General features: G+C 43.0%; 2 protein-coding genes across 4 annotated transcripts; one reads left to right on the top strand and one right to left on the bottom strand.

Annotated features, from left to right (window-relative positions):
• The first annotated feature begins 61,041 nt into the window (after positions 1 to 61,041).
• Positions 61,042 to 199,084, top strand: LOC139420430 (drosha ribonuclease III). Of its 3 annotated transcripts, none has more exons than XM_071170557.1 (32): positions 61,042 to 61,365; positions 62,253 to 63,219; positions 63,551 to 63,619; positions 65,728 to 66,073; positions 66,383 to 66,524; positions 67,094 to 67,266; positions 68,020 to 68,100; positions 68,246 to 68,332; positions 72,331 to 72,417; positions 73,809 to 73,880; positions 75,060 to 75,141; positions 78,669 to 78,743; positions 79,101 to 79,270; positions 79,643 to 79,767; positions 81,942 to 82,041; positions 89,609 to 89,716; positions 91,415 to 91,522; positions 94,901 to 95,039; positions 95,150 to 95,210; positions 101,965 to 102,024; positions 104,488 to 104,587; positions 107,175 to 107,277; positions 124,337 to 124,407; positions 144,409 to 144,453; positions 149,555 to 149,712; positions 158,758 to 158,863; positions 160,165 to 160,306; positions 165,906 to 165,988; positions 167,828 to 167,931; positions 171,971 to 172,063; positions 173,365 to 173,411; positions 198,193 to 198,918. In XM_071170557.1, exons 2-32 carry the CDS (start codon positions 62,255 to 62,257, stop codon positions 198,321 to 198,323), a joined length of 4,233 nt encoding a protein of 1,410 aa, XP_071026658.1. In that variant the 5' UTR covers positions 61,042 to 61,365; positions 62,253 to 62,254; the 3' UTR covers positions 198,324 to 198,918. The 3 variants fall into 3 exon arrangements, with proteins under 3 accessions (XP_071026658.1, XP_071026656.1, XP_071026657.1); XM_071170555.1 differs by having other exon boundaries at positions 61,131 to 61,365; positions 66,383 to 66,557; positions 198,193 to 199,084; XM_071170556.1 differs by lacking the exon at positions 61,042 to 61,365 and adding an exon at positions 61,465 to 61,550 and having other exon boundaries at positions 66,383 to 66,557.
• A 479-nt stretch (positions 199,085 to 199,563) lies between these two features.
• LOC139420431 (cadherin-6-like) lies at positions 199,564 to 273,611 on the bottom strand. Its single transcript, XM_071170558.1, has 12 exons — positions 273,481 to 273,611; positions 236,551 to 236,989; positions 222,245 to 222,539; positions 217,415 to 217,534; positions 213,716 to 213,883; positions 211,939 to 212,126; positions 207,330 to 207,583; positions 205,673 to 205,809; positions 205,347 to 205,468; positions 204,957 to 205,074; positions 203,553 to 203,804; positions 199,564 to 202,889 (listed from the first exon to the last, which is right to left on the bottom strand). Exons 2-12 carry the CDS (start codon positions 236,785 to 236,787, stop codon positions 202,375 to 202,377), a joined length of 2,406 nt encoding a protein of 801 aa, XP_071026659.1. The 5' UTR covers positions 236,788 to 236,989; positions 273,481 to 273,611; the 3' UTR covers positions 199,564 to 202,374.
• Between the last annotated feature and the right edge of the window lie 14,747 nt (positions 273,612 to 288,358).

The raw sequence follows: 288,358 nt of genomic DNA, 5'->3' as shown, positions 1-288,358 counted from the left end.
AGTTTTGGGACTACCTTATTGGTCCATTAAGCTAGTAAAGCTCAATGAAGCACAGTTAAAGTATCTTAAATTATTTCAAAATGTATTTGAGTCCAGGTCTCCACTCAATAATCACCTCACAGCTCTTGAAGTAGACTGCTGCAACCCTCTGTGAGCAGATTGCCAATTTGGAATTGTAATAGTCACAACCCCTTCTTCCATGGCTTAGCTAATTGAGATGCACTAAGTGAGAGTAATTCATTTGTGCAGATGGCTCTCCTGATGTGCTAACACTGAGGAGAGTTATTATAAGTGTTGCCAGATCTGAACTATGTTGCCAGATCTTAATAATCTCAATGACTTTTATTGAGGTGGTTTGAAGAAAGAAAAACTGCTACAGTAACAAAATCGGTGCAATAACCCAGTAGTGCCCCCACAGTGGTGGTGTCATAATACCCATAAAACCTAGCGGTCAAACAGGGAAATGGCTCCAATCATTTTTCCACCATACATTTTTCCATAGGGAATTTTAGAAACTCTTAAAATTAGGGCTGTGTTTCATTTAGGCTTACCCTTGCATGACGTTTTAATAAACATGTAAATCTCTCTCGGACAAGGTGAATTTATCAATATATTCGGCTCAATTTACTTTCTGATTTGAAAATGCTAATTAGCGTCAAAGTACACATCATGCAGGAGTGGCAGGTAGCCTAGTGGTTAGTGTTGGGCCAATAACTGAAAGGTTGCTGAATTGAATCCCCAAGCTGACAATGTAAAAATCTGTCGTTCTGCCCCTGACCAAGGCAATTAACCCACTGTTCCCCGGTAGGCCGTCATTGTATATAAGAATGTGTTCTTAATTGACTTGCCTAGTTAAATAAAGGTTCAATAAAAATGCAAGACTACAAATCCATGCAAGCTCCTGCATGTCATTTCTAGCTGATACAATTGTCAATTTAAAGAAATGTTGCCAGTTTATTCATTATTAAATTTAGCTAACAGATAGTTAATGCACAGATTCTTATCTTTGCCTCAATTCGGCAGTCTCGTCCATATCTTCGTGGCATTTGTAGTTCTTTATGATAGCCACATAAGCAGCTAATTAGCATATCATTTTAGGGGGTAAGTACAGGCGAATATTTCAGTGATTTACAAACTGTAAAGTATGGTGGAGGGAGGGAGCATCATGGTTTGGGGCTGCTTTGCTGCCTCAGGACCTGGACAGCTTGCTATCATAGACGGAATAATGAATTCCCAAGTTTATCAAGACATTTTGCTGGAGATTGTTAGGATACCTGTCCACCAAATGAAGCTCAATAGAAGTTGGGTGATGCAACAGGACGACCCAAAACACAAAAGTAAATTAACAACAGAATGGCTTCAACAGAAGAAAACACACCTTCTGGAGTGGCCCAGTCAGAGTCCTGACCTCAACCCAATTGAGATGCTGTGGCATGACCTCAACAGAGTGGTTCACACCAGACATCCCAATAATATTGCTGAACTGAAACAGTTTTGCAAAGAGGAATGGTCCAAAATCCCTTCTGACCTTTGTGCATGTCTGATCCGCAACTACAGAAAACGTTTAGTTGAGGTTATTGCTGCCAAAGGAGGGTCAACCAGTTATTAAATCCAAGGGTTCATATTATTTTCCCACCCTGCACTGGGAATGTTTACACAGTGTGTTCAATAAAGGCATGAAAACGTATAATTGTTTGTGTGTTATTAGTTTAAACAGACTGTGTTTGTCTATTGTTGTGACTTAGATGAAGATCAGATCACATTTTATGACCAATTTACGCAGAAACCCAGGTAATTCCAAAGGGTTCACATATTTTTTCTTGCCACTGTACATTTGCAACATCATTGCAGTAACCCATTTTAGATTCACATGAGAGCTACATAAATACACATAACCATGACTCCATATCTGTGATCCCATTTTCTATTGGGATGAATTTATATTCATATAAGCTTTAAATGCTATATATGTTTTCTATGCCCCATGTTTACTAGGCCCCATCAACGTTTAATGATTGAGTGTGGTGTCAGTGTTGTGTAAACGAACAGGCAAACACATACATCACTGTGGTATCATTCATTATGTTTGACAATGAATTACCTATCTTGCATAAAACACCAAGATGTAATGAAAGGGATCCGTCTTTAAATCGCATTGCAGCCCATCATGATTCATGATCACTTCATTTTTGTGTAATGTTAAGGGATCCCTGCCGAATTACACCCTGTTCCCTATATAGTGTTCTACTTTTGACCAGGTTTCATAGGGCTCTGGTCAAAAGTAGTGCACTATGTGGGGAATAGAGTGCCATTTGGGATTAATGTGTTAAAAACCCTACATTCCCTTTCACCTAGCAGTTGGTATCTGCTAATGCAACTGCTTTATGTCTGAAACTTTTCTATTAGGGGAATGTTTGGAGAAGTTTTCAACCACTCCTCTCTAAAAATGAACTGATCCATCATCCTCTTTCCGACTTCACATTCTCTCAAACTTAATCTCATCCATCAGCAGGAATAATTGTGCCTTCCTGTATTATACTTATGCTAAAATGTATATCCTATTCTACTGAGCCATTTACTTTATGTTTACATTCTTATCTTTTATTCTTTGTTATTGTTGTTGCATTGTGGAGAAGGAACCCTGCAGGTAAGCATTCGTTGGACGGTGTATACCATGTGTATCCTGTACACGCGACTAATACATCTTTAAACTTTAAAAATGACAACAACAAAAAAATCCTCAATGTGCCTATTACCTTTAAATCGGTGGGAAGCTAATCCTCATCCCCATTATACCATTAGCTCATTTCAGGCAGGCAGCAAAAAACACGAGGGGGATGGGTAGCTAGTTGAGCTACTTACCCTGAGTTGTTAGAGGGGCTCAACAGCATCAACAGGTGCAATGTGAGAGGATAATGGGGGCAGCAAGTAGAAAGGCACAAAGATAATGCTCCAATTGTGACAAAGACCAAATGTGTGTATATTTTTAAAAATGCATCCGGGATCTCCTCTAATATCCTCTTATCTTCCCTAACCTTATTTTGACCCAGCCAGTTGGGTCGTTTGGATATTGATGATGGGATATTGAGCTATGACCCACTGGGTCAGATCAGAAATCTGGAGGCGTGGCTTACTTACTCATTAATATATTTTAAGGTGTGCCTTGTAAGAGGCTATATTTGTTGCACCTGTGAGTGAGAATGCTGTACCCCCACAGAATATGGTAATATACTGTGATTTAGAAAATCTATAACTTTTTTTCCTTAAACTCCACAATAAGGTACTGTAATTCAGAATATGGTACTATACTGCAATTTTGCAGTGTCAAAATTATTTTGAGCAATAATAGGTTCATGGTGTTCTTGTTTCTCACTCATTTAGATATTTTTAAATGTTTATTTTAAGAGACCTATATTTGAGGCAGCTGTTAGTGAGAGTGTTGTACCAATTTCAGTGATATGTGGTAGTGGTTCGCTAACAATTAAATATAGAGATGAAAGATCAGTGGCAGCAAGTCTGAAACATTTAATGGTTGAATGGTTGAGTGATCTGTTTTGCCCTGTAGTCATTGTCAGTTTAGAAGCATTTGTTAAGGCCCAAAGTAATATAAGTAATATAGAACATCAAACATCAGCTGGTATGCTATAATAAATAATTAAATATGCACTATTAGTAATTGCTGATTTTATTTTCAATACAATTCAGCAATAAAGTACTCTATTGGTGTTTTGCTATATATTTACTGCAGCATGCTGTAAATGATGGTGCATTGCAGAGAAATATTATGGGAGGAGAAAGAATCGCTTGTTCATTAACATGACTTGTAAGTGGCTACATGTTGCAACCATTAGTGAGAGTCCTGTACCGATAAATGTTTCCCTGTAATCACGGCCAATTTTGAAGATTTTGTTTAGGCCTCTAGAAGTGAAAGTGATGTAAAACATCTAGTATTCATTAATATGCTGCAAATTGCGAACGCTACAGCCAACCTGCTTCCTCTAATCTCTTGTAATTACAGTGAAATACTATTATTTAAAAAAATAGTACAGTTTAATGGTCACTTTTACTGTATTGTGCTGTGGTTCATTGTTCTTGCATCAAGTTTCCATGAATATATTAGTATTGTATTGGCACTATCCAGAGATAGTCAAAAATAAGATATCTTGCTGTAATTACAATTATTTTAAAGACCAATGTATCCGGGTGCCAATGATGTGGATTAAAAACAGAAGACACATTTCAGTTGACGGCATTCAGTTGTACAATTGACTAGATAACCCCCTTTCCCTTTCTCTTCCTTTTCCTTAACTTCAACATTTTCATTAACGGTTAAAGAAGCGTTTTACTTGCTATGACTGTGATATGTGTTTTTTTTAATAATTTTTTTAAAGGCACTGATTGTAAATTGCTAAGGACAAGAGCGCCTGCTAAATGACCATAATGTAAATTTATATTTCAAACGTTCAAGGAACACTGGGTAATGTCGCTGCATGGGTAATTCCAGTAATATGCTATACATTAGAATTCAATAAAAATGTTGGTACCATAAAATGTATTACTGTATAATGGATTAAAGTAATTTACAGGAAATATTTTACAGTGTAGCAAATAACACTGGGTAATATGTCACTGGGTAATTACAGTAATATGCTTTAATTGTAATAGGTACTGAACATTAGAGTACAGTAACTGACTTGGAACTGGAAATTACATTAGAGTAAAATTGTTGGTACAATAAAATGGATTACAGTAACTGTACCGTAAAATGCATTTTATGTCTAATGAAATGTTATAGTGAATGTTTTACAGTCGATATCAGTATTTGGCATTTGAAATCATAAACATATTCCTATTTTCAGAATGAGAGACAGCTCCCACCTCAACCCCGGGTTTGTTTTTATGAGATCATTAGATGACCATGTTGAGGTGTGACATGCCTCCAAAACCACATGTATTGTTTATAAAGTCTCATCAAATTTCACCACCAACCAAAACTGAAAGCTCCTCAACCTAACCTGTTGACTCAACCAAGCAAAAATTCATGCCTGACCTGCACAGGTTGTTCCTTCCAGTTGTGTATATATATAAATAAATAAATAAATAAATGAGAGAGAGAGAGAGAGAGAGAGCTCAAAATAATCTACATCATTTCTTTGTGAGCTCTGATATAACCTTGATTCAAGTGACTCAGATCGACAATCTCTATGACAACTCCGCTTGCTTTAATTCCACTGTAAAAAGTTCCACTTACTAATCGACATCTCTATTTCAGCTGGCTGGCTGGCTGACAAATTGATTGTTAGACTCCATTTCTCTCTAACTTGATTCCATTGTGTGGCTGGCTGGTTTTCAGGCTCTGTTTCTCTATTCCATTGTGTAGCTGGCTGACTGACTGGCTGGCTGATTGACTGGCTGATTGACTGGCTGATTGACTGGCTGATTGACTGGCTGATTGACTGGCTGATTGACTGGCTGATTGACTGGCTGGCTTATCATAGAAAATAGTAAAAATAAAAAATAAACACTTAATGAGTAGGTGTGTCTAAACTTTTGACTGGTACTGTATGTATATATATATATACAGTATATATTATATTGTATATATTCTAAAATTGATTAAATAAAACAAATTCCTCAGCAATCTACGCACCCCCAATATGACAAACTGAAAACAGGTTTTTGAAAATGTTGGCAAATTTATACAAATTAAAGAGAGCTTTGTCAATTTCCAAAGGGTCAGAATATACAATTTACGGACATAGTATATTTTACATTAGTTATCTTGTTTGGTTTGTTATTTTTAGTCCCACCATCCAGTTTTGATTTCTATTTGCCATATACAGGGCCTTCGGAAAGTATCCAGACGCCATGAATTTTTCCACATTTAGTTATATTACAATCTTACATTAAAATTGATTAAATTGATCCCCCCACCCCATCAATCTACACATAATACCCCATTATGACAAAGCAAAAACAGGTTTTTAGAAAAATGTGCCAATTTATTTAAAAAATACCCTTTACTCAGTACTTTGTTGAAGCACCTTTGGCAGCGATTACAGCATCAATTCTTCTTGGGTATGATGCTACAAGCTTGGCTCACGTGTATATGGGGAGTTTTTCCCATTCTTCTCTGCAGATCATCTCAAGCTCTGTCATTTTGGATGTGGAGCGTTTGTGCACAGCTATTTTCAGGTCTCTCCAGAGATGTTCGATCGGCATCAAGTCCGGGCTCTGGCTGGGCCACTCAAGGACATTCAGAGACTTGTCCAGAATCCACTCCTGCTTTGTCTTGGCTGTGGGCTTAGGGTCGTTGTCCTGTTGGAATGTGAACCTTCGCCAAAGTCTGAGGTCCTGAGCACTCTGGAGCAGATTTTCATCAAGGATCTGTCTGTAATTTGCTCCATTCCTCTTTGCCTCAATCTTGACTTGACTCCCAGTCCCTGAAAAACATCCCCACAGCATGATGCTGCCACCACCATGCTTCACCGTAGGGATGGTGCCAGGTTTCTTCCAGACGTGACGCTTGGCATTCAGACCAAAGAGTTCAATTTTGGTTTCATCAGACCAGAGAATCTTGTTTCTCATGATCTGAGAGTCTTTAGGTGCCTTTTGGCAAACTGCAAGCGGGCTGTCATGTGCCTTTTATCGAGGAGCTTCTTCCGTCTGGCCATTCTACCATAAAGGCCTGATTGGTGGAGTGCGCAGGGTTGGTTGTCCTTGGGGAAGGTTCTCCCATCTCCACAGAGGAACTCTAGAGCTCTGTCAGTGACCATCGCGTTCTTGGTCACCTCCCTGACGAAGGGCCTTCTCCCCTGATTGCTCAGTTTGGCCAGGCGGCCAGCTCTAGTCAGTGGTGGAAAAAGTACACAGCTGTCATACTTGAGTAAAAGTATAGATACCCTAATAGAAAATGACTCAAGTGAAAGTCACCTAGTAAAATACTACTTGAGTAAAAGTCAAAAAGTATTTGGTTTTGAATATACTTATGCATCAAAAGTACATTTAATTGCTAAAATATACTTAATTATCAAAAGCAGTATAAATCATTTCAAATTCCTTTTATTAAGCAAAGCAGATGGCACCATTTTATTGTTTTTAAAATGTTGGGTGAGCCAGGGGCACACACCAACACTTAGACAACATTTACTAAAGATGCATGTGTGTTTAGTGAGTCCACCAAAACGTAGGCAGTAGGGATTGATACCATTTTTGCTGTTCTGCTAAGCATTTAAAATGTAACGAGTACTTTGGGCTGTCAGGGACAATGTATGGAGCAAACAGTACAATATTTTCTTTAGGAATGTAGTAAAGTAAAAGTAAAAGTTGTGAAAAATAGAAAAAGTACAGATACCCCAAAATACTCCTTAAGTAGTACTTTCAAGTATTTTTACTTAAGTAGTTTACACCACTGGCTCTAGGAAGTGTCTTGGTGGTTCCAAACTTCTTCCATTTAAGAATAATGGAGGCCTCTGTGTTCTTGGGGACCTTCAATGCTGCAGAAATGTTTTGGTACCCTTCCCCAGAGCTGTGCCTCGACACAATCCTGTCTCTGCGCTCTACGGACAAGTCCTTTGACCTCATGGCTTGGTTTTTGCTCTTACATGCACTGTCAACTGTGGGACTTAATATAGACAGGTCATGTCCTTTTCTATTCTCATAGTTTCTACAGATTGTAAATTCACTGATACACATTTTTGCGAAGAGTATTATTGTTATATTATTGATTGATTGGTTATTACTTTTCAAATCTCCCACTCTAACCCATTTTGCCAATCTCCAACTCAAATCAAATACATTTTATTGGTCACATACACATATTTAGCAGATGCTATTGCAGGTGTAGTGAAATGCTTGTGTCCCTAGCTCCAACCGTCCAACAGTCCATCTCAATGGTTGACTGCCTCTGTTTCTCTCCATCTCTATTCCACTGTGTAGCTAGCTAGCTGACTCTATTCCTCTCTAACCTTCCCTGAATGTATATTTCCCCCATCATCAGTTCCAGCTGATGATAGTAGATCCACTGGGCTGGGCTAACACACTTTGATGGGATTAGGGTCATGTCCCAAATGACACCCTATTTCCTATGTAGTGCGCTACTTTAGACCAGGACCCTACATATGGAATAGGGCGCCATTTGGGATGCACATAGGTTCAAAGAGTACGTATTGGCGGGGGAGTGGACACTCACGTTGGGATAAATCCACTCATGGAGGTCTGGAGCACGGAGGTTCCATTATAGCCTAACCTCCATGCTCCATCTCCCTCATCTATCCTACGTAAAACTCACCAGGCTGAGAAAACACACACGGGCCTGTCCCAAATGGCACCCTTTCCCCTCTATAGGGCACTACTTTTGACCAAGGCCCGTATGGGAATAGGGTGCCATTTGGGACACAGCCCGGCTCAATGAGGAGACAGGCTTTGGTGGTGATGATCACACCGTGTCTGTACTTCTGATGGCATAAATGGAGAAGATTAGTTAGAGGATGGAGAGTCCACAGAGCACACTATTTCCATGTTTGTTCTAGCCCATGAATCATGAAACTGGTGCTAATGGTTTAAACAAATGGATTTAACCTGGGGTCTATTTCTAGCTCTAAATGTCAAATTTATAAATGCTATATTGATAATATGAAACTGAATTCTTACGATTTCACAGAGACTGTTAGAAGGATGGTGATGGTGATGATAAGGCTGATGATGGTGATGAAGTTGATTTTTATGATTATGATGATGGTGACTAGGGATTAATATTTTCCCAGAAATCTATGTTTCATTACCGGGAATAATTCATATTTATCCTGCGAGGCCCAGAAGTGCGCATTTAAAGCATTTAAAACAGAGATATGGTCACTTTGCCAAGGTTCTCCCCAAATAAGAGGGGCGCTGCTCCACTATGTAAAGATTTCAGAGCAAATTAAACTGATATTTCGTAATGATAGAGTAACTACAGTATCTTTGATTGCGAAAGATTTTGAGAATCACAAAACAAGCCGTTCATAAATTCAGAGTATTATCATGTTCCTCAATTAATTCAGCACATCTCAACACAGAGCACGCTCAGCAGAGCCGGCTCTACGGGGTGGCAAAGTCTGTTATCCCCCCCAGTTTTGTTTCCCAAAAAACATAACAAATGGTATTTGAATTACAATGGCCAGTTTTGCCGATGTAGCATTGTCGGGCCTGCGAGTAGGTCAGACTGGGACAGAGGCTATGCCGGGTGTGTACTTATGATCTGAGGAGGGAGGGGGGCTGAAATAATGTAATATTTAGTAGTTAAAATCCCCAAATTAATTTTGATTGGGCACCTAGCCATGCAATGTAATAAGGTACCGCCTTCATTACCTTGTTTCGGAGGCTCATTGGATCCCACCAAGGGCGGGTCAAATTTACAGTTTGTTTTATCTCAGAGAGGGACTACAACTACAGCTAATAATAGGCTAGCTACTATCTACTAGCTTTGTTAAGTGTTGGCAGTGGCTGAGAAATTATAGCTGGCTAATAAACATGGATATCCGAAAATGTCTGGGAACTGCCAAGTGCAAGAAAACCGAGGACCGCCATGTCGAGTGCAATGCCGAGCTCCCCGAGCAGCCTGCTGATGGCCCGACCACCGAGGTTGAGGAGCCTAGCAGCAAATGTAATACCCGCGCATTTCTCGCACTGCCTGCTGACCGACAAGATCGAGAAGAGCCAGGGCCTAGTAGGAACGGCACGAGGGTAACATCACAACAAGCACTTGCACCTCCATTATCCCAGCCACTAGCACCTGATGACCTGTTGGATCTAACCAAATCTGAACCACTAGAAGCAGAGTTGATTCTTACAAAGTGAAATCGCAAAACCACAGCAAGCGACAACAAATGGAGCCACTTCAGTGTTCTTCAAAGATATGGCGGGCCATTCTCAGCAACTGTGCTGTTCGCACTGAAACATGGATTCGGATTAACATTTGGGGCATCTACAAAAATTCCTTCTCTACTCTAAAGAACGTATTCAGTTTGTCTATCTGGCATTTGAGAGGGACCTGACAAGTAAATTTTCCCAGGAAGGAGAATGGAATCAGAAACTTCTCATGAGGTTCAGCACAAGCATGTAAGAGGCTACAACTCCTCTAAATGGTATGCTACAACCTTTATGGCCCTGGCCGCCTTGCCAGAATGATTCATTAATTGGTTTTCCCTCAAGTAAGCCTACTGGTTGTTTGGCCGATAGAAAAAAGAAAAAAAATGTAATGTATGTATTTATGCCATTGCTTTTTACTTCAATGCATCTTTTAGATTTATCTGTGATTCTAAATGTCATTGCTTGCTTTTGCGGACCTAATTGCTATCGATAGATATATAGCTTTGTGTTATTTGACGGGTATAGGGACAATGATCAATGTAGCCTATTGGTTGTGCTCTGAGGTGACTGAAATTGGCAGTGCATCTAACGTTATCTTTTCATAGCACTGACTGGCGGTAGGTAGCCTTCTGTCCATGGTCCTGAATCAATGGTTACAGTGTGTGCTGTTGTAATGAGCACATCTTGGGCTACCAGTCTTCGTGGGGCTTCTCTTAAACATTGCATGCTTTCTTGTGTGAAAAATGAAATTTGTTGTGTATGTGGCTGCATTTCAGATAGGCCTACATTTTTCTAAATGTAGTATGTAGGTCCAATACTGTGTGTAACCTACTAAAACAAGTAGGTACACTTTCACTCTGTTATCATTCATTTGCACTACACAGTCATTGTGTGATAGTATTTACATAACTTTTACAGTAGCCTATGAAAACAACACCGCCTACTTTTTTGCCCCCTCCCTGTTATCTTGCTAATACGTGTAGCGTGTGTGAGCAAAGTTACATATTACTTACTATGCACTGAATGGAGCTGTATGCATGCTTCAGAATGATGCTTAAGTAGACTCTAATCAACATTACCTTGCTCTTGTATAGAATAAACATCATACAAAACATGGTGTCAGAATTCAGAACCAAATAGGTATACCCTTGACAAATCAAAACATCAAAACGACACATGGATAAATGCACAGTAGGAAGGGATGTGTCAACTAGCTAAACAGCTACAAAAAATAATAATAACGACAACAATGGCTTACCTGGTAATTCCAGTACCAGAGCCTATGGACACGAAGGGCGACACATACAACAACAGGACATTATTTTGAGCACAAGGAAAAAACGATGGGATAGCTAGCGGTCTGGACAAAAAGGATGCAAATGTCGGCATAGAAACTCTGCTAACCGTGATAGGAAAATAACATCTCTTACAGCGTCATCTTCATATGCCTGAAGCAGAGAGAACTGACCCGGTAAAAATTATAGAGGCGCAACAGAAACACTTTGAGCCGTCCAGAAATGTGATCTACAAGAGGTATATGTTTAATGCTTTAATGCTTGTCAACAAAGTCAATGTGAAACATCATAGCAATACATTACAAATCTGAAGAAGCTAGCCGACACGTGAATTTGGCACATTACGAGAGGAACTAGTCCTTGACAGGCTTGTCGTAGGCACTGAAGACATAGCTACGCGAGCGCACATGCTCAGAGAACCGAACCTCAAGCTGAACAAAGCCAATGACACGTGTCGTTCAAATGAACAATCACAAATGCAAATCAGGAAAATTAGTGGATATGAACCAGAGACTACATTTTACCGGGTTCAGAATCAAAACGCCAAACATATGGCCGTAAACAGACAGAGTTTACAGGGGATAATAACAAACATAAAATGCCAAACGGCTTCACCTGTCATTACTGTGGTTCAGTACATGCCAAATCTAAATGCCCAACACATGGTGTCACCTGTAAAGCATCTGGCAAACGAAACCACTTTGCCAGAGTTTGTCAACAAGCACAACACAAACCTCAACTCAATTTATTAGAGGAAGGTAATGAGTCAGATGACCAAACAACAGATGGTTAATTAACCTTAAGCTAGCTCCACTCAGTGAGGAGACATTGACATACCCCAGCCATACAATTAAATGTCAACTAGACACAGGATCAACATTGAATGTCAAAAACTATGGGGCCCAACAGCGAGTCACGCAAGACGGCAAACTAGTTGTCCTACCCAGCAAAGCTACACTCAAGCTATATGACAGCACACTGATAAAGCCAACAGGAGAATGCAACCTCAAAGCAGATCATGATGGAAAAATGTTTCATATCAAATTTCAGGTCAGGGAGACATCCCAGCTTTCTCTGCTGTCAGCTGACACATGTGAATGACTCAGCCTACTACATGTGAACCACAGCCATGTGTTACATCAAGTACCACATCCACAGAGGTCATCATGACAACTGAGGAGATCATCGCCAAGAACAAGGTTTGAACAAGAACGTGTTTGATGGGCTTGGCTGCCTTCCTGGAGAACTACACCTAGAAGTAGACAACGCAGCCCGGCCTGTTCAGCAACTACCAAGACAGATACCTATTCCACTGAAGAAAAGGATCACAAAGGTCATACATTCAATGGACAATGCAGACATCATCACGAAAGTCACAGAGCCAACACTGTGGATCAGCAAAATGGCTGTCATTGAAAAACCTGATAAACTACGAATATGCATGGACCCCAGTGCACTTAACAAAGCCTTACTGAGATTGCACTTCCAGATGCCCATAATAGAAGAGATTCTACCAGAGATATCCAACGCAAAGGTATTCTCAGTACTCTATGCCAAATATGAATATTGCAAGTCAAACTTGATGAAGTGAGCAGCTATCAAACCACTTTCTGGACACCTGTAGCCAGGTATAGATGGCTGAGAATGCCATTTGGAATCAAGTCAGCAGCTGAAGAATACCAGCACAGACAGTGTGAAGCACTACAGGGACTAAAAGGAGTGAGTGTGATCGCAGATAACATTCTACTCTATGGATGTGGTGACACACACGAAGAGGCGACGGCGGATCATGACAGAGACCTTACAGCTTTCCTGCAGAGAGCAAGAGATGTCAACCTGAAATTTAACAAAAATAAACTCTGGTGAAAGCTACCTACTGTGAAATACATGGGTCATCTTCACACCACAGAGGGCATTCGCCCTGACCCAGAGAAAATAACAGCCTTTCTGAACATGGATACACCAACAGACGTCAAGTCACTACAGAGGCTGTTGGGGTTTGTGAACTATCTTGCAAAATTCATGCCCCTCCTATCTGATGTGTGTGAGCCGCTCAGAAGACTGACTGACATGGACATTGAATGGACATGGCTACCACAGCATAATGGAGCAGTTGAGACGATTTAACAGTTAGTCACACAACAACTATTGCTCAAATACAACAACCTGAATGATGAAGTCACACTGCAGTATGATGCCAAAAAAGGACAACCTGTTGCATTTTCCTCCAGAAGATTGACTCAGACAGAACACAGATATGCACAGATTGAGAAAGAATGTCTCTCCATTGTTTTTGCATGTGACCAGTATCTTTATGTCAGAGAGTTCATCACAATACACAGGGACCAGAAACCGCTTGAGACGATCTTCAAGAAATCCCTACTCACAAGTGACTGAAGAGAATGTTGCTAAAGCTACAAAGATACAAACTCCACGTGCAATGCAAACAAGGCAAAGAACTACATGTAGCTGACTTCCCGTCCAGAACAGCTCAATCAACCACAGAGCACACACAAATGCAAACACCAGTCTATGCCATGGGTCTAGCCACAACTGACCTGGAGCAGGTGGATCACACCAGTGATGTCAACATCTCAACTAAGACAATGGACCCACTGGACCCACTGTTTCAGGCTCTGTACGCATAAATCAATAATGACTGGCCTGGAACCAAACAAGCTATGAGTCACAGACTGAAAGATTTATAGACGTACAAAGAGGAGGTCACCACAGACAATGAAATGATATTTAAAGGAAACAGGGTCTTCATCCCTCTAATAACTCTGAGACACCCCAGAACCATGGCAAATATCAGGCCGCCTGTGAAATATTCCAGAGACTAGGTTGTTTAATCTAAAAGGTTATATTACCAGTGTAATGTTTTCACTGGCAAGGGCCTAACCCCAGTTCTCCGGTTTATGAGTCGAGGAGGAGTTCTATTCATCTGTTGGGTAAAGGAAGATGTGAGCCAAGTTAGGCATTACTGACTATGCACTGAATTGAGCTGTATGCATGCAACAGAGTGAAGCTGAAGTAAATACTTTCTAATCAACATTTCCTTGCTCTTTGTATAGAATAAACGCCATACAAAACAATGTGTAGGCCTACCGCAGCAACAGCAGCATTTCAGGTACAAATCTTTCTTGTGTTATTATATAAAGTGACGGTTGTTAATGTGTATTGCTACATTTCCACCCCATGGATTTAAAATGCCCCCTCAGGCATATTATCCTGGAGCTGGGCCTGGCGTTCAGGACACGCATAGCGCACCCTTAGTATAGCGTTGTCGAATAATTCAAATTTTGTAATAGCAGTCAAACAAAAGACCAAAGTTGCTAAGCTTGTTAGATTACCTTCTTCAACGAATGACAGAATATCTCCTGTATTTAAAAAAATTGAGTGAATGATTATACAGATTGTCAGCTCATGAATAACAGGAGATGAAGAGTGGAAATAGTTTAAACATAATGGTATCTTCACAGGAACCAACTCTGTTAAAAATATCCCATATCTACTCTCCTTTTCATTTGTTGATCACACATGTTCTACCAAAACTCTCATATCGACAGCAAGTACGAGAAAGCGGAGATAGGAGGAGTACATGTTATAGCGCAATTTTGACATGCAGTAGGCAAGAGACATGCTTTGATAATGCAACCTTTGGATTACAGAATAAAGGTAGGAATTTTCATGCGATTTTGGGTTTCGCTATGATTGGGACTGTATATGAAAATAGCCTAGGCTCTAGAACAGGAGGACATCATTTCCACTCATGCCTCTCTGAATTGGTAGCAGACTTCACAGAGATGCCTATGTGGTGAGTTGTGCATAGGCCTATTAAATGTGTGACTGTCTGAGAACCTTCCAGAAGTACAACAATCTCTGCAGCACTCCACCAATCAGGCCTTTATGGTAGCGTGGCCAGACCGAAGTCACTCCTCAGTAAAAGGCACATGACAGCCTGCTTGGAGTTTGCCAAAAGGCACCTAAACACTATCAAGATTTTCTGGTCTGATGAAACCAAGATGGAACTCCTTGGCCTGAATGTCAAGCGTCATGTCTGGAGGAAACCTGGCACCATCCCTACGGTGAAGCATGGTGGTGGCAGCATCATGGTGTGGAGATGTTTTTCAGCAGCAGGTACTGGGAGACTAGTCAGGCTCGAGGGAAAGATAAAAGGAGCAAAGTAAAGAGAGATCCTTGATGGAAACCTGCTCAGGACCTCAAACTGAGGCGAAGGTTGAACTTCCAACAGGACAAAGACCCTAAATCTGCACCCGGCACAGCCAGAAGAGGACTGTCCACCCCTCAGAGCCTCTCTAGGTTTCTTCCTAGGTTCCTGCCTTTCTAGTATTTCCTAGCCACCAGGCTTCTACATCTGCATTGCTTGCTGTTTGGGGTTTTAGGCTGGGTTTCTGTATAACACTTTGTGACATCGGCTGATATAAAAAAGGCTTCATAAATACTTTTGATTGATTTGATTAAATACACAGCCAAGATAATGCAGGAGTGGCTTCGGGACAAGTCTCTGAATGTCTTTGTGTGGCCCAGCCAGAGTCCACACATGAACCCGATCAATCATCTCTAGAGAGACCTGAAAATAGCTGTGCAGCAACCCTCCCCATCCAACCAGACAGAGCTTGAGAGGATCTGCAGAAAATAATGGGAGAAACTCCCTAAATACAACTGTGCCAAGCTTGTAGCATCATACCCAAGAAGACTCAAGGCTGTAATCGCTGCCAAAGGTGCTTCAGAAAAGTACAGAGTAAAGGGTCTGAATACTTATGTAAATATGATATTTCATTTATTTTTTATAAATTTGCCAAAAACTTCCCCAAAAACGTGTTTTTGTTTTTTTATCATGTAGTATTGTGTGTAGATTGATGAGGGGAAAAAAAATGGGCTCTGTTTGTTCCCTCCAACCTCCAGCCCCCAGGCTTCCCGCCACATCGCTCCTCCTCTAACACCAGCCCAGGGCCGATGTACATACCATCCACCACCCCCCTGCTCCCTCCCCATCCCTTTCCCCCTTCCTCCCTTTACACTTATCCCATTCACAGAACCAGACCAGAACCAGGAACTTTTGATCACCACACCGGAAGAGAGGTGCAGGAAGGACCAAAGATATAGAACTACTGCATAAGTAAGCAACAGGAGAGTACCATAACTGACCTCCGGGTCTTGGGCTTCCAGGTGCGTCTGCTTGCTCATCAGGTTGTACTTTCTCCCCTCTGCAGGTCCAGCACAAGTCCCAGCACCAATCCAGATCCCGTTTTCCATCACCAGACGAAGTGCAGACGAGGGCCCTGAGCAGCCCTTCACCCAGCGCAAGCAGGCCACAAGGGAGTACTACCACTGACCTCTGGGTCTGGGGCTCGCTTCTGTGTCGGCTTGCTCCTCAGGTTGTCCTTACTCCCCTCTACAGACCCAGATCCCAACCCAGCACTTATAACAGCCCCAGTTCCCGGTTCCTGTTTTCCCGGTCCCCAGCACCAGACCCAAAACAAACACCTGGCCTCCAGTCCTGGTCCCAGCACGACTTCCAGTCCCAGACCCAACACCATTTCCAACCCAGGTTTTCCCGGTCCCAGCCACAACACCAGCGACAACCCTGGACACTGCATCAACCAACCACAACTTCCACCTCCTTTCAGCAACTGAAACACAAAGACACAGACAAATGTATGTCCTACTGACTGACTGAATGCCTGATGAACTGATTCACTGATGGACTGAATTGACTGACAGAGTTTTCAGATTATTTTTTGGTTGATTTATCGATTGCTTTTGTTTTTTGCTTTTGTTTGATTGGATTCCCATTTGTTTTACCTCATTTTTATTGATTACTTATTGTTTATTATTTGGAATTTTAAATTAATTATGTATTACATTTCAACTTGTTGAACATTTTAAATTGTAATGAATTTTGTAAAAAATTAAAAAAAACATTTACAATACATTACATACATTACGTAAGGCATTATTTTGAGCCGTAGTTTTTACCTTATACAGTGGCCTGAAAGTCATGGTTTACAGGCCACATCCGGCCTACAAGTAGTGTTGCAAAATTCCAGTAACTTTCCCCAAATTCCCAGAAATCATACCCTTATTTCCACCCGTTTCCAGGAAGTTTCTAACCTCAGTCATATATTACACTTTATATTCTTCAAAGTAGCAGCCCTTTGCCTTGATGACAGCTTTGCACACTCTTGGCATTCTCTCAGACAGCTTCATGAGGAATGCTTTTCCAACAATCTTGAAGGAGTTCCCACATATGCTGAGTACTTGTTGGCTGCTTTTCTGTCACTCTGCGGTCCAACTCATCCCAAACCATCTCAATTGGGTTGAGGTCAAGTGATTGTGGAGGCCAGGTCATTTGATGCAGCCAAGATGCATCACTCTCCTTGGTCAAATAGGCTTTACATAGCTTGAAGGTTTGCTTTGGGGCATTGTCCTGTTGAAAAACAAATGATAGTCCCACTAATTGCAAACCAGATGAGATGGTGTATCGCTGCAGAATGCTGTGGTAGCCATGCTGGTTAAGTGTGCCTTGAATTCTAAATAAATCACTGACAGTGTCACCAGCAAAGCACCCCCACATCTCCTCCTATATGCTTCACAGTGGTAACCACACATGAGGAGATAATCTGTTCACATACTCTGCGTCTCACAAAGATATGGTGGTTGTAACCAAAAATCTCACATTTGAACTCATCAGACCAAAGGACAGATTTCCACTGGTCTAATGTCCTTTGCTCGTGTTTCTTGGCCCAAGCAAGTCTGTTCTTCTTATTGGTGTTCTTTAGTAATGGTTTCTTCGCAGCAATTCAACCATGGAGGCCTGATTCACGCAATCTCCTCTGAACAGTTGATGTTGAGATGTGTCTGTTACTTGAACTTTGTGAAGCGTTTATTTAGGCTGCAATATGAGGTGCAGTTAACTCTAATGAACTTATCCTCAGCAGCAGAGCTAACTCTGGGTCTTCCTTTCCTGTTGCAGTCCTCCTGAGAGCCAGTTTCATCATAGCGCTTTATGGTTTTTGCGACTGCACTTGAAGAAGCTTTCAAAGTTCTTGCAATTTTCCAGATTGAAGTTTCACTGAGTCAAAAAATGATCTCTTGGAAAGAGCCCACACACTTCACCAATGTTTGCTCAGATCAAATATGCAGATATTTGCGCAGTCTTGCACGAATTGGAACATTTTCTGGCTGGTGCTCGCATTGCCTTGTTGTTTTCCTTACAAATACTAACTTTGGAGATGTGTGCATTCCTATTGAAGTAAGTTTCTCATTTTCTGTATATTGTCATTTCTACTGTAGGGGCAGAAACATGTATGTATGTACAGTGCCTTGCGAAAGTATTCGGCCCCCTTGAACTTTGCGACCTTTTGCCACATTTCAGGCTTCAAACATAAAGATGAAAGAATCAACAACAAGTGGGACACAATCATGAAGTGGAACGACATTTATTGGATATTTCAAACTTTTTTAACAAATCAAAAACTGAAAAATTGGGCGTGCAAAATTATTCAGCCCCCTTAAGTTAATACTTTGTAGCGCCACCTTTTGCTGCGATTACAGCTGTAAGTCGCTTGGGGTATGTCTCTATCAGTTTTGCACATCGAGAGACTGACATTTTTTCCCATTCCTCGTTGCAAAACAGCTCGAGCTCAGTGAGGTTGGATGGAGAGCATTTGTGAACAGCAGTTTTCAGTTCTTTCCACATATTCTCAATTGGATTCAGGTCTGGACTTTGACTTGGCCATTCTAACACCTGGATATGTTTATTTCTGAACCATTCCATTGTAGATTTTGCTTTATGTTTTGGATCATTGTCTTGTTGGAAGACAAATCTCCGTCCCAGTCTCAGGTCTTTTGCAGACTCCATCAGGTTTTCTTCCAGAATGGTCCTGTATTTGGCTCCATCCATCTTCCCATCAATTTGAACCATCTTCCCTGTCCCTGCTGAAGAAAAGCAGGCCCAAACCATGATGCTGCCACCACCACGTTTGACAGTGGGGATGGTGTGTTCAGCTGTGTTGCTTTTACGCCAAACATAACGTTTTGCATTGTTGCCAAAAAGTTCAATTTTGGTTTCATCTGACCAGAGCACCTTCTTCCACATGTTTGGTGTGTCTCCCAGGTGGCTTGTGGCAAACTTTAAATGACACTTTTTATGGATATCTTTAAGAAATGGCTTTCTTCTTGCCACTCTTCCATAAAGGCCAGATTTGTGCAATATACGACTGATTGTTGTCCTATGGACAGAGTCTCCCACCTCAGCTGTAGATCTCTGCAGTTCATCCAGAGTGATCATGGGCCTCTTGGCTGCATCTCTGATCAGTCTTCTCCTTGTATGAGCTGAAAGTTTAGAGGGACGGCCAGGTCTTGGTAGATTTGCAGTGGTCTGATACTCCTTCCATTTCAATATTATCGCTTGCACAGTGCTCCTTGGGATGTTTAAAGTTTGGGAAATCTTTTTGTATCCAAATCCGGCTTTAAACTTCTTCACAACAGTATCTCGGACCTGCCTGGTGTGTTCCTTGTTCTTCATGATGCTCTCTGCACTTTTGACGGACCTCTGAGACTATCACAGTGCAGGTGCATTCATACGGAGACTTGATTACACACAGGTGGATTGTATTTATCATCATTAGTCATTTAGGTCAACATTGGATCATTCAGAGATCCTCACTGAACTTCTGGAGAGAGTTTGCTGCACTGAAAGTAAAGGGGCTGAATAATTTTGCACGCCCAATTTTTCAGTTTTTGATTTGTTAAAAAAGTTTGAAATATCCAATAAATGTCGTTCCACTTCATGATTGTGTCCCACTTGTTGTTGATTCTTCACAAAAAAATACAGTTTTATATCTTTATGTTTGAAGCCTGAAATGTGGCAAAAGGTCGCAAAGTTCAAGGGGGCCGAATACTTTCGCAAGGCACTGTATGTATGTATGGAGCATAATTTATTTACAGTTTTATTCACATGTTTTCAAGTACTGGTGACAAATAATGAATTTTGATTATTGCATAGATTATAATGAGATAATACTAAGCTATTTGCCAGCTTTGTGTATGTGTGCTGTCATGTTTGTTGACATTATACAATGCATTCTGGGTGTCACGTAAACATCTGTCAGACCAAAGATGTTATAATGAGGTGAAGGAATGGTTGACTCATCTTTTGGATAAACTTCCAGAAGTGAATGATTGTAGATGACACACCCCCTTCAACCTGCATACTATAAACCACTGGTTCTCAATTTTGGTTCTGGGGACCCAAAGGGGTGCACATTTTTGTTTTTGCCCTTGCACGGCACAGCTGATTCAAATTATTAACTCATCAAAAGGCTTTGGTGATTTGAATCAGGTGTGTAGTGCTAGGACAAAAACAAAAATGTGCACCCCTTTGGGTCCCCAGGACAGTTGAGAACCACTGCTATAAACAGACAAAACTAATCTTGTCTCATCTTATTATCTTTGGTTGATGCGAAAAAACAAACATGGTGGCATGCACTCATCGTTGGATTACTTTCGATTTCTAGAAAGTGTTTTACTCAATTATTTCGATCAATTTTGAGCTCACCTGTGATGTGATTAATTATGAATAGTAATTCCTATTAGCTTATTCATATTGTAGTTTCTGTCAGCTGAGAGTTGTAAAAATATGACTGCTTGTGTTGCGTTAGTCTTTCCTCAGTTAGCGCTAGGACAAATGTAGCCTACATTTTCCAGTTTGGATGATTGTGTTATACTGTAGCTACTTCTGTGAATGTCTGAACATTGCATCCAAAAATAAGCTGGTCACATTCAGGACATAACTTTGTAAGGACTGTGTTTGTGCAAAATGTTTCTGTGAAAACACAGTGTGGCCAGCTCAAATGCTTATTGTTGCGTCAATTGAAACTGGACATTCTTAATAAGCCTTCTAATCACACCGGTTTGAGCGTATGCTGCAGGGACCACTGTAGAAGGATCACACCTGTTTGTTGGTACGTGTGAACACTTCTTTGGTCACTACATGATTCCATATGTGTTATTTCATAGCTTTGATGTCGTCACTATTATTATACAATGAGGAAAATAGTAAAAAAAAAAAGAAGAAAAACCCTGGAATGAGTAGGTGTGTCCAAACTTTTGACTAGTACTGTACATATAAGTAACACCCTGTATACAAAAATACATTGTGTTATTTTGTAGTGGCTGCAGACCACATAGACATTTCTTCTAAATGCCTACAAACAGCTGTCAACTGGGCTTTCCATGGTACTGTTACGCCCTCGCTCTAGTTTTCTTAGAAAACTAGTGAATATGGGTACCTTTTTACCTATTACTCGCCTTGATTTAATTTTTTAGCACCATATATTGAATTTTTTTACAGATTCATTTAAATTGACTTACTGAAATCAGTTGCCTTCCCTCAAGTTTCATCACATGTTGTCTCATTTATTTCACATGAGACATTTATTTAATGTTGTCAAACGAGATCACAAGTGTGAAAATCAAGTGTTTTTTCCGTAAAGGTTACCCCATTGGGAGTGTCCACTCTCCTGCCAAGGCGTCCAGAGGAGAGGGAGAGAGAAGAGGCTATAACTGTCTCCCACACCTCCGTGACAGGTGCAGGCTGTCAGTTGAGTTCCAAAGTGGAATATAATGATCCTGCTGTTGTCACGTGTGCTCCCTCTCGGGCCTCTAGGTCACCAGGCTGCCTGTTATGGCACACACCTGTCACCATCGTTACTCAACAGACTCACCTGGACTCCATAACTTCCCTCATTACCTTCCCTCTATATGTCACTCCCTTTGGTTCCTTCCCCAGGCGTTATTGTTTATGTTCCAGTGTTAATTCTGTGCGTTGTTGGTGTCTCTTGTTTTATGTTGCATTTATTTAGTAAAACACTCACTCCCTGAACTTGCTTCCCGACTCTCAGCGCACAATGCAGCACTATCATACTGCAAGATTAAAGTTGAGATTAAAGTTTTTTATGAAAAAAGGGATTTGCATCTAATTACTTTATTAATGAGTCAACATTTCATACCTATAGTTCCTGAGTACCTTCTAGAATACCTTGAACAACCAGCAAAATAGTACAACAAAAGAAACTGAAGAGAAACATAGATTATTATTGTGCAGATTGGAGCAGTGAAATAATTGTTTCTTCAGTATTCTTTTTCACAAGAATAAATACAGAAAGAAAGAAAAGAGCTGTGAATAAATGTTTTGACGCCTACTATGACATTCCCAAAGTATAAGTCGCTAAATAGACGGCCTCCGGCTGTAGGCAAAGAGTGAGAGGAGTAGAGGGAGTGATAAAGGAAAGCAAGTGTAGGTTGTATTAAAGAGATGGAGAGAGAGAGAGAGAGAGAGAGAGAAAGAGAGAGAGAGAGAGAGAGAGAGAGAGAGAGAGAGAGAGAGCACGCTACGCTGACCTTGTAGCCACAATGAGAATAATTGGTTAGCCATGCAGTTTCTGGAGTGAGTCAGTCCTTGGTGGACATCATGCTTTGAGGGGAACAAACCTTGTACCATCCAGCCAGTGCTCCCACTTCATCATAAATTAGGAAAGATACATGGCCACAGGGTTAGATTAGTCCCTTCTTAAGCATTACGCATTAGTTATTATAGTGTGGACATTTTCCTACAACTCTTTTATGGACATTGACAGAAACATGGTAGAAAGGGAAAATAGTCAAATAACAGCAGCCTAGTAAAAAAAAAAAGTATATTCACTCTCCTCATTTACCGGTATTTATATCAGCAGAGAAGGTGGTGAATTTTACCTCTTAAGGGGTTATACCAACATCTCCTGTTGTTGCTATGCAACAGGTCATAAGAGAAGCTTGGCAAGGAGTATCTGGGAAAGTTAATGGTGATTACTTGAATTGCTTTCACAAACTTGTTTCCATAATGATATCCCCCCAAAATAATGAACACATTCACATTTAAATTATAACCAGAAGAAATAGTTTGTTTACATGCAGATAAATACATGTGAGCCGGTCTAAACAGGAACTCAATAGAACAGAAACTGAGTGTAGCCCAGAGGTAGGAATAGAATATGCTCTTGTTCATGTGATTCACACCATTTTAAACATGAGCCAAGAAGCCACAACAGGCTCTCTGTGTGTGTGTGTGTCTCTCTCACACACACACACACACACACACACACACACACACACACACACACACACACACACACACACACACACACACACACACACACACACACACACACACACACACACACACACACAGAGAGGGAGATGGATAATTTGTTTTGTACTTTGGCCACAAGGGATAAAGAAGTTAAAGGGGTTCATAAACACACTAACTGTTTAATCTTTAAGAACAAATTGTTAGCTTCTTTTTTCCTTTAAGTCAGGGTTAATGCATTTCCTTTACAATTCATATGTAAATTACAGTAAATGAAAACTAATAAATACCTCAACAGCTCTTTCCATAACATCCTCATGCACTTCAAACAAGGTTATTCTCATATTGTGAAAACCCGCTAATGGCGAACATTAAGGATACAACAATAACTGCTGTGGAGGATTTCATTACGAGATCAGACATCTATATTGTTATTGCCTTGGTGTTCAAGTCCGTCGGTTCTACTCTAGAATTTTCATAAACACGCCTCACAGTTCATCTGGGAAAAATAAATAAAGAAGAAGAGGAAAAGCATAAAAAAGTCTGACGTTGCCATCCATTACTGAATCCGTGTGTAATTACTAGTGATGGGAAACCGAGGCTATCTGAAGGCTTCGGCACTTTCACCAAATTGTGCTGTTCATTACTCAGCGCTTCATTATCTGTTCACAATGCACATTAGTGGCATCTGCTGGTAGGCAATAAATAGCAGTGTGTGATTATCAGAGAAGTGAATGTTTCTGTTTTCATCAAAACCTTCAGCAATAAGTACTTTTCTTTGGTAACCTATAATTAGTAGGAATACCAGGTAATGCTTCCTTTTTTTGTGCCTTCAAGTTGACTATTTTTCAAAAACCTAATCTATGGCATTCGCTTATCCTGTACTAAATACAAACATTATTTGAACAATAGTGCAGAAAGTGTGGTTTCGCATAAAACAATTTTCTAAACAGTGGGCCTTTAACAGGACTGAACCGTTTAGTCCAAAATCATAGCAATATTTGTGAATAGGGCGTCCAGTAGGGCCATACGCACTACCCTCTGTAGCGTCATATGGTCAGATGCCGAGCAGTTGCCAAACCAGGTGAGTTTGCAGCTGTAGAACTTTTTGATGATCTGGGGACCCATGAAAAATATTTTCAGTCTCTTGAGGGGGAAAAGGTTTTATAATGCCCTCTTCACGACTGTCTTGGTGTGTTTGGACCATGATAGTTCACCAAGGAACTTGAAACTCTCAAATCACTCCATTACAGCTCCCTCAATGTTAATGGGGGCCTGTTTGACCTGCATTTGCCTGTAGTCCACGACCAGCTCCTTTGTCTTGCTCACATTGGGGGGAGAGGTTGTTGTCCTGGCACCACACTGCCAATTCTCTGACCTCCTCCCTATAGGTTGTCTCATCGTTGTCGGTGATCAGGCCTACCACTGTTGTGTTGTCAGTAAACTTAATGATGGTGTTGGAGTTGTGTTTGGCCACGCAGTTGTGGGTGAACAGGGATTACAGGAGGGGACTAAGTACACACCCCTGAGAGGCCCCAGTATTGAGGATCAGCGCGGCAGACTTGTTGTTGCCTACCCTTACCACCAGGGGGCGACCCATCAGGAAGTCCAGGATCCAGTTTCAGAGGGAGGTGTTTAGTCCCAGAGTCCTTAGCTTAGTGATGAGCTTCACGGGCACTATGGTGTTAAACGCTGAGCCGCATTCTCACAAAGATGTTCCTTTAGTCCAGGAGGGGAAGGGCAGTATGGAGCGTGATTGAGATTGAGTCATCTGTGGATCTGTTGGGGCGATATGCGAATTGGAGTGGGTCTAGGGTATCCGGGAGGATGCTGTTGATGTGAGCAATGACTAGCCTTTTAAAACACTTCATGGTTACTGACGTGAATGCTACGGGGCGGGTTACCTTGAAACATGCATTTATTACAGACTCAGTCAGGGAGAGGTTGAAAATGTCAGTGAAGACACTTGCCAGTTGGTTCGTGCATGCTTTGAGTACACGTCCTGGTAATCCGTCTGGCCCCTTAGCTTTGTGAATGTTGACCTGTTTTAAGGTCATGCTCACGTCGGTTTCCGAGGGTATTATCACACAGTCATCCAGAACAGCTGGTGCTCTCGTGTATGCTTCAGTGTTGCTTGCGTCACTGGGCAGCTCACATCTGAGTTTCCCTTTGTAGTCCGTAAAAGTTTTCAAGCCCTGCCACATCCGACGAGCGTCAGAGCCAGGGTAGTAGGATTCAATCTTAATCCTGTGTTGACACTTTGCTTGTTTGATGGTTCGTCTGAAGGCATAGAGGGATTTTTTTGTAGTGTCCGGATTCATGTCCTGCTCGATGAAAGCGGCAACTCTATCCTTTAGCTTGATGATGCAAATGTTGCCTGTAATCCATGTCTTCTGGTTGGGATATGTACAGTACGTACGATCACTGTGGGGACAACGTCGTAGATGCACTTATTGATGAAGCCGATGACTGAAGTGGTATACTCCTCAATGCCATTGGATGAATCCTGGAACATATTCCAGTTGGTGCTAGCAAAACAGTGGACCTGTAGCATAGCATCCACGTAGCCTGTATCCTTTACGGAGCCGCAGTCAAACGACCACCCCTCATCACTGTCAAACGCTCCCTAAAACACTTCTGTGAGCAGGCCTTTCTAATCGACCTGGCCCGGGTATCCTGGAAGGACATTGACCTCATCCCGTCAGTTGAGGATGCCTGGTCATTCTTTAAAAGTAACTTCCTCACCATTTTAGATAAGCATGCTAAGTTCAAAAAATGCAGAACTAAGAACAGATATAGCCCTTGTTTCACTCCAGACCTGACTGCCCTCGACCAGCACAAAAACATCCTGTGGCGGACTGCAATAGCATCGAATAGTCCCCGCGATATGCAACTGTTCAGGGAAGTCAGGAACCAATACACGCAGTCAGGAAAGCTAAGGCCAGCTTCTTCAGGCAGAAGTTTGCATCCTGTAGCTCCAACTCCAAAAAGTTCTGGGACACTGTGAAGTCCATGGAGAACAAGAGCACCTCCTCCCAGCTGCCCACTGCAATGAGGCTAGGTAACACGGTCACCACCGATAAATCCATGCTTATCGAAAACTTCAACAAGCATTTCTCAACGGCTGGCCATGCCTTCCGCCTGGCTACTCCTACCTCGGCCAACAGCTCCGCCCCCCCCGCAGCTACTCGCTCAAGCATCTCCAGGTTCTCCTTTACCCAAATCCAGATAGCAGATGTTCTGAAAGAGCTGCAAAACCTGGACCCGTACAAATCAGCTGGTCTTGACAATCTGGACCCTCTATTTCTGAAACTATCCGCCGCCATTGTCGCAAACCCTATTACCAGCCTGTTCAACCTCTCTTTCATATCGTCTGAGATCCCCAAGGATTGGAAAGCTGCCCTCTTCAAAGGGGGAGACACCCTGGACCCAAACTGTTGCAGACCTATATCCATCCTGCCCTGCCTATCTAAGGTCTTCGAAAGCCAAGTCAACAAACAGGTCACTGACCATCTCGAAACCCACCGTACCTTCTCCGCTGTGCAATCTGGTTTCCGAGCCGGTCACGGGTGCACCTCAGCCACGCTCAAGGTACTAAACGATATCATAACCATCATCGATAAAAGACAGTACTGTGCAGCCATCTTCATCGACCTTGTCAAGGCTTTCGACTCTGTCAATCACCATATTCTTATCGGCAGACTCAGTAGCCTCGGTTTTTCGGATGACTGCCTTGCCTGGTTCACCAATTACTTTGCAGACAGAGTTCAGTGTGTCAAATCGGAGGGCATGCTGTCCGGTCCTCTGGCAGTCTCTATGGGGGTGCCACAGGGTTCAATCCTCGGGCCGACTCTTTTCTCTGTATATATCAATGATGTTGCTCTTGCTGCGGGCGATTCCCTGATCCACCTCTACGCAGACGACACCATTCTATATACTTCCGGCCCATCCTTGGACACTGTGCTATCTAACCTCCAAACGAGCTTCAATGCCATACAACACTCCTTCCGTGGCCTCCAACTGCTCTTAAACGCTAGTAAAACCAAATGCATGCTTTTCAACCGTTCGCTGCCTGCACCCGCACGCCTGACCAGCATCACCACCCTGGATGGTTCCGACCTTGAATATGTGGACATCTATAAGTACCTAGGTGTCTGGCTAGACTGCAAACTCTCCTTCCAGACTCATATCAAACATCTCCAATCGAAAATCAAATCAAGAGTCGGCTTTCTATTCCGCAACAAAGCCTCCTTCACTCTCGCCGCCAAACTTACCCTAGTAAAACTGACTATCCTACCGATCCTCGACTTCGGCGATGTCATCTACAAAATAGCTTCCTACACTCTACTCAGCAAACTGGATGCAATTTATCACAGTGCCATCCGTTTTGTCACTAAAGCACCTTATACCACCCACCACTGCGACTTGTATGCTCTAGTCGGCTGGCCCTCGCTACATATTCGTCACCAGACCCACAGACCCCACAGACCCACAGACCCGCTCCAGGTCATCTACAAGTCCATGCTAGGTAAAGCTCCGCCTTATCTCAGTTCACTGGTCACGATGGCAACACCCATCCCTAGCACGCAATCCAGCAGGTGTATCTCACTGATCATCCCTAAAGCCAACACCTCATTTGGCCGCCTTTCGTTCCAGTTCTCTGCTGCCTGTGACTGGAACGAATTGCAAAAATTGCTGAAGTTGGAGACTTTTATCTCCCTCACCAACTTCAAACATCTGCTATCTGAGCAGCTAACCGAGCGCTGCAGCTGTACATAGTCTATCGGTAAACAGCCCATCCATTTTTACCTACCTCATCCCCATACTGTTTTTATTTATTTACTTTTCTGCTCTTTTGCACACCAATATCTCTACCTGTACATGACCATCTGATCATTTATCACTCCAGTGTTGTTAATCTGCAAAATTGTAATTATTTGCCTACCTCCTCATGCCTTTTGCACACAATGTATATAGACTCCCCTTTTTTTTCTACTGTGTTACTGACTTGTTAATTGTTTACTCCATGTGTAACTCTGTGTTGTCTGTTCACACTGCTATGCTTTATCTTGGCCAGGTCGCAGTTGCAAATGAGAACTTGTTCTCAACTAGCCTACCTGGTTAAATAAAGGTGAAATAAAAAATAAAAATAAAAAGATATTACAGTTTTTAATGTCCAATTGGTATGATCATCTTATTCGTATTCGTCATCAATTTTATTTTCCAATGATTGCACATTAGCCAGTAGAACGGATGGTAGTGGGATGTTACTCGCTCGCCTACAGATTTTTAGAAGGCAGCCCGACCTGTGCCCCTCTTTCCTCCATCTTTTCTTCACGCGAATTATGGGGATTATGGCCTGTTCCCGGGAAAGCAGTATATCCTTCTCGTCAGACTCGTTAAAGGAAAAAGATTTTTCCAGTTCAAGGTGAGTAATCTCTGCTCTGATGTCCAGAAGTTATTTTCGAGGAGGCGGTAGCAGATGGGCATTCAGGGGACGTCGCGACGGAGGAGCCTGTTGAAAAACTCCCTTGTGTGGATTACGTTGGTAGTCCAGTCGTAATGGATCGGCGGGGCTCCGTATCAGCAATAAAAGGGGTCCAGGCCAATTGGAAAAATAGCTATTGTAGCCTGGATGGACCTCTTCAGCTAGCTAGGAGATGGGCCTAGCATAGGCTAGCTCCAGGATAATTGGTGCTTGCTTCTGGACAGGGACATTAGCCAGGAGAATCCAATCGGATAGCGGCTAGCTAGCTGCAATGATCCAGGTGAAGAGGTTCGGAGCTTGCGGTAGGATTCCGGAGATATGAAGAAAAAGGAGTCCGATAAGTTCTTGAATCACGCTGTGCAGACTGGCAGGAGTTGTCCGGGCTAAAGGTTAGCTGATGACCGCTAGCAGTGGCTAGCTGACTACTAGCTAGTAGCTAGTTAGCTGGCTAGCTTCTGTTTTGGGTTCCAGTTCTAAAGTAAAGAAAATAGCAGATCCATACCACATTGGGTGAGGCAGGTTGCAGGAGAGTATGTTGATATTGGGGTTCAGAAAAATATTTTAAAAATATATGCGAAGAAAAAACTATATAAAAATACTTTTTTAAAGATAAATAAAAGGGACACGACAAGACGAAGACAAAAGACGCATGACTGCTAAGCCAACTTGGAGAAAAAAAAGATATTAAGCTATATTGATTCCAGATGTCCTTCTCTTGGCTGAGGTCCATATCTGGATCTTCATATGCTTTTTTGATATGCTGAAAATAAGGACAATTACTGATGCATTTCTGAGTTTTCATCTTAGTCACCAGAATCATGAACGTTAGCTAATTTGGCCAGCAGCCAGTCGGGCTTGCTACTATATTCTTGATAAGGGGGAGAAAGCTAACTCGTAGCCTAGCTAGCTAACAAATAATGGTAATTGCCTTCCCCTCAGGGATTTTTTTTTACCCCTTATCAAGCCTCAAGGTGACATCTTCGCTAGCTAGCTAGCTTGTTCCAGTTCATTTTCTAATCATGAATGAGGTTGTGGTTGGTTATGTGAAATGACAATATTTCTTGCAATATCAAACCAATTTTGATTTATACATTGACAGTTAGGAGTGCATCACAGAACAACATTACCACCAAGTTGGGTTTGGACTGCTAGGGACCTCTGCTGACGGCCCAATCTGCATCCATCCTCCCTAACAAACAGGGCAGACAGGGGTATTGAGAGTGGGCAACTTTTATTTTTTGTTAAATAAAAAAAATTCCTTTTTAGCAAAGATTAGCATACGTTGGCATCTTTACAGAAAACGTGTTTTGATTGGAGCTTTTGATTTGCTATGCTGCATTTTTATTAACAGAAATAGCAGAGATGTGCTTTGGAAATAACTACTTAGATTAAAAATGGCAATGTTTGCCTTTCTGTGCCTTGTAGCCTACTACTGAATATGGTGCAAATGTATGTTCAGATGTGTCACCTTCATGTGAAGAAACATATTGATTTTCGGCGCCTTTACAGGTCAAATAATTTGGCTGCTGGACATTGATCATGAGTCGGATTTAGGCCATTTTCGATCAGACATACAGACAAGGATGAATGTTACATTTTATTGAAAATAGGATTTGGGGGGAAATATGGATACATAAATTATCAGGTAATGACTACATATATGATACATTTCTGAAAATATGTGGATTCATTCATGCCTACGTATAAAGTCTTGGGGTATGTCAACATGTTGACACATACAGTGCCTTGCGAAAGTATTCGGCCCCCTTGAACTTTGCGACCTTTTGCCACATTTCAGGCTTCAAACATAAAGATATAAAACTGTAGTGGGAAAACAACAAGTGGGACACAATCATGAAGTGGAACGACATTTATTGGATATTTCAAACATTTTTAACAAATCAAAAACTGAAAAATTGGGCGTGCAAAATTATTCAGCCCCTTTACTTTCAGTGCAGCTAACTCTCTCCAGAAGTTCAGTGAGGATCTCTGAATGATCCAATGTTGACCTAAATGACTAATGATGATAAATACAATCCACCTGTGTGTAATCAAGTCTCCGTATAAATGCACCTGCACTGTGATAGTCTCAGAGGTCCGTTAAAAGCGCAGAGAGCATCATGAAGAACAAGGAACACACCAGGCAGGTCCGAGATACTGTTGTGAAGAAGTTTAAAGCCGGATTTGGATACAAAAAGATTTCCCAAGCTTTAAACATCCCAAGGAGCACTGTGCAAGCGATAATATTGAAATGGAAGGAGTATCAGACCACTGCAAATCTACCAAGACCTGGCCATCCCTCTAAACTTTCAGCTCATACAAGGAGAAGACTGATCAGAGATGCAGCCAAGAGGCCCATGATCACTCTGGATGAACTGCAGAGATCTACAGCTGAGGTGGGAGACTCTGTCCATAGGACAACAATCAGTCGTATATTGCACAAATCTGGCCTTTAATGGAAGAGTGGCAAGAAGAAAGCCAATTCTTAAAGATATTCATAAAAAGTGTCGGTTCAAGTTTGCCACAAGCCACCTGGGAGACACACCAAACATGTGGAAGAAGGTGCTCTGGTCAGATGAAACCAAAATTGAACTTTTTGGCAACAATGCAAAACGTTATGTTTGGCGTAAAAGCAACACAGCTCATCACCCTGAACACACCATCCCCACTGTCAAACATGGTGGTGGCAGCATCATGGTTTGGGCCTGCTTTTCTTCAGCAGGGACAGGGAAGATGGTTAAAATTGATGGGAAGATAGATGGAGCCAAATACAGGACCATTCTGGAAGAAAACCTGATGGAGTCTGCAAAAGACCTGAGACTGGGACGGAGATTTGTCTTCCAACAAGACAATGATCCAAAACATAAAGCAAAATCTACAATGGAATGGTTCAAAAATAAACATATCCAGGTGTTAGAATGGCCAAGTCAAAGTCCAGACCTGAATCCAATCGAGAATCTGTGGAAAGAACTGAAAACTGCTGTTCACAAATGCTCTCCATCCAACCTCACTGAGCTCGAGCTGTTTTGCAACGAGGAATGGGAAAACATTTCAGTCTCTCGATGTGCAAAACTGATAGAGACATACCCCAAGCGACTTACAGCTGTAATCGCAGCAAAAGGTGGCGCTACAAAGTATTAAATTAAGGGGGCTGAATAATTTTGCACGCACAATTTTTCAGTTTTTGATTTGTTAAAAAAGTTTGAAATATCCAATAAATGTCGTTCCACTTCATGATTGTGTCCCACTTGTTGTTGATTCTTCACAAAAAAATACAGTTTTATATATTTATGTTTGAAGCCTGAAATGTGGCAAAAGGTCGCAAAGTTCAAGGGGGCCGAATACTTTCGCAAGGCACTGTACATATTCGTAGAATATTCTAAATCCTGGAAAGGGTAAGCGGGTGTACGTGCATCATGTTTGTGTCTTGAGCGTACTGTATCTCACCCCAAATATCTCCCTGGACTCATACGGTAGCAGGGATATTTCTGCGGTATTGATTGAATGCATGTTGAAATGTACCTATTACGTGAATTTACCTAGCTAGGTATATGAAATTAAGGACGTGGTATTTGGAGCATGTCTACTCCTTATATCTAATAAAATGTCAGATATCCGGAAATGTATAGACAAAGATAACCCCTGATATTAACAATTTTCACCCAATGCTGGTGTAAGACATTATTGCTGTAAAGCACAGAATGCTGCTGTATTCTGATTACTTGGGAGTCAACCTCACTTGTGATTTAAACTCACAACCTTTCAGGTGCCAGCGACCTGACTTTCCTGCTATTCCACCAGGTCTGTGAGTATGATGGAGAGTGTTAAAAGATTAGAACCAATAGACATTCTGTATTTTGTCCACACACAACAACAAAAAATGCTGGGCCCCAGCCCCAACACTAGCAGCAACCCTGGACATAGCACCAACCATCCACAACAGCCACATCCATCTATCAAATAGGGATGTGACATTTGATACCGGATGCTTCAAAAATTGCTAAGCAGCTAACTTCAACGCAGTGTGACGATGCGGGCATCACTTTATCAGAAGTACCGTGTGTTGCAAAATAAGAGGTCCCACTGATTTCACTGTGGTTCCGGTGCTTTCTTCGATTTCAAGCTGCTGTCATACACTGACATCTACAGACACCGTACTTGCATTTATATTTTTGTTCAGTATATATTTGTAACAACCAACAATTTCAAAGGTTTTATTGAGTTACAGTTCATATAAGGAATTAGTCAATTGAAATAAATGAATTAGGACCTAATCTATGGATCTCACATGACTGAGAATACAGATATGCATCTGTTGAGCACAGAGTGCTTAAAAAAATAAGTAGGGGTGTGGTTCAGAAAACCAGTCAGTAACTGCTGTGACCACCATTTGCTTCATACAGCGCAACACATCTGCTTCACATATAGTTGTTCAGGCTGTTAATTCTGCCCTGTGGAATGTTGTCCCACTCCTCTTCTATGGCTGTGCAAAGTTACTGGATATTGGCGGGAACTGGAACACACTGTTGTACATGTCGATCTACAGTGGCAAGAAACAGTGTGTGAACCCTTCGGAATTACCTGGATTTCTGCATAAATTGGTCATAAAATGTAAGTCACAACAATAGACAAACACAGTCTGTTTAAACTAATAACACACAACAATTATACGTTTTCATGTCTTTATTGAACACACTGTGTAAACATTCCCAGTGCAGGGTGGGAAAATAATATGAACCCTTGGATTTAATAACTTGTTGACCCTCCTTTGGCAGCAATAACCTCAACTAAACGTTTTCTGTAGTTGCGGATCAGACATGCACAACGGTCAGGAAGAATTTTGGACCATTCCTCTTTGCAAAACTGTTTCAGTTCAGCAATATCATTGGGATGTCTGGTGTGAACCACTCTCTTGAGCTCATGCCACAGGATCTGAATTGGGTTGAGGTCAGGACTCTGACTGGGCCACTCCAGAAGGTGTATTTTCTTCTGTTGAAGCCATTCTGTTGTTTATTTACTTCTGTGTTTTGGGTTGTTATCCTGTTGCATCACCCAACTTCTGTTGAGCTTCAATTGGCAGACAGGTAGCCTAACATTCTCCTGCAAAATGTCTTGATAAACTTGGGAATTAATTTTTCCGTCGATGATAGCACGCTGTCCAGGTCCTGAGCCAGCAAAGCAGCCACAAACCATACTTTACCGTTTCGATACGTTTTTGATGTTGGTGTGCTGTGCCTTTTCTTGTGTGTGCTGTGCCCTTTCTCCACACATAGTGTTGTGTGTGTTCCTTGCAAACACCTCAACTGTAGTTTCATCTGTCCGCAGAATATTTTGGAAAGATCCAGGTGCACTTTTGCAAACTTCAGACGTGCAGCAATGTTTTATTTTTGGACGGCATTGGCTTCTTCCGTGGTGTCCTCCCATGAACACCCTTCTTGTTTCGTTTTTAGTGTTTTTTACGTATCGTAGACTCGTCAACAGAGATGTTAACATGTTCCAGAGACTTCTGTAATTCTTTAGCTGACACTTTAGGATTCTTCTTAATAACCTCATTGAGCATTCTGCGCTGTGCTCTTGCAGTCATCTTTCCCTTACGGCCACTCCTAGGGAGAGTAACAACAATGCTGAACTTTCTCCATTTATAGACAATTTTTCTTACCGTAGACTGATGAACATCAAGGCTTTTAGAGATACTTTTATAACCCTTTCCAGCTTTATGCAAGTCAACAATTCTAATCTTAGGTCTTCTGCAATCTATTTTGTTCAAGGAATGGTTCACATCAGGCAATGCTTCTTGTGAATAGCAAACTCAAATTTTGCGAGTGTTTTTTATAGGGCTAGGCAGCTCCAACCAACATCTCCAATCTCGTCTCATTGATTGGACTCATGGTTAGCTGACTCCTGACTCTAATTAGCTTTTTGAGAAGTTATTAGCCTAGGGGTTCACATACTTTTTCCAACATACACTCTGAATGTTTAAATGATGCATTCAATTTAGACAATAACAATATAATAATTTGTGAGGTATTAGTTTAAGCACACTGGGTTTGTCTATTGTTGTGAATTGTATGACCAATTTATGCAGAAATGCAGGTAATTCCAAAGGGTTCACATACTTTTTCTTGCCACTGTAGAGCATTCCAAACATGGGGCCATGCATTATCATGCTTAAACACGAGGTGATGGCAGCATATTAATTGCACAACAATGGGCCTCGTCACGGTATCTGTGCAGTCAGCTTGCCATTGATAAAATGCTGTTGTGTTCATTGTCCATATTATTTGGCAACAGCCCTGGTGGACATTCCTGCAGTCAGCATGCCAATTACACACTCCCTCAAAACTTGAGACATCTGTGGCATTGTGTTTCGTGACAAAATTGCACATTTTAGAGTATGCTTTTATTGTCTCCAGCACAAGGTGCACCTGTGTAATGACCATGCTGTTTACCAAGGTTCTTGATTGCCACACCTGTCAGGTGGATGGATTATCTTGGCAAAGGAGAAATGCTCACTAACAGGGATGTAAACAAATTTGTTCATGCAATTTCTGATAAATAAGATTTTTGTGCATATGGAACATTTCCGGGATCCTTTATTTCAGCTCATGAAACATGGGCCCAACACTTTACATGTTGTGTTTATATTCTTGTTCAGTGCAGTTTCACCTGACTGATAACTTAGCGAGTAGAGTAGGAAACTATGGATATTCAGGGATTTGAGGTCAAATCCTGTTGCAGGTAGACTATCTTGAATTTTTTTTTATGTGAAACCACATTTTCTGCATTGTTCAAATATTTGTATTTTATTTAGTATAGTATAAGCTTCTGTCTTAAGCATCTTAAATAATGTAATTAAGTCAGTTTTTGAAAAAAAAGCAAACCTGAAAGCAAAAAAAAGAAGCATGATGAAATCCTGGTATTCCAGCTGATTTTACGTTACTAAAGCCATCAATTTTTTGATTAAAAACAGTGGAGAAAGAAAAAAAATTGATAATCATAACCTGCTATTTGTAGTTGACCAGCAGATATCACTACTGTGCATTGTGAACAGATAACGAAGCTTTGACTCATGAACCGCTTTTCGGCACAATTTGGTGAAAAGGTCGAAGCCTTCAGAAAGTCTCGGTTTTCCATCACTACCGGCAACTGCCACCCCAGACCATCCTCTCCCCCAATACAACGACACAAACTCACCGTCAACCACTCCACCAAACCAATCAAGTAAAGAAGACTCCAAACCAGAACAATCTAGACTGTCTCCTCAAAGAAACTTTTAAATTTAAACAATCAAATTGCTGTCTGACTGACTAATTGACAAACTGATAATTTTTTTGGATTGCAGTGGGTCATAGCTCACTAACCCAGCATCAACCACCTAACTGTGTGACTCAACTAGCTTTGTCAAAACAACCCAATGTTTGTTCTGTTCAATATTTTCCTAAATGTTTTTTTTTTTAATACAGCATTTCTTTGAGTGTATTGGATAAGCATTTTGTGTGCCACATAGAACCCTTTGATTTTTTTAAACCCACTCACCAGGAACCCTGTTTTCTTTGTTTTATCCCTCTAGGGAACCCAATTGGGTTCTAAGTAGAACCCTCTCATGAAGAACCCTCTGGGGGTACAGGATTCGGTAATCTGTCCCTTCACCCAAAAAAAGGCTGGATTAAAAGCAATCCAGCGCTGGGTAAATAGTTGACAGAATACACTATGGGATATTTTAGGTTACTCAAGCCTTGTTCACGCTGCCGGCCTTAATGCACCTTGTTCACACTGCCGGCCTTAATGCTCAAATCACTTTTGTTTTTCAAATCAGTTTTGGAATACTGACTGTACAAAGAGCAAGTTCCAAGTGACCAAATTGGATTTGTCTGTGTTCAGACAGCAGTCTTATGCTGACATCACTACACTAGTTGTCATAGTAACTAAAGACTGGCGTGTGGACAGTGGTTTAGGCTGATTGGTGGTGGTGTTAAGGTGATAGTTACTTTGAATGTAAAAATCATAGTGTAAGAATAGATTTAAAGCCTCAAAGGATAAAATCATCCAACTTTCAAAATGAGTCCTTTTGACTAGCCTCGGCAGTCAATTTAGCCGTTTAGCTTCCTACCACATTGACTAATTTGTAAACCATTAACAAGCTAGTTAGCTACCACATCTTCTTGTCAAAACTGTCAACAGAGTGGCTAGCAAGCAATAAGATATGCCAAATAACAGTCTAAAAACCACTTGAGGGCAAATAAATCAGATATGTATCTGATTTCAAACCATCTACGAAGTTGGCTTGAAATGTGGCTTGAAATGTCTGATTCCAAGTGCTTTTTGGCTGTTCAGACTGCAGGAGGATGAACAGATTATAATCAAATATAATTGTTATTTATTTAAGTCACTTCAAACTGCTAGTGTGAACAAGGATTTAGTTGGGTGGTATTCTTTAAAGACTAGAGGCATGCCTTAGTTGGGGCGTGGCTTTCAGGTAGTTCTTTTTGGCTACCCGTGAGAGTAAATGTCATTCAGGTGAATCTGTTCTGCTGTATTGTCTTCACATGTTAAGGTTGAGCTCTGACTCTTTTGTAATTTTAATGAGACTTGCAACCACCTCAAGAAGGGAATAGAGTGTTTGGGGGTTGTGTTTATTGTGTTTTGGGTTGGTCATGTTTGTCTGGTCTTTTCCATTTGGTATTTTTTGTCCAGTTTGGTTTATTGTCTAAGAACTGAAGTTGTGAGATGAGGGGTTCTTCTGGTTGTATGGCCTCACTCAAAACTGGCTCCCCTTTGATGAGGGGGTGGAGGTGACAAGGAAAATATTTGTTGGAGGGTCAGGCAGAAGGCAGAGGGCAGAGGTGGGGGCTATTTCTGGGACATCTTGGGTGGTGGGTTGGGCGGTGCCTGTGGAATGTTTGGGGTCTGGGTCTTCATTGTTTGTTTTTTTCACCTTTATTTAACCAGGTAGGCTAGTTGAGAAAAAGTTCTCATTTGCAACTGCAACCTGGCCAAGATAAAGCATAGCAGTGTGAACAGACAACACAGAGTTGCACATGGAGTAAACAATTAACAAGTCAATAACACAGTAGAAAAAAAGAGAGTCTATATACATTGTGTGCAAAAGGCATGAGGAGGTAGGCGAATAATTACAATTTTGCAGATTAACACTGGAGTGATAAATGATCAGATGGTCATGTACAGGTAGAGATATTGGTGTGCAAAAGAAAAGAAAAGTAAGTAAATATAAACAGTATGGGGATGAGGTAGGTAAAATTGGGTGGGCTATTTACCGATAGACTATGTACAGCTGCAGCGATCGGTTAGCTGCTCAGATAGCAGATGTTTGAAGTTGGCGAGGGAGATAAAAGTCTCCAACTTCAGCGATTTTTGCAATTCGTTCCAGTCACAGGCAGCAGAGAACTGGAACGAAAGGCGGCCAAATGAGGTGTTGGCTTTAGGGATGATCAGTGAGATACACCTGCTGGAGCGCGTGCTACGGGTTAGTGTTGCCATCGTGACCAGTGAACTGAGATAAGGCGAAGCTTTACCTAGCATGGACTTGTAGATGACCTGGAGCCAGTGGGTCTGGCGACGAATATGTAGCAAGGGCCAGCCGACTAGAGCATACAAGTCGCAGTTGTGGGTGGTATAAGGTGCTTTAGTAACAAAACGGATGGCACTGTGATAAACTGCATCCAGTTTGCTGAGTAGAGTATTGGAAGCTATTTTGTAGATGACATCGCCAAAGTCGAGGATCGGTAGGATAGTCAGTTTTACTAGGGTAAGTTTGGCGGCATGAGTGAAGGAGGCTTTGTTGCGGAATAGAAAGCCGACTCTAGATTTTATTTTAGATTGGAGATGTTTGATATGAGTCTAGAAGGAGAGTTTACAGTCTAGCCAGACACCTAGGTACTTATAGATGTCCACATATTCTAGGTCGGAACCATCCAGGGTGGTGATGCTAGTCGGGCGTGCGGGTGCAGGCAGCGAACGGTTGAAAAGCATGCATTTGGTTTTACTAGCGTTTAAGAGCAGTTGGAGGCCACGGAAGGAGAGTTGTATGGCATTGAAGCTCGTTTGGAGGTTAGATAGCACAGTGTCCAAGGACGGGCCGGAAGTATATAGAATGGTGTCGTCTGCGTAGAGGTGGATCAGGGAATCGCCCGCAGCAAGAGCAACATCATTGATATATACAGAGAAAAGAGTCAGCCCGAGAATTGAACCCTGTGGCACCCTCATAGAGACTGCCAGAGGACCGGACAGCATGCCCTCCGATTTGACACACTGAACTCTGTCTGCAAAGTAGTTGGTGAACCAGGCAAGGCAGTCATCAGAAAAACCGAGGCTACTGAGTCTGCCGATAAGAATATGTGAATTGACAGAGTCGAAAGCCTTGGCAAAGTCAATGAAGACGGCTGCACAGTACTGTCTTTTATTGATGGCGGTTATGATATCGTTTAGTACCTTGAGCGTGGCTGAGGTGCACCCGTGACCGGCTTGGAAACCAGATTGCACAGCGGAGAAGGTACGGTGGGATTCAAGATGGTCAGTGCCTTGTTTGTTGACTTGGCTTTCGAAGACCTTAGATAGGCAGGGCAGGATGGATATAGGTCTGTAACAGTTTGGGTCCAGGGTGTCTCCCCCTTTGAAGAGGGGGATGACTGCAGCAGCTTTCCAATCCTTGGGGATCTCAGACGATATGAAAGAGAGGTTGAACAGGCTGGTAATAGGGGTTGTGACAATGGCAGCGGATAGTTTCAGAAATAGAGGGTCCAGATTGTCAAGCCCAGCTGATTTGTACGGGTCCAGGTTTTGCAGCTCTTTCAGAACATCTGCTATCTGGATTTGGGTAAAGGAGAACCGGGGGGCGGAGCTGTTGGCCGAGGTTGGAGTAGCCAGGAGGAAGGCATGGCCAGCCGTTGAGAAATGCTTGTTGAAGTTTTCGATAATCATGGATTTATCGGTGGTGACAGTGTTACCTAGCCTCATTGCAGTGGGCAGCTGGGAGGAGGTGCTCTTGGTTTCCATGGACTTCACAGTGTCCCAGAGTTTTTGGAGTTAGAGCTACAGGATGCAAATTTCTGCCTGAAGTAGCTGGCCTTTGCTTTCCTGACTGACTGCGTGTATTGGTTCCTGACTTCCCTGAACAGTTGCATATCGCGGGGACTATTCGATGCTATTGCAGTCCGCCACAGGATGTTTTTGTGCTGGTCGAGGGCAGTCAGGTCTGGAGTGAACCAAGGGCTATATCTGTTCTTAGTTCTGCATTTTTTAAACGGAGCATGCTTATCTAAAATGGTGAGGAAGTTACTTTTAAAGAATGACCAGGCATCCTCAACTGACGGGATGAGGTCAATATCCTTCCAGGATACCCAGTCCAGGTCGATTAGAAAGGCCTGCTCACAGAAGTGTTTTAGGGAGCGTTTGACAGTGATGAGGGGTGGTCATTTGACTGCGGCTCCGTAGCGGATACAGGAAATGAGGCAGTGATCGCTGAGATCCTGGTTGAAGACAGCGGAGGTGTATTTGGAGGGCCAGTTGAGGGTGCCCTTGTTTACAGATTTAGGGTTGTACCTGGTGGGTTCCTTGATGATTTGTGTGAGATTGAGGGCATCTAGCTTAGATTGTAGGACTGCCGGGGTGTTAAGCATATCCCAGTTTAGGTCACCTAACAGAACAAACTCTGAAGCTAGATGGGGGGCGATCAATTCACAAATGGTGTCCAGGGCACAGCTGGGAGCTGAGGGGGGTCGGTAGCAACAGTGAGAGACTTATTTCTGGAGAGAGTAATTTTTAAAATTAGTAGTTCGAACTGTTTGGGTATGGACCTGGAAAGTATGACATTACTTTGCAGGCTATCTCTGCAGTAGACTGCAACTCCTCCCCCTTTGGCAGTTCTATCTTGACGGAAAATGTTATAGTTGGGTATGGAAATCTCTGAATTTTTGGTGGCCTTCCTGAGCCAGGATTCAGACACGGCAAGGACATCAGGGTTAGCAGAGTGTGCTAAAGCAGTAAGTAAAACAAACTTAGGGAGGAGGCTTCTGATGTTGACATGCATGACACCAAGGCTTTTTCGATCACAGAAGTCAACAAATGAGGGTGCCTGGGGACATGCAGGGCCTGGGTTTACCTCCACATCACCCGCGGAACAGAGGAGGAGTAGTATGAGGGTGCGGCTAAAGGCTATCAAAACTGGTCGCCTAGAGCGTTGGGGACAAAGAATAAAAGGAGCAGATTTCTGGGCATGGTAGAATATATTCAGGGCATAATGCGCAGACAGGGGTATGGTGGGGTGCGGGTACAGCGGAGGTAAGCCCAGGCACTGGGTGATGATAAGAGAGGTTGTATCTCTGGACATGCTGGTTGTAATGGGTGAGGTCACTGCATGTGTGGGAGGTGGGACAAAGGAGGTATCAGGGGTATGAAGAGTGGAACTAGGGGCTCCATTGTAAACTAAAACAATGATAACTAACCTGAACAACAGTATACAAGGCATATTGACATTTGAGAGAGACCTACGGCGAGGAATACAGTAATCACAGGTGATGTTTTCTGGTGGAGGGATTAGTGAGTTTGGGATTTGGTTTTGTGAGGTTTGGGGCTTTGGGCCTTGCCTTGCTGGTGTAAGAACTGGAGCAATTTCTGAAGAAGTGGCCCCCTTTCCCTCACAAGTTACAGGGGTGTGTGGAGGTACAGTTGGAGGTGAGATGGTTGTCTTGACAGATCTTGCAGATGATGGCTGTGCAAGCTGCGGCCGGATGGCCCAGTTGGCCACAGTTCCTGTACAGTTTTGGCATGCCGTAGTAGTGGACAGAGCCTCTGTTGTATCCCAGCATGATGGTGCTGGGAAGGTGTTGGACTCTGCCCACTCCAGTTGGGTCCGGTATTAACAGGACTAGCCATTTTTGTGCACCAGTCCAGATGTTGTCTTCGTCCAGGACCCTCCTAGCCGCTGACTTGAGGGTGGCGAACCTGCTTAACCAAACTTGTATGTCGTAGTCCTGGATGCTGTACTGTAACTACCTTGGATTCTGTGTCGGAAAGGGGGTATGCTCTGAGTTTAACAGGGCTGAATCTTTGCCCTTTCTGAATTTTGACCAAAACTGGGGGGTCTTGAAACTGGCTTCAAATGATTGCTGTGGTCCTGGAGGTTTCACCAGGCAGTTCCGGTCAAATGGCACAAAGACCATTCCTCTCTGAAGAACTGCCCTGCTGAATTCCAGGTGGGTCATGGTTTCTGGTCTGGCAATTGTTTTTGCTGATCCCCGGAGATTGGCGGGCCCAGGTCAAGCCACCTTTCCTTCTTCCCCAGTCCTTTCGGTGTCATCTTGGTCAGTGGACTAGGGGAATAGCACTCACTGGGTCTCATCTTACTGGGTCTGGATCTTAAGACTAATGCCCTGGTTTAAATGTTGGTCTTGATCTTGGACAAGACCTTAGTCTTTGGTCTTTATTTCGTCTAGGTCTAGGTATGGATGTTGTTTTTCCCTATTTAAACTGGTCTTGGTCTAGTCATGGTCTGGGTCCAAAGAGGTCTAATCTTGGTCTGAGGCTGGATCGCAGGGGTTCCTATCTAGAATGCATCTCTGGCTATCACACCAATCTCATACTTTCGAATCCATGTGGGTAGTGGACAAGTGCACACTTCAAGAAAAAATAAGAGTATTGAGTTGCATAGGTGGCAGTGGGCTCCAACCCTCCAAGAGTGTTTGAAATACTAGAAATGTCAGGCACAACCTCACTCAACTTAATTGGCTCACAGCAGCCATGGCATTCAAGTTATCAGCTGAATTTATGTAATATAAAAATATATTGGTCTATACATGCTGTACACCAAGGTTCTGAGAAATCAGTTTAGCAGTCTCTGAGGAGATGTTACATTTTTTTTTAAACGTACACCATTTTCAAAATAGTGGATGATCCATCATTGTGGCATCATCGGTTCTGGAGGCAAATTTGTTCCGTTGTTAGTGACAAACCTCCGTACCAAATTCCGAGACTCAAGCGAAGAGGCAGCGCTTAGCAATAGCACCACCATTTGGCAGAGTGGTACCTTGTTGTACCCAATGTATTTAGCCACCAATGCCAAACATTCCACCAAGTTTGGTCTCTGTTTGGGTCTTACCATTAAAACCTGTTGAAGCGAGGGGTTCCCCTCGGGGAACGCCCCCCCCCCCCCCCCCCGTTCAGCTCAAACCGTGGCGCAGGCAATGCAAAAATATTCTTAGAAATATTTAACCTCCACACATTAACAAGTCCAATACCTCAAATGAAAGATAAACACCTTGTTCATCTACCCAGCATGTCAGATTTTTTAAATGTTTTACGGCGAAAACACACCACATATTTATATTAGACCACCACCGAAACGAAGACAAGAGGCAGCCATTTTGTCCCAGAAAATATAAAATTATAAAAGCAGGATTTATATCCATAAATGTCCATTTACATTGAATTCATGTTCAGAAAATACTCAAAAAAGTCCGTAGAAATTATAGATAGCGCCGCAAGATAACATAAATAGACATCATAAACTTTGACTAAATATACATGTTCTACATATAGTTAGAAAGATACACTGCTTCTTAATGCAATCGCTTTGTCACATTTCTTTTTAACGTTACAGAAATTGCTCACTATTCAATCATCTGAGACGGCGCTCAGACATAAGCAATATTTCTCCGCTATGTTGGAGTCAACAGAAACCCAAACTTACAACATAAATATTCCCTTACCTTTGATGGTCTTCGTTCAGAATGTACTGGAAGGGGTCATACTTACCCAAAACATCGTTTGGTTTCAAGTCTTGTGTCTTTGTATTAGCATCTGCTAGCAGTATCAGCTGAAATGCACCCAAAATTTCCTCTGGTCCCGAAAAGTTGCGCATCAAAACTTCAAAATTACATATTATATGTCGACTAAACAGGTCAAACTAAGTGCAGAATCAAGCTTTAGGATGTTCTAAACGTACAAAACAATTCTCAATTCAACCGGTCATTGTTACTTCTCCTCAGGAGAGCTGGAACAAAGGAATGAATGTGGCCAATTCGCGGCCTAACGCACAGGTATTTTCTACAGGTATTTTCTCGCAACACGCACTCAATTCACTCCCATAGGGTCAAAGCTCGCGGGATTTGAACAATTAAACGCTGTACTGAATGAGGACATCTAGTGGAAGACATAGAAAGTGTCCCCAGATCCATAGCTGGTTGGGAAGGGTGGGGGCGATCACGTCAAAGTTGCCCCAACTTTCATGATCCCAAAACTAGTTTGGAAGAATGCCTGCCCTGTGAGTTCTGCTATACTTATATACATAATTCCAACGGTTTTAGAAGCTTTAGAGTGTTTTCTATCAAATAATAATTATTATATGCATATATTAGCAATTTTGGACAGATTATTTTTCAGTTTACTATGGGCACGCAATTCCTCCAAAGGGGGCAGTATTCTGCCTAGGCCTAACAGAGCTACAGCTCTCCAAAACTTTGAAAATCATAATAATCCCTACAGTAACAATACTTTCAGCAAGCACACTAACACAAGTCACCTTCCCCTAACACACTCAAAGTGAATCAAATTCGGTTCCCAAATACAGGCCAGTCAAAACCACCCAAACTTGCACACTTTTTCTTGTCAGGTATGAGGTGAGGCTGAATCACAGTGGAGCTGAGTCATGTTCCCTGAGCTGTCTTCAGGGAACATAATCTGTCTGATTCAACTTGAGTCTGTTAGGGGAAGGTGAGTTTGTTTTATTTCATTTCATTCTTCATACGTTGTCTTTGAGGCATGTGTGCCGTGCAGTAGCAATCATCGGGAATGCAATACAGGTTACTGTACAGGAGGAAATGTGAATGAGTTGCTAATATTTTCTCATTTCAATAAAATCAATGATGATGATGTTTTGCCATCACCCAGCTGACCGACGGTAATGGATTAAGGGTTAGAGGTACAGTAGGTAATCTTCTAGTGTACGGAAAGGTATTACCGTTAGGTAAATCCCACATTTCTTTATTTTTTTTTTTCAAAGTACCAGCACGGTACTTTGGAACATACACAAAATAATAAAGGCGACAAGGACAAAACAATAAAACTTGAAACTAAGGTATAAGACCAACAACAGACACCACAAAATAGATCACATTAAGAAAAAGCCCGTATGAAGAAGTGTTTCTTGAGCTGACACTTAAAAGCAGTGGTGGTCTGGTGCGTGCAGAGGTGGGGGGAGCTCGATTCAGAGCCGGGCGCCGATACAGCAGAATGCTCATTTGTTTTTAGTCTGTCTTTGGGACTGCAAGGAGTCTTTGATTGTTTGACCGGAGTGAACGTGAAGACTGTTTGGGGCTGAGGAGTTCACTGAGGTATTGGGGACCAGAAACATTAAGGATTTTGAAGTTGATTCACTCACTCACACACACACACACACACACGCACCTCTGATAGGCCTGTGTCTACTGCGATAACACATGCAGTATGTCTCTGTAGATTAGAATGTAATAGTAAATAATGAGTTAATAGTTGAGCACAACTTGTCAGTAGCCTCTCCCTTTTTTCTCTGGAACCTTTTGCAAAACTTGCCTGTGCTGTACCAGTAGTACTCTGCTGCACTCTAGTGGTGGAACTTTATAAATACATGCCAGAGAGTATTAAATACATTTTAAATGCAGTGGTGACCTACAGGCCGCCAGGTGGCGATATTGCGTCGTTTTATCTTACCGTCCAAAGGAAATACAGAGCATTTGGAAAGGATTCAGACACCTTCCCTTTTCCACATTTTGTTATGTTACAGCCATATACTAAAATTGATAAACACATGTTTTTTTTAGCACTTTACACAAAATACCCCATAATGACAATGCGAAAACAGTTTATTTTTACATTTTTGCAAATGTATTAAAACAAAATAACAGAAATACAGTATTTACATAAGTATTCAGACACTCTGCTATGAGACTCGTCATCCTTGAGATGTTTCTACAACTTGATTGGAGTCCCCCTATGGTAAATGGGTCTCCCTAGTGGCGCAGCAGTCTAAGGCACTGCATCTCAGTGCAAGAGAGTCCCTGGTTAAAATCCAGGCTGTATCACATCCAGCCGTGATTGGGAGCTCCATAGGGCGGTGCACAATTGGCCCAGTGTTGTCCAGGTTTGGCTGGGGTAGGCCGTCATTGTCAGTAAGAGTTCTTTACTGACTTTCCTAGTTAAATAATGGTTAAATGAAACATTTAAGGTCCCACAGTTGACAGTGCATGTCAGAGCAAAAAACAAGTAATGAGGCCGAAGGAATTCTCCAAAGAGCTCAGAGACAGGATTGTGTGGAGGCACAGTACTGGAGAAGGGGACCAACACATTTCTGCAGCATTGAAGGTCCCCTTTCCAAGAACACAGTGGCCTCCATCATTCTTAAATGGAAGAAGATTGGAACCGCCAATACTCTTCCTCGATCTGGCCTTGGTCAGGGAGGTGACCAAGAACCCGATGGTCAATTTGACAGAGCTCCAGAGTTCCTCTGTGAAGATGGGAGAACCTTCCAGAAGCCCAACCATCTCTGAATCACTCCACCAATCAGGGCTTTATGGTAGAGTGGTCAGCCGGAAGCCACTCCTCAGTAAAAGGCACATAACAGTCCGCTTGGAGTTTGCCAAAAGAAACCTAAAGGACTCTCAGACCATGAGAAACAAATTTCTCTGGTCTGATAAATCCAAGATTGAACACTTTGTCCTGAATGTCATGTCTGGACGAAATCTGGCACCATTCCTACGGTGAAGCATGGTGGTGGCAGCATCAAATCAAATCAAATCAAATTTATTTATATAGCCCTTCGTACATCAGCTGATATCTCAAAGTGCTGTACAGAAACCCAGCCTAAAACCCCAAACAGCAAGCAATGCAGGTGTAGAAGCACGGTGGCTAGGAAAAACTCCCTAGAAAGGCCAAAACCTAGGAAGAAACCTAGAGAGGAACCAGGCTATGTGGGGTGGCCAGTCCTCTTCTGGCTCTTCAGTCCTCTTCAGTCCTCTTCAGTCCTCTTCCCACAGCATCATGCTGTGGGAACGTTTTTCAGCGGCAGGGACTGGGAGACTAGTCAGGATCAAGGGAAAGATGAACAGAGCAAAGTACAAAGAGATCCATGATGAAAACCTGCTCCAGAGCGCTCAGGACCTCAGACTGGGGCGACGGTTCAACTTCCAATAGGATAACGACCCTAAGCACACAGCCAAGACAATGAATGTCCTTGAGTGGCCCAACCAAAGTCCGGACTTGAACCTGATCAAACATCTCTGGAGAGACCTGAAAATATCTGTACAGCGACGCTCCCCATCCAACCTGAGTATCTGCAGAGAAGAATGGGAGAAACTCCTCAAATGCAGTTGTGCCAAGCTTGTAGCGTCATACCCAAGAAGACTATAGGCTGTAATCACTGTCAAAGGTGCTTCAACAAAGTACTGAGTAAAGGGTCTGAATACTTATGTAAATGTGGTCAGTTTTTAATATATTTTTTTGTTGTTATTATGGGGTATTGTGTGTAGATTGATGAGGGGGAAAAAAACTATCCAATCAATTATAGAATAACGCTGTAACATAACAAAATGTTGAAAAAGTCTGAATGCACTGTACATGCAGCCAGCTATACACTTCTATTCGCTGTGGACTGGTTCATACATAAAACATTCTCCATTCAGGATGCAAAGGAATCAATTTCCTCCTTAACTTGATTGAATGGTGAGAAGGCAGAAAAAACAGGGAAAATATGTTTACTTTCTTTATGAAACACCATTTTCCACTATCATGCTAAAGTAGCTAAATGCTAGTCCCAGCCAATCAGTTTGCAGCAGTCTGTTGTTCACCCTTGGCCTGATCACTGTACGCAATTTCACTCTGGTTCCTTGAAAGTTATCAGAGCATAAATAAAACCTACCAGGAAAACATTCAAGGAACCACAGTAAAACATTCCCAGAAACTCCCTGCAACCTAAAAATGTACCTTCTCGGAACGTTTAAAAAATGTTTTACTGGTCAGGAAACTTAAGGCTTCATTCCCAGAGCCAATGGGAAACCAAAAATGTACGTTCCCATGACTTCCAAGAAACCAAATGTGCTAGCTGGGTGCATTTGCCCCATTAAGCATCATTGTGTTTTTCTCATGTGTAGAGCTCAGCCAAAATGTTCCATATTCTGACTTTAGATGAATGCTTTATCCACTAACACCCAGCTGCTTGCTATTTTCAGTGCCTGGAATAACTGAGGATACTAAATCATGCAATAATGAATATTTGTGAATCATGACATGAATGATCACCCTCTCTCTTCCAATCGTAGTTCCTTGCAATTACTCAAGCCTGTACTTCATATGAAAGTTGAAGGGGGATGCTGGCTGGTAATGGATTTATGCTGACAAAAACACAATATGCCACAGGAAGTCATATCACATAGTAAGACTCAGCAAGAACATTGTAGTTAGGAAAACATTACTTTCTATAATTTTAATATTTTTTTGTCATATATATCTATATCTGGTTATATATCTGTGACAAATTTCACATAAATATATGTGTACATGTGTGCATTATTTGCTCACCACCTGGAAAGGCTCTGGGTCTGTATTTTTTCTTTTTTAAAATATTTTATTTAACCCTTATTTTAACCCTTAGTTAAGAACACATTTTCATTTACAGCAACAGCCTGGCGAATAGTTACAGGGAGAGGAAGAGGGATGAAAGAGCCAATTGGAAGATTGGGATGATTATGTGGCCATGGTGGTATGAGGGCCAGATTTGGAATTTAGGCAGGACACCGGAGCTAACACCCCTACTCTTACGATAATTGCTATGTGATCTTTAGTGATGACAAAGAGTCAGGACACCCATTTTAATGTCCCATCCGGAAACCGGCACCCTACACAGGGCAATGTCCCCAATCACTGACCCAAGATATTTTTTTTAGACCAGAGACCAGAGATATTTTTTTAGACCAGTGCCTCCTACTGGCCCTCCAACACCATTTCCAGCAGCATCTGTTCTCCCAACGAGGACCAACCTTTATTTGCCTCAGAGGCAAGGCAGCAGTGAGATGTCGGGTGGTATGCTGCTGGGTGTGGGTGGTAGTGAGGATGAGAACGGTGATGATAGTGATGGAGGAAGGCAGGAGGGGGAGGAGGGAGAGAGGTTGATGCCTTCCAGGATGGCCTGATGCATCTTCTCAACACGAGACACCAGCTCCTCCCGTATATATACACTGGGTGTTTACAACTTTAGGAACACTTTCCAAAAAACATTGGGTTGTCCTTTCTTTAACCTGTCTTCTCCACGTCATCCACACCAATTAAAGTGGATTTAACAATTGACATCAATAAGGGATCATGACTTTCACCTGGATTCACCTGGTCAGTCTCTGTCATGGAAAGAGCAGGTGTTCTTAATGTTTAGCAAAAATGTTTATCCTTATTTGTTTAGAAACACCCCAGGAGGCTACCCTCCATGACAAGGTAAAAATCTGACGAGGATGTCGATTAAAACAGCCTCCCGCACATTTCTGATTCAGAGTGGTTGGGTTAAATGCGGAAGACACATTACAGTTGAATGCGTTCAGTTGTAAAACTGACTAGGTATCCCCTTTCCTTTCTATTCGATTTTTGGAGAGAATGTATCATGCATTATGGCTAATCCATATGTGATCCATATGTCTCATGTAGCAAAATTTGAAATTGGGATTTTTACATTGGGAAAAAGTATAGACTCAGAGCTACACAATGGAATGTCATACACTGCCTTTTTGAGGAACAATGGGAAAGTAATTCTGCTTTGAAAGTTGATACACTTGTAAACTCACTTTTGAGAAAAGGGCCTTTGAATGTTTTGGTACCTACTGGAGAGCTCTCCTTTGTCTACACCCATTCAGCATCATTCCGTCAGTAGAGGATGCCTGGTTATTCTTTAAAAGTGCTTTGCTCACCATCTTAAATAAGCATGCCCCATTAAAAAAATGTTGAACTAAGAACAGATATAGCCCGTGGTTCACTCCAGACCTGACCGCTCTTGACCAGCACAAAAACATCCTGTGGCGTACTGCATTAGCATCGAATAGCCCCCGCGATATGCAACTTTTCAGGGAAGTTAGGAACCAATATACACAGGCACTTGGGAAAGCAAAGGCTAGCTTTTTCAAACTGAAATTTGCATCCTGCAGCACAAACTCCCAAAAGTTCTGGGACACTGTAAAGTCCATGGAGATTAAGAGCACCTCCTCCCAGCTGCCCACTGCATTGAGGCTAGGAAACACTGTCGCCACTGATAAATCTAAGATAATCGAGAATTTCAATAGCATTATTCTACGGCTGGCCATGCTTTCCACCTGGCTACCCCTACCTCGGTCAACAGCTCTGCACTCCCCACAGCAACTCGCCCAAGCCTCCCCCATTTCTCCTTCACACAAATCCAGATATCTGATGTTCTGAAAGTGCTGAAAAATCTGGACCCCTACAAATCATCTGGGCTAGACAATCTGGACCCTCTCTTTCTAAAGTTATCCGCCGCAAGTGTTGCAACCCCTATTACTAGCCTGTTCAACCTCTCTTTGTCTTATTTACAGATGGAATAAAAGTTTGTTTTTAAGGAACATGGAAGTTCTCATGTTCATGAAGGCATTTCTGCCCAAAAACGCATTTCAAACGGCTCTCCTGTGAAGTCACGACTTGTGACATGAGCCTAGTTTCCTGAAACATCACATAGGGCACATAGGTGATGTCAGGTTGAGTGTAGAAGAGTTTGGGGACAATTGAAATGTCGAAAGTAACTCAAGGTAGACTCATGATTATTTTTTGTGTGTCTTCCAAACAGGGAGTGGGTGCTCCACACCCATGTCTCTGGACAAGAACTGTGACTTGCTTTGCACTCCCCAAGCAGGGCACCACTGAAAGGAGTGATAACAGGGGTGGAATTAAGTGTTGAGGAGGATCACCTGAAATGAAAGATTCCCGGTGTCTGTGACGCCTACTGTTTGGTGCGACGCAGACCCGGTGGAGATTGTGGTGAAACAGAGAAGACACTGTCTGTACTGTTGAGTTTTGATGCAGTCTTTACCTATAAAAGTAAATGGATGCGTCAGTTATCCCGTGAGAGCTTTTGTCCCTAATACATAGTTTTAGGTGCCAAGCTTATGGTCATGTTGCAGTAGTGTGTAGGAGGGAGATTCCTAGATGTGAGAAGTGCCCAGGAGGGCATGAGACAAAGGAATCTGTAGTATTGGTGGAAAAAGCTGCGTGTGTTAGCTATAGGGGTACGCATGTTGCTGGAGATCAGAAGTGTCCGATGAGAGAAAGGCAGGCTGAGGTTGCCAGAGTGAAAGTTGTACAGAAAGTGTCGTTTTCTAAGGCAGTGAAGAGAGAAATGGAGGAAGATGTGTCCAGGGCGAGGGATCAAAGATAGGAATAACATATGCATAAAATCAAATCAAATCAAAATATATTTGTCACGTGTGCCAAATACAACAGGTGTAGAACTTACAGTGAAATGCTTACTTACAGGCTCTAAACAAAAGTGCAAGAAAGGTATTAGGTGAACAATAGGTAAGTAAAGAAATAAAAAGCGAGGCTACATACAGGCACCGGTTAGTCGGGCCAATTGAGATAGTATGTACATGAATGTATAGTTAAAACTTCTTATGGCTGGGGGGCAGTATTGAGTAGCTTGGATAAATAAGGTTCCCAGAGTAAACTGCATGCTACTCAGGCCCAGAAGCTACTATATGCATATTATTAGTAGATTTGGATAGAAAACACTCTGAAGTTTCTAAAACTGTTTGAATGATGTCTGTGAGTACAACATAACTTATATGGCAGGCAAGAACCAGAGAAAAAATCCAACCAGGAAGTGGGAGTTCTGAGGTTTGTAGATTTTCAAGTAATTGCCTATCCAAGATACAGTGTAAATTTGGTCCGATTGCACTTCCTAATGCTTCCACTAGATGTCAACAGTCTTTAGAACCTTGTTTCAGGCTTCTACTGTGAAGGGGGAGCGAATAAGAGCTGTTTGACTAAGGGGTCTGGCAGAATGCCATGAGCTAAGTCATGCGTGTGGCCGTGAGAGCGAGCTGCGTTCCCTTTCATTTCTAAAGACAAAGGAATTGTCCGGTTGGAATATTATTGAAGGTTTATGATAAAAACATCCTAAAGATTGATTCTATACATCGTTTGACATGTATCTACGAACTGTAATGGAACTGTTTTGACTTTTCGTCTGGACTAAGTGACTGCACCTTGTGAATTTGGATTTGTGAACTAAACGTGAGAACAAAAAGGAGGTATTTGGACATAAATTATGGACTTTATCGAACAAAACAAACATTTATTGTGGAACCGGGATTCCTGTGAGTGCATTCCCCAGAAGATCATCAAAGGTAAGTGAATATTTATAATGCTATTTCTGACTTCTGTTGACTCCACAACATGGCGGGTATCTGTATGGCTTGTTTTGGTGGCTTAGCGCTGTACTCAGATTATTCCATGGTGTGCTTTCTCTGTAAAGCTTTTTTGAAATCTGAGTATTTCTGTAAATTGACGTGGCGCTCTACAAAATCACCAGATGTTTTAGAAGCAAAACATTACTGAACATAATGCGCCAATGTAAACTGAGATTTTTTGGATATAAATATGAACTTTATTGAACAAAACATACATGTATTGTGTAACATGAAGTCCTATGAGTTCCATCTAATTAAGATCATCAAAAGTTAGTGATTAATTTTATCTCTATTTCTGCTTTTTGTGACTCCTCTCTTTGGCTGGAAAAATGGCTGTGTTTTTTGTGACTAGGCACTGACCTAACAAAATTGCATGGTATGCTTTCGTCAGAAAGCCTTTTTGAAATCGGACACTGTGGTGGGATTAACAACAAGTTTATCTTTAAAATGGTGTATAATACTTGTATGTTTGAGGAATTGAGGAGCAAACTTAATGATAATGTTGGAGTCGTGCGCGGCCACGCAGTCGTGGGTGAACTGGTACTAGAGGAGGGGACTAAGCACGTACCCCTGAGGGGCCGCCGTGTTGAGGGTCAGCATGGTGGATGTGTCGTTGCCTACCATCACCACATGGGGGTGGCCCGTCAGGAAGTCCAGGATCCAGTTGCAGAGGAAGGTGTTTAATCCCAGGGTCCTTAGTGTAGTGATGAGCTTGGAGGGCACAATGGTATTGAACATTGAGCTGTAGTCACAGCATTCTCCTGTAGGGGTTCCTTTTGTCCAGGTGGGAAAGTGCAGTGTGGACTGCAGTAGAGATTGGGTCATATGTGGATCTGTTGGGGCGGTATGCAAATTGGAGTGGTTGCAGGGTGTCTGGGATGATGGTGTTGTGAGCCATGACCAGCCTTTCAAAGAATTTCATGGCTACAGATGTGAATGCTAAGGGGCTATAATCATTTAGACAGGTTACCTTGGTGTTCTTGGGCACAGGGACTATGATGGTCTGCTTGAAACATGTAGTTATTACAGACTGGGTCAGGGAGAGGTTGAAAATGTCAGTGAAGACACTTGTCAGCTGGTCAGCGCATGCTCTGAGTACGTGTCCTGGTAATCCATCTAGCCCTGCAGCCTTGTGAATGTTAACCTGTTTAAAGGTCTTGCTCACATCGGCTACGGAGAGCGTGGTCATACAGTCATCCGGAACAGCTTGTGCTCTCATGCATTGTTCAGTGTTGCTAGCCTCGAAGCAGACATCGAAGGTATTTAGCCTGTCTGGTAGGCTCATGTCACTGGACACATCTCGCGGCTTTGTTTCCCTTTGTAATCCATGAAAGTTTGCAAGCCCTGCTACATCCGATGAGCATCAGAGCTGGTATAGTAGGATTCGATCTTGGTCCTGTTGTTACGGCCGTCGAAGGAAGAATGAGAAAGCGCAGCATGGTGAGGGTACATATTCCCTTTATTAGAAATGACGCCGACAAAAACAATAAACAATACAAAACAACCGTGAAGCTTAATGTCACACCCTGACCTTAGTATTCTTTGTTTTCCTTGTTATTTTGGTTAGGTCAGGGTGTGACATGGGTGATGTATGTGTTTTTTGTCTTGTCTAGGGGTTTTGTATGTTTATGGGGCTGTTTCCTTTCTAGGTAAATTGTATGTCTATGGTTGCCTAGATTGGTTCTCAATTAGAGGCAGCTGTCTATTGTTGTCTCTGATTGGGAACCATATTTAGGCAGCCATATTCTGTGGGTACTTTGTGGGTAATTATCTATGTCTATGTTAGTTTCTTGTGTCAGCACAGTTTTCTTATTATAGCTTCACGGTCGTTATTCGTTTATTGTTTTGGTTCAGTTTACTTCATGTTCTTTCTTCAATAAAAAACCACGCTGTGTTTTGGTCCTCACGTTCTACCCCATACGACGACCGTGAAAGAATCACCAACCACCAACGGACCAAGCAGCGTCGTAACAGGCAGCGGCAGCAGGAGCAGCGAAATAGGGAGGAATGGACATGGGAGGACGTTTTGGACGGCAAGGGTTGCTACACATGAGAGGAGATCCTGGCGGGAAAGGATTGCCTCCCATGGGAACAGGTGGAGGCAGCTAGGAGAGCAGAGGCAGCCGGAGAGAGGAGCCTGCGATACGAGGGAACACGGCAGGCAAGGAAGTCCGAGAGGCAGCCCCAACAATTTCTTGGGGGGGCCCACACGGGGAGTGTGGCCAAGGCAGGTAGGAGTCCTGCGCCAGCTTCCCGTGCTTACCGGAGTGAGAGAGGGCGTTGTACTGGTCAGGCACCGTGTTATGCGGTGGAGCGCACGGTGTCCCCAGTACGGTACATTCCAGCTCCTCGTATCGGCCGGGTTAGGTTAAGCATCGAGCCAGGTGCCATGAAGCCGGCTCTACGCATCTGGTCTCCAGTGCGTCTCCTTGGGCCGGCATACATGGCACCAGCCTTACGCATGGCGTCCCCAGTTCGCCTGCACAGCCCAGTGCGGGCTATTCCACCTTGCCGCACTGGGCGGGCTACGGGGAGCATTCAACCAGGTAAGGTTGGGCAGGCTCGATGCTCCAGATCTCCAGTACACCTTCTCGGGCCGGTCTATCCGGTGCCATCTCCACGCACCAGCCCTCCGGTGGCAGCCCCCCGCACCAGGCTTCCTGTGCGTGCCCAGAGCCCAGTACTCCCTGTTCCTCCTCCCCGCACTCGCCCTGAGGTGCGTGTCCTCGGCCCAGTACCACCAGTGCCGGCACCACGCACCAGGCCTACAGTGCGCCTCGTCTGTTCAGCGCCGCCAGAGCCTTCCTCCTGTCCTGAGCCGCCAGAGTCTCCCATCTGTCCTGAGCCCCCAGAGCCGCCAGTCTGTAAGGAGCCGCCAGTCTGCAAGGAGCTGCCATAGCCGCCAGTCTGCAAGGAGATGCCAGAGCCGCCAGTCTGCAAGGAGCCGCCAGAGCCGCCAGTCAGCCAGGAGCCACCAGAGCCGCCAGTCAGCCAGGAGCCGCCAGTCAGCCAGGATCCGCCAGAGCCGCCAGTCAGCCAGGATCCGCCAGAGCCGCCAGTCAGCCAGGATCCTCCAGAGCCGCCAGTCAGCCAGGATCCGCCAGAGCCGCCAGTCAGCCAGGATCCTCCAGAGCCGCCAGTCAGCCAGGATCCGCCAGAGCCGCCAGTCAGCCAGGATCTGCCAGAGTCGTCAGCCAGTCCGGAGCTGCCCTTCAGTCCGGAGCTGCCCTTCAGTCCTGAGCTGCCCTTCAGTCCAGTGGGGCCCTTTAGTAGGGTTGCCAGTCCTAGGTTGGCGGCGAGGGTCGCCGTTCCTAGGAGGCCACAAAAGCAGACTAAGACTATGGTGGAGTGCGGTCCACGTCCAGCGCCAGAGCCGCCACCATGGACAGACGCCCACCCAGACCCTCCCCTATAGGTTTAGGTGTGCGGCCGGGAGTCCGCACCTTTGGGGGGTGTACTGTCACACCCTGACCTTAGTATTCTTTGTTTTCCTTGTTATTTTGGTTAGGTCAGGGTGTGACATGGGTGATGTATTTGTTTTATGACTTGTCTAGTGGTTTTGTATGTTTATGGGGCTGTTTCCTTTCTAGGTAGTTTGTATGTCTATGGTTGCCTAGATTGGTTCTCAATTAGAGGCAGCTGTCTATTGTTGTCTCTGATTGGGAACCATATTTAGGCAGCCATATTCTGTGGGTACTTTGTGGGTGATTATCTATGTCTATGTTAGTTGCGCGTGTCAGCACATTTTTCTTATTATAGCTTCACGGTCGTTATTCGTTTATTGTTTTGGATCAGTTTACTTCTTGTTCTTTCTTCAATAAAGAAGAATGTATACTAAGCACGCTGCGTTTTGGTCCTCACCTTCTACTCCATACGACGATCGTGACACTTAAGGGCTATGTGCCACAAACAAAGTTAACTTCCCACAAAGAAAGGAGGGAAAATGGCTACCTAAGTATGGTTCCCAATCAGAGACAATGATAGACAGCTGTCACTGATTGAGAACCATACCGGGCCAAAACATATAAGTACCAAATCATAGAAAATAAAACAGAATTCCCACCCCACATCACACCCTGACCTAACCAAATAGAGAAATAAATAGCTCTCTAAGGTCAGGGCATGACAGTACCCCACCTCCCACCCCCCAAAGGTGCAGACTCCGGCCGCAAGACCTGAATCTATAGGGGAGGGTCCGGGTGGGCATCTATCCATGGTGGCGGCTCTGGTGCGGGAATTAGACCCCGCTCCACCTCTGGCTCACCCTGCTTTGGTGGCGCCTCTGGTGTGTGCACCCTCGCCGCCGACCCAGACTGGGCACCCTCGTTGCGGGCCACGGACTGGAGGCCGTCGCTGGAGGCTCCGGACTGGAGGCCATCGTTGGAGGCTTCGTGCCATGACTCCTCACTGGAGGCTTCGTGCCATGGATCACCACTGGAGGCTTCTTGCCATGGATCATCACTGGAGGCTTCTTGCCATGGATCTTCACTGGAGGCTTCTTTCCGTGGATCATCACTGGAGGCTTCGTGCCATGGATCATCACTTGAGGCTTCTTGCCATGGATCACTAGAGTGGAGAGACACACAGGAGGCCTGGCTCTGGGAGCAGGCACAGGACCCACCAGGCTGGATAGACATACAGGAGGCTTTGTCCTTGGCAGAGGCACCGTATACACTGGGCCGTGGAGGTGCACTGGAGGTCTCGAACTTAGAACCTGCACAACCCGTCCTGGCTGGGTAGTTATCTTCGCCCTGCAAATGTGGGGCACTGGCACAGGAAGCACTGGGCTGTGCAAACGTACCGGAGACACCGTGCGCAGAGCCGGCGCAGGATATCCTGGGCCGAAGAGACGCACTGGAGACACCGAAAAACAAAACATAGAATGCCCACCTCACATCACACCCTGACCTAACCAAATAGATAAATAAATAGCTCTCTAAGGTCAGGGAGTGACACCTCCGAGGTTAATTTCTCATATGGCAGATTAGCTAGTTAGCGCTAAATGGGCTAATAATACTAACGCCTTTTACAGCTAGCGAAGAAGCTCACTAAACAATGTAGTGGTGGGGCATGAGGCAGAGTTGAGTAAAGCATCTTCAACTGTAAACTTGAATCTGTCCTTATCAATCAAAATAAAAAATTACAGGCAGCGGCGTAACTAGTTATTCACGTAGCCTACCATGTTATTCACGTAGCCTACCACAGATGTACAGCGTTTTCCCTCTCTTTTTATGGAAACTCAAAGGAGTCATACCTAACTGCCTAGTTGCTTTCCATAGCCCCCCTACACACAAACACACTCCGCCGCATGCTCTGTCCATGGTGCTGATACAGCACAGTGGAGTTGGGTGATTCTGCAACTATGGGCACTTCTATGACCTTGGGGTCAATTTTGGGGATTTTATTAAAAAATATATGTATTTATTCTTTAAATGTTAAGTTCACACTGCAATCATCCCAATTTTTTTTTACACCTCTCTATCAAGTATTTTAGCTAATCAGATGCATTTTATACCTCAATTTCATTGTTTTTCCCTTGTCCCTGACCGAGATTTTTGAGCTTCTATGTTTTTCAATGAGAAAAGATGAATAATTACACATTATGTTATCTAGAGAAATAGTCAATTAAATAAAATCTATATCAATATTCATTGTGAGTATGACCTTTATACTGTTTTTACACAAAATATACTTGTCCTTTGGTGGTGGTGTCATTTCCACCACTGAGGGCAAATTCCTCATTAGTTTTTTTCAAGAGAATGTTCACTTAGTTACCATGGAAACATATTGATGTGACACTGAAGCACATGGCTGCAGCGGACTGTTGTTCCAGATGTGATGTCCAGAAGTTGAAGAATCTAGGTAAATATTGCTTGTGTAGAGAATATTTTTATTGTCAGTCAATTCCAAACAAGGTATGTCTTTAATTTGAGGTAGAATTTTGAAGAAATGTGTATATTTTATGTATTTAGTGTAAACTATATGCTAGCTGTTATATTAGCCAAAGCATGCTAAACAGCCTGTAATTTTTCTCCAAAAACTGTAGAAGTGTCATTTCCATCAAAGTCATGTTTATCACAAACTTAATTGTGGTGGAAATGACAGAACATGTTGAAAATTACAAAAAATCCATTATGTTATTAGTTTTTACATTAGGCTTATTTAATTTAGTTTTAAATTAATTGAATCTAGAAAATGCTCCAAGATGAGCACAAGCTGAAAACTTATGTAGTATTTCTTTGTTTTTAGAAGATGCCATATAAAACAGCACAGTATCGTAGGGAAATCTATCTCAGAGCTTACAAACCTAAAACAAAAAAAGCAAGAGAAGGCAATGGAAATGCAACCAAGACAGACTTTAAAGAGAACAGTTGCAATGGAGACCTACCTATCAGGCAACACGCCACCTCAGTCACCAGATGACTTGCAGCCAGAACATGAGGCCCACATACCTTCCCCTACCTTACCTGCCTCTAATGTATGCCCTGAACCATTTTCTCATCATTTGCAAAAATAATGAGAAGTCAAATACTTGCTGGAAGAAAAAAGGTTGGAAGAGGTGCGCTCAAAAACAGAGATCTCTGCATGACAAATGTCAAACTTGATAAAGCTTTACAGAAAGAGAGACAATATTCCCCAAAGACAAAGACAAAACAGCAAGTGAAAGGAACTCCGAAGAACTTGAGAAGGATTTTATTATTTTAAAATGCCATCATTGTAGAACTAAAGCAAAAGTATTAAAACAAATGTGCAGTGTCATGGACAAACAAGTGGCTTCAAAATGCTCAGAGGCTGAGAAAGTATGGCCTGTTCAAAGCCGCAAACAGAGAATTTAGATTTTCAACAAAGGCAATGAGGGCAAATGAAAACAGGGCAACAATTCTTCAATACGAGGAACAAGAAAAAAAGCAGAAGTGCTTCTTGAATGGCACAATTCAGAACCTTTATCAGAAGTTTAAGAGGGAATATTCAGAGATTAAAATATTATACTATGAATTCTGCAAAATACTTCCTTTTTGGGTTGTCAAGCCAACAGTCCAGGATAGGGAGACATACCTCTGCAAAACCCACGCCAACCTCCAGTTCATGGCAGACAAACTACAGTATCAAAGTGATCAGCTGCAACCACATTGACAAACTTAAACTTTGAGTGGAAAAACTAATCTGAAGAGAGAGAGAACAAAAACAAAGAGGGAAGCATGAAGAAGTTGTTATGGCTTCTATGAATGGTGAGTCAAGCGCAGAGAGCAGGTTAGTTCCGTACGTGGATCTTTATTCCAATGACAGCGAAAAACGGACATGCAAAACACAAGGGCGTGTGAAACAACCCGTTCAAACAAACAGGACTAAAACTGTCCGGAAAAATAGAGATCACAAAATCAACCAACACCATCAAACAAAGAACAAGCCCGCGGGCCTAGTGCCCTTATATAGCCTACAAACAAAACTAAACTCAAAACAGGTGTAACCAATTAGACCAAACTAACAGAAACAAAAGGAAAGCGAATCGATGGCAGCTAGTAGGCCGGCGACTACGACCGCTGAGCGCCGCCCGAACAGGAAGAGGCACCATCTTCGGCGGGATTCGTGACAGAAGTTCACTACTTTTGACAGTAAAAGAAAAGTTGTGGGCACACTGCAGATTCTACTGGAGAACTTTTCCAAAGGATTGAAAGAAAAGTTGGGGATACACGTGTACAACATTCGACACCAATATTCCAAACTGAGAGAATTAAAAGAGAATCTGTGGAAAGAGGAGATCCTCGTGCATATTGACTTTTCAGAGAACTACCTGTGTAAATACACCAGTGAAATCCAGGCAGTTCACTTTGGTGATTCTCACAAGCAGGTGACCCTCCACACCTGTGTTGGATGATACAGTTTCATTTTGCTCACTGAGCTCTTCTATGGGGATGATCCCTCTGCAATCTGGGCCCATCTCTCAAAAACACTGGTCTACTTCCTTGAGCTCTGCTCATCGGCTACTTTTGGAATCTTACTTTGTCTTATATTAATTAAATGTTTTGCAATTGTTGTTGTTCAAAATGTTTTCAATAAAGTATTGTTTTCATAAGTTATTTTTTTTTACATAGATGTCATTTCCACCACACCTTATCATTTCCACCACAACCATATTTTTGAGGTAAATTAATATATTATGTATAATTTACATTGATTGATTTGCTTTAGATAGGGAAATCATATGGTTGTTATCTTAATCTCACAAAAAGGTTAAATAAGCGTTTTCAGCTGTCACAAAGTCAAGTTTATACATTCAGGTGTCATGTTGAACTATTAATATTAGGAAAAACTTCAAAATCACTTAAAATAATATTCAATACAAGTTAATGTACAAATGTATAAGAAATGTGTAATAAATTAATTGTATATTTCATTTAGAACTAAAATGTATGTTTAATGATGTGATGGAAATTACATTTGTCTATTGCTGTCTGAGAAAAATATTTAAATTCCTGATTAGTACGATCACAGCCATTATCAGATATTGTTTCTAGACAAATCAAAGACAATTATAACACTGCTAAAATTGTGTTTCAATACGTTATAATTTCTGAAAGCTTGCAGGGCCAAAGTGCCTGAATTTGCAGAATCACCTAGATACAGATTTCGCGTCAACCAGTCACTCAATCAATAACTTTTTTTATATAAGAACATAATTTCTGTCCATGCTGCTGTTGACTGTTGCCAGTTAGCCAGCATAATCTAGCTATCTGGGAACTAAGGGCTCGTCAGGACCACTGTCACTCGAGTCTCAGCTCCGCGACATTTGTCTTCAATTTGGGCACCAGGGGTGTCCTTGTTCATGGCTAGAAGGGGTGCAGCTTTTGTAAAATAAAAGTCAGATTTGTCTTTTCGTAGCATAATAAGACAATTTACGCAGCAAGTTGGGAGAATTAACGTAGAAGGATTGGAAAATTAGGTTAAGGTTATGGAAAGGGTTAGGTAAAATGCCAAATATTTCAACTTTTACGTTTATTTGACAAAAACTGGATCCCTTCTAGCCATGACCCGTGTGCCTTGGGTCATGCGTGTCCATCTTCTTTAGCATTCCGACTGGAAACACAGATGCTTGCACGCACAGCAAAACCTTTCAGCAAAACCCATTCAACCAACAAGGTATTTGCAACAAGTGCATGAATAGAAGTCATGTTTATGTGTAATTTATTTAAAAAAAATCTATATTTATCTCCCTTGACTAGCTAAAGGTTATATGTTTCAAGAGCACTCCATGCCATTCAGTTATTGATGCGCTTCAGTTTGATATCAGGCTCCGTGTAGCTAGTAAGCTATCAAATCTAAAGGTAATGTTAGATAACGTAGCTAGCTTCTCTTGAAGGTTTTCATTGGATTCAGCTAGCTAATTAGCAAACGTTAGCTAGTTTGTTTGTTTATGTTTAATGCATACAGCTAGCTAGCTAGCCTCCCATTTAGCTATTGTCATTATGACTTGCTAATTTGTGTGCACTGTAAACTTAGCTAGCTAACTAGCTATCCATCCTCTTTGCTTATTTGTATAACTAGTTAGCTGTTCGCTTGCCATCGTTTGTTGTTCAACTGTAGCCGAAAGGACATGCTAGCTAACTTCTTAAACAAGCTACGCTACTCACCGTTTACTGTAGCAAGCTAGCTACTTTTGAGCTAACGTTCGCCACAGTACAATGGTGTCAGCACAGGCTGACTTGATTGCTAATTCATTACAGACTTTGGACAACATTTGAAATGCATAACTAACCACATACCTTAAGCTAATGACGTCTATCCAATACAGTCACTTGTACAGTTACTTGTTAGTACAATTATATTTGACTGTGGTTTATGTCCACAGATAATCGAGTGTTGATTCAGATGGTCTGTGCTGTGTAATCATGCTGTGCATGGTGACACTTAACTTTGGTCCAAGGTGTTAGTGTGGCTTGCTGAAGCACACTAACACCCTGGACCATAGCTGGTGACACTGTGCACATTGGTGATTATTTAAACATGTTGTTCCTGTTGTCCTGTAGGTATGTCTTTCCATCAGGGTCGAGGAGGTGGAGGCTGCCCCAGAGGAAGAGCCCCCCCAGGTCAACATGGGGGTCAACACGGCTCCCATCAAAACTACCGGCCCACCAACCTAGGACCCCCACCTCCCCAGCCGCCAATGCCCCCCTACCACTACGACCCCCAGGCCCAGCACAGCTCCTCTCACAGCTATGGTGGCCAAGGAAACAGTGGTGGGGGTGGTTACATCACTGCACACTCAGACTACATGTCATACCCCCCTCCAGTGCCCACTCAGGGGGGTATGACGGCCAGTCCCCTCAGCCAGTGCCCCGTACGCCCCCCCTTCCCCAACCCCAACCCCCAGAGCCACCCCAACTTCCCCCCTCCTCCTCTCGCCGGCAACACCTCTGGAAGCTCCATATCTGGGTCTCCAGCGTCAGCTCAGAGTGCTTACCACTACATGATGCCCTCCGTACCCCCTCCACCCTTCCCTCACCCCCCCGGCATGCCTCCTACCATGCCTCCACAGTCCATGAGCTACCATCAACCCCCCTACTCCATGAACTACTCCCATCCTCCATTCCCTCCTCTGCCCAACTTTAGCCCAGGGAACTACGGCTCCCACCAGGGTCCCAGCTCCTTCAAGCCAGACCATGGGGGCTTCAGGCACAGTCCTCATGGAGGAGGAGGGCAGCAGTATAAGGCTGAGAAGCAACAGCAAATGGACGACAGGAGTCAGAGGTCGCCGGAGAGAGGCAGAGGGGGTCGCCATGACGACCACCGGCAGCAGAAGGGTGGCTATGCTTACGGCAGTCGTGGTGGTGGTGGTGGCGACAGACACAAGATGGACTTCCCCATGAACCAGAGAGGGAAGGACCGAGGCAGGAGTCCGGACAGACGCAGGCCGGAGGGAGGGAGACATCGGTCAGAGTACGAACAGCGTGGGAGGACTCCTCCTACCCGTCACCGGAGTCGAGAACGCAGCAGGTATGTGTTGGTCCCATGCCCAACGTATAATGTCCTCATTTACATTTTGGTAATTTAGCACAGGGTTTCTCAAACACGGTCCTGGGGCCCCCCTGGGTGCACGTTTTGGTTTTTGATTTCAGCTGTGTAGTTCTAGGACAAAAAACAAAATGTGCATGGGTGGCTAGTTGGGAAACCCTGATTTAGCAGACACTCGTGTTCAGTGGACTCATGTTATGCGTTACTGTGTTTGCTTTAATGCAATGCTTTCAATACCAGATCTGGATCTGTATGTTGTACATTCTAAGGGAAGTGTGTGTCTGTCTGTGTGTGCGGGTATGTGTATTCTCAGAGAGAGGCATCGCCACAGAGACAGTCGGAGGTCTCAGTCACCTGACCGACACAGGAAGCGACCTAGAAGGTAATGGATGCTCACGTTGACTTAATTTAAAAAATATATTAATAATTATTTAATTTGACCTTTAATCTGTGTCTGCTTGCATGTACAGTGCCTTGCGAAAGTATTCGGCCCCCTTGAACTTTGTGACCTTTTGCCACATTTCAGGCTTCAAACATAAAGATATAAAACTGTATTTTTTGTGAAGAATCAACAACAAGTGGGACACAATCATGAAGTGGAACGACATTTATTGGATATTTCAAACTTTTTTAACAAATCAAAAACTGAAAAATTGGGTGTGCAAAATTATTCAGCCCCCTTAAGTTAATACTTTGTAGCGCCACCTTTTGCTGCAATTACATCTGTAAGTCGCTTGGGGTATGTCTCTATCGGTTTTGCACATCGAGAGACTGAATTTTTTTCCCATTCCTCCTTGCAAAACAGCTCGAGCTCAGTGAGGTTGGATGGAGAGCATTTGTGAACAGCAGTTTTCAGTTCTTTCCACAGATTCTCGATTGGATTCAGGTCTGGACTTTGACTTGGCCATTCTAACACCTGGATATGTTTATTTTTGAACCATTCCATTGTAGATTTTGCTTTATGTTTTGGATCATTGTCTTGTTGGAAGACAAATCTCCGTCCCAGTCTCAGGTCTTTTGCAGACTCCATCAGGTTTTCTTCCAGAATGGTCCTGTATTTGGCTCCATCCATCTTCCCATCAATTTTAACCATCTTCCCTGTCCCTGCTGAAGAAAAGCAGGCCCAAACCATGATGCTGCCACCACCATGTTTGACAGTGGGGATGGTGTGTTCAGCTGTGTTGCTTTTACGCCAAACATAACGTTTTGCATTGTTGCCAAAAAGTTCAATTTTGGTTTCATCAGACCAGAGCACCTTCTTCCACATGTTTGGTGTGTCTCCCAGGTGGCTTGTGGCAAACTTTAAATGACACTTTTTATGGATATCTTTAAGAAATGGCTTTCTTCTTGCCACTCTTCCATAAAGGCCAGATTTGTGGAATATACGACTAATTGTTGTCCTATGGACAGAGTCTCCCACCTCAGCTGTAGATCTCTGCAGTTCATCCAGAGTGATCATGGGCCTCTTGGCTGCATCTCTGATCAGTCCTCTCCTTGTATGAGCTGAAAGTTTAGAGGGACGGCCAGCTCTTGGTAGATTTGCAGTGGTCTGATACTCCTTCCATTTCAATATTATCGCTTGCACAGTGCTCCTTGGGATGCTTAAAGCTTGGGAAATCTTTTTGTATCCAAATCCGGCTTTAAACTTCTTCACAACAGTATCTCGGACCTGCCTGGTGTGTTCCTTGTTCTTCATGATGCTCTCTGCGCTTTTAACGGACCTCTGAGACTATCACAGTGCAGGTGCATTTATACGGAGACTTGATTACACACAGGTGGATTGTATTTATCATCATTAGTCATTTAGGTCAACATTGGATCATTCAGAGATCCTCACTGAACTTCTGGAGAGAGTTTGCTGCACTGAAAGTAAAGGGGCTGAATAATTTTGCACGCCCAATTATTCAGTTTTTGATTTGTTAAAAAAGTTTGAAATATCCAATAAATGTCGTTCCACTTCATGATTGTGTCCCACTTGTTGTTGATTCTTCACAAAAAAATACAGTTTTATATCTTTATGTTTGAAGCCTGAAATGTGGCAAAAGGTCGCAAAGTTCAAGGGGGCCGAATACTTTCGCAAGGCACTGTATATACACCTAGGGCTATATTCAATATGTATTGCTGAAGCGTTACGGATTGTGCAATATACATTTTATGATAATTCGGGATTGAGCATACATATTCATCAACAAATACAACTTTGAAGATTGAATGCAGTCTCCGCAAACGTGGTAACATTGCCTTTAAATTTCAATCATGCTGTAACGCTGTACTTTCATGATACGGATTGAATAGATCCCCTAGTTATAATACTGAACCCGGAAAGTACTTAGCTTGTTACCCACGTCTTTGATTTCAATTATGTGCGCACAATGTAACTATTTACACAGTAGGAGCAGAGATGGATGTCTCTCTCTCTCTACTCTCTCTCCTTTGCTTTGTTTCCCAATGTGACCATTACCCACTCCATTTATGTGTCTCTCCCTGCAGTCGGTCAGGCAGCAGAGAGAGGAAGCGTGGTCGCTGGGAGGAGGAGAGGGACCGGAGGTCCGACGGACCGGGGATGAGCAGAGACAGAGAGCGCAGCTATACCTCTGCCAGGAGCCGAGACACAGAGCCTGAAGTCTCCATAGATAGAGACAGAGACCGGGAGAGAGAGATGGAGAGAGGCGAGAGGGAGAGGGAGAGAGGCGAGAGGGAGAGAGGCGAGAGGGAGAAAGGGGAGAGGGAGAAAGGGGAGGGAGATGAGAGAGAGGAGGATGAGTTGCTGAAGCCTGCGTGGATCCGCTGTACCCATGCTGAGAACTACTACTCCAGCGATCCCATGGATCAAGTGGTAGGAGGCTTATGCTGGCTTTTCTTTGCTGACTTTGTTAGTTTGACACAAACAGGTTAATTCTGTATGAAAATGTAACCAAATTTCATATTTTCCTGTTACAGTATGCACCAGAAATGTTTTTGGAAAATGTCTGAGGATACAACACCATATGAACACTTATATCTCTGATAATCATTGAGGCATTTACAAATGCGCTGATCTGTCAGTGATTTGTACCACCACAACTTTCTACTGTCTTTCAACCAATTGCTCAAATTTCTCATACTGCCTTTTGAAACTCTGTGTGACCCTGTTTTGTTGCTGTAGGGTGATTCTACGGTGGTGGGGACCAGTAAGCTGAGGGACCTGTACGAACGCTTCGAGGAAGAGCTGGTCAAGAGACAGGAGCGTGCTCAGTCAGCCCGGCCCAAATGGGACCCCCCCAAGACCAAGCTAGATGAGGAGCCCGGTACTGTATTGATATCAGATAGTATCCCCAAAGGTATTTCAACTCTAACACTGGTTATGTAACGGTGGAATGTGAAAATGACAGTTGTGTCTTGTGTTGAATGAAGTAAAGAAATACTGTCAAACCTGCTTTATAAACTGTGTAGAACTTGCCATGTCTGAGATGGATTTAATGTGATTAGGAATGACTTCAGCCCTGTCCGACAACTAGGAGAGTTAAAAAGAGAGCGTGATTAGCTACAACATTTAGTGCACTAAGATTGACACAGTGTTCAGGCTTGTCAACCTGTTTTCAGTAGCAATTACTGTCTTTGCTGTGAGTTCAGACCTCTCGTATGTGGACTAGCCACCGACAGTGCAAAAAAGGAAGTGAAACCCTGTGCACAGCAGTGTGTCTACATATGTCCAGGTGTTGGTTTTTGCAGGAACAACTAGTATTAAAAAACAAATGTAAAAACCATACACCAGAGTAGACAGGTGACCAAAAGTCAGTGTTGTGGTGGTTGTGTTGAGACCTATCTCTGTGCACTAGCCACTGACAGTGTCCTGGTTGTTGTGTGTCTGTTCCAGAGGAGTGCCACAGTCACAGCAGCAGTGAGTCAGACTGCGAGTCTGACGGGGGAGGCAGTACCTGCTCCAGCAGCTCTGACTCTGACGTGTTTGACGTGATCGCTGAGATCAAGAGGAAGAAGGCCCATCCAGACCGTCTGCATGACGAGCTGTGGTACAACGACCCAGGACAGGTCAGAACCTCCTGCACTTGATTAATTGATTTAATGTCTAATTAATCGAGGAGATGTGATTACAAGATGTGACTACAAGATTGACCCTTGTAGGAAGAAACTAATCAGAAAATGTTCATTCAAAAAATCTAGTTTCATAGTGCAGGATGCCTTTCAGATCATAATGAATAGGGGTATACAGAGGGACCAGATCGTAGATCACCACTCCTACTCTGAGCATTATGAGTACAGGTTTTACTTAACATGGTCTATCACAGCCTGCTTCTCCAACTCTGGGCCTGAAGAGCTTGGGTTGTGCAGGGTTTCATTCAAGCCCTGCAGTACCACACCTGATTTAAATACATGCCTGGAATGAAAACCTGTACACCCAGTTGAAGAATCTTAGTCTAAAACAAATGTTAGTGATGGAAGAGACCATATTCCTCCAAAATACTTGTAATGGCATTTTATTTGAAACCTTTTTAAACAATGCCCATGACAGGGTAACTATGGTTTTAAATGATGTGGTGTTGGAAACAAACATTGCAGATGTACGAATGCACATCATTTAATCCTGTATCTGTTTATTGCAAACGTGTTTTATAATAAGTGTATTTTAAGTGATTAATTCTGTTTTGGTGACATCTTTTGCCTGCTGTCAAAATATCACCTCTTGTGTTTGTGTACTACACACATTCCACAACTCCCTCCAGCACCTGTTACGGTTTGGAGGAGTGTTCATAGTGGTTATGGCTGTCCTGTGTGTGTGTACAGATGAACGATGGGCCGTTGTGTAAGTGCAGTGCCAAGTCCAGACGCACAGGGATACGCCACAGCATCTACCCTGGAGAGGAGGTAAACACACACACACACACACACACACACACACACACAACCTACTCTCTTCTAAAATATCTTGCATTGATTCACACTAAAATACTAAAGGATAGATATTCTACTATTAAACATTAGTACAAAGACTCTCTCTCTCGCTCTACAGTCGGTGAAGGAATGTCGTCCGATGAACAACAACTCTGGGAAACTCTACCACTACAGAATCACTGTGTCTCCACCTACTAACTTCCTGGTATGAATACATCTGTCTCGCTCTCCATCTTGATCCCTCTCACAGTTCTGAGTTTTTTGTCCTGAACACATGACCTTACCTTGAGTTTGTAGTTTGTCCTGGTAAGGTGACGTAGTCGTGGAAAAAACGTTATGCCCTACAGTGGTTCCTCCTTTAAAAGTTGCGAGCTTACTTAGAGGTAATTGGTACTTAGAGGTAATTTGTGGTTTAGTACGGTACCCAGCGTCACCACTTCATTGCTCCAAACCAGCACAAGGGGGAGTTAGAGCACTGATTATGTTTTTGGGTTCTACTGTGTCTCTGACAATAAATGGGTGACATAAACCTAAATAGAAACTGATAATTGTGCACAACTTCAGTATTACTTACTAAAAATTGTTACACTAAGGTTTTTATTCTTTTATTTTGTTAGCAAAAATAATCCTCTTACTGTAGTACTGTAGGCCACTCCCGACCAGGCATGTTGTACAGCGCCTGAGTGGTGCAACGGTCTAAGACACTGCATAGCAATGCAAGTGTTGCTACAGATGCTGGTTCAATACCCGTGCGGTCTTTGACTGGGAGACCCATGAGATGACTGTAGGTTTTTGGTTTCTCTCCCGCTAAATAATTTTAAATAACAAACTGGCTTTATTTATAAATTAGTAACAATGTCTCACCCCATGTTCAAGAATGGCCTTTTTATTGCTTATTTTATGTTATTTGAAAACAAAATCATCTCCAAAATTTTTAAGGGGCATTGCACTAATAATGGCGGGAAACGTTCCTGCTGTTCTGTTCTTAGTGCCAGTTTGCACGTTCAAACTAAAACAATGTAACTAATAATGGCATCTTTATGCTTTCATTAATAAAATAATGATAAAAATACTCTTTCAAAATGCCATTGTTTTTTTTGTTATGGATCCATAACGAATTACTATGGGAATAAATATCAGTGAATTACAGAAATATTGGTACAAAGTTATCTAATGAAGGTAAACAAATTGTTTCTTACTGGAAAAAACTCTTTCAAACACACGTTCACGTTGTACAGCGCATTATGGCTATTAGCAGGGCTATGTTTTGGCCTTTATGGGCGGTGCACAATTGGCCCAGCGTTTCTCTCCCTCTAAAAACTGAAATAAATGTTTTGACTTTCACAAATATTATTTTGGCCTTTATTCAGATAGCAATCGCTCTTTTGTTTTTTTGAAAATGAAATAACCTCCAAAATATTATTATATATATATAGTGAAGTTGATGGCACAGTCATTTAGCCAGCGCCTACATAAAGCTGAGTGACTCGCTCATTCATGGCTTTGGATCAAAATAAGTACCAACATTTTTCTGATAGTCTTTAATAAAGAAATGTTTTGCTTATCCTGACCTGGACACGATATACAGTATTATAATAGCCCATTATGGGCAATTAGCAGGACAATGTACCTTTACCAACACCTCTCTGTATTTTGATAATTTGTGGATGGGTGCGTCGGAGTCGAAAACGCGTTGCTACAGATGCAGGTTCGATACCCGTGCCGGCCGCCAGACCCATCAGGTGGCTTTTGGTTTTCATTTAGAAACCTCCAATCTTCCATATGTAATTATTGGCGGAGAGTCACATCATATTTTTCGATCTACTGCAGGCCTACCGTAGACAACATGAGTCTCACTAGTGTTGAGTAATGTGCTGTTAAAAGTGGTGTTGGTCTTATCTATTTTAAGAGCATATTGAACTATTAGTTCAACTATTTTAGCACTGTTTTGCGCTGCTCTTAGACAAGCATGGGGACTGGTCTTGATAAATAAATGAGATATTATTATTTTTACCTAATCTCCATTTGGGTATTGGTTAGACTGGAATTAAATAATTAGGGTGCATAAAGGTTATGCTCTTAATGTAACCTTATTTAACTAGGCAAGTCAGTTAAGAACAAATTCATTTTTACAAGGATAGCCTACTCCTTCCTCCCGTCGGGGAATTGAACCCCCATCTCCCGCGTGCCCGCATGACATTGGGATTCTTTAGCTAAATAGCCCAGTGCTGTACAGCCGCCCGTCACGTTGTATGGCGCCATATTTTCCGTTCCATCCTAACGGAAACCCAGAGGGTTTTTCGTTTTTTTTGGAATAGAAACTCCATAATATTAATCAAATGAATTAAGCAAGTACCAATCAAAAGTTTGGACACATCTACTCATTCCAGTATTTTTCTTTATTTTCACTATTTTCTACATTGTAGAATAATAGTGAAGACAACACAACTATGAAATAATACATATGGAATCAGTTAAGAACAATTTATTATTTACAAGGACAGCCTACTCCTTCCTCGCGTTGGGGAATTGAACCCTGGTCTCCCGCGTGCCCGCATTCTCTAGTACAGCCATTATTGAAGGTACTTGACGTCACCGAGAAAATCTGTACATGGCCTGCTCTCCCTTATGTAAGGAATTAGGCACTTTCTCATGTTTACTACAGTATGTCTTGTAGGCTATGTTTACTTGTCAGACTGAACAGTAGCCTCATAAACCAATGCAGGTGGCTTATATCCTCTAAATACTTTATTATCCAAATGTAAAAGCATATACTGTTCAGTACTGTATTTCTTCATCAGCATCTTTGTGCTTTCGTTAATAAAATAGTTTATAAAAATACTCTTTCAAAATGCAGATGTTGATTTTGTTTATGGATCCATAACGAATGACTATGGGAATAAATATCACTGAATTACAGAAATATTGGAACAAAGTTGTCTAATGAAGTCATACAAGTTGTTGCTTACTGGAAAATACTTTTTCAACACACATGGTTATGTTCTACAGCATCATTATGGCTATTAGCAGGGCTATGTTTTGTCCTTTATAAAAATTGTTTTGGCCTTTTTTCAGATTACAATCGCTCACTGTCATTTTCTTTTTAAAGGAAATAATCTTCAAAATATAATTTTATTTATATATATATATGAACATTTTAGTTTCTCCATGTCTCAGAGCAGCGCGAAACGGTGCGGAAATAGACGTCCACAGTGGGAAGGCATATATATATAGCGTTTCGCGCTGCTCTGAGACATGGAGAAACTAAAATGTTCATGTATATTCTTAAGATATATGTGTTGACTGAGTATGAGCAGGTGATGTCTGCTAAATAATCAAGTTAGGTTTCTTCAGAAATAAACCATTTTAAATAACTGGCTTTATTTGCAAATTAGTGAGAATGTATCACCCCATGTTCAAGAAATGCCATTTTCTCGCTCACTCTAGGTTAAATCTCCAAAATAACATTACTTTTTAAACAAAACTATTATTATTAATTAATTTATGTTATAAATGCCCCTTATATTCTCACAGATCCTAACGGAAAATGCCCCTTAGATATTCATTTAGAATCTTCCAATCCTCTAAATGTAATTATTGGCAGAGAGCCACGTCATTGAAAAAAATATATGTAGATACACTGTAGGCCTACCATAGGTGAAATGAGTATTGGTTACACCACAATTAGGGTTTGGAAATGTTATCTCCCTCAGATATTAATTTAGAATCCTCCAATCCTCTTATACTGTAGCCTACTCCCAACCGTCACGTTGTTCAGCGGAATATTTTCCATTCCATCCTAACGTAAACCCAGAGGGTTTTGTTTTTCAAATTTCTCGGCATCGAAACACCATAATATTAATCAAATTAAGCTACATTTCTTAAGATCAATCCCATGTACTATGTTACTACAAATTTTTTTTTAAATTCTCTAGTAATGCCAATATGGGAGAATATCAAATGCTTCTCCAAGTTGCCCTCTGGTGGTCAAACTAGCGCTAACTGGCATTAATGTAAAAAATATCTGACAAATAAATAAAGTGCCACAGAATGCTGCAGCAGCCCACAAGGGGTGCTGGAGTATGACCAAACTTTTAAAGGAGGAACCACTGTAGCTGGACCCAAAAACCATGACCATAGATTTCTCTTAAAGTTACATCAGACACCTGACATCCTGACATTTTTGGTGTGTGTTGTTCCCAGACAGACAGGCCTACGGTTATCGAGTACGATGACCATGAGTACCTGTTCGAAGGCTTCTCCCTCTTCTCCCACATGCCTCTCACTAACGTAAGCACCATGCAATGATCCATCCTGCCATCATACCCTCTGCCCTCTTTGATCTTTCTCTCTTGATTACTATTTTAAATGTTTTTATTTAACCTTTATTTAACAAGGCCTGTTGTTTTAAAGTATATGCATAGCTCAACACACAGCTCTTCTGTTGCCTTTCCTTTCTCCCTCGTGTCCTCCGATGGGACAACCTGTGCCGCGTCAGCTGCCTGTGTGTCCTGCGTAATATGAATATTCTGTCCGTCCCTACAGGCAGGTTTATAAAGCAAAGCATCCATTAATAATTCAGAGCCAGCGGCCAGCTTAAAAAAAACCCAGCAACTTAAAATCTGCATTTCGCGTCGGTCCTCTCCTTTGTTCCAGAGTCAACCTCAGACAAAATTAGTCTGTTTCCCAAATGGCACCCTATGGACCCTGGTCAGGGTACCATTTGGGAAGCACTCTACGTTCCTTTTCGGCCACACTGCTGATGGCGACCTTGGGTTTTAAGTCCACTACCTCCCTCTCTACTTTTAAAGGCCCATCAGTAACTGTCAAATATAACAGCGGTTGGGACTTTAAAGGCCTCATACGTATCGACAGAGGATCCCTCTTTAGCAGAGGTTTTCAAAATTGAGGCGCGCCACCCCAGGGGGGCTTCAGAGAGTTTCAGGGGAGGCTTGAAAGGCAAGCCAAGTTGAACTGTATTAGGTTCTTTCATATAAATTTTTGTCCCAAAAGGATGGCAAATCGATGGCAGACAAGGCCTAGCTGAATAAGGCAGTGATTGAGAGAGTTGTGTGTTTGAATATGTGTGTGTTTGAATAATGATGCGAAATGCGCATATTCGGTCAATAATTCCAATTTGAAAAGAATTTGGCGAGAATTAAACCCAGATAACCACGGGATAATTTAAACAACCCCTTGAAAAACCTTTCATTACAGAGGATCTGGGGATTAGAGACTCCAGAACTTAGCGATATTAGCCCCTGCTAGTTAGCTAGAGGGGTGGGCACCACTGCATGATATACGGTGGGCCAGGTTAATCCTCCAAAATGGACTCCCGTTCAGACAACAAAGAGCATGTAACTGGGAGATTAAACACGGAAGAGCAGGCTTATCTCCTTAGAGATTGGAGTCACTTAATGTTCAAAAGCCGTGGGTAAAGAGATACCGCGTGTGGGTTGTTTGTGTTCGGCATGTGTGTGTTCTGTGTGTGTTTGGTGTCCAGTGTGTGCACATTACTGTTTGTGTTACTCTGTCAGTGTGTGTGATTTTGGGCCGCTGCTTATGGAGATGAGGTTTTAATGAGTTTTCTTGAAAAGCTGTAACCTCTGTCTAACATCATGGTAATGAGTGTTCCTCTACTCTCTTCTCCCCCCTCCCCCTCTTCTCTTTCATCATCCCAGATTCCATTGTGCAGAGTGATTCGTTTCAACATAGATTACACCATTCACTTTATTGAAGAGATGACACCAGAGGTCAGTAAAGCCCCTCTTTCTCTCTCCCCTCTCAGTTCAAAGGGCTTTATTGGTATGGGAAACATATATGTTTGCCAAAGCAAGTGAAATGGATAATAAACAAAAGTGAACTAAATAATAAATAAATTCACATTAAACATTACACTCTTAAAAGTTCCAAATGAATAGAGACATTTCAAATGTCATATGGCTATGTACAATATTGTAACGATGTGCAAATAGTTAGAGGTGGAAAAAGGACTCCATTGCCCTACTTGAGTAAAAGTAAAGATACCTTAATAGAAAATGACTAAAGTAAAAGTGAAGGTATCCCAGTAAAATACTACTTGAGTAAAAGTATCTGGTTTTAATGTACTTAAGTACAGTGGTGGGAAAAAGTAATCAGCTCTCATACTTAAATAAAAGTAAATGCTGAAATTCCTTATATTAAGCAAACATGACGGCACGATTTCATTTATTATTGTTATTTTTTATTTATTTTTGACAGCCAGGGGCACACTCCAACACTCAGACATAATTTACAAACTAAGCATTTGTGTTTAGTGAGTCTGCCAGATCAGAGGCAGTAGGGATGACTAGGGATGTTCTCTCAAACATTTTCCTGTACTGCTAAACTTTCAGATTGTAACTAGTACTTTTGAGTGTCAGGGAAAATGTATGGATTAAAAAGTCCATTATTTTCTTTAAGAATGTAGCAAAGTAAAAGTTGTCAAAAATATAAATAGTAAAGTACAGATTCCCCCCCCAAAAAACTTAAGTAGTACTTCTATTGTATTTTTACTTAGGTACTTTACACCACTGGTTTAAAGTACAACAGTTTTTCACTGTCTACCGTTTTCTTGTGGCAACAGATCACAAAATAGTATCAACATTTGATTTGTTTTCAAATTGTTTGGGGTCTCTCGCAATTGCTTTCTCCTCGGTAATTGGAGTTAAAAGGCTGTTGTTCTTCTGGTTAGCCCCCCCCCCCCCCCGCAGTCTTCTCACCCAAGGCCGTAAAGAAGTAGAGGTTGTTTTTAACCTACACCAGCTGAATGGCCTGATAAGGAGAACTAGATTTGGCTATCAGGTTATATATATATATATATATATATATATATATATATATATATATATATATATATATATATATATATGAGAGAGATAAATAACCCTTTGTTTCCCTATTTCCATGTTCAGAACTACTGTGTGAAAGGACTGGAGCTGTTCTCTTCCTACCTATTCCAGGATATACTGGAGCTCTATGACTGGAACCTCACAGGTGAACAACACACCATACTACCCACTAGCTCCTACCCATTACCTCCTATCCCCCAGCCCCTATACCTAGGCACTAGGGGAAAGGCACCTGTACTCCCTGTTCACCCATGACCGCTTGGCCGCGCACTTCTCCAACTCAATCATTGTTTGCCACGGCCTCAATGTTTGCCCGCTACCGCCTGTTTCCGCATTCTAGTACAGGTGCATCAAATCTGGGACCAAGAGTCCATCAGACTGTTAAATAGTGTGTGTGTGTGTGTGTGTGTGTGTGTGTGTGTGTGTGTATATATATATATATATATATATACATACATACATACATACATACATCAAGGCTCATCTGAAATCACTACTGCTGTACACACTTTCCTATTCATATACTGTCCATTCTGTTGATACACACACATATATACATACATACTGACCAAAAATAGAAGGCAGCTTATGGTAGAGAGAGGAACATTCAATTATCTGGCAACACCTCTGGTGGATGTTCCTGCAGTCCTCAACTGGTAGCTTCATTAAATAGTACCCGCAAAACACCAGTCTCAATGTCAACAGTGAAGAGGTGAATCCGGGATGCTGGTTTTCTGGGCAGAGTTGCAAAGAAATAAGCCATATCTCAGACTGTCCAATAAAAAGAAAAGATTAAGATGGGCAAAATAAAAGGCCAGCATCCCGGAGTCGCCTCTTGACTGTTGACGTTGAGACTGGTGTTTTGCGGGTACTATTTAATGAAGCTGCCAGTTGAGGATTTGTGAGGCATCTGTTTCTCAAACTAGACACTCTAATGTACTTGTCCCCTTGCTCAGTTGTGCACCGGGGCCTCCAACTCTTTCTATTCTGGTTAGAGCCAGTTAGCATTGTTCTGTGAAGGGGAGTAGTTGCACAGCGTTGTACCAGATCTTTAGTTTCTTGACATTTTCTCACAAGGAATAGTCTTCATTTCTCAGAACAAGAATAGACTGACGAGTTCTTAGTCTGAGATAGTTCTTTGTTTCTGACCATTTTGAGCCTGTAATCGAACCCACAAATGCTGATTGCTCCAGATACTCAACTAGTCTAAAGAAGGCCAGTTTTATTGCTTTTTTAATCAGAACAACATTGTTCAGCTTTGCTAACATAATTGCAAAAGGGTTTTCTAATGATCAGTTAGCCTTTTTAAAATTATTCACTTGGATTAGCTAACACAATGTGCCATTGGAACACAGGAGTGATGGTTGCTGATAATGGGACTCTGTACGCCTATGTAGATATTCCATAAAAAATCTGCCGTTTCCTGCTACAATAGTCATTTACAACATTAACAATGTCTACACTGTATTTCTGATCAAATTAATGCTATTTTAATGCACAGAAAATGTGCTTTTCTTTCAAAGACAAGGACATTTCTAAGTGACCCCAAACTTTTGAACGGTAGTGTGTATATATTGTTTCCAGAGGCAGTTTGGAACTTGGTAGTGTGTATTGCAACCGAGGACAGGTGATTTTAAACGCATTTCAGCACTCGGCGATCCCGTCCTGTGCGCTTGTGTGGCATACCACTTTGCGGCTCAGCCATGGTTGCTCCTAGACATTTCCACTTTACAAATACAGCACTTACAATTGACCGGGGAAGATCTAGCAGGGCAGAAATTTGACAAACAGACTTTTTGGAAAGGTGGCAATCCTATGTTGGTGCCACGTTAAGTCACTAATCTCTTCAGTATGGCCATTCTACTGCCATCGTTTGTCCTATGGAGATTGCATGGCTGTGTGCTCGATTTTATACACCTGTCAGCAATGGGTGTGGCTGAAATAGTCAAAGGGTGGTGTCCATGTACTTTTGTGTATATATACACTACTCATCAAAAGTTTTAGAACACCTACTCATTGAAGAGTTTTTCTTTATTTTTACTATTTTCTACATTGTAGAATAATAGTGAAGAGATCAAAACTATGAAATAGCACATGGAATCATGTAGTAACCAAAAAAAGTGTTCAACAAACATTTGAGTTTCTTCGAAAAGCCACCCTTTGCCTTGATGACTCTTGGCATTTTCTCAACCAGCAGCATACCACCCTGCATACCACTGCTGGCTTGCTTCTGAAGCTAAACAGGGTTGGTCCTGGTCAGTTCCTGGATGGGAGACCAGATGCTGCTGGAAGTGGTGTTGGAGGGCCAGTAGGAGGCACTCTTTCCTCTGGTCTAAAAAAAATATCCTAATACCTAATACCCTGTGTAGGGTGCTGTCTTTCGGATGTCCTGACTCTCTGAGGTCATTAAAGATCCTATGGCACTTATCGTAAGAGTAGGGGTGTTAACCCCGGTGTCCTGGCAAAATTCACAATTTGGCCCTCAAACCATCATGGTCACCTAATAATCCCCAGTTTACAATTGGCTCATTAATCCCCCTCCTCTCCCCTGTAACTATTCCCCAGGTCGTTGCTGCAAATGAGAACGTGTTCTCAGTCAACTTAACTGGTCAAATAATGGAAAAATAAACCAGCTTCATGAGGTAGTCTACTGGAATGCATTTCAATTGCCTTATTTTTGAGTTATTTTGTGAAATTTATTTCCTCAATGCATTTGAGCCAATCAGTTGTGTTTTGACAAGGTAGGGGGGTTAAACAGAAGGTAGCACTATTTGGTAAAAGACCAAGTTCATATTATGGCAAGGACAGCTCAAATAAGCAAAGAGAAACTACAGTGCATCATTACTTTAAGACATGAAGGTCAGTCAATAAGGAACATTTCAGTCGCAAAAACCATCAAGCGATATGATGAAACTGGCTCCTATGAGGACCGCCACAGGAAAGGAAGACCCAGAGTTACCTCTGCTGCAGAGGATAAGTTTATTAGAGTTACCAGCCCTGGCAATGACCCAACACACCTCCAGGCTGTGTGAGGGCTATTTGACCAAGAAGGAGAGTGATGGAGTGCTGCATCAGATGACCTGGCCTCCACAATCCCCCGACCTCAACCCAATTGAGATGGTTTGTGATAAGTCAGACCGCAGAGTGGAGGAAAAGCAGCCAACAAGTGCTCAGCATATGTGGGAACTCCTTTAAGACTGTTGGAAAAGCATTCCAGGTGAAGCTGGTTGAGAGAATGCCAAGAGTGTGCAAAGCTGTCATCGAGGCAAAGGGTGGCTACTTTGAAGAATCTAAAATATATTTTGAGTTGTTTAACACTGTTTTGGTTACTACATGATTCCATATGTGTTCTTTCATAGTTTTAATGTCTTTACTAAAATTCTACAATGTTGAAAATAGTAAAAATAAAGAAAAAACCTTCTTCTAAAACTTTTGACCGGTAGTGTATATTCCGGACTCTGACACTGCTTGTTTTGTATATATTTCTTTATTTCAATTTTGGGGATTTGTGTGTATTGTTAGGTGTACTGTTGGAGCTTGAAACATAATCATTTCGATGCACCTGCGATAACATCTGCAAAATGTGTATACGACCAAATAAAATTAGATTTCTAGACTAAAGGTGTAAACGGTTCATCTTATTTTCAGTATCTTTATTGTTTCCCCACGCAGGTCCAGAGTGGGACAACCAATCTCCTGGATGTCAGAAGTTCCACTTCATGCCTCGCTTTGTCCGCTTCTTACCTGGTGAGACTGTCCCTTCTTCAGAAATCTCTCTCTCTCTCTCTGCTGGAGAATGTTGGTACTGCATGCTGTTTGTACTTTGTGTGCATGAGTGTGTGTGTGTGTGTGTGTACACATGAGTTGTCCTCTTAATGCGTTGAGATTCAGATCTATGGATTTTCCGTGTATCTGTCCATGCGAACATTTTGTAAATGGAGATCAATCAGTTTTGCATGAGTGTCTAGACCTGATTGCGTATTTGACCGTATGTGTGTGTGTGTCTTGTATGTTCTCTGTGTTTCTGTCTGTCGGTCTTGTTTCTTTGTGTGTATGTGTTTATCTGTGTATCTCATGATCTCTGTGTTTGTCCCTCCCTGTCAGACGGTGGTAAGGAGGTGCTCTCCATGCACCAGGTTCTCCTCTACCTCCTGCGGAGCTCCAAGCCTCTGGTCCCTGAGGAGGAGATAGCTGACATGCTGCAGTGGGAGGAACTGAAGTGGCAGAAGTACGCAGAGGAGTGCAAGGGCATGATCGTCACCAACCCTGGCATGGTGAGAGAGGATAAGAGCACTTTCATGGACTGTATTCAAAATGGCACCCTATTCCATAAAGTGCAACAGGATCCATAGGGTGTGTGCCTGTGATTGATAGAGTGCTAGATTGGCAGGGTTTGCACTTTTGAGTGCACATTTCCATGAATTCACATGCTCTTTTTGTAACATAACACAACAATGTACTTACCAAAGTCTGATAGGATCTGAGTCTGTGTGTCAAGCGTCTCCGAGTAGGAGTGCTGGTGTAGGATCAGTTTAGCTTTTTAGACCATAATAAATACGATTTGTATAGACAGATCCTAGATCATTACTCTGAGACACTTTATCCATATGTTCCCTGGTCTCATAGTCTTTGTGTTGTTGTTTCAGAAGCCTAGCTCTGTGCGTATTGACCAGCTGGACAGAGAGCAGTTCAATCCAGAGGTCATCACCTTCCCCATCATCGTCCACTTCGGGATCCGGCCCGCCCAGCTCAGCTACGCTGGAGACCCCCAGTAAGATCCTCCCTGTAACCCACAAACCCCAACCCCACCCCCTCACCATCCAGAATCTCTTCCCACCACCTATTGCCCAGCTCCGCTACGCCAGAGGCCCCCTCCCCGTAACTCGCCAACCACCCAGGACCTATACTACACTCCCCCCTGCCTCTGATCCTCCCCGCCCACAAACACTACTGTATACTCCCCCTCCCTCAAGACACACTCCTTTCCCTCCCTTCTCCCCCGTTCCCCACACTGCTTATTCAAAGCATCTCTCACAGGACGGTTGATGGTGGCACTCTTCTGTGTTGAGAGGGGGAATGTCGGAGAGCGAGTGGGAGAGAAAGATTGGCGTGACATTTTCAAATGCGTTGTCACGGGGTCCTAAGGTTCCACCGGGCGCTGTCGTCGTGGGAACGGCACGGTTTGTCTCGTGAATAGTAATGACACACACACACACACAGAGAGGAGTAGAGGGAATACTGTACTGTGCCTGTGCATAATTACCAAAAGCTTACTGTATATTAAATTATCCTCTGCTATCGTCTCCGAAGTGTAGAGAAAGCAACAATAACAACCAAAACAAAGCGCCAATCACAAGTGAAACTCTTCGACTAGTTTCTCTTTTTTGTCTGTGTCTCTTATCTGTGTCCTGTGACAGGGTTCCTGTCAGATACTTTAAGAAGATTAGGGCCCCATCCCAAATGGCACCCTATTCACTTTATAGTGCACTACTTTTGACTTGAGCCCTGGTCAAAAGTAGTGCACTATGAAGGGAATAGATGCCGATGATAAGGGATAGAAGGCTTTATAGGTAAACAGGAGAGATCTTCTCATTATGAATCCCTGCCAGTATTGTGTATCTGCTCAGGTCTGTGTCATTTGAGTGATGTTAGTCACCTTTTCATAATGTTAGGGATGTCCGACCTTCAGTCTGTCTCTGTGCTCTCTTGCTGTGGTCATACACGTGCGCACACTCCCCTCAAACCTCGAAGCCGCAGACGACAAATTTATGGGCGGATGGGGACATCATTAACGACAGTTGGCTTTAATTGCATTGATGGCAATGCCACAGAGAGGAGAGTGAGTGGGGGAGAGAGGAAAAGAGAGGACACGGCTGCATATCTTAAGCTGTCCCTTCCTGTTTCCTTGCCTTAGGAAATAATGTTTTGGGTCGTTCTAACCACAGTATCTCTATGGAGGGACTGATAGAGGGAGTGAAAGAGGAGTTAGAAGCAGAAGGTGGGGAACGAGTGTAAACGAGAGAGCGACGGCAGGCATGCAGCATATGTTAATGAAAGAGTTTGTGGCAGACACACACCAGCCTGTGGCACCCTGAGAGCACAGAATGGATCTTCTGAAAGGTCATGTGAGCGGGTTGGGGAGGGAGGCCTCCCAGGCTGCAGCTTCACCCTGCCCTCCTCTTCTCTGCCGTGGCCCCCGGCTGCCGACCGTACAAACACACGCCGTTAGGCCGGTGGTGAGCCGGTAATCACGTCGGTAAAGCCGACTCTGCCTCAGTCTCCCTCTGCACCGTTCACTAATGAAGTCGCCGTATTAAAACTCCCTAATTATAATTCCCGTCATCTCCAGTCCTCTCTACTGCATGTTTCTCTCTCTCTCTCTCTCCCTGTCCAGCCGGCCGCTACTCATATAATTGAATAATTTCGGCTATAAATGAGGAAAGAGCCTTAATGGAGAGAAGCGGTCAGAGATGGGCAGTCACAGTTCGTCTCCCTCAGTCTCGTTACTAGAGTCAGTCCATCTGAGGAGGTTTTTCAATGGTCCATCATTATCACCTATCCCACAACAGTGTCCTTTTCAAAAGCAAACTAAGACCAAAACCTAATATAATAGATTGTTATTGTGGCATGTGGAGAGACTTGCCACACACACACACATGTAACTGCTGCACTTTACAGAAGAGTGAACAGTGAGTGTCTTACAACCAGCGCTTATAAACTGTTTTATCTGTAATGCCTGGGTGGGTGAAAGTGGCCTCACCGGCCTCTCTGGTCTGAAACAGGAGGCTTACAGAAGAGCCATCCCAGTCCACAACACACACACACACAGAGCAGACTAATGGAGTAATGTCTGGAGGCTACTGTTAAATTATGTTTAATAATGGTCGGTGCTGTTGAAATATTGATGTGTTGTTCTGAGCCTCAGCTTGACTTCTGCCCCCCCAGGTACCAGAAGCTGTGGAAGAGCTATGTGAAACTACGCCACCTGCTGGCTAACAGCCCCAAGGTCAAGCAGATAGACAAGCAGAAGCTAACACAGAGGGAGGTGGGTACCACGCACTACAGTACATCTCCCTGGCCTCATTATATTTAAGTATGACTCATGCCAGCTTCATGCAATTGTAATTTCACAGGAGCGTGAGGCTGAAACGTGTGCTAGTGTAATTACTAGAACCATCTAACACCAGATTGTAACCGTGTGCTGAGGTCCTGATCTCTTGATGCCCCATTCACTGTATGGGTCCCAAATGGCAAACCTATTCCCTAAATAGTGCATGACTTTTGACCAGAGCCATATGGGCCCTGGGGATATCTAGTGTAGAGGTCGACCGATTAATCGGAATGGCCGATTAATTAGGGCCGATTTCAAGTTTTCATAACAATCGGTAATCAGCATTTTTGGACACCGATCATGGCCGATTGCATTGCACTCCACGAAGAGACTGCATGGCAGGCTGTTATGTGAGTGCAGCAAGGAGCCAAGGTAAGGTGCTAGCTAGCATTAAACATATCTTATAAAAAACAATCAATCTTAACACAATCACTAGTTAACTACACATGGTTGATGATATTACTAGTTTATCTAGCTTGTCCTGCGTTGAATATAATCGATGCGGTGCCTGTTAATTTATCATAATCATAATTTGAGCCAGGCGGCCGCCTGGCTCGTTGCGAACTGTGTGAAGACCATTTGACACTTTGCCAAACGGGGGATGATTTAACAAAAGCGCATTTGCGAAAAAAGCATAAGCGTTGCACGAATGTACCCAACCATAAACATCAATGCCTTTCTTAAAATCAATACACAGTAGTATATATTTTTAAACCTGCATATTTAGTTAAAATAAATTCATGTTAGCAGGCAATATTAAACTAGGAGAATTGTGTCACTTCTCTTGCGTTCATTTCACGCAGAGTCAGGGTATATGCAACAGTTTGGACTGCATGGCTTTTTGCGAACTAATTAGCCAGAATTTTACGAAATTATGACACAACATTGAAGGTTGTGCAATTCCATTTAGAGTTATGGATGCAACCCATTAGATAAAATACGGAACGGTTCCATATTTCCCTGAAAGAATAAACATTTAATTTTCTATATGATAGTGTCCGGATTTGACCATATTAATGACCTAAGGCATCATATTTCTGTGTGTTATTATGTAATAATTAAGTCTATGATTTGATATTTGATAGAGCAGTCTGACTGAGCGGGGGTAGGCAGCAGCAGGCTCGTAAGCATTCATTCAAACAGCACTTTTGTGCGTTTGCCAGCAGCTCTTCGCAATGCTTCAAGCATTGCGCTGTTTATGACTTCAAGCCTATCAACTCCCGAGATTAGATTGGTGTAACCGATGTGAAACGGCTAACTAGTTAGCGGGGTGCGCGCTAATAGCGTTTCAAATGTCACTCACTCTGAGACTTGAAGTGGTTGTTCCCCTTGCTCTGCAAGGGCCGCCGATTTTGTGGAGCAATGGGTAATGCTGCTTCAAGGGTGGCTGTTGTAGATGTGTTCCTGGTTCGAGCCAGGAAGAGGCGAGGAGAGGGACGAAAGCTATATGGTTACACTGGCAATACTAAAGTGCCTATAAGAACATCCAATAGTTAAAGGTATATGAAATACAAATGGTATAGAGAGAAATAGTCCTATAATTCCTATAATAACCTCAACCTAAAACTTCTTACCTGGGAATATTGAAGACTCATGTTAAAAGGAACCACCAGCTTTCATATTTTTTTTTTTTAAATCGGCCGATTTATCGGTATCGGCTTTTTTTGGTCCTCCAATAATCGGTATCGGCGTTGAAAAATCATAATCGGTCGACCTCTAATCTAGTGCTCTGTGGAGGGAATAGGTTGCCATTAAGGCTGCAACCACTGTCTATAGCTTCGTTTCATCTACAGTATATGTCATTTGTCTCTGCTTGCTCCTATTGCCTTTGTTGAGCTGTGTGTTATTTTCTAAAGTAGCTGCTGTCGAGGCTGGTGAAGCTCCAGCTCAGACTGTGTGTCTGTGTGTGTGTCTGTGTCTTAAGCGCACAGTCAATGAATCCTGTTTTCAAGGTAGCACTGGCTAGGTGCTCCGGCAGCGTCGCTTACAGTTACTGATATTCCCACTGTCAACCTATAGAGCAATTAGTTCACCACACACATACACCAGGCCATCCCATCTCCAAGGGTCCGCTATTTCAGCGAGTCTTCACCCACCCATGACAATACAGCAACACTTCTATTATCCCCAACCCCCTGGGAACTTCATTAGGGGTGTGAGTGTCTGTGAGTGTTCGTGTATCACTTGTTCATCCACAGTTCTGGTACACGTTCATCTGTTTTTTTGTGCTGAATAGTGAAAAATGAACGCTGCGACCAAACCAGAGCCCTTAAATTGGGGAAAGAAGCTTTTCATCTCAACAGAGAAGTTGGTTGGTGCTCTAGATGGGTGACTGCCTGTATGGTCCTTTCTCACTGTAATGTATGCATCCCAAAGGGCGCCCTATTTCCTACATGGTGCACTTCTCTTGACCAGAGACCCCAATTGCACCCTTTTCCCTATGAAGTGCACTACTTTTGACCATAGCCATATGCATTACACTACACGGGGAATAGGGTGCCCTAGGAGCCCTGTTCAAAAGTAGTGCACTATATAAGAAATAGGTGACTTTGGGATGCACTGCAGGGTCAGTACTGCTGTGTTGGGGCCTCTTGCCCCAGAGAGAATCCCTGAGGGTGCCTCTGTCTGCCCCTAGAGACAGACGTGTTGCACCCCAGTTGGAGGATCCAGGGCCCCTGGCCAGCCGCTTTGATATGCTTTAAACGTAGCTGCCTGTCAACGCACACACACACACACACACACACACACACACACACTATTATTGTTATTTTAATACCTATTTTCTGTCTATTTTTAAGTAATGTGGCCCAAATCAACAACTTCTATTGGAATTTGAAAGTATTTTCAAATCGTTTCCTATAAATAGCCTAGTATTTGAAAGTGTTTTCAAATTCTAATTTAAAATAACAGGCAGCTATGGGACGGCAGGTAGCCTAGTAGTTACAGCGTTGGGCCAGTAACCGAAAGGTTGCTGGATCGAATCCCCGAGCTGACAAGGTAAAAATATGTTGTTCTGCCCCTGAACAAGGCAGTTCCTAGGCCGTCATTGTAAATAAGAATTTAAAGGTTAAATAAAATTAAAAATTAAAAAAATTAATGGGCTAAATAAAGGTAAAAAAATACAAATACAAAATTGTAGTGTATTTGTGTCCATGTATTTGTTGGGTCCATGTATTTGAGTATTTTCAAATACTTTCGAAGTGTATTTAACTACAGGTCTTTTCAAATAAAAAATATCTAAATAATTACTTCCATGTCCTTATAATGTAATTAAAATATCCTAAATAGTATTGGAATCCAGGGGGGTACTAAGCACCCCTTTAGGTTATTTATTAAAATATAGAATTTGGCCTTTACTACTACATAGAAACCCATTGAATAACACATTCATTAATGGCAAAAAAGACAGTCGAAAAGTAAGTCATAAGAAAAAAGGTTAGAAGGTGTCTGTCCTATATCTTGGAGATGTAAGAAAGCTCAGTAAATATTTTTGTTTTTGACACGGCGAACACCAACATGTTCCTGAGAGCCTCCCCTTTCCATAGAGTGGTTATAATCAATTGTAGGCCTAACAGTTTGTATACTGCAGACGTTCTTGTGAGAAGACCGATTTTGGGGATGTCTCATGGTCTGACACACCACTGTAGCTCGGCCACTTTCCACCGCAGGTACGGGAGGCCGCCATGGGTGGATGCGGTGAATTGAGACGAAACCTGATTTCTCTAGTTCAAACTGACATATTTTGATGGGCATTTTTTTTATTATGTTACTTAGGTTGACGCACCGGTGCGTCAGTGGACTCTTAAGGGTTAACTAGGTATCCAATTCAAACCTATCTTTTACCCACAATGCCATACAAATGCCATACAAAGTTGATTATTAACTTGTTTGAATGATTCATTTAATTAATTTAAACAATTATTTTTGACGACACAAAATATTCACTTCGTCGTTGTATTCGTAGAGATTCTTTTCAATCGGAGTGAATCGAATTGTGTGAATCCAAATAATAATTTGTGAAACATTGATTTGAGGAAAAAATAATAGATGAGGTCATTTCAATTATGTGGCTTCAAAACTTAGGTATCTACGATAAATATGACTCACAATTCTCTTGCTACATTCACCCTAGTTAGATAACCTATGGCAGCAACACGTTTGTCTAACTAGCTCGAGTCCAGAAAGTGAATTGGGATATTTATAATCAATGCAAAATGTAATTAAAATTATGGAATTAAGTTGGCTAAAGGAGAAGGTGCTACAAGGATCAGAGACTTTTGTTTCATATGAATGTAGTTGTAGACAAGGGCAGGAAGCTCAGAAAAAGGGTCTTAGCCTTGCTACTTTGGCAAGCTAGCTACGATTTGATGCCGTTAAGACGGGCACTTCCAGATGGTACGATAGATAACTTATGGCAGTAACAAGTTTGTCTAACTAGTGAGTCGTTTTGGCTACTTTCTCGCTCTCCCTCTGTGCCGCACACACGCCGGCTCCTCTCTTGCCCCTCCTCCACCCTTCTGCTAAAACAAGCAGACGCGATTTGTGTAAATGATTCCATTGACGTAAAACATGTATTTCGACTATCCAGATATCCGAAAAAAATGTTATAAGATTCTTTGAATAATGAAATCATTTCAAATACTCATTCACTGACAGATACTCTATCCCGTTGTCCACTGATGGATGGCAGTGTGTGTGACCGTGTTCCCTTTGATTTGCAGGTCAAAGTGGGATGGTATTTCTTATTTTTGTTGTTCTTTCCTTGCCGTCGACAGAAAATCCTGCCATTTCCATTTGACTGTATCATGGGTACCTTTGGCACTGTGACAGAGATCCAAGTAACTGCAAAAATAAAGGGAACACTTGAGTAGATGAGGGATACAAAGTATATTAAAATTATGTGCTTCTACGCAGGTGTGGTTCCTGAGTTAATTAAGCCATTAAGGTATGAAAATGGCCCGTTGCCCATTATTTTGCTGCCTTGGCAAGATCACAGCGACTTTGAAAGAGGGGTCTCAAAGGGGGTTTAAAGGGTCTGTCCCCAGATCTCAACCCAATTGAACAGTTATGGGAGATTCTGGAGCAGCACCTGAGACGGCGCATGTTTGTCTTCATGCATCATCACCAAAACGCCAAATGACGGATTCTCTTCCAGGCTACACTTTTAGAATCTGTTCCAAGGTGTAATGAAGCTTTTCTGGCTCGTGGTGGCCCAATGCCCTATTAAGACACTTTATGTTGGTGTTTCCTTTATTTTGGCAGCTACCTGTACCATCCGTCCCCATTTTGACGATGGCCCATGGGAAAGGGGGATACCTAGTCAGTTGTCCAACTGAAATGTGTCTTCCGCATTTAACCTGCCTTAATCGACATCCACGTCTTCGGCGCCAGGTGAACAGTGGGTTAACTGCCTTGCTCAGGGGCAGAATTACGTATTTTTACCTTGTCAGCTCGGGGATTCGATCCAACAACCTTCCGGTTACTGGCCCAACGGTACCACCAGAGAAGACCGATGTGCTGATACACATGTTCCCAGTCCTATTTCTGATTCGTAGACATACTTTCTCAGCCCAGACCATGGCCCGTATCCACAAAGAATCTCAGGAAAGGTCCTAGGAATCCTGTTAAAATCTGTTTTAAGACAAAAAAAACTCCCAGAGTAGGTTTTAGGATGATAAGACACTGTCCAAGTTCTGAGCCAGGAGTCAAATCAACTCAAATGTTTCTCGGCTGGTTATCACGACAGTTTGAGGTACCGCAAAGGAAAGATAGTGATGACGCTCATTGACATTGTTGCAAGTGATGGGGAATAACTAATCGCAATGAGTCACCAGATGTGAGCTCTATAATATGTGAACTAAACATACAAATGAAGAAACTGTTTAAAATGTATGATTTAAAAAAAAAATACTTTAATACATGTAATTTTGTCCTTGAATTATTAATTTTTTTAAATACTGTAGAATTCCATTCATTCCTATAGCGGACTGCTCCTACTGGGGAGTGCCAATAAAGCCTCTCAATGGTCAGTACATAGCATCAGCATTCCAGAGTTTATATACATTATTGGTTTTAAAGGTATGTCATTTTCGTCGAACACAATCAAAGTTGGCATAAGCCCAAGATTCCTTTAATTGCCCAACTTAATTTTTTATTTAATTATTTAAAAAAAAATAATGTGGTGCTCCAAAGGGATAACTTTAAATGAAACCACTAGACAAATAAATAAACACATTGTTTTGTATTATTTAATTACCTACATCATGTTAAGTATTTAGGCATATCGTGAAATTGGACTCGTGAAATCATTGTGTAAAGCGCGAGAGATACATGTCGGTCTAGATTATTTTTGGACCGCTCATATAGAAATATCAAAACATTCTTTTAACAACTCCAAAGCAATTGTATGTGTGTGCAGCAACCACTGACTCACTGCATTTTTGTGTCCTAAATACCTGTCGACTGGGTGTGTGACCAAAGAGTAAAATGTCTCTTTTTTTATTAGCACTTACGACCAATTTTCTGCTCTGAGACACTTTGTGGATACTGGCCCAATGTTGTGTCCTAAATGGCACCCTATTCCCTATTGTACTGGTTAAAAGTAATGCGCTATGTAAGAAAAAAGTAGTGGTAAAAAGTAGTAACATTTTGGTACTTGAATGTCTCTGGTTCAGACCTCGCCTCTCTGTGTTGTCTGCTCTTCTGCAGGCGCTGACACTGTACACTTTAGCCCTAGAACCAGGGATTTTGGGGTTTCTAGACAACCAAATGTGTGTCTGTGAACGCACTGTGTGTGTGTTGGAGCCAGTGCTAGCTGCAGGTCCAGTTTCCAGCTCTCTCGCACACACGCCCACACACGTTGGAGCACTACCTGGAGAGAGGGGGGGAAGGAAAGATTGCTGTATGTGTGTTCTGTATGCCTGTTTGTGTGTGTCCTCTGGTAGATTTGCACTCTCTCTCTGTCTCTCTCTGTGTGTGTGTGTTCCTGAATGTTTAACTGTGTGTGGTGTAATCTCCCGTGGGCAGATTCTGCGAGTCGACTGAAAAATCTGCTGTGTCTGAGCGGTATGCATGAGATAACGAACAGCATTAGTTCTGGTTTTGGGGTTTTCATCACTGGTTATTTGGACGTATCAGGATTGAGCGAAGGCGGTGCTTAAGCTACTTTGTCTTGAGTGTTTTGGTCATGTGCACACCCTGGGGTGGGGTGGGGTGGGGGGGGTGGGGCTTTAGCTGAGAGTTTCCTTTTGTGTGGGTGGAGACTTTTTTGCTCTCAACTCTCAATTTCTAACAAGTATGAACTCAAGTTAATCACGCAGCTGACCAAATTACGCAATATTTTACTTCTGGGTTAACAGACATTGTGTGTTGTAAAGATGCTTGGCTGTCCCCTGTAGCAGCAGCACTAACCCAGTGGATCAATAATGTATGTGTGTTTGTCAGGAAGCTCCGATCTGACACACACACTAGGCTTAATAATGTACGGGTGTTGTTTTATCAGGAAGCCCTTCAGAAGATCCGCCAGAAGAACACCATGCGCCGGGAGGTGACCGTGGAGCTCAGCAGCCAGGGCTTCTGGAAGACTGGCATCCGCTCTGACCTCTGTCAGGTAGGCAGGCGAGATGCTTTGCTGCCCCACACGCACACAGTGTACACTGTACTCTCCGAGACACAGCAAACCTATGCACAGATCCATGCACAGATGCACAAACATGGATGCACACTCACACATAGATATACACCCGACCACCTGTTTGGTTATTCTAGCATCATACCATCACGTCAGCCACGCATAGCAAACAAAGGCACATGGCGAGCAGTTTCTTGGCCGGTAGCTAGAGGCGAACACTGACGGCACATCAGCCCTCTCATTCTCACACACACCTGCCACCACACAGACACAATCCCTCCTACCCCTACACACACACACACACACACACACACACACACACACACACCTGCCCCCACACAATCACTCCTACCCCTACACACACCTGCCCCCACACAGACACAATCACCCCCCCCCCCCCCCCACACACACCTGCCCACATACACACAATCACTCCTACACACACACACACACACACACACACACACACACACACACAAAATCACTCCCACACACACACACACACACACACACACCTGCCCACACACACAATCACTCCCACACACACACACACACACACACATACACACACCTGCCCACACACACAATCACTCCTACACACACACACACAATCACTCCTACACACACACACACACACCTGCCCACACACACACAATCCTGCCTCCACACAGACACTATCACTCCTACCCCTACACACACACACACACACTCCTACACCCCTCCCCATCGTCTCCTACTGAGTACCCAGTGAGTAAATTGGTCTGGGAGTGGACCCATGCTAATGTTATCTCAGCCACTCGAGCAGTAGCCTAATTTGAGCGAGTCTGATGGGTTGAGACACTGAGACACGGTCTTGCTTTGTTAATTGGGTGGTTAACAAGGCCTTAGAGTGGTGTAGATGTGGGCGGTGGGTATGCAGTCGAGGGCCAGGGGTGGGCTGACTGATCAGCTCTGGGGCTGTGTGGGTTAGTGGTTAGCACAGAGAGAGAGAGATAAAGACACACAGGGAGAGAGAGAGAAAGGAACAGAGGGAGAGGATGGAGAGAGAGAGAGAAAGATGGAGCAGAGGGAAAGAGAGAGAGCGAGCGACGCAGCTCATTTGACTGACCTGTAGGAGCCTCGGGCTCCCCTGGTAACACTAATTAAAACATGCAGCGCAGCCTGCTCTTACGCGGTGGTGCCGGGTTAATGGGTGTTCCACCGCTACACATCGCTCCCCCACTGTTCTCCTAGTACGGACTGATGAGACTCCCGCTAATGATAGCTCGTATTGGTTACTCTCTTTCTCTCATTTACTCCCGCAGTCTCTCCCTCGCCTCTCTCCTTCTCTCTTTCTCGCTCGCTCACTCCTCTCTGTCTTTGTCTTTTATTTGTTTTCTTTGACACTGGCTATGTTTCTGCACAGGCAGGTTTGTGTCACCAGGTCCTGATTCGTCCGTGTCAACATTTGAATTTCCCCCACAACTCTTAATTTCTCCTCACGGCGAAGAACACATGCACACTGATTGGACTCGTGATTATTTCATCTCCCTCTCTGTCGAAGCGCCACTTAATAATGACTGGCTGATTTGATTATGCCATGCTCTCTCTCCCTTCCCTCTTACCGTCTCTCTCCACCTCTTTCTCACTTCGTCCACTTATCTCTCTCTCCTCTCTCTCTTTCTCATCCCCCCGCAGCATGCTATGATGTTGCCAGTGTTGACCCACCACATCCGCTACCACCAGTGTCTGAAGCACCTGGACGACCTGATTGGCTACGTCTTCAAGGAGCGCTGTCTGTTACAGGTGAGAGAAACACACGCACACAGCCAGTGTAGTCCCATCAGGGCTGGGGCCTTCCAGAGCTCTCAGCATTAGCCTCAGTGCTTCCTCCAGCACTATTGGAGAGCTGTCATACAGAGACTGATACATTAGAAAGTAATGTGTTGTGTTCGTGCTTAAAGAAAGGGGGATGGCTGACTTGTTGCCTCACGATCATACACTCAAAGACCTCTTACCCTTTCATTCACAGACAAAGATCCCACTAATTTACCATGCCTGCTTCTTTTGACCTGCTTTTTGGTATGTCTGAAAGGGGTAGGGGGTAACAAACATGGCAAATTAAAAGACACCTAAAGACCTAGTCATGATTTCTGCATTTTCACGGACCCTGTAACACCTCCCTAATTTAGGTGTGTGTTATTGTGCGCGCTTGCATGCATGTGTTAACCTGCGGTATTGTGTGTCTGTCTGTCTGTCTTATGTGTGTGTGTGTGTGATAGGAAGTGGCCTTATCTTTGTGTGGTAGTAATGATGGCCTGTCATCATTATTCTTAAATAGAAAGCCCTGGCTGATGGTAGAGGCCTTACACACTAGTAACACCACCAGTCCATTTCCTGTATTTCCCTCTATTGTCCTGCAGGGGAGCTCTAGATTACAAGATCATTTTCAGTTAAAGATGTAGTGACGGTTGGAGACATGCAAGCATCGTCGAGGATCTCCTGCCTGCCCCCTCGTCTTCTGTTCTTTAAACAACCATCTCCACCTCTGTTTTGTCTCCCCTGCTCTACATTCTCTTCTCTTCTACCACCCCCACCGCTCCTCTCTTCCCTCACCCACCTCCCCCTTCTCCCCAGGAACAGAGTAGGCCCGAAGGGCCTCAATAATTAAACTGTAAAACTTCCACAGCCCCATCTCAGATGTCATCTCTCTCTCTCTCTCTCTCTGTGTGTGTGTGTGTGTGTGTGTGTGTGTGTGTGTGTGTGTGTGTGTGTGTGTGTGTGTGTGTGTGTGTGTGTGTGTGTGTGTGTGTGTGTGTGTGTACATACATACATGCTGGTGACACGTGCAAGAGGCACCAAAGTGGATCATGTTTTCGAATGTCTAATTTCCAAAATAATTAATGTAGTCTAATTTATGCTCCAATTCCTTTCATTTTTTAAATTTATTTTGTCTCTGAGACAATGATTGATCTTGCAGAAAGGGTGTCTTTGCATTGATCAAGACAACATGTTGCTGCTTATACATTTTTTATGTATTCATATAACAAAATGTGTCTGTCAAGTTTCAAACTGTATCCCAAATGGGACCTTATTCCCCTTAGGCCCTGGTGAAAAGTAGTGCACTATATAAGGGGATAGGGTTCCATTTGAGACATATACAGACTTTCCACCTGAGTTATCAAATGTATTTATAAAGCCCTTTTTCCATCAGCACATGTCAGAGTGCTTATAAAAAAAACATCCTTAAACCTCAAACAGCAAGCAATGCAGATGTAGAAGCACGGGGGCTAGGAAAAACTCCCCAGAAAGGCAGGAACCTAGGAAGAAACCTAGAGAGGATCCAGGCTCTGAGGGGTGGTCAGTCCTCTTCTGCCTGTGCCGGTTGGAGATTATAAGAGCCATTAAGGCCAGATCGTTCTTCAAGATGTTCAAAGGTTCATAGATGACTAGCAGGTTCATCTATCACGATTACTCAAGTTTAGCCAAAGGCTGTTGAGCAGCCAGTAGACAATGCAATGGTCAGTACATCCGAAGCCCCATAACTTCATGCAGTCATAATTTTGACAGACAAGCATCCTCTCCAGCGATAGCGATGGAATGTAGGATTATGAGTGTGTTTTAAAATATATTTTTTTAACAATGCATCATTCCTACAACGGCCGAAGATGTAACATGCGTTTCCCAAAATACCCCTCAGAGGGAACGGTCGCAAAGTGCGTTGTTGGATCATGAGTCTGTACTGATAGGATCAAATGAAAGGGAGCGCTGCTCTCTGATAGGCTTTCTCTATTCAAGTCTTTCCTTAACATATTTGAATTATTTCACAATACTGACAACGGATCAGCTCCTAGGGAGATATGACCACCTACGGCTGCAAATATTAAGGCGTGCCTATTCTAATGCCTACCCAATAAAAATGCACTAAATCACAGATTTGGCACATCATTGCGCACATGTTAGGCTACACATCATGAATTATACTGATACCATTACAGACAGTAGCCTACCAATAGCAAAATAGAACTCAAATGATTGAACATGACATTTATTTCAATATGATTGAAAGATTACGGTTTATTTTAATGCAATCATCTCGGTTTTCATTTGAAGCGTCTTTTTATACAGTGCTTGTTTGTATCAATGGCAAAGAAAGTGCAACTTTGTATTTGTAGGCAACTCTGTTCTGAAGTTGTAATGGTCACATAGAGACGGATAACCCACAAAGTTTATAGCGGAGATCTTCTGTGTATAAAGTGACGTGGGAGGGCAAAAATGCATCTAACGACACATTTAGCTGTTTAACAAGTGGTCTGAGGCAGCCGTTAGATTCCGAGTGTTTTCAAGTGTAACGTTAACTCTGAGAAGGAGGATTAAGTGTACTGTCTTTGCCACTTGATGGTTGCATCCCAAAAGGCACCATTTTTTTCTGTACAGTGCACTTCTTTTGACCAGGGCTCATAGAGTGCCATTCGGGACACAGCCGATGTGTCTGACATTTCTCTGTTTGACCAACAGGGATCATTTAGAATTCCAAGTATTTTTGTGTCAACCTTTCAGACAAGAGGACAGAGTTGTGCTAGACTTCTACTAGTGCAAGGTCAAATAGTTCTGAACTGTTGAACGCAGTTCTGTTTCTTTTAGTTACAACAAAAATTGATTTGTTTCTGTTCAAGGATACAACCCTGGTGGCGTCTGGACTGATGATATTGAAACCCCCTCTGTTAACTTTTTACATGTATCTCATTGGAGCTTGAAATTGATTTTAAGTTGGAAACCCGAGCAGTCCTTTGAGAGGAGAGATGAGTTAGTGTTTTTGCTGATAGAAGCTACATTCTGATAATGTTAGATTGATAAATGCTCGGCACGTCTTACTGAGAGTATTATATATTCTCTTTTCCCTGTTTCTCCTTGGTTGACGATGTTCGGATTAGACAGACGCCCTGCTTTCCAAACAAAGCACAGTGGTGGGGAATATGTGTGGATCTTCCAGTGTGCTAACTGGCTTTATTTGTTCCATAATATTTGTTTTATTTATACTTCTTTCCATTTGATTCATATTTTTGGGATGCTTATTCGGATTAGTACATACTGTAGCTCAATTTATCCATTCAGATGGTGACACATATGGTCCCAGAAGAGGCACCATGAGCAGATTCTGACTTCTTCTCCCTCTCTCTACAGTTGGCCATGACTCACCCCAGCCACCACCTGAACTTTGGCATGAACCCGGACCACGCCCGTAACTCCCTGTCCAACTGCGGCATCCGCCAGCCCAAGTATGGGGACAGAAAGGTCCACCACATGTACATGAGGAAGAAGGGTGGGTACCTACGGTAGAATACAAACGTGCACACGCACACATCATTAATATTGATTGATGGATGTTTCTGTTGTCTATGCTGACTAACCAACCTCTGTCTGATTGGTCAGGAATCAACACCTTGATCAACATCATGTCTCGTCTTGGACAAGATGATCCCTCCCCCTCCAGGTAGGCCCTACTTCCATAAGGAGGTCTAAGCAATGTCCCCAACTTCTGATGCAGGGGTTATTCTTTTTCCAATCCATTATGTAATGTACACTCAAAAGTTTAGAACACCTAATTATTCAAGAGTCTTTATTTTTTTTTTATTACTATTTTCTACATTGTAGATTAATAGTGAAGACATCAACACTATGAAATAACACACATGGAATTATGTTGTATTGGAGATTCTTCAAATAGCCACCCTTTGCCTTGATGACAGCTTTGCACACTCTTGGCATTCTCTCAACCAGCTTCATCTGGAATGCTTTTCCAACAGTCTTGAAGGAGTTCCCACATATGCTGAGTACTTGTTGGCTGCTTATGGTGGTTGGAAACAAAAATCTCCAATTTGGACTCCAAACCAAAGGACACATTTCCACCCGTCTAATGTTATTTGGTGTCCTTTAGTAGTGGTTTCTTTGCAACAATTCGACCATGAAGGCCTGATTCACGCAGTGTCCTCTGAACAGTTGATGTTGAGATTTCTGTTACTTGAACTCTGTGAAGCATTTATTTGGGCTACAATTTCTGAGGCTGGTAACTCTAATGAACTTATCCTCTGCAGCAGAGGTAACTCTGGGTCTTCCATTCCTGTGGCGGTCCTCATGAGAGCCAGTTTCATCAGAGCGCTAGGTTTCTTTCAAAGTACTTGACATTTTCCGTATTGACTGACCTTCATGTCTTAAAGTAATGATGTACTGTCATTTCTCTTTGCTTATTTGAGCTGTTCTTGCTGTAATATGGACTTGGTCTTTTACCAAATAGGGCTATTTTCTGTCTACCCCCCTTCCTTGTCACAACACAACTGATTGGCTCAAATGCATTAAGAAGGAAGGAAATTCCACAAATAACCTTTTTAACAAGGCAGACCTGTTAATTGAAATGCATTCCAGGTGACTACCTCATGGAGCTGGTTGAGCGAATGCCAAGAGTGTGCAAAGCTGTCATCAAGGCAAAGGGTTTCTATTTGAAGAATCTCAACTATAAAATACATTTTGATTTGTTTAACACTTTTTTGATTACTACAGGGGTTCGTCCTTTTGAAAGTTGCAACGTTCTGCGGCACAGTTTGCATGGTGCCACAGAATTCTGACACATTATTTAAGTGTCAACAACTGGTACCATTAATGCTAGTTTGACCACCAGATGTCATCTTTGAGAAGCATTTGATATCCTTCAATAGTGGCTGTACTAGAGAATTTAAAACCTTTTTTTGTAAGAACATAGTAAATTGGACACAATTGTACATTTTAAGAAAGGCTAGGCTGTCCTTGTAAATAAGAATTTGTTCTTAACTTCTTGACGCTACCCATCCCTTAAACGGGATAATTGTCATCAGCAACCGCTGAGTAGCATAGCGCAACAGTCAAATAATATTACTAAATAATATTCATATTCATGAAATCACAAGTGCAATATTGCAAAACACAGTTTTGCAAATCCTATTGCTTCTTACTTCAGTATGCTCTTTAAATAAAACCTACACCACTTTTAACAGGACATTAATCAACACTAGTGAGACTCATGTCGCCTACGGTAGGCCTACAGTATATCGTAAAATATTACGTGACTCTCCGCCGATAATTACATATAGAGGATTGGAGGATTCTAAGTTAAAACCAAAATGAATGAGTGAGTCACTCAGCTTTATGTCGGTGCCGGGCTATATGACTGTGCCATTAACTTGATAATATATAACGATATTTTGGAGGTTATTTCGTTTTCAAAAAATGAAAGTGAGCGATTGTGATCTGAATGAAGGCCAAAGTAATATTTGTGAAGGCCAAAACATGTATTTCTGTTTTTAGAGGGGGAGAAACACTGGGCCAATTGTGTGCCGCCAATAAAGGCCAAAATAAAAAGGGAAAAAATAAAGGGAACACTAAAATAACATATCCTAGATCTGAATTAATGAAATATTCTTATTATATACTTTTTTCTTCACATAGTTGAATGTGCTGACAACAAAATCACACACAAATTATCAATGGAAATCAAATTTATCAACCCATGGAGGTCTGGATTTGGAGTCACACTCAAAATTTAAAGTGGAAAACCACGCTACAGGCTGATCCAACTTTGATGTAATGTCCTTAAAACAAGTCAAAATGAGGCTCAGTAGTGTGTGTGGCCTCCACGTGCCTGTATGACCTCCCTACAACGCCTGGGCATGCTCCTGATGAGGTGGCGGATGGTCTCCTGAGGGATCTCTTCCCAGACCTGGACTAAAGCATCCGCCAACTCCTGGACAGTCTGTTGGTGGATGGAGCGAGACATGATGTCCCAGATGTGCTCAATTGGATTCAGGTCTGGGGAAAGGGCGGGCCAGTCCATAGCATCAATGCCTTCCTCTTGCAGGAACTGCTGACACACTCCAGCCACATGAGGTCTAGCATTGTCTTGCATTAGGAGGAACCCAGGGCCAACCAGCATATGGTCTCACAAGGGGTCTGAGGACCTCATCTCGGTACCTAATGGCAGTCAGGCTACCTCTGGCGAGCACATGGAGGGCTGTGCGGCCCCCCAAAGAATTACCACCCCACACCATGACTGACCCACCACCAAACCGGTCATGCTGGAGGATGTTGCAGGCAGCAGAACGTTCTCCACGGCGTCTCCAGACTGTCACGTCTGTCACATGTGTTCAGTGTGAACCTGCTTTCATCTTTGAAGAGCACAGGGCGCCAGTGGCGAATTTGCCAATCTTGGCTGTAAGCACAACCCCATCCTGTGGACGTCGGGCCCTCATAACACCCTCATGGAGTCTGTTTCTAACCGTTTCAGCAGACACATGCACGGCCTGCTGGAGGTCATTTTGCAGGGCTCTGGCAGTGCTCCTCCTGCTCCGCCTTGCACAAAGGCGGAGGTAGCGGTCCTGCTGCTGGGTTGTTGGCCTCCTCCACGTCTCCTGATGTACTGGCCTGTCTCCTGGTAGCGCCTCCATGCTCTGGACACTACGCTGACAGACACAGCAAACCTTCTTGCCACAGCTCGCATTGATGTGCCATCCTGGATGAGCTACACTACCTGAGACACTTGTGTGGGTTGTAGACTCCGTCTCATGCTACCACTAGAGTGAAAGCACCGCCAGCATTCAAAAGTGACCAAAACATCAGCCAGGAAGCATTGGAACTGAGAAGTGGTCTGTGGTTATCACCTGCAGAACCACTCCTTTATTGGGGATGTCTTGCTAATTGCCTATAATTTCCACCTGTTGTCTATTCCATTTGCACAACAGCATGTGAAATTTATTGTCAATCAGTGTTGCTTCCTAAGTGGACAGTTTGATTTCACAGAAGTGTGATTGACTTGGAGTTATTGTGTTTAAGTGTTCCCCTAATTCTTTTGAGCAGTGTATATCCCTGCTAATAGCCATAATGGCACTGTACAGTGTGTTTGAAAGAGTATTTTCCAGTAAGCAACAATGCTTTTGTTTGTGTATGCTTTTACTTGTGGATAATAAAGCATGTAAAGCATTTTGACGATACAAGCCACCTGCATTTGTTTATTAGGCTATAGCAGAACAGCATAACAGTCCGGACGGCCCTTGCTTTGCCTGGTGAGCAGTTGGTCAAGTTCTGTTGTCAGAAGAGGAATGGAAATGTCAGGGTGAACCAACAACCTGATGAACCCGTACTGTATGTTGACTCTGCCTGTCGGAGGTGGAGTTCCAGAGCTCACAGGTGTACCTGGCATGGATTGTGACTCCCATCTCGTTCCTCGCCCTCTTCAATGCGCCATTCTCAACCTGTCTCTCCGCCAATGCCGCCTGGTTCTGGGCCAATGCATTAGCTGTCGCCCTTTCTCTGCCCTCCTATAATGTTTCTCTTTCTGCTGGTCTGACTTCAATGTCTCAATCTATGTGTTCAAAGTTTGAATCTGATCCATGTGCACTTTCATCAGATGAGCAGAATGGTACTGCCCTGAGCCCCCATCGATTACAGTGGCCTATGATAGGAACTAATCTGAATTAAAAGGGACTCCAACACACATGCTGCGTACACATTTTAAGAATCTAGCAAAATTAACCGCTTTCTTGGCAACCTTGCGTTTTTTTTTTCGGTACGTCCCGTTGTCCAGCATTTTGTCCACTGATCTCCAAGGGTGGTTGTCGGCATGTTTGTATGATCTATTTTTTTTTTACATTTATTTACCTTTACCTTTAGTTTTGGTGATTCTCTCAGGCTCATTTTCAAGTCCTCTTGTGGTTACTGTCCTAACTTTGGAACGGGTAACACCATAGAAAGAAGCTGGCTTAATGAAAACGATGTCCATTTTGTCTCTTCTCTTTGGTCGCAATGCCATTTTTTTGCAGGTAGGGGGATGTTCCCACCTACAGTAGCCAGGCTATAAAGAGTCTATTGTCCTGCTAATTGGGCTACAAGTGTTTGAAATCTTGTTTTGAAAATGTCACCAGCTGGCCATCACTACTGTAATTAAAAACACAGCATCTTGTTTAGATCTTGTTTACATTCTTTATTGTATCCACAATGTCACAAATAATTAGTATCTACCTTTCCAATTCCTTTTAGAGTTTGGGATTTACAAATGTGTGCTTTTCATGTCATTTTTTGTTAAATCCATTTTGGTTTAAGTATGACTTTTGAGTGACGCCTTTAGTGAGATGTCTAATGCTTGAATATTTAACCATATCTGCCCTCCGAATTCATATCTAAGGGGCAATTTTCACTGCATTATTAGTTACATTGTTTTAGTTTGAATGTGCAGACTGGCACTAAGAACAGCGGGACTGTTTCCCTAGTCAGCACCATTATTAGTGCAATGCCCCTTAAAACCTCTTTGGGCTGCAATCCCGTTAAAGGGATGAGATGACAACAGCCAGTGAAAGTGCAGGGCGCCAAACGCAGGAAGATATCACGTGGTATGCGCGTGACCAGGACCTGGCTCTCTGCCATACCACTGACTCAAACAGCTCCCATCCAGCTCCACATCACAGTAGAAGCTTCATTCAAGGTTCTACAGACTGTTGACATCTAGTGGAAGCAGTAGGAAGTGCAAGCAGATCCATATCCTACTGTGTTTTCAATAGGCGATGAGTTGAAAATCGACCAACCTCAGATTTCTCACTTACTGGTGGATTTCTTCTCAGGTTTTTGCCTGCCATATGAGTTCTGTTATACTCACAGACATAATTCAAACAGTTTTAGAAACTTCAGAGTGTTTTCTATCCAATACTAATAATACTATGCATATATTAGCAACTATGACTGAGGAGCAGGCTGTTTACTCTGGGCACCTCTGTTCACCTTTCATCCAAGCTACTCAATACTGCCCCTGCAGCCATAAGAAGTTAGTGTTGATCCCTGCTACCCAGTGGGGTCCACCCTCCTCCCTTCCCCATGGGCTCGGTCCATCTTCTGTACACGGCTCTGCGGCCCATCCCGTGCCCCCTGCCCTCGTGCCTTGAACGCCCACCAGTGTTTCGGTGGAAACAGCTGGAGAACTGCAAGGCAATCCCAATGTGCGCCACTCGGGAGCCATGAACAATATATATTGTCCTGCTAATAACAGGGTTAATATATATCTGTGAGAATATCCAAGGGGCTTTTTTTTATATAACTTATATAAAGATTTCGTTTTCAAATAACGTAAAATGAGCAAGAAAAAGGCCATTCTTGAACATGGGGTGAGACATTGTTACTAATTTGTAAATAAAGCCAATTTGTTATTTAAAATTATTTATTTCTGTTTTTAGAAGGAGAGAAACCAAAAACCTAGAGTCATCTCATGGGTCTCCCAGTCAAGGACCACATGGTTATTGAACCAGCATCTGTAACAACACAGCTTGCACTGCTATGCAGTATCTTAGACCGTTGCTCCACTCAGGCGCTGTACAACATGACTGGTCGGGAGAGTACTACAGTAAGAGCAAAATAATCCATTCAAAATAAAATAATTAAAACCTTAGTGTAACAACAGTTTTATTAAGTAATACTGAAGTCGTGCACAATTATCAGTTTCTATTTAGGTTTATGTTGCCCATTCATTGTCAGAGACACAGTAGAACCCAAAAGCATAATCAGTGCTCTAACTCCCCCTTGTGCTGGTCTGGAGCAATGAAGTGGTGACGCAGGGTACCGTACTAAACCACAAATGACCTCTTAAGTCCCGCAGCATAATTGCAAAACTTTTAGTGGAGAAACCACTGTACATGATTCCATATGTATTATTTCATAGTTTTGATGTTTTTACTATTATTCTACAATGTAGAAAATAGTAAAAATAATGAAAAACCCTTGAATAAATATGTGTTCTAATACTTTTGACCGGTAGTGTATACCTAGCGAATGCAATGTCCCTATGCCAAGCGGTTGCTGTTTTGCTATGACCTAGTACGGTTTGGCCCTGTACTTAGTTCCACGAGTGAGCTTAAGCATCATCACCAATCTCTGACGCCAGGGGCCATTTTTATTCTATAACACCTTTGCATTGTGTGCTATAGATTTGTGAAAGTTTGAGGCTGAATGAATACACTTGCGAAGAATGAATAAACTTGATTCAAACATGTACAGGCCGTATTTCAGGTCGCTATTGGATTTTCACCCCTGATATTTGTCAGATTGTGTTGATTTGGTCTGTCTGAGACCTGTGGTTCCTGTGTAAATGTCTCATATACGATAGACTGAGACCTAATAAACACCTCTCTCTCCTCTCTGCCTTCATGTCTCTTACTTCATTTCTTTCTCTCTCTTTTCAGGATCAATCACAACGAGCGGCTAGAGTTTCTCGGCGACGCCGTCGTGGAGTTTCTCACCAGGTGAGATTTACGTCCGTCAGCTCTTTTTCTCTTTCTTTGACGGACGCCTCCGCTAATCGAACATGGCGACAACTCCCCCTCTTCTCCCCCCTCTCCTCCTCTTTATTCTAGTCTGTGATTTCCCCCTAATTGGGTATTCGGTTGTAATTTCACCGTAGCTCTTTTCATAGGGCCTGCTGAAATTCTCCATGACAACTAGCAGTTAGCTATGAGAATGTTGCGTGTGTGTTATTGACTGAGTCACTCCCAGGTGAGAGGAGAACGCTGTGGTCCAGGCACCACTCCGCTTCCACTGCCACACCACTAATGACATGGTGCTATTATTACTACATTGACATTGTCGCTGCAACTCTACCTAGATACCTCGGCTGTGTCCCAACTGGAACCATAATCCCAAAGCTGTTATTAAGGCAAAGGGTGACTACTTTGAAGAATCTCAAATATCAAATATATTTTGATTTGTTTAACACTTTTTTGGTTACTATATGATTCCATATGTGTTATTTCATAGTTGTGATGTCTTCACTATTGTTTTACAATGTAGAAAATAGTAAAAATAAAGAAAAACCCTTGAATGAGTAGGTGTGTCCAAACTTTTGACTGCTACTGTGAATATATACAGTATGTATATATTGCTACTATATAGCAATACTACTGCTGACTGCTGGATTGAACATTTTTAGAACTCGACTATCAGGAGCCGGGGATATATAGAATATTGAAGTGTTACAGAGTGAGCTGGCTGATTTGAGATGAGAGATCTTGAGATCTTTCATGGCCATTTAATGCTTCATCTATTCACCACAGGCGTACCTACCTACGGTCCCTTTAAAAATGTCAAGGCTTAACACTTCTTACCAAGGTCTTTTTTAAGTTCGATCCCTCCTCTCTTCTCCTTCACCTCTCTCCGTCCTTGTCCTCTTCTTATTGTCGGGATTTATCACAAACAACCACATACTGTAAGCTCTCACACCTGTGCTGCCCAGTGGACAATGCATTCTAGAAAAACTGTTAACCTAGATACTGATTTTTATTTATTTTTATCAAGGCTAGAAAACAAAATATTGAAAGTATAATATTTTATTTGTCACATGCGTCGTAAACTACAGGTTTAGACTAACAGTGAAATGCTTACTTATACGGGTCCTTTTCCAACAATGCTCTGTTTTCTCTAAATAAGCTTTGTTGTACAATTAAAGGTCAATACACTGCATTTCAAACAGTCAGCAATAATCTAATGAATTCAGGGCCTGTGGAATTATAACTAAGCTAAATATTAGCCTTCTACAACCATAAGGCCCACTAATAATTGTATTATTTTATGTAAATTGTTTAACCAGCTTTTTTTGTTGTTGCAATAATCACCGACCGGGATTTCAAGTCTGCCTATGAAAATGCCCTTTTTGTTGCAAATGTAACAAGAACCATTCACAATGCACATCCACTAATAATGACCAACTTCTTATAGCAGACTTTATAGAAAATGAACTCGGGTCTCAAACAATATCTCGAGCACAAGCCCAAGTGCTAGTGAGTAGCCAGCTAAACATTCTATTTCAAGTCTAGCCAATTTGGTTCTATTTGCTTGCTAACAATGTAGAACAGTTGAACTGTTACGAATACACTCTCCTTTCCATCTCCCAACTATTTTTAACAGCCTGCGCAGTTTGTTCAGATATTGAAATCAATTGGCCTACCTTATAAGAAAATAGTTATTTCTCAGAATGAGAACAGGTTGCTAATTCCTTTATATAAATGTATTTTTTTGCTCATTGTACATTTATGAAACACAAACTAGACAGCTAGCACATAAATAAGTCTGTGACCAAAATGTGTGGCACTGCGCACGACAAACTGAGCATGAATTTTCCACAATTTTGTTTATTGGTACTCTCATTTTAGTACGCACTTCTGTGCTCTACATTTTGGGAGTTGAGACAACCTTTCTGATGATACCATTTTTATGTTCTCACCTACTACATTAAAATAGTGTCTAAGCGTTTCGCTGTCCATATGACCGATGACCGATTCTGTTGGACCAAACCTAAAATGCAAATAGCGAGTTTAAACTGCTTGTCCGAGAGGAAGAATTGATCTTTCGTCTTTGTTAGTGGCAGATGGAGGGGCTTGGTGTCTGCAAGTGAGAATGTACACAGTCGAGAGGAGACGAGACCAAAAATACAAAACGTTCCTAAAAATGAAATTCTGCAATACAGGCATCTGAAACATGTCGTTAATTCGATATATCGCCCAGCCCTAACTGTGACCCATGGTCAGCCACCTTGGATAATAACAAGTCTTTGGTTGCCTGCACACAGCTGGGGATCTGTCCCATCGTTGGCCATGTCGGATCTAATGGGTCTCTGGTTGGTTGCCTGCACACAGCTGGGGATCTGTGAGATTGTGACACATCGTCAGCCATCTTGGATCTTACGACTCTGTTTATGTTTCCTGTCTCCACAGTGTTCATCTGTACTACCTGTTCCCCAGTCTGGAGGAAGGAGGGCTCGCCACCTACAGAACAGCCATTGTACAGAACCAGCACCTGGCCATGCTAGCAAAGGTGAGACTTTTTAGGGACAGTTTCCAGGAAAATTATTCTCCATTGAACGTATGTTTAAATCCTGGACCAGGCTTAGTCTGTGTCTGGGAAACCGGCCCATAGTGCAATACTTTTGAACAGGGCCAATGGGGATCTGGTCAAGTAGTTCACTATGTAGGGCAAAATTCGCCAACTGGCAGCCCACTGTTAATTTTATTTCTCTTAAGTTTTCATTTTTTATTTTATTTTTGGACACAAGACTATAAAAACAAATCAGCTCCAAGTGATTTTAAATTAGGCCATTTGTCCCAAAGTATTCCCACGCATAATAGAGAGAGATATGTGATCGTCTACAAATATCAGCAAGGTTTGAAATTATTGCTTTAGACATTTCTGTTGGAGCTTGTTACTGCACATTTTTTTGCTACAACTTATGTTAATTGGCCATGTGTGAGTGCATCAAAACCGTGATGTGTCATGGGTAAATTGTGACCGACTGACTGATCTACGAATAATATTGAGTAGTTATTTATGGTGCAAGATTATTTGTAGATCATCTTAAAAATAAAAGATTTGTAGGGGATAGGGTGCCATTTAAAACACAGCCTAAGACAGTTCTACTCTAAAGGTCACAGAGTGTGGATATGAGCAGCAATAAGAGAGTGTTCACCACAACGATGGATAGAAACCTGTTTTTATTGTTTCTGCCTCTCCTTTATAACTTTCTTGTAAGAGTACACAGGGGAGAGAAGTAATTCTGTCTCCATTCCCCCCGCACCACCCCCCTCTCCATCTCTGTCTCTCTCTTTCTCTCTCACTTCTCTCTTCTGTCTGTAATTAGAGTTAAAAGGTTGTTGTTCTTCAGGTCTAGTATTAGTGTTGCAGGTTCCCTAGGGACCATTCCCAACTTCCCCCATTCCGAGATGCCACTCTCCTGAAGCAGCAGCATATTACCAAGCTCACACACACACACAAAACACACACACCTCTCGGCCGCTCTCCTGTGGCAACAGCGTATTGCCAAAAACACGGCAAACACCCCTGCCTACCATACTACTGGCACTGTTGTTGGAGAAAGAACACTTATCATCCCATGATGTGGAGAAAAGCAATTAAATCTTTAATCTTTCATGTTGCTCCCCCCTGAATACCAAGATGCAGCTGCCTGCATTCATGTTAACGCTATCGCTGGGTGCATGAATCCCAAGTGGCACCCAATACCCCTATATAGTGCACTACTTTTGACCAGAGCCCTATGGGTCCTGGTAAAAAGTAGTGCACTACTTAGGGCAATAGGGTGCTGTTGGGACGTAGAGGCACTTTGGCTCGTTTCAATTTGCCATTTACGGGAAAGTGAGTGTGATACAATATGCAACGGTTGCCAAGTTGTTTCCCAGTTCTTCTTAAGCCAGCGAAACATCTACTCCTTCTCTGCACAAGAACACTTGTAATTATCTATTGAAAAATGTTTTCAGAAAGCAACAGGCGTAAGCCGACACTTCACTTGTAAAACTTGAAAGTCGAACAGCAAGTTCCCTGTAAGTTAGTGAGGCCTAGTATTTATATAAAAAAAATTCCCTTCCAAATGTAATTATCACGTTTATCTTTCTAATTAATGAATCGGCTGAAGTTGTTGATGCATAGTCATGTATTTTAATTTTAATTTGGTAAAGTAGCTACATTGCTATTACTGCAAACAATACTTGATATCAACTGGAAAATAAGACTGCACAAATTGTTAATATAGAAACAAATGCACAGGTCACTTATTTGAGAAGATTGATAATATTTGAGATGAAAACAAACAAATATGACTCGCAAATGGCACCCTATTCCTTATTTAGTGCACTCATTTTGATCAAGGCCCATAAGCTCTGGTTTAAAAGTAGTGCACCATATAGGGAATAGGGTGCCATTTGGGACCTGCACATTGCGTTTGAGATGTGACAGGCTGCCAGCCAGTGACAGGCTGGTCTCTACCATGGCCCTCCCTACGCGATCCCTGTCCCTCCAGTAGAATGAAGGTCAGCCCTATGATTTATCAGTTTTAAGTCATGTTTATCTGTCCTGTGACTGTCCGCTCTTCCAAATGCTCCTGTCTGTTGCTGCATCCCAAGTGTCCTGTCTGTTGTTGCATGCCAAGTGGCACCCTATTCCCTATATAGTGCACTACTTTTGGCCAGGGCCCACACAGTGAGAGCTTACAGATCAGGGCACAGCTGTCTCTCTCTCTCTCCTACAGACTACAGACCTTTTACTGTAGTTGAGTGTCATGCAGAACAGAACAGTATAGAGTCACTCGGACTGGCGAAATCTGAACCTTTTCAACCCCAAAAAATCACCATCTGGCCGGTCGCTGTATCAGGTAAACATCGAAGTGGCCAATGTGTAGTTGTCATAGTCAAAATACCATCAGGAGAAATCGTTATCATATAACAGCGAAAGTGTTATATTAAGATAAGTACTAGCTTCAGGCTAGCGGGCTTTCAGACCACGCTAGTAGAAAATGTGCCAAGCTGGACCAACAGGCCAGTGAACGGTTGCTTTTCCTAGTATTGCATGGCACAGATTGTGACTGTATGTGTTGGTATGTTTCATGCTTTGCCAGAAACTGGAGTTGGATCGCTTCATGCTGTATGCCCACGGCCCAGACCTCTGTAGGGAGTCAGACCTGAGACATGCCATGGCCAACTGCTTTGAAGCACTCATAGGTGAGTGTACCGATGTGTGTGACTGTCTCTCTCTGTCTCTCTCTGTATGTCTTTGTTAGCTATGTACCGTAGCTACACTGAACAAAAATATTAACTTAACTTGCAACAATTTCAAAGATTTTTGCTGAGTATTTATATAAGGAAATCAGTCAATTGAAATATTTTCATTAGGCCCTAATCTATGCACTTCACATGACTGGGAATACAGATATGCCACTGTTGGTCACATATATCTTTAGAAAAGGTAGAGGCGTGGATCAGAAAACCAGTCAGTATCTGGTATGACCACTATTTGACTCACCTCCTTCGCATAGAGTTGATCAGGCTGTTGATTGTGGAATGTTGCCCCACTCCTCTTCAATGGCTGTGTGAAGTTGCTGGATATTGGTTGGAACTGGAACACGCTGTCGTAGACGTCGATCAACAGCATCCCGAACATGCTCAATGGGTGACATGTCTGGTGAGTATGCAGGCCATGGAAGAACTGGGAGCTTCCAGGAATTATGTACATATTCTTGCGACATGGGGCCGTGCGTTATCATGCTGAAACATGAGGTTATGGCGGCGGATGAATGTCACGACAATGAGCCTCAGGATCTCGTCACCGTATTTCTGCGTGTTTCAAATTGCCATTGATAAAATTCAATTCTGTTCATTGTCCGTAGCTCATGCCTGCCCCATACCACAACCCCACCGCCACCATGGGGACTCTGTTCACAACATTGACATCAGCAAACCGCTCGTCCAAACGACATCATACACGCCATCTGCCCAGTACAGTTGAAACCGGGATTCATCTATGAAGAGCAAACTTCTCCAGCATGCCAGTGGCCATCGAAGGTGAACATTTGCCCACTGAAGCGTGTTACAATGCCAAACTGCAGTCAGGTCAAGACCCTGGTGAGGACTATGAGCACACAGATGAGCTTCCCTGAGACAATTTCTTACAGTTTGTGCAGTTTTGTCACACAACACAGATGTTTCAAGTTTTGTGGGAGCGTGCAATTGGCATGCCTACTGCAGGAATGTGCAACAGCGCTGTTGCCAGAGAACTGAATCCTAATTTCTCTACCATATGCCGCCTCCAACGTCATTTTAGAGAATCTGGAAGTGTACACCCAACCGGCCTCACAACCGCAGACCAGAACCTCCACGTCCAGCTTCTTCACCTGTGGGATCATCTGAGGAGATAGGAGGGGGGTGCTGTGGAATATTTCTCTGTAATAAAACCCTTTTATGAGGAAAACTAATTCCGATTGGCTGGGCCTGGCTCCTTCCTCTTTCTTACTCTTTTCGTGTCTCTCTTTTACTGTCTGCAATCTCACTGTAATAAGTAGTGAATAAACATATGTGATGCCACAGACAGACAGAGGACCCAGTGAGAGAGGGCCTGGCTGTCAGAGAGGCTGAGGAGCCTCCAGTGATGGTTTTGGATCACTAACTCAAAATAGGCCCCTCATGTCGAGACGTACGCTTGCGAGTGAGCAAGCGCACACAAGCACTTGCGTTGAAATTGCTTGTCTTGATGTGCCTATTCTTTTGTGGCACTTCTGTCATCTCAACTTCTGTTTTTGGCTCCAAGGGTTCCTGAATACCCCTTTTACCCCCCCTGTCTTGTCTGTCTAACGCTCTCTCTCTCTCTCTTTTTCTTTCTCTGAGACAAACCCAGAGTGGAGTAGATGTCATTTCATCCTGTTATCTGTTTCACGGGAAACATGTATATAACACACAGCAGCTCCCACTGTAACATACTCTCACACTTTTTTACTCACACACACGCACGCACACGCACAAGCAAACATCCCAGAGAACGAGTTTCTTTTCTTCTTTAGATGCTTCATTTTGGAACGTATCATTTTTAGACATCACTGATCCTTTCCCGTGCCCTTTAGTATTATTCACAGAGAAATTCAGATATTTTTTCGCAAATCTTTAATTTGTCCTTTTTATAAGAAGAAATATGTAATCTGACATGCATCTACGTCTATCTTTGAAGAGCGTAGCGAGGAGCGGATGGCTTTAAGGGGTTGTTGGATGTGTTTAGTGACCCTTGTTTTATTTGTTTATGCGCCGCCGTGACCCTTGAACCCTGGCTATGCAGCAAGTAGTGGGAAGCAGCAGATATCCTCCTACTTTGCATGGGCAGACTGACTCTCCTGTCTCGCTGTGGCACACACAGACACAGTGTCTATTTCTGCTAACCTTGAGGCAGGGCCACTCTGTGCCAGGGAGTGAGAGAGGGAGAGGAATGAAAGAATGGCGGGAGGGAAGGAGAGGGTGAGGGGTGGAAAGGTGGAATCTGCAATGCAAATAGACGCCCGCAACCCTGCATTATTCAAAATGTTAAATGGATAATATAGCTTTTTTTTTAATCGCTCGTCCTTAACTTCCGTTCTCATTTGAGCTCTTGTGGCCCTGTTCGCCTTTACATTCTCATTCTCACTTTACCTCTTGTCATGGAAACAAAATACTTTCTCCCTCAGCCTAGTCGGTGGAGCTGCAGCACATCTTCCCTCCTCCCTTTCCCCCACCCCCTTCCGTCCTGTAGAAACGGTTCCAAAGAGGAAAGAATTGAAAAGAAGAAAGGAGCTCCGTTCTGTTTTATGGCCCTAATTTCCTTGTACAGTTGATCTGTGGATTATAGTGTGTCAGCATCTGCCAGGAAACGCTGCGGTGCAGATGATGGATCATTGTGAGGCCCTCTCTTCCCTCTCGTCTCTAAGCTCTTCCTATTAAAAGAGAGGAGGGAAAAGGATTATCTTTCAGTGGTCTGAATATCAGATTTACACAATGTAGAGACTGTGTATTCACTGAGTGAGAACAGCTTCATTGTTAATTGTTGCGGATGGTGGCAGTGGAGGGATAGTTCTCTGTGCTGCTCTTCTTTCTCAATCTTTCTCTCACCCTCTCTCCCCCTCAACCCCTTTTAGTTTGGAATAGTTAAGATGTTTGATGTCGAAATGTAATCAGCAGGCTCTGTGCGGCGACGGCGGTGGCAGAGTTTCATTTATATTTTAGTTTGGTTTATTTTGTCGTTAATGTGCCTCTGCTTTTTGTGCCCGTTGGGTGGCCAGGCTGGAGCAAAATGGAACGGAGAGGGAGAAAAACTGCTTTATTTGTATTTGATGGATTTGAGCCAATGCTTATTTGAATAATTCATTTTATGTTATTAATGTGACTGTCAGACACTGATATTTGGAGCCCTAGACCCTGTTTATTGGTCATTGAAAGGGCCTCTGGGTATACATTTTTTCCCCCTAAAGATAACTGTAGCATACATCAGTAATGGAGGTGGTCCTGTGTTGCTCAGTCCGTAGAGCATAGTGCTTGCAACACCAATGTTTGTGGGTCTGATTCCCGCTGGGGCCACCTTACATAAAAATGTATGCACACTCTCTAAGTCGCTTTGTGTAATAAAGCATATATTATGTATTTTATATAGTCACTCTGGATAAGAGCCACTGCTCAATTACTAATGTAAATGTAGCAGCAGCCTTCCCCTAAACCTGACGCACGAGAACATGCATATTACAGTTGTTAATAACATGTATGGCCCTGGTTTGCGTACCAAATGGCACCCTATTCCCTTTATAGTGAACGACTTTTGAACAGAGCCCTATGAGCACTAGAAGCGATATAGGGGGTCATTTGTGAAGCATCCTAGGTCTACAGTGCCTTCAGAAAGTATTTACGCCCCTTGACTTTTTTTCTAAATGTTGTTGTGTTATTACTGTTGTAAACACCTTTGGCAGTGATTTCAGCGGTGTCTTTTTGAGTAAGTCTCAGAGCTTTTCACACCTGGATTGTACTTGTTTTTGTTTTGTTTTACACATCTACCAATCTGTGCCCTTTGAGGCAATCTGAAAACGTAAGGTTACTTCCGTAATCCCGGTTCTCCAATATTATGAGTGTGATCTCACCTGTGGGGTTTTTGTACCGCCTTTTCTCTTGGAAGCACCAATGGAAAACTTCTGTTGGAGACGGGCAGAGTGGTGAATGAGGTGCGACCCACATTTACATAAAATGAGCCACTCTCCCGCCCTCTGGTCATCCTCATGCTTGCTTCTCGTCCTCACGCTCTTGCCAACAGGGAAATGTGGTGAGATATCTCACTCATAATATCAGACAACTGGGGTAATGCAAGTAAACTTAAGTTTATTAGTTTTGATATCTCATGTGTGGGGATATGGCCAACTCCCGTATCGCTAAACACGCCAGGGGAGTCCCAATATAGCGACCCTCAGAGGTCCCCTAACTAAGGGAGTGTGTGCCAAGGATGTGCAGAAAACAACCCATTGGGAAAACCTTGTGAAGTGAGTGACAGACCAATACATGGCTAATATCTCAGTATAATGAGACCTGTCCCAAAAACAGTGCCCAGGAGGTGAAGTCCTCTATAGGATATTTTTATTTATTTTATTTAACTAGGCAAGTCAAGTCAGTTAAGAACAAATTCTTAATAACATTGACAATCTACCGGGGAACAGTGGATTAGCTGCCGTGTTCAGGGGCAGAACGACAGATTTTTACCTTGTCAGCTCTGGGATTCAGCAACCTTTCGGTTATTGGCGCAACGCTCTAACCACTAGGCTACCTGCCGCCCTGTGAAATCACCCTTGCCTTTATACATAATTTCTTGCCTTCTTAAAGTATTCAGAACCCTTGACTTTTTCCCAGTTTGTTACGTTACAGCCTTATTCTAAAATTGATTAAATTGTTTTTTTTCCTCATCAATCTACACACAATACCCCATAATGACAAGCAAAAATAGGTTTGTAGAAGTTTGTGCCAATTTATTACAAATAAAAATGGAAATTTTAAATTTCCGTAAATATTCAGACCCTTTCCTCATACTTTGTTGAAGCAGCGATTACAGCCTCAAGTCTTCTTGGGTATGACGCTACAAGCTTGGCACACCTGTATTTGGGAGGTTTTTTCTATTTTTCTCTGCAGATCCGCTCAAGCTCTTTCAGGTTGGATGGGGAGCGTCACTGCACAGCCATAATCAGGGTTCAACTCCTGGCTCTGACTGGGCCTCTCAAGGACATTCAGAGACTTGTCCTGAAGCCACTCCTGCATTGTCTTGACTGTATGCTTAGGGTCCTGAGTGCTTTGGCGCAGGTTTTCATCAAAGATCTCTCTCTGTACTTTGCGCCTTTCAACTTTGCCTCAATCATGACTAGTTTCCCAGTCCATGCTGCTGAAAAACATCCCCACAACATGATGCTGCCACCATGCTTCACCGTAAGGATGGTGCCAGGTTTCCTCCCGACGTGACGCTTGTCATTCAGGCCGAAGAGTTCAACCTTGGTGTCATCAGACCAGAGAATCTTGTTTCTCATGGTCTGAGAGTCTTTAGGTGCTTTCTGGCAAACCCCAAGTGGGCTGTCATGTGCCTTTTACTGAGGAGTGGCTTCCGTCTGGCCACTCTACCATAAAGGCCTAACTGGTGGAGTGCTGCAGAGATTGTTGTCCTTCTCAAAGGTTCTCCCATCTCCACAGAGGAACTCTAGAGCTCTGTCAAATTGACCGTCGGGTTCTTGGTCACCTCCCTGATCATGGTCCTTCTCCCCCTATTGCTCAGTTTGGCCGGGCGGCCAGCTCTAGGAAGAGTCTTGGTGGTTCCAAACTTCTTCCATTTAAGAATGATGGAGGCCACTGTGTTGCAGACATTTTTTGGTACCCTTCCCAAGTGCTGTGCCTCGACACAATCCTGCAACACAAACTAAAAAACGTTCTGGGACGCTGTAAAGTCCATGGAGCATAAGAACACCTCCTCCCAGCTGCCCACTGCACTGAAGATAGGAAACACTGTCACCACCGATAAATCCACTATAATTGAGAATTTCAATAAGCATTTTTCTACGGCTGGCCATGCTTTCCACCTGGCTACTCCTACCCCGGTCAACAGCACTGCACCCCCCACAGCAACTCGCCCAAGCCTTCCCCATTTCTCCTCCCAAATCCAGTCAGCTGATGTTCTGAAAGAGCTGCAAAATCTGGACCCCTACAAATCAATCGGGCTAGACAATCTGGACCCTTTCTTTCTAAAATTATCTGCCGAAATTGTTGCCACCCCTATTACTAGCCTGTTCAACCTTTCTCGTGTCGTCTGAGATTCCCAAAGCTTGGAAAGCAGCTGCGGTCATCCCCCTCTTCAAAGGGGGGGACACTCTTGACCCAAACTGCTACAGACCTATATCTATCCTACCCTGCCTTTCTAAGGTCTTCGAAAGCCAAGTCAACAAACAGATTACCGACCATTTTGAATCCCACCATACCTTCTCCGCTATGCAATCTGGTTTCAGAGCTGGTCATGGGTGTACCTCAGCCACACTCAAGGTCCTAAACGATATCTTAACCGCCATCGATAAGAAACAATACTGTGCAGCCGTATTCATTGACCTGGCCAAGGCCTTTGACTCTGTCAATCACCACATCCTCATCATCAGACTCGACAGCCTTGGTTTCTCAAATGATTGCCTCGCCTGGGGTTCACCATCTACTTCTCTGATAGTGTGTTCAGTGTGTCAAATCGGAGGGTCTGTTGTCCGGGCCTCTGGTAGTCTCTATGGGGGTGCCACAGGGTTCAATTCTTGGGCCGACTCTCTTTTCTGTATATATCAATGATGTCACTCTTGCTGCTGGTGAGTCTATGATCCACCTCTACGCAGATGACACCATTCTGTATACTTCTGGCTCTTCTTTGGACACTGTGTTAACAACCCTCCAGGTGAGATTCAATGCCATACAACTCTCCTTCCGTGGCCTCCAATTGCTCTTAAATGCAAGTAAAACTAAATGCATGCTCTTCAACCGATCGCTGCCTGCACTTGCCCGCCTGTCCAACATCACTACTCTGGACGGCTCTGACTTAGAATATGTGGACAACTACCCCCAAAACCTATTCTTCCTTTGGCCGCCTCTCCTTCCAGTTCTCTGCTGCCAATGACTGGAACAAACTACAAAATTCTCTGAAACTGGAAACACTTATCTCCCTCACTAGCGTTAAGCACCAGCTGTCAGAGCAGCTCACAGATTACTGCACCTGTACATAGCCCATCTATAATTTAGCTCAAACAACTACCTCTTTCCCTACTGTATTTATTTATTTATTTTGCTCCTTTGCACCCCATTATTTCTATCTCTACTTTGCACATTCTTCCACTGCAAATCAACCATTCCAGTGTTTTACTTGCTATATTGTATTTACTTCGCCACCCTGGCCTTTTTTGCCTTTACCTCCCTTATCTCACCTCACTTGCTCACATTGTATATAAACTTATTTTTCTACTGTATTAATGACTGTATGTTTGTTTTTACTCCATGTGTAACTCTGTGTTGTTGTATGGTTCAAAATGCTTTGCTTTATCTTGGCCAGGTCGTAATTGTAAATGAGAACTTGTTCTCAACTTGCCTACCTGGTTAAATAAAGGTGAAATAAAGGTGAAATAAATAAAATCCTGTCTCGGAGCTCAACAGTCAATTCCTTTGACCTCATGGCTTGTTTTTTGCTCTGACATGCACTGTCAACTGTGGGACCTGATATAGACAGGTGTGTGCTTTTTCAAATCATGTCCAATCAACTGAATTTACCACCGGTGGACTCCAATCAAGTTGTAGAAACATCTCAAGGATGATCAATGGAAACAGGATGCACCTGAGCTCAATTTGGAGTCATAGCAAAGGGTCTGAATACTTATGTTGTGTTTATTTTTTATTTTATTTTTACTTGATTTTCAGAAATGTCTAAACTGTTTTCTCTTTTTCAATATGGGGTATTGTGTGTAGATGGAGGATAAAAAAAATAAAACATTTAATAAGGCTGTAACGTAACAAAATGTGGAAAAAGCCAAGGGGTCTGAATACTTTCCGATGGCACTGTAAATCATTATAATGGTCTCCATGATTCGGAAGGATACAGTCAAAAAGATAAGGCCCACCCTCTTCCGAAAGTCATAGCACAATGAGCGAAGAGCATGACACTCTCTCCCGAGCTCTCCTACAATCCAAGTGGGTGCGAGATGCACACATTGGACAATGGTGGGGAAGGCGACTGGCGAAAAGCCGTATGCTCTAAGTGGCAATAATGGGGAAAAAGCGACCTGGGACAAAAAATGGGGGTTAGGTATATTAACCTGAAAAACCTCTGGGCAGACTTTTGCCACGAACAGGTGCTGGTAGAGCACAGTCCGTCCATACGTTAGACACGATGGGGAAGGGCAGTAGTAAAGTGAAAGAAGCAATATGATCTCTCCACGCTTTTCAGAGACTATGAGCTGATGTGAATGGATTGTAAGCACAATAGTCATGTCCCAGGATGAGCTAAAAGCTTAGAGGCTGTGCATAAGCGACGTGCCTCCCTAAGAGACTGCACCACAATTATGGATAAACTGTATACTTCGGAGCTTGGCATGCTGAGAAAATGGCAAATGAACCTCGACAAGATTAACCTTCTCTCCGTGCAAAAGTACTGCAATGGTGTTGGGAGAAACAATCTCTATAGTCATACTACTTCTCCACAACAACAAAAAACACCTAAACTGTGATGACCGAGATCGTGCAGAAGAGGCTTGGCACTATTTTCCTAGAGTTGCAGGCCTGTCTTTCCTTTTATTGTGGGTGGGGGTGGGCAGTAGGACGGCTACATCACTGGTTTGTCTTGGACCTGCACCATGGAGGAGTGTTGTCATGAGTGAAGATGGTTCCTCAGCTGCTCGCTCGCCTGGTTGCATGAACCAACAAACTAGTAACAAACTAGATGAGGAAAAGCTGAGGCTTTGTGGACTCTGGAGTACCAGATAGCTGTCTGGGCCTGAAATGAAATTTTATTTGTCACATGCTTTGTCAACAACCGGTGTAAACTAACAGTGAAATGCGTACTTATGGCCTTTCTCAACAATGCAGAAAAATAATAACACAAGAAAAACATTTTGGATATTTGTTCCTGAGATAATAACTATACTAATTGATATCTATCTCAATGGAGAGTGTTCTCCATAAGTCATCTTGGAGTGAACCCTGGAAACCTGTCCTCCTGTAGAACAGGGGAGCGGTTGGTTAGGGCTCCCCTGACTTGTACAGAGTAGCGGTGCCCCTCTGGCAGGAAACCGGAGCGCCACATTCTATAAAATACAATTTTATTTGCAACATGCATCGTAAACAACAGGTGTAGACCAGGTCTCTCCAACCCCAGTTGTAACTAACCTGATTTCAACTTATCAACCAGCTAATTATTACAATCAGGTATGATGGATTAGGGTTGGAGTGAAAACCTACAGGACAGTAGCTCTCGAGGGACAGGGTTGGAGACCCCTGGTGTAGACTAACAGAGAAATGCTTATTTACAGCACCCTTTCCAACAATGCAAAGTTAAAGGTTTTTAAATGTATATTGTGACATGAGGAATAACTAATAACAATAATGAGTAGAAATTAAATGGCTGTATACAGGAAGTACTGAGTCAATGTTCAGGGGTGTGAGGTAATTGAGGTATCTATGTACATATAGGAAGGCGTAAAGTGACTAGACTACAGGATATACTGAGCTGTAGCAGCAGCATATGTGGAACTGTAGCAGGAGTGTGCGTGTGTTGTCAGTATGCGTGTGTGCGCATGTTATGTGTGGGCGTATATATTGTGTGTTGGGGTGTAAGTATGTGTGGGTAGAGTCAATGCAAGAGAGTTAGTTAAAAAAAGGGTAAATGCAGGTAGTCCGGGTAGCTATTTAATTAGCTATTTAGCATTCTTGTTTAGCAGTCTTATAGCTTGGGGGTAGAAGCTGTTCAGGGTCCTGTTGGTTTCAGACTTGGTGCACTTGGTACCGCTTGCCATGCCGCAGCAGAGACAACAGTGTTTGGCTTGGGTGGCTGGAGGCTTTGACAATTTTCCAGGCCTTCTTGGTATAGAGGTCCTGGATGGCAGGAAGCTCGGCGCCAGTGATGTACTGGGCCGTTCTTACCACCCTCTGTAGTGTCTTGGGGTTGGGTGTCTTGCAGTTACCATACCAAGCGCTGATGCAACTAGTCAAGATGCTCTCAATGGAGCAGCTGTAGAACCTTTTGAGGATTTGAGGGCCCAAGCCAAATCTTTTCAGCCTCCTGAGTGGAAGGAGGTGCTGTCGTGCCCTCTTCACAACATGAGTGGGTGCGTGTGGACCATGTTAATTCCTTAGTGATGTAGACACGAGGAACTTGAAGCTCTCGACCCGCTCCACTAGAGCCCCATCGATGTGAATGGTGGCGTGCTCGCCCCTCTGTTTCCTGTAGTCCAAGATGATGTTGAGGTTGTTGTCCTGGTAACGCAGCTGCTGCACAGATTTAAAAAAAAAATAGTTTTTACGTAACCGTAATCAATCGTTAAACCCAAAGAGAGAGTAGGTAGGGCAGAGAGCCGTAGGAGGGATGGAAAGGTGTGTCCTTGCTGCAGCGTAAGACTGCTTTGCTAGCCTGAGTCTTAGCAGACTGCTGTGTAGCTGGGTACCTCAGTCCCCCAAAGCCAGCTTGTTGCCCCCTCCCAGCTGTGAGGCTGGGACGAGATGCAGGAACCGACGGGCTGCCACGGAGCCTAGGTCTGCAGGGCAGGCAGAAGTTAAAGGATTCGCCTTCCTTTTTGCACATATCACGCTTCTGCCGCATGGCGGTAAACATCTCCTTGGGTGTCACGGGCATCCATGAGGTCCACTTTCTGTTAAGCTAGATAAGCTCAGCCAAAGTGTCCTTTCTCCCACCACCAATACGCTCATGGTTCGACCCCAGCTTTGGATGGCACTATGAGAGGAACGGAGTCTCAAGTCTGTAATCATACACATCTCCCACGCATCTGGGTCTTAGGTCTCTGAGTCCAGTTGCTTCCCCACCTCCTCCAGTAACTCAGCCTGATAACAATAAAGAGGTCACGTTCAGGGCTCTAATCGCTTTAGCTGAGGCTTTGTATGTTTTCTGAAAAACAGCAGTAAAGCATTCCGTCTATCTAGGGAGTGAAGTGCTGGTGTCGTTAGTGACACGGCACAAGGGACTGAGGTGGTGAGCTAGTGACGACTCCGCCATGGGAGGGTTACATACCCGGGTTTCGAAATGTTGTTAATTGCCAGGCTTGGCCTTAGCCAGAATCCTGCTATTAAGTGGTTTATCCCACAAGCTCTTGGCTTCCCTTATTGAGGCTGTGTGGGACTGGAGTCTCTTCCCATCATACAGGTCTCTTGACGGGCACTGAGCTCCTACAGAAGACGGCCACTTGATGTTGAGTCAGGCCACGGCCCGCTTGCAGACATGGAGCACAGGATTCCACTGAAGGAGTGGCAGCTCCACGGCTCTTGGTGCCGTCAGGTCTGTGGGCCTCAGAGGGCGGGAAAACGGGGTCATCAGTCGCCCAACTCCTGTGCTATCTCAAGGACTTCTGTGAGATTGGTCTCATCGTCATCCTCGTTATTCCCCAACTCGCCATCCCCTGACACTACGTCGTCAGACAGTGTTGGGAGGGAGTCGAGTCTATCCATGACCTTGCCCCAGCTGGACTTGGTTGCTGGCAGCTGTCAGCTGTCGCCTTTGGCTCGGAGGCAAGAGTGGCTAAGGAGATAGAAGCACGTCCTCTTTAGACCTGCTCTGTAAGTACTTGGGGTCCTCGAGCGCCTCCTGGGCATGTTCCCTCTTCAAGCAATTAATGCATTAAGGGTGGGAATCTTTCCCCGCTATCATGGAGCCACAAGAACGTGGGGGTTCGAGTGCTTGGCTCGTCTTGTGACGGGATAGCAGTGGCCATTGCGAGGTACAAGGCATGATAGGGGAACCCAGAGAAAATGTTTGTTGTATGAACAACATGCAGATGGCGTAGGCCAGCTAATTAGAAGCCTTCCGGCTGGTGACTAGCAAAAGAGTAGCCTGTGTAAACAGCCCACCAAGTTAGGAGCCTTGCGGCTAACAGCAAGCAATATTGAGCACTGTATAACGCTAAAGCTGCAAGGCTGGTGGAGCTGGCTAGTAAGGAGCCTTGCGGCTAATAGCTAGCAATATTGAGCACTGTATAACGCTATAGCTGTGGGTATGCATGTGGGGTTAGCTTACCTTTCAGTAAGCAGAATCCTTGAAGTGTGGGCTAACTCAATAGCTTGCAGTGACACTAGCTACCAAAGTAGAAATAAGGAATTTCTACTCGAAAACAAAAACCTTCCGCTTAGTACTCTGAAGACCTATGCTCGGCAGCGATATCCTTCACGGTTTGCTTGTGAGCGGGCAACAGGTATCCAGTTTATATGAGGAGAGCAGGAGTAGTGACACTTTTGGTGAGGAAGAGAGCAAGAATGACAACTCTGCCCGTCTGTCTCCCACAGACACTTTTAATTGGTACTTCTGAGAGAATTTGAGATAAATCAAGTCACATTTTATTTGTCACATGCTTTGACAAACAACAGGTTTTGAACTAACAGTTAAATGCTTACTTACGGGCCATTCCCAACAAAGCAGACAGAAAGAAAACAACAGAGAAATAATAGAAAAGTAAAACGCGTAATAATAAAAGTAGTTGTAGATATACAATGAGTAACGATAACTTGGGGTACCAGTAGTTCCCCAAAAATATAAAAAGGAAATTGTTCTGAAGTGTTTCTCCTATATCTGAGAGATATAAGAAATATCAGGAAATATAATTTTTATATTTATATATTTATTTTTTTACATGTATTTAACCCCATATTTTTGGCATTAACCTCTCTGATCTCCCCATCCCGGATCCGGTATCAGGAATACAGACTCAAGCTCATTACCATAACGCAACGTTAACTATTCATGAAAATCGCAAATGAAATGAAATAAATATGCCATCTCTCAAGCTTAGCCTTTTGTAAACAACACTGTCATCTCAGATTTTCAAAATATGCTTCTCAACCATAGGAAAACAATAATTTGTGTAAAAGTAGCTAGCTAGCGTAGCATTTAGCGTTAGCATTAGCGTTAGCATCCAGCACGCAACATTTCAACAAAAACATAAAAGCCTTCAAATAAAATAATTTACCTTTGAAGAACTTCTGATGTTTTCAATGAGGATACTCTCAGTTAGATAGCAGATGCTCAGTTTTTCCAAAAAGATTATTTGTGTATTAGAAATAGCTCCGTTTTATACATCACATTTGGCTACCAAAAAAAAACGAAAATTCAGTCCTCAAAACGCGAACTTTTTTCCAAATTAACTCCATAATATCGGCTGAAAACATGGCAAACGTTGTTTAGAATCAATCCTCAAGGTGTTTTTCACATATCTCTTCATTGATATATCGTTCTTGGAAGCATGGTTTCTCCCCTCAATCAAATGGAAAAGTACAAGCAGCTGGCAATTGCGCACCGAATTCCACGCAGGACACCAGGCGGACACTTGGAAAATGTAGTCTCTTATGGTCAATCTTCCAATGATATGCCTACAAATACCTCACAATGCTGCTAAGACCTTGGGGGAACGACAGAAAGTGTAGGCTCATTCCTTGCGCAAACACAGCCATATAAGGAGACAATGGAAAACAGAGCTTCAGAAATTCTGCTAATTTCCTGGTTGACGCATCATCTTGGTTTCGCCTGTAGAATGAGTTCTGGGGCACTTACAGACAATATCTTTGCAGATTCTGAAACTTCAGAGTGTTTTCTTTCAAAAACTGTCAAGAATATAGCCGAGCATCTTTTCGTGACAAAATATCGCGCTTAAAACGGGAACGTTTTTTATCCAAAAATGAAATAGCGCCCCTAGAGATCCAACAGGTTAAGCACATTTTTACCCCTGATCTCATGTTGGCATGCCATAACAAAGGGATTGAATACTTGTTGACACAAGACATTTCAGCTTTTCTTTTTTTTATATATTTGTTACAATTTCTAAAAAACAAAATTTGACTTTGACATTATTGGGTATTGTGTGTAGATCAGTGACAGAATCTCAATGGAATCTGTTGTACAATTAACAACAATGTGGAAAAAATAAAGGGGAGTGAATACCTTCTGAAGGCATTGTATGTGCTCTGGCTTCAGTAACTGTCTGTGTAGGAAGCTGAACAGTGACTCTGTGGGTTGTTCTGGCCAGTGCTGAAGCTTGGCTGCTTTGGCCAGGTCATGGTGTAAGCCAAGTGCAAGATGTTTTAGTAACATGTAATTGCTGACTGGGTTGGCTTGCTAGAGAGCCAGGCAGGTAGTATGCTTTGGCTGGGTGTGTGGGCTGTTGAACTGCATCTGCTGCCTGGCTCTCTGATTGACTTTTTGTGTCCAAAATGGCACCCTATTCCCTACATAAGGCCATGGTCAAAAGTAGTGCTCTCTATCTTCTCTCTCTCGCTCTCTGGTCAAAAGTAGTACACTATGTAGAGAATAGGGTGCTGTTTGGGACACATGCTCTTTAAGTTGCAGAAGGAAGCAGCCAGCCTGGTTAGGCTGACGATAGATGGAGCTGAGTTGACTGACTCCGTCTAATGATCGCTGCATGTTGTGCGATTGATCGTACCGCTGCAGGGCATTCTATCCACACACAGGATTCTTGTCAAAATGCTCTCCCTTATCTCTCTTTCGCTCTTGCTCTCTTTTTCCATTTCTCTCTTTTAACTCTCTCCATCCCTCACTCAAATGATCTTCCTTTGTCATGTACACGCTCTTTGATTGACACCAAATGTGTTATGTAGACTTTTTTTTAATACCTTTTTCCTTCCCTTGAGGTTCCCACCCCTCCACTCCCCTATTATTGGGAAAGTTTGAGAAATGTAATAAGAGGCAAACCTCTCTGAAACGCAAACTTTCCGTCCGTAGCTCCTGCTTCCTGTAACCTCTTGCTTCCAGTGAGTCCATATCAGTGATGGCTCATCAAAAGCCCATAGCTGTTGAAATATAGCCCTTATTGTACAGTCAATATCAATATGAAAGAAAGCAGCCAGGGGTGGGTTTCTCCTTTTAGCTGCCGTAGGATCTTCAGAAGCAATATCTGCTGTGTAGGAGCATCTCCAGAGCTGTGGTCAATTCACGGTCAAACCACACATCTCAGCAGAGAGGGATGATGACCCCCAGACATTTTCACAATTTTGTTGTAGCCTTGAACTACCACACCTGACTCAAATAATCACAGGCATAGTGGTTAGTTGAATCCCGTGTGCTATCTCTGAAATAGGCCTAGGTCAAGTAGTTCAAAGACATGGAATTGCCGTTAGTCCCCGTGGAGACGTTTGAAAACCATCTGCTCTGTAGGAGCATGTTGAGCCGTGGTCGACTCACAGGCAAACCATAAATCTAGGAGTGGGAAGATGTCCTTTAGACAAACCACTCCCCCCTCTTTGGTCCCCCTGCGGTGAAGATCAAGCGGACGCTTACACACAAACACAAGAATGCTCACACTGTGATGCCAAGATTAGAGGTCTCGACCTCAGAGGCAGCTGGAAGAGGTTTCATCACAGATAAGATGTGTTGCATTTTGTGTGTGTGTTTTTGGAATTTTGAGTGTGTCTGTGTGTTCGTATGTCTGAGAGCCTGGCTGTGTATGTGTGTGTGTGTGAGAGCCTGATTGTAAACATTTGTGTGTGTGTGTGCCACGTGTATACGTGCGCCTGTGTGTGCGTCCGGGCACGTGTGTGTGTTTTGGTGGTTTGTGAGGCAATGGGCCTGTTGGCCATCTGAAAGCCGTTTCCTCGTCAGATGAGGAATCTTCCATATCCCTGTTTTATGTCCTCTACAAAAGCACTTTGAGCATTTAGACACTCAACCGCACATCACAACCATCTCAAATGGGCTTATTTATGTACAGTAAAGAATCACTATACCATTTGCCAGGTGTTTATTGCTTTTGGAAATTGAATGAACCTTTCTAAGTGTGACGTGTGATGGCGTTGAAGGTAACTTAATTAACAGAGGAAGACTGCACTACATCAATGTTATTAAAGCCCAAATGAACAAGAATGACTTTGGTCAAGATTAAGTTATTGGTGTTCTCAGATACGGGTTGGTCTGCCGAAGTGGCTCCCTCTGTACACCAGAGCGGGAAAGAGAGAAGAGACTCAGAGGGAGAGAGAGAAATACAGCAAGGGGGAGAGCGATGAAGAGAGAGAGAGACGGGGAAAGAGCGAGAGAGAAATAAGAGTGAGAGAGCGAGAAAGAGCGGTGTATTGTTATCATTACAACAGAGAAAGATACTGCGGATGCTCTCTCCGTGCTGTGACTGCAACCGTGTGGAGCGATCTTTCTCAAGTCGTTTTTTTTTTTTTTTTTTTTTGCCTTGTGTGTCGGTTTTTGTCTCACGTTTATCTTTTGAACATTTGTACAATTTGTCCCCTCATTCGTGTTTGTGTGCGCGCTGCTCCTATGAGAGTTGTATGTAGATGTGGACATTCGTGTGTGTGTTTGGCGTACGTTTGAGAGTTGTGTGTGTTTGCGCAGCACATCCTGTCACACAACACAGGGCCTGTTTTTTTTATTTTTTATGTGACCTTGGTTAGTTTAATCGCTTGTCACCATGGTGATGAAGCTATCCCATCTCTCCCTGCCACCTACCGCGCTCTGTAAAAGAGGGGGGTGACAGACACACAGACAGTGGGAGGTGGAACACACACAGAGCAGGAACCCTGGGGTCATTTTAACATAAAAAAGCTATAAAACACACTCTTTTAATGAAGCAATTGTAACTCATTCACCTCATTTCCATTCCTTTCAAGTTTTTTTCAGGAAAGTGGTTGTCAGACAGACAGTGATTGCTCAAGTTGGAGCTAAGAAGGAAATGCCGTGGTAAAATGCCCAAGATGTTTGTGTGGGTTGGGGGTGGCTGTGAAGTATTGGTCTATGTTGAATGTAGCCTAGCCAGCAGTATTCCTACAGTCAACATATCTAGCTTCTTCATTGCTTGCCCTTTGGGGTTTTAGGCTGGGTATCTGTAGAAGCACTCGATGACAACTCCTGATATAAAAAGGGCTTTATAAAACAAATGTGGTTTGAATGATCGTTACCCATCGGACTGGTATCTTTGTCTTCTTTATCTATGATTTTCTTTATCGTTAAATCTCATCCCACCTTCCTCCCTCTTTTTCTCTTCCTTTCATTCTGTCCCTTTTTTAGGAGCGGTATATTTGGAGGGCGGTCTGGAGGAGTCTAAGCAGCTGTTTGGGAGGCTGCTTTTCAACGGAGAGGTACAATCACTACATCACTAAATTACTAATTCACTTATACTGTCTGGAATGCTGTGTTCCCATCTCCCTCCGTGTGTGTGTGTGTGTGTGTGTGTGTGTGTGTGTGCACACGCCTGTGATTAGATTTAGATTAGAGTTGATTGTGTGTGTATACGCGTGTGGGTGTGCGCACTCGTGCTTCTTTTGTTGTGTGGACAGATTAAACGTCCTTGGTTCTTTCTAATTGCTGCCCTCTGGCCATGACGCTCAACAACAGTCTATTGAGTTAGTGTGTGTGATGCGGGGAGAGTGTGTGTGTTCGCCTGATGCTGTGATGCAGGGTTCTGTGTGTGTGATGCCTGGATCTGTGTTTCTACACCGAGAGAGAAACAGGGCCTTCGGATTGTATTCAGACGCCTTGACTTTTTCCACATTTTATCACGTTACAGACTATTTCTAAAATTGATGAGAGAAAAAAAGTCCCCTCATCTACAAACACTAATTACAAAGCAAATGCAGGTTTGTAGACATTTTTGTTACTTTATTAAATATAAAAAACTATCATATTTATGTACAGTTGAAGTCGGAAGTTTACATACAAATTTGCCAAATACATTTAAACTCAGTTTTTCGCAATTCATGACATTTAATCCGAGTAAAAATCCCCTGTTTTAGGTCAGTTAGGATCACCACTTTATTTTAAGAATGTGCAATGTCAGAATAATAGTAGAGAGTGATTTATTTCAGCTTTTATTTCTTTCATCACATTCCCAGTGGGTCAGAAGTTTAAATACACTAATTTAGTATTTGGTAGCATTGCCTTTGAATTGTTTAACTTGGGTCAAACGTTTCAGGTAGCCTTCCACATGCTTCCTACAATAAGTTGGGTGAATTTTGGCCCATTCCTCCTGACAGAGCTGGTGTAACTTTCAGGTTTGTAGGCCTTGCTCGCACACACTTTTTCAGTTCTGCCCACACATTTTCTATAGGATTGAGGTCAGGGCTTTGTGATGGCCACTCCAATTCATTTTGAAAAACCTGTTTTCAACTTGTCATTATGGGGTATTGTGTGTAGATTGATGAGAAAATAAAAACATGTTTTTTGAATAAGTCTGTAACGTAAAAAATGTGGAAAAATGGAAAGGGTCTGAATACTTTCCGAATGCACTGTACATGCTGCCGACGCTAGTCCTCTTACTCTGACTAGGGAGGCGTACAGGATCAAGGATGCATCCCAAATGGCACCCTATTCCCTATATGGGCCTATGGGCCCTGGTGAAAAGTAGTAAACACTCTACCATTTGGGATGCAATCAGAGAGTGGGATCAGGGACTATGGGCTGTCTCTGTACACAGCCTATTGTATGGGTTTCAGCTACAGTAAATAGATACATTAGCTGCACCCGGATTTGCGTAACGGTTGTGTATTAAAGCAGTACCTCTGGGCTATAAAAAAAGAAAGAGTTGTTGGTGAATTATCAAACGTTTCCACTTAAAACAACAAATCTTACAGAACAATGAGCAAACAACTTCCTCCTGGCGAAGGAATGGAGAACTGCTCACCTGCTAAATCCACAGAATGGCATTCTGAGTCAGAAATGCACAGAAAGCAGAAACCCACACATGAACACGCAGTCACACACACACACACACACACACACACACACACACACACACACACACACACACACACACACACACACACACACACACCTGCTCCCAGATGCGTAGAAAATAGAAACAAAGCAGATCAGAGAAGAGCAGAGCGTATAAACAACCCTTGGCTATAAGCAGCAGGACACTGCCTACTGTGTTCTGTTTCTCTCTTATAGCAATAGTCTAAATAGTACACACACACACACTTTCTCTCTCTTATATGGTCAGTCTAAGTTATGATTGGATTGATAACACAGGTGTTGGTTTCACTGCTGTCAGGGGAGATGGGGTGTGAGAGGAGAGGGAGAGATTTCTGGAAGGAGTGAGGGAGGAAGGGGGTATAGAAATAATTGAGGGAGTATGAGAAATGGGAGTGGGGGAGTGATAGAGTGAAAGATCATTTAAATGTGCAGTAGTATAAAATAGCATTGTCATCCCCACCAGGAGCTGAGTATTCCACAGGGCGGAACAATAAGATGAAGATTTCCACTTTGTCTGCCATAACAGCTAAGGAAACTCTGTCAAACTTAACATTCCCAAATTATCTGTACACACCACATTACCAAAGTTATGAGAAGAGGGTATGCGTCCCAAATGGCCCCCAATTGCTTATTTAATGCACTAGTTCTGACCAGGTCCCATAGAGAAACCCATAGGGCTCTGGTCTAAAGTAGTGCACTAGGTAGGGAATAGGGTGCTGTTTGGGACGAGTGTGAGGTGTCAAGCTGAAGGCCTCTCCATTTCTCTGCATGTGGTGTTCTCTGCCCTCTGAGGGTTGTGTCTGTTCAGAGTGGTGTTAAATTCACACATGGATGCTCAGGGCTTATACTCTGTCAATTCACTCACCACACTCTCTCGCTCTCTCTCTCAATTTAATTAAATGGGCTGTTATTGGCATGGGAAACGTGATTACATTTCCAAAAGAAGTTAAATAAACCAAAGTGCGAAGACGCAACACAACATCAACAAAAAACAGTAAACATTGTGCTCACGAAGGTTTTAAAATGATATAGATTTCAAGTGTTATACAGTATTATCAGCAAAGTAAATAGTTGTGCTCCACAGTTTGCCGTTTTGTCATGGCAACGCACTGCTGTGATTGCACACAGCGGTACTTTGCCTAACAGATATGGAAGTTTATCAATGTTTAATTTGTTTTCAAATTATTTGTGGGTCCGTGTGATCTGTGGGAAATATGTATCTCTAAGGTGGTCATACATTTGGCAGGAGTTTAGGAAGTGCAGCTCAGTTTCCAACTCATTATGTGGGCAGTGTGCACATGGCCTGTCTTCTCTCAAGAGCCAAATCTGCCTATTTCAATAGCAAGGCTATGCTATTGAAACGTAGTTCAGGATTTTCTTAATTTGGGGTCAGTTACTGGTCAGGTATTCTGCCACTGTGTACTCTTTTAGGGCCAGGTAGCATTCCAATTTGCTCAGTTTTTTTGGTAGATTTTTCCAGTGTGTCAAATAGTTGTCTTTTTGCTTTCTCATAATTTGGTTGGGTCTAATTGTGTTGCTGTCCATGAGCTCTGTCGGGTGTGTTTGTGAACAGAGCCCCAGAACCAGCTGGCTGAGGAGACTCTTTAGGTTCATATCTCTGTAGTGAGGGCTTTGTTGTGGAATGTGTTGGCATCACTTGCTTTTAGGTGGTTTGAGAATTGAACAGCTCTTTTCTGGATTTTGATAACTAGCGGTTATTGTCCTAAATGTATTGTTTGAGGTTTTGCATTGTACACAAAGTAGGTTTTTGCCGAATTCTGCATGCAGCCTCAATTGGGCATTTGTCCCATTTTGTGAATTATTGGTTGGTGAGTGGACCCCAGACCTCCCAACCACAGACGGCAATGGGTTCTATAACTGATACAAGTATTTTTAGCCAGGGCACTTTTTTTGCCAGATCCTTTTAATGGCATAGAAGGCCCTACCTGTGGTGTTGATGTTTAGGCAGAGGTAGGTATGATTCTTTGTGTGCTCTAGGGCAGGTATTCCCAAACTGGGTTAAGCGCAATGCCGTCGGAGGTACGCAAAATAAAACAATGAACAAAAAAAGGCCAGCATCCCGGAGTCGCCTCTTAACTGTTGACATTGAGACTGGTGTTTTAGCGGGTACTATTTAATGAAGCTGCCAGTTGAGGACTTGTGAGGCGTCTATTTCTTAAACTCGACACCCTAATGTACTTGTCCTCTTGCTAAGTTGTGCATCGGGGCCTCCCACTCTTTCTGTTCTGGTTAGAGCCAGTTTGCTCTGTTCTGTGAAGGGAGTAGTACACAGCGTTGTATGAGATCTCCAGTTTTTTGGCAACTTCTCGCATGGAATAGCCTTAATTTCTCAGAACATTAATAGACTTTCAGAAGAAAGGTCTTTGTTTCTGGCCTTTTTGAGCCTGTAATCGAACCCACAAATGCTGATACTCCAGATACTCAGCTAGTCTAAAGAAGACCAGTTTATTGCTTCTTTTAATCAGAACAACAGTTTTCAGCTGTGCTAACATAATTGCAAAATGGTTTTCTAATGATCAATTCGCCTTTTAAAATTATAAACTTGGATTAGCTAACACAACATGCCATTAGAACACATGGACAAAAAAATGAGATTTTCTTTAAAAAAAAAACAAGCACACATCTAAGTGACCCCAAACTTTTGAACGGTAGTTTATGTAAATAGTTATTTCTGTTTTTTGTTTTTAATGTATAACAATTTGGTGCGCTTTGTCATTATGGGGTATTGCGTGTGTAGATTGAGTTTTTAAAATTTATTTATATAATCAATTTTAGAATAAGGCTGTATCATAACATGTTAAAGAAGGGAGAGGGGGTCTGAAGAAGGGAAGGGGTCTGAATACTTTCTGAATGCACAATTGTATTATTTGTGTACATTATAAAATGAATGTCATATATTTTCCACCCAAAGCTGCACCCAACACTTTCCATCAATTTATATAGCGGACTGTCATGCCAAATTGTGTCTCAAGCTTTTTAGAAATCAACAAACCATGAGAAGATGTTGCTTTTGTTTTGTTTGTCAATAAGGGTGTGTACAGTGTATACGTGGTCTGCCGTATGGTATTTTGGTTAGAAGCCAATTTTATATTTGCTCAGGACATTGTTTTCACTGAGGAAATGTTGGGGTTTGCTGTTGACAGTACTGCAGAGGATTTTTCAGAGATTGCTGATGACACAGATTCCACAAAATTTATTGGGGTCAAATTTGTCTCCACTTTTGTGGATTGGGGTGATCAGACTTTGATTCCAAATATTGGGGTAGATGCCAAAACTGAGGAAAAGAGTTTAAGAATATATTTTGTGATAGGTATATTTTATAGTTTAGCGTACCATCAACACCACAGGCCTTTTTTGTAAATTATCATGTACCGTATATGTTTTTGCCTTTTGGTTCTTTGTTATATGTCTGAAAAGGTTGGAGAAGTGGTTTATCCATACATCTCTATTTTGGATAGATAGGCTCTTCGTGTTTGTTTATTGTGTTCCAATTTTCCTAGAAGTGATTTGATTCTATTCTTCATTCACATTGAGCTGTTTTCTGACATGCTGTACCTATTAAAAAAAATACAAAAAAATAAAATGGTTTTAGTGTTTCACCATAGTGAAGCTGTAAGCTTGGTTTTCTGCGTCACTGTACTTTTGGTTGGATAGGGTTTCTTAATTTATTTCTTAGATTTTTGCATTCGTCATCAAAACATTTATCGTTGTTAGTTTTCCTAGGTTTTCCGCCTGAAATACATTTGTATTTTGTTATCTGAATGGTCACATATATTGTTCAGGCTTCCTTCTGCTAAGTTTACAACTTCACTATTGCAGTGAAACATTTTGTCCAGGAAGTTGTCTAAGAGGAGTTGGATATTTTTTGTGTGGGGGGCAATTGTTTTTTGGTAGGTCTCGACACTACCCTACTTCCATCTGTGGCATTTCATAATAGCATGCAGTTTGTTCTGCTTTGATGCCTCATGGTTGAGAATTGCTCTTTTCAAGTAGATTGTGATTTTTCTGTGATCTGATGGGGGTGTCAGTGGGCTGACTGTAAATGCTCTGAGAGACTGGGTTAAGGTCGGTGATAAAGTAGTTTACAGTACTACTGCTAAGAGGTGAGCTATAGGTGTACCCACCGTAGGTGTCCCCTCGAAGCCTATCATTGACTATGTACTGGCCCAGTGTGGGACAGACCTGTATTTGTTGGTTGTTTTGTCACGGTTATATCTAGGGGGGCATATTGGGGAGGGAATGCTGTCACGTACAGGTAGGTGTTTGTCTCTCTGTGTGCTGAGAGTGTCATTTCTGGAATTTCTGTCGCCACATGTCCCTGGGTCTGGAAATTGTTCATCTCCCCCACTTGGTAGCACACGGGGACATTTTTCTTTGAGATAAGTTCCTTATTTATTTCTAACCAGATGTGAAATGCTCCTGTTTTAATTAATGTAATAGTGGGTTATGTCTGATGTATACCAAATTAGCATACCCCTTGAGTCCCGTCCCTGTTTCACTCCTGGTAGTTTGGTGGATGGGACTACCAGCTCTCTGTAACCTAGAGGGCAACCAGATGGTCCATCTCCTCTATACCATGTTTCTTGTAGGATAACAATGTCTGTATTTCTGATTTCTGGGTTCCTGCTCTTTTGGCCAAAGGCAGCTGACCTCAGACCTTGTATATAGCATGAGACAGTAAAAGCTTTGTGTTCCATAGTGTCCAGTGTTGTTATTCGTGTGGTTTACTTTCAAAACATTAGGTTTGAGCTGAGCATCTAGTGAATGTCTCTAAGGTTGCAGGTTGGGGCTTGGTTGGGTGTAGGAGTCGGGTTGGGCATGTTTGCCCGTTCACAGCCTTGGGCATAAGTGTGGCTGTCATGTTGAGGTCCGCGCTGCTAAATTGCCATGAATGTTTAATGCTTTTCGACCTGTCCCCAAATTAATATACTTCGTTTTGATATTTCAACCTGCGTGTCCTGATCGCGCCTGGTGTGGATGAATAAAATCAACATGCGCGCGATTGCGTAAGCAGACTCACACGAGCGCCCGATCTAGTCAGCATGTAATCCACTATAATAATTTCCTTCCTCCAGTCATGTAGACTAGAGTGCAGAGTCTAGAATACCACCATGGTATCATCACACTCCAGCCTGGTAGGTGGTGATAATGCACATAACTCTGGTATGCACACTGCCATAAAACCCCAACAATGTCTTTCAGTGTCCTGGCAAAGGTGGTGACCGTGGCCTTGTAGAGGTGTACCTGGTTGTAGAGGATGTCCAAATTCAGGGAGCGGTAATGGGCTAGGTAAACATTGGGTTTCGAGTAGGGCAATTTTGTCTGATATCGATATCTGATATTTTCCTTGCCAAAAAAAATGATACCGTTATTTAACATTTTTAGCGGCCTTTTAAGCATTCTAGTATAGTTAAATAGTTGAAACACACACACACTGACCAAAAAGTTATTTTGTTGGCATTTACATATGTCCCCATTACCAGTAAAACGTTTCGTTGTTCATTTGTTCGGTCTCAACGGGGATTTCATCATACATGTCAAGCAGTGAAGTTTTAGCCGATTCCGATGTTTACCGATATATCGTGCATCCCTAGTTTCGAGGCACAGTCACGGGAAATTCTTACATTGACCCACTGTATGGTGGCAGTATAGTTTTGTGGCAACCCTTTACTCAGGTCGTTTGTGCCTGTGTGAATTATGTGCAGCTCCAGGGCACACCGGGTGTTTGGACACCACAGTTTAGCCACTTAGTGTTTAGGAATGAGTTTTCCTGCACAAATTTTCCATTTGAAAATTGCTAGGATGGCTAAGGGGGTGGGGGGGTCTGGTGGGTTGGTGGATCATGTCTGTCCTGCCTGTGGTTGGTGTCTGAAGTGGGCTATTCTGTTCGCTTCTCTTGGGGGAGGGACTGCTCTCTCATGAGTTGTTCATTTTCCCCTCCATCCTGTGGGAGTTTTATCACCACAGCCCAGACTGAAGACACGTCTCTCTCCCTCTTCAGCTTTCTGGGTCTGGTTGAGTGGATGTTGTTGTGGTGGTCTGTCTGAAATGTGTTGAATTTCTGTTTGAGCTCTACCAGCTCGATCTCCCTCATCAATGCAGGAGCAGTGCTGTTTTTGGATCTGCTCAGTTCTGAAGGGGTGATTCTCTTCTTGGGGCTGCTCATCTGTTGGGCTTTTGAGGAGGGGGTGTGACCTGACCTGCTCAGGATGGAGGGGTTGTCACCAGGAGTGAGCTTCTCCTGCTGCGCTCCCTCTTTGATCTTGTAAAAGTCGTGCTGAAACGGTTTGCGGTTGCCCTGCACCATTACTCTTCCAAGCGTGTACAGGTTGATACTGGCTGTCTCAGTGTCCTCAATGTCCAGTATTCTGAGTTTCCACCCTGGGTTAATACCCTCTCTCTTGACATGCCAGAGGCTTGTCTGTGTGGAAGATGAGGTTGCTTACGTTTCCATTGCCGTAACAGTCAGCAAATAGTGTTTCTCTCTGGATTTTCCTTGAGGAGCATGTCTTTGTACTTTTACGTGCAGCATAAAAACAAAATAATCTGGGGTTAACGTATTTTGATAGCCTCTGCATGGGCGTGTCTAGCCTATTCATTTTGGTGGGGGGAGATTGCAGTGCTCTGCTGCTGCCATTGTTGTATTCAAGCGAATTCACACTTCACATCTCAGTGAAAATTGTAGTTGTTGCCAGTGCGTCTGTCCAGTCTTAACTAAGCATTCGGGTCTTCATATAGTAAGATATCTTATAATAAGATATTTAGAGATTATTGTCATGTCTTTTATTGTCCTTGGAAGTAGCTACAGACTCCATTGCAGGTTGGGTTGGCTTTTTCTGCTGGTTGTTCTGCTGAGTAGTCCTTGGCAGTCTTTGCAATAAGAATCCTTTCCAGGTAATTCTGTCAAAATGTAATGTACGCTTAATGTTTTTATTTGGATTGATGGTTCTGTTGTAGAGAATACTTTTCTGAGTAAGACCCTGTGGGAAAAAAATCCAGGTTTTTCCCACTAATTCTCAAGCTATCTTCCTCTCTCTGTTTCTCTGCTGTCAATTCCACAATGTGCTTTTATGGCCGGAGAACTTCAGGCCCACACCTGTTGTTTTACAGACCTAAACTAAATATTTGCGTCCCAAATGGCTCCCTATACAGGCCATCCCAATGGGCCCTGATTGTGCCCAAAAGTTGTCCACTACTTAGGGATTATGATACTATTTGGGACTCGGATAACGTCCCCAGTGGGTTTAATATGAATCCCTAATTGGTTTGACATCCATGCCCGGTTCACACAGAGAGTTACACAACTGTTTTTTTTACACAACACCTTGCCTTCCACTAGTTTCTTAATAACAGCACTATGTTGCAATACAGGACAATCAAACTCCCAATAGGGAGCCTGTGAAATATCTAGATGTGAATTTCGTAATGAACTAAGAGAGAGGAGTAGTTTGAGGTTATTATGCCATCTTACAGTTTTAGGAAGGAAGAGCCTCTCTAGACAGACATACCTGCGGTGTTCTCAGCCCACACACACACACACACACACACACACACACACACACACACACACACACAGGTTACTGTGTTGGATACTGTTGAGATGCGTGCCGTTCTGCTCCATTCTTGTAGAAGTGGCCATCACCATCATGATGATCACACTCACTGCCCATAGGCTAATCCACTGTTGCCTATTGTCACCTCCGTCCTAGGAAAACGTGCCAGGGGTTGCCGTGACAACAGTGGTTGCCACAGCGATCTGCTAGAGCTTTTGTTTGGTTTTGAAGGGCAGCAACAGGCAGCCTTCACCTCTCCACGGCCACACTGATTGGAAAGATGCTATGTTTTGAGCGGTTTGGAATGGAGTGGTATCTAAAAAAAAAAAACATCAGAATCTAACCTGCCGGTCAATTTTTTCTCTCGATTTTAAGCTTTTGAGTTGTCACGTCTGCTGATTTAATGTCCACTTTGGGGAAAGGCCTGAAAACCCTATGGGCAATGATCAAATTGATTCCCTTATAATAATACATAGGACATGAGAGTTGAGCACATTAAAACATCCCTGTCTAATCAATGTATACAATATCACACATTGTATTTAGATGGTTTATGCTAGATTTTATACACCACTATTTGAACCTGTGCTACTTGGTTACTGGGCATAGGCTACCAGTAGAGTGTGCTAGGCTTGCACGCTGAAGACAGGGCTGAACACACACACACACACACACACACACACACACACAGACACACAGGTAGAAGCGGGCTGGCGCTCTGGCAGTTCCACTCCACTACCTCAGCCAGCTAACAGCGCCAAGCCGAGCTAGGGGGAGAAAATAAATGGCTTCCTAACACTCACCGTCACCACAGCCTGCATCTATCGCAATTGATTTAGCCCCGTGCTACTACATAAGTGAGCTTTTTTCCTTTAGAATACCCAATGGCTAAGTCTCAAATGGCACCCTATTCCCTATATAGCGTACTACTTTTGATCACAAACGAGTGCATTATATAGGGAATAGGGTGCTATTTGGGACTCAGGAAATTACTAATATCTACCCACGTCCAACTGTACTGGAGTGCACTCTCTCCATCCCTCTCCCTCCATCCATGTCGCAGTTTTTTTTCTCGCTTCCTCTCTTTTTCCTTTTCACCTCAGGTTGAGAAAAAAAAATGTGCCTGCAGTACTTTTCAGAATGTTCCTTATTCTGAATTTGTGTTTGTTGAAAATGGTTTGGGTTTGTATGTTTCTTCAGACACAATCAACATCTCTCTCCGGAGTTGGCGCTATTCTTCTTTTCTATTTGAGGAAGTTGTGTGTAGGTTTGCTTTTTCATTTGGCTTTAGTACGCCACACTGTACAGATACAAAAACACTCACAAGTGGGTCCTGTTCACAACCATAAGTTGTATGAAAGATTTAACCAATAAAAAACTTTGTACATAGGGTCAGGTGGACATTTGACTTCCACTGCATCCTAACTCTTCATCACAATTCATATCTAAATTAAATTTAAAAAAGAAAACATACGTTTGAGGCTTGTTTCTCACCATTCTGGTTACCTCTGAAACCCTATACTGACCATGTATGTTCTCCTATTAATTGTTATTGATCTACAGTTGTGGTTTGAACTGGCTCTAAACTGTAGTTTGATGTATTGATTGACAGTCAGTCACAGGAGACTCATTTGTCAGGGTCCTCTATCCCCCAGAGAGAGGGAGAGGGAAAGAGTGGGACTGCTAGAAAGAGTGGTAGAGCGTGAGAGGAGGGAGGGAGAGAGAGCGAGAAGTATATAAAGATAGAGATTGATATGGGGAGAGAGAGGGGGGTGAGCGAGAGTAGCAGAGAGACAAGGCATCCCAATCATGGATGTCCAGTAATCCCAGGAGGTCCCAGCCAGCGTGATTGATAGGAGCAGTTTTGGAGTGTGCATTTGTGTGTGTTTGCTCGCACAATGTGCTGAGCCTTGGTCTTAGTGAAATGAATGAATGGGTCATCATGGGAGATTGATTCTCTGTGGGTTAGAGAGGGCAACATTTATTGAGTCCTATGACATCTTCAACAGGTTTTACTTGTTCACTCAGCCTGTTTTCTTTTACTTAAAAAAAAAAAAAAGAGACCGGGCAGAGTGAGGCACCGGGAGAGACCGGGCAGAGTGAGGCACCGGGAGAGACCGGGCAGAGTGAGGCACCGGGAGAGACCGGGCAGAGTGAGGCACCGGGAGAGACCGGGCCGAGTGAGGCACCGGGAGAGACCGGGCCGAGTGAGGCACCGGGAGAGACCGGGCCGAGTGAGACACCGGGAGAGACCGGGCCGAGTGAGACACCGGGAGAGACCGGGCCGAGTGAGACACCGGGAGAGACCGGACCGGGAGAGACCGGGCCGAGTGAGACACCGGGAGAGACCGGGCCGAGTGAGACACCGGGAGAGACCGGGCCGAGTGAGACACCGGGAGAGACCGGGCCGAGTGAGACACCGGGAGAGACCGGGCCGAGTGAGACACCGGGAGAGACCGGGCCGAGTGAGACACCGGGAGAGACCGGGCCGAGTGAGACACCGGGAGAGACCGGGCAGAGTGTGAGAGAGAGAGAGAGAGAGAGACCGGCAGAGTGAGAGAGAGAGAGACCGGCAGAGAGAGAGAGAGAGCAGAATTGTTGAGCAGAATTGGGTCAATACCCCCTACTCATTCGAATAGAAAAAAGAGCCATCCAATTTCTACAACCACCTAAAAACAAGTGACCCCAAAACATTCCATCACACAACTCTACAATGCCAAGAGAGTCCCCTCAGCCAGCTGGTTCTGAGGCTCAGTTCACCAACCCAAACCAACCCCATAGAGCCTCAGGACAGCACTCAGAAAATTTGGCCCAACCAAATCATCACAAAACAAAAATAAAAATATATCACCTATTGGAAAGACACCACAAAAAATCAAAGTAAACTTCAATGCTATTTGGCTCTAAACAGACAGTACATGGTGGCAGACTATGACCACTGTGACTGATAGAAAACTGAGTAAAACATTGACTAGGTACAGACTCAGTGAGCACAGTCTGGCTATAGAGACCGGTCGTCACAGACAAACCTGGCTGCCCAGGGGAGAGGTAGAGACAGAGCTGCATTTCCTATTACACTGTGACAAATACTCAGACCTAAGAGAATATTTCTTTCCCAAAATGATAATTCAATACAAAGAATTTGAAACTATAAAAGATGAAGAAAAAATCTAATGTTTATTGGGTGAAAAGCCAAAATGTGCAGTTTTGGCTGCCAAATATGTGTCCTCCTGCCACAACCTGAGGGACAACCAGTGAAAAGTGCAAAGTAATGTCGATAATATTTCCCATCTTGTTTTGTTTTGACTTTACATACCATGTCATGTGTCTTCTCAGTCATGAGAGAGATTGTCTTCTCAGTCATGTTGACACTGGTCCACTACCATTGCTTTAATGTATTGTTGTTCTCATTCATATTGTTGTTGTAGTTGTTGTTAATGGTAATCCCATGACCACTACTACTATTATTATTGCTGTTGGTACCACCATTTCTTTATATATAAATATATATATATTTTATATATAAATATATATTTTTATTTTATTATTACAATGTAAGTAATAATGAACTTGCCATGTCAATCAAGTCAATTGAATTGAGAGAGAGAGAGAGAGAGAGAGACCGGGCAGAGTGAGAGAGAGAGAGAGACCGGGCAGAGTGAGTGAGAGAGAGAGACCGGGCAGAGTGAGTGAGAGAGAGAGACGGGGCAGAGTGAGTGAGAGAGAGAGACCGGGCAGAGTGAGAGAGAGAGAGAGACCGGGCAGAGTGAGAGAGATACCGGGCAGAGTGAGAGAGAGAGAGACCGGGCAGAGAGAGACCAGGCAGAGCGAGAGAGAGAGAGACCGGGCAGAGCGTGAGAGAGACCGGGCAGAGCGAGAGAGAGAGAGAGACTGGGCAGAGCGAGAGAGAGACTGGGCAGAGCGAGAGAGACTGGGCAGAGCGAGAGAGAGAGAGAGAGAGACTGGGCAGAGAGACTGGGCAGAGCGAGAGAGAGATAGAGACTGGGCAGAGAGAGACTGGGCAGAGAGAGAGAGACTAGGCAGAGAGAGAGAGAGACTGGGCAGAGAGAGAGACTGGGCAGAAAGAGAGAGAGAGAGAGAGACTGGGCAGAGAGAGAGACTGGGCAGAGAGAGAGAGAGAGACTGGGCAGAGAGAGAGAGAGACTGGGCAGAGAGAGAGAGAGAGAGACTGGGCAGAGAGAGACTGGGCAGAGCGAGGGAGAGAGAGACTGGGCAGAGCGAGGGAGAGAGAGACTGGGCAGAGCGAGGGAGAGAGAGACTGGGCAGAGCGAGAGAGAGAGAGAGAGAGAGACTGGGCAGAGCGAGGGAGAGAGAGAGACTGGGCAGAGCGAGAGAGAGAGAGAGAGAGAGACTGGGCAGAGCGAGGGAGAGAGAGAGACTGGGCAGAGCGAGGGAGAGAGAGAGACTGGGCAGAGCGAGGGAGAGAGAGAGACTGGGCAGAGCGAGGGAGAGAGACTGGGCAGAGCGAGGGAGAGAGAGAGACTGGGCAGAGCGAGGGAGAGAGAGAGACTGGGCAGAGCGAGGGAGAGAGAGAGACTGGGCAGAGCGAGGGAGAGAGAGAGACTGGGCAGAGCGAGGGAGAGAGAGAGACTGGGCAGAGCGAGGGAGAGAGAGAGACTGGGCAGAGCGAGGGAGAGAGAGAGACTGGGCAGAGCGAGGGAGAGAGAGAGACTGGGCAGAGCGAGGGAGAGAGAGAGACTGGGCAGAAAGAGAGACTGGGCAGAGAGAGAGAGAGACTGGGCAGAGAGAGGGAGAGAGAGAGAGAGACTGGGCAGAGAGAGGGAGAGAGAGAGAGAGACTGGGCAGAGAGAGAGAGAGAGAGACTGGGCAGAGAGAGACTGGGCAGAGCGAGGGAGAGAGAGACTGGGCAGAGCGAGGGAGAGAGAGACTGGGCAGAGCGAGAGAGAGAGAGAGAGACTGGGCAGAGCGAGGGAGAGAGAGAGACTGGGCAGAGCGAGAGAGAGAGAGAGACTGGGCAGAGCGAGGGAGAGAGAGAGACTGGGCAGAGCGAGGGAGAGAGAGAGACTGGGCAGAGCGAGGGAGAGAGAGAGACTGGGCAGAGCGAGGGAGAGAGAGAGACTGGGCAGAGCGAGGGAGAGAGAGAGACTGGGCAGAGCGAGGGAGAGAGAGAGACTGGGCAGAGCGAGGGAGAGAGAGAGACTGGGCAGAGCGAGGGAGAGAGAGAGACTGGGCAGAAAGAGAGAGAGAGAGACTGGGCAGAGAGAGAGACTGGGCAGAGAGAGAGAGAGAGACTGGGCAGAGAGAGAGAGAGAGAGACTGGGCAGAGAGAGAGAGAGAGAGAGAGAGAGACTGGGCAGAGAGAGAGAGAGAGACTGGGCAGAGCGAGGGAGAGAGAGAGACTGGGCAGAGCGAGAGAGAGAGAGAGACTGGGCAGAGCGAGGTAGAGAGAGAGACTGGGCAGAGCGAGGGAGAGAGAGAGACTGGGCAGAGCGAGGGAGAGAGAGAGACTGGGCAGAGCGAGGGAGAGAGAGAGACTGGGCAGAGCGAGGGAGACTGGGCAGAGCGAGGGAGAGAGAGAGACTGGGCAGAGCGAGGGAGAGAGAGAGACTGGGCAGAGCGAGGGAGAGAGAGAGACTGGGCAGAGCGAGGGAGAGAGAGAGACTGGGCAGAGCGAGGGAGAGAGAGAGACTGGGCAGAGCGAGGGAGAGAGAGAGACTGGGCAGAGCGAGGGAGAGAGAGAGACTGGGCAGAGCGAGGGAGAGAGAGAGACTGGGCAGAGCGAGGGAGAGAGAGAGACTGGGCAGAGCGAGGGAGAGAGAGAGACTGGGCAGAGCGAGGGAGAGAGAGAGACTGGGCAGAGCGCGGGAGAGAGAGAGACTGGGCAGAGCGCGGGAGAGAGAGAGACCGGGCAGAGCGAGGGAGAGAGACCGGGCAGAGCGAGACAGAGATGGATGTAGTGAGAAAGAGAGAGAGAAATCTCCATCTTCCTTCCAACTGCCGTGATTCACTCATCCGTAGCTACCCACTGATGATTTGTCCCCTGTAATTATACCTCGCAAGCTTGGTCAGGAAAACGTTATTCTTAAATCCCCACTCGATGCGGGCGTAATCATTTAAACCTGTTGTCTGGCTTGTCTTAGGGACGCCGCCTGTAATTGAAACATTAGTGCTTCTGGTCTATATGTGGCTGGTGGGTCTGCGTGCGCCCCACGTTCCCATTTTAATCACATCCTTGATCAGAGACTACACACTCAGGAGTTTGTGTGTGTGTATGAGTAAGTGAAAGAGAGGGTGTGTGCGTGTGTATCTGTTGTGTGTGTCTGTGCATCTGTTTAATTTGTGTGGGTTTGTGTCTTGTGTGAGTCCAGTGTTCACCTGAAAGCATCTCTAGTGTTATTGACTTGCCTCCTGAGTGATGCCAGGGCTGAACAACCCATGCATGGTTTCTTACTCAATACGAAGTTGACTCGATACGTGATATGTACTTACAGCCTTATTACCCGTGAACAGATGTGAAAACGAATGGAAGCATTTGCTCAAACATATTGAGCACGTTCATACATTTTTTTCAGTGCCTTGCCATGAAGACGATATGATTGGTGGGTTGCTGAGGTGTGTGTGCTCCATTATGGTGGGCCGATATATCAAATCAACTTGAATGTTTGTTTTTGCACGATATTCCAAATGCCTGTATTTGCAAGAATCAAGGTTTTGTTTTATTTTATTTTTTTCTGTTTTCATGTGCGTTTGTGTCCCTCTGTGCTGTGTGCGCCTTCCCATTTACACCAGAGATCTGTAATGGAATGATGAGATGCTCATGTCTCCGCCCTAACAATTGTCGTCGTTGCCCCAAAGTCGGGTTGGCAGGCAACAAGTTTACGTCCAAAATAACCCCGTAGAAAATACATGTGGCTTATTTTTGGACAGATTTTGTCAAGAGTGAAACCCCTCGCTTCACCTCTTCCTCTCTGTTTACATACACAGCAAGTCCCTCCCCCGGCCACTCACAAAAACAAAGATGAAAGATCACAATCACAATTACACTTTGATGCAAAGTGTCAATATTTTCAGTGTTGACCCTTCATTTTTCAAGACCTCTGAAATCTGCTCTGGCATGCTGTCAATTAACTTCTCGGCCACATTATGATTGAGGGCTGCCCAGTCTTGCATAATCAATGCTTGGAGTCTGTCAGAATTTGTGGGTTTTTGTTTGTCCACCCGTCTCTTGAGGATTGACCACAAGTTCTCAATGGGATTAAGGTCTGGGGAGTTTCCTGGCCATGGACCCAAAATACAGATGTTTTGTTCCCCAACCCACTTAGTTATCACTTTTGCCTTATGGCAAGGTGCTCCATCATGCTGGAAAAGGCATTGTTCGTCACCAAACTGTTCCTGGATGGTTGGGAGAAGTTGCTCTCAGAACTGAACTAAATAAGGAGCTGATGAGACCAGGTAACTAACACAGGTAAAACCAATGAACAAAAAGGAAAGGCTACGTTCTAGAACCCCACGAAACAGGGCAACATTCAAGAACCCAACGAAACAGAACACAAGGTTGACTAAGAAAATAAATACAGAACCTTGCAGCATTTGACATTTTAATTGACCTGAAAAGCTTATTTAGAGGGAAAATGTGAATTGCCCATGAGTAAAAAAAAAAATAATAATAATAATATCGGGACAGTTTTTAAGCCATATCGTCCAGCCCTATGCTCCGTCTGGCCAAACTCACTTGGAATGGTTCTTATCTTTAATGGTTGATCTTTTTTCCACTTCGGAAATCCCTTATGACAGACAACGTCACCGGCTGTCATTTCTCTGTCTCTGTCCCTCCCTGTCTCTCCCCCTGTCTCTCTCTGGAATGACTCACCCAATATGACACCAACACCAAATTGGGTCCTGACGACCTGTCTCCCTAGCAACCAGCCCATCTCACCGGCGTTAATGCAGCGTGGCACACGGCGAGACTAAGTGACCGAACGGGAGGAACACACAGCACAAATGCATATCTCTCTCCACAGGCCGAGGAAAAGGAGGGCACTGTCTGTCAGTGTGGGGCGATGGGAGCTTTCAAATGTGTGTTTTTAGTGTGTGCGTGCCTTCCCCTGGTGTTCTAATGGTCATTGAGGAGACCTCTGTGCTCAGAATGACAAGCTGCTGACTCATTCAGGCTGCGACTCAAATGGCACCCTAGTCCCTACATAGTGTTTTGGTCAAAAGTAGTGCACTATGTAGGGAATAGGGTGCCATTTGGGATGTAGACACACAGTCAGTCAGACACCAGGCAGCAGATGCTTCAGGCTGTGTCTGAAATGGCACCATATTCCCTATATAGTCCACTATTTTAAAAGGCACTAGTGCCTTCAGAACATATTCAGACCCCTTTTTCAAAATGTTGTTAGGTTACAGCCTTATTCTAAAAGGATTAAATTGTGTTTTTTTTTCCCCATCATCAATCAACACACAATATGCCATAATGACAAAGCAAAAACAGGTAAAAAAGAAATGAATAATGAAATTTACCTAAGTATTCAGATGCTTTACTGAGTACTTTGTTAAAGCACCTTTGGCAGTGATTACAGCCGCAGGTCTTCTTGGGTTTGACGCTACAAGCTTGGCACACCTGTATTTGGGGAGTTTCCCCTATTCTTCTTTGCAGATCTCCTGCAAGCTCTGTAAGGTTGGATGGGGAGCATTCCTGCACAGCTGTTTTCAGATCTCTCCAGACAAGTTCGATTGAGTTCAAGTCTGTTCTCTGGCTGGGCCACTACAGCCCTATCGATGAGAATGGGGTTGTACTCTGTCCTCCTTTTTCTGTAGTCTACAATCATCTCCCCTGATCAAGACTAAGGATATGATTGTGGACTACAGAAAAAGGAGGACCGAGTACAACCCCATTCTCATCGATAGGGCTATAGTGGAGCAGGTTGAGAGCTTCAAGTTCCTTGGTGTCCACATCACCAACAAACTATCATGGTCCAAACACCAAGACAGTCGTGAAGAGGGCAGGACAATGCGTATTCCCCCTCTGGTTGCATCACCTCCTGGTATGGCAACTGCACAGCCTCTGACCACAAGGCACTATAGAGGGTAGTGCGTACGGCCCAGTACATCACTGGGGCCAAGCTTCCTGCCATCCATGACCTCTATACCAGGCGGTGTCAGAGGAAGGCCCAAAAATGTGGCATGTTCCCCAGCCACCAAACGGTACCGGAGCACCAAGTCTAGGTCTACAAGGCTTCTTAACAGCTTCTACCCCTAAGCCATAAGACTCTTGAACAGTTAATCAAATGGCTACCTGGACTATTTGCATTGTCCCCACCCCCTATTGTTATGCGGCTGCTACTCTGTTTATTATCTTCTACCTACATGTATATATTACCTCAATTACCTCAACTAACCGTTGCCCCCTGTATATAACACATTGACTCTGTACTGGAACCACCTGTAAATAGCCTCACTACTGTTATTGTATTGTTGCTCCTTAATTATTTGTTATTTTATTTTATTAAAACTGCATTGTTGGTTAAGGGCTTGTAAGTAAGCATTTCACCTGTTGTATTCGGCACATGTGACAAATAACATTTGATTTGATTTGAAGGACATTCAGAGACTTGTCCCGAACCTCTCCTGCTTTGTCCTGGCTGTGTGCCTAGGGTCGTTGTCCTGTTGGAAGGTGAACCTTCGCCCCAGTCTGAGGTCCTGAGCGCTCTGGAGCAGGTTTTCATCATGGATCTCTCTGTGCTTTGCGCCGTTCATCATTCCCTCGATCCTGACTAGTCTCCCAGTCACTGCCACTGAAAACATGCCCATAGCCTGATGCTGCTACCACCATGCTTCATTGTAGGGATGGTGCAGGGATGGTTTGTAGGGATGGTTTCGTCCTGACGTGACGCTGGCATTCAGGCCAAAGAGTTCAATCTTGGTTTCATCAGACCAGAAAATCTTGTTTCTCATGGTCTGAGAGTCTTTAGGTGGCTTTTAGCAAACTCCAAGCGGGCTGTCGTGCCTTTTACTGAGGAGCTTCCGTCTGGCCACTCTACCATAAAGGCCTAATGCGTGGAGTACTGCAGAGATCTTTGTCCTTCTGGAAGGTTCTCCCATCTCCACAGATGAGCTCTGGAGCTCTGTCAGAGTGACCATTGGGTTCTTGGTTACCTCCCTGGCCAAGGCCCTTCTCCCCCGATTTCTCAGTTTGTCCGGGCAGCCAGCTCTAGGAAGAGTCTTTGTGGTTCCAAACTTCTTCCATTTAAGTGTGATCGAGGCCACTGTGTTCTTCAATGCTGCAGAAATGTTTTGGTAACCTTTCCCAGATCTGTGCCTCAACACAATCCTGTCTCGGTGCTCTACAGACAATTCCTTCGACCTCATGGCTCATTTACTAGAGGTGGACTCAAGTTGTAGAAACATCTCAAGGATGATCAATTGAAACAGGATGCACCTGAGCTCAATTTCGAGTCTCAAAGCAAAGGGTCTGAATACTTATGTAAATTAAGTATTTCTGTTTTGTGTGTTTAATACTTTGGAAAAATGTTTAACCTGTTTTTGCTTTGTCATTACGGGGTATTGGGTATAGATTGCTGCGGAATTTTTTTTATTTCATCAATTTTAGAGTAAGGCTACAACGTAACAAAATGTGGGAAAAGTCAAAGGGTCTGATTACTTTCCAAAGGCACTAGTGCACTACTTCAGTATGGTGTCATTTGGTACACTTTATGTTATTGTATCTCCCTTCATGGAGTTATGAAGGCTTCTCCAAAAAAAATCACTCAGTAACCTCTCTCCCCCCTCTTTCTCTCTTTCCATCTCTCCTCATCTCCCCTTTTACAGGACCTCCGAGAAGTGTGGCTCAACTACCCGCCCCATCCTCTGCAGGTTGGTTGGAAATAATCTATTTGTCTGTTTATCCCTGCAATGCTCAGAATGGATATTGTATATACAATGACGGCCTACCGGGGAACAGTGGGATAACTGCCTTGTTCAGGGGTAGAACGACAGATTTTTACCTTGCCAAATCCATTCATTTGAATGGGTGTCCACATACTTTTGCATATATAGTGTATGTAAGGCCCCCCTCCCCATAGAGCACAGCTTTCCCTCACACACACATACACACACACTGCTCCAGTTATCCTCTCCACATGAGTTTTGCTGTCTACTGTGGGATATGATCAATGTAAATGCTGCTAAGACAGTAGCACACGTCTGTGTGTCTGGCGTGTGCCTGAAGCAGAAACGGCTCGTATGTATCGGTGCAGCAGGGGCGGTGTGTTGTGTGAACACACTCCATTTCTAGTGAGTTCACTCTGTTGTCTAGCTGCTGTTTCTGCTCTCCATAATCCTCTTTCTCTTTCTTACTGTTACCCAGACACCCTCTCGCTCTTTCATGCTTCGTCTCTGTCTCTCTGTAACTTTTATTCTCTTTCGATATATTTGATTCTCTTTCTTTCTCTCCTCATACTGTCTAATTCTTTCTCTCTGCCTCTCTCTCTCCCCCTTGCTTTGCATGATCTGCCTAGAAACATTGGGTTGTAGAGTGAAGAGCATGTTTGTTTGAAATCAGGATTTGGAAAAAGAGATCAAAGATGGTGTAACAGGATTATTCTCCAGTCCCAAATCACATGGGGCCTCCAGGGACCCAAACACTGCTTGTGTGTGTGCGCGCGTGCATGTGTTTTTGTGTGTCAGTTCCACTTATTGTCTTTGTTTTAGCAAAATGCTCCAGCCACTCATTCTTGACTTGTTACTAGCTTCTAACGATGGTAGCTGATGGTAATTTCAGCCGTGCCCTTCCCACCAGCAGCCTTTGAGGTCAGGGTGGAGCCTTGAGGTCAATCCCACAATCCTCAGCGGTCAGGGAGGGACCACTCCTGGGTAATTACGAGGTTCGGAGCAAAAGGCCATCCTTCCATCTCTCCATATTTCCACCCTGAGTCAGTCTGCTGTGGGTTAGTCAGGGTGGTCTCCCTCTCCTACTTACCTTGTGTGGCTGGCTTAGTTTATGTACGCTTGAGTTCAATGACCTTTAACATGAGTTAATCAATTTACAATAAGATTATTATTTAAGTGAAGACATCTGTTTTTGGTAATGTTGGTGAAGTTGGTTAGCAGAGAGAAACCACATCTGGCACAAAGGCTCTCTCTCTGACCTTAAAGGGTTACCAGGTGCCTCTTTCGCTCTCTCAGCCTAAAGGGTTACCAGGTGTCTTTCAGCCTAAAGGGTTACCAGGTGTATCTTTCTCTCTCAGCCCACAGGGTACCAGGTGCCTCTTTGACTCCAGGCAGGACATGAAGGCTGATGATCGTCAGGAGTTAGTTTGCTGAAAGAGATTCACCAATAAAGAGGCCCAGGCTTATGGTGACGCCAAGCCATCTCCAGGATCCTGTTCTGTAGTAATGGTGTGTGCGTGCACCTCTGTGTCTGTTGGCCCATGTGCTACATTAGCATAAGCACCATGGCTAAGTGCTGCCTACCTGCACAGCGCTCCTGGCTCAGTCAGTCTGTGGAGAAAGTGAACAGAGCAAAACGATTCCTGGTTGACAACATGCACATCTTCATGTCCTCCCTGCTCCCCTCTGCTCTCTCTATCTGCACCAGCACCTGCCTCATCACCCCCCTCGGCTCTCCGAAATCATTTACCACTGTGTCAAACACGTCAACACGCAACGCAAGCTTCACATCCCCTTTTGGTTCAGTGTGAATGAGTATACCGCCAAAACGCCGGTATTTTTCATCCTATAGCTTGTTCTCCAACTTTTTAAATAGTGGGCCAACATGTTTTCAGCACTTTTATTTCCTTGATTGGTCAAAACTCATTTTCTCATGCTCTTGTCTCTCTGCAGCAGCCATGTAGTGAGCAGTGTGTTTGGAACATATCACAATAAAATCACAGTATCAAATCGCAAACCATATGAAATCACGAGAATGGCAATACTTATCGTATCGCCACCTAAGTATTGGGATGATATCGTATTGTGAGGTCCCTAGCAATCGCGAGAATGGCAATACTTATCGTATCGCCACCTAAGTATTGGGATGATATCGTATTGTGAGGTCCCCAGCCCTATCAGAGAGACACCTGGGCCGGAGTGTGCTCAGATTTACACTTTATTATGGAAAGGGGATACCTTGTCTGTGGCACAACTGAATGCATTCAACCAAAATGTGTCTTCCGCATTGAACCTGGTCATTTTTCCACATTGTTTTTATTTTTCATGATTGATTTTTCCTTTTGAACCGTTGCTAGCAGGCCAGCCATCATCCCCTTAGAAAAACTCCACATAAAAAATGTGTCAAACTAAATGCCAGACTAAAAGTATGTGTTTGTGTGATACAGTGTTATGAATGCTCGACTCGTCAAATGCCGTTAGTGGTGACGCATGGCATTTAAACAGTTGTCGTTAATTAAGAGGAAGGCAGATGTGAAAGTCTTCTTTGGGGCTAAAGTGGGAAGACGGAACCATGACATTTCCAGCAGCCGTCCAATTAAAATGTAGAGTTGGCAACCAACCACTCTGTCTGTTTGACACTTGGCGTCTAGCTATTCCAACACTGCTTAGTCTATATTGCTTCAATGAAAGCAGGTAAACTCAGAGGGACAATGTGCAATATTTACTGCTCTCCAGTGCTCAATGGAATATATACTGTGTGTACAAAACATTAGGAACACCTGCTCTTTCCATGACGGCGACTATCCAGGTGAAGGCTATGATCCCTTATTGATGTCACCTGTGAAATCCACTCTAATCAGTGTGTATTAAGGGGATGAGACCTGTTAAATAAGGATTGTTAAGCCTTGAGACAATTGAAACATGAATTGTGTATGTGTGGCATTCAGAGGGTGAATGGGCAATGCAAAATATTTAAGTGCCTTTGAAAGTGGTATGGTAGTAGGTGCCAGGCGCACCAGTTTGAGTGTGTCAAGAACTGCAATGCTGCTGGGTTTTTCACGCAAAACAGTTTCCCTTGTGTATCGAGAATGGTCCACCATCCAAAGGACATCCATCCAACTTTAAAAATTTAAAAAATATATATATATTTAACTAGGCAAGTCAGTTAAGAACAAAATCGTATTTGCAATGGCGGCCAAACCCGGACGACACTTGGCCAATTGTGCGCCGCCCTATGGGGCTCCCAGTGGCGCAGCGGTCTAAGGCACTGCAGCTCAGTGCTAGAGGCATCACTACAGATACCCTGGTTTGATTCCAGGCTCTATCACAACCGGACGTGATTAGGAATCCCATAGGGCGGCGCACAATTGGCCCAGCATCATCTAAGTTTGGCCGGGGTAAACCTTCATTGTAAATAAGAATTTGTTCTTAACTGACTTGCTATACATGTGAAGCTAACAAGGTCAATGTCTAAATTTAAGTTATGAAAATGTCCCAAATGGGACCCTACTCTCTCTATAGTGTACTACTTTAGACTGTCATACCGCTCAGGAAGGAGACGTATTCTGTCTCCTAGAGATGAACATACTTCTGTGCGAAAAGTGCAATTAATCCCAGAACAACAGCAAAGGACCTTGTGAAGATGCTGGAGGAAACAGGTACAGAAGTATCTATATCCACAGCAAAACGAGTCCTATATCGACATAACCTGAAAGGCCGCTCCGACAGAAGATGCCACTGTGCTAAAACCGCCATAAAAAGCCAGACTACGTTTTGCAAATGCACATGGGGACAAAGATCATACTTTTTGGAGGAATGTCCTCTGGTCTGATGAAACAGAATGACCATAGTTATGTTTAGAGGAAAAAGGGGGATGCTTGCAAACCGAAGAACACCATCCCAACCGTGAAGCCCGGAAGCAGCATCATGTTGTGGTGGTGCTTTGCTGTAGGAGGGACTGGTGCACTTCACAAAATAGATGGCATCATGAGGAAAGACAATTATGTGGATACATTGAAACAACATCTCAAGACATTAATCAGAAGTTAAAGCTTGGCCACATATGGACAATGACTCCAAGCATACTTCCAAAGTTGTGGCAAAATGGCTTAAGGACAACAAAGTCAATATATTGGAGTGGCTATCACAAAGCCCTGACCTCAATCCTATAAAAAAATGTGTGGGCGGAACTGAAAAGGCGTGTGCGAGAAAGGAGGCCTACAAACCTGACTCAGTTACACCAGCTCTGTCAGGAGGAATGGGCCAAAATTCACCCCACTTATTGTGGGAAGCTTGTGGAAGGCTACCCAAAACATTTGACCCAAGTTAAACAATTTAAAGGCAAAGCTACCAAATACTAATTGAATGTATGTAAACTTCTGACCCACTGGGAATGTAAAAGCTGAAATAAATCATTCTCTCTACTATTATTCTGACATTTCACATTCTTAAAATAAAGTGTTGATCGTAACTGACCTAAGACAGGGAATTTTTACTAGGATTAAATGTCAGGAATTGTGAAAAACTGAGTTTAAATGTATTTGGCTAAGGTGTATGTAAACTTCTGACTTCAACTGCAGATACTGCTCTCTGCTAGAGGCTGATGAATGCATCTATTAGACCTAGTGCATCTCCTGATTTAACACACACACACAGCCCTCTCCTGATTTCACACATGCGTTCTAGCATATCCCTTCCCCTAATAAGGGAGGTCATCATTATTATGCAGTGTTCTGTCTCTGTTAAAACCCTATTGCACTGAACTAGCATCCATGGGGGGGTTAGGAAAACATCTGACTAGATAGAAAGAGTATAGAAAATATTATGGACTTATATTTTCAAATAACTGCCCTATTCCTGGCCCGCAAAGGAATCAGTAAAATCAAATCTGAGCGGCCCTCCGTTGAATTCTGAAATCCCGATGTGGCCCTCAAGCCAGAAAGTTTGCTCACCTCTAGTCTTCTACCTGCCCTTCAGATCCAGACTTGCCTATCCCTGCTCTAATCTAAACCACAGCTGAATTCCACGGAGGTGCCGCTCTTTTCATGCAGTGTTGAGCTGTAAATGCTGTGTTGGGTTTTACCAGGTGCAGGAGCCGCAGACGGACAGGCAGCTGATCGAGACGTCTCCGGTGCTTCAGAAGCTGACAGACTTTGAGGACACCATCGGTGTTATGTTCACACACTGTCGCCTGCTGGCCAGAGCTTTCACACTGAGGACCGTGGGCTTCAACCACCTCACACTGTGAGTATGGGAGGGGTGCGTGTGTGCTTGCGTGCGTGGCTCCCCGGTCTATCCTCCGTCCCAGTACCGTAGTGATTGATGGACTGTGCAACTCGTAGTTGTCCCACTGCCTAATCCTGGGTCTTTTACAGCCTGTGTAGTCCTCCCAGGGGACACTAAAACCCCTCTCCAGCCATTGCCTGACTCCGCTAGTGAGGTCACAGCCCCGCTCCCCCATGGGAAATTTAGTTTTTAAATGTTGATTATATTTACTAGCTGGCCCGAGGCTTTGGTTCTTATTCATTCTCTCTCGTGCGAATGGTCTTTCCCTCTCTCCCTCTGTTAATTTCTCTCTTTGTTTCTCTCTTTCGTTCCCTCTCTCATTCTCTCCCTCGTTCTCTCTCTTTCTTAGTTTATTGCTACAGGTTTTTATTTACTTTAATTGACACTTCATGTGTTATGGATACACATTTTTTTTTTTTTTTACGAATGTTTGAGATGTTCTTTGACTTGATTTGACCCCAGAGTTCATTTCAGATGCCAACATCAATATAATTGTCTCAAAAGGCTTATATATCAAATCAAACTTAATGTCTAAAATAATGGGGAAATCATTGATTTTATAAAGTTTCTGACATTAAGGATTTCAATTGAGTGAACAACCACTGTGTTTCTCTGCCTGCTTCTCACCTTTTATAGAAGGCTTTCATTGCTTGCAACTTACTGTAGAAAAATAGTGTGAAGAATGGGTGTTTTTACTCGAGTGTAAACGATGTGTTATTGAGTAAGTCTGTATGAATCATACTTGTCTCGACATTAACATTGTTACCTTTGGTGTTAGACTGTAGCATTATTTTAAAAGCAAAATAAAAGCTGCACACTGATGCAATACTTTATTCATCAACGTTTCGACAGCAAGCTGTCTTTATTAGATTTTCACCAACTGTACTGTAGCATTGTTCATTCATTGTGTTAAAAATGCTGTTAAGGCCTCCCGGGTGGCGCAGTGGTTAAGGGCGCTGTACTGCAGCGCCAGCTGTGCCATCAGAGTCCCTGGGTTCGCGCCCAGGCTCTGTCGTAACCGGCCGCGACCGGGAGGTCCGTGGGGCGACGCACAATTGGCCTAGCGTCGTCCGGGTTAGGGAGGGATTGGTCGGTAGGGATCTCCTTGTCTCATCGCGCACCAGCGACTCCTGTGACGGGCCGGGCGCAGTGCGCGCTAACCAAGGTTGCCAGGTGCACGGTGTAGCCTCCGACACATTGGTGCGGTTGGCTTCCGGGTTGGATGCGCGCTGTGTTAAGAAGCAGTACGGCTGGTTGGGTTGTGTATCGGAGGACGCATGACATTCAACCTTTGTCTCTCCCGAGCCCGTACGGGAGTTGTAGCAATGAGACAAGATAGTAGCTACTACAACAATTGAATACCACGAAATTGGGGAGAAAAAAAGGGTAAAATTCAAAAAAAAAAAAAGAATGCTGTTAAAAATGACATGTAATGGAACGTAATTGCACGAGTCATGTAGGCTTTTAGGAGATGTGCACAAGGCTTAAACGATACATTCACAATAGTGAAATGTTAGCAACACAATAGTGAGCTGGACAGCTAAACCAAATTACCAACTAGGACGTTTAAGCGTGTGTGCATGGCGTGTGTGTTTTAATCTATCACTTTAATGTCAGATCCTCTCGCCACTCACGGTCAGTGAAGTCGATTAGAGGGCTGGAAGTTGAGCTGTTAAGGTTACTTTTGAATGTTGTCCTCCTCAAGGTAGAGAAAGATGCCTGCATTGCTAACCCATTATTAATTTTACCTTTTTTACCTTTATTTAACTAGGCAAGTCAGTTACTATCAAATTCTTATTTTCAATGAAGACCTAGGAACTGTGGGTTAACTGCCTGTCGTTCTGACAGATTTGTACCTTGTCAGCTCGGGCGTTTGAACTTGCAACCTTCCGGTTACTAATCCAACGCTCTAACCACTAGGCTACCCTGCCGCCCCAATTCTCAATTTATTATTATAAACTTAGTGGTTCAAGCCCTGAATGCTGATTCGCTGACAGCATGCATGACAAAACATTTATTTGTATTGTTCTAATTACGTTGGTAACCAGTTTATAATAGCAATAAGGCACCTCGGCGGTTTGTGGTATATGGCTAATAAACCACAGCTTAGGGCTCTATCCAGGCACGCCATGTTGCATTTTGCGTAAGAACAGCCCTTAGCCATGGTATATTGGCCATATACCACACCCCCTTGTGCCTTATTGCTTAATTAGATTGCACATTAGTCAAGCCCAATGTAAGTACTCCAGTGTCCTTAACACTAGAACCTCTGGGCCTTTCAGCCTAAAAGTACCCGCTAGAGAATGTTGAGACCGTTGCTGGAAGTCTCCTTTTGCAAACGCGTCAGATGCATGTCAACCCACAAGGTGTGCAAACATAAGCACCAACACTTGATAAATAGTGCATAAACAATTGTAAATGATGAATTGCATTAAGAAATATTTGTGGAAATATAGCCATGACAAGATACTGTATCCCACGTACTGTTAACCTTTCTGTGCGCATGAGCGACAGTACAATCTCTCATGTGCTGCAACATCTGCGTGACACTATCGTGACGTGACTCTCATTAATGTGATGACTTCTATTTACCTACTATGTTTAATTGTTACTAGATGAAAGTAATCATGTAACAATTAACTCATTAGGAATTTGGGGCACCACGGGAGAAATTCTCTGGGATAGGTGGCAGTATTTTCACGTCCGGATGAAAAACGTGTCCAAACTAAACTGCATGCTACTCAGGCCCAGAGGCTAAGATATGCATATATATTAGTAGATTTGGATAGAAAACACTCTGACGTTTCTAAAACCGTTTGAATCATATCTGTGAGTATTACTTAACTTATTTGGCGGGCAATGGGCTTTCATTGGGAATCCAGATTTCTAAGGGACTTTCTTGCAGTTCCTATCGCTTCCACTGGATGTCAACAGTCTTTAGAAATTGATTAAGGTTTTTCCTTTGAGAAATGAAGAAGTATCACTGTTCAGAACGAGGCTAGAGGGAAGTGTACTCTTTGTTAGAGGCGCGGACCTGAAAAGCACGCTCCACTTTGTTTTCCTCCGGTATTGAACACAGTTAATGCCATCTTAAATTTGATCGATTATTTACATTTAAAAAATACCTAAAGTTGTATTAGGACAGTAGTTTGAAATGTTTGGACAAAGCTTACAGGTAACTTAGAAATGTTGTAGTCATGTTGCGCGAGTTGGAACCAGTGTTTTTCTGGATCAAACACTCCAAATAAATGGACATTTTGGATATATATCGATGGAATTAATCAAACAGGAGGACCATTTGTGATGTTTATGGGACATATCTGCGTTTTGTGTCGCGCCTGGAGTGTTGAAATATGATTGTCTGTGAATATTTGCTGGGGTGATGTCCTCAGATAATAGCATCGTTTGCTTTCACCGTAAAGCCTTTTTGAAATCTGACACGTTGGCTGGATTCACAACAAGTGTAGCTTTAGTTTGGTGTATTGTATGTGTGATTTCATGAAAGTCAAGTTTTTATTGTACTTTATTTGAATTTGGGGCTCTGCATTTTCACTGGATTTTGGCCAGGTGGGATGGCGTCCCACATATCCCAGAGAGGTTAACGAGTTACCATCTCCCGAAGTAAACTCAAGAATATCATTGGGGCAAAAAAGTATTTAGTCAGCCACCAATTGTGCAAGTTCTCCCACTTAAAAAGATGAGAGGCCTTTAATTTTCATCATAGGTACACTTCAACTATGACAGACAAAATTAGGGAAAAAAATCCTGAAAATCACATTGTAGGATTTTTAATGAATTTATTTGCAAATTATCAAGATCTTGAGAATCAGCTGTACATGTGATGGAAGAATGCACTGTACATTTGATGGAAGAATACACTGCACATGTGATGGACGAATGCACTGTTCATGCAGAGGGTTGCAATTCCATTGAATTGGGGATAGTTTAACCAAAATATGCCACAAAACCTAGAATTGCCTATAATCCCACAAATGTCTATAATCCCACAAAAAAAGGTTCACTGTTATAAGCTAACTGTTTTGATGAATTTAACCATAATTCCCCAAATTACCTGGCTTAACTTCCCATGTAAAATTCCCGGAAAGATTCTGGAAAGTTTCCGACCCCTTGAAGACCTAGCCGCAGCTGGTGGTTTTACTCTTACGGTATGTTAATTTTTAACTCAATCTTTTATACCCTCGAGTAAAAAGGGGTGTTTGAGCTCCCTCCGGCGTGTCTAGTTACGAGGCAAAGTATATTTTAAATTTTTTATTTCATCTTTATTTAACTAGGCAAGTCAGTTAAGAACAAATTCTTATTTACAATGACGGCCTAGGCACATTGGGTTAACTGCCTTGTTCATAGCAGCTGCTATGATCTCGTTAGAGAACTAAAATCACAATCCTATCATCACAAAAATAGAAAAGGGAGAGATTCCCCTCCTGCCTAATTTACTACCGAGTGTTAACGTGTCCAAACCGGATCAAACGGTTGTAAGCTATATACCAAGCTCATTTGAGGCCTTTGACCCACTCCCAGGAGAGTCATGACAGCACATAAACAAAGAGATATGTCCAGTGCTCTGGAAATGTCTCTTTACTTGAGGTGTAAGGCCTGCTGTCTTTGTGAAGTCCCCCTTGTTGCGCTCTCGTCAGTCTTTTCTACCCAAATCGTGCCATTCATTCCAGAATTCTGTCTCACCGTGGCAGTTGGGATCAACGTATGTTGGCTCAGTTCTGGTTTTTCTGCGGTGAGGCTCAGGCATCGGAGGCGGAGGCTCAGTGAACATAAGAAACAGATGACTCTTCATCAGCAACGTCGATTTCGAGCTCAATAGCCGATCCAACATCCGACTCCAGCTCATCTAAATTCTGCAGCGTTGTAATGCTGTCAGTGCGTCTGATTTGACTCTCTGAGGGGAGATAATATAACATTTCCAGCCTTTCATGATAAAATAATTAGACCGCCCACAATTCTTCATCATTGATTAAAATGTGATGCTGATAGAACTGAGTTTGAAATTTAATCAAATCTAGCTTCAGATAGTGTGAATTGTGTTCATTGAGAACAAGAGGTCGGTAGCAATGTGAGTCTGACACCTCTGATGTAGGGCAACCTTAAGACTGATCTCATTACACTGGAAACTGGAATGAAGGTTGTACAATAGGAAAGTACAGTTAATAGAGGAGACGGGCACGCGCACACACACTGACACAGTAACGTCATGGTGGTGGAAGTAGATGGATAGAGGCTGACCTCTTGGAGGACGTGGAGCTGTGAGTTCACCCCTTTTAGAGATCCCAGAGACCGGAGACCAGCTCAGTCTCTACCCACTAAATCCCCTCGGCTGCCTCCCAAATGGGACACTATTCCATATGTAGTGTCATACCTTTTACCTGAAAGTAGTGCAATATAAAGGGGATTAGGGTGCCATTTGGGAAGCAACCCTTTTTCTCATAGGCCCCTAATGATTAGGTCACTCAATGGCTGCCAGGATCAATGATCCCAAACCACGAGAGGCCGCACCACTACTCTCCTCCCGCTTCGCTCCGCTCAGGTTATATAGAGTGCATTTGGAAAGAAATTCACACCCCTCTAATTTTTCCACATGTTACATTACAGCCTTATTCTAAAATTGATGGAACATTTTTTTCCCGGCAATCTACACACAAATGCCCCATAATGACAAAGCAAATACGGATTTCAAATTTTTGGGGCAAATAAAAAAACAGAAATACCACATTTACATAAGTATTCAGACCCTTTACTCAGTACTTTGTTGAAGCACCTTGGGCAGCGATTGCAGCCTCGAGTCCTCTTGGGTATGACGCTACAAGCTTGGCACACCTGTGTTTGGGGAGTTTCTCCCATTCTTCCCTCCAGATCCTCTCAAGCTCTGTCAGGTTGGATAGGGATCGTTGCTGCACAGCTATTTTCAGGTATCTCCAGAGATGTTCGATTGGGTTCACGTCCGGGCTCTGGCTGGGCCACTCAAGGGCATTCAGAGACTTGTCCCAAAACCACTCCTGCGTTGTCTTGGCTGTGTGCTTTGGGTTGTTGTCCTGTTGGAAGGTGAACCTTCGCCCCAGTCTGAGGTCCTAAGCGCTTTGGAGCAGGTTTTCATCAAGGATCTCTCTCTACTTTGCTCCATTCATCTTTCTCTCGATCCTGACTTGTCTCCCAGTTTCTGCTGCTGGAAAATTATCCCCACAGCCTGATGCTGCCACCTCCATGCTTCACCTTAGGGATGGTGCCAGGTTTCCTCCAGACGTAACGCTTGGCATTCAGGCCAAAGTGTTTAATCTCGGTTTCATCAGACCAGAAAATCTTGGTTCTCATGGTCTGAGAGTCTTTAGGGGCCAAGCGGGCTGTCATGTGCCTTTTTTACTGAGGAGTGGCTTCTGTCTGGCCACTCTATTGGTGCATTGGTCCAGAGATTGTTGTGCTTCTGGAAGGGTTCTCCCATCTCCACAGAGGAACTCTAGAGCTCTGTCAGAGTGATCATTGGGTTCTCGGTCACCTCCCTGACAAGGATCCTTCTCCCCCGATTGCTCAGTTTGGCTGGGCAGCCAGCTCTAGGAAGAGTCTTTGGTTCCAAACTTATTCCATTTAAGGATGATGGAGGCCACTGTGTTCTTGGGGACCGTCAATGTTGCAGACATTTTTTGGTACCCTTCCCCAGATCTGTGCCTCAACACAATCCTGTCTCGAACCTCTACGGACAATTTTGCTCTGACATGGATTGTCCACTGTGTGACCTTACATAGACAAGTGTGTGCCTTTCCAAATCTTGTCCAATCAATTTAATTTACCACAGGTGGACTCCAATCAAGTTGTATAAACATCTCAAGGATGATCAATGGGAGCAGGATGCACCTGAGCTCAATTTCCAGTCTCATAGCAAAGGGTCTGAATACATAATTCAATGTATTTTAATACATTTCAAAAATGTCTGTCTGTTTACGCTTTGTCATTAGGGGGTATTGTGTGTAGATTGATGAGGAAAAACATTTATTTAATCTATTTTAGAATAAGGCTGTAACGTAACAAAATGTGGAAAAAGGGAAGGGTTGTATTTTTAAATATTTTCCGAATGTACTGTGTAGCCTCCCCGGTCGGATCAGGACCCCTGCTGTGGGGAACACTAGTCCCCTAAAAGATAGAACTCCCAAGTCGCAGAAAAGCCACTTGCACACAGTCATACATTCCCACAGGCGCTACAAAATGGAACAGTCGTCCCTGAAACGTGGTGCTCCTGAAGCTGTTAAAGGTGTTTTAGTTGAAAGTCAGGGCGGAATAAAGACCTGGGATTCACACTTTACTTTAATTTCCCCCTTGCTTTCCCCTCCCTTAACCTACCCACTACTACCGCTGCATTGTGCCTCCTGTTGGTGGGAATAAGGGACGGCTCTTTGTGCCTTTCACACTGAAATGCTTTTCTTCTTCCCCGACCCTCTCTCACACGCCTTCTCGCTTTTTTCTCTCTCTCGTTTTCTCTCTCGCTCTTTTTCTTCCTCTCACACAAACACATGCTCACTCACATCTAACACACACATCTTGAGGTACAGTATGCTGCAGCACTCGTTTCGCGCTTTCTCGCTCGCTCTCTCTCTCTCTCTCTCGCGCTCTTGCTCTCACCATCCTAATGAAGCACATTCCAGAAGAATTTCCCAGTTCAGATATGCCGCATAACATAAAACGCGCCAGCCGACGCCACAGAAAGGGGACAATAATCTCTGACCTTTGATGTGATGCTCCCCCCTCTCTCCCCCCTTCCTTCTCTCCCCTCATCTCTAACTGTACTCTCCTGCTCTCACCTGCTGATCCTCACATCTCTGGCTGCTTCCCAAATAATGCCCTATTCAGTGCACTCTTTTTAACTAGTGCCATATGGGCCCTGGTCAAAAGTAGTGCACTAAATAGGGAATAAGGTGCCATTTGGGATGCAACCATATCTATGTAAATCTCCCCCTTGGATCCACTCTTCTCACTGTGGTCTGTGCTACCCGCCCTGGCTCCTTGGCACAACATCAACCTACATCTGCAACACTGATCTATAATTCTGTTTAATTAAAGAGCATTGCTGCGCAGCGCCTCTCCTCCATCTTCTACCACACTGCAGTTACAGTAAAGTGCACCCCCCTGTCCAGCATGGTACTACTGCATAGAAAGTATGATGCTCGGTCACTCACTGAAGATGATCAAACACATCCATAGATATCAGTAGGGGTGGGGGTTTAATGTTGGAAAGGGTGTTTTTGTGCACGCCTGTGTTTGCACACGTGCTGTGCGTGTCTGCTTGTCCTAGTTAATGCAACACAATCAATTGAAACTCACCTACGTGCAGCGGTATCATTTATCCAATCCAAGCTTGCAATTCTATTTAACAGTAACCGTATAGACTTTGTGCGTGCGTGCACATGAGTGGTTTAGGACATCTCATTCAGCACGCAACTCTTAAAGATGCGCTATGCAGAATCCCTCTGCCATTTCCTAGTTGCTAAAATTCTAATAGTTCACCTAATTTCAGTGGATGTGAGAAAACAAGTGTAGAGAATCATTGTACCGTCTAAACCACTGTGAAATATATATTCCATAGCCCAAAATGTTGTATTTTCTGTTGTTTGACGCTGGTGTACAAAACCGAAATTAAAAGATGCAAAAACGAACTTAAAAACGGGAAGCATAGAAATGGTGCACATAGAACAGATCTATCACTTCTTAGACTTGCTTTCAATGAGATTGACAGATCTGTAACTCACATTTCTATGTGAATTTTGTCTAGGTCACCCAAAAAGTTACATATTGCAGCTTTAACAAACCCCATGGGTTTGACTGAAAGTTGAAACCGCATTTTGAGTTGAAGCCAAAATGCTGTGTACCTGAATAAACCCGTCTTTCCACTCCCTCACCCCTCTTTTACCCATCTCTCCCGGCCTCCGCTTCTCTCTACCGCTCTCTCCTCCCTCCCTCACCCCTACCCCTTCTCCCGCTGTCTTCCAGGGGCCACAACCAGAGGATGGAGTTCCTTGGAGACTCCATCATGCAGCTGGTGGCTACAGAGTACCTCTTCATCCATTTCCCCGACCACCACGAAGGACACTTAACGGTAAGGACTTCCAAGCAAACCCCTAATGTCTCTCCATCTTTTCTTCCTCCTCATCTTGCACTCCTCTTTCTCTCTCTGTGCTCTCCATCGCTCTCCCTCCATCTTTGTCTCCCCGTCGGTTCGTCCCTTTACTATGAACATCTATAAGCAGCAGTGTGTACGTATCTTTGTTTTCTCTGTTATTCACTGCATCCTTTACTCCCCCACTGCACTTACTAGTGCACCTCTCTTTAACTCTCCCTCCTCTTTGTGTCCCTCGCTCTTTCTTCCCATGTCTTTGTGTGCTGAAAAAAGTGTGTCAGGGGGAGAGAAAGAGAGAGCACAAGAGAGTTGGGTAGCCATTTGTTGTATGGGAAAATGGCTTTGTCTTTAATAGCTGGCCCTTTGTTGATAGGAGGCTCTCTCTCCCCTGTGATGGCAGTAGAGTACAGATGGAGAGAGATGGACTTTCTCCATATTGATGGTGCTGTAACAGTGTGTGTGTGGTGTTAGGGGTGTTTCTGTGTGCCTCTTATATAAAGGTAACCTCCGGAACATTCCATTCATGAATTTTCCATATTTTCAATCAATATTGAATGCCCCGCCCCCAAGAAAAAGCCACTCTTTATTTTTTGGTTCCTTTTTCTTCCGTTCTCTGCAGTCAGAAAGAAAGAACATACAGTGTTAGTTCTGGAACCAATTTGTCATAGAGACGTCTTAACTAAAAGCTGCTAAGTAAAATCAGATCTCCAGTTAGATATTTGTTAGTGGAAGAGAGTAGATGTGACATCAATGGGATAAAAGCTCTGCAGTGAAGCATAGCTAAGTGACGCCAAGCTCTACTGAGGATGTGATGGTCTCGGCCTGACCAAGAGTAGAAACAGACTCCGACTCAAAAGGATTACAAGTAGATTAGTGCTCATTCAACATGTGTAGCTTTTTATATGTGACTGTGTGTCGTTGAGACTGAGTTAGCCAAGACGTCACACAGCCTTTTTCTCAACTCATCTCTACTTCTGTACTTTCTTTTCCCCTCTGCTATAATTATATTTATCATGTTTTCAGCTGTCTCTTTTAGAGCAGGAAATGCACTTGTCTTGTTTTGACATATCTTCATCTGGATAGCTTTGAGTCACAATGTAATATTTATGTGAGTGAAACATTGAATATCCTGCACTGTAAAGCATCTGTGATGTGTTAGTCCATATGTTGTTGTTGTTTTTTTGGGGGGGGGGGGAATATGTGCAAAAGTGCATCTGGGACTTGGATATGTCTGTGTTTGAGCTAAATTTGATTTCTGCGTGTGTGTGTGTGTTCCACAGCTGTTGCGTAGCTCCTTGGTCAACAACCGTACCCAAGCCAAAGTTGCAGAGGAGCTGGGCATGCAGGAGTTTGCGATCACTAACGACAAAACTAAACGGCCAGTGGCCCTCCGGACCAAGACCCTTGCTGACCTGCTGGAATGTACGTATACAGTTCACAGCCCTTTTGAATATACATTTGTCACCAAATATATTGGCACCCTTGTACTTTTCTTAAATAATTCCCTTTTTTCTTCTAAAATAAGTAGAATTTGAAGAAGAAAAAAAATGTTTGATCTCCACACTTTATTTGGTTTTCAATATGGCGGAACAATTTTCTATAAACTTAGGTTAACAATTGTTTTGTGTGTTTTAATAAAGACAAATGACAGGGACAAAATTATTGGCACCCAGGAGCTAGTACTTGGTTGAACAGCCTCTGGCCAAGATAACTGCGGACAAATGTTTCTTGTAGTTTTAATGAGCTTGCTGCACCTTTCTACTGGGCGATTGGCCCACTCTTCAGCAGCAAACTGTTTTCAGATCTCGGCATAGGTAGATGTGGTTCAGATCTGGACTCTTTGATCGATAATTGAGAATAGTCCAGCGTTACTTCTTGAACCATTCCTTGGTGCTTATTGATGTGTGTTCGGGGTCATTGTCCTGCTGGAAGACCCATAACCTTTATTTTCTAAATGAAAATTGTAAACTGAAGTTTACAAAAAATTAAAGGTGTGCTGCAATCCCTTAACTTGGTGTGGAGACCCAAAGTTTGTTTCAATTGTAACTTATTTTAGAAAAATTGGGAAGTATTTAAGAAAAGTGCAAAGGTGACAATATATTTGACCGTAACTGTATATAATATATGCCATTTAGCAGACACTTTAACAAAAGCGACTTAGTCATGCATGCATACATTTTACGTATGGGTGGTCCCAGGGATCGAACCCACTATCCTGGCATTGTAAGTGCCATGCTCTGCCTACTGAGCTACAGAGGGCCACAATCATTGTCATTTCATGTGTACTGTATTTACAAGGTCTCTCTTCTGACTTCTCTCTTAAAAACGGATCAATTGCCATTTTGTGTGTACTGCATGTATGTCCGTGGACTCTCCTTTCTCTCTGTCTGAGATTTTAAACACAAACCATTGTCATTTTGCATTTATTGTACGAACAAGGCATAGATATCCTTTAATTAATGGATTATACAGTGCATCCTTCACTTTTTCCACATTTTGTTACATTACAGCCTTATTCTAAAATGTTTGTTTTTTAAAACGACAAATCTACACACAATACCCCATAATGACAAAGCAAATATAGGTTTTTAGAAATTATGTCAAATGTTACATTTACATATTTATTCAGACCCTTTACTCAGTACTTTGTTGAAGCACCTTTGGCTGTGATTAAAGCCTCGAGTCTTCTTTGGTATGACGCTACAAGTTTGGCCCACCTGTATTTGGGAGGTTTCTCCCATTCTTCTCTGCAGATCCTCTCAAGCTCTGCCAGGTTGAATGGGGAGCGTTGCTGCACAGATATTTTCAGGTCTCTCCAGAGATGTTCGATTGGGTTCAAGTCTGGGCTCAGGCTGGGCCACTCAAGGACATTCAGAGACTTGTCCCAAAGCCACTCCTGCAGTGTCTTGGCTGTGTGCTTTGGGTCGTTGTCCTGTTGGATGGTGAACCTTTGCCCCAGTCTGAGGTCCTGAGCGGTCTGGATTAGGTTTTCATCAAGGATCTCTCTCTACTTTCGTTCATTTTTACCTTGACTGGTCTCCCAGTCCCTGCTGCTGAAAAACTTCCCCGCAGCATGATGCTCCCAACTCGCTTCACCGTAAGGATGATGGCAGACTTCCACCAGACGTGACGCTTGGCATTCAGGCCAAAGAGTTGTCTTGGTTTCATCAGACCAGAGAATCTTGTTTCTCATGGTCTGAGAGTCTTTAGGTGCCTTTTGGCAAACTCCAAGCGGCTGTCATGTGCCTTTTACTGAGGAGTGGCTTCCGTCTGGCCACTGTACCATAAAGGCCTGATTGGTGGAGTGCTACAGAGATTGTTGTCCTTCTGGAAGTTTCTCCCATCTCTACAGAGGAACTCTGGAGTTCTGTCAGAGTTACCGTCAGGTCTATTGTTGCTTTTTTGACCAAGGCCCTTCTCCCCCGATTGCTCAGTTTGATCGGGCAGCCAGCTCTAGGAAGAGTCTTGGTGGTTCCAAACGTCTTCCATTTAAGAATGATGGCGGCCACTGTGTTCTTGGGGACCTTCAATGCTGCAGTCATGTTTTGGTACCCTTCCCCAGATCTGGCCCTCGACACAATCCTGTCTCGGAGCTCTAAGGATAATTATTTTGACATCATGGCTTGGTTTTTGCGCTGACATGCACTGTTCACTCTGGGACCTTATATTGACAGGTGTGTGCCTTTCCAAATAATGTTCAATCAATTTAATTTACCACAGGTGGTCTCCAATCTAGTTTTAGAAACATTTCAAGGATGATCAATGGAAACACCATGCACCTGAGCTCAATTTCGAGTTTCATAGCAAAGCTTCTTAATACTTTTTTAAAGTTTATATTTCTTTTTTTTCTATTTTTTTTCTTTGTCATTATGGGGTATTGTGTGTAGATTTATGAGGATTTGTATTTAATCCATTTTAGAATTAGGCTATATCTTAACAAAATGTGGAAAAGAGGCCTGAATACTTCCCGAATGCTCTGTATATGTAAATCTGTGGTATCCCTTTGTGGACAATGCTCTCTCCTTGAGGTTTTAAAAATTGTTGTTTGCATGTTTTTGTACATAGGCTACATGACCTCTCATCTCTCCTTGACGTCTTTAAACCTTGAACTATTGGCGTTTTGCATCGTCTCTTTCCAAAGGCCAGTAAGAGATGTTTAATTGTCCTGTGGGAGTACATGGACCTGGCCTTGTCCTTTTGGCTTCTGAGTCCTTTGCTGCTTGCTTGGTGACCGGAGGGTTGATGAATGAGTGAGGGCTCTGTGTCATGGCTAGTGAAAAGACATGTTACAGCCCTCCTTCCACTCACTTGGCCTTCCAGTCTTCAGACATCAAGGCTGAGACTGTGTCCCAAAAGGCACTGTATTCCCTACATATTGCACTACTTTTGACCAGGGCTCATATGCGTCTGATCAAAAGTAGTGCACTATGTAGCTAGCAGGTCACGATTTGGGACGAATCCTAAGACCAGGCCTGAGCATTAAGGGGTTGGGCGGTATTGGGCGGGCTCAAGTGGCAGCAGCATGACTAGGTGTACCATACTGGATGCTCTTCAAAGGCCAAGACACAAGAGGATGACATGCACTGTACACACACACACACACACACACACACACACACACACACACACACAATGTGAACATGAAACACTCAGAGAGAGCGTCTTAAATCCATCAAAGGCAACATTATATAGGGAGAACTTTGTGCCACGTACACGCTCACACACACACACACACTAGATTATTTGCATCCTCAAATATTATTCAAATGCTATAGCAGAGATGATGACAGCTGGGTTGAGGGGTTTGGGCTGAATTGAGTGCTGCTCTTGAGCATATGAACAGTCATGCTATTTAGCTAGACTGAACAAAAATATATTTCAAATTTCAAAGGTTTTACTGAGTTACAGTTCATTTAAGGCAATCAATCAATTGAAGGAAATTCATGGCGGCCGTGCATTATCATGCTGAAACATGAGGTGATGGCACCTGATGAATGGCACGACAATGGGCCTCAGGATCTCATCACGGTATCTCTGCTTTCAAAATGCAAATGTGTTTGTTGTCCATTGCTTATGCTTGGCCATACCATAACCCGACAGCCACCATTGGGGCACTCTGTTCACGAGGTTGACATCAGCAATCCGCTCTCCCACAGCGCCATACACACCGTCTGCCATCTGCCCTGTACAGTTGAAACCATCCGTGAATAGCACACTTCTCCACCATGCCAGTAGCCATCGAAGGTGAGCATTTGCCCACTGAAGTCAGTCATGACGCCGAACTGCAGTCCGGTCAAGACCCTTGTGAGGAAGACGAGCACACCGATGAGCTTCCCTGAGACCGTTTCTGACAGTTTGTGCAGAAATGCTTAGGTTGTTCTAACCCACAGTTTCATCAGCTGTCCAGTTGGCTGGTCTCAGACGATCCCGCAGCTGAAGAAGCCAGATGTGGAGGTATTGGTCTAGCTTGATTACACCTGGTCTGTGGTTGTTAGGCCGTTTGGATGTACTGCCAAATTCTCTAAAACGATGTTGAAGGTGGCTTAATTCTCTAGCAAAAGCTTTGGTGGATATTCCTGCAGTCAGCATGCCATGTGCATGCTCCCTCAAAACGTGAGACGTCTGTGGCATTGTTCTGTGACCGCTGCACATTTAAGTGGCCTTTTTTTGGTCCCCAGCACAAGGTGCACCTGAGTAATGAAAATACTGCAGTGTAGCTCAGTTGGTAGATTATGGCACTTGCAACACCAGGGTTGTGGGTTCGATTCCCATGGGGGCCCTGGTCAAAAGTAGTGCACTATATAAGGAACAATGTGCAATTTGGGACACAGCCTCTCTCTACACGGCATCTGAAATATTACTTATTACCTTCTCTCTTCACTTTGACTCCAGCCTGCCTTCTCTTGTGTGTAAGGTGAGAATAAAACACTGTGTAGTAGAATGTGGTGACAGGTGTATAGTCTGAAGAGACTGGGTAGAAACCCAAAATTGGTTTAGACAACCTGAACAAGGGGGGTGATTGGTGTGTAGTCTGAAGGGACTGGGAGGAGGCCCACAAATGGTTTAGACAACCTGAACAAGGGGGGCGACTGGTGTGTAGTCTGAAGGGACTGGGAGGAGACCCAAAAATGGTTTAGAGAACCTGAACAAGGGGGGTGACTGGTGTGTAGTCTGAAGGGACTGGGAAGAGACACAAAAATGAACAAGGGCATTCTGCACAATACTTTACAGAAAAACTGAAGAAATGCAGAATTTACATCATTAAAATTTGCATCGAAAACAGCATAAGAATGTATCACTTATATTCATAATACAGGTCATTTATTTTCTTGATGGGAAAACTGAATTGTTAAAAAGATGACTTTGAAATCATTTAAGAGCTAGAGGCTGTTATTGTACAGTCTGACAGTAGACAGACTAGGTTATATTACCCTTTTTTATACTATGGTACTGCTAACTTTGCTGCTCTGGCAGAAATATTATCTTTTTAAATGGTCCTTTCCAGCACGGTTCCATTAACTATGGTGGAAGATCATATTTTTATATTTAGTGTGTTATTATGTTCCATTTCCTTTTGATGTCTGTGCAACTTGTATGGAGCCTTTATTATTGAGTCCAGGGCCAATATCAACAAAGCATCTCGGAGTAGGAGTGCCAATCTAGGATCTGTCCATATAACCTTATTCATTATGATCTAAAATATATATATTTTTAAAGGATCCTAGATCAGCACTGCTACCCTGAAATGTATATATGGGCCCAGATAGGCAGCAGCCAGCCATCATGGTCCATCCGGTTCCGTTCAGTCGATATATAAACCCCCTTCTAGTATACCCATTCCATAACCTCCCCCCTCTTCTCTCGTGTTAATGTTGTTCTTAACCACAAAGCAGTTTTTATATTTGTACGACGTTACTTCTTAAACATCGACTCTCCCTTTCATCCCTTCCGTTATGTAGTCTCTCCTCTCTTTCATCCCTCGTTCATTGTTCTTTCCTCTCTTCTCTTCTGTCACGGGCAGCTTTCATCGCGGCGCTCTACATCGATAAGGATCTGGAGTACGTTCACACCTTCATGAACGTCTGCTTCTTCCCTCGACTGAAGGTGAGTGAGCATGTGTGTGTGTGTGTGTGTGTGTGTGTAATCTCCCCTGTGCGTCTGAGCGCGTGCATGTCTGAAGGTGAGGTCGCACTCACTCTCCTCTGATCCCATCGACAGCCAGCATCCCCACGACCGCGAGAGAGGCCACTCACTCGCCAATCAATGACCACTCTTCTCTTCTCTATGTACCACCGGTAGAGAGGGGAGGCGACGGAAGCTAATGGCTAAACTAATAGCACTAGCATTGACGAGCGGCACTCAAGTGGTGCTCGACTCCTCAACGGTCTTAGCATGGCTGTACAGTCCTATTGTAGTCATCTTTAATGGGCGCCGGTTCCGGTTGGGTCTTTGCTAGCTACTATATTGGGTTGTTACTGACTGTTTAGATATTGATCCCCTACCACCACTGGTGTAGCCAGCACACTGACCTGTTCTAAGGTGCTGTTGTTTCTCAAGTGTTTCAGGTGGTGGGTGTGGTGTTCATTCAGAAAGACCTCAGTTAAGCCTCCTCTCGTATTAGATGGCAGGGGGTGTGACGTATCAGTAAATTGGTGAGATTTAGAGAAGTGAGTCTCTGTAAGATGAATAGGTTGGTGGACCTGCCACCCTCCTCCTCCCTCCTCTCCCTCCCTCCCTCCCTCCCTTTAGAGAAGACATTCTGTCTGTAGGATGAATAGCTTGGTGGACCTGCTTCTTCCTGTTAGAATGGTCAAGAGAGACTACTGCTTACACACACACACACACACACACACACACTACGGCTACCTCCTTCACACACTCACACACATCCTGCACACTGTGTGAAGGTGATGGCTCAGCCTACAATGGTGTACTAATTGCTGTCTGTGTGGGTCTCCTGGGAGTGTGGGTGGCCATGGAGGATCTGAACCGTGTGTGTGTGTGTGCGACTACAGAGAGAGAGCACCTCATTTCCACTTCCACTAAAAAGTTGTGAAAAAGACCAACACATCTCTTCACATAGCCTTTCAGACTTCGTCCCAAAGGGCACCCTATTCCCTATATGATAATGTGGTGGGTGCTTTTGTCCTGGCCCCATAGGGGCCACTATTCCCTAAAGTAATGCACTATGTAGGGAATAGGGAGCAATTTGGAACATAGCCTCTTAAAAACCAGAGCCCTATTATTGCTTTATAGAATCTTCTGGAAGAAAGTCAAAGGACTTATATGGAACCATTATGTCCTTGTAGGATTTACGTGTGTGTACACCTGTGTGTGTATGTATTTGTGCAATTTATGTGCATGTGTTTTGGTATCAAAACAGCCAGTACAAAACTCTTATTGCTGGAAGGAGGGGTAGGGATGCCCCCCAGAGAGGGAGAGGGAACACCAAAGAGGGAGCAGGCGAGAGCATTGGCTACAAGGCATGCCGAACCCATCTTTGTAGAAAATTAATAGGAACAGACAGTTATAGATTCAAAGTGTCCCTTTTTTATAACAGGGCTGCTTTCCAGTTAATGGAAGTGCTTTTAGAAGTCCCTTTGGATTGGAGAATGTATCAGGCCTGCACACCTGGGAGACTCCCAGACAGACCCTGAGAGAGAGCTCTGTATTTCTGTCTCTGCTAGGAGCAGGCTGGAGACGCTTTTGTCTTAAGTAGCCTGTGATTTGTGCCCACTGCAGAGAGAGAAAAGTCAGGGAGATGGAGAGAGGCAGAGAGCGCTAGAGAAGAACAAAAAGTGAGAGTAGGATAAGAGGTGGAAAGCAGGAAAGAGTCAGGGAAGCAATGAAAGCAGGGGTATGGGAGATGAATAGAGGTAGAGTTTGTAATTGTTACTCTACAGTATTTGTGATGTGTAAAGCATGTGCGCGTGTGTGTTGCAGGAGTTTATCCTAAACCAGGATTGGAACGATCCTAAATCCCAGCTCCAACAGTGCTGCCTGACCCTGCGCACGGAGGGCAAGGAGCCCGACATACCCCTCTACAAGTAAGCTAGTCCCCCCCCCCCCCCACGCACACACACACACACACACACACACACACTAACCACACACAGGCATAGTGAATGTGCTCTGTTGTGTAAAGGTCTTTGTTGTTGGGATAAAAAGCACCACTTCCAAAGAAACCTCTTATTTGACATAAGGTCAAGGGACAAGTGTCATTTGACGGACAGCTTCCCAAGTTCCAAGGCGAAATGAACTAGGCTAAATGTCACTGACAACTGCATGTGTGTGGATTACAGGGCCAGCCTGTTTGGAATTCACCACAGTGTATACTTCACTTTCTTGTTAAGATAACTTGAGAGATTTGATTTGAATTAAGGTCTGAATATTTCATGGGAAGCAACTGATAGCAGGCTTTGTGATGTGTCTGAAATGGCACCCTATTCCCTATATAGTGCACTACTTTTGACCAGAGCCCGTATGTTCCCTGGTCAAAGGTAGAGCATTATATAGGGAATAGGATGCCATTTGGGATGCAGCTTGGTGGTAAACGTATTGCAATTCTAAACATTTTGCCATGGGGCAGAGAGAGACGTGCAGTTTTATGGCAAATGTCATGCTACATTGAGAGAGACATATACGCAACAAGGGACAGTCCCATTCTAAGACTGAATGAAGTGTTACAGTGATGAGTATTATTCCACACATTTTGCAATGAGGATGTGAGAAAATGTTTATTTTTTAAAGCTAATTTACTGTAATTCTAAACATTTTGCCATGCCTCCTGACGTGTTCATAATGCTATCTGGCCCCCTCAAAAAATGTGCTTGCATGGTGGCATGCCCCAGACCCAGACATGCCAAACTCAACCCCCACCAAACAGACTGAAATTCCAGGTGCTCTTTTCAACCAGCGCTTACTATAATAGGGTATTATCATAATTTTCAGATTTTCACAGTATTATTCCAACCTCATAGTGTGGATACAAACTCCTCTCACTGTCAACTGCGTTTATTTTCAGCAAACTTAACGTGTAAATATTTGTATGAACATAACAAGATTCAACAACTGAGACATAAACATAAAAGTTCCACATACATGTGACTAACAGAAATTGAATAATGTGTCCCTAATCAAAGGGGGGGGGGGGGGTCAAAATCAACAGTAACAGTCAGTATCTGTTATGGCCACCAGCTGCATTAAGTACTGCAGTGCATCTCCTCCTCATGGACTACACCAGATTTGCCAGTTCTTGCTGTGAGATGTTACCCCACTCTTCCACTACGGCACCTGCAAGTTCCTGGACATTTCTCGGGGGGAGTGGCCCTAGTCCTCACCCTCTGATCCAACAGGTCCCAGCCGTGCTCAATGGGATTGAGATCCGGGCTCTTCACTGGCCATGGCAGAACACTGACATTCCTGTCTTGCAGGAAATCACGCACAGAACGAGCAGTATGGCTGGTGGCATTGTCATGTCAGGATGAGCCTGCAGAAAGGGTACCACAGGAGGGAGGAGGATGTCTTCCCTGTAAAGCACAGTGTTGAGATTACCTGCCATGACAACAAGCTCAGTCCGATGATGCTGTGACACACCGCCCCAGACCACGGACCCTCCACCTCCAAATCGATCCCGCTCCAGAGTACAGGCCTCGGTGTAACGCTTATTCCTTCAACGATAAACGCGAATCCGACCATCTCCCCTGGTGAGACAAAATCGCGACTCGTCTGGTGAGGACCTGCCCTTACAACAGGCCTACAAGACCTTAGTCCAGCCTCTCTCAGCCTATTGTGGATAGTCTGAGCACTGATGGAGGGATTGTGCATTCTTAACTCGGGCAGCTGTTGTTGCCATCCTGTACCTGTCCCGCAGGTGTGATGTTTGGATATATCGATCCTGTGCAGGTGTTGCTACAAGTGGTCTGCCACTGAGAGGACGATCGTCTGTCCGTCCTGTCTCCCTGTAGCGCTGTCTTAGGCGTCTCACAGTACGGACATTGCAAATTATTGCCCTGCCACATCTGCAGTCATCATGCCTCCTTGCAGCATACCTAAGGCATGTTCACGCAGATGAGCAGGGACCCTGGGCATCTTTCTTTTGTTTTTTTTACCTAGTCAGTAGAAAGGCCTCTTTAGTGTCCCAAGTTTTCATAACTGTGACCTTAATTGCCTACCGTCTGTAAGCTGTTAGTGTCTTAACAACTGTTCCACTGGTGCATGTTCATTAATTGTTTATGGTTCACTGAACAAGCATGGGAAACAGTGTTTAACCCCTTTACAATGAAGATCTGTGAAGTTATTTTGGATTTTTATGAATTATCTTTGAAAGACAGGGTCCTGAAAAAGGAGTTTATATATATTTCCAGTACCAGTCAAAAGTCTGGGCATACCTACTCATTCCGGAGTTTTTCTTAATTTTTACAAATTTCTACATTGTAGAATAATAGTGAAGACATCAAAACTATGAAATAACACATATGGAATCATGTAGTAACCAAGAAAGTGTTAAACAAATTAATATATATTGAGATTCTTCAAAGTAGCCACCTTTTGTCTTGATGACAGCGTTGCTCAATATTGGCATTCTCTCAACCAGCTTCATGAGGTAGTCACCTGGAATGCATTTCAATGAACAGGTGTGCCTCGTTAAAAGTTAATTTGTGGAATTTATTGTTTTCCTAAATGCGTTTGAGCTAATCAGTTGTGTTGTGACAAGTTAAGGCTGGTATACAGAAGATACCTCTATTTGGTAAAAGACCAAGTCCATATTATGGCAGGAAGAGGTCAAATAAGCAAAGAAAAACAGCAGTCCATCATTACTTTAAGATGTGAAGGTCAGTGAATCCGGAAAATGTCAAGAACTTTGAAAGTTTCTTCAATTGCAGTTGCAAAAACCAAGAGCTATGATGAAACTGGCTCTCATGAGGACCGCCACAAGAAAGGAAGACCCAGCATTACCTCAGCTGCAGAGGATAAATTCATTAGAGTTACCTGCACCACAGATTGAAGCCAAATAAATGCTTCACAGAGTTCAAGTAACAGACACATCTCTACATCAACTGTTCAGAAGAGACTGTGTGAGTCAGGCCTTCATGGTCGAATTGCTGCAAAGAAACCTTTATTAAAGGACCATAAAATCAATACAAACATACATATTATGTCTGTCTGTACTGTACTGAATGTGTGACCTGCTTGGATGTGACAGCTGACTAATGCTTCCTCATATCCCCATTTCTCTGGTTTCTGCCGCTTTCAGAGAGATTCTAATTCCAAGTGACAGTTTTCCCTGTCGAGGTTTGTTTCAGAATTCAGCAGGGCTGAAGAACCGTTAGTATTTGTTTCGGAACATGCCACAGGCTTCTTCATTTGTAAGTGAGAAATATGATTGAATTATTGATGAAATGCCGTAAGTGACCACATTGCATTAAAAATTAATAGCACCCCTGAAATAAGTAAATTGTTTGTTAATAATTTAGGGTGTCGGTGTGTGGTTTATGCTAATGTTAACATTTTAGACATCTACAAGTGTTGTTTACTTGTACTCCCTTCTCCCTGCTGATATCTAACTAAAAATGGTGATGTCTAATGTATTTTTAAATGTTTCATATGATATGAATGTGATATCGTTTTCCAGGACTTTCTCCCTGAGTTTGCTGGTGGCTCATGTATTTCTACATAACACCAAAGCCTGGTGGGGACTGTCAGAGAGCATTATCATTATTTTACTACTTTATTCTATTTATTTTCTTTGTAGCAGAAGAACACACATATTTTAACCGTCCAGAGATGATGGGGGGCCTTTTTATTGTTTAACTGTCCCTCAGATTGCTTCTGTACACTGTCAAACCACGCCCAGACGAATCAAAGTATTCTCCTGTATTTTCCTCTCTCCCTTTTTCCTCTCTCTCTGCAGATGAATTATATTAGCTCCAAATGAAAATGTTTGTTTTCTTGTTCTTTTCCAGAAGGACGATACCAACATTGAGTGTCCTTGAGCTTTCTCATGTCTGTCATTATTTCTCTATTGCTCCTTTTTTCCTCTCCTCCGTCGCTCATCCCACTCTCCTTTTCATCCGTTTGCTGCAGGACCCTGCAGACAGTGGGGCCGTCTCACGCGCGAACCTACACTGTGGCTGTGTACTTCAAAGGAGAGAGGATAGGCTGTGGCAAGGGCCCAAGGTACGTAGACCCACCCATTAGACCGAGTTAGCATGTGTCCCAAATGGCACCTTAGTCCCTATATAGTGCACTGATTTTTGACCAGAGGCCCATTGGTTCTTGGTCAAAAGTAGTGCACTACACAGGGAATAGAGTGGCATCCAGGATGCAGTCTTCAGTGTGCACTGCTCTGCTCAATGCACGGCTAATGGGCTCTAGAAATAATGGCCATGTTTTATTGATGGTGTTTATTATAGCAATTAAGCACTGTGGCTGTTCTATTGGGAGGGACTTTATGCGGAATGAAAATGAATCGATTCATTATTGAATTGACATAAATGGTATTATAGAAACATCATTTTGAGGAGGGGAAATGCCCTGTGAGAGCGAGAGACCGCACACAGTGTCTCTCTCTCCAGAGCTAGCTTAGCTCTGGTCCAGGACATTAATACGGTTTGCTAACGCTGAGCATGCCTTCACTAACGCCCTGGACTAGAGCTAGGGCTAGCTGATATGGCTGGAGAAAAGCTCTGTGACAAAAAAAAAAGTCAGCACACAGTGTGTCTTAGGCTGCGGCTCAATAGGCACCCTGTTCCCTTCATAGTGCACCCTGTTCCCTTTTGTTCAAAACTAATGCACTATGAAGGGAATAGGGTGCCATTTGAGACAGATTTTCTCCAGGGCTAGCTAGGGTTTTGTTTGGTTCTACCTGTGATGTTTCTCTTCAGAGGGACGGGGGGAAAGGATGGGGAGGCTTTTATAAAGAACCGTAGGGTAAAGAAAATGTGAATCGCTGCGTGAAGGAAGACCCTTTCAGAGAGGAGATAAAACCATTCTACTCAGCTTAAGAATAATACAAAATCCATCAAACATCTCTCACCCCTCTGCATTGAAAATCCCTCTCATGGCCCTCTTGAAAGAGCGCTCTCTGCCTCTAAGCTGGCGATAACTTTGTCCCCTCCATAGTATCTCTACCCAGCTTACTGTTTTATATTTACTAAACGTAAGCCCCGTTACCCCCCCTGCCACTTGCCTATGATCACATAATATAATATTTACAGAGAGCAATACAGTAAACAGTGTACATGCTGAGAGAGCGCCTGGCCCAAAGGCTTAGCTACCTCTGTGAGATGTATGCATGGTGCTAGCTACCTGGGAGGCTTTGGGGAAAAACATTTTTATATAATCCTCTGTCATTGGCATGCTCTCAGACTACAGCATTTGAAAGGGATGTTTTGAATATGCTAAATACCTTTTCTTTCTTGTCCGTCTTTCTCTCTTTTTTTTCTCTCTTTTTTTTTTCCTTCTCCTTTTCAATCCAGTATCCAACAGGCGGAGATGGGAGCTGCTATGGACGCACTCGAGAAATGTGAGTAGTTTGAAGAAGTTGGAACCACCACTAAGTGTAATATGTTTAAGCCCTTCACATACTGTAGTACCCTGCTTTGGTTCTTTTGTTCAATATTTGCTTTGTCTTTTCAAATATTTTTCTAAATGACTGCCAAAGTGTAGTGGCCTGTCCAGTCATTTGAAGAGGTTCGAACCACCTCGACGTGTTTAAGCCTTTCACAAATAACATATACCCTGCTTTGGTGTCTTTTAAATTACGAAATGGCTGCCAAAGAGCTTTGGAGAGCGGTGGTCACTGCCCTGTCCAGTCGGTTGGCTGCTGGATACGGAGCATTAGCCTGTTTGAAGAGAAAGTCCAGAACACAGCTAGCATGTGGCCTGGCCTGCCTGCATTATGGGCCAAGGATGCTAAGCTAACACCAGCTAAGGGCCCTCTGCAATGCTAATAGCCTTGGAGGACCTTGTTGAAGTCTCTGTTTGGTGTATTTAAAACAAAAGGGACAAAATGAGAATAGGCCTTGGTCTGTGTGTGAGACTTGTGTCTAGTATGATCCCGGTTCTTGAGCTGTGTAGTGCTGTGACTTGCATCTTAGGGCATAGGGTTCCATTTGGTAAGCAGACTATTTAGATCCCTATGTAACAATTCGCCAATATGCATCGGTTGCTGGTTTAAATGTTTAAGATATGAGTGCATCGGTCTGCGGGACCCCAAACCAATCCAAATGTAGCATGATTCGGTCAGAAAATCCATTAAAATGTTACGAATCGCTGGTTCACTAAAATGTTTTACTCAATTACTCAAATTGCTTTCTTTCCATCTTCTGAAAATACCTCATCTCTTGTGACAACTATGCAGTCTGACAACTCTCCTTCAGTGTCGGACTAAGCATGTAATTATGTTGACAGTCATTGATCTACATGTCATTTTGCATGCCGATCAACCCCATGCAATATCAGTAGCCTAGACAAATTGCGCGCTGCGCATTTCTTCGCTCACTGACAAAGGAGAGGTAGGCCTATTCCTGATCTGACATGTCTGCGTGTGATTTTCAGCTTTCAAAAGATTGTAAAATAACTTGCGCAATATTTGACTTTATTAGTTGAGTGATAACCAATGTAATTTCAGAGTTAATTTTTTTTATCAAATGTGCTGTTTACAATTGTGTTTTACTGGATCAGGGCTTACAGTATATTTTATTTAGATTGTTCAGGTTCACCATCACAAATAGTTTTGGTAGTTTTCCTTGAAACAATCAGTTTCAGACCTCTTGACTTATTCGGAAATGGATTAAATAAAAAAAACATCAATCTACACAATACCCCATATTGACAAAGTGAAAACAGGTTGATAAACATTTTTGCAAATGTATTAAAAATATAAAAACCAAATAGGGAAAGTTGTTCAACTGAAATGTCTTCCGCATACCTTATTTACGTAAGTATTCAGTCCCTTTCCAATGAGACGAATTTGAGCACAGGTACACCTGTTTCCATTGATCATCCTTGAGATGTTTCTAAAACTAGATTGGAGTCCACCTGTGGTAAATTCAATTGATTGGACATGATTTGGGAAGGCCGAAGGAATTGTCCGTAGAGCTCCGAGAGAGGATTATGTCGAGGGACAGATCTAAGAACATTTCTGCAGTATTAAAGGTCCCCAAGAACATGGTGGCCTCCATTCTGAAATGGAAGAATGGAACCACCAAGAAATTGGAACCACCAAGACTCTTCCTAGAGCTGGCTGCCCGGCCAAACTGAGCCATCGGAGGAGATGGGCCTTGGCAGGGAGGTGACCAAGAATCCAAAGGTCACTCTTGACAGAGCTCTAGTCCCTTTGTGGAGATGGGAGAACCTTTCAGAAGGACAACCATCTCTGCAGCAATCCACTAATACGGCCTTTATGATAGTGGCCAGAAGCCACTCCTCAGTAAAAGGCACATGACAGCCCACTTTGAGTTTGCTAAAAGGCACCTAAAGACTCTTACTACGAGAAACAATATTTTCTGGTCTGATGAAACCCAGATTGAACTATTTGGCCTGAATGCCGTCTGGAGGAAATCTGGCACCATCCCTACATTGAAGCATTGTGGTTGCAGCATCATGCTGTGGTAATGTTGTTCAGCGACAGGGACAGGGAGACCAGTCAGGATAGAGGGAAAGATGAATGGAGCAAAGTACAGAGATCTTTTTTGAAAACCTGCTCCAGAGCGCTCAACCTCAGACTGGGACGAAGGTTCACCTTCCAACAGGACAACGACCCTAAGCACACAGCCAAGATAATGCAGGAGTGGTTTTGGGACAATTCTCTGAATGTCCTTGAGTGGCCCAGCCAGAGCCCGGACCTGAACCCGATCGATCACCTCTGGAGAGACCTGATAAAAGCTGTGCAGCAACACTCCCCATCCAACCTGACAGAGCTTGAGAGGATCTGCAGAGAAGAATTGGAGAAACTCCCCAAATAGAGATGTGCCAAGCTTGTGGCGTCATACCCTAGAATACCCAAGGCTGTAATCGCTGCCAAAGGTGCTTCAACAAAGTACTGATTAAAAGGTCTGAATACTTATGTAAATGTAATTTTTATTTTTGTATTAATTAGTTAACATTTCTAAACTCGTTTTTGCTTTGTCATTATGGGATATTGTGTGTAGATTGTGAAAGAAAAAAAAACATTTAATCAATTTTAAAATAAATCTGTAACCTATCAAAATGTGGAAAAAGGCAAGGGGTCTGAATAATTTCCGACGGCACTGTATATGGTCATTTTTAGAAATACAGGAAAATAGCACTTCAATCGCTTTTGCTACCCGCACTTCATGGTCAACGCAAGAGAAGCGTTGTCTATTTTAATGTCGAAAAATATTTAACCCTCTCTGGTCATAGGAACAACATGAATTTGTGCATGAAGCAGATGCAGTGCGACTTGAGTTTCGCCATCAGGGGGAAGACTGTGTCCAGTGGTCAGTCTCACCGGAGGAAAGGAAGGAGAGAGCAGGGACCGTGAGAGGCGGACCCTCTGCCGCTTTCTCCCTCCCTCCTCTGAGGCGTTTTTTTCGGAACTCGGAAATCTCCGACTTCAGTGCGTTCAAGACAACTTCGATAAAATTGGGACATTTTTTTTGAATGGTCATCCAAATCGGAACTCCAAGTCAGATGTTCAGGCATCTTTCTAGATAGAGCTCCGACTTTCCGAACTGAAGGTCACTGACGTTATGATTTGACCTCGTTTTCTTTTTTTCCATTTTTGAGTAAACGGTTGTCTTGAATGCATCATGACCACCAGATGCAGGTACCATCAGTCCAGTAAAATAATACAAATAATAATATGCAAATTATTTATGCTCAGCTATGCCTCGCAAGTGCTACACAAACTGAGCTATTTTGTTATCAAAGCTCGAGTTTTGAAATATAATATTGTCTGAGGAGCAATATTGGCAGGCCAGGAATATAGCCAACATGCTGTGATAATGAATTAGGCCTTCTGCACAAACCTCATTCCTACAGAACTGTTTTGATTAGGTTAATGTAAGAAAATATATAGATGTTTAAAAATAATCTGAGCTGTAGATCTTGACTAAGGATGTGATCTTGTTGATCACTGGTCTAAACCATTTGATTATGACGCGGGGGTGAAATCCAAAGTTGTACTTTATATTCTTTGGCCATGTCATAGCAATTTTTTAAAGATAAATATTGATACAATTCTAGCTCTAACACTTTCAATCTGCAAAAATGATACATTAATTAGTGTGTGATGGTGATTTCAGATCAAAAGTGAGGTGGGGGCCTCATTTGCGTTGCCTCATTCACTGCCAGGTAGAACACAATTATAGGCTCTCAGAACCTGATATGAAAGAAATCCCCATCATCATCATCCCCATACACCAATCACCTCCTCCGAAACTCTGCACATCTATGTGCATGTGTAATGCATTAGTTTGAATACATTGAGAGTTAGGTGTGTGCGGACCAGTAACACATTAATCAACAGTATAATTTGTTCCTCTTCACCTGACCTAATTAGCGCGTAGCTGTGTGAAGCCAGCCTTGCTGGAGTACGGAGGAAGCAGACGAAGTTGCGAAGGTCACTAAGGTCAAAGATTTTATTTGGTTTCGGCCTGCAAATGAGTCCCCTAGGGGCCTGTGATTGATACTGTTTGGGCATTCAAACCCTCGCTTTTATGAAACATTAGCGTCTTAGGGTGTTTGTTTTTTTAACAGCCCCACCTTCCCTCCTTATCTGGAGGCGTAGAGAAGACATGCTCTCTCTCCCTCTCTCAATCCCCCATCTCCTCCAATTCTTAATTCCCTCCATTCCCTCTCCCCTGTGTAATGCCCCTGTCATAGTGATTGATAGATGCTCATTACTAGTAAATGAACATTTCCCTCCTCATAAATTGCCGTTTCATGTGACTAGTTTAGCGATACCTCCTGAAAAGGTCAGTTCATTTAAAATCATCTCTCCCTGCAAAGCCTCTTCCTCTCCCTTCATCAGACATTACAAACTGTCCAGGTCTGCAACCCAAATGGCACCCTATGCCGTTCAGTGCCTTCAGAAAGTATTCACTCCCTTTTGTTTGTCACAGCCTTAATTTAAAATGGATTAAATGTAAATGTTTTGATGCTAGCCTACACACAATATCCCATAATGTCAAAGTGGAATTATGTTTTGGATTTATTTTTACACGTTAATTAAAATGTGTAAAATGTCTTGAGTCAATAACTATTCAGCCCCTTTGTTAAGGCAAGCCTAAATAATTTCAGGAGTAAAAATGTGTTTAACAAGTCACATTTTATTTTTTACATTTAACCTTTATTTAACTAGGCAAGTCAGTTAACTTATTCTTATTTACAATGACGGCCTACACCGGCCAATTGTGTGCTGCCCAATGGGACTCCCAATCATGGCCGGTTGTGATTTTTCTTATTTAACCTTTATTTAACTAGGCAAGTCAGTTAAGAACAAATTCTTATTTACAATGACGGCCTAGGAACATTGGGTTAACTGCCATGTTCAGGGGCAAAAATACATAGTTTTACCTTGTCAACTTAGGGATTCGATCTAGCAACCTTACGTTTACTAGTCCAACGCTCTAACCACTAGGCTACCTGCCGCCCAAAATACATGATACAGCCTGGATTCGAACCAGGGTGTCTCTAGTGACGCCTCTAGCACTGAGATATGGTGCCTTAGACTGCTGTGCCACTCGGGAGCCCATAAAGTTGCATGGACTCACTCTGTGTGCAATAATAGGGTTTTAAATGATTTTTTAATGACTACCTCGTCTCAGTACCTCACACGATTGTCTGTAAGGTCCCTCAGTCGAGCATTGAATTTCAAACACCAATTCAACCAATAAGACCAGGGAGGTTGTCCTATGCCTTGCAAAGAAGGGCACCTATTGGTGGATGGGTGAAATTAAAAAGCAGACATTAAATATCCCTTTGAGCATGGTGATGTTATTAATTACACTTTCGATTATGTATCAATAAACCCAGTCACTACAAAGATAAGGAAGGAAACCGCTCAAGGAATTCACCATGAGGCCAGTGGTGACTTTAAAACAGTTTCAGAATTTAATGGCTGTGATAGGAGACTGGGGATGGATCAACAATGTTGACTTACTCCACAATACTAACCTAATTGACAGAGTGAAAAGAAGGAAGCATGTACTGAATAAAAATATTCCAAAACATGCACCTGTTTGCAATAAGGCTCTAAAGTAAAACTGCAAAAATGTGGAAAATAACTAGCGTTGTGTTTTGATTGCAAAACGTTATGTTTGGGGAAAATCCAACACATCACTGAGTACCACTCATCATATTTTCAAGCGTGGTGGCTACAACATGTTATAGGTATGCTTGTCATCTGCAATTACGAGTTATTTTATTTAAAAAGTAACGGAATAGAGCTAAGCACAGGCAAAATCCTAGAGCAAAACCTGGTCTGCTTTCCATCAGACACTGGGAGACACAATCACGTTTCAGCCGGACAATATCCTAAAACACATTGCCAAATCTACACTGGAGTTACTTACCAAGAGTATATTGAATGTTCCTGAGTGGCCTAGTTACAGATTTGACTTAAATTGGCTTGATAATCTATGGCAAGACTTGAAAATGGCTGTCTAGCAATGATCAATAACTTGATTGAGCTTAAAGAATGTTTGAAAGAATAATGTGCCAGTGCTGCACAATCCAGGTGTGCAAAGCTCATAGAGACTCACAACTGTAATTGCTGCCAAAGGTGATTGTTGACTCACGGGGTTGAATACTTATCTAATCAAGAAATGTTTTCTTCCACTTTGACTTTTAAAGTATTTTGTGTAGATTCTTAACAAATTACAATTAAATCCATTTGAATCCCACTTTTTGTAACAACATAATGGGGGAAAAGTCAACATACTTTCTGAAGTCACTAGGGAATAGTAGGGTGCCATTTTGGTTGCGACCTCGGGCTGCGTTGGACTGTTTTTTCACCCCTTTCCCAATAAAGCTAGCTACTTGCTGAGAGAGTGCAGTCAAAATCCAGTTTTTCCTGTGATTTGTATCATATTGTACAGCAGCTGATAAAACTGTAACATTGGAAAGGTGCGAAGACGTTGGACGGATGTTATTTCTTAATAGTGGCCGGGAGGGCTGGGCGATTTGGCCAAAATGTCAAATCACAATATCTTTCTTATTTGTGACGTTATGTTTCTGAATAACAAAAGTTTTAAGTATGTTTTTTTAAAGAAGTGCATGACAATAGAAGTGCAACAAATGAATTCTACGTGATTTTAAATTGCCATTCTTTGTTCTGTTGGTTTAATGCTCGACAAAACAGATAAAGTAGTCCAATTTGTACAATTTTTAATTTCTTTAGCAATTTAATCAAAATTTTGTTATGAACGATATATACAGTGCCTTGCAAAAGTATTCGGCCCCCTTGAACTTTGCGACCTTTTGCCACATTTCAGGATTCAAACATAAAGATATAAAACTGTATTTTTTTGTGAAGAATCAACAACAAGTGGGACACAATCATGAAGTGGAACGACATTTATTGGATATTTCAAACTTTTTTTAACAAATCAAAAACTGAAAAATTGGGCGTGCAAAATTATTCAGCCCCCTTAAGTTAAATACTTTGTAGCGCCACCTTTTGCTGCGATTACAGCTGTACGTCGCTTGGGGTATGTCTCTATCAGTTTTTCATCGAGAGACTGACATTTTTTCCCATTCCTCCTTGCAAAACAGCTCGAGCTCAGTGAGGTTGGATGGAGAGCATTTGTGAACAGCAGTTTTCAGTTCTTTCCACAGATTCTCGATTGGATTCAGGTCTGGACTTTGACTTGGCCATTCTAACACCTGGATATGTTTATTTTTGAACCATTCCATTGTAGATTTTGCTTTATGTTTTGGATCATTGTCTTGTTGGAAGACAAATCTCCGTCCCAGTCTCAGGTCTTTTGCAGACTCCATCAGGTTTTCTTCCAGAATGGTCCTGTATTTGGCTCCATCCATCTTCCCATCAATTTTAACCATCTTCCCTGTCCCTGCTGAAGAAAAGCAGGCCCAAACCATGATGCTGCCACCACCATGTTTGACAGTGGGGATGGTGTGTTCAGGGTGATGAGCTGTGTTGCTTTTACGCCAAACATAACGTTTTGCATTGTTGCCAAAAAGTTCAATTTTGGTTTCATCTGACCAGAGCACCTTCTTCCACATGTTTGGTGTGTCTCCCAGGTGGCTTGTGGCAAACTTTAAACGCCACTTTTTATGGATATCTTTAAGATATGGCTTTCTTCTTGCCACTCTTCCATAAAGGCCAGATTTGTGCAATATACGACTGATTGTTGTCCTATGGACAGAGTCTCCCACCTCAGCTGTAGATCTCTGCAGTTCATCCAGAGTGATCATGGGCTTCTTGGCTGCATCTCTGATCAGTCTTCTCCTTGTATGAGCTGAAAGTTTAGAGGGACGGCCAGGTCTTGGTAGATTTGCAGTGGTCTGATACTCCTTCCATTTCAATATTATCGCTTGCACAGTGCTCCTTGGGATGTTTAAAGCTTGGGAAATATTTTTGTATCCAAATCCGGCTTTAAACTTCTTCACAACAGTATCTCGGACCTGCCTGGTGTGTTCCTTGTTCTTCATGATGCTCTCTGCGCTTTTAACGGACCTCTGAGACTATCACAGTGCAGGTGCATTTATACGGAGACTTGATTACACACAGGTGGATTGTATTTATCATCATTAGTCATTTAGGTCAACATTGGATCATTCAGAGATCCTCACTGAACTTCTGGAGAGAGTTTGCTGCACTGAAAGTAAAGGGGCTGAATAATTTAGCGACGTACAGCTGTAATCGCAGCAAAAGGTGGCGCTACAAAGTATTTAACTTAAGGGGGCTGAATAATTTTGCACGCCCAATTTTTCAGTTTTTGATTTGTTAAAAAAGTTTGAAATATCCAATAAATGTCGTTCCACTTCATGATTGTGTCCCACTTGTTGTTGATTCTTCACAAAAAAATACAGTTTTATATCTTTATGTTTGAAGCCTGAAATGTGGCAAAAGGTCGCAAAGTTCAAGGGGGCCGAATACTTTCGCAAGGCACTGTATCTACAGTGCCTTCAAAGTGTTCATACCCCTTGATTTATTCCACATTGTTATAGCCTGAATTCAAAATGGATTAAATGTATTTTCTCACCCATCTACACAGGGTACCCCATAATGACAAAGTGAAAACATGTTATTAGAAATGTGTGCAAATGTATTGAAAATGATATGGAGAGAAATCTCATTTACATAAGAATTCACACCCCTGAGTCAATACTTAGTAGAAGCACCTTATAGCAGCGATTGTAGATATGAGTCTTTCTGGGTAAGTCTCTAAGAGCATTCCACACCAGGATTGTGCAATATTTTTTTCAAAATTCTTCAAGCTCTGTCAAATGTTTTGTTAACCATTGTTAGCCATCCTTTTTCAGGGATTACCATAAATGTTTAGGTAGATTTTAATCAAAACTGTAGCTCTGCCACTCCAGGGAACATTCACGGTCTTCTTGGTAAGTAACTCCAGTGTAGATTTGGCCTTGTGTTGTAGGTTATTGTCCTGCTGAAACAGGAATTCATCACCCAGTGTCTGGTGGAAAGCAGACTGAACCAGGTTTTCCTCTAGGATTTTGCCTGTGCTAAGCTCCATTCATTATCCTGGACAAACTCCCCAGTCCTCAACGATTACAAGCATACCCATAACATGATGCAAAATATGGAGAGTGGTACTCAGTACTGTGTTGTATTCTATTTTCCCCAAACATAACACTTTGTATTGCTTTGTCACATTTTTTTCCAGTATTATTTTAGTCGGGACACATGTTTTTGAATATTTGTATTCTGTACCAGCCTCCTTTTTTTCACTCTGTCAATAAGGTTAGTATTGTGGAGTAACTACAATGTTGTTGTTTCATCCAACTCTTAACTGTTTTAAAGTCAACTTTGGCCTCATGGTGAAATGCCTAAGCAGTTTCCTTCCTCTATGGCAACTGAGTTAAGAAGGACTCATGTATCTTTGTAGTGACCAGATGTATTGATACACCATTTGAAGTGTAATTAATAACTTCACCACGCTCAAAGGGATACTCAGGTGCCCTTCTTTGCGAGGCATTGGAAAACCTCCCTGGTCTTTGTGGTTGAATCTGTGTTTGAAACTAAAGGACTGTACAGTTAATTGTATTTGTGGGGTACATAGTCATAAAAAAATTGTTCAACACTATTATTGCACACAAAGCGAATCCTATTATGTGACTTAAGAAAATTTACTTATTTAGGCTTGCCATAACAAAGGGGCTGAATACCTATTGACCCAAGACATTTCAACTTTTCATTTTTAATTAATTTGTAAAAAATTATAATTCCACTTTGACATTATGTGCAGGCCAATGACAAAACATTTACTCAATTTTAAATTCAGACTGTAACACAACAAAATTTGGATGAAGCCAAAGGGTGCAAATACTTTCTTTAGGCACGGGTATGTTGAGTCATAACGGTATAGCGGTATTCAATTACATCGGCCAGCTGGTTGAAAAAACAATCTACACAGCTCCTTCTTATCAGCATGTTTTGCATGACATCACCAGGTGATTATAATATAGACCAATGACAGCTATTTTTCAGATTACATATCCCTCACATACTGTATCCCTCCTCCTCCCCACTCAGACCACTCCCAGACAATCCTAGCAAAATATTAGTTTATTATTGCAAAATATATATTTGTTTATTTTTGACCTTTTGAATTGAAAACTATTACAGTAAGGTGCTTAGTTGTTACCCCCCAATTTTTTTTTTTATTGAATAAAAAAACGCTGCGTTTTGTAGTTTAACATTTTTATTGAAAGGGATGGACAGAAATGAGCTAGGAGACAGATAATTAAAGAGAATGTAGTGTTAACCAGTGGGGCCAGGATTCAAACCCACGCAGTCACGGGATCGCACAATGTGACGCAGCAACTGCTCGACCAACCTCAGGGCATGCACACATTTTCTCCCCTTAAACTAACAATATCTTACAGTAACTACCTACAGTATGTCTGACTGTCCAATGGCTTCCTACGTTGCTGTATGATTCTGCCTGTCAGGATTCATTTCCATGTTTTATTTAAGGCCTTCTTTGGTATCGGGCCGCTTTAGAGTGGAATTTAAGTTTTTGTTCAAACCGTACGACCGCCGATTCCCTCCCTGACAGGCAGCTTAACTGCAGCAGAAGAGAAGTAAAGAGGTAAGAGAGACAGAGCTGTGCTCAGCCCTCGCTCAGACAGCTCATTAAAGAGAAATGGGCCCAATATTTGGTGTTCGTTACGCTGTAGAGATCCGCTGGTGGCTCCAGGGATTCTCATTTTATTAATTGATGGCCTCTCATTTTGACAATCTCCTGCCTGTATCTGTCGAGGCAGAATTAAATGTTAACCAAGGCCTGAACTAGAGGAGGGGGTGCAAACAGAGCTAAGGCTGAGACTGCTAGGTAGGAGGAAGAGGGGGAAGGAGAGTAGAGAGCGAGAGAGAGAGAGAGAGGCAGCCCAGCGGCCTCACACACCTCGGCCCTGAAAGGTCGGAGAACATGAAATATACATGGGGAGACGAGTTAACCATTCGTCAACACATCGCTCATCCTTTTTTTGGAGCAGCCGGAGATAGTTTTGTTCTCTCTTTATCTCTTTCGCTCATCTGATATCACATGCTTTCTCTGTCTCCATCTCTCACCCTCTTCCCCTCTCTCTCTCTCTCTCTCTCTCTCTCTCTCTCATGCGCTCAATCTATTCCTTTCTCCTTTATGCTCTTACTCTTGCTCTTTTTCTCTCTCTCGTGGTCTTTCAATCTCTTTTCTTTGTCACCACCACTTCATTTCATACGCTTTCCCCCCTGCAGCTGCATGTTTCCTAAACAATGCTGTTTCTTCTCCTGAATACTACAGGAAATAGTCTCTGGATGTGTCCCAGATGGCTTCCTATTCCATATATAGTGCATTACTAAGTAGGCTTTGGCTGGTAGCGAGCAGGGAGGGGACTAGATTCTCTCTCCTCAGCTGTCACTAAACCCTTAATCTCTTGGTAAAGGCTTCTGTGAATGCACAACAAGTACAATACAGTATGAAGGATGGATGGGTGGATGGAGGATCTGAATGTGCTGCTTCTGTGTGTGTTTATTTATTTGCTCCCCTTGGCAAGACAGGGAGGTAGGGTCTAGACAAAGATAGATGAAGTGTTGTGGTTGGCCTATAGGTGATATGTATTCAGTCTGTTCGTAATAAAGCCGAAGCTTAGTGCTGGAGAGAGCATTCCCCCATCCACGTTGATGGGGCCGAGGTAGAGAGGGTCAAAAGCTTAAAGTTCCTCGGTGTGCACATCACTGATAACCTGAAATGGTTCATCGACAGCGTGGTGAAGATGCAACAGCGCCTTTTCAACCTCGGGAGGCTAGAGAAATTTGACATGGCCCCTAAGACCCTCACAAACCTCTAGAGATACACCATTGAGAGCATTCTGTCTGGCTGTATCACCGCAGTGCTCTCAAGGGTGGTGTGGTCAGCCCAACGCATTACTCTCGGCACACTGCCTGCCCTCCAGGACATCTACAACACCCGGTGTCACAGGAAGAACCAAGAAGATCATTAAGGACCTCAGCAACCCGAGCCACGGCCTGTTCACCCCTCTACCATCTAGAAGACGTAGACAGTACAGGCGCATCAAGGCTGGGACCGAGAGACTGAGATACAGCTTCTATCTCCAGGCCATCAGACTGTTAAACAGTCACCACTAACCTTAGTTCAGCGGTTCCCAAACTAGGGGTGATATGATAATGGAGTCGTGGAAGAATTTCCCGTATAACATATATCTATTGTACATATATACAACAAAAGATGTACTATAATATTTTCTTTATCTTAAAATCATTAATGTGGTTAACCTTAAACATCTAAATGAAAATTATTCAAATCTAAAAGATCAAATTAAACCATGGAGGGCCCTTAGATTATGGGGAAAGGCTGTACTTGACCATTGCACTTGAATCATTCCCACGGTGAATGGCTAGGCCTGCTACGCTATGAAACCACACACTACTGCAGAGACTTTGATATTACCGAACGCAATTGATATTGTGAGAACAATTTGTGGGGAGGCACAAAAACTCACATCAGTTAACAATGTTAAACACATCATTTATGCTATTGCCAGCAGTCAAGAGGAAACTCTGACTGAACGTTAACTGTGAGGGCTTCCAAATGGACGTTAACTGTGAGGGCCAAGATGCCCATTCATTGACTTTTGTTCGCTATACATGTCAGGGGATGCTATTCACAAAGATATTGTTCTGTCTCACAATTTCTGAGCATGAAACGGCATATGGGATGTTCAGTGTGCTGCCCGGCTATATTGACGAAAAACAGATTCCATATGGGATCGAATGGTGGGCTTTTGCTCAGATGGGGCGCCATCTATCACGGGATGGCGGGCAGGCCAAAAGGACTCGAAGGGAATAATACCCTGCCATCTGCCTCTGAGCATTGATGCCGAGTTCAAAACAAACCGGAACTCTGAACTTCGGAAAATCTCGGACTTCCGTCTTCAGTGCGTTCAAGACAACTGGGAACTCGGCAAAAATCAAACTAGGAATTCCACCTCGGGCCTCTTTCTAGTGCTCTGCCTCTGACTTTCCAACCTAAAGATCACTAACGTCATGATTTTACCTCATATTTTTCCAAGTTCCCAGTTGTCTTAAAAGCACCATTCATGATTGGCTACCATTGGCCAGCTGATATGTGTGAAGCTGGATTCAGTGCTCTGGTCTGCATTAAAACCAGATATCGATCCAGGTTGGATGTGACGGCAGATATGAGGTGCGCGCTGTCGACCACGCCCCCCTGACTTTGAGAAGCTAGGACGCGACATGCATCAAGCACACCTATCTCATTAGTGGTGGTGAGATAAGAGACATGTCAGACTCATTTGCAATTGACTGCCCCACATTTGATGGTGAGTTAAGACAAATCTGAAATAATGTTTATTTAATAAAAAATGTATTGACTGCCATAGCCAAAAATTTAAAAAAATGTCAAATTCTGTAATTAACCGCAAATGTTTTCACATGGGTGGGGTTGTGAGAATGTTCAGTTAACAGAATAGGGTAATGGGCCAAAAAAGTTTGGGAACCCCTGTCTTAGTCACTGTTCTAGCCGGCTACCACGGTACTCTACCCTGCACCTTAGAGACTGTTGCCGTATGAACAGTTGAAGTCAGAAGTTTACATACACCTTAGCCAAATACATTTAAACTCAGTCCTGACATGTAATCCTAGTACAAATGCCCTGTCTTAAGTCAGTTAGGATCACCACTTCATTTTAGGAATGTGAAATGACAGAATAATAGTAGAGTGATTTTATTTCAGCTTTTATTTCTTTAATCACATTCCCAGTGGGTCAGAAGTTTACATACACTCAATTAGTATTTAGTAGCATTTCCTTTCAATTGTTTAACTTGGGTTAAACATTTCAAGTAGCCTTCCACAAGCTTCCCACAATAAGTTGGGTGAATTTTGGCCCATTCCTCCTGACAGAGCATGTGTAACTGAGTCAGGTTTGTAGGCCTCCTTGCTCGCACGCGCTTTTTCAGGTCTGCCCACAAGGGCATTGTGATGGCCACTTCAATACCTTGACTTTGTTGTCCTTAAGTCATTTTGACACAACTTTGGAAGTATGCTTGGGGTCATTGTCCATTTGGAAGACCCATTTGCGACCAAACTTTAACTTCCTGACTGATGTCTTGAGATGTTGCTTCAATATATCCACATCATTTTCCTGCCTCATGACGCCATTTATTTTGTGAAGTGCACCAGTCCCTCCTGCAACAAAGCACCCCCAAAACATGATGCTGCCACCCCCGTGCTTCACGTTTGGGATGGTGTTCTTCATCTTGCAAGCGCCCCCCTTTTATTTCCAAACATAACGATGGTCATCATGGCCAAACAGTTATATTTTTGTTTCATCAGACCAGAGGACATTTCTCCGAAAATTACTTTGTTTTTTCCCATGTGCAGTTGCAAACTGTAGTCTGGCTTTTTTATGGTGGTTTTGGAACAGTGGCTTCTTCCTTGCTGAGCAGCTTTTCAGGTTGTGTCGATATAGGACTCATTTTACTATGGATATAGTTAATTTTGTATCTGTTTCCTCCAGCATCTACACAAGGTCCTTTGCTGTTGTTCTGGGATTGATTTGCAATTTTCACACCAAAGTACGTTCATCTCTAGGAGACAGAACACGTCTCCTTCCTGAGCGGTATGACGGCTGCGTGGTCACATGGTGTTTATACTTGCGTACTATTGTTTGTACCGATGAATGTGGTACCTTCAGGTGTTTAGAAATTGCTCCCAAGGATGATTGATATCAAGCAAAGAGGCACTGAGTTTGAAGTTAGGCCTTGAAATGCATCCACAGGTACACCTCCAATTGACTCAAATGATGTCAATTAGCCCATCAGAAGCTACTAAAGCCATCATTTTCTGGAATTTTCCAATTTGTTTATAGGCACAGTCAACTTAGTGTATGTAAACTTCTGACCCACTGGAATTGTGATATAGTAAATTTTAAGTTAAATAATCTGTCTGTAAACAATTGTTGGAAAAAGTACTTGTGTCATGCACAAAGTAGATGTCCTAACTGACTTGCCAAAACTATAATTTGTTAAGAAATTTGTGGAGTGGTTGAAAAACAAGTTTTAATGACCTAAGTGTATGTAAATGTCTGACTTCAAGTGTGTGTGTGCGTGCGCGCGTGTGTGTGTGTGAGAGAGAGTCTGTCCCACGGGTGGGTACACACACAATGTTTGTTCCCACACTTGGGACTCTCTTTTGGTTACTCAGACTTTTGGCCTCCCATCCTCCCATTTTGGCCTCCTACTCTAACCACCTCTCACCGGCTTTGTATTCATGTTACCTGATGAAATTGCTGTACAATATGATCTTGTTGCCATCTAATGCACATTCAAATGTCGTAAATCAGCACTGCAGAGCTCTCCCTGTCCTATGCCGTGTCTTGATTATATCACTGTTGATGATATCTGGAATTGTGCATATACACCCCAATTCTGACTTGTGCTCTGATATCTGCTTCACTGATTTCTGCTCTCATAAAAGCCTGGGTTTTCTGCACGTTAACACAAGAAGCTTATTACCTAAAATGGGTCAGTTGAAAGTGGGTTCACAGCTCCAAGCCAGTTGTGTTGTTCATTACTGAGAGGTGGTTAAGGAAGTGTGTTTTGAATACTAATGTTAACCTTTCTGGTTATAACCTTTTTCGGCAAGACAGATCTTCCAAAGGTGGGGGAGTGACAATCTTTACCAAGGATCACCTTCAGAGCTCGGTTGTCTTCACCAAGTCTGTCCCCAAACAATTTGATTTGCTGGTTTTAAGCATTAACATTTCTAATGGCTCTTTGTTGACTGTTGCTGGGTGTTATCGTCCTCCATCAGCACCGGCCTGTCCCCCCCTGCCATAAGCTCTCTCCTGGCCCCTTACACTAACTCTGTATTTGTGCTGCGAGGTGACCTAAACAGGGACACACTTAAACCACCTGACCAAGTCCTAAAGCAATGGGACTTCCTAAATCTTTCTCAGATAATTATCAATCCCCAAGGTATGACTCCAAACACCCAGAAAAGGCTACTCTCCTCGAAGTTATCCTCACAAATAATTCTGATTGGGATCAGTCTGGTGTTTTCTGTAATGACTTTGGTGATCACTGTTTTACAACCTGTGTTCGTAATGGCTGCTCAGTGAAACGACCTGTCCTGATTTATCATAGATGCTTGCTAAAAAAAACTTAAATGAGCCTTCCTTCATGACCTCGCCTCTGTAATTTGGTATAGAATCAGCTTGATCCCCTCTGTTGAAGACACTTGGACCTTCTTTTTTTATATTTTCAGTGGTATTGTTAACGAACACGCCCCATAAAGAAAATGAGAATTAAAAACAGGTTCAGCCACTGGTTCGACCGTCATCTTGCAGAGTTACTCCACCTCAAGAATTGGCACGCTCATACTCACGCTGACTGGCTCTCGTTCAGGCAAATGAGAAATATGTGCACTCAGACTCTCCGGAAGGCAAAAGTTAGTTACTTTAAAGAGCCAGTTTAAATAGATCTCTATGGGTCTAACCCCAAGAAGTTCTGGAATGATGTTTCTAGAGACAATTTCTCTTTCATATCACTCAATTCCTAGGTTTACCTCCACTCTATTCACATCCTACCATACCTTTGTCTGTACACTATACCTTGAATATATTTCATCACCTCCAGAAACCTGCTCCTTTTACTCTCTGTTCCGGACGTCCAATTCTCATGGCTTTTAGCCGTACCCTTATCCTACTCCTCCTCTGTTCCTCTGGTGATGTAGAGGTGAATCCAGGTCCTGCAGTGCCTAGCTCCACTCCTATTCCCCAGGCGCTCTCTTTTGATGACTTCTGTAACCGTAAAAGCCTTGGTTTCATGCATGTTAACATTAGAAGCCTCCTCCCTAAGCTTGTTTTATTCACTGCTTTAGCACACACTGCCAACCCGAATGTCTTAGCCATGTCTGAATCCTGGCTTAGGAAGACCAACACTAACTCTGAAATCTCCATCCCTAACTACAACATTTTCAGACAAGATAGAACGGCGGTGCCGGGCGGTGTTGCAATCTACTGCAGGATATCCTGCAGAGTTCTGTTTTACTATCCAGGTCTGCACCCAAACAATTTGAACTTCTACTTTTAAAAGTCCACCTCTCTAAAAACAAGTCTCTCACCGTTTCTGCCTGCTATAGACCACCCTCTTCCCCCAGCTGATTGACCCCCATATGTGAACTGATTGCCCCCCATCTATCTTCAGAGCTCGTGCTGCTAGGTGACCTAAACTGTGACATGCTTAACACCCCAGCCATCCCTAAATCTAAGCTTGATGCCCTCAATCTCACACAAATTACCAATGAACCTACCAGGTACAATCCCAATGCCGTAAACACGGGCACCCTCATAGATATCATCCTAACCAACTTTCCCTCTAAATACACATCTGCTGTTTTCAACCAAGATCTCAGCGATCACTGCCTCATTTCCTGCATCCGTAATGGGTCAGTGGTCAAACGACCTCCACTCATCACTATCAAACGCTCCCTGAAAGACTTTAGCGAGCAGGCCTTTCTAATCGACCTGGCCCAGGTATCCTGGAAGGATATCAACCTCATCCCGTCAGTAGAGGATGCCTGGTAATTTTTTTTAATGCCTTCCTCACCATCTTAAATAAGCATGCCCCATTCAAGAAATGTAGGACCAGGAACAGATATAGATAGCCCTTGGTTCTCTCCAGACCTGACTGCCCTTAACTTCTTTGGGATAGGGGGCAGCATTTTTACTTTTGGATGAATAGCGTACCCAGAGTAAACTGCCTCCTACTCAGTCCCAGATGCTAATATATGCATATTATTAGAAGTATTGGATAGAAAACACTCTGAAGTTTCTAGAACTGTTTGAATGATGTCTGTGAGTATAACAGAACTCATATGGCAGGCAAAAACCAGAGACAAAATCCAAACAGGAAGTGGGAAGTGGGAGGTTTGTAGTTTTTGAACTCAGTCCCTATCGAATACACAGTGGGATATGGGTAATTTTGCACTTCCTAAGGCTTCAACCGTCTTTAGAACGTTGTTTCAGGCTTCTACTGTGAAGGGGGGCCAGATGAGAGGGGATTGTGTCAGAGGTCTGGCAGCAGCCTCGATCTCAGTCACGCATTTCACGTGAGAGTTACCTCTCGTTCCATTGCTTTTCTACAGACAATGGAATTCTCCGGTTGGAACATTATTGAACATTTATGATAAAAACATCCTAAAGATTGATTCTATACTTAGTTTGACAAGTTTCTACGACCTGTAATATAACTTTTTGAACTTTTCGTCCGACGTTTGGCTGGACCTGAACGCACGTTTGGATTTGGTTACCAAACGCCCTAACAAAAGAAGCTATTTGGACATAAATTATGGACTTTATGGAACAAATCAAACATTTATTGTCGAACTGGGATTCCTGGGAGTGCATTCTGATGAACATCATCAAAGGTAAGTGAATATTTATAATGCTATTTCTGACTAATGTTGACTGCGCAAAATGGCGGATATTTATTTTGGCTGTTTTGGGCTCTGAACGCCGTACTCAGATAGTTTTTTTCGTAAAGTTTTTTTTAAATCTGACACAGCGTTGGCATTAAGGAGAAGTTTATCTATATTTCCATTTTTAACATATGTATTTTCATCAACATTTATAATGAGTATTTCTGTAAATTGATGTGGCTCTCTGCAAAATCACTGCATGTTTTGGAACTACTGAACATAACACGCCAATGTAAAATAAGATAGCTAGCGGAACCCCGTTCCCAGACAGGTTAACCAACACAAAAACATTCTGTGGAGTTCTGCATATCCACGAACAGCCCCCGTGAAATGCAACGTTTTAGGGAAGTTAGAAACCAATATACACACAGGCAGTTAGAAAAGCCAAGGCTAGGTTTTTCAAGCAGAAATTTGCTTTCTGCAACACAAACTCAAAAAAGTTCTGGGACATTGTAAAGTCCATGGAGAATAAGAGCACCTCCTCCCAGCTGCCCACTGCACTGAGGATAGGAAACTCTGTCACCTTATCTGTGGTATAATCCGATATAATTGAGCATTTCTATAAGCATTTTTCTACGGCTGGCCATGCTTTACACCTGGCCACCCCTACCCCAGTCAACAGCACTGCACCCCCCATAGCAACTCGACCCAAGCATTCACCATTTCTCCTTCTCCCAAATCCAGTCAGCTGAGGTTCTGAAAGAGCTGCAAAATCTGGACCCCCCAAAATCAGCCGGGCTCGACAATCTGGACCCTTTCTAAAATGATCTGCCGAAATTGTTGCAACCCCTATTACTAGCCTGTTAAACCTCTCTTTCTACGGCTGGCCATGCTTTACATGGACATCTGAGATTCCCAAAGATTGGAAAGCAGCTGCGGTTATCCCCCTCTTCAAAGGGGGGGACACTCTTGACCCAAACTGCTACAGACCTATATCTATCCTACCCTGCCTTTCTAAGGTCTTTGAAAGCCAAGTTAACAAACAGATCACCGACCATTTCAAATCCCACTGGTTTCAGAGCTGGTCATGGGTGCACCTCAGCCACGCTCAAGGTTCTAAACGATATCTTAACCGCCATCGATAAGAAACAATACTGTGCAGCCGTATTCATTGACTTGGCCAAGGCTTTCGACTCTGTCAATCACCACATCCTCATCGGCAGACTCAAAAGCCTTTGTTTCTCAAATGATTGCCTCATCTGGTTCACCAACTCCTTCTCCGACAGAGTTGAGTGTGTCAAATCTGAGGTCCTGTTGTCTGGGCCTCTGGCAGTCTCTATGAGGGTGCCACAGGGTTAAATTCTTGGGCCGACTCTCTTCTCTGTATATTTCAATGATGTCCCTCTTGCTGCTGGTGAGTCTCTGATCCACCTCTACACAGACGACACCATTCTGTGTACTTCTGGCTCTTCTTTGGACATTGTGTTAACAATCCTCCAGACGAGCTTCAATGCCATACAACTCTCCTTCCGTGGCCTGCAACTGCTCTTAAATACAAGTAAAACTAAATGCATGCTCTTCAACCGATCGCTGCCTGCACCTGCCCGCCCGCAAAGCATCACTACTCTGGACGGTTCTGACTTAGAATATGTGGACAACTACAAATACCTAGGTGTCTGGTTAGACTGTAAACTCTCCTTCTAGACTCACATAAAACATCTCCAATCCAAAGTTAAATCTAAAATTTGCTTCCTATTTCGCAACAAAGCAAGCACCTTTCACTCATGCTGCCAAACATACCCTCATAAAACTGACCATCTTACCGATCCTCGACTTTGGCGATGTCATTTACAAAATAGCCTCCAACACCCTTTCAACAAATTGGATGCAGTCTATCACAGTGCCATCCGTTTTGTCACCAAAGCCCCATATACTACCCACCACTGCGACCTGTACGCTCTCGTTGGCTGGCCCTCGCTTCATACTCGTCGCCAAACCCACTGGCTCCAGGTCATCTACAAGACCCTGCTAGGTAAAATCCGCCCTTATCTCTGCTCGCTGATCACCATAGCTGCACCCACCTTTAGCACGCGTTCCAGCAGGTATATCTCACTTGTCACCCCCAAAGCCAATTCCTCCTTTGGCTGCCTCTCCTTCCAGTTCTCTGCTGCCAAAGACTGGAACGAACTACAAAAATCTCTGAAACTGGAAACATTTATCTCCCTCACTAGATTTAAGCACCAGCTGTCAGAGTTGCTCACAGATCACTGCACCTGTACATAGCCCATCTATAAATAGACCAAACAACTACCTCTTCCCCTACTGTTATTTATTTTGCTCCTTTGCACCCCAGTATTTCTACTTTGCACACTCATCTACTGTCAAATCTACCATTCCGGTGTTTTAATTGCTATATTGTATTTACTTCGCCACCATGGCCTATTTATTGCCTTTACCTCCCTTATCTCACCTCATTTGCTCACATTGTATATATACTTATTTTTCTACTGTATTATTGACTGTATGTTTGTTTTACTTCATGTTTAACTCTGTGTTATATGTGTCGAACTGCTTTGCTTTATCTTGGCCAGGTTGCAGTTGTAAATGAGAACTTGTTCTCAACTTGCCTACCTGGATAAATAAAACATTTAAAAGGAGTATTGGTGTCTCCTAGGGGTCTTTGGCCTGGTTTGCGAACTACCTCTCTGAGTGCAGGGTATAAAGTTAGAACATCTGCCGTCTCAGCCACTGCCTGTCACCAAGGGAGTACCCCATGGCTCAATCCTAGGCCGCATGCTCTTCTCAATTTACATCAACAACATAGCTCAAGCAGTAGGAATCTCCCTCATCCATTTATATACAGATAATATAGTCTTAAACTCAGCTGGCCCCTCCCCGGATTTTGTATTAAACGCTCTACAACAAAGCTTTCTTAGTGTCCAACAAGCTTTCTCTGCCCTTAACCTTGTTCTGAACACCTCCAAAACAAAGGTAATGTGGTTTGGTAAGAATGCCCTTCTCCCCACTGGCGTGATTACTCCCTCTGAGGGTTTAGAGCTTGAGGTAGTCACCTCAAACAAGTACTTCAGAGTATGGCTATAGAAGGTACACTGTCCTTCTCTCTGCACACATCAAAGCTGCAGGCTAAAGTTAAATCTAGACTTGGTTTCTTCTATTGTAATCGCTCCTCTTTCACCCCAGCTGCCAAACTAACCCTGATTCAGATGACCGTCCTACCCATGCTAGATTACGGAGACGTAATGTATAGATTGGCAGGTAAGGGTGCGCCCGAGCTGCTAGATGTTCTTTACCATTCAGCCATCAGATTTGCCACCAATGCTCCTTATAGGACACATCACTGCACTCTATACTCTGTAACTGAACTGGTCATCTCTGTATACCTGTCGCGAGATGCATTGGTCGATGCTTATTTATAAAACCCTCTTAGGCCTCACTCCCCCCCTCTGAGATATCTACTTCACCCCTCATTCTCCACATACAACACACATTCTGTTGAAGTTCCCCAAAGCGCACACATCCCTTTGTCGCTCGTCTTTTCAGTTTGCTGCAGCTAGAGACTGGAACGAGCTGCAACAAACACTCAAACTGGACAGTTTTATCTTATTCTCTTCATTCAAAGACTCAATCATGGACACTCTTACTGACAGTTGTGGCTGCTTTGCGTGATGTTTTGTTGTATCCACCTTCTTGCCCTTTGTGCTGTTGTCTGTGCCCAATAATGTTTTTACCATGTTTTGTGCTGCTACCATGTTGTGCTGCTGCTATGTTGTTGTGTTGCTGCCATGCTATTTTGTTGTCTTAGGTCTCTCTTTATGTAGTGTTGTTTCTCATGTCGTGATGTGTGTTTTGTCCTATATTTATCTTTATTCATTTTTTAAATCCCAGCCCCCGTCCCCGAAGGAATGCCTTTTGCTAGGCAGTCATTGTAAATAAGAATTTGTTCTCAACTGGCTAAGAACAAGGGTTTCGCTGCATCTGCGATAACAATCGACTTCTATTCGATTTGATATAGGCTACTCTAAATGTGTTCATTCGTTAGTGAATGGGGGTTTAAATATGTTACTTCGTTAGTGAATTGGGCTTTAAATGTGTAGGATGCCCATAAAACCAATAAGCATGTGGTTCTGTAATCAGTGTGTGTGTGTGTGCGCGCGCGCTCTCATGTCTGTGCGTGTGTATTCTGTGGCACCCTGTAAATGAGACAAGTGTTGCTTGCTACATTCCAGCGTGGCAGTCATTATGTGGCACAACAAGCCTGGATGTTGACAGGGTCCCAAACTCCAACCCAGTCCCCTCTCGCTCTCCAAACCGCAAGCCCAACCCTGTCCTTGAAAGGAATTACTGCATTGTCGATAAACAAAAGACTTGAGTCAAGCTAAGTGTGCTAACGCCTAGGTGATCAGTATGCATGAGCACGCCGCCTCGAAGGTGATTTTCTCTACACAACGCTGGACTGCGGAGAATTCTCAATGTGTTTTCACTCAATGCAAATCCTCAAATGTTAAATGGAAGACCTATTTCGGTTGAATGCATTCAGTTGTGCAACTGACTAGATATCCCCTTTCCAACACCGGTACCCTGTTGTCTTTTCTGTCTCTTCAGCTACCAGACGGGAGCTTTGAAATAAATGAAAAACATTGTAATATTCTTTAGGAACCTCAATTTCGGTTGCCTCCACACACTTTATGCTACTGCATGTTAAACAATGCAAATGACCAAAGAAGCATTTTCCTCTCTCTCAAGTGGTGTAATTCTCATCTCTTATAAGTCCTCTCCAGACTGAAATGCCGCCAGTGATTTCCATATTTTAACTGCATGTAGTTTTAGTTTCTCGCTGAGGCTCATCATGTGTTGCTTAGTCATCTAAGGCCAATCGCACTACAGTGTATCCCTCACTGTTTCTTTGAGTGAATATGTTTGCCAACTAGATGTTGGCCTCATCTCTGTTGGCGACATTGGGGTCTTTTGCTGTACGTTTTGCATTCACAGTTGTCATTTAGCAGATTTATTCAGCTTGACTTACTCTCTCTAGTCAACATATGGTGGAGTGACCAAAGATTAGATCTGGATTCAAATAATGTTTGTTTTCTTTCAAATTGCTCTAGCTGCACTTTATTGAGCTTGAAGTGAAGTGAAAATTCAGAATCTCCTGGAGGATAGTGGAAGTTGATGAAAATGCCATTGATATTGTTAAAACTAACGCCTTTCCACCCGTGGCCTTCATCTGGGTTTTTCTTGATTGAGCTTGACCCATAGATAGTTTGTCAAAAGGCTAAGTCTTCGAGTCAGTGTGAGATCTTTGACGGGATAACATACCGTATGGAACACTACGCGGTCTGTTGTTCTTTTATGATGTCCTAATCTACACATCTAAATTTGTGACGTAAATGGTTTGATACAGAAGACTGGGCGTCACTTCATGTGTACGATTTTAAATTGAGATGTATGCGGTGCTAAGCAGTGATACGCCTTATCAGCTTTTAAACATTCATTTTCTGTTGTCCTTATTACAGATCTCATTTAGAGATGTTCTGTGCTAATTAACTTATCTGATCTCATTTTCATCACAATGACATCAAATGAGACCTGTCTAAGTCCGTTATTTTCCTTAGTTAAGGACAATAATGAGGTACTAGAGCCATTCAGTGCTAATAATTGTTGAAGTGTGTCACTAGCATCAAAAAGGAGTATGTATACATTACAATTTTAACAGGGTAGCATAGTGGTTAGAGCGTTGAGTCAGTAACCGAAAGGTTGCTAGTTTGAATCCCGAGCCGACTAGGGGAAAAATCTGTCGATCTGAACTTGACCAAGGCACCTTAACCCTTTTTCTCCAGGGCCACTGTCAATAATGGCTGATCCCTGCTGTGACTCCATTCTCCAAAGTTGTCTCAGGGGAGTGGGATATACACAAAATACATTTCCACTTCACACCACACACTTGTACAGGTTACACACTTGTATATGTGTGAAAAGGGACAGATATAGGCAGACCCTATTTTACCTTTATTTTGATCTTGCCATTCTAAACACTACTAATCACTGTCCTAGATCTGTCGTACAGCTGACCATGTTACTTCCCTTTCCCCCCGCTCTTTATCTCCTTTCTTTGGTCCACCTTTCTCTTTTCTCCTCCTCTGTCTCACTCTACCGCTCCCTGCTGCAGATAACTTCCCTCAGATGGCTCATCAGAAGCGCTTCATCGAGCGGAAATACAGACAGGAGCTGAAAGAGATGAGACGAGAGAGGGATCGCCAGGAGAAGGAGGGAGACGAGCCAGAGGACAGCAGGAAGTAACAGAGCCCCTCTCCGACCAATCGATATGGACAGAGAATTTTTTCGACCAGTCAAGATGGACGGTATTGGAGAATGTAGGGAAGGTGCAAGAAGTGGAGGGATAAACTACTTCCAAATACTCTGAATTGCTAAAAAAAATATGTCCTCTCCTCGACTACTCTCTTCGATTTGACAGGTGAAAACAATGGAAGCTTATCATAAGGCTAACTTTCACCTGGTCAGTTCATTCATAACAATTGCAAGGAAGGAGAAGATTGCGAGGAGAGGACATATTTTTGGGACAATTCAGAAAGAGCACTAGTCTACAGTACACACCCTCTACTGTCTCGTCCCATTGACTTGAGGATTGCCTTGCATTTTTTAGTGTTTGTTTGGGTTTGTTGTTTTGAGCTGCTTTTATGTGTAGGTCTTAATCAATTGCATGTTGATTATGTACAGTCACGTTTTAAACTAAATCTAGAATATGGTTGGTCGTCGATCATGGTTATAATGAACGGCAACAGAAATGCTTTGTTTTAAATGTTTTTGTTGTTTTTTTTGTACTGCTAGTGACATTGATAGTAATTGCTATTAATAAAGGTATTTCAAATGTTAATTGATTTGTCATCATGGAATCTGTCCTCTTGATAGCCATACTCATCATAATCAGTGTCTGACACCAAATCGCTCAATGGGAAAACTAGTAGTGGCATATCACGTGCACGTTTATGAAGAGGAGAGCGTTAATATGATTCAATGACATTAAATATGATGTAAAATGCCACCATCTGTTTCACATCTGCTGCCTCTTTCTCTAACAATTTCAAATTTGTGTCCCCCCCCCCTCCTCCCCAAATCCGATTGCCAGTTTTTAAAGATCTTAATTATAGATTGTGTGTAATTAATGATTTCTTCAGTTCAGTAGCCACAGGTTCCATGCTATTAACCACTTTACTGTCTTGAATTTCAACATTCATCATAAGAACTTAAGCTACCTTCAAGCCAGGCTGACGTCATCCTAGGCAAAAACTAAGGGAACATGGCTAATGTGCAGACATTTTTCAATTTCCAAATTAGTTCAAATGTCATTAGGGTTAAGGAAATGGTCTGTCCGTTTTAGATTGTCTCGTCAGGCTGTCAAGGGGATGCTGTTCAGAAAAGTCCCCTACTTTCTTCCTACTGTTATGTCTGTCAAATTGCTCAATGTTCGGACAAAGCTTTTCTGAATTCGAAACACTGATGATTACACGTAGAAACGGAATAAGGATTTTAAAGATCTTTAATCGTGTTGAGTCATATAAATATCCAGTACAAAAATCACATTGTACAAAGCAGATGAATGGGCATTGGATCATGACAGGGCCCCTTTAAACTACTGCACATACTGTAACCTATCATATTATTAATCCACATAGACAAAACTTAGGCTGCATCCCGATTCTCCACTCTTCTCCTGAAGTGCGCACGTCGTCGCATAGTTAGTAAGTAAGCCATGGACAAGCCAGAACGGCCCATATGGGCAGGAGCCCATCTCCTGTTTCTGTAGCATGAGGCTGCTTGATGTACAACCCCTGGACATGACGCTACTTGGATGGATTTAACAATGGTGGAAACTCCCCCCTAACCAATGCTGACACAATTCCTATGCTTTTAAATCCATGACTGTAAGTGTAAATGTGCACGCTTTAAGGATGGGTGGAGAATCGGGATGCAGCCATAGACTGCTCAATCACATAGTCAACAACATAATATAGAGGCAACCTTAAGGCTAACCAACCGTGTCTACATGAACACCCAACAGACCGATCATATCTTTAGAAAGAGGACATCAGAACTATCTCTGGTCCAGAGTGTGAGCAGGAAGCCTCAGCATAAGAAAGCCACACTAACGCCCTGGACCAGAGCTTTCTATAGGCTAACCATATCTGGCAGCTAACATTACTCCAATAGCATTGGACACTGGACACTTGATGGACTTGATGTTTGTTTAATGCATGTCCATAGCTGAGCATGGTGTTAATGCTGAAAGGCAAGAACAGTCCCAATAAAGAAGCACAAATATGTATTTATAGTGAGATGCTGCTGACACCCTGAATTAAAGCGAGAAAATGGATGTACCAAACCCAGATTGCCCCCTTTTAAAATGTAAATAATGAGGGGAAAATAAAGCACTCTTCTGTTGTCATTTTCTCTTCTAATTTAAACTCTTATGTCTACCGTTCAAGGGCAGAGGAAAAACGGTTGATTTTCAGTTCAGGGGGTTTAGGAACCCAAATGAATGCTTATCAAAGCAATGTTTGCCACAATCTCAAATAGTCACTTACACAGTGGGCGCTCAATGGTCAAAGAAAAACGAGAAAATAACTTGCTTATTACAATTATTTAGCATATAATATAGTATACATTATTAACAAGTGTGTTCTTGACTCAGAGGATTGTCTAAGCTACCTCACCATTTTCATTGTTTACATCCATAGATGTTTTTGGGAAAAATAATATATGTACAGTTTGTGTGAATTGTGAATGCTGCGGACAGAGACGGAAATAATATCACCGTCGTTGTGGCAATTATGTCAGTTGTGTTATTAGTTTGAAATGTCTGATTAAATGTCATCCTTCTGCAATGATACTATTGTTCAATTTGTATGTTTTGGCCTTGGGCAAGTTGCTTCATTTGAATTGCTCAATTGTCTTACTATGTATATGTCAAACCATTTCATGATGGCAAACCAATCTAATGACCATTTCATATGTATATGTCAAAACATTTTATGATCCCAATATTGTGTTGACCTGTACCTCTTATGTCAATGACAATCCCAACGGAATGTCAACATTCTTTCTTACAACTGAAAATGGCATATTACCCTTAATGTCTAGCCTTTCTCCCCCACATACTGTCGTCCCAATATGTCAGACCTGGAAACGTTGTCAGTGTGCACATCACAAATGGATGTTCAACCATCAATCAATTACTCAGTTCAATTAACCAAGAAAAGCATAAAGTAAAACATTGAGTAAAGAATCATGTTTAATTTGAACATGTTCAGTTCATTAGGGTAACACTTTCCATTAACCCTTTATAAAGAGTACCTTATTGCAAAGTGTTATTGACATTAGTTTTTTTCAGATAGCACTCTGAGGAGCTTTTTGGTCCGGGTGTTTCAGCTCCCCCCTACAGAGAATGATCTCCTAAATGGCACACTATTGTAGCCTGGTGCACTATATAGGGAATGGGTGTCATTTGGGATGCAGAATATGTAAAGCTATGTGGATCAGGTGTTATTGACGGTCAGAAAGGTGACGTACAACCCATAGAAATTGAATGAGTAGAGTGGGTGTCCCCATTCAAGTCAAGGATGCCACAGTCGGTGGACTGGTGGCCATTTTGACTGTACCCATACAATTAGAGTATTCTATTTCTGTGGTTGAACCCCTCAGTCTCTTAGCATGGCTTTATGTGACTTCAAAAGAAAATTGTGACATACATAGCCAATGCTATAAGGGAATGGGACGCTAGAAACCTGATAACAAAACAGAACTGTACAGCATATTGTATCAGTACACAGATACACACAATATAAGATATATCTCACAATATGCAGCTTTTCATTCCAGAAACTCTGAACAATTCATAGATGTCTCTCAAGTTCACCAGAAAACCGCTTGCTTTTCGTCCCTCTATTGCAGGCAGCTTTTGAAAAACAAAAGAGAAGAAGTATGTTTGTTTATAGAGATATATGTGGGGCCTGATGCACAGAGTACAGTACCCCCATATACAACGAAGCGTCTTCTTGACAAGTCTTTTCCTCATGAGTCCCCGGCTGCCTTGCAGAGAGAGAGACCACTAAGCGCCGTCGTCCAGGTCCTCCAGTGAGGGCAAAGATCAACGGTGATCAACAACGGCAAAAGAGCACTTTGAAAAATACTGCCTTGTCTGTCTGTGTCCTTCTTGTTTTGTTCTATTGTTTGCCACTTTCACAAAGTACCAGGAGTTAAGTTCACTTTAGCTAGTGCATGAGTGTTTGTTGTACATTTTCCTTTTTCCTCTTACGAGCTCCCTTCTCTCTGGTTAGGAATCCCTGTAGCCGTCACTGTCCTCTCCCCCGTACATGTCAGCTAGTTTTCTAAACCTGGGTCCCCACTCGCTCAGGTAGTTATAGTCCTGGTCTCCCTCCGTGGTCACGGAACCCAGGGAGCTCAGGGACTCAGCCACCGAGCCGCTTCCCTCGTAGGCGTAGGTGGCCAGGGAGTCATAGGGCGGCGCTGTGGGGTCCTGGTCGTTGTCCTGGAGCCTTTGGTTTATGAATTCCCTGACGTCCGAGTTGTCCCTGTAGGCAGGAGGGAGGACCACGGTCCGACGGACGGGAGGGTTCAGGGTCTCGGGCTTGATGTCCCTGCGCTGTTTGGTCTCCTCGATAGCCTCCGGGTTGCGCAGCGTGCCGATATCAAAGGCCTGGGTGTCCTCCTCTCCGCCCCCCTCATCATTGTAGCTGACGACATTGTCTCTCACATCCTCTTTGGAGATGATCAGAGGCTCCTTCTTCCTCTGCTGCCTCCTCAGGACAGCGAACAGCACAACAATTACTACAGACACAGAGAGAGAGAGAAGAACTTGAGCATGAGATGGATAGGAGAGGAAAGCAAATGGGTTGAGGAATGTGCCTCTACTCAGGATATTTTTTGTTTTGTTTACATGTATTTAACTAGGCAAGTCAGTTAAGAACACATTCTTATTTACAATGACAGCCTACACCGGCCCAACTCAGACGACGCTGGGCCAATGCATCGATCACGATTATTTCAGAAACAAGACAAAGGCTTTTGAACTTTTTGTTTTATTTCCCACCTGTGTTCCTTCTATTTCCTGAAGGATAGTTGGTGTCTGTTGGGGAACCATTGGTGGTGTGCATACAGTATGTTGATACACTCACTGATATACAGGGCTTTGGTGGGCTGAGACAGGCTTGAGCTGCCACAAAAGACTTGCCGTATGGATTTGTATCACATATCTAACTCTGTGCAGTTGCAGTGAAGATAGGTAAACAGCAACGAAAGGTTTGGCTAACAGAGTTCAGAATATGACATGGCGTAAATCAATGTCTTCTGAATGTGTTGCTGATCATTTGTGTGTGTTGATGTGCTGTATGTGAGCCACATGCAAAATGAAATGTTCTGTGTTGTGTTTAAAACTTTTTTTAAAAAGGACAATAAAGCGTTTTGAATTTAACTGAATTGTACAGTACTCACAGAGAAGTATGAGGACACAGATGATGATGGCCATGAGGGCTCCAGTGCTGAGCCCTGCGGTGAGGACCAGAGCCTCCTGGTTACACAGCTGCATGTTCCCCTCGCGGTCGCAGGTACAAACACGCACAGTCAGGGTGTTGGTGCTGCTCTGCATGGGAAAGTCCCCGTCCGATATCACCACGGGAACCAGGTAGGTGCTCCTCTGTAGCCGGCTGTAGCTGTTCCTTCTGGTCAGGATCCCAGCCGTGTTGTCTGTTGGAGATAGACGTCTTAGAGTTGGATACTATACAAGTAAGCAGTGTTGTCTGTTGGAGAGGCACTGAGGAGTAAGCAGTTATGGGCTGTTGTTATCTGTTAGACACTTTAGAGGTAGCTACTATACAAGTTAGATGTAGGAATGTCCCCCAGTTTCTAAAATGTATCTTGTCTCCAATTAACAGCCTTAAATATTATATTATATTAGGGTGTGCTTAAATATATTTGAATGGGTAAGATTGACAAATTGCAGTATTGGGGAAGCTACTCTGAAAATATAGATTATTAAACTACCAATTAAGCTACACTAAAGCTACCATTAAGTGTTCACTTAAAGTAATTCCAATGTTTCCAGATTTAAATTAAATATTACCTATAATTAATTACAATATGAGTGAAATATACTTTTCCCCCAAAATAATGATGCATGCTAAAAAGCAGCTTTTCTGTGTTGGAATGGTGTGGACATATACCGGTCATTAAAAACGAGTAGATCGCTGATTGGTCAGCTCAGCCAATATGAATAACATTTTGTTCAATGAGGAAACGGCATTCATTTTTTTCTGATTGAGATACAAGTTTGAGGTGGGGTTTTTTCTCCAATTTATGCTTTGGCCACAAATATGAGTGTAAGACATATCAACAACATTATTTGGGTATGAGTTAAGAGAATATGAACTTATACAAATGTGTTACTTTTAAAAAGTAGTTCACTACTTCTTGGTAAATTATCATAACTAAATCTGAAATGTCAGACTACAAATTGCAAGAACAGATTTAGCCAATTAAAACAAAAAATATGTTTCAATGTGAGAATTTGGCAGATCTGATGCTGAAAATGTAAGGAAATGCTTGCCTCCTTCATATTTAATACAATTTTTGCCCAAAAAGTAATGTGTAGTTCAAGTAGTTAGCTACACCGCTACATGGCAAACACTACCTAGATTTGAATATAGTTCAACTACCACCAAACTACTGCAAAATGTAGTTACTAGTTGATCTAGTTGTACTTCACTACTCCGCAACACTGACACATTGTGATCACGGCTGCTGTGGAATACAGTTGTTCTGGGGAAGAAGAAAAAAATTGCCGAAACAGGAAATGAATTAACTTGTGTGTCAACTTTTTTCCTCCAAGAAGAAGTGTACCTTTGTTGTCTCGGACGGTGAAGTTGGCTTTCCCTGAGACCTCGTGTGCTAGACTGAAGAAGAATCTGTGTCCACCGATAGGCTCGTCAGCATCTTTAGCGCTCACTGTCTGAATCCTCTGAGAAAAGGTAAGAAAAATATGATCTAACACAGATGACATACTTCATCATCTTCTTTTGACATGTCTTTATCCTGAGGAACAAGACAAAAGGGTTCAGGAGAGTGGGGAGCTCTGAGGTGAAACCTGAAAACCTTCCGGCATAAGGCCAATTTCTGGGATCGAGGCAAGGGTTAACTGATGAAGATACGATCAGTTGGGGGATCTTAGGCGGGAAAGAAGACATTCTGTAGTGGTTTAAATTAAAATAACACTACATTGTTTTCCATTACCTGGTTAGCCTTGGCGTTTTCACAGACAAAGGTTTCGTAGTAAGCGGCGAATGTAGGAGCGTTGTCATTTACGTCCAGTACTCTGATGTCCACTGGTATGCGGCTAATCAGCCGTGGGTTGTCTTTAAAACACAGAATCATGACGTTTAATAACCACACCAAGGAAACACAATAACTGCCTTTGATACGATTACTGCTCAAACTACTGTACATGTAATTACTAGAAGTAATTGTGGTAGTTCACTGACACACATGTACACGCACTCAATTTCCTCTTGTTCTGATGGAGTGGAGCGTGTGTGATCAATGATCAACATGCTACTTACTGAACTCCGTGGCGATGACAGAGATGTTGTGCCAAGGGTTCTCCTCTCTGTCCAGAGTCCTTAGCATGAAAACTGAGCCGTTACCCGGGTGCACGTTGAACACCCTGTCCATGTCTGTACGCCGGTCAATAGAGTACCTGCACATAGCAAACAACAACTATAAGCATCCTCTTCACAACACAAACAAGCATAAGCATCCTCACTTCCTTTCACATAAACCCATCCTTGGCTGTGAGGCAGTTTATTAAGTGTACCTGCACAACACAAACAACAAATATACGCTTCCTCACAGCAAATATTCACGGGAATATTATGCCCCCTGTCTTTGTCTGCACCCTGTTCTATCAGGTACCTGTATCTGCACAAAACAAACAAGTATAAATGTCCTTGCTTTATTTCACTGAAACCCAGTGGAGGAGTATCACAACAATACATCATACTGCTGCATACAGTATCATCCAATTTGAAAGCAATTTGGATGACTGACAGTTGTGGTCTGGTCGTTCCGCTAAAAAAAAAAGTGACTCCAAAATGTTTATCTGTGCTATCATGGTGTAGTGGTCCTAATGGCTGTTTGGAGATACACTCGCAAAAAACACACACGCGCGAATGCATGCACACACAAACACGCACGCACACAAATGCATAAACACACACAGGTTATCTAGTAGTGTTGTTTTTCTTCACTTCCTGAGGACTAGTGTGATACATCAGTTTGATTAATAGAGTAGTGGATGTAGGGCTGCGTCCCAAATGCACCCTATTCGCTATATAGTGCACCACTTTTGTCCAGGGCTCATAGTGCTATATAGGGAATAGGGTGCCATTTGGGACACAAACGTAGATATGGAAGAGAGCAGGGAAGTGGAGGGGAGAGGCAGACCCCCGGGGGAGGGGGGGGGGGGGGGGGGGCGTGAACCAGATCTCTCAGGTACCATGCACCACCGCACCCCTACCCCCATCTCCTTTCTCCCTATCTCCCCTCTCCGTCTACTCTCTAATCCTCTACCCTTCCTCAGACAGTATTTTTTGTTTGTTTACCAGCACAAACAGTTTTAGACTTTTTACCTCAACACACATACACCACACCACACACTCACTCTCTCTCTGCTCCTCTTGCTTCTGACAGCAAGTCTAAACTCGTTAAATCTGTCCTGTTGGGGTGCCAACTGCCTTTCTAATATTCTCAATAATTCAGTTGGCTGGGCCTGGCCCCTCCCCTGATTAATTACACCAGATAAAAGTGTGTGCGTGTGTGTTCTACTCTCGTCCCCTCCTCTCTCCTCTTCTCATTCCCTCTCCTTGCTTCTTATCCCCTCTCCTTTCCTAACTTCTCATCTCTTCCCCTACCCTCGTCTCGTCACCCTACTCTCTAAATGCTACAAAGCACAGCCTTCCTGATGAGCGCTGATAAAAACGAATGATGCCATATTTGACACCAGTAATAAAGAGCTCTAGCTTCAGCAGGCACTCCAGGATAACACTTCTCTGTGATCACTGCACTGTGATTGAGGAAAGCGCTGATACTGGCAGGAGTTGTTCAAGGTGTAATTTTAGCTGAAATACAGTAAAATATTTGAAAGAAAGTAAATAATATGTTGACCCAGGTCTGCTGACCACTAGTAGGTGTCTCAGGCACTGTGCACGTGTGTAGTACCTGACAGGGCTGCGGCTGCTGTCTGGGTCTGTGGCACTGACCGATCCGATGATGGTGCCTACGGCTGAGTCCTCTTTGACCTCCATGACGTAGCTGACCCGGTCGAACACCGGCGGCTCGTCCACATCCTCCACGATCAACTTGACCGTCGCCTCGTCCGTGGTCGCCGTGTAGCGCAGGAACCGTGGGTCAGGGTTGGAGTTCTCCACCTGGATCCTTAGAGTGTACGACCGCTTCCTCTCAAAGTCCAGAGGCTGAGGAGAGCGAGAGAAGAGGGTTAACAACTCTCTCACACACACACACACACTCACTCACACACCAGTTAGCACGTTGTTGTTTGACTTTCCTTCTCTCTCACTCACACACATCCTGTGACATGCAACACTTTTCTCGTCTAAGCAATACACACACAGACACACACACAGCAAGATACAGACACACATACGTCAAACAACACACACATCATCAACAATTGAATGAATTCAGTGTGAGTATTTTCAGTATTTTCCAAAACAGAGATTTGTGTGATTTAAGAAATCCAGTGTCCTTGTATATTGAGGGTTTGGATTTCAGTCATGTCCACAATTATGCCCAGTAACATGGAACAGCTGGCAGCACCCATCTGAATGATCAGAGCATGCAATAAGGGTGAATGGGAAAACAGCTGTGCGCTAAACAATCATAGCAGGGGAATCAACCTAAATAAAGCCTGCCCATTTCTTTACAGACAGCAGAACTATCCATTAGCACGCAGTGCCTCAGACTTGTTTACATGAGACAACAAAAGGTACAAGACATCGTCGCCAATGCTATTTTGAAAGAACAAGAAATGGTTTGAGTTTCTTACAACATTTGTGAGCTAATATTAGCATCACAAACACAATTTATTCCTTTGGCCAAAGTCCTGGCACGGTCGCAGGTTGGGGATATCTCAGCTACAGTGAGTGAAGAGGAACAAACAAAAAATACGATATAGCGAGCATAACACACCCATATCAAACCACACCCCTAAGATGCAATTCGTGTTTCAGAAATTGTATTTCTTAATGAGGCGAAAAAGCCAGGCGAGTTCAGACCCCCTTTAAACATCTATTCTCTCCTCTCTCTGTGTGCATCCCAATAATCTCTTCTTTCTTCAAAAGAAATGACTGGTATATGGAAACACCCATCTCGCTAATGCATACACCAATTCAACTATTTTAAACTTGTAGGGAGTAGTTTATGAGTGCACACTTCAGGAGGAAGGAGTGTGCACTCGTAAAGTGTGACCTTTAAGGCCACACTAATGCTGTCTGGAGAGAACATGTCTGACGTGTGTTTCTGGTTGTGAGGTAGCTACTAACAAAATCCAGGCCTCCTGTCATTTAACAAGAGAAGGGTGTGTGTGTGTGTGCAGCCGTGCAGGTTTTTCATTGAGCTTTCAACTGAGCACCGTCTCTACAGCGCTTGATATCAATCAAATACAGTAATTTGATATGACCCTTCATATTCTAAGTCGTTGATTTATTTTCTCCTGTTCTCTAGACAGGGGTTTGATGATGTCAACATGAACATGTGTTGTTTGGGGACAGTGGTGCAGGAAATGCCCTTTAACTAGACAAGCCATTTAATTAGAGTAGGTTCAGATGTAGACCAGACCCTGTACACACACACCCACACACACACACCACACGCACAGAGATAGAGAGAGAGCTTAGATCCCTTCCAATATCATTACAAGAGTAACATCAGCAGAAGGCAATTACATCTTCCTCCACTCAATGATGACCTGATGGAAGTTAAGTGATCGATTTCAAGCCACGTTGGTGGAGGGGGTTCTTGAAAAAGCAACGATCCGATTATTTGTAATACATCAAAACATACTACAACTCAGTACCACTGGCTGGTGCAGGTGAAATCCATACCTAGTATCATTTCATCCTAGCTGAACATGTGTATGGTATGTACAATCTGACATGACTGGATAAGTGTAAGCAATATGGAGAAAAAAAAATCCAACCATCCAAAAGGCAAGGTAAAGCAGTTAAAGGGATACCTCGGGATTTTGGCATTTTATCTACTTCCCCAAGTCAGATGAACTTGAGGATACAATTGTTGTATCTACGTGCGGTTTGAATGGGGTTGTTAACTAGCACTTGTGCAATTACTAACTAGGTTCTAGGGAGACGGCCTCAGAGCCAAACGAAACATACTTTAAGTATTTCTGAGCACCTACAAGAAGTATTATGCACACATAATGGTCTAGTTACTTTAGACAGGACGTTGGTCGGGTAGGATGGGTGGTTGTAATTCACGACCGTCGAGCAATCCAAAGGGTGCGTGTCCGAGTTACATCTGGAACAACTGTAGCATTTTAGCCTCCCGTTCCTCTAACCCTTATTCTAAACTTAACCCAATTCACCTAACCTGCTATGTAAATTGGTAGGGATATTTAAGACAAACCGAAAGTTGGTTTAAGCAGTAACGCGTTTGTTATGGCATCAATTTTGACAGGGGAAACACAGCCTATTCAGCCCATCCAGCCTATCCAAGCTCATTCTTTTTTTAAATTAGCAACAAAGTTAGGCTACATCTGTCCATGCCCATCATGAAACGAGAGTGGTGAATAGCGGTGAACCTCATAAGTTAATTTCATGTAACAATTGCTTGTTTTCCATGTCATATGTTCAAAACCCAAGCCCTCCGTAGACTACCCTTACCCTAGGCCTGCTATAACGAAGGCTGGTTCAACAGCAATTCTTTTTATTAGAATTTGATTCGAATTATAAACTGTATTTTAGACCTTATCAACAGCCTAGTGAATTTAATCTTGCTTATTGACGACGTTTGGCATGTCCACAGACTGCAATTTACAGTAGGCCCAGCCCCTATATCAGTGTGAATACTATAGCCTATGTTTAATGTACACTATATATACAAACGTATGTGGAAACCCCTTCAAATGAGTGGATTCGGTTATTTCAGCCACACCTGTTGATGACAGGTGGGGGGGGGGGGAAATCGAGCACACAGCCATGCAATCTCCATAGACAAACATTGACAGTAGAATGGTTGAAGAGCTCAGTGACTTTTGAAGCGCATAAAAATTGCCTGTCCTCGGTTGCAACACTCACTACAGAGTCTTAAACTGCCTCTGGAAACAATTTCAGCACAAGAACTGTTCGTCGGGAGCTTTATGAAATGGGTTTCCATGGCCAAGCAGCCACACACAAGCCTAAGATCACCATGTGCAATATCAAACCTTGGCTGGAGTGGTGTAAATCTCGCCGCGTTTGGAATCTGGAGCAATAGAAACTTGTTCTCTGGAGTGATGAATTGCACTTCACAATCTGTCAGTCCTACAGACGAATCTGGGTTTGGAGGAACCCAGGAGAATGCTACCTAGGAGGAATAATTGTCTGGGGCTGTTTTTCATGGTTCTGGCTAGGCCCCTTAGTTCCAGTGAAAGGAAACCTTAACGCTACAGCATACAATGGCAGTCTAGACGATTATGTGCTTCCAACTTTGAGGCAACAGTTTGAGGAAGGCCCTTTCCTGTTTCAGCATGACAATGCCCCCTTGCACAAAGCAAGGTTCATACAGAAAGGATTTGTTGAGATCGGTGTGGAAGAACTTGACTGGTCTGTACAGAGGCCTGACCTCAATCCCATCGAACACCTTTGGGATGAATTGGAAGACTGACTGCGAGCCAGAACTAATCACCTGTCACAACTTCAAAGGATTGGAAGACTGATGGAGTGTTTCAATTCCCATATCATGTTCCTTATTTAACCCTCTGGCATACATTTCTGTTCTGTCCGTGATTGTTGGTGTCTTTAGTGGTTGTTGATTGTACTAGTGTGTATGTATGTTCCTATTTGGAATTTTGCAAGACTTTTTGAGTAAACTCAGTTGTGTTGCTCATAACCTGTGTCCTGCGCCTGACTCTGCTCCATCTCTTCACCCAATCGTTGACATCACCCAACATCAGTGCCCGACCTCACTAATGCTCTTGTGGCTGAATGGAGGCAATGTCCTCGCAGCAATGTTACAACATCTAGTGGAAAGCCTTCCCAGAAGAGTGGAGGCTGTTCTAGTAGCAAAGTGGGGACCAACTCCATATTAATGCCCATGATTTTGAAATGAGATGTCCGATGAGCAGGTCATGTAGTGTATTTTCTTTTTGAAGCAATGCAATTAGAATAATGTAAACCGCAAACATGTTCAACATATTTTGCAAATATGGGGCAGGCTATTTAACGAACTAGGCTATAGCGGACAACATTCAAATTGGATTTGATGACAATACAATACATGAAAAACTGTAAATAAACAATTTGAAGCGACCACATTACAAATTGTTTAATCATCAAAACCCAGCACTTTCTCGCCACCGCCAGGAACTGCGCCCATAATTGGTTGTGAAAATAGAAACAATATTTCTGACACACCCCGGAACCTAAAGCGCTTACCACCAGCCCTTAGATTTACCATTGCGTTAGGTTTATTGAAATAGAGCGCTAGGAGTGATTGGGAATCCAGCCATACTGAAGGAGTGTCCTAGGAATTAGGGGAATAAGGACCAGGGATATGGGCTAGTGGTAGATTAGGAATCCAGCCAATCACTGACCTTCCTGAGGGTGATGACACCCTCCTGTGTGCTCCTATTGGTTGAAATGTCGAACATGGCTGGGCCGTCACTGCTGGTGATTCGGTAGTTCATCTCAGCGTTCCTGCCGATGTCAGCGTCTGTAGCTCGCAGCACGGCCACCGTCGAGCCGGGCTCTGACAACTCTGGAGCTTTGACCTCATACAGACCTGGAGGAAAGACACGGACACACACACATTAGCTGTTGTTATTCTGTAACACCTGGATCAACCCATTAATTCAAACATTTGAATCCATCTTAAAAGCCTACATTAGTCAAACATGTATCATTTGTTCAACGTGAATATATTGGCACATACATTGTTATTTTTAACGGGTGATTTCCTGGTTTGTGCCAGATAAATGAATGCTTCCCTGTCTGCTAGCTAAAGCACCTCACTGTATCTCATATGCTTAAATAAATAGCTGGCTTGGTCTGCAAAGGGATGGAAGTGATATACACACAGGCTGCAGAGACAAACACTACTGACACCCTCATAAAACACCCTGACAGCATTCTGGCAACGCCTGAGTCGGCAGGTCTCTGTCTCACGCACACACATACGCAGGCAGGCGTGTCCACGAGCATACGCACACACACACAGGCATGGAAACACACACACACCACTATGGAGAGGTTTCCCAGGCTAACAGGTATTTAGCATTGGGTTGAGAGGAGGAAGCATCAGTCTTGCAGACAACAATGATATCGCTGCCTGACACTCTGCCTCCTCCGGGTGTCCCATTACAATATCCACTTGCTCTCACTCTCTCTTTCTCCCTGGCCCCTCCCTTCATCCCTCCTTCCATCCCTCTATTTATTCCTCCCGTCTCACCTTCATTTACTTTCTATCCATCTCTACCCCCTACCTCTCTCTCTCTCCCTCCTTCCCCTCCTCCCCTCCCCCGTCCCTCCCACCCTCCCTCCCTGTCCTGTCCATTGAGGTGAGGTGCAGTGACAGTGTTTGTCTCCCTGTTGGGGAGGGTGATAAATGGAGGTAGGGTTTCTACGGTTGTGTGCATTTTGTCATGTGAAGAGCTGTTTGGCTTGTGTGCGTAACACACACACAGACACAGTGCTGTTATTGAGGGGAAACAGAATGACACCAGTAATCTGTCAATCTGATATATTTGCAATTCGCCAGATGCAACAGAGAGGGAAAGAGCAAGGGAGAGAGAGGAGAGAGGGGGACAAGACACAGCGTGTGAGAGGACATAGAGGGGGTGAAGGAGAGAAAGATGGTTGGCAAAAGAAACACTGAAAAGAAAAATAGAAACAAAGGACATTAGCGGAGCCACACACAGTGACATTGAGCGCATTGGAAAGAGAAAGACTGAGCGAGAGGATCTGGAATAACAGCAAGGGAGAGAAAAAAAAGTGATAGTTAGAAGGAGATAAAAAGAGAGCGAGAAAGAGATAAAAACCCACAGAGTACTCTTTTCATTTAATAGGGATTACCAGGCTGATCTGATGCACTGTGCAGGACCCTTCCCTCTGTCATATGGCTTTACATTTAATTATACCCAGCCTTCCAGAGAGCGCTGCAGTCGTACATGCACACACACACCGCAGCTGCAGCATCGCAGTACCAATCCACATTAATTTTGAAATTGACACCAGATGGAGGCTGCCTGTTTGGCACGAGCCTTCTGTATGGTGAACTAGGTTTGATTTTGTGTGTGTGTGTGTGTGTGTGTGTGTGTGTGTGTGTGTGTGTGTGTGTGCACATCTGTCTGTATATGTGTGCACTATACTCACTCTTGGGGAAGCGTGGTGGGTTGTCATTGACATCAGACAGGGTGATGCTGACTGTGGTGGTCCCTGATAGTCCCCCCATCTGGCCAGCCATGTCTTTAGCCTGGATCACAACGACATAGTTCTCCTTCGTCTCCCTGTCCATGTTTGGCAGGGCTGTCTTGATCACACCTGTAAGAAAAAGACAGAGAGATTAGATACTTTTGATACATACATTTCTTCATATATCAGTGTTCCGTAAGAATATATTTAAATTAATAATAACCAAATAGCACTCATGCCTTTCTTGCACTAACACTTACAGTACACTTGTCTTTTCTTTATAGCACTGACTTTGCTGATAGCTGTTTTATTGAGGAACATTTTTACTTACTATGACTGTGATATATGATTGCCTTTACCTAGCTATCTTAAGATGAATAACTAACTGTAAGTCGCTCTGGATAAACGTGTCTGCTAAATGACTAAATATAATGTATGCATCAGTCGTGTAGTGTAGGGTAAACACACGTATATGCAGTTTAACAGTTATTTTGTGCAAGCATTTTACCCACCTTTTGCGAGAAAATGCACTGAAGGTATAGGGAGCATTACTCACCTCGAACGGCGGTCAGCCCTCACACACTGTTTTTTTTTATCACTGCATCACTGTTATGTATGTATGCATGCAGAGTGTATGATGTCACAGTGTATGATGCACAAAATATAACTTTTGCACATTTCTTTAGAGCTCAGACACAAAGACATTGAGGTGAATATAGATGCTCTGTCTCTCTCTGGTACAGTTGTGTTCCATATACACATAAAAAATATATATCTCTGGTTTATCAGTCAGGACAGAGGTTCAGTGAAGCTCTAATTGACTACAGTTGAAGTCTGAAGTTTCGATACACCTTAGCCAAATACATTTAAACTTAGTTTCACAATTCCTGACATTTAATCCTAGTAAAAAGTCCCTGTCTTAAATCAGTTAGGATCGCCATTTTTTTTTAAGGATGTGAAATGTCAGAATATCAGTAAAGATAATTATTTATTTCAGCTTTTATTTCTTTCATCACATTCCCAGTGGGTCAGAAGTGGGTCACATACACTCAATTAGTATTTGGTAGCATTGCCTTTAAATTGTTTAACTTGGGTCAATCGTTTCAAGTAGCCTTCCACAAGCTTCCCATATTAAGTTGGGTGAATTTTGGCCCATTCCTCCTGACAGTGCTGGTGTAACTGAGTCAGGTTTGTAGGCCTCCTTGCTCGCACACGCTTTTTCAGTTCTGCCCACACATTTTCTATAGGATTGAGGTCAGGGCTTTGTTATTAGCACTCCAATACCTTGACTTTGTTGTCCTTAAGCCATCTTGACACAACTTTGGAAGTATGCTTGGGGTCATTGTCCATTTGCGACCAAACTTCAACTGATGACTTGAGTTGCTTCAATATATCCACATAATTGTCCTGCCACTCCCGTGCTTCACGGTTGGGATGGTGTTCTTCGGCTTACAAGAGTCCCCCTTTTTCCTCCAAACGTAACGATGGTCATTATGGCCAAACAGTTCTATTTTGTTTCATCAGACCAGAGGACATTTCTCCAAAACGTACGATCTTTGTCCCCATGTGCAGTTACAAACCATAGTTTGGCTTTCTTTATGGCGGTTTTGGAGCAGTGGCTTCTTCCTTGCTGAGCGGCCATTCAGGTTATGTCTATATAGGACTCGTTTTACTGTGGATGTAGATACTTTTGTACCTGTTTCATCCAGCATTTTCACAAGGTCCTTTGCTGTTGTTATTGGATCGATTGCACTTTTCACACCGGAGTACGTTTATATATAGGAGACAGAACGCGTCTCCTTCTTGAGCGGTATGACGTCTGCGTGGTCCCATGGTGTTTATACTTGCGTACTATTGTTTGCACAGATGAACGTGGTACCATCGGGCATTTGGAAATTGCTCCGAAGGATGAACCAGACTTCTACCATTTTTTTCTGAGGTCTTGGCTGATTTCTTTTGATTTTCCCATGATGTCAAGCAAACAGGCACTGAGTTTGAAGGTAGGCTTTGAAATACATCCACAGGTACACCTCCAATTTACTCAAAGTATGTCAATTAGCCTATCAGAAGCTTCTAAAGCCATGACACCATTTTCTGTAATTTTCCAAGCTGTTTAAAAGCACAGCAAACTTAGTTCATGTAAACTTCTGACCCACTGGAATTGTCTGTAAACAATTGTTGGAAAAATGAATTGTGTCATGCACAAAGTAGATCTCCTAACCGACTTGCCAAAACGATATTTTGTTAACAAGAAATTCGTGGAGTGGTTGAAAAACAAGTTTTAATGACTCCAACCTAAGTGTATGTAAACTTCCAACTTCAACTGTACATATTAAAAGCAGCGCTCTGCCTTCTTCTCCTCCTGTCTGTCAGATATTGAGCTGCCGTGGCTTTTGTCATCCATTTGAAGCATCAAAACTACAGAGACTGTTACAGTAAAATACAGAAATAGAAGTAAAAAAACACTAAATCAATTGCATCGACAGAGTTCACGGGATCCAATCTCTTTTTCCAAAGAGGAAATTTGTTGAATATCAAACAATAGGCGATGCAAGGGCTGATGCAGCACATCACTCAAACCGAGATCTAAGCAGCATCGGTGAAATGCACAGTGAATGCAGGGCTCTACAACTCTCATCCTGCTCTTTTATCACATAGGATGTGGCAGCAGGAGAGGAGTAAGGCACAAAGGTGCGTGTGTGTGTGAAGCGCTGAGAGATGACGCAGCAGCGTTCGTTTTTCCTAACAAAGCACAATCTTACTCGCTGAAGGACCGCCAGCGACTCGCTCCTGAAAAACATGCTAGTCCCTTCAAGTAGTGCTGAGGGGGAAAATACGCACGTGTATTCAATATAGAGTTACAATATATTGTGTGCATGTGTACACCAATACACAGTCTCTGAATGCATCTCTCTTCCCTATCTATTTTTATCTTTCTTCTCTCTCTCATTCTCCCTCGCTCTACTTGTTATTTTTCTCACTCTCTGTCTATTCTCTCTCTTTCTCTCACTCCACACAACCAAACAGGGGAAGACATACAGAGAGAGAGAGAGATTCATGCTGTTGTCCAAGCCTGCCTTTGTGTAGGGGGGGGTGTCAGCTTACATGGCACATCTGGGATAAACCATATTAATGTGAAGCCCTGCACTAATCTGCAAATAGATTTTTTTGTTGCAATTTCCCTTTTGTTTAAGCAAACAAAACACCAGGGTCCATTCCAAAGCACACATGACACATTATTAAATCTAGCAGTGATGGCTGAGCCATGGGATTGAAAGGCGGTGGTTGGCAGAGGTTCTGCCCTTCTTTTCTGTCATGTCGCTTCAGTCTGACATGGGAGTTAATGGTCATGTTGCACGCACACTCACACACACACAGTCTCCGTGGTAATGACGGGTAGTGCACTTTTCGCAACCTGGTTCACTCTCAGTAGGACTTTAGGTTGCATTCGGGTGCAAGATGAAACATCAGTAAGACAGGAAAGTGGCACCTTGTGTGTGCTGTTCCCGGTTGACTCTCTGGGAACATTTGCTCCCTCAAGCCACCGATAGACTATAGAAGGTAATTATTATAGAACTCTGTATTTGCATTGTAATTGACCCTACCTCTCCTTTCTGTCTATAGAAGAAGAAGAAAGATGGGGTGCCTGTTTACACTGACCTGTGTTGGGATCTACAGAGAAGTATGGCTGTCCCTGTAGGATGCTGTAGACCACCCTGGCACTGTTACCATACGTGGCGTCGTCAGCGTCTGTAGCGGTCACCTGCATCACCACTGTGCCTGGGGAAGGAAGGAGGGAGGAGAAGAAGAAAGAGAGTGACTTGGTGAGCAAAGTTATACACATGAAATGGAGTCTAGGGGTGTTGGGGAACGCTCTCAATAGCACAAGACAACTTCCTGAATAAGGCCAATAAAGTGAACTGGACTGAACTGAAGTATATGTATGTCCGTGTCACAAATTTCACCATATTCCCTTTATAGTTCATTACTTTTGACCATATGGCTCTGGTCAAAATAAGTGCACTATCTAAGGAATATGCCCTTACGGGAAAACCTAAGAAATTTAATGTGATCTTATGTGAAGTTAATGTGATAACATGTGACAACATGTAAAATCAACATGTGATAATATGAAACTACATATGAAATCAATGATCTCATGTGTAATAAATGTGACAACATGGGAATGCGATTTTTCAAAGTGATACCATGAATCTACAAGAGAAAACATTTTGAATGTTTTTCACATGTGAAAGTGCAATTCCACATTAGGGTTGAATGGCAGCAACCCGGTTACCGAGATTAACCGGGATTTATCCGCCCAAAACCACTCCCTTTTGCATGGATAAATAACTGCGAGAAACCGGTAAATTATGATAAATTATTTATATGAACAGCATGGTGTGAAATGGAACTGTTAAATGATATAACATATCTAAATCTGGCTTCTCTATGGCCTCTGCTTGATGAATCATCAACACTCAGGGTGGGGACAGACAGCCCATCTCGGGATGGAGCACAGTTCACAATGCATGTAGAACTACAGTATCATCTCATCATGGTAACTTTTTTTCTTGTGACAGGTAGGCCTACATTTGCTGCAGCATAGTCTATGCTACAGTAATAAAGACTGAATGTGCGTCTCATTCACACATCTCCATCTGGCTTTCGGGGTGGGGGGGTCACCTTATTTTTGAATTGTAAAGATGTTTTATTGCAGCTGCAGACTATTTAAAATCAGCCTATCACTCGGATATCGTTGCTTTAAATCCGTGCACGCGTGAGCGCACTCTCGCAGTCTTTCTCTCTCTCCATCAACTCCATTCAAATTGCATCCAAAATAGATCATCCTTCTCTAGATTGCTATATAGCCCTATAAATAGATGTCCTGGCCCGCCTCTTTCAGGTGACCTCTCTCCTTAAAAAATGCTCCTCAGCTCTTGGAGTCTCATGCAGGAAAAGCTAGACTAGAATAGCTTGCTGAACATTTGTTTTTACATTTCTTATACCAATAGATTATTCAAAGAGGGACGCAAGCTATTGTTTGCTGATTGTAAAATACAGCAGCCAGTAGAACTCACGGGTAGTTTGAAAGAAAGGGTGAATGTGCGATGCTATAGCAGTTAGTTTATTCAGACCCATAACCATTCAATCTTTGTCAGGAGAAGTGAAAGCCTTCTGCTTCTAATTCTAGTTCTTTATTATTCAAGGATGTCATTACAATGATGAAGATTAGGACAACAAAAGTTATTTAATTTAACTGTTGAAAGCGAGGAAGGAATGAAGCCACAATAGAGAGAAAGAGGAGGTAGGCTAATAACATTAGGGGAAATATTATGAAATGTATATATGCGTCAGGCTACTAATTATACAAATAAGCTCTTATATTTCTAGAAATCAAATTAGTTAGCCTATACTTGTTACTTTGTAGGCCGCATGTGCTGCATCAGAATCACATGTGCTCTCCCTGCTTTATCATGGTTTGAACGATGTGTGTAATTCCAGTCCATATAATACAGTATAATACAGTAATACAGTTCACACTCAAAAGTATTTGCTAACTGGAGCTAGTTTCATTTATTTACCCAAGAAAGTATATACATTAGCTAGCTACATCTATGGACTTTTATGTTTTTATGTTGTGCGTAATGTGCAGTAGCCTATATCATATAGCCTATGTATTGGATAACGCCACAATCATTCGTTTTTTTGGGGGGGGGGGCTTGGGCTCATAAAATGTCTTTAATGTAGGGCTCATAAAATGTATGTAATGTATGGCTCATCAGACTCAGGTAGCATAAGGCTTGAATTTAAAAAAAAATCTAATCCATACATAGGTTTATTTATATGCTTTATGATGCTTTTGAATGACACTTCCGGTTTTGGCAGGAGAAAAGTGATTCATTCTCGGGATTGAACATATGTCAAATACGGTGAAAATATTCAACCCTATTCCACATGTGAGTTAAGGTTTTCTTACAAGAAGCTCTTTCACGTGGAAATGCTCATTCCTGTATTGGGTGCGCTGAGAGTCGGGAAGCAAGTTCAGGGAGTGTTTTAAGAAATAAATGTAACATAATACAAAACACAAACAACACACAGACATGAAACAGAAACAGAAACAATAGCGCCTGGGGAAGGAACCAAAGGGAGTGACATAAATAGGGCAGGTAATCAAGGAGGTGATGCATTCCAGGTGAGTGTCAAATTGGGCAAATGCGCGTAACGCTGGTGACAGGTGTGCGCCACAAACGAGCAGCCTGTGAGGTGAAAATATGTTATTCTCCTCACATGTGAAAAGGTGGTGTTAACATGTTAACTCTACATTGAATACACGTGAACTATACACAACTGACCGCACACGTGTCTTTTTTGTTTTCACGTGAATATTTCAGCTCAACATGTGAAAACAGTTATTTAACGTGAAAATGCGATTTTCAAATATTAATATCTGATTTTCACATGTGAAACTGCAAATGTCTTGTTTTTGTTTTTGTAAGGGAAGTCATGAAATGGAATCGGGATTTTAAGGTAACTGGTATGCTGTTCAGCTAAAATAGTGTAAAAATCTTTAATCAATGACAATATGATTACATTTGGCATGATCACTTAGGCAACGGCTATGATCCATTTTCCTTATCAAAGAGGCAGAGAATGATATTCCAAGGGAACAAAGGAGAGAAGTTTTAGTCAAATGGTACGTTCCAACGATGCCTGGCGGGGCCCAGTGTTGCCTCATTAAATGCATAAGAAGAATGAATTTAGTTAATGGAAATTAACATAAATATAGAATTGCGCTACAGATTGGAATTGGGAATTGTAACCAACTGAAACTTGTTCTAATTCAGTAGCAACGTGAGATCTGCAAGGATGAATATAAGTGGGCACGTTACATTACTGCCAAACTGCCAAACATCTGAAGTTTCTTTTCTCTTCAACCTCTTACTTTATAAATAAACTAATGTTCAAGCTTAGTGATATGATGATATCTCCTCTCTGAAGAGGGAATTGTCAGGATTTCACAAGACAAATAATGTACAGTGGATTGCACTATAAAGGCAGGTTCACAACAGGTCCACTTTCAGGCTGTGGCATCACACCTCACTTGTTACAACAGGCAACTGCTTTTCCTACTTAGATGTGGTGAACGGAGTGACGGGGTTTGTCACCTGCCTGTGTTGTGTCACCACTGTCACTCACACTTACAGCACCAGGAGAGAACAAAGTTCTTTAACTCTGTAAAGTTAGACGTTCTAAGTCGTCATTTCCATCAGTTGCGTTTTTTTTGACGTGAGCGATGATGAAAGCTAATGTACTGATGAGAGTGTGGCTTTACGCAGGTGTTAGAGAGTGTGTTCGTGTTCACAGTATACGTCATATATCTTCAGCCATCTACCCACTGAACTGGATAGATTATGCAGATTCCAGCTATTGGCATACACATGACCGAAATATAGACTGTTTCATCCCGTGTTTAATGTGTTGTAATTGAACACTGAACAGTGTATTCAAAAGATTAGCTTAAGTATCTGATATAATCAGCATTGTTGGACCGCTTTACCTTGTTTGTTTCGCTGTAATGAACCAGTGCATGGCCTGTAATCATTCTCATTTAATGACTCAATATCTACGTCTCAAATGGCACCATATTCCCTATGTGGTGCACTACTTTTGACCGAGACCCAGAGCCTTATGGGACCTGGTTAAAGGGGTGCAGTATGTACGTAGGGAATGAAATGCCATTTGGGACGCATTCAATCTCTCCTCTCATTATTATGATTGATAAAGCCCTCATTGATCCAATAAGATAGGCATTTGCTTGTAACAACTCTATCGTGTCTCACACATCATAAGCCTTCTAATGCTGCTATTCATTGCAGATACAAGACTGGAATGTATTATTACCACTGACTGCATGGAATCCCCCTCTTTCATAATGATTTCCAGGCTATCAGTTTAACTGCGCTGTTTAAAAACGTTCGGTCAAGCTGTGAGTTACAGTTACACCCAAGGCACAAGTGGTTGATTTGGATTTAGGGATGCACTCTGTAGCCTATGTATCCAGTGGTGACATCTGTGGTACATGTGTGAAGTAGGGGCTAATACAGATGTAGGATCTTAATTTGATCACTCTTTTGTAGCTTAGAATTTTCTGCAAAGCAAGAAATGCAAACTTGTGGTGTATTTCAGCTTAAAAAGGCTTTTCAAGTTAGTTATTTCCCATTTGAAATTTCCGACATATTTTCTCGAAAGAAAAGTGCATCAACCCGTACAAAAATGTTAATTAATTATAATCCGTATAGTAATTCACATTTTCTGTTGCCACAAGATTGTTTTCCTGCTATAGCAAACGGGCAAATATTCAAATCCTACATCTGTACCAAGTGGGGACATCTCAGGTACATTTGTGATGTAGAAGCTCATACGTACCCAGTGGGGAGATCTTTACATGTGTGAAGTAGGGGTTAGGGTGTAGGAGTTCATACATACCCAATGGGGACATCTCCGGTACGTGTGTGAAGTAGGGATCCTTGGTAAACTTGGGTTCATTGTCGTTGATGTCATGGATCTTGATAATAAACTCTGACTCTCCCTCTAGAGAGGTGTTAGTGATTCTGTTGACGGCTTTGGCCCGGAGTGTGTAGTAGGCCTTCTCCTCCCGGTCTAGCCTCTTAGTGGCGTGGATATCTCCTGAGTTCTCATCAATGATGAACAGAGTACCGGCTCCGTCGCCAGTCAGGACGTACCGTATGCTACCGTCACCCCGGTCCCCGTCTGAGTGGAGCTGTGGAGCGATGAGAAGTCAGTTCTCAGTAGCACTAGATCACAATAAAAAATATTTGTAATTAAATGGTTGCTAAAATTCTATCACCTCGCCAAATGTCAGTTTGTGACAAAACAAGCAATTACTGTAAAGAAACATTGTACAATCTAAACCTCTGTGAACTATATTTTAATAACCCCAAATATTGTATATTCAGCTGTTTGAAGCTGGTGTACAAAACCGAAAGGACAAAGAAGCAAAAGTGATGTGTGTTCATACAACCCGCCATTTACTAACTCGGAGAAGATCAGATGCCTTTATTAACATGTTGTAGAAACATGACATGACCGTTCCACTTCTGACTGGATCTTCTCTCCTCATCTCCTCTTCATCCCTCCTCTCCTTCCCCTCTCCTCTTCAATCCTCTCCTCTCCTCTTCAAACCTCTCCTATCCTCACCTTCTCCTCTCCCCTCCTTTCCTCTACACTCCTCTCCTCTTCCATCCTCTCCTCTCCTCACCTTCTCTTCTCTACACTCCTCTCCTCTCCTCACCGTCTCCTCTCCACACCTCTCCTCTCTACTATTTGCTGTCTCTCCTGATGCGGCCTGTTTCTTTCTGCATGAACAACAGCTTAGCTTGCGCTGACATTTTAATTCAGCCACCAAATCCCCTCAACATATTTATCTCCGGGAACTCATCAAAAGCTTGTCTGCGTCCCGAAAGGCACCCTATTCCCTATATAGTGCATTGCTTAGGAAATGCAATAAATAGGGAATAGGGTGCCATTTGGGCCACAACCCTTGTCTTTCCTATTTTTCCTCATGCTGTCTTCCCTCCTTTCTTATTTATTTTAACCACCAAGGACATGGTGATAATTGCAGATGAAAGTAAAGGGCAGAGGCAGACACGTTTGCATGTACACAAGAACACAGTGCACATACAGTATATGCAAATCAACATACACATGACTAAATACATCTTTCCACCTACACAGGCATACGGTATCTGTCTGTGTGTGTGATGCGTACAGTATGTGCGTCAGCTGAGGAGCTATCGGAGTGGTGGGTGTGACCTCTGAGTGTGTGTGACCATATGTGGTGTGTGACTTGCTAGCTTCTGGTTCTGGACAGAAGGAGTATATTAGATTGTGCAGTCAGTGGAGCACTGCAACAGAATGGCACCCTATTCCCTAAATACAGTACAGTAGGAAAAATGGAGCCATTTGGGATAAAGACAGTATGCAACCTCTCTTTTGTTATGACATATGAATGGGTTTTTATTCCAGGTGCTGGAAGGCTTAATATTACTAATTCATTGTGTTCTGTGTGAAAACAAAGCTGTGGAAGCAAATGAAAGCTATGATAACCGAGCTGGGAGAAGCTAGCTACTGACTGTTTATGTGTGTGGTTCTGTTGTGCCGAACCATCTGAAAAGTCAGAGAGTCAGTTGAGTGAAAATAAAGTTATTCAACATCATTATCTTCCAAACTGCTTTAGCGCGCAATGCCTCATTACAGCCCTGCGTGCGTCTTTCTCTGTCTGCCACTGTTTGTGACCCCTCCCGTCTCCCTCCTCTTTCAGTCACCCACTCCACCACCCCTCGCTATGATGGAAGTTAATTTACGTCCCAATCTGGGTGCCTCCTACTCAAATTAGGAGAAAAACCTCTCCCAGAAATCAATCCAGCAGCCAGACGTGCATTCACAATGGCCCTTGATCAATTTCTATTGAAAATGTAATTAAAGCGTCACTGGGGGAAGAGCGAAGCCACATGTGCAATGAGCATGGCCACCAAGCGCCCTCCAGAAGTAGATGCAGGGCCCTTTCTCCTCCGTCCTCCGTGATATCACTTCATAATGACATAGAGCAAAGGAGGGGCACTATGTTCAAAAGTAGTGCACTAGGGAATAGGGTGCCATTTGGGATGCACATGAAGACAACGCTTCAGTGTTACGGCCACTAGCTCCATAGTTTGGAAAGGCAACATCAACCAAATTTGCAAGATAAACTGTTGAACATTTGTGTGTGTGTGTGTGGGGGGGGGGGTCTAGGTGAGAGAGGGGCAGAGGTCTGTTTGGGAGGGGTTGGGTGAGTGAGTGACAAAAATTTAGACTTCCTACTACAGGCCAAACAAGGTAAAGCGGTCCAACAATGCTGATTATATTATAGGAAATTAGCAAGACACCCCCAATAAAGGAGTGGTTCTGCAGGTGGTGACCACAGACCACTTCTCAGTTCCTATGCTTCCTGGCTGATGTTTGGTCACTTTTGAATGCTGGCGGTGCTTTCACTCTAGTGGTAGCATGAGACGGAGTCTACAACCCACACAAGTGGCTAAGGTAGTGCAGCTCAACCAGGATGGCACATCAATGCGAGCTGTGGCAAGAAGGTTTGCTGTGTCTGTCAGCATAGTGTCCAGGGCAACAACCCAGCAGCAGGACCGATACCTCCGCCTTTGTGCAAGGAGGAGCAGGAGGAGCACTGCCAGAGCCCTGCAAAATGACCTCCAGCAGGCCACAAATGTGCATGTGTCTGCTCAAACGGTCAGAAACAGACTCCATGAGGGTGGTATGAGGGCCCGACGTCCACAGGTGGGGGTTGTGCTTACAGCCCAACACCGTGCAGGATGTATGGCATTTGCCAGAGAACACCAAGATTGGCAAATTCGCCACTGGCGCACTGTGCTCTTCAAAGATGAAAGCAGGTTCACACTGAGCACATGTGACAGACATGACAGAGTCTGGAGACGCCGTGGAGAACGTTTGGCTGCCTGCAACATCCTCCATTTTTGTGTGATTTTGTTGTCAGCACATTTAACTATGTAAAGAAAAAAGTATTTAATAATAATATTTCATTCATTCAGATCTAGGATGTGTTATTTTAGTGTTCCCTTTATTTTTTGGGGCAGTGTATATATTTTTTATAACTAAAAGCAGTAAAACCGAGGCGAAGGCATTCGAAATGATGCTGCCTGCGGATCTGCTTCTGTACTGAAGGTGGCATCGTGCTCTTTTTCAAAGATGGTTCCCTATCTCGAGTGGCTTGGCAGTCTAAGGCACTGCATCTCAGTGCAATTGGCGTCACTGCAGTCCCAATCCAGGCTGTATCACATCCAGCCGTGATTGGAAGTGTGGCGCAAATTTGGCCCAGCGTCGTCCGGGTTAGGCCATCATTATAAATAAGAAATTGTTCTTAACCGACTTGCCTAGTTAAATAAAGGTTAAATAAACATTTTTAAATACATCTCTTAAAGGTCATAGGATCCATGTGTACAGGGATGGTCAACCAGTCACTGGGACGACAACCCAACTTGAATGAGGGGAATTTTAGCAGGTGGAATATTGGAGGACAGTTAGTCACAGCTACAGAATCCTTAACAGTGCAAATATCACGGTACAGCTATATGGACACTAAATGATCATGGTACTTCTTAATGGCAAGTTTACAAACATAGACTACATGAGCAAAAGTATATGGACACTGCTCATCTCATTCCAAAATCGTGGGCATTAGTATGGAGTTGGTCCCCCAATTGCTGCTATAACAATTTCCACTCTTCTGGGAAGGCTTTCTACTAGATATTGGAAATCTCCATTCAGCCACAAGAGCATTAGTGAGGTCGGGCACTGATGTTGAGCGGCTAGCCCTGGCTCGCAATTGTCATTCCAATTCATCCCAAAGGAGTTTGATGGGGTTGAGGTCAGGTCTCTGTGCAGGCCAGTCAATTTCTCCCAAACCGACCTAAACAAACCATTTCTGTATGGACCTCACTTTGTGCATGGGGGCATTGTAATGCTGAAACAGGAAAGGGCCTTCCCCAAGCTGTTGCCACAATGTAGGAAGCACAGAATTGTCTAGAATGTAATTGTATGCTGTAGCGTTAAGATTTCCCTTCACTGGAACTAAGGGGCCTAGCCCGAACTTTGAAAAACAGACCCAAACCATTATTCCTCCTCCGCCAAACTTTACAGTTGGCACTATGCATTGGGGCAGGTAGCGTTCTCCTGGCATCCGCCAAACACAGATTTGTCTGCCGGACTGCCAGATGGTGAAGCATGATTAATCACTCTATAGCAGTGGTTCCCAAACATTTTATAGTCCCCTACCCGTTCAAACATTCAACCTCCAGCTGTGTACCCCGTCTAGCACCAGGGTCAGCGCACTCTCAAATGTTGTATTTTTGCCATCATTGTAACCCTGCCACACACACACTATGCCATACATTTATTAAACATAAGAATGAGTGTGAGTTTTTGTCACAACCCGGCTCGTGGGAAGTGACAAAGAGCTCTTATAGGACCAAGGCACAAATAATAATGTAATAATAATAAATAATTTTGCTCTATATTTAACCATCTTACATATAAAACCGTATGTGTTCACTGAAAATTGTGAATAACTCACCACAGGTTAATGAGAAGGGTGTGCTTGAAAGTATGCATATAACTCTGCATGTTGGGTTGTATTGGAAAGAGTCTCAGTCTTGAATCATTTTCCACACAGTCTGTGACTGTTTTCAGTTTTCATGCTAGTGAGGGCCGAGAATCCGCTCTCACATAGGTATGTGGTTGCAAAGGGCATCTTAACAGCGTGATTTGCCAAGGCAGGATACTCTGAGCGCAGCCCAATCCAGAAATCTGTCAGTGGCTTCTGATTAAATTCAATTTTCACAAAACCACTTGTTGCAATTTCGAGGAGGCTCTCTTGTTCAGATATCAGTAAGTGGACTGGAGGCAGGGCATGAAAGGGATAACGAATCCAGTTGTTTGTGTCATCCGTTTCGGAAGGTACCTGTGTAATTGCGCACCCAACTCACTCAGGTGCTTCGCTATATCACATTTGACATTTGTCCATAAGCTTGAGTTTATTTCCACACAACAAATCATAAAATGATGGAAAGACCTGTGTGTTGCCCTTTTTAATGCAGACAGAGAAGAGCTCCAACTTCTTAATAATAGCCTCAATTTTGTTCCGCACATTAAATATAGTTGCGGAGAGTCCCTGTTATTCTAGATTCAGATCATTCAGGCGAGAAAAAACATCATCCAGACAGGCCAGTTGTGTGAGAAACTCGTCATCATGCAAGCGGTCAGACAAGTGAAAATTATGGTCAGTAAAGAAAACTTTAAGCTTGTCTCTCAATTTAAAAAAATGTGTCAATACTTTGCCTGGTAACCAACGCACTTCTGTGTTGTAAAAGCATTACATGGTCGCTGTCCATTACATTGCATAGTGCAGAAAATACACAGGAGTTCAGGGGCCTTGCTTTAACAAAGTTAACAATTTTCACTGTAGTGTCCAAAACATATTTCAAGCTGTCAGGCATTCCCTTAGCAGCAAGAGCTTCTCGGTGGATGCTGCAGTTTACCCAAGTGGCGTCGGGACCAACTGCTTGCACCCGCGTTACCACTCCACTATGTCTCTGTGGTGTCCGCCAATAGTCTGAGTATGTCCCAAATGGCAACCTATCGCCTATGTAGTGCACACATTTTGACCAGGGCCCATAGGGACTTAGTTGACTCATATAAACACAACTAGCCTTCCTGGCAACAATTGTAAATTCAAAATAAACTGTAATAGATTTTAATAAATAAACACTTGAATGTTAAACATATATTTCAGAATAACATGTTGGGAATTAATCAAGTAAGCGTGTATTTTTTCTTTCATATAATTCATATAAACTTTTTCAAAGTTTGGACTCACGTTGCAGCTGAATTTATTTTCTCCTCTAATTTGAATATTACCTTGCTGACAGAATTCAGAACAAAGAAAGTAACTACAGCAACGAAATGATAAATAATATGATTCCACAGCTGACTCAGCGGGAGAGAGAAGTCTTAAACGATTCTGACTGACAGCAGTTAGGGGAGAGGAAATAGGAGAGAGAGCGAGAGAGAGGAGTGTAGGAGTATTGGCCTAATCTGTGTCCCAAATAGCACCCTAGGCCCTATACACTGCACTACTTTGACCAGAGCACTATATTATTCCACCATATAGGGAATAGGATGCCATTTGGGACGGGCCCCTAGTATCTTATTCAGACATCTCGTCCTACTCCCTGTAACACTGTCAGACAGATGTTCAACAGCCTCGTCACTGCCCGACCTCATCACACCCCATAACGCAGAGGGACGCACAGGAGACACACACCACACACATGCATGCACACACAGGAGAGACACATTGCTACAGTTCCATAATCTTTCTGTCTCTCTGTCTCTCTCTCTCAATTTAATTCAAGGGGCTTTATTGGCATGGGAAACGTATGTTTAAAGTGCCAAAGCAAGTGAAATGGATAAACAAAAGTGAAATAAACAATAAAGTGAACATTAAATATTACACTCACACAAGTTCCAAAATAATAGAGACATTTCAAATGTCATATTATGTCTATATACACTGTTGTAACGATGTGCAACTAGCTAAAGTACAAAAGGGAAAATAAATAAACATACATATGGGTTGTATTTACAATGGTGTTTGTTCTTCACTGGTTGCCCTTTTCTTGTGGCAAAAGGTCACAAATCTTGCTGCTATGATTGCACACTGTGGTTTTTCAACCAATAGATATAGGAGTTTAATCAAAATTGGATTTGTTTTCAAATTCTTTGTGGGTCTGTGTAATCTGAGGGAAATATGTGTCAGGAGGTTAGCTCAGTTTAGCTCAGTTTCCGCCTCATTTTGTGGGCAGTATGCACATAGCTTGTCTTCTCTTGAGAGTCAGGTCTGCCTATGGCGACCTTTCTCAATAGCAAGGCTATGCCCACTGAGTCTGTACATAGTCAAAGCTTTCCTTAATTTTGGGTCAGTCACAGCGGTCAGGTATTCTGCCACTGTGTACTCTCTGTTTAGGGCCAAATAGCATTCTAGTTTGCTCTGTTTTTTTGTTCATTCTTTCCAATGTGTCAAGTAATTATCTTTTAGTTTTTTCATGATTTGATTGAGTCTAATTGTGTTGCTGTCCTGGGGCTCTGTGGGGTCTGTTTGTTTTTGTGAACAGAGCCCCAGGACCAGCTTCCTTAGGGGACTGTTCTCCAGGTTCATCTCTCTGTAGGTGATGGCTTTGTTATGGAAGGTTTGGGAATCTCTTCCTTTTAGGTCGTTGTAGAATTGAGCGCATCTTTTCTGGATTTTGATAATTAGCAGGTATCGGCTTAATTCTGCTCTGCATGCATTATTTGGTGTTTTACGTTGTACCCAAAGGATATTTTTGCAGAATTCTGCATGCAGAGTCTCAATGTGGTTTGTCCCATTTAGTGAATTCACAACCATAAAGGGCAATGGGTTTTATAACTGATTCAAGTATTTTATGTTCCTTTTGTTGTCATGGAAGGCCCTTCTTGCCTTGTCTCTCAGATCGTTCACAGCTTTGTGAAAGTTATCTATGGCGCTGATGTTTAGGCAGAGGTATATATCAGTTTTTGTGTGCTCTAGGGCAACGGTGTTTAGATGGAATTTATATTTGTGGTCCAAGAAACTGGTCCTTTTTTGGAACACCATTATTTTTGTTTTACTGAGATTTACTGTCAGGGCCCAAGCCTGAATGAATCTGTGCAGAAGATCTAGGTGCTGCTGTTGAACCTCCTTGGTTGGGGACAGAAGCGCTAGGTAATGTGCAAACAGTAGACATTTGACTTCATATTCTAGCAGGGTTAGTCTGGATGATGCAGACTGTTCTAGTGCCCTTGCCAATTCTTTTATATATATATTGAAGAGTGTCGGGCTTAAGTTGCATCCCTGTCTCACCCCATTGCCCTGTGGAAAGAAAAGTGTATTTTTTGCCAAATTTAACCGCACACTTTTGATTTCATAATGTTGTCCCCAAAACCACTTTCCATCAATTTGTATAGCAGACCCTAATGTCACATTGAGTCAAACGCTTTCTTGAAGTCAACAAAGCATGAGAAAACTTTGCCTTTGTTTTGGGTTTGTTTGTTTGTTTGTCAATTAGGATGTGCAGGGTGAATATGTTGTCTGTCATAAAGTAATTTGGTAAAAAGCCAATTTTGTCATAGTTTTGTCGGGTGGGGGCATATTTGGGAGGGAATACTGTCACCTCCAAGTAGGTGTTTGTCCCCCTGTGTGCTGAGGGTGTCAGGTTCTTGTCCAGTTCTGGCATTTAGGTTGCCACAGACTAGTACATTATATGTCCCTGGGCCTAGAAATGGTAGATCTCCCTCTCTAGGATGGAGAAGCTGTCATCGTTAAAGTATGGGGATTCTATTGGGGGATATAGGTAGTACAGAGTGGGTTAGGTCTGCTCTATACATAATTAGCATACCTCCTGAGTTTCTTCCCTGTTTCACCCCTGTTACACCCCTGTTAGTTTGGTGGATGGGACTACCAGCTCTCTGTAACCTAGAGGGCAACCAGTGGGTCCGTCTCCTCTATACCATGTTTCTTGTAGGATGCAATGTCTGTGTTTCCAATTTATTTGATGAAGTCTGGGTTCCTGCTCTTTAGGTCAAAGGCAGATGACCTCAGACCTTGTATATTCCAGGATGAGATAGTAAAAGATTTGTGTTCCATAGTGTTGTTTTCCTTTGATTTCGGCCCAGACATTTACAGTAGGTGTGAGCAGAGCATGTTGAGCATCTGATAAATTACCTCTCAGGTTACAGGATGGAGCTTTGGGGGGTTGCATTAGTGGAGCTTGGGCCTGTTACTCTGTTCACGGCCAGGGCATATGTGAGTCTCTCTGTCACACTCTCTCACACACTCACATACACTAGGCAGACAGGGGGTTATCGCCTTCATCAACAAACACAGCAAATGTGTGCTCCAGGTCGCTGCCGGAGACCGAGGCGTTTCCATGGCACAGATACAGAAAGAGCTTCTGTGTGTGCCATATTACAAACTCATACCCCTCTCTATGCCAAGGTGAGCAGCTGGGGATGGGGGAGCATGAAAAGAAGCGGAGAACAGAGCAGAGCCCCCTCCCCCCCTTTGGGGACTCTGAGGCTGGACTGCTCCCTACATAGCCTACGGGTTTGTCCCAAATGGCACCCTAGTCCCTATGAAGTGCACTAGTTTTGACCAGCGCCCATAGGGCGCTGGTCAAACATATTGCACTAAGTAAGGAATAGGGTGCCATTTGGGATGCAAGCTATGTATGTTTCAGGCAGACACTGACTCAAACACAGCTAGACTAACTAGGGGTGGGGTGCCAGCCTAACCCTGTGCATTATTATTTCTCTAATTTGCTTTTTTCCCATTCATTTCCGGCCCATTACTGTGGGGTAAGCAGGGCCGGGCGGTGAAGGGAGAGGAGCAGAGGGGAGCTCGGGGGAGAATATAGATAGAATATAACTGCTTGCTTGGGATGCGGGAAGAGACCATACCCACCAGGCCAAGCGAACCACTGGGGCCTATCAGGGTCTGTAAATACTTTATGAGATATGATCGTACAGCACAAATACTCCTCAACCACAGGCCATTAACCATTTTCACTAGGAATGTGCCCTTTGGTAAAGCAGGAAAATAATGAAATAAGCAAACAAACTCTCCCCCAGTGACAGCCCAGGCTCTCTGAGGTACGATATGCGGCTCGACTGCTAATGAGACTCACTGTACGATGATTCTCTTTTCTTCCTCCAGGAAAACCAACCACCCGGCCCGTACACACCAAGACAACAACCAATTCAGGGGTCCCAAATGGAACCCTATTCCCTATTTACTGCACTACTTTTGAGAAGTGCCCATAGGGCTCTGGTCAAATGTAGTGCACTATGTAGGGAATAGGGTGCCATTAGGGACGCACTAAACCAGTAACACTGACTGGGCTATGGTCTACTTCTCCAGTCATTTATTTTTCTCATTTTCCATCCTTTCATGCCTCTCCTTCATTCATCTGCCTTTGTTTTATTCTCCCCTTTGTTCGGGAGAGATTTCATCTGATTTCATTTGTTAGCATTTCAGAACCCAATAAAGAAATCATGAAAGTAACTCCGGAGATGGAGTTTATAGAATAACTGTTTTAAAGGAGGGATAAGGGGGAAGAGGAGGACCTAATTCAACTGCAGTAGTTTCATAATTTTATCTGTGTGTAGAAAAGCAAGAGAAGCAACCCCTTGGTTGCATCCCCAATTGCACCCTAGTCCCTATATAGTGCAACACTTTTGACGAGGGCCCTTAGGGTGCCATTTGGGACTCAGCCCTTGTTTATAACCTGCCATTGTGTTATTTCCAATTCATTGTCTCCTTCTGTAACAAAAATGTTTTGTTCTGTGCTGTGTTCCCTCACTCAGATAGAGTCAACCTCAATGACAAAAGGTTTCCCTTTTGTGTTGCTCTGTTCTGGCGCCTGTGATGTGACTTTCTGTGTGTGTGCGTGTGCGTGTGCGTGCGTGCGAACAGAAGTCCCCACAAGAATAGTAAACAAACAAAACTTTGACCAACTGGGGACATGTTAAATGCTATTTCTAATGTGTTTAGGGATACGGTTAGAATTAGTGTCAGGGTTAGAACTAGGTTTAGGGTTAGGAGCTAGGGTTAGTGTTAGGGTTAGTTTCAGGGTTTAGGTTAGGTTTTTGGGTTAAGGTACGGGTTAGGTTTAGGGGAATTATGGTTTTGAATGGGACTGAAATGGTGTCCCCATAAAGTTAGCTGTACAAGACTGTGTGCATGTGTGTGCGCAAAGGTCCCGGAATCTGTGTGTATTTGTGTGATAACACACATCGCTCAGAGAGGCTTCATTAAGTGAAACACTCCTCCATGGCTTGATGCCTTATTGGTGTCTACCTTCAGTAGAAAGCCTCTTAATTTAAGGGTAAGACACACAAAAAAATCTGACTGCTGATAGGTAGACTACTTAGTACCTCTGCCCAGAGTGTCGGCAGTTCATTTTTTGTTGTTCACATAGAACCGTTTAATCTTCAATACTGCAGACCACAAAGTGGCAGTCTTGTATGGTAGTCTTGTGCCTGCTGTAGCTGATTTAAGCTAACTGGCAAGCTGTGCTAATGTTGTTGCTAGCTAGCTAGAATTTGTAGAAAACTCTTGTTGATACTAACCAGTTGGCCATAACTAGTGTAGTTAGCAACATTATAATTAAATCACAATGGATTTGTTTTTTAATGAAGCAGCTGCCCTTTTAGCTGTTGAGATGCTAACTGTTTAGCTAACATTAGCTAGCAAGCAAACTGGCACTTACAGTATGGGATAATGGAGAGTGAATTAAAATATTTCTTCATTTTCTTTCTAGATAGCTAGCATGGTAAAGCATTTAGTGTTGTGTGCGCTGTGCTGCACTTACCACGCCATTCCTTTTATATCTAGACTTAAAATATGTATTTCACAGCTTTATAGTTTTAGTTAGAACAATTTTGATGAAAAGGGGGTGGATTACACTGGGAAAAGTGCCCTCATTTGACCTTTTTCTTGTCACTTCTGTCAGCTCCCCCACATGGAGAATCGTGCTCTCTGATTCGCTCAAAGTCAAGTTCCCGGCCACTAACGAGCATTAGAATCTACGAACAACCTCCAACTGTGGCAACCATATTTCTCAGTGTGTCTGTACCAGGGGTTGGATCTGGTTCAGGGAACAGAACCGAAAACCGGAAAATAACAAACATTTTCAAGGAACAGAACGGAACCTGGAATGAAAGTGATCCATACTGTTCCGGAACAGAACCGTTATTTGAAAAGCACAGGAACCGGTTAATAACAATAATTTACGTTCCAGAAATGTTTCTCTCGTCCCACAAAAAAAACGGGCAAAAAAGCACCTATGCAAAGCCCCGACTTTGTCACTCAGAAACATATTCCAGTGTCTGCCTGCAAGCTGAACATCTTTGCCAGTGTGTGTGCGTGTCTAGGCAACCTGCCCCTTCTCCCTCCGAACCATAGGCTACTGTACAAGTGTGATTCAGAAGATAGGAAGATATATATTAATTAGCTACAGAAGAATTGATCAACTTGTTCAATGCTAGTTAATGATACTTTAGGTCTAGTTATCACGTTTAACGTTGAATGTATTAACCACAAAAAGGTAAGACTTGCTTTTAATTCTGGTGCCACTCCGCACACACAAGCTTGTTAGCTGGCTAGTTCAAGCTCAAAAGACATTCAAAGGGCCTCCATAGAAGCCGCTCCTCAGTCCCTGAGTGACGCAGCGGTCAAAAGCACTGCATCACAGGGCTCAGGCGCCATTATAAGCCTGGGTTTGATCGGGAGCCACATAGGACGGCACACCATTGGCCCAGCGTCATCCTGGGTAGGGGAAGGGGGGCTTTCCTTAGCTAATTGCGCTCTAGCAACTCCTTGTGGCACGCTTGTGCACCTGCAAGTTGACTTCGGTCATCAGTCAAACAGTGTTTCTTCCGACACACTGGTGTGGCTGAGCAAGCAGTATGCGCAGTGTGATTTGAAGTAGCGTGGCCACGCATATATAAAAAAGCTCCTCCTAGGTATAGCTCTGTGGACCTAATTCAGATAATGCATGTCATAACACGATGCCCAGCGCTTCAACCATCCTCCTTAATAACCCTTTCTCGCTCTCTCCATAACCCATAAAATGTAAGTCGCATCTTGCGCCATAAGCTACACTTGTCTGTCCATCACGCATGTAAACAGCTACCTTGCCAGCTATATCCGTACTGATTGGTGAAGTAATTGAAGGCGCTAAATATGAAAAACATACATTTCATAAGGAAGAGAAAGGAACGATATAAACCGTTCGTTTCTTTGGGGTTCGAACCGGTTCGGAACGTTGTTATGCTGGTCGGAGCAGTGGAATGGAATGAAAAAAAGTGTTTCTGTTCAGGAATGAACGACTGGAGAAAATGTTTTTGTTCCATCCCCACGGCCACACCGCAGCTCAAAGGTTTGTTGCTGTGAGTGTGAGTGCTGTCTATTAGTCCTTTACACAGTAAAGGATGAGCCTCCACATCAATCAGTGCTCAAAGGAGATAAAGTGTTTTGATTATGCTCCAGTGGTTGACTTTTGATGTCGAACGTCTTATACGTTATTTTATTATTTTTCTTGTCTTTATTTCTTTTTTTTCCCTGTCTAAACGTCTTTTCTTCTATTTTCTCGTTTTTGTTCTTCCCCTCCTCTGCTTCGTTCGTTCACGAGCTGTGTAATCCTTTTATAAGCCAGGCTGAAAGTCTCACTTGGGGACGACGTTGTGTTGTGGAATCTCATTTGGGTTGGGTGACTCTATCCCCTGGACGGACGGAGGGAGGGACTGACGTCACGGCCACGAATGCAAAGCAAACATACCCTATTCATTCATGGTTGCGTCCCAAATGGCACCCTATTCTCTATATAGTGCACTACTTTTAATGCACTATATAAGGAATAGGGTGCCAATTGGGACAAATACCAATCCTCACAAAACATCCGCACTTTCTTCCTCCTCACTCACTCGTCTTAAAATGGCTGGGATGCTTCACTTTAATAGTCTTCTCAATTACAGTACGTAGTACGACAGAGTGATATCTTGACTTCCTTGACTCTCTTGTCTAGCATGTAATGCATGTTTTAAAAAAAATATTGTTCCTTGTAGGCATACTCTCCGCAATGCTATCTAGGTCAAAGTTGTGTTTTTTGTTGGACAAATAATGGCTGTAAGAAGCCTGTGTGTTTGGCTGTAGGGCTCCGCTAGTCCGCTACCTCCGTAGGATGCTTTGATACTATAACTGGAGTGGACATCGGCCGAGCTACCACATATAGTTGCTGACAGTCAGCACTAAACACATCAGACAACTCTACATTTGACTCGGAGGCAGTACTACGGGTACAGCTTTCCCCTAGGTACAGCTTCAGGATCAGCTTCCCCTCTCCCAATCTTTTAGTAGGCCATTAGTTGGGGAAATGCTAAATTGACCTAAATCATTGTCTAGGTGTTATAGTATCCCGAACAGAATTCACTCTGGGAAATGATCACGTGAGGTGTATGGATTATATTGCAGAAAGAGTGTATTACTGACATATTCATGTCTTATTCAACCAACCAACATCACATTTTTCATTATAATGAAAAGAAAACAGAAAAGAGTGAAAGAGAGAGTTAACATAATGCTGTACCTTTCCAACATACTGGTTATCCAACCCTGTGTACTCCTCCAGCAGGAAGAACTGATTCCACATCCATCCTCGTTTGGAGCGTCTCAGAGGCACTCCGTTGGCATCCTGCCCCGTCAGCGTCAACGCCACCCCCCGCCGACCCCCTGTAGTCCTCTTCAGGGCACGCAGCCCGTCCCCATGAGAACACAGGTACGCCCAGAGGACCAGCAGGAGAAGGACAGTTCTGCCTCTCAACATGACTGCCAGGTCAATAGTTACAAAGCTTCAACCACAGCTTGATTGTAGTTTATGGTCTCTTCCCTCTGGGTGTTAGTTTGAAATGATCAGTGGTCTTTAGTCAGACATTTAGTCATTGGGTCACTCCTCCTGGTCTGGGTGTAGGTCTGCAGCAGCAGCATGGGCCATCAGTCTGCCGTTAGGGCCCAGGTCCAGCCAGTATCTGGAACATAGAACACTCAGTCAGTGCTGTTAGTGTTGTTAGAACAGTTTGCCACTATGATAATGTAGGATTCTGTAGCCTCTCTCTCAGAAATGACACTTCCAATTGCCCCTTTAAAGAAATAGGAGTCAACATAATGAGTCTAATTCTCCATTCACACGTTGACACAGCTATAAAGGGCATAATTGGAATCATACACATCTATTATATACAAAACACTAAGGACACCTGCTCTTTCCATGACATAGACTGACCAGGTGAAAACTATGATCCCTTATTGATGTCACTTGCTAAATCCACTTCAATAAGTGTAGTTGAAGGGGAGGAGACAGGTTTATAAAGGATTTTTAAGCCTTGAGACAATTGAGACATGGATTGTGTATGTGTGGTATTCAGAGGGTGATTGGGTAAAACAAAAAATGTAAGTGCCTTTGAACAGGGTATGGTAGTAGGTAACAGGCGCACCGGTTTGCATCAGGAACTGAAACTCTGCTGGGGTTTTTACGCTCAACAGTTTCCTGAGTGTATCAAGAAGTGTCCACCACCCAAAGGACATCCAGCCAACTTGACACAACTGTGGGAAGCATTCGAATTGACATGGACCAGCAACCCTGTGGAACTCTTTCGGGCACCTTGTAGAGTCCACGAATTGAAACTGTTCTGAGGGCAAAAGGAAGGTGTTCCCAATGTTTTGTATACTTTTGTTGACTGTGTATACTGCCACACATCATATCTCAATTAAGAAACTGAATGAACATTTAATGGACTGCCAGGTCTGCATGTTCAGCTTGATGTATCTCTTTAAACAATCTGCGTGGGAACACGTTGTTATCAGAGCCAGCAGGCTGTCAATGGAGACCCTGAGCAATGTCAACCTGAGTTTATTACTTTGAGATCAATATAAAGATACTGTGTTTTAATATTATATTTGATTTAACTAGACAAGTCAGCTAAGAAAAAAACGTATTTACAATGACGGCCTACCCCGGCCAAACCCTCCCCTAAACAGAATGACGCTGGGCCAATTGTGCGCCGCCCTATGGATCTCCCAATCACAGCCAGTTGTGATACAGCCCGGAATCGAACCAGGGTCTGTAGTGATGCCTCTAGCACTGTGATGCAGTGCCCAAAATGGCTGTTTGCAAACCACACAACCGGGCCCTGTCTTGAAAGCACAGATCCACACACTGCCACACACATTCTCACTCACTCACTCACTCACTCAAAAAACAGTCCATGAGGAAGGACATGCTCCTATGCTCATTATTCCTGTCTGGGTGCTCATTATTCCTGTCTGGGTGCTCATTAATCCTGTCTGGGTGTGGCACCGTTGGGGTGCAGACACTGGGTTATCAGTGGGCACACTGGGAACCAGCAGCACCATTATCACATACAGATTGTGTCCAGAAATGGCACCTTATTCACTCTATAATGCACTACTTTTGACCAGGGCCAATACTATTACTGGTCAAAAGTAGTCCACTATACAGGGAATAGGTTGTCATTTGGGACACACAAACACAGGCTCGGCTCAGATAGAGAGATGCAGACCGCTATACAGCAGCTCTGCTTTTCACAGGACGAAAAGGAAAAAGTATCTGGACCTGCATGCAGAAAGTGGAGGGAGATTGAGCTAGAAAGAGAGAGGGAAAGTCAGAATGGTCAAGACACATTGAGAGGGATAGCGAGAGGGAGGGAGAAGCTGAAATTGAGATGAAGGGAGAGGTAGGGTCAGGGTAGGGTGGGCAGAGATAGATATGGAGGGAGAGATGGAGAGAGAGAGGGAGAAAGAGGATAGAGAGAGAAAGGGAGAGATGGAGGGAGTGAAGGAGAGGTAGAAATGTCCTGTCAGAGCAGAGTCAGCAGGACAGTCAGGAGAGCTGTGTGTGTGTGTGTGTGTGTGTATGTGTGTGTATGTGTGTGTGTGTCTAGCCCATCCATTACCCTACCTGTCTTCTCTCTCTCCTTCTAGCCATCCAAGCCAAGGCTTCTCTCCCTGCCCCACCTCCCTGCTTTCAACCCTCCTTTCCCCTTATGAGGCAAAACTTAAATGGTAAAAGTTGATGGGTTAGGTCCCCCTTTCTCTTTTTCCTCATGCCTTGCAGTTTATTATAGCCTATGTCAAAGCTCCTCTCCTCTAATTTGCCTGCTGTATGCGCTTCAGCTGATATTCATTATCATAGGGATTTTCGGACGCTTGCGATGCGGGAGTCACTTTGCATGTGTCCTTTGCCTGCCTCAGCAGGGGAATAAGAACCCATTGGTCACAACAGACAGCAGGTGAGAGTGACGGCCTGTCATCCTTTTAATAATGTCCAGGGCGGGAATATAGGTCACATCCCAAATGGAATCCTATTTCCTATGATGCACTAGAGTACCCGAACCCATAGCCCACTCACAATCTCTCTCTAAGTAACTCTCACGTGGAAAGCTCTGGTTCAAATCTAAATGTTCCTATGAGCGTGTTCATTTCCCTCCATCTCTTTCCATCCTTCTCTTTCCATCCTTCTCTTTCCATCCTTCTATTTCCTCTCTTCTATTTCCTCTTCTCTTTCCCTCCTCTTTCCCTCATTCTTACCCTCTTCTTTCCATCCTTTTCTTTCCCAAGTCCCCACGCACTTGGCTTGATGAATTTCCTTAATTGACAATGGTGAGGGGCGAGGGGGACTGGGAGCTATTGATTTGCTGTAGGACTCAGCAGTGTAGTTGGAAATACAATGTGGTCTCCGCGGTCACTTCTCAGAGCCTTCTAATACCTCCAGTCTTCAGCTCCTCCACACACACACACACACACACACACACACACACACACACACTCTTTCCCCGCCAACATTTCCCCACAATACACCATAATGAATTCTGTAAAACACATTTATATTTTACTGTACATTCTATAGTGTTTTTACTGTTGAAATTACAGAAATGTCTTACAGTTTGGGGTGTCTACTCTAAAGAGCCCAAAGTGGGCAGCCTGCACCCATCTCTCTCTCTCTCTCTCTCTCTCTCTCTCTCTCTCTCTCTCTCTCTCACACACACACAGTTCTGCTCTGGTGGGAGGCAGGCAGTCTGTCCTTTCAATAGATTTCTTCATAATGTCACCATGGAAGTCTGGAAGCTAATGCCTGACTAACTGTATAGAAAGGCCCTGCATGCTGTCCCAAATGGCATCATATTCCCTATGTAGTGCACTACTTTTAACTGTGAGGATACAAAAGTAGTACGCTGTAGGAAATAGGGTGCCATTTGGGACACCGCCCCAGCTCTCTGACCCCATAGTTCTCCAGACAGTGGACCAGTAGGTCAGTTACATTCATAGCTTAGATTTCTCTACATCTGTGTGCCTGTGCGTGATGAGTATTTCTCCTCTCTTTTCTTGGTTCCCAGCCCCAGTGAGTGTCAGCATCATAATGAACCTGTGTAATGGAACATGACACCACAATTATATCCTCCCAGTTAAGAGAATGTGTTTACAACAACCCCAACACTGCTTGATTTTCTCCCTCCACCTTTTACTCCCTCTCTCTCCTTGCATCCAGTTCTGCACCATTTAATTGCAACTGTTTGAAAAAAAAAAAAGATTGCTTGAAATTGCCTGTCACAGATTGTCTGGAGACACTACATACGGCAATAATACAGCATTGTGTTCCATGCAGGGTGAGCAAAATGAATGTGTCTGCTGGCAATTTGGAGCAAAATGATTCTACACTCATACAATTACATGAAATAACATTTCAACTCATAACAATTAGCTATTAAGTATCTATTGCTCTTATCAAACACAGGGACACAGAGATAGAGATGGAGACACAGTGAGTCACACAAATATATCCATGGATGGCTTTTCCAGTGTGGATGTGTAACTACACCAAATACCATTGGCGGCATTTCGTGCATACTGTCTGGAAGCAGGCAGAACAGAGCTGACCTAGGAGCAGCAGTCCTACCCATCCTCCTCTTGTTCTCTCCTTTCTTCCTTCCTCTACCTCTCTCTATCTTACTCTCTCCCTCTCGCTCTAGGTCTTCTCTCTCCCTCTCGCTCTAGGTCTTCTCTCTCTCTCTCTCTCTCTCTCTCTAGGTCTTCTCTCTCTCTCTCTCTAGGTCTTCTCTCTCTCTCTCTCTCTAGGTCTTCTCTCTCGCTCTCTCCTTCATTTCGCTCTCTCTCTCTCCTACCTTCCTATCTCACTCTCGCTCTCTCCCTTTGTCTTTTTTCTCCTAATGAGAGAGGATGAGCGACACTGCGAGGCAGCACCCTATCGCGCCCGTTGAGCCACGGCAACCCAGACTTCCACGGCAACCCAGAAAGAGCCCCCAGGGGGGCAATTAAAAGTGAGAGAGGAGAATGTCAGCCAGGGGTGAGCAAGGGTGTGGGGGGGGGGGGGGGGGGGGGGGTAGTTGTGGGGTAGAAGGGGTTGGCAGGTACACAGCCCTGTTACAAACCACAGAGGAGGTCCTTATAGGCTGCTAATGTGTGACACTGTCAGCGACAGGTTGTTTCACAGTTTCCGTTCCCTTTGCCTTGACTCATGGTTGCCTCCCTCTGACTTTATTAAGAGCTTCATGCCTTATGTCCTAAATGGCACACTATTCCCAATGTAGTGCACTAATTTTCAGCAGGTCCCTGGTTAAAGTAGTGCACAACATAGGGAATAGGGTGTCATTTGGGATGCATTCACGGACACAGACAGAGGTACTCCTATAGTATCCCTCTTCTTCTTGGCTAAATTTATCACTAAATCCCACTTGGTACATTGGGAATAGTGCAGCTGACCCAAATACAACGCTTTGCTTTTTTTGTGTCTTTCCTTCAGTTATTGTTCATATGTGGGTTGAGAGTTTACTAATCAGTTGGCTGTCGGTGAGAGGATGCGAACCAAACAGATGGGATACTGGGGGAGGGTTAGGTTGCCTTGTCCTCGCATCACAAGGATGCGTCTAATCACACTCCCTTTAAATGGGGATATGGCTATTCCGCTGAGAGGAGACGAGGAGACAACCTTTTAAAGTATGTAACCTAGTCCAAGTCAGAACAGCCCATAGGGTAAGAGCCAATCTCTTGTTTCTGTAGCGTGAGGCAGCTTGATGGAAAAGTACACCCTTTGGACAGGATGCTAGTCTATGTCTATGTCTAGGTTATGTTTTTAGTAATGAGCCAAACCATAGGGTAGCTAGTGTTTGGCTGGCTGGCTGGCTGTCCTTGTTTTGCCAATCTCCTCGTCTCCTCTCAGCGGAATAGCCATAGGACTTTCTAGATTCTCATTCTGAAACCTGTCAATATATATTGATCTTTGGTTTCGCTGGGGGTGAATGTCTAGACGCAGCTGTGTCTTAAAAGTATTTTCATGTCGCCTTACTTCAATAATGACTGAGGATTCAGCCGAGAAACTGGAAGATGTTGAGAAGTATGTAGCAAACTGAGTAATTCACCTTTACAGAGAAGTAGTGTGCGAGAGGCGTATGTTCACCCTTTCTCTCAAAGGAAAGTTTGAGACATTCAAGGTTCCTCCTCTTGTTTGTACTCATTGTTGGCTTTGCTCAGGCTGTTTTGGGGGTAATTAGTAGGACCTGCTTATTCTCTTAGGAGATGTGACTAAGGTGTGATTACGGTTCAGCCTTAAGGGGACCCTAATCACACCTTAGTCACATCTCCTAACTGTACTCAGGGGAAGAGAAACAACCCTCAGCTCTATCTGAACCAGGTTAATACAGGCTGTCACATTCCCATTTAAAGGGAGTGTGTTCAAGCTCTTGAAAGGAACATGACTCCATCATCAAATTTGCCGATGACACAACAGTCGTAGGCCTGATCACCAACAAGATGAGAGCCGATAGGGAGGAGGTCAGAGACCTGGCCGTGTGGTGCCAGGACAACAACCTCTCTCCCTCAACGTGATCAAGACTAAGGAGATGATTGTGGACTACAGGAAAAGGAGGACCGAGCACGCCCCCATTCTCATCGATGGGGCTGCAGTCGAGCAGGTTGAGAGCTTCAAGTTCCTTGGTGTCCACATCACCAACAAACTATCATGGTTCAAACACACTAAGGCAGTCATGAAGAGGGTAATATAAAGCGTATTCCTCCTCAGGAGACTGAAAAGATTTGGCATGGGTCCTCAGATCCTCAAAAGGTTCTACAGCTGCACCATCGAGAGCATCCTGGTTGCATCACTGCCTGGTATGGCAACTGCTCGGCCTCCGACCGCAAGGCACTACAGAGGGTAGTGCGTACGGCCCAGTACATCACTGGGGCCAAGCTTCCTGCCATCCAGGACCTCTATACCAGGCGGTGTCAGAGGAAGGCCCTAAAAATTGTCAAAGACTCCAGCCACCCTAGTCATAGACTGTTCTCTCTGCTACCGCATGGCAAGCGGTACTGGAAGGCTTCTTAACATCTTCTACCCCCAAGCCATAAGACCCCTGCACAGCTAATCAAAGGGCTACCCAGCTCTCTTTTAATCTGCTGCTACTGTTTATTATCTATACATAGTCACTTTAACTCTACCTACATGTACATATTACCTCAATTATCTCGACTAACCGGTGGCTCTGCACATTGACTCTGTATTTAGCATCTCTATTGTTATTTTAAATTCATTATTTGTAACTTTTATTTTCTTCTTAAAACTTCTTAAAGGCATTGTCGGTTAAGGGCTTGTAAGTAAGAATTTCACTGTAAGTGTCACGTTCGTCATAACAAGGAGACCAAGGCGCAGCGTGATAAGAATACGTTCTTCTTTAATGAAAGAGAACCACTGAACAAAGTATACAAAACAAATGTGCCGCTATAAGACACGAGTGCTGACAGGCAACTACACATAGACAATAACCCACAAAACCAAAATGAAAATGGCAACCTAAATAGGATCCCCAATCAGAGACAACGATAAACAGCTGTCGCTATTTGGGAACCGATTCAGGCCACCATAGACCTACATATACCTAGACATACTAAAACCCTGTGGATATACAAAACCCTAGACAGGACAAAAAACACCTAGACAATACAAAAACTAAACCAACCACCCTTGTCACACTCTGACCTAACCAAAATAATAAAGAAAACAAAGATATCTAAGGTCAGGGCGTGACAGTAAGGTTGTAGTCGGTGCATGTGACACATAACATTTGATTTGACCTGAAAGTATGTAGAAGTGCATCTGGAATATGATGGTTTATCGTAACGGCTTGCTAACATCTCTCCATCTGCGCCCGCTCTCAGAGTAGCCAGGCCATCAACCAATGAGTGCCTATCAATTAAGAAGGTTCAAACCAATAAGGAGGATGCATACTTCGATCATGCCCTGAACAAGTGCATGTCAGTGTGCATAATAACACTGATGTAAATTCTCATACACAAGACCAACAAATTAGCCTGTACCATCCTTGTCAGGGGGAGGAGCTGTATTAGTCTGTTGCATGTCTGTCAGAGGGTGGGGATGTATTAGCTCAAACCATCTCTGTCAATGTTCCGGGGGTGTTCCCTCAGCAATACATCCACATGTAGTGCTCCAGAGCTCATTGCAAACACATTACCTTGCCTGGCTGCCCAAATGCTTCCCAAATAACCAAATAAATCATCAGATCTGGGCCAAGTCAATGAGACGGGTTCGTTTCTCAGTGTGCGTCCCAAATGCCACGCTATTCCCTATATAGTGCGCTGCTTTTGACCAGAGCCCTATGGGCCTATATAGGATTTAGGGTGCCATTTTGGAGCAGATATCTCATTATATCCAGCCCTGCTTCCATTCAGAGACGACCCCATCACTCAAACAAGCGCACTGCCGCCACCACTCACACTCAGAAAGAACACTTGTCTTTACTGCATGTATAGCCCAGTTTCGATACTGCAGACAGTATACTGGAGTAACCCTTTCTTGCCAGTCCATTTGTTGTCTTAACCTCTTCAGCTAGGTTGTGTGTTAAATTGGGGTTACTGCTATACCAGCTCTCTCAACATACTGTTCTTTAATCCCTTACTTTTTATCACTCTCTCTAGTCTAGTGGATGGCCCTGTGATTTTTACTGCCCTGGAGTGACATAGTAGTTAAGGAAAAGTCTCCCTCTCTCTCTCTCGCTCTCAGCTGGAGTCCTCACAGTGACTAAGGGCTAATAGATAGCTAGCTGGTGGTTTGATCCCCCTCAATGAGGCACCACCAGTCATGGAGCTCCTCCTAGATGAATGACATCTAGGACCCTGGTTGCAGACAGATGGGAATGCTTTGTTGCATAATAGGACAGGTCTAATCTGCGACAGAAGCTTACAAATAATAGTTAAAAGAAGGGGGCAGGCTAAAAAGATTAGTATTCAGCTCAGTCTGTCGGTCTGTGACACCTATGTGACACACTGGTGGTTTTGTGATTTCTCTTTGCAGCGGTAGATCAGAGCTCTATGGGCTGTGTCAATACGGACCAGACCTGCGTTCAGATATTATTTGTTTTCTTTCAAATCAAACCCAGCTGAAGTTTTTGAATGAGAACAAATACAATTTGAACTTGTCTGGTGTCAGTGTGGTCTGGGCTGTCTGTCTCCTGACGGCCAGTGTTTATGTTTGTCCCAAATGACACGCTATTCCCTATATAGTGCACTACTTTTTTTTTTTACCAGGGCCCATATGACTCCAGTCAAAAGTAGTGCACTATAGGGAATAGGGTGCCATTTAGGAATTATCCTTTCAGTTGTTTACAATAGAGAAGGAGGAGAGTTCTCAGCGCGGGTTCCCCTGGCCTTACTAATTTCCTGTTTCGCCCAATGTGCCGCGGTATGGAAGCCTCTATTCCTATGCAAATGGGACAGGTGTGTGTGCTTGTGTGTCAGTGTGTGTGTCTGTGTGTTCCAAGTGTATGTGCCTTCCGTATGCAGTCAAGTGTTGAAAGCCTATTCTCTCAACAGTTAACCCAATACACTGTCCACAGGAAAAATAAAATACCCCCAAAAAATCAACACAGAAATAAACACACATCAAAACAAATGTAATTAAAAATGTGTTTTTATTTTCCATTATTCATTGTTTGGGTTGTTCTGATTAAATAACGTACCTGGAGATTAGATCGACTGCTACCAAATCGTTACTTTTTCAAATGAATGGTGCAATTTTGAGGCGGACGCATTGATTCAGCAACACAAAGGTCAAGCTGCGCACTGTGAATTGAAAAATCAGAGCAGCTGTTGCAATCCCACGTTTAGTTTGTTTCGTTTCCCTCTCTCCCCCTTTCTAGCCTGGTTGTGACAATTACAAACAGGGGGACCTTTATAAAAACACATTGCTATTCAAACAGCAGGTCAGCTACATAAAATAGATAAAGCCACAGACCCAATTGTCAGACAGCAATACATAATTCATGGAGCTTAAACAGAAAACACATTACAAATCTAAAGTAGTATGACTCTAACAAAGGAATCTGTAGGGAGGAGAAAATATGTGTTTCTTAGTCTTCCTTGGCGGAGAAGAATGCATTTTCCTGTAAGCTCACAGTAAACCAGCACATTTTACACTATGGATGGTTCAGTCACACATGTAGTGTACATGCAGAGGTGATACTTGCACTTTGTAAAGGTGTTTTGTATACGCCTAGGCTTTGGACCTCTTTTTCAATTGGACATATAGTTCTCTCATAATGTATCTGGCTTAAAGCACCACTTAAGCCTCTTGATATTAAAAAAAAGAAACTTCCTCATACAGTGGAATAGCCTTGTTACCCATTGAATCATGGTGAGCATATACTGTGCATGTATTGCGTGTGCAACTTTGTAATACATTTGTAATTGGGATATAGCCTTGGAAAATGTATCTACATAGTGCCTCCATACGATGTACAACTAGATTATTGTAAGGTATGGATAGATGTCCTTGTCCTAATGAAAGGTGTGTTTGCCATGCTTTTCCATTCAGAAATATTGGTTATCCAACAGCACTCAATTTCTCTGTGTTTCATTGTTTTCCTATGAATGGGTTGGTGGAATTAGCTTATTTCATCCTCTGTTGACCATAGCAGTGACCGCTCGCCCCTTGCACGCACGCACACCACACCACACACACACACACACACACACACACACACACACACACACACACACAGTGTACAGGACCCTCGACCGCCATAAAAAAACACAGATTTAATCATGCTCACCTTTCCTAGTGACCATGGTGACTTCCAGTGCATGTTTAATTATCAGGCACCTCAGGGGTCTGGCTGAACAACAACCCCAGCCACAGGTCACTGTGATACAGTGTATCTGACCATATGGGCCCATGGGCAGAGAGGAGAGGGGGCAGAGAGGGGTGGACACAAGCCCTTGGCACCAGGCAAAGCTACCAGGCAGCCACGACCGGCTCACTAGACAAGGGCATAAGACTGAATATGAATTTGAGGATGCCTTATCGTACACGAGCCACATCACTAACATTTCAACCTCAGTTTCTATTCCATTTAACACCTGGGCTGTTACTGTACTGACAGGTAATGGAAAATGAGGTTTCATCCTAAGATACAGGATCACAACCAGCCTAGTTTTATTTAATTTAACCTTTATTTAACTAAGCAAGTCAGCTAAGAACAAATTGATATTTACAATGATGGCATACCCTGGCCAAACCCTAACCCGGATGACGCTGGGCCAATTGTGCGCCGCCCTATGGGACTCCCAATCATGGCCGGTTGTGATACATTCTGGAATCAAACCAGGGTCTATAGTGATGCCTCTACCCCTGAGATGCTGTGCCTTGGACCGCTGCGCCACTCGGGAGCCCTAGTCAAAGGAGACAGTCTGTTAAGCGTGTCTGTATATCCATCACAACCTTACCACCTAGCCTTGTTCCCCCACCACCCCTCTCCACCCTCTACCCAACCCCCATTGCCACCAACACGGCTCCAGCACGGTGGTATTTCAGATAAACAATCAATACCGCATTAAAGAGGCAGAGGAGGCTACCTGGTCTTAAACAGCTAGATGAAGAAAATCATTCAGCCTAATGTCATGGGTGGACTACAGGCAACCAATCTCCCTCATGAATATCGAAAATGTAGGCCACTTTCTTTCATTATCCCCCGCCATCATTTCTTTGTGTTTGAGGTCAACACACACAGACACACAGACACACAGACACACACACACACAGACACACACACACACACACACACACACACACACACACACAAAAACATTTCTTTATCTTTTTTCCTGCCTAGAGTCCCTGAATGAAAGCCCCCACTGCATTAAAAAAGTAATACCCTGTTTAAAAAAAAGGTGACCATGGATATTGGAGAGCCAGGCCTTTTTGCTTCGCGATCGATGGTGCAGAGCGAGGAATGGAAATGAACACAACTCCCAGGCCAAGCATTTCTACTCCAAAGTATCTGACCCTTTTCTTTTTGGATGATTGCTTCTAATACACATATCTGACCTCTCCATTTCCACATTGTGATGACGATGACTATATCTAGAAAAGGGCAGAGCGGGGCGGGTCATGCTGATGTTAGCGCTAAGGCCCTGTGTTGCCCTTTACAATGCCTTTGTGTAATCAATACATTCCCTGATAAAGTCCATGCGCAGGCATCGAAATAAGCCATTTTTTGGAACTTCTGTGAATAGCTGACAACAAAGCTGTAGTTATCAAGATTCCCACCCAATAACCCCTCCTCCAAACTGGGACTGAAATATGTTCATGTGTTATATATTATCTGCATGTAAATACCCAATTGCCCACTACTGTTTAGCTCTAGTTTTCTTGGATATGTCACCTTGAAGTCACGCATGCATTAACACACACAAACAAACGCTGAGTGAGGCAGAGCTTGGACCTGGCTGAGTCAATACAGGTTCTGTTTACTAATACTGCAGCACACTCTCAGCGTTATTAGGGCGCACCAGGCTTTCCATTACAGAGGGAGGAGGGTTAGCCGTTCAGGAGGGGGAAGGAGTGGAGTAGGGGAGGCAGGCTGGGAGGGCCGCGAACGCCAGATTAAAAAAAACGGCTCAGTTGATTTACACCTTCATTACTCTCCCTAACTCTGCTTATTGCAAATCATGATGCTGCTTTATGAGCTGAATCCTCCATTAGGACAAGGCTGAGGAGACAGTGCTTTACTCCATAAACCTACTTTAGCAGTACAACCGTACAGTGCAGTACAACCGTACAGTACAGTACACCCTACCTGCCTCCCAATTGGCACCCTATTCCCTACATACTGCACTATTTTTTACCAGAGCCCAATAGGCCCTGGTCAAAAGTAGTGAACTACTGTATATAAGGAATAGAGTGCCATTTCGGACACAGACCCTGCCACCACTCTTTCTACTCAGCACTTCGACCAGGGTGAGAAGGGAGAGGCGTGAAAACAGAGATTCAAAACGTTGAGATACATCTTTAACTGCCTCTTTTAGAGTCATGTCAGTGAGCTTAGAGGCACGTTGGTTCCATCGACCTGAGCTGCCTAGTTAAGTCAGTTCTGGGATCTATCAATAGATTCAGAAGTAACAGGTACAGGTACAGTACTATATGCCTGCAGAGAGAGAATGTGAGATCACTCACAGAGTGTTCTTTAAAAGTGTGTGGGGAAATAAAATAACTGTTGAAAATGGTCTTTGGGAGTTCTGCCCATTTCATTCTTTATGAAAAGTCAGAGTGCCCTCCATAAGTTTACAGATACAGAGGCATAGCCACGGGAAGTAGGGGTGGAGGGTGCTGCAACACCCCCTGAAAAATCATAATAAATTATATATATACAGTGGGGCAAAAAAGTATTTAGTCAGCCACCAATTGTTCAAGTTCTCCCACTTCAAAAGATGAGATAGGCCTGTAATTTTCATCATAGGTACACTTCAACTATGACAGACAAAATGAGAAAAAAAATCCTGAAAATCACATTGTAGGATTTTTAATGAATTGATTTACAAATTATGGTGGAAAATAAGTATTTGGTCAATAACAAAAGTTTCTCAATACTTTGTTAAATACCCTTTGTTGGCAATGACAAAGGTCAAATGTTTTCTGTAAGTCTTCACAAGGTCTTCACACACTGTTGCTGGTATTTTTGCCCATTCCTCCATGCAGATTTCCTCTAGAGCAGTGATGTTTTGGGGCTGTTGCTGGGCAACACGGACTTTCAACACCCTAACCATTTTCTATGGGGTTGAGATCTGGAGACTGGCTAGGCCAATCCAGGACCTTGAAATGCTTCTTACGAAGCCACTCCTTCGTTTCCCGGGTGGTGTGTTTGGGATCATTGTCATGCTGAAAGACCCAGCCACATTTCATCTTCAATGCCCTTGCTGATGGAAGGAGGTTTTCACTCAAAAGCTCACGATACATGGCCCCATTCATTCTTTCCTTTACACAGATCAGTCGTCCTGGTCTCTTTGCAGAAAAACAGCCCCAAAGCATGATGTTTCCACCCCCATGCTTCACAGTATGTATTGTGTTCTTTGGATATAACTCTGCATTCTTTGTCCTCCAAACACGACGTGTTGAGATTTTACCAAAAAGTTATATTTTGGTTTCATCTGACCATATGACATTCTCCCAATCTTCTTCTGGATCATCCAAATGCTCTCTAGAAGACTTCAGACGGGCCTGGACATGTACTGGCTTAAGCAGGGGGACACGTCTGGCACTGCAGGATTTGAGTCCCTGGCAGCGTAGTGTGTTACTGATGGTAGGCTTTGTTACATTGGTCCCAGCTCTCTGCAGGTCATTCACTAGGTCCCCCCATGTGGTTCTGGGATTTATGCTCACTGTTCTTGTGATCATTTTGACCCCACAGGGTGAGATCTTGTGTGGAGCCCCAGATCGAGGGAGATTATCAGTGGTCTTGTATGTCTTCCATTTCCTAATAATTGCTCCCACAGTTGATTTCTTCAAACCAAGCTGCTTACCTATTGCAGATTTAGTCTTCCCAGCCTGGTGCAGGTCTACAATTTTGTTTCTGGTGTCCTTTGACAGCTCTTTGGTCTTGGCCATAGTGGAGTTTGGAGTGTAACTGTTTGAGGTTGTGGACAGGTGTCTTTTATACTGATAACAAGTTCAAACAGGTGCTATTAATACAGGTAACGAGTGGAGGACAGAGGAGCCTCTTAAAGAATAAGTTACAGGTCTGTGAGAGCCAGATATCTTGCTTGTTTGTAGGTGACCAAATACTTATTTTCCACCATAATTTGCAAATAAATAAATAAAAAATCCTACAATCTGATTTTCTGGATTTTTTTTCTAATTTTGTCTGTCATAGTTGAAGTGTACCTATGATGAAAATTACAGGCCTCTCTCATCATTTTAAGTGGGAGAACTTGTACAATTGGTGGCTGACTAAATACTTTTTTGCCCCACTGTATATATACACTATACAAAAGTATGTGGACACCCCTTCAAATTAGTGAATTCGGCTATTTCAGCCACACCCGTTGCTGATGGTTGTATAAAATTGAGCACACAGCCATGCAATCTCCATAGACAAACATTGTCAGTAGAAGGGCTTTACTGATCAGCTCAGTGACTTTCAATGTCGCACTGTCATAAGATACCACCTTTCCAACAAGTCAGTTCGTCAAATTTCAGCTCTGCTAGAGCTGCCCCGGTCAACTGTAAGTGCTGTTATTGTGAAGTGGAAACGTATAGGAGCAACAATGCCTCAGCCACAAAGTGGTAGGCCACACAAGCTCACAGAATGGGTCCACCAAATGCTGAAGCGCGTAACGTGTAAAAAACGTCTGTCCTCGGTAGCAACACTCACTACCGAGTCCCAAACTGCCTCGAGAAGCAACGTCAGGACAAGAACTGTTCGGGTGATTTAACAAGTGCATTCGTGAAAAAAGCACTGTGGTTGCACCAGTGTGTACCTAACCATAAACATCAACGCCTTTCTTAAAATCAATACACAAGTATATATTTTTAAACCTGCTTATTTAGTTAATATTGCCTGCTAACATGAATTTATTTTAACTAGGGAAATTGTGTCACTTCTCTTGCGTTCTGTTCAACAGAGTCAGGGTAACGTTATATGCAGCAGTTCGTTGCGAACTGTGTGAAGACCATTTCTTCCTAACAAAGACAGCCAACTTCGCCAAACTGGGGATGATTTAACAAAAGCACATCTGCGAGGAAAAAAAATCTCAATTGTTGCACGAATGTACCTAACCATAAACATCAATGCCTTTCTTAAAATCAATACACAGAAGTATATTTTTTTAAACCTGCATATTTAGTTAAAATAAATTCATGTTAGCAGGCAATATTAACTAGGGAAATTGTGTCACTTCTCTTGCGTTCATTTCACACAGAATCAGGGTATATGCAACAGTTTGGGCAGCCTGGCATGTTGCGAACTAATTTGCCAGAATTTTACATAATTATGACATAACATTGAAGTCTGTGCAATGTAACAGCAATATTTAGACTTATGGATGCAACTCGTTAGATAAAATACGGAATGGTTCCGTATTTCACTGAAAGAATAAACGTTATGTTTTCTAAATTATAGTTTCCGGATTTGACCATATTAATGACCTAAGGCTCGTGTTTGTGTGTTATTATGTTATAATTAAGTCTGATTTGATAGAGCAGTGGTAGGCAGCAGCAGGCTTGTAAGGATTCATTCAAACAGCACTTTCCTGCGTTTGCCAGCAGCTGTTAATGACTTCAAGCCTATCAACTCCCGAGATTAGGCTGGCAATACTAAAGTACATATTAAAACATCCAATAGTCAAAGTTATATGAAATACAAATGGTATAGAGAGAAATAGTCTAATAATAACTACAACCTAATAATCATGTTAAAAGGAACCACCAGCTTTCATATGTTCTCATGTTCTGAGCAAGGACCTTAAACGTCAGCTTTTTTACATGGCACATATTGCACTTTTACTTTCTTCTCCAACACTTTGTTTTTGCATTTTTTAAACTAAATTGAACATGTTTTATTATTTCTTTGAGACTAAATTGATTTTATTGATGTATTAAATTAAGTTAAAATAAAAGTGTTGTTCATTCAGTATTGTTGTAATTGTCATTATTTCAAAAATATATATACAAATCAGCCTATTAATCGGCTTTTTTTGGTCCTCCAATAATCGGAATCGGTATCGCCGTTGAAAAATCATAATTAGTCGATCTCTAGTTCCAACATCTACTTTTTTAAAATATATTTTTTCCCTAAAGTAGTGCACTGGGCCTTTACTAGTCCTGTAACAGTGGGCTGATATACGCATCTGTAGCACGGGCAAAAAAAATTATATGCACAGAGGGCATCGGAAGCGTGTTTATTCTCCAGTCATACACTCTTGACAGTTCTTTCCCCCTATTTTGGTGGTTACCAGGTGGAGTTGGTGGTGGGGAAGGGGAGTGTAGATGTAGAGACCTAGGCGCTCATAAATTCAGCAGATAGAATCAAGCGTGTAGGTAAGCGTGGATGTCAGCGTATTGATGTAAACAGACCAGGGGTGCAAGAGAGAGACACAGTGGGAACGGACGAGGGGTTTGCTATGTGTGTAGGTCGCTTCCCAAATGGCACCCTATTCCCTACATAGTGCACTACATTTGATCATCGCCAATAACGTAGTGCACTATGTAGGGAATAGGGTGCCATTTAGGATGCAGCCTGTGTGTGTAACATCACGTCGCTCCGTCCTGCCCTGCTCTGCCTGACTCTCATCTGGAACAGGTTGACAGAATACGTTGACAGATGCTTCGCCTGCGTCCATTATTTATGAGGTTGAAGAGGGGGTATACAGGGTACAGATGGACTGCATTGCATTTTCACATGTGGTCTGACTGCAAGTTGCCTGTATCTGTTAACTTAGCCACTGTTAAGCCAGGCCTGAAGTTGTGAGTTTGTAGTGTAGGCTACGGGAGTCATGAATAATCACTCCACCTGACTTTTTGAGTCTAACCCTTAAACCCCTAACCCTTAAACCTCGTTCTTTGCAGTTAGAGAGAGGCCTAGTTCTCTAGCTCCAGTGTGAAGGGCCATACCCACACACCAGCACACACAGTCTCTGTCTGCATCCCAAATGGTACCCCATTTAGTGAACTACTTCTGACCAGAGCCCATGGAAAGTAGTGCACTACAAAGGGAAAATAGTGCTATTTGGGACGTATCCTCAGTCTCCAGCTCTCTTAAAGCCACTTAGAGAGGCTGAGCTGGGAACATCGGCCATTTGATTGAATTAAGAGGATGATTAATAGAATCTGCTGGTGAACAGCTTGAATGACTGATAAAAATCGTCCAGCGAGGACGTCCCACGAGAACAGAGGTCTAGACATAATAATTCACAATATACTGACTGCTGGATTCACTTAGGTTGAATCCCAAATGGCACCCTATTCATACAGTGATTAGGGCCTCCATAGGGCTCTAGTCAAATGTAATGCATTATTATTTAAAAAAATATATTTTATTTAACCAGGTAGGCAAGTTGAGAACAAGTTCTCATTTACAACTGCAACCTGGCCAAGATAAAGCACAGCAGTTCGACACATACAACAACACAGAGTTACACATTGAATAAACAAACATACAGTCAATAATACAGTAGAAAAAATACAAATCTATATACAGTGCAAATGAAGTAAGATAAGGGAGGTAAAGGCAATAAATAGGCCATGGTGGCAAAGTAATTACAGTACAGCAATTAGACACTGGAATGGTAGATGTGCAGAAGATTAATGTGCAAGTAGAGATACTGGGGAGCAAAGAAGCAAGATAAATAAATACAGTATGGGGATTAGGTAGTTGGATGGGCTGTTTACAGATGGGCTATGTACAGGTGCAGTGATCTGTGAGCTGCTCTGACAGCTGGTGCTTAAAGCTAGTGAGGGAGATATGAGACTCCAGTTTCTTTGATTTTTGCAGTTCGTTCCAGTCATTGGCAGCAGAGAACTGGAAGGAAAGGCGGCCAAGGAGGAATTGGCTACTGAGATATACCTGCTGGAGCGGGTGCTACGGGTGGATGCTGCTATGGTGACCAGTGAGCTGAGATAAGACGGGGCTTTACCTAGCAGAGACTTGTAGATGACCTGGAGCCAGTGGGTTTGGCGACGAGTATGAAGCGATGGCCAGCCAACGAGAGCATACAGGTCGCAGAGGTGGGTAATATGTGGGGCTTTGGTGACAAAACAGATGGCACTGTGATAAACTGCACCCAATTTGTTGAGTAGTGTTGGAGGCTATTTTATAGATGACATCGCCGAAGTCGAGGATCGGTAGGATGGTCAGTTTTACGAGGGTATGTTTGGCATCATGAGTGAAGGATGCTTTGTTGCGAAATAGGAAGCCGATTCTAGATTTCATTTTGGATTTGTATTATGTAGGGATGAGGGTGTCATTTGGGACACAGACTTAATTCTATGACACCATTGGCTACTTACAATGAGCCTAAGGTTATTCTGATGCATCTACAGTTATCAATTACCACCGCCTTTGTGTCCCAAATGGCACCCTATTCCCTATATAGTACACTAATAGTACACTATATACAGTATTTCTCAATGTAACCTTTATTTTGACAAGGAGTCAATGCTGAAACCAAGGTCTCTTTTCCAAATGAGCCCTGTATAGCACAACAATAAACATCAAAATACAATAAACAGATCAAATCAAATTTTATTGGTTGCATACACATATTTAGCAGATTGTGGGTGTGGTGAAATGCTCTTGTTCCTAGCTCCAACACTGTAGTAATATCTAACAATACAAACAAATCTAAAAGTAAAAGAATGGAATTAAGGATTAATTCGAGCAATGGCGGAGTCCGGACTGTATGTATGTACAGATGTCTTAAGTGATTGTAAACTTCCGACTGCAACTGTACATACATACATACATACATACATACATACATACATATATGGAATCATGTAGTAACCAAAAAACTGTTAAACAAATCAAAATATATTTTATATTTAAAATTCTTCAAAGTAGCAGCTTTTGCCTTAATTACAGCGTTGCACATTCTTAGCATTCTCTCAACCAGCTTCACCTGGAAGGCTTTTCCAACCATCTTGAAAGAGTCCCCAGATATGCTGAGCAGTTGTTGGCTGCTTTTCCTTCACTCTGCGGTCCAACTCATCCCAAACCATCTCAATTGGGTTGAGGTCAGGTGATTATGGAGGCAAGGTCATCTGATGCAGCAGTCCATCACTGTCCTTCTTGGTCAAATAGCCCTTACACAGCCTGGTGGTGTGTTGGGTCATTGTCCTGTTGAAAAACAAATGATAGTCCCACTAAGCGCAAACCAGATGGGATAGCGTATCGCTACAGAATGCTGTGGTAGCTATGCAGGTTAAGTGTGCCTTGAATTCTAAATATCACAGACAGTGTCACCAGTAAAGCACCCCCACACCATTACACCTCCATCATAGCACTTGATGGTTTTTGCAACTGCACTTTAAGAAACTTTCAAAGTTCTTGAAATGTTCTTGATTGACTGACCTTCATGTCTGAAAGTAATGATGGACTGTCATTTCTCTTTGCTTATTTGAGCTGCTCTTGCCATAAGATGGACTTGGTCTTTTACCAAATAGGGCTATCTTCTGCATATCCCCCGCTACCTTGTCACAACACAACTGATTGGCTCAAACACATTAAGAAGGAAATAAATTAAAACATTTACTTTTAACAAGGCACACCTGTTAATTGTGACTACCTCATGAAGCTGGTTGAGAGAATACCAAGACTGTGCAAAGCTGTCATCAAGGCAAATTCTTTGAAGAATTGTTTAACAATTGTTTGGTTACTACATTATTCTATGTGCGTTATTTCATAGTTTTGATATCTTCACTATTATTATACAATGTAGAAAGTAGTACAGATAAAGAAAACCACTTAAATGAGTAGGTGTTCTAAAACTTTTGACAAGTAATATAATACATACACACAAACACACAGTGCCTTCTGAAATGATTCACACCCCTTGACTTTTTCCACATTTTGTTAGGTTACAGCCTTCTTCTAAAATAGAATAAATCATTTTTCCCCCTCATCTATCTACACAGAATACCCCACAATGACAAAGCAGAAACAAACAAATGGAATATCACATTTACATAAGTATTCTGACCCTTTACTCAGTACTTTGTTGAAGAACCTTTGGCAGCGATTATAGTCTCGAGTCTTCGTGGGTATAACGCTACAAGCTTGGCACACCTGTATTTGGGGAGTTTCCCCTATTCTTCTCTGCAGATCCTCTCAAGCTCTGTCAGGTTGGATGGGGACCGTCGCTGCAAAGCTATTTTCTGGTATCTCCAGAGATGTTCTATCGGGTTAAAGTCCGGGTTTCATCAAGGATCTCTCTGTGCTTTGCTCCGTTCATCTTTGCCTCGATCCGGACTAGTCTCCCAATTTCTGCCGCTGGAAAATCATACCCACAGCATGATGCTGCCACCACCATAAGTCACCATAGGGATGGTGCCAGGTTTCCTCCAGACGTGACACTTGGCATTCAGGCCAAAGAGTTCAATCTTGGTTTGAACAGTTTTTTTTATTTTGAATACATTTGCAAAAATACAACAAAACTGTTTTTGCTTTGTCATTATTGGGTATTGTGTATAGACGGATGAGGAAAAAAAATATTTCATTTTAGATTAAGGCTGTAAAGTAGCAAAATGTGGAAAAAGTCAAGACCTGAAGGCACTGTAAATAGACCAACCCAGCCTTCTATTGCTTGAGGTGAGCAAATACATTTTCTCTCTTGACAGGATGGTTCAGCCATTCACAGTTCCAGCTCATACGGTAGAGACTATTCTTTATTTAGTTGGGTTGCCATTATATCATTAACATGAGGTGAGATAGAATGTAATGTCATTTAATTAGCCTAGGGGAAGCCTTTGGGGTTTTAGCATGAGTAAGAAAAGAAAACGGGGAAAAACAAAAAAGGGAAAGTGTATGGTCAGAGTGACAGTATCAGCTGACTGCCAGGTGTTGATGAGGCATTTATTTTGGTTGCATATAACTTTTTATTTAGATATTTTTTGGAAGTCCATATTGACCAGGACTACAGTAATTGACAATAGTCACGCCTGCATGATAGTAAATGCCCAATATACCATCATAAAAATAAATAACAGAGAAAGGGAGAGCTACCTTTCATCAGAAATGAAATGGCATATACCATATACATTAGTCGGTCTTCCAGCATATAACCAAACAACATTTCTCACAAAGGAAAACATTTAAAGTTACTAACGCTACAGAGGAAAATCAACACCGGATCGCTACTGTACGAAAGACATAGCTACATTGCCAACAGCCTTAATTTGGTTCGGGTTACTAAACAAGATAGCATGTACCACCCTAATGTGACATTAGTTGTAGATTTAGCAATCTCAGTCAAGAACATATGCAGGATGAAAAGTATTTCCCCTAAATGTTGACTACCCAAAAGAAATGGTAATATTGTTGAATATGACCCGCTATTTTCTGAAGTCACAACGCAAAATGAACGAGTTTAATTCGCCATATGGGTACAGTGATTGGACGTAAAAATAGGCTGCAAGCACATCGTCTGTCAGGCCAATACATGGGGAAAACAAGAACAAACAAACTTGATCCTTGATGTGGATTATCCAAAATAGAAGGTAATTAATATGGGAATGATTTCGACTCAGTGCTTGACATTGTCACAAAGCACAATTAGAGAAAAAAACTGATAGCCACTATTAAATAGCTAGCTTGCAATGGCTACTTGCAAAGTGCATTCAGAAAGAATTCAGACCCCTTGACTTTTTCCACATTTTGCTACGTTACAGCCTTATTCTAAAATTGATTAAATACCCCATAAATGACAAAGTGAAAACATTTTTTTTTTTTATGTTTGCAAATGTATTACAAATAAAAACAGATACCTAATTTACATACGGGCAGAGTGCAGCCTCACCACATCTTTGTTGTGTGTGATTCTCAGCAGGGCAGTGTAGCAGAGGGAGGGTCAGAGGCCGCGTTCGTAGAGCTTGGACATGGCGTCTTTGAACTTTCTGATACAGAATGCAGTAATGTGTACTGAACCTATGACCGGATAGGGAATTTTGGACCTTATGCTGCTGCTCTTTCTACTGCTACTAAGAGTAGCACACCACAGCTAATAATAACAAGCACAATATAATTAATATAAATGGAATGTTTAATGCAATTTTTCCATTTCAAAGAAATTCCCCGAGCATCTTACATCAAATTCAACTTTGGTATTGTCCTCAGGGCTAACAATAACCCTCATTTCGCATTGCCTTCATTAGATCAAACTCAATTAACGAGGAGTACCCTGCAGCTCCTCCACCATGATAGGGGTTGGTGGACTTTTAGGCTGTGGTGTGTGCGTCTTCGGCAATATGACACACACACTCACACACCTCCCTCCCTCCCTGTCAGGTCCTAGGTCTCTTCCTCTTTGATGGACAGTGGTGTCAGAAAGTAATTGGAGGCCTTTGCAGCCCATACAAATCCGCCTGTCAGTTAAGTGTGTCACGGTGCCATGTTCAGCTGTTTTGGGTCTCAAAGGGTGACCTTTTCACAAAGGGACTGAGGACATGTTCCACCTAATGTACTGAAGGGACTCCAGCCCCTGGCCCCCCGATAGGCCTATACACTGTGGTATTGTTGAATAGTTATTAGTCCATGGTCATTTTGTGACTGTCACTCTCTAGACAGCTTGTATTGTACCGTTCCAACAAGCTTGTATGGTTCCAGTATGCCACATCTGGGATTAGATATAGACCTAGAGTTTAAATAGACTCTTTTTCACAAACCCTTTTATTAGTGTCCACATTATGACGTTCATTCATGATCTAACAGTTGTAGAAACACTTGAAATTGATGAAACACCAAGCTGTTCTGAAATGAAAAAGAGACCAAGGTCCACCTGGTTTATGGATGTTCAGATAATTCATAGTATTTGTACTAACTGTAACTTGAGATCATGAATGCGTTCAGACATTGGAGAATAATAAGAACAAGTGAGATTAAGGGACACTCTGAAGACCTACTGTGATGAAGCCTATGAAAGCCTCTTGTGAACAAGTTAATGCTTTTCTTCCCCAGTCTAATGTATAGCATGAGAGGACAATGGGGAAAGAAAAATACCATGCAAAATGTGATATGGCATCCAGATATCAGTGTCACAACAGGCAGGGAAGCTATCAACTGCAGGTCAAGAGGGCTAGCTCTCTCTCTCTATCACACACACACACACGCACGCACGCACACACGCACACACCGCTTTGCTCTGGGTTATGGCAGGCAGCAGGACAGAAGCACATCCCCTAAAGGCTAATGTACAAGGACAGCCTGTCCCACTGTGAACGCCCACTGGGCCGAGGTGTTACAAGTCATATGCAATAACCTGCATCATTACTTCTGAAGACTGTTAGGGTGTGGAAATAACATCCCTCCCCCTCTGCTGCCAACACACAGTATATACACATAAAGACATAGATACACGTACACTTTAAAACAATTCTAATAAATGCAACAGTTGGACAATGGATGAAGATACTCCATTGATCCATCAGATATTGGCTGCATTATTGCACATAAACATTTTACTGGCACTGACAAATAATGACCGGTGTTCAGGGATTTTGGTGGGAATTCAGGTATTAATTCAGGGCTGCGACCACCAAAAACGTGCTCTGTCTTAATCTAGCTGCACTCACCTGCACTGTCTAGACTGCCTCATTAATTGCTGTTGTTGTCACGTACTGTTGCATAATTCAACAAGTGTGACAACAACAGGATACCTTCGGCTTGTACATTGTTGGCTCTAGATTACACCTATCTATACATACTTTACATTGTTCGCGAGATCAGATGTACTGTAATATCACTAAATCTGAGGGTTCATTTTCGGGAGTTGATTTCATTTCAGTGCATCTAATTTGTAAACATTTCAACTGTATTGAAGTATTACTTCTTTCAATTCCACAAAAAAATATACACCTATCAAAATAAAGTTATTTTTCTTCTCTTTCATCTCGTATGATGTAAGTGTCGAGATAATGTGTTAAATCCCTGACGAAGCTTTAGCTTTCTTATAGATGCAACGGAATGACAATGCATTCCATTGAGCCCATTTCAGCCATTACCAGGCTATATTTGACAGGTCATTACAAAAATTTCCGCGGTCATTACATTAACGGGAAAAAATGACAGGCACAAGCAATTGGATGAAAGAGTCGCAGGAGGAAAATGAAAGCAAACAATTCAGCAAGATGTGGATTTTGCACCCCTCAAACACAAGACATAGATGGCTGAAAAAGACAGATCCTCAGGTGTTGCTACGTACACACATCACATTCGTAGGCACACACACACTGACAGACAATCAACAATCTATCACACACACACACCTTCCTTGGTGTTAGAGAATCACAGTAGTGTTCCCTGGAGTTGACAGTTATCTGTTGTGCTGACAGAACCATGGCAGGCCCTGCAGGAGTAAGCATGTGTCATTATCACCCCATTCAACTAGATCCCCCTCTCCTTTCCCACAGTACCTGCTCTATCCAGTCACACACACACACACACACAAACACACACACACACACACACACACACCCTGTCACCCATTCCTCTTCTATGTATCACAACTAACCACTAATACTCCTCGTCTTCTGCTTGGAACTGTGATCTCTTCTTTTTGCCCCCTTCTTATCCAATAGTCAATAGGATCCCTTCCTTTTCTCCAACACCAGTCAGATCCTCCTGTACAGTACAGTATGTTGAGTCAGACAGACATTGTTGTCTGTGGTCTGGCCTCCACTTGGTCTTCTTCTCAACACTTATTAACTGACTGTCATGTTCTGTTCTGTTCTTCCCTCCAGACACTCTTTAACGTCCTCAGTCCACTTACTGCAGTCTGTGGCTTTGTCCCATATGGTACCCTATTCCTATGGGCTCTGGTCTGGTCAAAAGAAGTGAACTATATTTGGAATAGGGTTCCATTTGGGATGCAGGCTGTACATAGCAGTGGAATTATGCGTCGGGGCTGTTCACTGTCAGGAATCCAGACAGAGTGAAGCTGCTGCTGAACCTGTGTTATGATGTGTGTGTGTCAGGGTTTCCATTGGCCGGTAATAGATGGCTTTTGGCCGATTTAAAAAATGAAAAGCCAAAAAATAAAACTGGTACCGGCCAATTGTCCAGGAGAAGACAAAAAATCCCATTGCAAAATAATGCCTTTTAGTCTATTCGTTGATGGAAATATATTTGACATGCTTATTGGTCTATAGGTTAATTTGCATAATTTGGTTAATTCAATTGACGCGTGTGTATTTTTGTTAGTAGTTATGTTTGTGACACACGCACAGCATACCGATACAGAGCCTATGAGTGGAAAATCTGTCAGACAGCATGAAAGCTGCTGCTACTGCTTCTCAAACAGCTCATTAGTTGCTGCTGGAGTGAAACATGTTTTTATAAGCCCAATCATTGCATAACAATTCTAAATGCAATTGCTTGTTAAAAACAGTTTTGATGGCCATAATTAAAAATGACTACTATTTTTATTTCTCAGCTAGTACTGTAATTGAAGAGCGCTTCCCATACGCCATTCAAGTGCAGATAGGCAATGGTAGACAGGCTTCAGCGAGTCACACATCACTTTGCAATGAGCTGGAGGCAGTATGCATTTTGAAAACATATACTTAATTGTTTGAAGCCTGAATGTTTTACTTCATATTATGAGACATGACTTACCTTGCTTCAAAGTAAAATCTGACTATAGAAACATTGAGGCCATTATTTAATAGACTTCCATATGCCAATGAAACCAGTAGCCTATTTTTTAACATTTTAAAATTTCACCTTTATTTAACCAGGTAGGCAAGTTGAGAACAAGTTCTCATTTACAATTGCGACCTGGCCAAGATAAAGCAAAGCAGTTCGACACATACAACAACACAGAGTTACACATGGAGTAAAAAAAACATACAGTAGAAAAATAAGTCTACATATGATGTGAGCAAATGAGGTGAGATAATGGAGGTAAAGGCAAAAAAAGGCCATGGTGGCGAAGTAAATACAATATAGCAAGTAAAACACTGGAATGGTAGATTTGCAGTGGAAGAATGTGCAAAGTAGAAATAAAAATAATGAGGGGCAAAGGGGCAAAAATAAATAATGAAATACAGTAGGGGAAGAGGTAGTTGTTTGGGCTATTTATAGATGGGCTATGTACAGGTGCAGTAATCTGTGAGCTGCTCTGACAGCTGGTGCTTAAAGCTACTGAGGGAGATAAGGGTTTCCAGTTTCAGAGATTTTTGTAGTTCGTTCCAGTCATTGGCAGCAGAGAACTGGAAGGAGAGGCGACCAAAGGAAGAATTGGTTTTGGGGGTGACCAGAGAGATATACCTGCTGGAGCGCGTGCTACAGGTGGGTGCTGCTATGGTGACCAGCAAGCTGAGATAAGGGGGGATTTTACCTAGCAGGGTCTTGTAGATGACCTGGAGCCAGTGGGTTTGGCAACGAGTATGAAGTGAGGGCCAGCCAACGAGATCATACAGGTCGCAGTGGTGGGTAGAATATGGGGCTTTGGTGACAAAACAGATGGCACTGTGATAGACTGCATCCAATTTATTGAGTAGGGTATTGGAGGCTATTTTGTAAATTACATACGGCTGCACAGTATTGTTTCTTATCGATGGCGGTTAAGATATTGTTTAGGACCTTGAGCGTGGCTGAGGTGCACCCATGACCAAATCTGAAACCAGATTGCATAGAGGAGAAGGTGCGGGGGGATTTGAAATGGTCGGTAATCTGTTTGTTGACTTGGCTTTCGAAGACCTTAGAAAGGCAGGGTAGGACAGATATAGGTCTGTAGCAGTTTGGGTCAAAAGTGTCCCCACCTTTGAAGAGGGGGATGACCGCAGCTGCTTTCCAATCTCTGGGAATCTCAGACGACATGAAAGAGAGGTTGAACAGGCTAGTAATAGGGGTTGCAACAATTTCAGCAGATAGTTTTAGAAAGAAAGGGTCCAGATTGTCTAGCCCGGCTGATTTGTAGGGGTCCAGATTTTGCAGCTCTTTCAGAACATCAGCTGACTGGATTTGGGAGAAGGAGAAATGGGGAAGGCTTGGGCGAGTTGCTGTGGGGGGTACAGTGCAGTTGACCGGGGTTGGGGTAGCCAGGTGGAAAGCATGGCCAGCCGTAGAAAAATGCTTGGTGACAGAGTTTCCTATCCTCAGTGCAGTGGGCAGCTGGGAAGAGGTGTTCTTATTCTCCATGGACTTTACAGTGTCTCAGAACTTTTTTGAGTTTGTGTTGCAGGAAGCAAATTTCTGCTTGAAAAGGCTAGCTTTTCTTTCGTGTTCTATTGGTTTTCCATTAGCGAAAGGCACAACCCTAGTCATATTAGCAACCCATGCTAATTTTTGCATCTTTATATCTCCCCTCTTTCTAAATTTCTTTTGACAACTGTGTTCCCGCTAATTGCATTATGGAATTAACATTTGCGCGTAGCCTATTGCCTTGTGCACATTGCTGCGCTTATAATGTGAAGAAATAGTAGTTTATCAACATTTTAATCTAAATGTACTGATCTGTTGCATCATCCTCATTGCTTTTTAAAGTAGATTTTTTTTATTCTAACATCTTCAGTGCAAATCGGAATTCGGTAAGGAGGACACGTTGCATCCTCGAGTTGCATGTTCTGTTAAGATGAATAACCATAATCTAAATGTGACATCTGTCATTCTGAGCACCTTGGGTGGACACCCTAATCAGGTTACGCACCCAATGGATATGGGTCCAGGACATTATTCTAATGTCTGATCAATGAAAATCCTGCCGGTCCAATGTCCGGCTCCACATTTTCCTATAGGAAACCATGGTGTGTGTGTGTGTCCTGCTATTCACTCACACTCTTCATCTATCACTCCACACCTTATAGCTCTCAGCGCAGCTAAGACACACAGATCGTACTACTGAGAGAACACACACATATCATATACAAAAGTCCAAAAACACTCCTTTAGCTAAAACCTGCATTGTAAGCTGTATAGTGACTGTATCTAACAGAGTATGGTTTTAGCCATCGTAAATCCCTCTTACCCCAATTCCTACTCTTTCCAAGCCTTTTTCCTCAAGTAAAAAGAGAAAGCAATAGCTAGCTACTGTGTTTGTGGGCTTTCATGGCCATGCCTCAATCATATGACTTCCTAGACTTTGAAATGGTGCCATGGTATACAGGGCTTTGTGGTAAATCACTATCTCACTCCCCTAGTCAGTGCCCAGTCAGAGCCCAGTCTGCTGAGCACTATGGCCGGCTGGCTCTCTGCTGCCTCCTGGGTGACTAATATATCTTGTTAAATTGTGCTGAGAAGCGTGTTAAGAACCTTATACCTTTTTGCTTCGTGCAATCTCTGGTGTGTCTGTGTTTCAGAGGGGTATGGTGTGTGTGTGAGTGTGTGTACTAGGGCGGTGTCAACCTTTGTCCTATCGTGATTATATGCTCACAAAACGTTGTGATATATGATAGTATCGCCTGCTATTGACTGACCAAATTGTTTGGTTAAAAATAGCGCAAAATCGCTGCATGAATCATTATGAAAGATAATGTTGTTGTAACCTTGGACAGAGGCTAAGTGCAGGCAAATATTTTATAATATACTTTTCTGGTGGAGTTTCAGCAGGTTTTTGTGTGTCTGTCTATGTCTGTTTGGTGCCCAGATGATGGAGCAAAGTGACAGTCAACTGATGAGGAACGGCCTGTCTTGCCATAGTGAGTTAGAAATCATTGGCTGGATAGAAGCAAAGCATCTTCAGAACTGGATAATGATTGCTTTATTTGCCTCATTGTCCTCTCTAAATATAGTCATTTTCATAGCCTATCGAAGCCTAAGAGAGAGAGAGAGAGAGAGAATTATATTTTCTGCGCAGAGCCAGTCAAGTTCAAATAGGCTGTCAATCATTGTCGATAGATAATTCTATCGTAATATTGCCCTACCCTAGTGTGTACCTGCCTGTGTGTCCGTATCCGTGACGCATGTGTGCATTTCAGTGAGCCTATGCATTCACTGCGAGGGAGTGGGTGGTGATGTCAGTTATGCAAATATGTCCGCTAAACTCTCCAACTCTTGCAGGAGCTGATGGTAAGGCAGTTCCCTTAAATTGCCATTAGCCCTTACTTCCTCAGACAGAGGATGAGAGAGAGTCCCCATCCCAAATGTCACCCCATTCCTTAAATAGTGCACTCTTTTGAACAGAGCCCTATGTACCTTGGTCAAAAGTAGTGCACTAAATAGAGCGGGTGACATTGGGACACATAGGATCCCCGCTGTTACTGAGTCAGTCCTAAAGCTCTGAAGCTAGCTGTCCTTCAGCTTCTCGGTAATTGGTGAAGCCAGGCAGCGTATTCACATGGAGAGGAAGGGGGAAACGTGTTGGCAGATTGCATTGGCAGCAATTACAGAATCTCCCAACCCAGAGACATGAGCCTACTGATTTAATATCGACTGCCTTTGTACGCCATGTCTGTCTAATGGCTGAGCCTGTACTGTTTCTTCTTTACTACCTAGGTGTCACCATACCCACGTCAGACGGCTACTGTACAACATTAGAGTTACAATGTGTCTCAAAGGTGGAGCAGTGGTTAAGGGCGCTGTACTATCTTGTCTCATCGCTACAACTCCCGTACGGGCTCGGGAGAGACGAAGGTTGAAAGTCATGCGTCCTCTGATACACAACCCAACCAAACCCACAGCTGGTGCCACCAGAGACCCTGGGTTCGCGCCCAGGCTCTGTTGTAACCGGCCGCGACCGGGAGGTCCGTGGGGCGACCCACAATTGGCCTAGCGTCGTCTGGGTTAGGGAGGGCTTGGCCGGTAGGGATATCCTTGTCTCATCGCGCACCAGCGACTCCTGTGGCGGGCCGGGCGCAGTGCAAGCTAACCGAGGTTGAAGGTGTACAGTGTTTCCTCCGACACATTGGTGCGGCTGGCTTTGGATGCGCGCTGTGTTAAGAAGCAGTGCGGTTTGGGTGGGTTGTGTATCAGAGGACGCATGACTTTCAACCTTCGTCTCTCCCGAGCCCGTACGGGAGTTGTAGCGATGAGACAAGATAGTAGCTACTAAAAAACAATTGGATACCACGAAATTGGGGAGAAAAATGGGTAAAAATGTATTTAATTTTAAATCTCCTCATCCTTAGCTCTACACTTCAGCACTTCCAGGAACCACGATAGATGCCTTTTACACACTGTAGTGTAAAGTTACCCTTTCGACAAAATATCCTCCCTTTCATTAGGAGCAAGCACCAGGTTGACCAGTTAAGAACACTGCATATTAATTTCAGAACACTCAAGAGAAAGGAAATGTTCTCAGAACAAAAGCAGTCAAAATTCAAAGAGCAACTTTAATCTCAGCATGAAAGTTATTTCCACTCGCACTGTACATGTATGTAAGTACCAATATGATATCCAGTTACAATAGATTACAGTTCCAAGTTGTTTCTATGTGTTATTGTTGCTCTTCAAATGCAATAGAACAACTTGTAGAGCATTTATATTATCCATAATATAATGTCTATTGTATTGATGTGTGTGTGTGTGTGTGTGGGGGGGGGGCATAATTAGGATATTCAGATCGAATGTTAAACATACATCACCATTCATTAACTTTGGTTAGTTCAGTCGTGGCCAAAAGTTTTGAGAATGACACAGATATGAATTTTCACAAAGTCTGCTGCCTCAGTTTGTATGATGGCAATTTGCATATACTCCAGAATGTTATGAAGAGTGATCAGATGAACTGCAAAGTCCCCCTTTGCCATGCAAATGAACTGAATCCCCCAAAAACATTTCCACTGCATTTCAGCCCTGCCACAAAAGGACCAGCTGACATCATGTCAGTGATTCTCTCGTTAACACAGGTGTGAGTGTTGACGAGGACAATGCTGGAGATCACTCTTTCATGCTGATTGAGTTCGAAAAACAGACTGGAAGCTTCAAAAGGAGGGTGGTGCTTGGAATCATTGTTCTTCCTCTGTCATCCATGGTTACCTGCAAGGAAACACGTGCCGTCATCATTGCTTTGCACAAAAAGGGCTTCACTGGCAAGGATATTGCTGCCAGTAAGATTGCAACTAAATCAACCTTTTATCGGATCATCAAGAACTTCAAGGAGAGCGGTTCAATTGTTGTGAAGAAGGCTTCAGGGCGCCTAAGAAAGTCCAGCAAGCGCCAGGAACGCACAATCGAGAGCATCTTGTCGAACTGTATCACCGCCTGGTGTGGCAACTGCTCCGCCCACAACCGTAAGGCTCTCCAGAGGGTAGTGAGGTCTGCACAATGCATCACCGGGGGCAAACTACCTGCCCTCCAGGACACCTACACCACCCGATGTCACAGGAAGGTCATAAAGATCATCAAGGACAACAACCACCCGAGCCACTGCCTGTTCACCCTGCTATCATCCAGAAGGCGAGGTCAGTACAGGTGCATCAAAGCAGGGACCGAGAGACTGGAAAACAGCTTCTATCTCAAGGCCATCAGACTGTTAAACAGCCACCACTAACATTGAGTGGCTGCTGCCAACATACTGACTCAACTCCAGCCACTTTAATAATGGAAAAATGTATGTACAAAATGTATCACTAGCCACTTTAAACAATGCCACTTAATATAATGTTTACATACCCTACATTACTCATCTCATATGTATATACTGTACTCTATACCATCTACTGCATCTTGCCATCTTTATGTAATACATGTATCACTAGCCACTTTAAACAATGCCACTTTTATATGTTTACATACCCTACATTACTCATCTCAAATGTATATACTGTACTCGATACCATCTACTGCATCTTGCCTACGCCGTTCTGTACCATCACTCATTCATATATTTTTATGTACATATTCTTCATCCCTTTACACTTGTGTGTATAATGTAGTTGTACTGAAATTGTTAGGTTACTCGTTGGTTATCAGTGCATTGTCGGAACTAGAAGCATAAGCATTTGGCTACACTTGTATTAACATCTGCTAACCATGTGTATGTGACAAATAAAATTTGATTTGATTATATTTGATTGGTTCCTGGTGGTGCCCCGATCCACTGCGGGATCGGGGCACCACCAGTACAGAGCTTGCTCAGGAATGGCAGCAGGCAGGTGTGAGTGCATCTGCACGCACAGTGAGGTGAAGAGTTTTGGAGGATGGCCTGGTGTCAAGAAGGGCAGCAAAGAAGCCACTTCTCTCCAGGAAAAACATCAGGGAGAGACTGATATTCTGCAAAAGGTACAGGGATTCGACTGATGAGGACTGGGGTAAAGTCATTTTCTCTGATGAATCCGCTTTCCGCTTGTTTGGGGCATCCGGAAAAAAGCTTGTCCGGAGAAGACAAGGTGAGCGCTACCATCAGTCCTGTGTCATGCCAACAGTAAAGCATCCTGAGACCATTCATGTGTGGGGTAGCTTCTCAGCCAAGGGAGTGAGCTCACTCACAATTTTGCCTAAGAACACAGCCATGAATAAAGAATGGTACCAACACTTCCTCCGAGAGCAACTTCTCCCGACCATCCAGGAACAGTTTGGAGCACCTTGCCATAAGGCAAAAGTGATAACTAAGTGGCTCGGGGAACAAAACATCGATATTTTGGGTCCATGGCCAGGAAACTCCCCAGACCTTAATCCCATTGAGAACTTGTGATCAATCCTCAAGAGGTGGGTGGACAAATAAAACCCCACAAATTCTGACAAACTCCAAGCATTTATTATGCAAGAATGGGCTGCCATCAGTCAGGATGTGGCCCAGAAGTTAATTGACAGCATGCCAGGGCAGATTGCAGAGGTCTTGAAAAAGAAGGGTCAACACTGCAAATATTGACTCTTTGCATCAACTTCATGTAATTGTAAATAAAAGCCATTGACACTTATGAAATGCTTATAATTGTACTTCAGTATTCCATAGTAACATCTGACAAAGATATCTAAAGACACTGAGGCAGCAGACTTTGTGAAAATTAATATTTGTGTCATTCTCAAAACGTTTGGCCACGACTGTACATGTTCATGGCCACCATACACAACAGCTATGAAACTACTGTACATTTTTTGCATATTTCAAGAATAGTACAATAGACATGTACAGTCTATTTCTGTCTGGTTGCTTTTCTTTTGTACACGCAATACAGACAATTACCAATTAACAACTGAGAGGTCTGGTGTCGTTGATCTACTCTCACAGTGTACTTAATCTCACACAGAAAACGCCCCATTTTTAAAAAATGTATTTGAGCAGATTCTACTGTGGCAACAACAGAACCTCCAAAGCAAATGTAAATGGAGACATTTGCCATAACAACAGGCATCAGAGATTATGGAGTTTTTTGCCCTTTTCCTCATGGAGTGTGGTGCTGTCTGTAAATTCCATTAATGCTATTCTTTTGGCAAATTTCCTAAAAACCCTTGTCAGAAAAATTGCCTTTCCGTGGCTTTACTGGTAGCCATCTTTACCTCTCCATCTCCTGTAATTAGGGTAAATGAGACGTGGAACCAGAGTTACTGACCTTCATTGTGTAAAGAACACTGTCCTCCACAAACACTGGGAATAACCAAAAACAGACTTCTCAAATGTATGGCAGCACTACGTCTTGATTGTTTTGTAGCTGAACACAAGCAGAATAACATTCTGACCATAGCTTCCTGAATGAAGATACACCATTAGCACAGAGTTACCAGGTTGTCATTGTTCTCACATACACTTCAAAATACTTTGTTTTGGTGACGACAGCAGTCATAACCACCTAGTTTCCATGTCTCTTCTGTCCACAAGGGGGCATGTTTTTCACGTGGGCAAAAGACTAAAGGCCATTCTTCTAACACTCTCTAGCGAGACCATACTCCATTTTAGTTAATAATCCCAGGAATGTTCTAACTAACAATTTTCAATCTCTATACCTTTGCTTTCAATACAACCAGAGATAATCACAACATATATGGACCTTGACTAATGCAGAGAAACAATCAAGGTGCCCCGCACACACACACACACACACACACACACACACACACACACACACACACGCACACACACACACACAGAGGAAGAATATGAAATTTGTTTTGTGTGTCTCTGTGCTGTGAGGAGATTCCCATAGGGATAGTGCGGTGGTAGAGACAGTCAGTGGGCATGGGGATGTGATTTCATTAGGTCCAGATGCTGCTGCTTGAAGGACTGAGCACTTGAAAGGTTCAATATTATTCTGGAGCAGGACACATCAAAATGACGCTGTCCATCTGGAGCGGAGATAATGTAATCAGCATTGGGTCATTGGTCATCAGACAGCCCAGCCATCGGGTTTACCAACATCCTGTGATGTCATCATCATCACACTAACACTCAAGAGACCAGAGAGAGAAAAGACGAGCCGATTGATAAGACAGACAATCAGCTTCACCTCATAACAACATCCAGCCTTTAAAATCGCCCTGATTATGCAAATAACCCGTGGAATATAGATTTTTTTTTTTTTGGGGGGGAGATTAATTGATGAAATATTGAATGTCTGTCTGTCTCTGTGATCCAATGTATTCATTTAAAACCCTTGAGGTTAATGGTTTTAATTTGTCTGTTCCATTACCTGTACATCTTTATAAGCTACCCCCACCCACCCAAACACACACACACACACACACACACACACACACACACACACACACACACACACACACACACACACACACACACACACACACCAAGGGAAACCTATTTGTAGAAGCGTTAAATATTCAGTACCTGCCGTGTTCTCCATATGTCTTTGATCAGACACAGATACTATGCTACTCTCTCATCTTACAACTTCAAACCAGAACGTATGTAAAAACTCAGCTATACAACCTGTTCTGTTGCAAAAGCCTCAGTCTCGCCACACTAGTAAGTTATTTTACACTAGCAAATTTCTGTCATCTGCCTTACACAAACAAAATGGTGATAAGTAATTTAAAAATGCAGATGGGTGAATTATGAAAAACACATCAGCATTAGGCCTATTACCCAACTCCTTGCATGTGTCAATGTAAAATGTTGTTTATTTCCAAAGCCTCCATTATAACTTAGTGCATGATCTGCTTATTGCACATGTCTCTGTTGGTAATTTGTAGAGTGATACTCTTGCAGCATATTCCCCTGGTAGTTAGTCAACTCCCCCTAAGAACTTCTTGGCCTCCTCCAGGCATATCACTGCAGGCCTTAGGGAGCTAGAGCAATATAACCAGCATGAAGCAATCTGGAGGCTAGAGGAAGGTACAGTAGCCAAGATGTATTTTTATAATAAGTTTTTTTGTTTTTGTTTTGAGGAATAGACAGATTCCCAGAATGCAGTGCACGCGACCAGTAGCACTCACCTGAAGCTTCTTAGACCTGAGAATCTATTTTCTAACATGGAATATATGTATATGCTGCATTAGCAAAGGCATAGGCTATGGAGCAACGTTTGTGATATAGGCCAACTTGGCACCAAAACAAACCCAGGAGGAAAACAACCATACTATCCAATGAAACTGCACTAGGTAACTTCACCTATTAAGTACTGCTCAATCAAAATCATGCAAGCAATTAAAGTGTGAATGCGAAAATGTTAAGGAAATCAATAGCATAGACCTGTACCCGAATTTACCATTTCAAAATGAATACTCCAAAAGCCACACATATAATGAATATATTATGAATGAGGGCTCGCTTGATGAGACACAGGCTACTTTGAAAACTTCAGGCAACTCCAGGAGCATATAATCTTGACCTGGCACGTGCGCTATGCTACACCGCGTCACTCAAAGTGCAACTGTACAGACAGAGAATTTTCTATTTTCATCAGCGCATGTAACCTATTCTACAGTAGCCTTTACCTGCATCGATACCCGTAGCTTAACCAGTGGGAAAGTATAAAGAGGAAGGCGAGCATTTCATATAGCACCAATAAACAACGAATAATGCATACAAAAGAAAATGTAAACAATGACATTGTCATACGTTTATCACTCCACATGATGTGTTGCTTTGTGGTGCCATCACAGTGCTACCGTACTCTACTGTACATCTGATCTGAAGCAGTCAAATTAATGAACACAAATGTGTCCCACGTTGCAGCTGAGACAGAATATTATCCAACATTGTGGTCTACAATAAATTAAACCCAAAAGTTGACGCAGAGGACAATAGTGGTCAGTGATGTCTAATGCATTGCACATCGAGTGATATTTCAAGCAACTTCCAGTGATGTGTGGCAGGCTAAAGTTAAGTCGCCTATACTGACCCTCATTTATGAATCACCTAGATCAGTATATAGGTCTGTAGTCGGAAGTATTGAACATACAACCGTACCTGGAAATCAATTCATGCGCAACGTTCAATAAATACACCAATAACCTCTAGGTCTTAATGGACACTCGACTCGGCAGTTTTCAAACCATCGCCTTCTTTATCGGGAACACCTTTCATTCTGCCAGAAAACACAAAGCGAAATAGCACTGTATATATAAAAAAAAAAAGTTGATTTGATCGCTTCACTCACCTTCCAAGGAAGTTATTTTTCTGTTTGAGAAATCCTACGATAGCGAAGTGGCGAGTGCTGAGATGAGGGCGAAGTGTATCCGTTCGTTCACTGCAGCAGTTCCAAAAGCGCTTTAAGGCTGTTCCTCAACTGCGCTTCACTGTTTCGCGCAGGCAGCATCACTTCTCTGTGTGGATGTCCGTAGCTGAAATAAAAGGGACTGGGCCTCCGATTGGCTGCCATTCTCAAGTCCCCGATGCAGGGCAGGGGAGAAATCGGCCGACAGAATATAATGAACAGATTGACGCGCTGAGGAAGCAGGTTTGAAAGAACTAGGGATGTAGGCTAGTTCAACGGAGTGATTGATACATTGATATATTATTCCCAGCGCAATTTGAAAACCGCAGGATGAATGGAAGACGACTAGCACCTTTGTGGTTGCAAATAATAGTCTATAGGCCTAAAGAAATGCCCAAATATATTGACATATATGCCAATGAATAGCCTGTAAGAATATGGTAGGATACTGTTTGTATGCCTTTTTGTAAGTATTCAGAATGTAAACCTTAAAGTGTGGATAATATAGAAAAATGAAAACACTTGACATGTTAAATAAAAAAAATTCTACAGTGTGCAAAATACAATAAAACATTTAGTTTGTGGTTTAATTACTAAACTATAGGGAGTACTACATACAACATCACAAACTGTAGGCGAGTGAGTTGTTCCATCCCAAGGGTTAATGTCGTTATGGCTGCTGTTAGTTGCATGAGTTCAATTTCTAGAACTCCTCCAAGCATCCACTTTGGAGCTATCCTCCCAACCAAGCATCAGACCCCTTGCCTAGCACTTCCCCATTCACTGAGCCAGAAGGATTTATACATTTGACATCATGTCCTATCAAAAGATCAGCCAGTGATGACTGAATGACTGACTGCGGCCCTTGACCAAATCATTGCAACTGAATGGGCTTGGATAGCCTCAGTATTTATTTTGTGAATGTTCAGGACTCATTTTCTCTCCCTCACACACACACACACACACACACACACACACACACACACACACACACACACACACACACACACACACACACACACACACACACTGGAATGATCCAGAAACAAAACTAAAATCTATAAGTTAACCTGAAATACATCATAACACCACAAATATCAATGGCACAACTTTGTGAGAAAACACAAAGGAGTCAGGCACCAAAAAGAGCCATATCTGGGATATCATAGTCATTTTAGAGAATATCAGATGCACTGTTGCTCTGTGAAATCTCTGGGGAAATAAAACAGCAAATGTTTTGCATCTGGCTGGTGGGAAAACTCTGTGGTATAAATCTTCTCGCTGTCGTAATGGTGCATTTTCTGCATTAATTGTGCCCAAGTTTATGCTTTTTCTGTCACAACGAAATTGTGAATTATACCTATATCTGGTTTCAGTGAATGTCGAAAAGTAGTTATTTATTGGAGCTAAGAATGAGTTACACTTGAGAGCCCTTTCCTGCAGTCAAATTACCTTGCAGCCTCATGGGTGGAATGTTAATAATATTATTAATAATTTCATAATTAATAAACATTATTTAAAAAATATATAAAAACATTCTTGTTTCTATGTCAAGTGGTTTTGTTACATTTCAGTGTTCTGTGATTTATGTATTTATATATATAATATTATATATATAATATTGGTATGCAAACTCAATTTAATACATTTCAACTTTATATCTGACATGGTACGGATTTTTTCTTTTTTTTAATGCCCATAAATATGTGTGAGGTGTATACTTTTGTTTCAAAGTAGATTTGTTTAAGACTACCAAGAAACACCCTGCGTGGCCCTGGTTTTAGCCCACTGCAGTAAAAGGTTAAAGCAATGTGCTTGAACAATCTATGGATTCTAAGGTCAGTAATAAGGCTAATCAAATTATCAATCTTGTGACCTCAGTAGATTTAATGCAAAGTATTTTCACATTTCAGCCTATATCATGACCCTTGACCCAAATGGGAAGCGTACCAAATGGAATCCTATTCCCTACGGTTCTGGTCAAAAGTAGTGTACTATAGGGATGCCATTGAGACGCAACCAATTGGCCATTTGATTCACATTTCACTAGAATGCTGACCACGCTGATGGACCCCTCTCTGACACCAGTGTTATAATAGCCATGGCCAGCACAATTCCTCCTGACTAGGTGGAAAACCTGAATATTCAGAGAAAGATGGAAATATACAGAACAAAACTCTTAACACAACATATAAAGTGTTGGTCTCATGTTTTCTGAGCTGAAATAAACTATCCAAGAAAAGTTCCATATGCACAAAAAGCTTATTTCTTTCAAATGTTGTGCATAAATGTAAGAAACAAGTCGTGAAAGCCAGCATGCTGCGGCACATTTTCGATGGATAAATAGCATTCTAAAATGTTGCACAGTGGAGACAGAGGAGGGCGATGCAGAGATTGGCACATTTTCGATGGATAAATAGCATTCTAAAATGTTGCACAGTGGAGACAGAGGAGGGCGATAGTGCAGGGATTGAGGAGGTGAACAATGAAGAAGGAGTAAGAAGGTGGTCGGGCAGTGGATATGGAGCTCGAGATAAAACAAGTGAAAAAAAGACACAAAGTAGTTGAGATAAAGGAGGAGGTGAGCTTAGTTACCATACCTCCAAAAAGTATGTATTGTGTGTAGATTGATGAGGGGAAAAAACTATCTTGATGGTTCCAAACTTCTTCCATTTAAGAATGATGGAGGCCATTGTGTTCTTGGGGACCTTCAATGCTGCAGACATTTTTTGGGACCCTTCCCCAGATCTGTGTCTCTACACAATCCTGTCTCGGAGTTCTATGGACAATTCCTTCGACCTCATTGTTTTTGCTCTGACATGCACTGTCAACTGTGGGACCTATGTATGTGCCTTTCCAAATCATGTCCAATCAATTTAATCTATCACAGATGGACACCAGTTAAGTTGTAGAAACATCTCAAGGATGATCAATGGAAACAGGATGCACCTGAGCTCAAGTTCAAGTCTCATAGCAAAGGGTCTGAATATTTATGTAAATAGGTATCTGTTTTTTTAGTTTTTATAAATTTGCAAACATTTCTAAAAAACAATTTTTGCTTTGTCATTATGGGATATTGTGTGTAGATTGATAAATATTTTTTATTTATTTAATCCATTTTAGAATAAGGCTATAACTTAACAAAATGTGGAAAAGGGGAAGGGGTCTGAATACTTTCTGAATGCATTGTATTCAAGGAATATTTATATTTTCAGTGTACAAACTTAACATGATGAACAGGAATGACATTTACTCTTTACAGATGGCCAAAAACAACTATCTGAAAACCACACCCCTAATAAGCCACGCCTCCTGAACATAATATATGGATTACCTTAAAAAAGACTGCAACTGGGAAAACCCAATTGATGGTAAAATTAACCCATGTTTGGGTAATCCAAAACAACCCAACATGTTGGGTTATTCATGCATCCCAACTGGCTGGGTGCAAATAACCCAGCATGTGTGTTGTCTAATATTTACACAGCGCTGGGTTACCGAATAACCCAAATTGGATTGTTCTTAACCCACCATTTTGTACATTCTAAAAATGCTGGGTTAAAAACAAGCCAATTTGGGTTATTTGGCTACCCAGTGCTGAGTTATTTTGACCCAGCCATTTGGATTGACATTGAATAGTTCAGCGCTATTCATTTCCATTGGACCATTGAATATCTGATTATTGCCTTCATACTTGGGATTGCATTGGGATTAACTTTTTGTATTTTTCTCTTCTTTTGATTATATATTTCCTTTGACATAGACTCCCATTCAAAGAATCAACCAGAGGTTCTGGTGGTACTAACGTTTTCATTAAAACATGTTATTTGCTCATGTTGGTTTGCTCTTTGGACTGTTGGCTCTAACAGGACTATTCATTTGTTGATGTTTGAATCATTATTCTGTTGCTTGAACTCCCTCATATAATGGCTCCGGAGGGCTGCCATTTTACAGGCTCCTAACCAACTGTGCTATGTACATAATGTACATAATGTTGCTGCTACCATCTCTTATGACTGAAAAGAGCTTCTGGACAACAATGTTTACTCACTGCGAACTGGATAAAGATTTTTTCTATAAAGAGTCCGACGCAAAGGATATACTTTGTCGAGACAAGGCCCAAATCCCCGTCATCAGCGTGAAGAAAAGATGGAGAAAAAGGGGGAGGTGGGCGGGGTGCCTTGTAAGAATTTGCCGACGAGTAGGTAGACCACCACTACCCTCGGTATTATTGGAAATCATTGGAAAACAAACTCTACGATTAAGACTATCCTATCAACGGGACTTCTTAAGGATTGGCGTTCCGTCAACAGGACAGTTGTAAATCATGCAGCACGTTAAGATTGCAGATTTTAGAGAAACAACAAATGTCGGTACATATAAGTATCTTATATCGGCTGAAAGCTTAAATTCTTGGTAATATAACTGCACTGTCCAATTTACAGTAGCTATTACTGTCATAACATGCCATGCTATTGTTTGAGGAGAGCTCATAACAACAAAACACTTTTTTCAACGTGATAGATTTTATAAATTCACCTCTGAAGGTGAAATGTGTACTTACATTCTGAAATCTTGCTCTGATTTATCATCCAAAGGGTCCCAGAGATAACATGAAGTGTCATTTTGTTATATAAAATCCTGTTTCATATCCTAAAAAGCTCGATATAGCATGCACAATCAATCAATTTGTATTTCCACTTGTTCAATTAGCAAAGAAAGGAATCTGTGAAAATCTCAGCCGAAATGTTGAACTAGTCAAATCACGTTTGTATCCATTCCTCAGAGATCCTAGTAGGTAACAAGGCGTCAGTATTTCATTAGGGGTGTAGTATATCCCATAGGACACCATATTTGGTCAGAGAGCGATGCCTTCCTGGTACGCTGGTGACATGGGTGGCCATCACTTGAACAACTGTATCTTTGTTAAATAAGCACCAATCGGGGTCAAACAAAGCTAGTTAGACAGCCTATGAGCTGGGCTTTACAGGAATATCTGGAAACCATGTATGTCGTAAAATGTAGCTACTAACCTTGTACAACAGCATGCCTTTTCATTTTGGACAAAAATTATAAGGATATTCAGATGAAGTTATGAAAACTGGTTGTTTTGCAAATGTTGAACTTATAATATGGCTACTAATACTTGGAAAGCTAAATCAAAGTCCAAGTATACAGATGTGATGATATTCTTGCAGAAAACTTGAATTTGAATGTGAATGTCTCCTTCATGATTACCCAAATGTACCTGGGGACTTCACTCTAAAAGTCTTGTAGGTCAGTCATTCTTCAAGTTATGCATCTGAAACTTTGTACATACACTGCTGCCATCTTGTGGACACTATCAGAATTACAACCAGAGTGATGGCTAGAACTATGACCTTTCTCTTACATTTCAAAGATGGTGGTAGAAAAAGGCTGGTTGGTTTTTTTCTTTGTATTTTCTTCTACCAGATCTATTGTGTTATATTCTCCCACATTTAATTCACATTTCCACAAACTTAAAACTGTTTCCTTTCGAAAAGGTTCCAATAATATGCATACCCTTGCTTCAGGGCCTGAGCTACAGGCAGTTAGATTTGGGTATGTCATTCAGGCGAAAAAAAAAGAAGGGGGCTATCCCTAAACTGTAATATCTTATGTTTCACCGAGACTGGGCTGAACGACGACACAGATGAAATAGAGCTGGCTGGCTTCTCCGTGTTTCGGCAGGACAGAACAGCTACGTCTGGTATGACGAAGGGCAGATGTGTGTGTCTATTTGTCAATAAATGCTGCTGCGCGGTGTCTAATATTAAAGAAGTCTCGCGGTATTGCTCGCCTGAGGTAGAATACCTCATGATAACCTGTAGACCACACTATCTACCAAGGTAGTTCTCATCTATATTATTCATAGCCTTCTATTTACCCCCACAAACTGATGCTGGCACTAAGACCGCCCTCATCGAGCTGTATAGGGCCAAAGGTAAACAAGAAAAAGCTCATCCAGACGTAGCGCACCTAGTGGCCGGGGACTTTAATGCAGGCAAACTTAAATCATTTTACCTAATTTCTACCAGCAAGTTACGTGCTAACAGAGGAAAAAAAACTTTAGACCACCTTTACTCCACACACAGAGACGCATGCAAAGCTCTCCCCCAACCTTCCATTTGGCAAATCTGACCATAATTCTATTCTCCGGATTCCTGCTGACAAGCTTAAACTAAAGCAGGAAGTACCAGTGACCTGCTCAATACGGAAGTGGTCAGATGACGCAGATGCTACGCTACAGGACTGTTTTTATAGCACAGGCTGGAAAACGTTGCGGGATTCATCTAATGGCATTGAGGAATATACCACCCCAGTCACTGGCTTCATCAATAAGTGCATGAACGACATCGATGCACTTTATCAGAAGCCATGGATTACAGGCAACATCCACACCGAGCTAAAGGCTAGAGCTGGCGCTTTAAAAGAGCAGGACACTAATCCGGATGCTTGAAAGAAATCCCGTTATGCCCTCAGATGAACCATCAAACAGGCAACGCGTCAATACATGACTAAGATTGAATCCTACTACACTGGCTCTGATGCTCGTCAGATGTGGCAGGGCTTGAAAACTATTACAGACTACCAAGGGAAACCCAGCCGTGAGCTGCCCAGTGATGCGAGCTTACCAGACGAGCTAAATGCCTTTTATGCTCGCTTCGAGGCAAGCAACACTGAAGCATGCATGAGAGAACCAGCTGTTCCGGACGACTGTGTGCTCAAGCTCTCCATAGCCGATGTAAGCAAGACATTTAAACAGGTCAACATTCACAAAGCTGTGGGGCCAGACAGATTACCAGGAAGTGTACTAAAAGTATGCGCGGACCAACTGGCAAGTGTCTTCACTGACATTTTCAACCTCTCCCTGGCCGAGTCTGTAATACCTACATGATTCAAACAGACCAGCATAGTCTCTGTTCCCAAGAAAGTGAAGGTAACCTGTCTAAATGATTACCGCCCCATAGCACTCATGTCGGTAGTCATGAAGTGCTTAGTCCCCTCCTGTACTCCCTGTTCACCCATGACTGTGTGGCCAAACATGACTCCAACACCATCATTAAGCTTGCCGAGGTGAGCGTAGGTAGCAACACATCTGCCACTCTGACCCTCACCCTCAACACTGGAGCTCCCCAGGGGTGCATACTCAGTTCCTTCCTGTACTCCCTTTTCACCCACGACTGCATGGCCAGGCACGACTCCAACACCATCATTAAGTTTGAGACGACACAACAGTGGTAGGCCTGATCACCGACAACGATGAGACAGCCTATGGAGAGGAGGTCAGAGACCTGGCAGTGTGGTGCCAGGACAACAAACTCTCTCTCAATGTGAGTAAGATCAAGGAGCTGATTGTGGACCCCTCCTGTCTCAGCCTCCAGTATTTATGGTAATTTATGAACATTTGAACATCTTGGCCATGTTCTGTTATAATCTCCACTCAGCACAGCCAGAAGAGGACTGGCCATCCCACATAGCCTGGTTCCTCTCAAGGTTTCTTCCTAGGTTTTGGCCTTTCTAGGGAGTTTTTCCTAGCCACTGTGCTTCTACACCTGCATTGCTTGCTGTTTAGGGTTTTAGGCTGGGTTTCTGTACAGCACTTTGAGCTATATAAATACATTTGATTTGATTTGATTTATAGGTAGAGGAGGGCAGAACAGGTCCCCATTATCATCGATGGGGCTGCAGTGGAGCAGGTTGAGAGCTTCAAGTTCTTTGGTGTCCACATCACCAACAAACTATCATGGTCCAAACACACTAAGACAGTCGTGAAGAGGGCACGAGAAGCCTAATCCCCCTCAGGAGACAGAAAAGATTTGGCATGGGGCCAAGCTTCCTGAAATCCAGGATACTAGGAGGTGTCAGAGGAAGCCCAAAAAATTGTCAAAGACTCCAGTCACCCAAGTTTTAGAGTGTTATCTCTGCTACCACACGGCAAGCAGTACTGGAGCGCCAAGTCTAGGACATAAAATGCTCCTTAACAGCTTCTACACCCAAGCCATAAGACTGCTGAACAACTAATCAAATGGCCACGACTAATTACATTGACCGCCCCCTCCTTTGTTTTTACACTGCTGCTACTCACTGTTTTTCTATCTATGCATACTCACTTTACAAATTACCTCAACTAACCTCTACCCCCGCACATTGACTTGGTACTGGTACCCCCTGTATATAGCCTTGTTTGCTTTATGCTTTTCTTTTCAATACACTTTTTTGCACTGACCAAGTTCCCCAAGTTCCCCAAAGTTTGTGGTTTATGCAAGTTTGTTACAGCATCATGCAATCATTGTATCAATAATACAACCCAGACAGTATACATTGAGACAAAGGTGGACTTCACAGGTAGAAGGTTTATTTTAGATCTGTGAGAGCATCATATTAGAGTGGGAGATAGAGGTATACACTTTACAACAACACAGTGAACCTTGGTAAAGTACAACAACAAAAAACGTTTTAGTTTTGAAAGCATCATAAATCATAGTCCTAGTGGCAGGCAGCGGCCCAATAGTGTTGTGAGGGCACATGGAGTCTACTATCCTCCCTCCTACCCTGTCCCCTGGCTATGTCTACTTCCCAAATAGCACCCTATTTCCTACTTAGTGCACAACTTTGGACCAGGACCCATATGTCTACTGCTGCTAGGCTACAGAAAGTGGAACGGCCATGTCGGACAAAACATGTTGGCTCTCTCTTTTAACACTGATCTCCTCTTTGGTGTGCACGTGGCCATTCAGCCAGCAAAAAAACACACGGTACAAACAGGCACATCATCCTTTGTGGCAGAAAAACAATCTATCCACAAATAGCTTATCATCCATCATCATCATATATTTGGGTCCTAGAAAAGCACAACAAAAAAAAACAAGTGCATTGTTGTTTCTAAGGTTACTTCTGAAATTAATTGATGTAGTGAAGAGACGCAATGACACAAAAAACTACAGGTTCTTTTTTTGTTTCAGTGTGTGTGCGCGTGTGTGCATGCTTGCGTGTGTGTGTGTTTACTTGAGAAAATAAAGAGAACCAATAGAGACATATTAATGTAATTTTTTAAATGAAAGTCTGTGTACAATTGTAAAAATAAAGGTGCAAGTTGGAACCAAATAAGGTTCTTAAGAGCGATGCCATAGGCAAACCATTTAATGGTCTCTGAAGAACCATACATGGGATGGTTCTTTCAAGAACCATACAAAAATAAACCAACTGAAATGTTTCGGCCCTCCAGGACCAGAATTAATTAGCCCTGCTGTAGGGTTTTAAGCCTTATTTGCATATTTCCCAAGGTGCCTTTTGAGTTATTTTTTGTCACCAGTACTATCCATGACTATGTTTGCTAGGGACAAAGACATGACTGTTATATTCATTGATTTCTATTCCTGTGGCTGTCACCAAGAGATATCAGAAGTGAATATGGTGTCATTAAAGTTAAATCATTTAAGACATTTAAATACGTATTTCATAAGGCCTTGTTTTACACTAATAAAGTGTCCTGAAAAGCATATTTTACAGGGCACATCAGGCCTGCAAATCACATTATGCTGGTTTGCAAAGTGATGTGTAATTTTTTGGGAATCCAGAAAGAGTGGAGATATCCAAGATTTTGAATTTTATTCACTTGCAGCCTGCATAAAAAATTACTGCTAGGTTTGAGAAGACTAAGATATGAGACTACCTTCAACATCTTAACTGGAACAACCACTTCAGTAGCTTGTGCAATAAATCCAAGTAACAGATTGTAATAGTTTACAAAAATGTATATCATTCATATTTCATCAGCATAAGATTAATTAATCAATCAACGTACATGCAAAAATATAGATATCGAAAAATGATAATGACGGGCATGGTTTTGGTTAAATGCTGGTTATTAACACCAACACTGGGGTTATTTTACCCCACTGAGTGTTGAATCAACACTAGAAATGTTATATTGAAAAAAAACAACACTAGTTATCACTGGCGAATGTGCTGTGTGCTATGAAAGGGACACATCTGCAGGCTTCCATACATTTCAAGAACCTTTTAGAATTCTGATTAACTGTAGATGCCACGTCAAGAAGCCCACACTTAACTCAATGGTTCTTTACCAGGCAAGAGTTATCCACGGAACCTTAAGAGTTGAGGAAGAACCATTTAAGAACCTTTTATTTTTTTCAGTGTAGCCTGATGATCGGAATGAACAATAGTATGAGGCCAGGGCCAGGCTGGTTTGGGCCTTACTTTGATTTAGATGCCTCTGGGGATAAGACCAGAGGGAGTGGGCCTGGGCCTTTCTCCACTCTGGAGAAGAGAGGAGGGGAGAGGGGAAGAGAAGATTGAGAGCATCCAAAGCTAGGCTCAGTCCCCTCTCCTCTCCTCTTCTGTCCTCTCATCCCACTGTTGTTGCTGTTGACATGGGCCATCAGAGGGAGTTTTTTTTTAATGTACAGTCTCATTCACTGTGTAAGGGATTAGTCATGTGCTCCACCACAGATGTACTGAGAGTGGCCCATATTACTAAATCCTCCAATGATGCTGTTGCATAGTCATCCGGAAGTTCTTTTTTCAAGGCTTCAACACTAGTGGACGGACATGAACTACTGGCATGACACACTAATCTGCCTGTTGCAAAAGTAAAAAATCAACAAGATGAATTGAAAAGTGGTTGAAGGGAAAGAGGAGAAAACATGGCTTCCCCTTTTTCCCGGCTGAATACTTTAGTTCCTATTAGCAACATCATTCAGAGCAGTTTTTCTGATGATAATTTGGAAATCTGGGGTTGGCGCTGCTAATCCAGCAGCATTACACTTTGCCGAGGGATTACTGAGTGACAACTTCAAGTGAAACGAAAGATGTAAGGGCCTCTTAAGCCGTGTTCCTATTAAAAGCCACAGTACGATGTGACACCGTAGCAGGCTTCATTGCCAACTAGTTGTGGATATATACCCACACAGATAAACGCTCCAGTGCTCACAGGGATTTTTTCATTTTTTACATTTTTTTATTTTTTTTATGAGGTTGAGGGTTTTCTTTGAAGCTCCAACCCATCAACCTCTCTGCCATTTGTAGGATGGAGAGGGGAGACTTTTAATGCCAAAGGTATGCTGCTTTATCCCGGCCCAGACTCCCAGCCAACAGAGTTAGTTAAATGAGGTTCTGCTTGCCTTATAAACCCGCTCAAATAATCTCAGGTGTTTATAGCGTTTTTAATCCCTTGCTTTTAACAAAATCGTAAAAGTTTTATATTCTTTCAAGGATGCTGGTTTCTCCATAGCACAGCGAGATGTTTGTGAATACTTTGTGGTACATCACCTCATGATTTAATCATTTTAGAATTACCCAATTCCATCCACTCTCTCTCCTCTAAAAAGGAGGAAGTGAGAAGAAGAAGCACCTTCCCTTATACCCTCTCAAGTGTTTTGTTGCACCCAGGTTATTATCAAAGTAGATTGATTCTGACATTCGATATAATAAAAAAACACAAAAGGGTGTGAGGAGAGGAGAAAAAAAGGAATGTTGTTTTCTTCAGCCTCGACCTGGATATGCAGCCAGTTGAAGACACATCACTTTACTTTCCCGTACATCTGTCGAGTGTATGTGTATGTGTGTGGGGTTCCCCCAGGAAAGGGCCAAAGTAACTGCTCAATCCCAGGAAATTAACTTAAACACTCTGGCACAAGTTGCGTAGAGGTCAGTTTAAAACTATGAAATTGAAGTGTGTAGAGACTATTTTTTCTCTCTGCTTAAAGAACGTAAAAAAAAAGTTTAAGAATCCCACTTAGTTTTACTGAGTAACACAGGATGTAAACCTACTGTACCAGGTATTCCCATTTTTTGTCTAAATATACTGTGAAACGGTAACCTACGTTTTGATGAAAACATGATGAAAACATCATGACTGGTTGTGTTAATGCAATAACCCTCATTACTGACTGGGGTCATTTTGTATCATAGCCCAAAGGGGGTTAATGCTTCAAATTTTTCAGGACTTTGTCAATCAACTTGTTCTTAATAAAACTAAATGATTGTTTAGTATTTCTGTATACACTTTCTTTTATAAAAACAAATCTAGTCCTTTGGGGTAATTTTGACCCCACCCAAAAATGCCTAGTTCCACCTATAGTCATTTGATAGATAGATTAAAATAAAGGTCCTATGTTTCTCTGGAGACACAATTAAAAATTATCTATACCACCAGAGGGTGGAGGTGGACCTGTATCAGTGATTTTGACCAGATAGATGGATCATCTGCAGAGATATATCTTCTCATTGTACTTTTCTATACCAAGTATCGTATTACTGTGTACAAATACAAAATGACATTATCGTTCTGCATATAAAAAATCTGCCAGTGGTATAAATACTTGATAGGACTTTGGCCAGGTCGCAGTTGTAAATGAGAACTTGTTCTCAACTGGCCTACCTGGTTAAATAAAGGTGAAATAAAATAAAAACTGCAAACAGAACTCTGATACACTCCAAATCTACATAGAGAGCTGTATTGGTGTGTATTCTACGAAAATGTGTTATTCTAGGGCAAATCTAGAAGTATTTACTTGAATGCAGGTTTCTCCAGAGACATAATATTAAGCCAAATATACCACCAGAGGGTGGAGGGGGATCTGCATCAGTGATGGTTATAAGTAGGTATGATCGTGTACAAAATACAATTACCTTGCATAAATGCTTAGTTGCGGTCAAAACAACTCATAGAAGTCCGTCAGTGGTATGAATACTTGGTAAAACTGTTATACAGAAACCAGCTACACTCTATGTCACAAGGCACGCCTTAAAATATGTTAATGACACCCTTTCCCCGCCCACAACATTTTCCCACAATACACCAGAATGATTCTGTAAAACACATTTATAGCTTACTGTGCATTCTACAGTGTTTTTACTGTTGAAATTACAAAAGCGTCACACACACACACACACACACACACACACACACACACACACACACACACACACACACACACACACACACACACACACACACACACACACACACCAACCATCACCATCACCATCACCATCAAAGTGGATACTCCAAACCGGTTCCTGTGGCAGAGCTAGGGGAGGCTGAGAGCAGTGTCGGGTGTGCCTTGAGCATTTGTCAGTCAGGCAGCGACCTAGCGGTATAGCATTGAGTGTGTGTGGCAGGACAGAACAGGAGATGACTGATTCATGGGCTATGTGGATGAATTCTGTGTGTGTGTGAAATGTGTATCCTCTCTCTTGCTAGAGCAGAGCAACAGACTGTGTCTGGGCTGACAGATTGGCAGAGGAAGGCAGGGCTGTGTATTGGCCAGGCTCTATCAGAACAACCACAGGCTACTTTCTTACTGTCTCCACCCTCACTTACTATTAATACGGCCACCTGGAACAGCAGTGGAATACTTAGGCATGAGGGGTTTGTTTGTGTGTGTGTGTGTGTGTGTGTGTGTGTGTGTGTGTGCGTGTGTGTGTATATATACCTTACAGGGATTTCTACTTCAGTTATTCTATGGCAATGATCATATACTGTACACTGTAGAGGTAGACCTATATGATTTGACAGTGCCAAACTCTATTTGATACCTTAGGCTTGGCCTAAAGAGCCCGCCATGTAAATATCCGTGCCAAATCTTAAAGATGTTTCATTTTATTTGACAGTCTTTCTCTCTAAACCATGTTCTAAAATGTCCAAGGAAATACAAGACTCTTCTGTACATTGCTAGAGTACAATTAGAAACCACAGTAGGAGCCAGTAGAAACCACATTAACAGGACTACATTTAGAAGCAGTTAACAACCAAAAGTTGAATGAACAGAGTTCACCTTAGTACAAGTTAAAGGTGAACTGTTTCACCTTCTGATAATTCTACTTGGACAGATGAAGAATGATGAGGAGACCAAGGTAATAAACTTCTCACCTCTCTTCATCCCTGACAGGTAGACAGGTAGGTACCCCTCCTCTTCCCTCCATTCTCCACACCTCTACACCTGTCAGCTAACCGTTTCCCAAATGCCACCTCCAATTACTTTAGATATTACTAATGATTACACATTGTGTGAAAATGCTAATCTAAGTGAGAGGGAATGATGACAAAGAGCTGCGAGTCAGTCGTACCATGACTAATGATGTCTGGAATTAAGCGGTGCACTTTCCATGGGTGTCTTGGAGTGGCAACGATTGATTGTGTCCCAAATAGCACCCTATTCCCTAGATAACGCATTACTTTTGACCAGAGCCCTATGACTCTGGTCAAAAGTAGTGCACTATATAGGGAACACAATGCCATTTGAGATTCAGACATTTTAATTACACCTCCTTTCTGTCTAATGCTGGGTGACCTTTTGTCAAGACCTGGACAGAAGTCAATTATTATGATGGTATGCTATCTCCATTTCTCATAGGGTAGTAGAACACCTGCAGATAGGTCAGTTATATAGAAATGGCAAATTGTCAAAGGTCATTAGAAGACTAATTAGTAGGCTGGAAAAGTTAGAGATCAACAATGTCCAAATGCATTATTGATAACATGGCATGAGTTATTTATGTGATACCTTCTCATTAAATTGTTTCTGTATGCATGCAATTGATGTTAGCGAAAATGTTCTAAGTACTAACATAGTTAAGAACTAAAGCACATAGGGTTAGTTTCTTTGACACAGTTTGTCTAGTCCTGGACTAAAATGCTAAATCACCTGAGATTCTGTGTCTTGGAAACCGCCCCACAGTGATTCATATTGGAGTGATCAAGCACTACTTTTAAAAATGTTATTTCATGACATCTAAGGAGAATTATGACGAATACATGCACCCTGTGTCT

Source organism: Oncorhynchus clarkii, chromosome 11 (genome assembly GCF_045791955.1).
Source record: "Oncorhynchus clarkii lewisi isolate Uvic-CL-2024 chromosome 11, UVic_Ocla_1.0, whole genome shotgun sequence".
Lineage (NCBI taxonomy): Eukaryota > Metazoa > Chordata > Actinopteri > Salmoniformes > Salmonidae > Oncorhynchus > Oncorhynchus clarkii.
Note: the sequence above shows the minus strand (reverse complement) of the source record. Positions and strands in the feature narration are given on the sequence as shown.

Coding starts and splice junctions, on each gene's coding strand:
- LOC139420430 (XM_071170555.1), top strand. CDS start 62,255: ATGTCTTTCCATCAGGGTCGAGGAGGTGGAGGCTGCCCCAGAGGAAGA. Junction 167,932..171,970: donor CCCGACATACCCCTCTACAA/GTAAGCTAGTCC, acceptor CGTTTGCTGCAG/GACCCTGCAGACAGTGGGGC. Junction 172,064..173,364: donor GGCTGTGGCAAGGGCCCAAG/GTACGTAGACCC, acceptor TTTTCAATCCAG/TATCCAACAGGCGGAGATGG.
- LOC139420431 (XM_071170558.1), bottom strand. CDS start 236,787: ATGTTGAGAGGCAGAACTGTCCTTCTCCTGCTGGTCCTCTGGGCGTAC. Junction 205,469..205,672: donor TGTCATCGCCACGGAGTTCA/GTAAGTAGCATG, acceptor TGTGTTTTAAAG/ACAACCCACGGCTGATTAGC. Junction 205,075..205,346: donor AAAACGCCAAGGCTAACCAG/GTAATGGAAAAC, acceptor ACCTTTTCTCAG/AGGATTCAGACAGTGAGCGC.